General features: G+C 49.6%; 3 protein-coding genes, 1 non-coding gene and 1 pseudogene across 13 annotated transcripts; 3 read left to right on the forward strand and 2 right to left on the reverse strand.

Moving 5' to 3' along the window:
- Positions 1–2,166: 2,166 nt before the first annotated feature.
- CARS1 (cysteinyl-tRNA synthetase 1) lies at positions 2,167–110,169 on the reverse strand. Of its 8 annotated transcripts, none has more exons than XM_064287590.1 (27): positions 109,873–110,169; positions 102,999–103,080; positions 97,415–97,543; positions 95,363–95,471; positions 94,232–94,302; positions 67,707–67,955; positions 63,295–63,386; positions 62,340–62,428; positions 60,973–61,069; positions 60,347–60,445; positions 59,131–59,280; positions 40,264–40,404; positions 39,953–40,041; positions 36,789–36,910; positions 17,568–17,680; positions 16,877–17,005; positions 16,257–16,386; positions 16,049–16,152; positions 15,561–15,658; positions 14,977–15,166; positions 14,109–14,177; positions 12,909–12,990; positions 5,774–5,854; positions 5,146–5,270; positions 3,540–3,599; positions 2,940–3,023; positions 2,167–2,455 (listed from the first exon to the last, which is right to left on the reverse strand). In XM_064287590.1, exons 1-27 carry the CDS (start codon positions 109,909–109,911, stop codon positions 2,321–2,323), a joined length of 2,958 nt encoding a protein of 985 aa, XP_064143660.1. In that variant the 5' UTR covers positions 109,912–110,169; the 3' UTR covers positions 2,167–2,320. The 8 variants fall into 8 exon arrangements, with proteins under 8 accessions (XP_064143660.1, XP_010600219.1, XP_064143662.1 ...); XM_010601917.3 differs by having other exon boundaries at positions 5,203–5,270; positions 109,873–110,165; XM_064287592.1 differs by lacking the exon at positions 102,999–103,080.
- LOC111748882 (U6 spliceosomal RNA) lies at positions 26,748–26,854 on the forward strand. The gene has a single exon (XR_002784361.1). It is a non-coding gene; the product is annotated as a U6 spliceosomal RNA (small nuclear RNA).
- Positions 110,170–111,285: 1,116 nt separating the features above from the next.
- Positions 111,286–161,338, forward strand: LOC100671619 (phosphatidylinositol 4,5-bisphosphate 3-kinase catalytic subunit beta isoform-like; annotated as a pseudogene).
- Positions 161,310–193,948, forward strand: LOC111747580 (tumor necrosis factor receptor superfamily member 26-like). Of its 3 annotated transcripts, none has more exons than XM_064287604.1 (8): positions 161,310–161,440; positions 176,607–176,688; positions 182,186–182,314; positions 184,259–184,367; positions 185,428–185,498; positions 190,808–190,897; positions 191,369–191,406; positions 191,928–193,948. In XM_064287604.1, the coding sequence occupies exons 1-8, from the start codon at positions 161,396–161,398 to the stop codon at positions 192,072–192,074; spliced, it is 711 nt and encodes a 236-aa protein (XP_064143674.1). In that variant the 5' UTR covers positions 161,310–161,395; the 3' UTR covers positions 192,075–193,948. The 3 variants fall into 3 exon arrangements, with proteins under 3 accessions (XP_064143674.1, XP_064143675.1, XP_064143676.1); XM_064287605.1 differs by having other exon boundaries at positions 161,311–161,440; positions 191,958–193,948; XM_064287606.1 differs by having other exon boundaries at positions 161,314–161,440; positions 191,523–192,043.
- A 10,587-nt stretch (positions 193,949–204,535) lies between these two features.
- On the reverse strand, positions 204,536–250,903 carry OSBPL5 (oxysterol binding protein like 5). Its single transcript, XM_023541819.2, has 21 exons — positions 250,751–250,903; positions 248,087–248,169; positions 229,995–230,075; positions 229,688–229,789; positions 228,311–228,514; positions 227,849–227,933; positions 224,900–225,053; positions 224,305–224,512; positions 222,831–223,015; positions 222,224–222,305; positions 220,725–220,823; positions 220,016–220,112; positions 218,095–218,193; positions 210,735–210,832; positions 210,289–210,378; positions 209,728–209,864; positions 209,074–209,259; positions 208,641–208,767; positions 207,372–207,504; positions 206,702–206,804; positions 204,536–206,200 (listed from the first exon to the last, which is right to left on the reverse strand). Exons 1-21 carry the CDS (start codon positions 250,884–250,886, stop codon positions 206,062–206,064), a joined length of 2,628 nt encoding a protein of 875 aa, XP_023397587.2. The 5' UTR covers positions 250,887–250,903; the 3' UTR covers positions 204,536–206,061.
- Between the last annotated feature and the right edge of the window lie 37,455 nt (positions 250,904–288,358).

Raw genomic sequence — 288,358 nt, forward strand, 5'->3', positions numbered from 1 at the left:
AACGGTTCGGTGTTCTTAGTGTCTTCACACTGAATGGTGTGGCGTTCTTCCTTAGTGTCTTCACACTGAATGGTACGGTGTTCTTCCTTAGTGTCTTCACACCGAACGGTTCGGCATTCTGCCTTAGTGTCTTCACACTGAATGGTTCGGTGTTCTTAGTGTCTTCACACTGAATGGTACGGTGTTCTTCCTTAGTGTCTTCACACTGAATGGTGTGGCGTTCTTCCTCAGTGTCTTCACACTGAACGGTACGGCGTTCTGCCTTAGTGTCTTCACATCTAACGGTACGGTGTTCCTCCTTGATGCCTTTGGTGTTATACTTGCCCTTCTCTGATGTTAAAATCTTGATGGCTGACACCAACATACTTACTTCCTTTGTCCCACAATGTACTGTTTGAAAATAGCAATCCCAACACTAGCAACAACGAAACTGTTGAATCAAGTTTGATCCTGTGCATGCTTTTGTTGTTGGCAATGTGGATTGTGACTCAGGAGACCCGGTGTGTCGCAGACTACAGGGGTTCCACAGGCTCTTCTCGGTTGTACTCTTTACAGAAGCAGGTCACTTGGCCTGTTCTTTCTGAGGAGCTGCCGGGTGGGTTCGAGCCGCCAACCTTTTGGTTACCAGCTGAGCATGAACCGTTTACGCCACCAGGACCTCGTGTGCACATCTTTACCTTAGAATCAACAGTCACTGAAGGCAAAAGCTGTGTGCCAGTCCCTCAGGTCAGCTGTTCTTCTGTGTGGGCGGGTTACCACTTTGGCCTTGTCTCCTGGCTGAGTGTGCTTTCCCACACAGCTTCAGCTCTGTTCCCAGTCCCAACCCTATGCTGGAACCTCGCATTCCCCGACAGGTGGGGTGTGTGTTCCCTCCCCTCACACGTGGATGGGCTTCCACGAACAGCTGGGTGGAAGTCACGCTCTATGACTTATGAGGTTAGACCCCAAAGGTCACACAGCCTTCTTCCTGCTCTTTCTCCTGCGCATGCGCCATCGGAGCTCTGGGCTGCAAGGAAGCAGCGTGGCTCCCCTGATGCCACTGTGCTGGAGGTAGCGCTTGGTGAGGAAGCACTGGGCTGCCCAGGCCTTCCCAGCCCTGACCCAGGTAGGGCGTGCCCATCTTCAGGTGACTCCAATGCCAGCCTGAATGACAGCAACTGCCTGCAGGGCCCTGAGCCAGGCCTGTCAGAGTCTACAGTAACAAGACTGCCATTTTCAGCCACTTGGTTTTGGGGTGGTTTGTTTTGCAGCAACAGGCCAGCGGGACAAGGCTGTTTCACTGTTTTGGGGACATCTTCCTGACTGGCCTCATTCCTCTTTTAGCACCGCAACTGCACTGTGCTGTGTACATGGTATGGATGTCCCTGAGCCCACCTGTGCCCACCAATGGGCACTGAGGAGGTCCCCCTTTCTGGCTCCTCTAATGCAGCCTCTCTCACTTGCGTGCCTGTCAGTGTCCTGGAAGGATGGTGCCCCACAAGCGGTGTGAGCAGAGGACAGCTGTAGTCACACCAGAGATGCCAAATAGCCCCCAAGGTCATGTCGCTTCCCAATTCTGTTCTCTAAGTATGAATGCCACGGGTGCTTCCCAACCCAACTGGCCCACACCAGTGAAGTGTTCCCATGTGATCCTTGTCTTGAGGGCGTCCTGCCTGGTACCCAGCTCTCACAGCCACACCCTCCTCAGTCAAGGGTGGGGGTGGGGACTGTTAACCTGCAGGGGTAAAAGTGCATGAGCAGCGTGGTAAGGGCACACCCCAGCCCCGAGAACACGCAGACTCTCGTCTCAACCACGGGCTGTGACGCTCCTGGCCCCACCGGCACTCACGGTGGTCCTGGGCAGCTCGCCAGGGGCCGTCCTGCTGAGCCGCCCTTTGCTGCCGCCTGAATGCTGACTCGGATTTAGTCACGAGCAGCACGGAGGGAGACAAGCAGCTTTTGTTTGGGGCGCCAGTGGGTTCTGCAGTCTGAGCCGGTCTTTTTCCGACTAGAATGCCTCCTAATGTGCCCAGACACCAGGGATTAGCCGACAGCCACCAGCGTGGGAGGAGAGGCCCTGGGCCTGGGCTCCGGGCACCCGCAGTGATCTGCTGACCACACGGCGCAGCTGGCCACAGGCCCGCGAAGGGCTGAGCGAGCAGGGCAGATGGCAGAGAGGGTCGGGCCTCATGTTTAGAAGGATTTATTGCCCACGTTGCCGAGCCATGGGGACATGGGTTTGCAGGGGCAGGTCCTTCACACAGGGCTCGAAGACGAGCGTAAACGTGGTGGTACACAGGCCTGTCACCAGGAGGTGTGGTGTACGGGCCCCCACTTCTGCTCACTCCACACTTCCGTTCTGCATCGTCTGCAGGTACTCCTGGTGGAGCTTCTCCTGTGCCTCAAAGAGCTTCTTCAGCTTCTTGGCCTGGCCTTTGCTGAGCTCCCTGCCCTCGGTGTCATGTGTGGGCAGGCCCTGGGGGACAGAGGTGGAACGTGTGTCACCACAAGGCACCAGCCCCAGGAAGGCAGCATGGACAGCTATCAGCCCCAGGAGGGAGGAGGGGAGCATGGTTACCCATCAGCCCCAGGAAAGGACAGGGGAGCACGGACGCCCATCAGCCCTGGGAGGGAGGGGAGGAGCATGGATGGCTATCAGCCCTGGGAAAGGAGATGGGAGCACGGATGCCCGTCAGCCCCAGGACAGCCTGGGTACCTCAGGCAGGGGGCTACTCTGGGGTAGCCTTGGAACTTTGGGCAGGGGGCTGCTCTGGGGCAGCCCTGGCACTTCGGGCAGGCGGCTGGGTGTGCGATGAGAGCATGAAGCCTAATGTGGCTTCAGGTGAATGGCCTTCCCTGAAACTCACTCAAATGGGGCTCCACCTGCCCCAGGTTGAGGGTTCGGCCGCCCCAGCCTAACATGGCCCTACAAAGTCCTAAAGAAGAAAAGTAACTCTTACAGTGTTGTCGAACTTGGAGTATTTGTCACTCTCTGACAGGAACATCTCCCTGGGCGGGATCCTCATCCTTGCTAGCTTTGCTTCCTGGGATGCACGGAAGAAATGGTGCTCACACTTGGCAGCGCCAACATCACCCACCCACCGCCAGCGGGGTGCTGAGACGGGGAGAGGGACCACCACCATCACCCACCCACTGCCAGCCCTCACTCTCGGGGTGCTGAGACGCGGAGAGAGCACAGCAGGGGCAAGGGGAACCAGAGGAGGGTGACTGAAACTATAGCCGGCGCTCCTCCTAAGGGACAGCTGGGAGGCTGCTACGGGAATGGTCACCGCAGCACCGCGCCACACACAGACACTGTCTCCATCTTGTGCGCCATCAAAGGTCGCCCAGTGCCCCCTAGCTGGGACCCCTCCTCACCCTGGGCTCCCCACAGGGTGCCTGCAGTGTCTGCGGGTGGATCAGAAGGCAGCAGGGTTCCCCTGTGAGGACCCCACAGCCCAGAGGGTGCCCAGCAGAGCACGGGTAGGCATGAGCGTGGAGTCTGAGCCTATATTTCTGCCCAGGAGCACCCTCACCCAAAACAACCCCTTGGGCATTACCTCTTGTTCCTGCTTTTTCCTGGCAGCCTCCTCCTTCTTCTTTCTCTTCTCCTCCTCTCCCTAGGAGAGCAGCACAGGCCAGTGAGACAGGCTGCCCGGCCCCTCCACTGTGCTCCAGGCCTGGCTCGACTGCAGAGTCTAACCAGCCAACCCTGTGGACGGTGCTGAATGGCCCTGTGCTGAGGGGCTGTGGGGCCCTCAGAAGATAAGCCTGGCATTCCAGGAGGAGCTGCCAAGCAGACACAGGTGCAGGAAGCAGGGGCGGGAGGCAGAGGGGGGTGGGGCTCGGTAAACAGACAGAAGAGCAAACGTGGAGGTTAAAGAGATGCAGACCAGGGCAATGAGCTGGCCTGAGAGATGGCTACATCATGGGATGGGAACCATCTCCAAGAGGTCACGGTGACAGGGGAAGGAGCAAGGACCCGCCGAGGAGGGGCCACCAGGGTAGGGGCTGAGGTCAGCGGTGCTGGGTCACACTGGCCTCATGGGTCAGGGAGGACTGTGGGCTTGAGTTGGGGGGAAGGGACCTGTCAGATCACTCAGCGGCTGAGAAAGGGTTCCAGGAGGCTGGAGAGGAAGCAGGAGGCTGGCAGCCAGTGGGCAGCGAGGCAGGGGACGTCCCGAGGCTGCCTCGAGCTGGGACTGAGTCGCTGGGTACAGATATGGGGGGACCAGGCTGGGGACTTGAGAATCACTTCTGGCATCACAGCTTCTGGGGGCTCACTGCTAAGTGGAGCTGTCACGTAGCAGCTGCACACTGGGGTCTGGGGCACAGCAAGTTTTGGGGCCAGAGAGGGTTTGTGGGTCCCTCTGCAGAGATGGTGAAGCTGCAGGCTGGGAGCTGGGGGCTGCTCAGCTGCCTCGTCTCCGTGGGGTGCCTTGTGGGGCTGCACCCTGGTACGCTGACGCCGGTTGTGCATTGTCACCCGTTCTTCTCTCCACTGGATGCTGAGGTCCCGAGCGGGGGGACTTGCCCCTGCATCATGCCTGGGCCCTGAACCCTGGTTCCAGAACCCGCCCAGCTGACGCTGAGTTGATCCTGACTCACGAGGACCCCATGTTACATCAGAGTCGAACTGTGCTCCACAGGGTTTCAGTGGCTGATTTTCTAGAAGTAGATTGCCAGGCCTTTCCTCCAAGGTACCTTTGGGTAGACTTGAACCTCTAACCATCAGTTAGCAGCCAAGCGGTTAACTGCACCACCCAGGGACTGGTTCCTGGCACACAGAGTATTTGATAAAAGTTGAGGCTCCAACAAAAAATGGAACCAAGAAAGGGGGAAGTGAGTACTTGGGGATATGACTGAAGTAGCTGCGCAGGGCAGGGTGGAGGCTGCACTGGGAGAGGAGGCTCAGGGGAGATCACGGCCTCAGCTCAGAGGGAGGGGTGCCCAGATGTGCCTCACGGATCACTAAAGGCTGCTGATTTTCACCACAACTCAGGGGATAGTTTTTTACAAACAGATCCTTAGTTTTTTTTACCAAATCACCGAGACAGCACCTATCTAGTTAACTTCTCTGTCTTAATTTTGCTCTCGGACGTTTATAAATACTGAGATTTTAACTGGAGTATAAACACGGATTTTTAAAACACGAAGTATACAAACCCCAAATGCTTTCACGTTTTCAATAAACACCAAGGTGAAGTCACTGATATGACTCACCTTCTTCTTCTCTTCTCTCTCCTTTAACAAGGTCTCTCTGTCCACCAGCTTGACTACAGTGGGCAGTCCTGCACAACAAACAGCTGGTTGGACCATGCTGAGGCTCCCAGAAGCCCACCCCCCGCTGGGCAGGGCCTACCCACATCCTCATGTCCACGGGCTGCACCCGAAGGGGCCTAGGGCTCAGGGGACCCTCCCCCAACTGGGAGAACTGGACAGGCCCCTGAAACAAGCAGGCTGCAGTCCCTGCCTTACTGCTTGCACACAGACAAAATGAATTCCAGCAGAAGCAAACAGTTAACAGAGAGGCCAGCACAGAAGTCCAGGAAGGAGAAGGTGTTGTGACTCTGATGGGAAGGCCTTGCTAATCAGGACCTAAGACCCTGTGTCGTCTGAACATTTAAGAACACAGGCGATACCCTGCCTGGCAGGCCGGAGAGAGTGGGGCAGGGTTCTGGGCAGACAGGCCCCCACCTGGGGGCACCACGTGGGTAACGTTGATCAATACAAAGTGCACGTGCTCTTAGACTGACCCCCACACGCCCCAAGATACCCTGGATGCTCACAGCACCTTCATGGTCTTCCAGCCGGACCCCAAGCTCAGGCAGGATGTCATCCCTCAGGGCATCACAGAGCTGCAGGACCTCAGGAACTGGGGACAGAGGGAGAAGGCTGTCAGAACACAGGCCCAAGGCCACCAGCACGTGCCGCCAGGGACAGGGCTGCCGAGCTCCAAGGACACCTGAGGGAGCAGAGCAACCTCACAACTGACCAGAAGGAGGCCCCTCAGCGGCCAACGCCTGTCCCCCCACCAGACTGATGCCGCGCCGGCCAAGGCCTGAGGCCGCAGCAGATGCCTGATCGGCAGCCACACCACAGGCAGTCCCTGAGCCTCCCAGCTGGAACCCTCACTCTCCGGAGGAGGCAAACGTGCACACGCCTAGAGAACAGTCCTGGGGGTGTGAGGAGGGACAGGTGATTCAGGGCTACCCAGAGCGGGGGATGGCGAGCAGGCCGGGGCCTGGTTTGTCCTGGAATGGTGCAGTGAGTACTTGATACGGCCCTTCTAGACATCATCTTTGTGACCCCACACAATGACTGGGTGGGACGATGCAAATAAGGTGCTTGTGGCCCATCAAGGGGATTGGACAGCTTGCTGCTAATGCAAATAAGGTACACGGCACCCTTGTGGGGGCGGGACCATGCAGATAAGGCACACGGCACCCTTGTGGTGGCGGGACCATGCAAATAAGGTATATGGAACCCTAACCAGGGAATTGGTCAGTTTTGCCATCTCACTAGGCTTAAAATGAGCCATCCCAGAGGCAGAAAGTAGGGCCTCACTACTACCAAGAAGAGACGGGTGTGAGATGGTGTAGTGAGCTCTTGCCAACCCGTGGAGTAAGAGAGCTGAGTGCCCTTGGGTCAAGGCTTACTGGCAGGGCAGGTGCCTCTGGACACTTCTTGGTAGAGCTAAAGAGCTTTGTAACACTTGCCCAAGAAGGGTGGAGGCCGGGCTAAGGGGCCAAGGGCCAAAAAGAGGCCTGCTGTGCTGAGAAGAGGCTGTCCTGATAGAAGAACTGTATCCTGAATTGTAACCTGCTACTGCCCTAATAAACCCCGTAACTGTAAGCGTGGTCTGCGAGTTCTGCACGGCCATTGTAGCCATTTATTGAACCCCACAGGGAAGGAGAGAGTGCTGTGGGAGGGATAGTCGGTGACAGGATTACTAAAAAGGTTGGAGAGAGGAGTTATGTCTGACCTTCACCTCACAGAAATCAGCTTTGCGCTGATGGTGATTCTCTCTCCCCCTTGTGAAGTTAGAAGTTAAACACCCCTACTATGACATTTTTCCACCTGGAAAACTGATTTTACCACTCAGAATGAGTCTCACAAACCACCCAAGCACCCGGGTCACTCCAGAGAAGGGTCTGGGCACTGAGAGGCCACTGCTTCCACCGGCCTGGACGGCAAGTCTGAAAGACGTGGGCAGGCTGTCAGTCCAGGACCCAGCTGGGGTCTGAGACACTTTCCATCCCACTGAGCGGCCGGGTGGGACGGCTGCTGAGAGCCACATGGGGCCAGTCGCCAGTGCATGCTTGGGGCCAGGGGCTTCTCGGGTCTCAGAGCAGAGAGCCGGGACACGGTAGCTCCAAAGGCTTCGCCCCTGAGAGCCAGAACTCGAGGAGTAAAGGGTGTGGTTGTCAAGCGCAGCCCCGGGCGTTCCCCCAGCTCCCAGTGTCTCTCCCTGAGGCCTGCCCAGTCCGGTGGTGGAAATGTCAGATGTGGTGGGGCAAAGACCAGGATGGGGATGTGCACTCCAGTGACTCTGCGCCCTGGCAGTAGATTGGTGGGGGCCACGGTGCCCCAGCCGGTCCTCACCATGCAGCCCCAGAGCTGGGCTGGGCTCCGCACAAGGACTCCCATGTCCAGTCTGGCCTGTTGGCTCCACTGATGCCTCAGACAGGCAGGGAGCAAAGATGTGTGGTCTTTGGGCCTGAACAGGAAGCCCTTCAGGTCCAGCGCTGAGGAGGGGCCAACCTGGGCATGGCTCATAGGCCAGTTGTTGCCCTCAGGGGCACACACTATTTTGGAAGGAAAGCCAGCCAGCTTTTGTTATTGCCATCAGGACACTTCCTCCCTGCAGGTGGGCACCGGCCAGCCCCACCTGGGCAGACTCACAGACTGGACGGCTCCTGCCCCACTAAGCTCCCTGGGGGAGCTGCATGTCTGATCCAGCGCCCCTCTGGTCCACATGGCCCTCTGGGCCCGCTCCGCAGAGTTGAGGCACCGCCCCATCACCCCACATCAAGACTTGGTCTTGTCTGCACAGCTCAACTCTCTCTCTAGGTTTTATTTTGAAAGCTTCTGAGTACATTAGGTGGGCTTTCTTCTCCACCTACTCTCCTGCCCACCCTCTCCATCAGCCAGGTGAGGTCTTAAAAAGGTCACCAGCTATGAGTTTTGAAGAGTCCTAGGGACTCAGGAGGAAGGACACAATTTAAGGACGTAACAGTCACCCCTGGGAAATGGTGAGGGAAGTACACACCTGAGTCCCCAGAAGAGTGAAGCGCCAGGTGAGCCCAAGAGCAGCTGCCCATGGCCATCAGACAGGCCCTCAACGTTGGCCAGACGGTCTCCAGTCATGCGCGGGGGGCTTCAGAGTGGCGAGGTGTCGGTGGTCAAGAGGAAAGGCTCACCACCCATCGCTGTTGTTGTAGCTGCTATTGAGTTGACCTGGCCTCACAGTGCCCCTGTGCACACAGAAGGAAACACCGCCCAGTCCTGCGCCATCTTCACGGTCTCTCATGTGCTCGAGTCCATGCTTGTGGCTGCAGTGTATGCTGAGGGCCTTCCGGTCTGGGGGCTCATCTTCCAGCGCTGTATCGGACAATGTTCTGCTGTGATCCATAGGGTTTTCACTGGCTGGTTTTCAGAACATCGCCAGGCCTTTCTTCCTAGTCTGTAAACTCCTCTGAAACCTGCCCACCATGGGTGACCCTGCTGGTACTTCAGATACTGGCGGCATAGCTTCCAGCATCACAGCAACACACAAGCCACCACGGTAAGACAGATAGACAAGGAAAGGAGGGTGGGCCCAACCAATAGGACTGTGTCTGTTCAATCAAATCTAAGAGTCCAGCACTCACTGGCTTAAAACCCACAGCTTTGGTGAACTGTGGAGTCAAGCTCCCAACCCAGGGCGCAGAGTGGCCTCTCACCGCCAGCCCCAATGGTCTCAGCTTACACCTGCACTCCAACTTCCAACCTATGGAGCCACAGCTCACGGCTCTCACACGCTCAGGCCTCTGGCTCTGCTGCCCCCTTCCCCAGAACAGCCCAGAACCCCCTTTCCCAAGCACTCCAACTGCCTTCACTGGGCAGGGCCTACTGATTCCTCCACAAGGTGAAGTCCGGTGCCACTTTGCCCAGCGGGGCTCCCGGACCACCACCCTGGCGCCATGCCAGCTACGAGTCTCTCCTGCGCCCCCCTTCCTGCCCCCCAGGGAGGACACCATCCAGCCGGACTGGCTTCCCCTCTGACCTGCTCCCAGACTCTGGCAGCAGACTGCAGAGACTCCAGGTGTGATGTCCCACCAGCACAGAAGCCGCTGGGGAGGGGACATGTCTTAGTTACCTAGTGCTGCCATAACAGAAATACCACAAGTGGATGGCCTCAACTAAGAGGAGTCTACTCTCTCACAGTCCAGTAGGTTAGAAGTCCAAAGCCAGGGCGCCAGCTCCAGGGGAAGGTCCTTGTCCTCAATCTTCCCTTGGTCTGGGAGCATCTCAGCACAGGAACCTCAGGTCCACAAGGATGCACTTTGCTCCCGGCGCTGCTTTCTTGGTGGTATGACGTCCCCAAGTCTCTCTGCTCACTTCTGTCTTTTATATCTCTAAAGAGATTGGCTTAAGACACTACTAATCCTGCAGATCTCATCAATATAACTGCTGCTAATCCATCTTCAAGAGGACTTGAAGCACTTACTAATGAAAATCAAAGACCACTGCCTTCAGTATGGATCGTACCTCAACATAAAGAAAACAGAAATCCTCCCAACTGGACCAGTGAGCCACATCATGATAAATGGAGAAAAGACTGAAGTTGTCAAGGATGTCATTTTACTCAGATCCACAATCAAGAAATCCGCAGCAGTCAAGAAATCAAAAGTCACATTGCATTGGGTAAATCTGCTGCTGCAAAAAAGAAAAAGGACCTCTTTAAACTGTTGAAAAGCAAAGATGTCACCTTGAAGACTAAGGTGCACCTGACCCAAGCCATGGTATTTTCAATCACATCACATGCACGTGAAAGCTGGACAATGAATAAGGAAGGCCAAAGAGGATGTGATGCCTTTAAATTGTGGTGCTGGTGAAGAATATCAGACATGCCATGGACTGCCAAAAGCATGAACAAATCTGTCTTGGAAGAAGTACAACCAGAATGTTCCTTAGAAGCAAGGATGGCGAGACTGCGTCTTACAGACTTTGGACGTGTTGTCAGGAGGGATCAGCCCCTGGAGAAGGACGTCATGCGGACAGAGTCAGCAGAAAAGAGGGAAAGACCTTCACGAGATGGCCTGACACAGTGGCTGCAACAATGGGCTCAAGCATCACAACAATTGTAAGGGTGGCGCAGGGCCGGGCAGTGTCTCGTTCTATGGTATACAGGGTCACCACGAGTCGGAACCGACTTGACGGCACCTGACAACAACAACAATCGAGCTTATCACACCACAGTGACAGGGTTTCCAACGTATGGAGAAATCACGTCAGAAGCTAAAATGGCACACAATCACACACTCAAACAAGGGAACTATGAGCTAGCCAAGCTCACAGATACCTTTGGGGACACAACTCAACCCATGACTCTCCACCTTTGGCCCCCCAAATTCATGTCCTTGCTACATGTAAAACATATTCACCACATCGTATTATAGCAAAAGTCTTAAATCATCTCCTCCAAGTCCAAAATCCAAAAATTCTTCCTTACTGTGAAATCTAGACTACAAGTTATCTGCTTCCAAAGGTACGATGGCAGAACGGGCCCAAGGTAGACATCTCCATTACAAACGGGAGAAACGGGAGGGAAAGGACTAGCGGGCACCAAGCAAGGAAGAAGACATTACATTAGTCCTGCAAGCCTTGAAAATAACCCTCTGTTCTCTGAGACCATTTACACAACAGCACTGCCCTCCAGGCTCTGGGTGTTGGCCACACTCTCTGGATTCTGAGTGGAGGCCCCTCGGCCCTGGGCCTCAGTTCCGCCTTCCAGGCCCACTGGGACAGCAACTCTGCTCCCTCGGCTTTAGGCGCACCATTCTCCTAGTCCATCTGAGTGGCAACTCCACCCTTAGAAACACCAGAGGCCGCGGCTCCACCCTTGAAACCCCAGAGGTCCAGGCCGTACCTTTTGCAACTGAGGCGGCTTGGCTTCTTGTGTTCCTTGTCTCTTCAGCTTCTGCTTCTTGGTTTCTTGGCCTCTTAGCTCCTCAGGCCTCACGCCCACATCTGCCCTGCTGGGGCAAGTGTTCCAAAGCTCTGTAGCTCCCCCAGTAAGTGCCTGAAGGCCCCTGCTCCACCAGGAAGCCTCTTGCACACAGGCACTCAGCTCTCTTGCTCCGTTGGCCAGCTCCAGTGCCGCCTTGCACTGGTCTCCTGATTCTGTTGTTGCTTCTCTGCTGCCATTAGCCCTCTGCTGCTGCCGGTTCTCTGGTTACTACGGGTCCTCTGCCACTGCTGTTTATTCACAGTTTCAACACGGCTTCCACATTTTAAGTACCTGTTAGAGCAGCACCCCACTCCTGGTACCAAATTCTGTCTCAGTCATCTAGTGCTGCTATAACAGAAATACCACAAGTGGGTGGCCTCAACAAAGAGAAGTCCATTCTTTCACAGTCCAGCAGGCTAAAAGCCTGAACCCAGGGCGCCAGCTCCAGGGGAAGGCTTTCTCTCTTTGTCGGCTCTGGAGGAAGGTTCTTGTCCTCAGTCTTCCCTTGGTCTGGGAGCATCTCAGCAAGGAACCTCAGGTCCAAAGGACACGCTTTGCTTTCGGTGCTGCTTTCTTGTGGTATGAGGTCCCCAAGTTTCTGCTCGTTTCTCTCTCTTTTATATGTCAAAAGAGATTGGCTTAAGACACTACTAATCTTGTAGACCTCATCAATATAACTGCCACTAACCCATCTTATTACATCATAGTGATAGGATTTGCAGCATATAGGGAAATCACATCAGAAGAGAAAATGGTAGACAATCACACAAGGGAATCATGACCTAGCCAAGTTGACAGATATTTTTTGGGGACACAACTCAATCCATGACAGGACACATCCTAGGAGCTGCCGAGGTGGCACTTGGGGCCAGGCTGCCACTGGCTGGGCCAGCTCCCTAGTACCCCAGCTCCTTTCCTTTCATACAATCAGGAGGGCCCAACACACCCTAAGTCCTCAGTACCCATCAGTCGCAGCCGCTTCTGTTGTTGACTCATTCAGAACTGGTCAGGGAAGGCACGCGATGCCTGTCCGATACTGCACAGCTCCATGTTTAACAGGCTTAAAACTAGCCTTGAGGACAAAATTCAGAACCAGCATTTTCAGTTGTAAAACACACACGAGCATATGAACCCTGAGGAGTGAAGGACGGCTGAGTACGGAAGGTGGGGTGTTCCTGGGTGACACCCCACATTCAAGGCACCCATCCCCTGCCTCAGAAGCCCTCGGAAAAAGCAAGAGAGCCATGCTAGGAGCAGGTGACCACGGAGGCCCTGCCCGCCATACCGCGCCCCTCCACAGGGCTCTCCGATCAACACGACTGAAAAGCAGGGACAAAGCAGCTCCCACGCACCCAGCCCAGAGAGTCACCAGGGAGACACGTGCCCACTGCAAATGCACAGACGGTGTGAGACAGCAAGGCTGATGGTCCTTTGCCCCGACCTCGCAGTGTATCCTCTGCCCCTGGCCCCTAGCAGCCCTAACTGAAGGATGTCACATCAGTGGTCCTCAACTGCCCTGCAGGGACGTCGGTTGTGGCCAGGCTGCTGGGACCTATTGGGTGGAGGCCAGGGGTGCAGTTAACACCCTACAGTGCACAGGTTGGCACCCCCAAACAAGAATGTCCTGCCCCGAATATCAGGAGTGCCTGGTGGAGATCCCCCATCAAAGGAGCCTGCGGGAGGAAGGAGCCCCACTCTGAGCGATGGTCCTCACCTTTTTTCTCTCTGGCGATTCTCCTCACTCCTTCTCTGAATTCTGACAAAGCCTGTAGGTATGGCATGACCGTAGCCTCGAGCTGTGGGAAGAACAGATGGTTTTCTGAGGGAACCACCAATATTCAGCACCCACATCACGGCAGGGCCCTGGGGTGGCAGTGCTGCCAGGGACACTACTGCTGGGCACACCCGCATCTAGAAAAACAGGATGCTGGGGCGGCTTTGCCTTCTTTGAATGGTTCCTGTTGTGCATGGTGGTTACACGTATTAACAGGTGCTTTCTAACCACATGACAAAGGAGCCTCGGACAAGGGCAGGAGGAAGGGGTGTGTCGTAACAGACTCAAGTGTACCTGTCATACTAGATGGATGTCACATACCCCAGAAGCCCTGCATAAAGCACCGTTGTCTGCCCTCGAGCCAACTGAAGCAGAGGAGCCAACACGTGAGAGGGACTGAATGCGCCTGTCCCTGGTGAATGGCCTCTTGCCAGGCTCAGAGCCAGCTCCTTCCGACTGACCCCGGGCAGCGGTGCTGGAGCAGCAGGCTCTGCTCAGCAGGTGGGTGGACAGCAGACTGTGCCCGGCAGGATCTGGGCCAGCATCCCCAGGGGCAGAGGGGGACAGGGGTATCCCCTGCCAGCATGAACTCTGCTCTGTATGTCGACGTGCCTGTCAGTGAGACCGCTCACTGACCTCAGGTCAGTCTATACCGTGAGATGAGACTCCGGGACCAAGTCACAGGTGGGGATACATCTTGCCCAGGCTGGCCACGGGGGGCTCGACACACACACACAGGACAGCAGAGAAGCTGCCTGCCTGAGAGTTCATGAGGAAGGGCGTCGGCACGATGGCAGCTCAGCCCTGCCGACCCGACCAGGTAGATGCCCCCCCTCACTCATAACATGCTGGGAGCTGGAACTGAGGCCAGTCTGCAGTGTCGAGGCGGGTGGGGGGCAACACTGGTCCCCAAATATTCACAGGGTGGACACAGGAGGGGCAAGATTCTGAGAAGCTCCAGAGCATGGGTAGAAGCCCCAGGACATGGATGGGGGAGTGTGTGCAGAAGGTGGGAAGACCCTCATGGAGGCACCACTTCCCTTGGGGCAGCGACCTCAGGGTGGGGATGCTGCGGGGGCGGTCAGAGGGTGGTCTGACGACGCCAGGGGGGCCTCTTGGGGCCCCACTCATTGTACTCACGTTTAGGCTGGCCCCACGTCCTCCGACAGGGAAGCCCAGAGTGCTGTCCTCTTCGATGGCCCCAAAGATCTAGGCAGAGAAAGAACAGGACTCAGACGCAGGACCATTAAAAGCACTGAGGTGACACGCTGTGACCCAGCCCGTGAACTGTGCTGCTGCCCCGAGTGCAGGCATGGCGGCAGAGACTCCAGGAGTGACAGGTAGACATGGAGCTGAGAGGCTGGGACCCAGATGGGGGGCAGCTGCTCACCGCCCTCCTGCCCCTAAGACAAGCCCAGGTGCAGAGCTACCTGCTCGGCCCATGCAGCCCCACCTGCAGACAGGATAGTCGCCTCAAGCCCCCACTTGGCCCGTGCAGCAAACCCCTGTAGACAGGCAAATTGCCTCAAGCCCCCCCTTGGCCCTGTACAGCCCCCCTCCCCGCAGACAGGCAGGTCACCCTAAGCCCTTGCTCGGCCCTGTGCAATCCCCCACCCCTCGCAGACAGGCAGGTCGCCCCAAGCCCCTGCTAGGCCCCAGGAGTTAGCTGCACCAGGCTTCGGAGTGCCCAGCGCCAGGGGCATGAATGGGCTGTGTTTAAGGCCTCGCTCCCGTGCTGCCTTCAAATCCCAAGATGGGAGCAGAGAAAAACTGAGGTGAGGAAACGAAGTAACTCAGATGAGGGAACAGCTACGCAGGCTGTGCTTCTAAACCATAAAGTGTCAGGCAGGAAACAAGGAGTCACAGTGCCTGTCTTTCCCCAAGGCCATCTGGCGCTGGACAGCAGACTGAGCACCACCAGAGGCTCCCCTTCAGCAGTGGCCAGTTAGGTCCGCCCTGGGCCCGCCCTGACCGTGTATGTCTGGGGCCGGGGTGCCCCAGGCCTCACCTTGAGCAGGTATGTGAGGTAGAGGGCGATGTTCTCCAGCAGGACACGGTTGGGCCGCCTGCGGGCTGCCTTCCTGGCCGCCATGTAGTGGTTGCACTGGCTGACCAGGGCCCGCATCTCCTCCAGGACAGTGCGAGTATCCACGTTGTCACAGAGTGCCTCGTGCACAGCTGCCTTCCTGTTGTAGAAGCTGGCGGAAGAGGAGGGAGTGAGAGCCGTTAGACCCGACAGTCCACGGCGATGCCCAGGATGGCACGGGCTGGCAGCCAGAACGTGTGGCAGACGTGACGCACTCAGCGACAGGCTTCTTATCTTGTGGTGAGCACACACACAAGACGCCTGCCGTTTTCAGTGTCTTCTACGTGTGTGATTTAGTGACATCAAGTACGTTCATCATGCTGTGCAACCATCGCCGCTACGCGTTCCCAGATTTTTCCATCGGAGCCCACTACTCCACATACAGTTCTAAGGAGAATGTGGCCGTGCCACTGCCCCCGCCCCACCCCGAAAGGCAGAGCGCCAGGGACAGTACAGCGGCCTGGGCACAGCACACCAACAAATCCCCAGGAAAAGTCCCACCTTACTTTTTATTCAGTTCGGCTTCTTCCTCTTCCCACTTTTCAAAGTGCCCGGTCACGTCCACGGGAGCGCGGAGGAGGTCTTTCACGGTTAAGAAAAACTCCTAAAGTTAGAAAACTCTGTTAGATGGCACTTAGCCTACTTTCCCATCCAAAACTACCTGCTCGAGGGCTGCTCTGTTGGTGTGGTTTCACGGAGGTAAATGTGAAAACCCACAGCGTGTCCACATGACACAGTGCTGAGAGAGACAGGCTGAGGTTCTCCCTTGAGACAGAAAGCTGCTCCTATCTCAGCCGCAACGACACTCAAGTCAGCAGAACGCACAAGCCAGGAGGAGCGGTGTCGCACACGGACAACGATGGTGGCTCTGTGGTCCTCCCTCCCCAGTCTAGCTGCCTTCACCTGGGCCCTGTTCTCAGGGCAGTGGAAGGGGCCACGATCCCATCCCAGCTGACCCCATGGCCGCCCCCCAGCTCGGGAAGGACTCACTCACGTTCATGAACTTCTCGTACTGCAGGGCCGACTCCATGGTGTTGCTCGAGTAGTCAAGCGTGTCCTTCCAGGAGTGCATGAGGAAGGCCAGTCGCAGCTGTCGTGCTGCAGGAGACACCACAGCCATCCCTCACTGGCCCAGACAATTGCCGCGACCGCGTGCGCGGGAGGGAGGGAGGTGCACCTCATAGGCCGAAGCCGGTGCCTACCAGAGTGCTTCCTCAAGGCGTCCTGGATGGTGATGAAGTTCTTCAGGGACTTGGACATCTTGCAGCCTGCGATAGTCAAGTGGCCCGTGTGCAGGAAGTACCTGACCCAGCAGTCGTTCTCGAAGTAGGCCTGTGGCGGGGGGCGGGGGGGGTGTGTGTGCTGTGTGTGTGTTTGTGTGTGTGAAGGCCTCTGTGGGCTCTGTGGGTGGGAGGGCCTCTGTTGGGGGGGGTGAGGGTCTCTGTGGGGGATGAGGGTCAAGGGCCTCTGTGGGGGAGATGAGGGTCAAGGACCTCTGTGGGGGGCAGGGGTGACAGTCAAGAACCTCTGCAGGGGGGGTGAGGGTCAAGGGCCTCTGCGGGGGTAGGAGGGTGCTGTTAGTGCATCAGCCTCTCTCTCATTGCACCACACACGCCATATGCGGGCTCACTCCCTGGGGGGGTAGTGGGCTCCGGGGGGCCCGCAGCCAGCCTCCTGTTCCCAGAGGCCAGGCTGAGACAGTGGGAAATCCAGCTGAGGGAGAGCTTAGACTCCACGGACTCACTCGCCGGAGAAGGCAGATCGCACTTCCCCAGGCTACAGTAACCAACCCCTGGCCCGCCCACTGCCACGGGCCCCTCACCTCAGACTGTGCCAGCTCGTTGTCGTGATGTGGGAATCGGAGGTCGAAGCCGCCGCCGTGGATGTCCATCGAGGCCCCCAGCAGGGTGCCTGCCATGGCAGAGCATTCGATGTGCCAGCCCGGGCGGCCCTGGAAGCCGGACAAGCCAGTTACCAGCCAGTTGAAACCTCCTATTGACCCCAAGGCCGTGGGTCCTCGAACCTTAAGCTTTACACAACGGGGTACATGCAGCCCGTTTGTGAAACAATTAGGGAGTTTTTTTTCATTAAGAAAAGTTCAAAGCAGGAGCCACAGAGCCGAGGCTTTGCCAAATCGTGAGGTCTCTGACTGTCTTGATCTCCAGAGCCGCCCACCCTCCACAGGAAGCAGATATCAGCACCCCACCCCTTCTGGAGCTGTAATATCAACTTAGAACCAAAGTTCATCAGGACCTGGAGGCCTCAGAGGAAGCAAATCTGATGGCAACCCCACTGCAGACGGGGAACAAGGACCCAGGAAGGGAAGCACCTGAAACTCAGAGTCTCTGAGAAAAGAGTCAGAAACAGCCAGGTGTCTGGACCCAGGGGTCACTGGCCTCCACGTGCGGGGCAGCCTCCTTCCTGGGGCAAAGGCTCTGGGCTGTGCCAGCCCCTGTGGGCTGCCCTCTGGGCCATGCCAGCCCCCGTGGGCTGCCCCACCACGCCCTGCTCACCTTTCCCCAGGGGCTTGGCCAGGATGGCTCCCCGGGCTTGGAGGCCTTCCACAGGGCAAAGTCACTGGGCGATCGCTTCTCGTTCAGACGCTCGGCCGAGATGCTCAGGTCACCTGTGGACAGGGGCAGAGTGCTGTCACTCAGCCAAGTCCAGTGCCCCTCGCCCCTGTCCCATGCAGGCCTGCCCTTGCCAGGCTCACAGCACACCTTGTCCGCACACGCCTGTTCACTAAGCCGGCCCACGTGCTCTCTGGGTTTCCTGTGTCCAGGTATGGGTGTTGACCCAGCATTTAAACATACAAAACACTATTCGTACACTCAGCAGCTAAAAATTCACAAACCCAGGTCCAACAGCAAACACCTGACCTGCGCACATACCTGGATTTCCTTAAACATCGACCCTCCTGCCCCTGCCTTGCCCTGTCTGTGGTCCTCTACTCGTCCAGAACCAACCGGTGGTGCTCTGGCCCTGAGGGTAGGCCACTAGACCGTCTCGGGGGCCTGGCCTAGGCAGCGGGACCGCCATATCAATGCCACATGACTTCCAGGGAAAGGAGGTGCGGTGCTGGGAGGCACTAGGGTGGCTGAATCTGCTGTGTGCTGCTCAGTGGAGCCTGGGGGGTAGTGGCGGGGAATGGGGCACCTTGTCCACCCTGTGTTCATGTATGGTCCGCGGAGGAAGGCTCCATGGGAGCTGAGAGTGAGGATGAGCACCGCCCTTCCTGGTGTGAGGCCCAGCCCCGGCTGAGGCTCCGCAGGAAGCAGTCAGCTCTCGCTGGGCTCACAAGGGCTGGCCCGCCCCTGTCCTGCAGAGGAGACCTGAAGGAGCACTCTATGCATGGAGGTGGGGATGTATGGCTGACTGGCACACTGTGGTAAGCACGAGCTGGGAGGTCACCAGTCCCCAGGGAGGAACACACGGTCATCACAGGAGACTTCCCTGACAACACGTGGCACAGGGGCCGCCCGCGCTCCGGAGCCACGCACTCAGGCCCTAAGGCACAGGGTCCCCCCTGCGCAGCATCTACGCATGGGCTCTTCTGGGTGCTGTCGCCCCTGGTGCAGAGCACCCAGGCAGGAGGCACAGATCCCATGAAGGGTCCAGACTCCTGCGCCCTGGAAAGGGCTGCAGTGCAACCTCAACGAACCCCACTTTGCAAGGAACCCCTCACGTCCCACACTAAGCTCCCCGAGGAACAGGGCGGGGTCGGGGGGGGTGCAACGCTGAAGACACTTTACAAACACAAGCTTTATGATCGTAAACCAGGGACTGGAGAGAGAACAGCTAGACGACACAGGAGAACGCTGCCCTGTGATCTTTTAACGCAGCAATTAACTACTACGCTTCGCTGTACTGATTTGCAGGTTTAAAAAAAAATTCCAGGCAAAAGCAAAATGCAGACACACTTGGTAAACAGGAAGATCTCAATGACGGGCTCTATCTGTTTCCCACTGTTCTGTGAGCAGCTTTACCGCGTCATTAGCAGTCATGCCAAAGCCGATTCACTGGCTCCATGACGTTCTGTTCTGGCCATCCCTCGTGTAACTATTTGACCCATAACGTTCACTTTGGTTTTCAATTTTTTGCTATTACGGAAACAGTTATACACGAATATTTGTATCTGATTATTTTTTATTTATTTTGAAAAATCTAAAATAGAAACGAAGACCGTGAACACAGACACACCCACCCACCCCTGACAAACGTCATTATTTGGAAATGCCAATATTTGTGCCAGGCTTTTTTTTTTGTAAGAGAAACGAGACACAAAAACCCTTCTGTCCTCCTTCCTGGCTTTGCTTTCCTGTCTCCTCCACAGAGGCAACACAGACGCCACTCTGCAGGTGTTCAGAGAGTGGCCGTTTGACGTGGTCTTCTGCCCACTCTCCTCTCCAGCACCTTCTGGACCACCCCACATGGCCTGCCGGCATCACACATACCTTCCACTTTGTGAGGAAGCAGGCTACCCAGAGACGGCTCGATGGTCTCACTATCACCCCCTCATCTTTCTCAGGAGAACCCCGGATTTTGGCTACACTGGTGCCCATGGCAGGCTTCACTTCCCAGACTCCCGGGCAGTGGGTGGGTCCTGTGGGGCGTGAGTAGATACGTCCTCAGAGGGGACACACCCTTCCTCATCCCTCCATATCTGCTACGGATTCTACTTCTCTTTCTCCTGTAACTCACACTGACACTCAACTGTCTAGCAGAGAAAAGGTCTAAGAAAAAAGAGATACTTAAGACCGACCAAGACGGGGCCAGAGGTGCTCTTGGCCTACCAGTGAATAAGCTGTACCACTGAGCAACGGCTGGCAGAGCGCGGCCTGGGAACTTTCCTCGCCTGGGACCTTCAGAGGCTGCATCTCTCACTCTTGTCCTGTGGGCCTTGGGAATTGCTTTTCATGGTCTGCCATCTTCTCATCACATCTCAGCTTCAGAAGGATGGGCACCAGCTGTTCACGGTTCTATCTGTATAGTAGGTATCTATCCCCATATATCTGTCAGTTTGTCGTATACTGTCCGGGCTTGCATATTTTTGAGATGTTGGAAGCTATGCCATTAGGATCACCCGTGGTGGACATGCTTCAGCTGAACTTCCAGAGTAAGGAAGACCAGGAAGATGGACCTGGAAGTCTACTTCTAAAAAAAATTAGCCTGTGAAAACCTTACTAATAGCAAGGGAACACTGTCAAAACAGTGCCAAAAGATGAGGCCCTCAGGTTGGAAGGCACTCAAAAGACGACTGGGGAAGAGCTGCCTCCTTAAAGTGGAGTCAACCTTAATGACGTGGTTGGAGTCAAGACTCTGGGACCTTCATTTGCTGATGTGGCATGACTCAAAATGAGAAGAAACGGCTGCAAATATCCATTAATAAGAAGAATGTGGTATGTATGAAGTAAGAATCTAGGAAAATTAGAAGCTGTCAAAAAATGAAATGGAATGCATAAACATCGATAGGCTAGGCAACAGTGAGCTAAAATGGACTGGTATCGGCCATTTTGAATCAGACAAACATATGGGCTACTATGCCAGGAACGACAAATTGAAGAGGAACGGCACTGCATTCACTGTCAAACAGAACACATCAAGATGCATCATGAAGTACGAAGCTGTCAGTGACAGGACAACATCTATATGCCCGCAAGCAAGATGAGCTGTTGAAACGTTCTTTTTGACGATAAACGCCAACACCATTCCTCTTCAAGTTGTCATGCCCGGCATAGTAGACTATACGATTGTCTGATACAAAGTGGCCAATACCAGTCCACTTCAGCTCACTAAATGCCTGGGATATCAATGTTAACGTGTTCCATCTCATTTTTCATGATTTCCAGTTTTCCTAGATTCATACTTTGTACATTCCAGGTTCCAATTATTAATGGATATTTGCAGCTGTTCCTTCTCATTTTCAGTCGTGCCACATCAGCATACGAAGGTCCCGAAAGCTTTACTCCATCCACATCATTAAGGTCCACTCTACTTTGAGGAGGCAGCTCTTCCCCAGTCATCTTTTGAGTGCCTTCCAACCTGGGGGGCTCACCTTCCAGCACTATATCAGACAGTGTTCCGCCGCTATTCACAAGGTTTTCACTGGCTAATGCTTTTCAGAAGTAGACTGCCGGGTCCTTCTTCCTAGTCTGTCTTAGTCTGGAAGCTCAGCTGAAACCTGTCCTCCATGGGTGACCCTGCTGGTATCTGAATACCGGTGGCATAGCTTCCAGCATCACAGCAACACGCGAGCCTCCACAGCACGACAAACTGACATGTAGTCTACTATGCTGGGAATGACAACTTGAAGAGGAATGGTGTTGCATTCATCATCAAAAAGAACTTTTCAAGATCTATCCCGAAGTACAACGCTGTCAGTGGTAGGATAATATCCATACACCTACAAGGAAGACCACTTAATACAACTATTATTCAAATTTGCGCACCAACCATTAGGACCAAAGGTGAAGAAATCAAAGATTTTTATCAGCTTCTGCAGTCTGAAATCGATCTAACATGCAATAAGGATGCATTGATAATTACTGGTAACTGGAATGCAAAAGCTGGCAACAAAGAAGGATCAGTAGTTGAAAAATATGGCCTTGGTGAAAAAAACAATGCCGGAGATCAAATGATAGAATTTTGCAAGACCAACGGCTTCTTCACTGCAAATACCTTCTTTCACCAAAGTTTTTTTTTTTTTTATACCCACGGACCTCGCCAGATGGAACACACACAAATCAAATCAACTACATCTGCGGAAAGAGACGATGGAAAAGCTCAATATCATCAGTCAGAGCAAGGCCGGGGGCCAACTATGGAACAGACCATCAATTGCTCATATGCAAGTTCACGCTGAAACCGAAGAAAATCAGAGCAAGTCCACGAGAGCCAAAATATGACCTTGAGTATATCCCACCTGGATTTAGAGACCATCTCAAGAATAGATTTGACACGTTGAACACTAGTGACCAAAGACCAGACAAGTTGTGGAACGACATCAAGCACATCATACATGAAGAAAGCAAGAGGTCACTGAAAAGACAGGAAAGAAAAGAAACACCAAGATGGATGTCAGAGGAGACTCTGAAACTTGTTCTCGAACATCAAGCAGCTAAAGCAAAAGGAAGAAATGATGAAGTAAAAAACTGAACAGAAGATTTCAAAGGGTGGCTCGAGAAGACAAAGTAAAGTATTACAATGACATGTGCAAAGGGCTGGAGATAGCAAACCAAAAGGGAAGAACACTCTCGGCGTTTCTCAAGCTGAAAGAACTGAGGAAAAAATTCAAGCCTCGAGTTGCAATAGTGAAGGATTCTATGGGGAAAATATTAAACTACACAGGAAGCATCAAAAGAAGATAGAGGGAATACACAGAGTCATTATACCAAAAAGAATTAGTGGACGTTCAACCATTTCAAGAGGTGGCATATGATCAGGAACCGATGGTACTGAAGGAAGAAGTCCAAGCTGCTCTGAAGGCATTGGCGAGAAACAAGGCTCCAGGAATTGATGGAATATCAATTGAGATGTTTCCACAAACAGATGCAGCGCTGGAGGTGCTCACTCGTCTATGCCAAGAAATATGGAAGACAGCTTCCTGGCCAACTGATTGGAAGAGATCCATATTTATGTCTATTTCCAAGAAAAGTGATCCAACCGAAATGAGGAAATTATACAGCAATATCATTAATATCAAATGCAAGCAAAATTTTGCTGAAGCTCATTCAAAAACAGCTGCAGCAGTATATCGACAGGGAACTGCCAGAAATTCAGGCTGGATTCAAAAGAGGACGTGGAACCAGGGGTATCATTGCTGATGTCAGATGGATCCTGGCTGAGAGCAGAGAATACCTGAAGGATGTTTACCTGTGTTTTATTGACTATGCAAAGGCATTCGACTGTGTGGATCATAATAAATTATGGATAATATTGCGAAGAATGGGAATTCCAGAACACTCAATTGTGCTTATGAGGAACCTGTACATAGACCATGAGGCAATTGTTTGGACAGAACAAGGGGATACTGATTGGTTTTAGGTCAGGAAAGCTGTAAGTCAGGGTTGTATCCTTTCGCCATACCTTTCAATCTGTATGCTGAGCAAATAATCCAAGAAGCTGGACTATATGAAGAACAGGGCATCAGGATTGGAGGAAGACTCATTAACAATCTACATTATGCAGATGACGCAGCCTTGCTTGCTGAAAGTAAAGAGGACTTGAAGCACTTACTGATGAAGATCAAAGACCACAGCCTTCAGTATGGATTATACCTCAACATAAAGAAAACAAGAATCCTCACGACTGGACCAATAAACAATATCATGATAAAAAGAGAAAAGATGGAAGTTGTTGAGGATTTCATTTTACTTGGATCCACAATCAATAGCCAGGGAAGCAGCAGTCAAGGCATCAAAATGCATTGCATTGGGTAAATCTGCTGCAAAGGACCTCTTTAAAGTGTTGAAGAGCAAAGATGTCACCCTGAAGACTAAGGTGCGCCTGACCCAAACCATGGTATTTTCAATTGCATCATATGCATGTGAAAGCTGGATAATGAATAAGGAAGACCAAAGAAGAACTGATGCCTTGAACTGTGGTGCTGGTGAAGAATACTGAATACACCATGGACTGCCAAAAGAGCGAACAAAACCGTCTTGGAGGAAGTACAACCAGAATGCTCCTTAGAAGCAAGGATGGCGAGACTGCGTCTTATATACTTTGAACATGTTGTCAGGAGGGATCAGTCCCTGGAGAAGGACATCATGCATGGTAAAGTACAGGGTCAGTGGAAAAGAGGAAGACCTTCAATGAGATGGATTGACACAGTGGCTGCAACAATGGGGTCAAGCATAAGAACAAGTATACAGATGGTGCAGGACTGGGCACTGTTTCATCCCGTTGTGCACAGGGTCACTATGAGCTGGAATCGACTGGACGGTACCTAACAACAACGCAAGTAAGATGAGTTAATAGGACTACTATGGAAATTTACGCACCAACCACTAATGACAAAGATGAAGAAACTGAAGATTTTTACCAACTTCTGCAGTCTGAAATTGATCAAACATGCAATCAATATGCATTGATACTTACTGATGATTGGAATGAGAAAGTTCAAAAGAGTGAAGGATTGGCAGTTGGAAAATATGGCCTTGGCGGTAGAAACAATGCTGGAGATTGCATGATAGAATTTTGCAAGACCACTGATTTATTCATTGCAAATGCGCTTTTTCAAGAACATAAACAGCAAGTATACACATGGACCTCAGCAGATGGGACGCATAGGAATGAAATCAGCATCTTTGGAAAGAGATGATAAAAACTCAGTATTATCAGTCAGAACAAGGCCAGGGGCCGACTGTGGAAACAGAGCATCGATTGTTTATATGCAAGTTCAAGGCCAGGGGCCGACTGTGGAAACAGACCATCGATTGCTCATATGCAAGTTCAAGCTGAAGCTGAAGAAAATTAGAACGAGTCCATGAGAAGCAAATATCACCTTCAGTATATTCCACCTGAATTTAGAGACCAGCTAAAGAATAGATTTGAGTCATTAAACAGTAATAACTGAAAAGCAGACGAGTTGTGGAACGACATTAGGGACATCATACAGAAGAAAGCAAGGCAACGTTAAAAAAACAGGAAAGAAGCAGAAGACTAAAATGGATGTCAGAAGAGCCTCTGAAACTTGCTCTTGAACGTGGAGTAGCTAAAGCGAAAGGAAGAAATGATGAAGCCAAAGAGCTGAACGGAAGATTTCTAAGGGCGGCTCAAGAAGACAAGGCATTATAATGAAATGTCCAAAGACCTGGACTTAAAAAACCAAAAAGGAAGAACACGCTCAGCATTTCTCGCTAAAAGAATGGAAGAAAAAATCCAAGCCTCAAGTTGCAGTATTGAAGGATTCTACAGAAAAGCTGGAAGCGTCACAAGAAGGTGGAAGGAATACACAGAGTTATTGTACCAAAAACACCGGTCATCATTCAACCATTTCAGAAGGCAGCAAAAGATCAGGAACTGATGGTACTGAAGGAGAAAGTCCGAGCTGCACTGAGTGCACTGGCAAAAAATAAGGTTCCAGGAACTGAGAAAATACCAACTGAATTATTTCAACAAACAGACGCAGCTCTGGAAGTACTCACTCGTCTATGCCAAGAAATCTGGAAGACCACTATGTGGCCAATTGACTGGAAGAGATCCATATGTGTGTCCATTCCAAAGAAGGGTGACCCAACAGAATGTGGGGATTGTCGAACAATATCATTAATGTCCCACACAAGTCAAATTTGCTGAAGATTATCCTAAGTGGCTGCAGCGGAACATCGACAGGGAGCTGCCAGAAACCCGAAGCTGATGCAGAAGAGGACGTGCAACCAGGGACATCACTGCTGGAATCAGGTGTTTTACTGACTGTACAAAGGCATCTGACTGTGTGAATCATAACACAGATGGATGCACTGGGAATTATGGGAATTCCAGAACAAGGGGATGCTGCATGGTTTAAAGTCAGGAAAGGTGTGGGTCAGGGTTGTGTCTTTTCATCATACTTATTCAATCTGTATGCCAAGCAAATAATCTAAGACGCTGGACTATACGAAGAAGAATGGGGCATCAGGATTGGAGGAAGACTCATTAAGAACCCATGATATGCGGATGACACAACCTTGCTTGCTGAAAGTGAAGAGGACTTGAAGCATTTCCTGATGAAGATCAAAGACCAGAGCCTTCAGTGTGGATTACACCTCAGCAGAAAGACAACAAGACCCTCACAACGGGGCCAATGAGCAACATCATGATAAATGGGGAAAATACTGAAGTTGTCAAGGATTTCGTTTTACTTGGATCCACAAAGCCCATGGAAGCAGAAGTCAAGGAATCAAAGGACATATTGCATCCGGCAAATCTGCTACAAAAGACCTCTTTAAAGCTTTAAAAGTGAAGATGTCACCTTGAAGACTAGGGTGTGCCTGACTCAAGCCATGCTGTTTTCGATCACCTCATATACTTGCGAAAAGCTGGACAGTGAATAAGGAAGATCAAAGAAGAACTGACAGCTCTGAATTGTGGTGTTGGCGAAGAATATTGAACACACCGTGGACTGCCAAAAGAACGAACAAATCTGTATTAGAAGAAGTACAACCAGAATGCTCCTTAGAAGCAAGGATGGTGAGACTGTGTCTCACATACTTGGGACATATATCAGGAGGGATCAGTCCCTGGAGAAGGGCATCATGCTTGGTAAAGTAGAGGGTCAGTGAAAAAGAGGAAGACTATTAACGAGATGGATTGATACAGTGGCTGGAACAATGGGCTCAAGCATAACAAAGATTTTGAGGATGGAGCAGGACCAGGCAGTGTTTCGTTTTGTTGCATGCAGAATTGCTATGAGTTGGAACTCACTCGATGGCACCTAACAACAAGAACCTGTGCATGTGAAAGCTGGACAACAAATAAGGAAGACCAAAGAAGAATCGATGCCTTTGAATCACGGCGTTGGCAAAGAAGACTGAATGTACCATGGACTGCCAGAAGAACAATAAAGTCTGTCTTGGAAGAAATACAGCCAGAGTACTTCTTGGAAGCGAGGACGGTGAGGCTACGCTTGGACATGTTATCAGGAGGGACCGGTCCCTGGAGAAGGACACCATGCTTGGTAAAACAGAGGGTCAGTGAAAAAGAGGAAGACCGTGCTCGCTTCGGCAGGACATATACTAAAATTGGAACGATACAGAGAAGATTAGCATGGCCCCTGCGCAAGGATGACACGCAAATTCGTGAAGCGTTCCATATTTTTTCCTGATATCAACTCAAATAGGGAAATCACAAAAACAAACAAATTAAGAGTAATTAAAAAAAAAATACACATAACAGGGAATCATGGAAGTTAATAGGTAAAAGATCACAATAATCAAAAAGAGGGACTAAATACAGGAGGCACTGAACTGCCATATGGAGAGTGATACAAGGCGATATAGAACGATACAAGTTAGGTTTTTACTTAGAAAAATAGGGGTAAATAATAAAAAAAATATCTTTTTTTTAATAAGGTAACCACAAAAAGGTATAACAACTCCATAACTCAAGATAAAAGCCAAGAAAAAGGTAACGACTCAACTAACAAAGTCAAACACTATGAAAATGAGGATCTCACAATTTACTAAGAAAAACGTCTCAGCACAAAAAAGTATGTGGAAAAATGAAATTGCCAACAACACACATGAAAAGGCATCAAAATGACAACACTAAAAACTTATTTATCTATAATTACCCTGAATGTAAATGGACTAAATGCACCAATAAAGAGACAGAGAGTCACGGACTGGATAAAGAAACACAATCCACCTATATGCTGCCTACAAGAGACACACCTTAGACTTAGAGACACAAACAAACTAAAACTCAAAGGATGGAAAAAAATATATCAAGCAAACAATAAGCAAAAAAGAAGAGGAGTAGCAATATTAATTTCTGACAAAATAGACTTTAGACTTAAGTCCACCACAAAGGATAAAGAAGGACACTATATAATGATAAAAGGGACAATTGATCAGGAAGACATAACCATATTAAATATTTATGCACCCAATGACAGGGCTGCAAGATACATAAATCAAATTTTAACAGAACTGAAAAGTGAGATAGACACCTCCACAATTATAGTAGGAGACTTCAACACACCACTTTCGGAGAAGGACAGGACATCCAGTAAGAAGCTCAACAGAGAGACACGGAAGACCTAATTCCAACAATCAACCAACTTGACCTCATTGACTTATACAGAACTCTCCACCTAACTGCTGCAAAGTATACTTCTTTTTCTAGCGCACATGGAACATTCTCTAGAATAGACCACATATTAGGTCATAAAACAAACCTTTGCAGAGTCCAAAACATCGAAATATTACAAAGCATCTTCTCAGACCACAAGGCAATAAAACTAGAAATCAATAACAGAAAAACTAGGGAAAAGAAATCAAATACTTGGAAAATGAACAATACCCTCCTGAAAAAAGACTGGGTTATAGAAGACATCAAGGAGGGAATAAGGAAATTCTTAGAATGCAACGAGAATAAAAATACTTCCTATCAAAACCTCTGGGACACAGCAAAAGCAGTGCTCAGAGGCCAATTTATATCGATAAATGCACACATACAAAAAGAAGAAAGAGCCAAAAGCAGAGAACTGTCCCTACAACTTGAACAAATAGAAAGTGAGCAACAAAAGAATCCATCAGGCACCAGAAGAAAACAAATAATAAAAATTAGAGCTGAACTAAATGAATTAGAGAACAGAAAAACAATTGAAAGAATTAACAAAGCCAAAAGCTGGTTCTTTGAAAAAATTAACAAAATTGATAAACCATTGGCTAGACTGACTAAAGAAATACAGGAAAGGAAACAAATAACCCGAATAAGAAACGAGAAGGACCACATCACAACAGAACCAAATGAAATTAGAAGAATCATTTCAGATTACTACGAAAAATTGTACTCTAACAAATTTGAAACCTAGAAGAGATGGATGAATTCTTGGAAAAACACTACCTACCTAAACTAACACATTCAGAAGTAGAACAACTAAATAGACCCATAACAAAAAAAGAGATTGAAACGGTAATCAAAAAACTTCCAACAAAAAAAAGCCCTGGCCCGGATGGCTTCATTGCAGAGTTCTACCAACCTTTCAGAGAAGAGTTAACACCACTACTACTGAAGGTACTTCAAAGCATAGAAAATGACGGAATACTACCCAACTCATTCTATGAAGCCACCATCTCCCTGATACCAAAACCAGGTAAAGACATTACAAAAAAGAAAATTATAGACCTATACCCCTCATGAACATAGATGCAAAAATCCTCAACAAAATTCTAGCCAACAGAATCCAACAACACATCAAAAAAATAATTCACCATGATCAAATGGGATTTATACCAGGTATGCAAGGCTGGTTTAATATCAGAAAATCCATTAATGTAATCCATCACATAAATAAAACAAAAGACAAAAACCACATGATCTTATCAATTGATGCAGAAAAGGCATTTGACAAAGTTCAACACCCATTTATGATAAAAACTCTTACCAAAATAGGAATTGAAGGAAAATTCCTCAACATAATAAAGGGCATCTATGCAAAGCCAACAGCCAAAAATCACTCTAAATGGAGAGAACCTGAAAGCATTTCCCTTGAGAACGGGAACCAGACAAGGATGCCCTTTATGACTGCTCTTATTCAACATCATACTTGAAGTCTTAGCCAGGGCAATTAGGCTAGACAAAGAAATAAAGGGTATCCGGATTGGCAAGGAGGAAGTAAAGTTATCACTATTTGCAGATGACATGATCTTATACACAGAAAACCCTAAGAAATCCTCCAGAAAACTACTGAAACTAATAGAAGAGTTTGGCAGAGTCTCAGGTTATAAAATAAACATACAAAAATCACTTGGATTCCTCTACATCAACAAAAAGAACACCGAAGAGGAAATAACCAAATCAATACCATTCACAGTAGCCCCCAAGAAGATAAGATACTTAGGAATAAATCTTACCAAGGATGTAAAAGACCTATACAAAGAAAACTACAAAGCTCTACTACAAGAAATTCAAAAGGACATACTTAAGTGGAAAAACATACCTTGCTCATGGATAGCAAGACTTAACATAGTAAAAATGTCTATTCTACCAAAAGCCATCTATACATATAACGCACTTCCGATCCAAATTCCAATGTCATATTTTAAGGGGATAGAGAAACAAATCACCAATTTCATATGGAAGGGAAAGAAGCCTCGGATAAGCAAAGCATTACTGAAAAAGAAGAAGAAAGTGGGAGGCCTCACTCTACCTGATTTCAGAACCTATTATACAGCCACAGTAGTCAAAACAGCCTGGTACTGGTACAACAACAGGCACATAGACCAATGGAACAGAATTGAGAACCCAGATATAAACCCATCCACGTATGAGCAGCTGATATTTGACAAAGGCCCAGTGTCAGTTAATTGGGGAAAAGATAGTCTTTTTAACAAATGGTGCTGGCATAACTGGATATCCATTTGCAAAAAAATGAAACAGGACCCATACCTCACACCATGCACAAAAACTAACTCCAAGTGGATCAAAGACCTAAACATAAAGACTAAAACGATAAAAGATCATGGAAGAAAAAATAGGGACAACCCTAGGAGCCCTAATACAAGGCATAAACAGAATACAAAACATTACCAAAAATGATGAAGAGAAACCCGATAACTGGGAGCTCCTAAAAATCAAACACCTATGCTCATCTAAAGACTCCACCAAAAGAGAAAAAAGACCACCTACAGACTGGGAAAGAATTTTCAGCTATGACATCTCAGACCAGCGCCTGATCTCTAAAATCTACGTGATTCTGTCAAAACTCAACCACAAAAAGACAAACAACCCAATCAAGAAGTGGGCAAAGGATATGAACACACATTTCACTAAAGAAGATATTCAGGCAGCCAACAGATACATGAGAAAATGCTCTCGATCATTAGCCATTAGAGAAATGCAAATTAAAACTACGATGAGATTCCATCTCACACCAACAAGGCTGGCATTAATCCAAAAAACACAAAACAATAAATGTTGGAGAGGCTGCGGAGAGATTGGAACTCTTATACACTGCTGGTGGGAATGTAAAACGGTACAACCACTTTGGAAATCTATCTGGCAATATCTTAAACAATTAGAAATAGAACTACCATACAACCCAGAAATCCCACTCCTCGGAATATACCCTAGAGATACAAGAGCCTTCACACAAACAGATATATGCACACCCATGTTTATTGCAGCTCTGTTTACAATAGCAAAAAGTTGGAAGCAACCAAGGTGTCCATCAACGGATGAATGGGTAAATAAATTGTGGTATATTTACACAGTGGAATACTACGCATCGATAAAGAACAGTGACGAATCTGTGAAACATTTCATAACATGGAGGAACCTGGAAGGCATTATGCTGAGCGAAATTAGTCAGAGGCAAAAGGACAAATATTGTATTAAGACCACTATTATAAGATCTTGAGAAAAAGTAAAAACTGAGAAGAACACATACTTTTGTGGTTACGAAGGGGGGAGGGAGGGAGAGGGTTTTTTATTGATTAATTAGTAGATAAGAACTGCTTTAGGTGAAGGGAAGGACAACACTCAATACATGGAAGGTCAGCTCATTTGGACTGGACCAAAAGCAAAGAAGTTTCCGGGATAAAATGAATGCATCAAAGGTCAGCGGAGCAAGGGCGGGGGTCTGGGGAACATGGTTTGCCGGGACTTCTAAGTCAATTGGCAAAATAATTCTATTATGAAAACATTCTGCATCCCACTTTGAAATGTGGCGTCTGGGGTCTTAAATGCTAACAAGCGGCCATCTAAGATGCACCAATTGGTCTCAACCCACCTGGAGCAAAGGAAAATGAAGAACACCAAGGTCACACGACAACTAAGAGCCCAAGAGACAGAAAGGGCCACATGAACCAGAGACCTACATCATCCTGAGACCAGAAGAACTAGTTGGTGCCCGGCCACAATCGATGACTGCCCTGACAGGGAGCAGAGCAGAGGACCCCTGAGGGAGCAGGAGATCAGTGGGATGCAGACCCCAAATTCTCATAAAAAGACCAGACTTAATGGTCTGACTGAGACTAGAGGAATCCCGGCGGCCATGGTCCCCAGACCTTCTTTTGGCACAGGACAGGAATCATCCCCGAAGACAACTCATCAGACATGAAAGGGACTGGTCAGCGGGTGGGAGAGAGACGCTGATGAAGAGTGAGCTAATTATATCAGGTGGACACTTGAGTGTGTGTTGGCAAATCTTGTCTGGACGGGGGATGGGAGGATAGAGAGAGTTGGAAACTGGCCAAATTGTCATGAAAGGAGAGACTGAAAGGGCTGACTCAATAGGGGGAGAGCAAGTGGGAGTATGGAGTAAGATGTATGTAAACTTATATGTGACATACTGATTGGATTTATAAACGTTCACTTGAAGCTTAATAAAAGTTAAAAAAAAAAAAAAAGGAAGACCCTCAGTGGGATGGAGGGACACAGTGGCTGCAATGATGGGCTCAGTTGTCAGGGTGGTGCAGGACTGCACAGTGTTTTGTTTTGCCCTGCGTGGGGTCGCCGTGAGTCAGAATGGGCTCAACAGGACAACACCACCGCTCTCTGGATTTACTGTTGTTCCTTTGTGAGTTTTCGGCCACCCACTTAGCTCGTTTATCCCTGTCTTCATTTCTCACCTGCATTTAAACCCACACATCTCCTGTCATGGCCTGTAACTGCACTTGACAGTGCTGCTATGTGGTCCTTCTGCTGAGGCCCAGGTAACGCTCTCCGGCTCCCACTGGGACTGTCCTCTTCTGCGCCTTACTCGAGTGTGGTTTTAAATCTCCAGGTGGGTTCTTAAACCCTCAGCTGCCCTTCCAGTGCTGACAGCTAGCATCGTGCTTTGTGGTCAGAGGCTGTGCTGTGAGATTGGTGTCGGGGTTTGCGGAGCCGTCTCTGTGGTCTGGTGCGTGGTCCCATGTTTGCTTACAAGGCGTGCATATATTTCAGCTCCTGAGAGCAGGCACTGATCAATGAGACCAAGACTGTCCACTTTTATATCCTTGGTTATTTCTGGCCTGCTGACCTGTGAATTTGTGGGAGTGTATGGAAATCTCCCACTGTCCATGTGAATCTACGTCCTGGGCTTTATGGATGGGGAAATGTCCAGGCCCCCGAAGCCATGACTTTTGAGTCCTCTCAGGGGCGGGCACCTTGTCACCATGTGGTAGCTTCCTACCAATGTTCTCAAACTCACATGCCACTGGGTCTGACATCAGTCTTGCTACACCAGCTTTTACGTGGGTAGTTCTGGTTTACCCAAGGCCACTGCCATCAAGTCGATTCTGACTCCTAGCAACCCACGAGGACAGAGTAGAACTGGCCCAAAGGGCTTCCTAGGTTGTAAATCTTTACGGAAGCAGACTGCCACATCGTTCTCCTGTGAAGCAGCTGGCGGGTTCAATCGCCAGCCTTTTCGTCAGCAGCCCAGGGCTTGACCACGGTGCCATTGAGGGTGCGGCCCTGGCTTAGTGCATCGCTTGACCACGGTGCCACCGACAGTGCGGCCCTGGCTTAGTGCATCTCTTGATCACGGTCCCCCGAGGGCGCGGACCTGGCTCAGTGTATCTCTTGACCACGGTCCCCCGAGGGCGCGGCCCTGGCTCAGTGCATCTCTTGACCACGGTCCCCCGAGGGTGCGGCCCTGGCTCAGTGCATCTCTTGACCACGGTTCCCCCGAGGGTGCGGCCCTGGCTCAGTGCATCTCTTGACCACGGTTCCCCCGAGGGTGCGGCCCTGGCTCAGTGCATCTCTTGACCACGGTTCCCCGAGGGTGTGGCCCTGGCTCAGTGCATCTCTTGACCACGGTGCCCCCGAGGGTGCGGCCCTGGCTCAGTACATCTCTTGACCACGGTCCCCCCGAGGGTGCGGACCTGGCTCAGTGCACCTCGACCACGGTCCCCCGAGGGTGCGGACCTGGCTCAGTGCATCTCTTGACCACGGTGCCCCCGAGGGTGCGGACCTGGCTCAGCGCATCTCTTGACCGTGGTGCCCCCGAGGGTGCGGCCCTGGCTCAGTGCATCTCTGGACCGCGGTGCCCCCGAGGGTGTGGACCTGGCTCAGTGCATCTCTGGACTGCGGTGCCCCCGAGGGTGCTGCCCTGGTTCAGTGCATCTCTGGCCCGCGGTGCCCCCGAGGGTGCTGCCCTGGCTCAGTGCATCTCTTGACCACGGTGCCCCCGAGGGTGCGGCCCTGGCTCAGCGCATCTCTTGACCACGGTGCCCCCGAGGGTGTGGACCTGGCTCAGTGCATCTCTGGACCACGGTGCCCCCGAGGGTGCTGCCCTGGCTCAGTGCATCTCTTGACCACGGTGCCCCCGAGGGTGCGGCCCTGGCTCAGCGCATCTCTTGACCGCGGTGCCCCCGAGGGTGCGGCCCTGGCTCAGCGCATCTCTTGACCGCGGTGCCCCCGAGGGTGCGGCCCTGGCTCAGTGCATCTCTGGACCGCGGTGCCCCCGAGGGTGCCGCCCTGGCTCAGTGCATCTCTTCACCACGGTGCCACCGACAGTGCGGCCCTGGCTTAGTGCATCTCTTGACCACGGTCCCCCGAGGGCGCGGACCTGGCTCAGTGTATCTCTTGACCACGGTCCCCCGAGGGCGCGGCCCTGGCTCAGTGCATCTCTTGACCACGGTCCCCCGAGGGTGCGGCCCTGGCTCAGTGCATCTCTTGACCACGGTTCCCCCGAGGGTGCGGCCCTGGCTCAGTGCATCTCTTGACCACGGTTCCCCCGAGGGTGCGGCCCTGGCTCAGTGCATCTCTTGACCACGGTTCCCCCGAGGGTGCAGCCCTGGCTCAGTGCATCTCTTGACCACGGTGCCCCCGAGGGTGCGGCCCTGGCTCAGTACATCTCTTGACCACGGTCCCCCCGAGGGTGCGGACCTGGCTCAGTGCACCTCGACCACGGTCCCCCGAGGGTGCGGACCTGGCTCAGTGCATCTCTTGACCACGGTGCCCCCGAGGGTGCGGACCTGGCTCAGCGCATCTCTTGACCGTGGTGCCCCCGAGGGTGCGGCCCTGGCTCAGTGCATCTCTGGACCGCGGTGCCCCCGAGGGTGTGGACCTGGCTCAGTGCATCTCTGGACTGCGGTGCCCCCGAGGGTGCTGCCCTGGTTCAGTGCATCTATGGCCCGCGGTGCCCCCAAGGGTGCGGCCCTGGCTCAGTGCATCTCTGGACCACGGTGCCCCCGAGGGTGCTGCCCTGGCTCAGTGCATCTCTTGACCACGGTGCCCCCGAGGGTGCGGCCCTGGCTCAGCGCATCTCTTGACCGCGGTGCCCCCGAGGGTGCGGCCCTGGCTCAGCGCATCTCTTGACCGCGGTGCCCCCGAGGGTGCGGCCCTGGCTCAGTGCATCTCTGGACCGCGGTGCCCCCGAGGGTGCCGCCCTGGCTCAGTGCATCTCTTCACCACGGTGCCACCGACAGTGCGGCCCTGGCTTAGTGCATCTCTTGACCACGGTCCCCCGAGGGCGCGGACCTGGCTCAGTGTATCTCTTGACCACGGTCCCCCGAGGGCGCGGCCCTGGCTCAGTGCATCTCTTGACCACGGTCCCCCGAGGGTGCGGCCCTGGCTCAGTGCATCTCTTGACCACGGTTCCCCCGAGGGTGCGGCCCTGGCTCAGTGCATCTCTTGACCACGGTTCCCCCGAGGGTGCGGCCCTGGCTCAGTGCATCTCTTGACCGCGGTGCCCCCGAGGGTGCGGCCCTGGCTCAGTGCATCTCTGGACCGCGGTGCCCCCGAGGGTGCTGCCCTGGCTCAGTGCATCTCTGGACCGCGGTGCCCGCGAGGGTGCGGCCCTGGCTCAGTGCGTCTCTGGACCGCGGTGCCCCCGAGGGTGCCGCCCTGGCTCAGTGCATCTCTGGACCGCGGTGCCCCCGAGGGTGCGGCCCTGGCTCAGTGCATCTCTGGACCACGGTGCCCCCGAGGGTGCGGCCCTGGCTCAGTGCATCTCTGGACCGCGGTGCCCCCGAGGGTGTGGACCTGGCTCAGCGCATCTCTGGACTGCGGTGCCCCCGAGGGTGCTGCCCTGGTTCAGTGCATCTCTGGCCCGCGGTGCCCCCGAGGGTGCGGCCCTGGCTCAGTGCATCTCTGGACCACGGTGCCCCCGAGGGTGCTGCCCTGGCTCAGTGCATCTCTTGACCACGGTGCCCCCGAGGGTGCGGCCCTGGCTCAGCGTATCTCTTTTCAGTGTTTGCGTTGTTCTGTTTTACCAGCTACCGGTTGCTGTCAGGTTGATCCCAACTCATTGTAACCCCAAGTATGACCCTGGGTATGCCCCGGGGGGTGCACATGGTGAACATGCTTGGTTGTTAATTGAAAGGCTGGAGACTCGAGTCTACCCACAGGCACCTTGGAAGAAAGACAAAGCAATCTACTTCTGCAAAGTCAGCCGCTGAAAACCCCGCGGAGCCTGGTTCTGCTCTGACGCACATGGGGTCCTCACATTTGTTTTAGGTCCTGGTATTTAGAACAGAGCCATGAAGGTGAAATTACCTGGTCAAAAAGCATGAACGCTTCTAAGGCCTAACTGCCCTCCAGAAGCCCTGTGGGTACAACACAGCGTGTCCCCAGGTGAGGAAAGCGGTCAGTGCTCTGCAGGGACCTTGACGTCTCAAAACTGGGGTTCTGGGGTGTGTCCCCAAACTCATGCATGGAGTCAGGATGGAGAAAACATTTATGCCACGCGAGGATCTGACAAACTGGATTCTGTCTGGCCCGTAAAAAACCTGCGTCTCTGTTTAAGGTATCTGGATCGAGAAGGGCGCAGGGGCCATTGTCAAATACCACTTCACAGTTGCAGTGTCACACAGCGGAGCTAGCTCACGGTATCGTCACACACACAAACACCTGCCCTGCAGGCGAAGACCCCAGGGCTGCTACACACACCAAAATGGCCTTGCTTTGCTCACCTTTTTGTGTCTTAAAGAATGATGCATTTTGTGGTGTTAGTGTGGAAAACCATGACACTTCCTTCAGGTGATGACAACACTGCTTCTGGTGACCCTAAGCGACAGTCCCGTGCACCCCGTGGACCCCAAGGACAGGTGTGGGGGTGCACCCTGACCCCTCCATGGTCTGTTTTCCCATCTTACCTTCCCCTTCCTGGAGCGCTTTCTGGTCCCCCACGGCTTCGGGCACCAGCTTCGCATAGGAGTGTTTCTCACTCGAGGCAAAGTTCATAGTGTCAAAGTAGACAGACCCGTTGGAGGCATAGCTGGAAGACAGAGAGAAAGGGGGAAGATTCAGCAGAGCCAGAGGGCGTTGAGAAACCCCATAAGGACGACGCTGAGAACAAAGAGGGCGCCTCAGCCTCCCAGTGCTGCTGTAACAGAAACACTGCATATGTGGCTTTAACAAACAAATTTATTTTCTCACAGTTCTGGAGGCTAGAAGTCGGCTTTCAGGGCACCAGGTCTAGGGGAGGGCTCTCTCTGTCAGCTCTGGGGAAGCTCCTTGTTTCCTTCAGCTTCTATAGCCCGGCACTCCTGGCTTCCCCGGTGATCCTCACATGGTGTCTTCCCTTGTTTGTCCTTGTTTGTGTCTGTGTCTGAAGTGCTCTTTTTAAGTCAGATGTAACTGGATTTAGGGCCCACCCGGCACTGGTAGGGCCTCATTGATTTGCAACAAAGAAAACCCTGTTCCTAAACAGGGTCACATCCACAGGTACAGGGGTCAGGACTCAACAATTATTTTTAGGGACACAATTCCATCTGTAACACAGGGTCACCAAGCCCCTCTCTGCTCTAGTCTCTGCTCCTACCCTCAAGATTTGGTTCGCAGGTTGGCCCTCATGCCCTCTGATGAGCCCCTAAAAACCATGCTGGCCGTGTGGGCTGGGCAGGCACATGACAAGGACCCCAGGCCACAGAGGCAGACCCTCACTTCCTTGAGTGGCATGTCCTTCCTGCAGACCCTGCCCTGGGGGACGCGGGTATTCCACATTCTGTGACTGCACGGCCCCCGCCTGCCCCTGCCTCTGGTGACGACAAAGCCGTTCTGCGAAGCTCTTGCCTCTGCCTCCACGACGTGCTCCCAGATATTCTGGGCGGAAGGATCCATCCTCTAAGCCCGGGCCGCATGTGTCACCAGGTTTGACAAGTAGTCTCTGCTGCCCTGCAGGGATCTCGGGCGGATTACCCAGCAAGCAAGAAACGTGCAGGCAAGTTACACGCAGGCTCACGGTAAGCAAGGTATGCACGGGGTTATAGAAAGCAAGACACAAACAGTCTCACAGTAAAGCAAGATAAAAAGATACGCCCGGGCTTATACGTGTTCACCTACTGACCTGCAGTGCACGATTTCACATGGTGAAAGACAGGAGAGATCACGCGCAACAGCCTAGTGAGTGAGTACAAACAAGCCTGTGCGCACCTTCCTTGTTGGGTAATCCGTCCTTGCAGGGATCTGTGTTTCACGGGGGAGGTAGGAGGGGACGCAAACACTTCCCCAGAACCCGCTCTGCTCTCGGGGACTCTCACCCAACTTCACTTCATCCATCCATCCGTCTGTCCGTCCCTGCAGCTCCCATCCACCTGCTCCCCAAAATGTGTGTTGGAGTCCTGACCCCTATACCTGCGGATGTGATCCTGTTTGGGAACAGGGTTTTCATTGCTGTGTTACCCAGACCAGGCCCAGGCAGGGTGGGTTCTAAATCTAATCACTTCTGAGTCGTAGGAAGAGCAGATTTGACAGAGAAGCCCGTGGAGAAGACAGATGCCACGTGAGGGTCATCCACAAGCCCAGGACCCACAGACGCCCAGGGGCTGCTGACAAGGAGGACCTGACCTGGCCGAGCCCTGATTCGGACTCTGCACCTCCTGAACTGTGAGAATATAAAAGTCTGTTCCTTCAGCCACCCACTCATGGCGTGTTACAGCGGCCCCAGGTGACAGACATGCCGTGACCTGAGCCAGGACTGTGTGTGCCTGCGACCCACACTGGCCAGCAGTGCAGCTCCCAGAGCAAGGGCACAGTGAACATGCTGAGGGCTTCTGACAGATACCTGTTCATGTCCCTCTCTCGTTTGTCGGCTTCTTCACGTTAATCTCTGAGACCCTAAGGGTGCCTAGCGCAGTCAGATGATGTTGGAATGGCTCACCTAGAGCCACGGTGTCCGCCTGATGGGCAGGAACACCACTCGGTGGAATCATAACAAAGAGCCGCTAAAACTGCAGTTTAGCAACATAGTGCTGAGTGCAGCCCACGGCCTCAGGTACAGGGCGAGGGCAGTGTGCTCCAAGTCTGCCCCGTACCATAGATGACCCCAGCCACAGGTGGCTGGATGGTGCCTGGCTGTGCCTACCCCTCTGTGGCCACGATGACCTTCACTGCCGAGCTTCCTGGCAGACTGGGGGCACTCTCTCCTCCTTCCCACAGTCCCCAGCAGCTGCTGGGCCTGGTCAGAAGGCTTGTCAGCCAGATGCCTGCCGCCTTGGTGCTAGAATGGCCCTGGTTCCTGGTTTAGGCCGAGCTGTAACAGGGAGCCTGCGAGGCCTCTGGGGGCGGGTTGGGTATAGCCGGCACCCTCTACCCTCTTGCCTCGAGCAAAGTGGTAGGGTTTGTATGGTTAAACACCTGGCCTAACAGTTACTACTATATAAGCAAAGCATAGACGAGAAGGTTGCGGGGCAGGAAGCTTAAGTCAACGGGACCAAAACAACCAGATCAGAAATAACAAGGATGTTGACACAATGTGAAGAAGGTAACCAACGTCAAAGTCGGAAAAAAACCGAACTTGTTGCCGTCGAGTCGACACCAACTCCTAGCAACCCAAGAGGACAGAGTAGAACTGCCCCATAGGGTTTCCAAGGCTGTAATCTTTATGGAAGCAGGCTGCCACATCTTTCTCCCACGGAGGATTCGAACTGCTGACCTTTCAGTTAGCAGCTGAGTGCCTAACCACTGCACCACCAGGGTTCCTTTAACCAACATCACCGATTATTATGTCTAGGAACTGCAGAAATGGGTTTTGCTGTGTATATTTCCACCAAAAATAAGATAAAATATTAATAGTAAAAAAAAAAAGCGAAAAACCAAGAGGGCTCTGTTCACAGGGCAGCCCTCAGTTACGAAAGCCAGCACAACTAAGAACACAGAGGGGCAGCGAGAAGGCCACTGCGGGGGACGTGAAGGAACGTGGCTGAGCCCCCTGCTCTCCCGGAACCCTGCCCAGGACACTGCCCGGGACACAGAGTGCAGCTCTGCTCAGCAGATCCTCATGGGAGGTTACGCGGCCCTGAGGGGCCATCGCGCTTACCCGTAACCGTTGTCCACGATCCCCTGCACAAAGCTCACAATTTCGGGCACATATTCACTGACCCGCGTTAAGACATCCGGAGGGAGGACCTGTGGGTGACGAGAACGAGGAATTCCTGGATGTCTTCCCTTCTGGAAACTTCGTCTCTGACAAACACGCCCCATAGAAACGACATCTCCAGTTTGCACAGCAAGGGGCCCTGCACCCCTCGGCTCAAGTTCAAGGTCAATCTGACGTCATTTAGTTTGTGAGCTGACGGTGGCCTGGACCACACAGGGGATGCAGGGCAGGCACGGCGAGCACACACTCACGTTCAGAGCCGCCATGTCTTTGTGGAACTCTTCCTCCCAGAACTGGGGCAGTTTGGAGAAGATGGAGTTGTCTGTCACCTCGCTGCCAAACCTGGAGTCCAGCCAGTCAGAGAGCAGGTCCTTGGCTGCCTCCAGCAGCACCTGAGGAGAAGACAGGAGATACTGACACTGGCTCAGGGGTTCACACGACGGATGTGAGTGAGGGCAGAGTCGGCCCCATCAGCTCCCTGAGTTCAAGGGCACGCAGTCCCTGGCCTGAACCCTGGAGAGCTCTCATCTCACTGAGGACAATGCCCACGAGAGAGACAGACAAACATGGAGCCCACAGATGGGGGTCTGCGAGAGAGTGGAGGAAAAGCAGACTGGCGGGACCGGATGTCCAGAGGCAACCCCATGAGTGTCTGGGTAGAACTGGGCTCTATTGTGTTTTCAGTGGCTGATATTTTGGAAGAAGACTCCCAGGCCTTTCTTCCAAGGCACCTCTGGGCGGACTCCAGCCTTTCAGTTAGTAGCTGAGTGAGTGAACCAACTGCACCCCCCAGGGGTTCCAATAATAATAACAATAACAAAATAACAGCAGCCCCATCTAATTCGTAGGGTTTTAATAAATGACACATAAAATACTAGATAGAAACAGCATGGAAATCAGGAGTCCACAACTGAGTTGAATTGTTCTACAGGTCCTTGTACTGCTTGGGAAAGTGGGGGAAGGCCATTTAGCCAGGTCACTAAGCTAAGCAGAAACAGTACAATTTCCAGTGTAACCAGTAAAAGAACAGAAACTGAGATGCTCAAACTAGCGAAGGACAGGAAAGGAATTGGCCATGACCAAAGGCCAGGGAGGAGGAAAAGCAAGCACGGAGAGAAAAGCCAGAGGGGCTAAAATCCAGGAAGAGGCCAGGAACATACCTAAGAAAGACAATGGGCTTTCCTGACTAAAGGCAGGACTGGAAGGCTGGGTTTCCAATCAGTGCCCCAGCCACGCAGTGACAAGAGAGTCCCCAGGCACAAGGACACACAACAAAGAGAGAAGCCAGTTTCCTCAGGGAAGGGGTGGGCACTGGGGGCAAGGAGATGCTCGTAGGCTCTCAGGCTAATGTCATTAGTGCTCGGTGGGGATGGTGGGTTTGTGGATATTACGAGGGAAGGAACGGGCCACAAGATGCTAAAAGATTTCATTACCTAGGAAGATGTGACCACTTCAAGCTGGAATACCCTCATCCAAATAGCCATAAAATTTATACAGCAAAAAAGCGATAGGTCAGAGAGAAACGGGCACACCTACCATCCTAAGGGGCAAAAGGAGTTGGTGAAGATATAAAAACACTAACAACACGGGCAACAAGCCTGATTTACTGGGCGGTGTGGAGAGCTCTGCACCGAACACTTAGAGAACACAGAAGCTTCTCGAGCATGGAAGGGCATTTCCAACGCCAACTGCCCACGAGGCCCTCCGTCCTCAGACCCGGCGTGGCCCGACCGCTTCCACTGACCGGTGCGCAACGAAGTCACGAGTGCCCCACAGAAAGCTAATCTGAAGAACACCATACACCTGGGAATTAAAAACATACTACTGAATAAATCCCTGGAGTTAAAAGACATCAAAACGGAAATAAAAAATTCTTCGGAAGTGAATGTCGTCAAAATTTACAGAAGTGGCAAACAATGACACTTAAGAGAAAACGTGTGGCCCGAAACGCTCCAACCAGACAATGAGCTAAACTCCACTTTTCAGAAATGAGGCAAAAAGAGCAGGAGAAACAGGAAGAAAGAAGAGGGAATGAGGTCATTAAGAAAGGGCAAAAATTAATGAAACCGAAAAGGCAGAATAGGGAGGGTCAACAAAGCTGAAAGCGGGATCCCTGACAATTCTCGGATAGGATACAATTCCACTTAGAACCCCCGTATCCTGCGTGGAAGCTGACAGGCTGCAGACTGCCAGGACACACCGCGAGAGCCGCAGGCCCTGCTAGACAGCAGGGACTGAGAGCAAGAAATTCGAGTGGTGCACAGAGGGCGCCACGCGTGTCTGAGAACCTGACCCAGAGCAGGGATGGCACTGCAGACCCCTGGGGGAAGGAGGGGCTTCTGTATTTGGGGGAGGAAGTGGCTGGATGCCTACTGACACCGCTCACAGAAACTAATTCTAGAGAGACTGAAGGCTTACATGCAAACGGCCACACTCTAGTGACTTTAGGAAGAAATACAGGAGAATACCTTTTTGTCTCCCAGTGGGAAGGCTTCTTAAGACACAAAAGTCTAAACTAGAGGAAAAAAACCTGACACGTTTGATTCCAATAAAATTAGGACCCTCTGCTGATTAGGAGGCATCCCTGGTGGTACGGACGGTTTGTGCTCAATTACTCACTGAAAGGTTGGAGGTTGAATCCGCCCTGAGGTGCCTTAGAAGAAACGCCTGGTAATATATTTCTGAAAAACCAGCCATTGAAAACCCCACGGAGCACAGTTCTACTCTGACACATGGGGTCGCCATGAGTCGGACACGGAGCACAGTTCTCCTCTGACACACATGGGGTCGCCATGAGTCAGACACGGAGCACAGTTCTACTCTGACACACATGGGGTCGCCATGAGTCAGACACGGAGCACAGTTCTACTCTGACACACATGGGGTCGCCATGAGTCGGACACGGAGCACAGTTCTACTCTGATACACATGGGGTCGCCATGAGTCGGACACGGAGCACAATTCTACTCTGATACACATGAGGTCGCCATGAGTCAGACACGGAGCACAGTTCTACTCTGACACACATGGAGTCGCCGTGAGTCGGACACGGAGCACAGTTCTACTCTGATACACATGAGGTCGCCATGAGTCAGACACGGAGCACAGTTCTACTCTGACACACATGGGGTCGCCATGAGTCAGACACGGAGCACAGTTCTACTCTGACACACATGGGGTCGCCGTGAGTCGGACACGGAGCACAGTTCTACTCTGATACACATGGGGTCACCGTGAGTCGGACACGGAGCACAGTTCTACTCTGACACACATGAGGTCGCCGTGAGTCAGACACGGAGCACAGTTCTACTCTGACACACATGGGGTCGCCGTGAGTCGGACACGGAGCACAGTTCTACTCTGATACACATGGGGGTCGCCGTGAGTTGGACACGGAGCACAGTTCTACTCTGACACACATGGGGTCGCCGTGAGTCGGACACGGAGCACAGTTCTACTCTGACACACATGGGGTCGCCGTGAGTCAGACACGGAGCACAGTTCTACTCTGACACACATGGGGTCGCCGTGAGTCGGACACGGAGCACAGTTCTACTCTGATACACATGAGGTCGCCGTGAGTCGGACACGGAGCACAGTTCTACTCTGACACACATGGGGTCGCCGTGAGTCGGACACGGAGCACAGTTCTACTCTGATACACATGGGGGTCGCCGTGAGTCGGACACGGAGCACAGTTCTACTCTGACACACATGGGGTCGCCGTGAGTCGGACACGGAGCACAGTTCTACTCTGACACACATGGGGTCGCCGTGAGTCGGACACGGAGCACAGTTCTACTCTGACACACATGGGGTCGCCGTGAGTCGGACACGGAGCACAGTTCTACTCTGACACACGTGGGGTCGCCGTGAGTCGGACACGGAGCACAGTTCTACTCTGACACACGTGGGGTCGCCGTGAGTCGGACACGGAGCACAGTTCTACTCTGACACACATGGGGTCGCCGTGAGTCGGACACGGAGCACAGTTCTACTCTGACACACATGGGGTCGCCGTGAGTCGGACACGGAGCACAGTTCTACTCTGACACACATGGGGTCGCCGTGAGTCGGACACGGAGCACAGTTCTACTCTGACACACATGGGGTCGCCGTGAGTCGGACACGGAGCACAGTTCTACTCTGACACACATGGGGGTCGCCGTGAGTCGGACACGGAGCACAGTTCTACTCTGATACACATGGGGGTCGCCGTGAGTCGGACACGGAGCACAGTTCTACTCTGATACACATGGGGTCGCCATGAGTTGGAGCCAACTCCACAGCAGCTGGTTTGGTTTTGGTTCATTAGAGGAAAATCAAAACATAAGGTAAAAATCGGGAGAAGGTATTTGCAACACAGAGCCCCAGTGGCACAGTGGTTAAGAGTTCAGCTGCTAACCAAAAGGTTGGCCGCTAGCTGCTCCTCGAAAACCCTATGGGGCGGTTCGACTCTGTCCTATAGGGTTGCTCTAAGTCGGAATCGACTCAAAGGCCAAGTTTTTTTCTCTTTTTTTGGTTATTTGCAACATGTTTTATTAACAAAGGATTACCATCTGGGACACACAGGCTAATCACAGGCCAATAAAAACACAACAAATCACCCAACGAAGAAAGGGACAAAAGGCATGTGCAGAGAGGCAGCATGGGGGCAGGTGAGCCCGTAAGAACACAGCCAGCCTCACGAGCGGTCGGAGAAACGCAAACTCCAACCCCAGTGCTGCCACTCTATACCCTTCCTGGCGTGAAGGTCAGAGCCCGACAATCCTGAGCGTTGGCATCAACGCAGACGACATTCTGGACAACAACCTGGTGTCATCACCGTGCAGAAGAGTCGCCCACAGGCTGGAGGCTACCACCTTCAGGAAGGCCCTTGGTAGGCTTCTGGGAAACGAGCCGTTCCGGCAGCTGCGGAGGCTGGGATGCCGCAGCCCAAGGAGCCGCTGCCTGGACTGTCTGCACAAACACGGTGGTTTACACAGAACACTTTCCTGCTGGAGTCAGGAATTGCGGTGCTCGCCAGGCAACCAGCACCAATGAAGATCTGGGTGCAGAGTCTCTCAGGGGCTTCCCTGGGCAGATGCCGTCCACGTGTGGAGCTGTGTTTTTGCTGCAGGGGGAGAGTGGGCTGGGTGTGACCTCCGGGGCAGGAAAGCGTTGGGAGCTGTGTGCGGACCCCTCCAGACTCTACCTGGGCTCCTGCTCACAGGCCACACACAGCCTGCCCTTGGGATGAGTCTCAGCCCTGAGTGCAGTGATGTGCTGAGTCCGTGCATCCTTCTGTGACTTACGGATGTGTGGATGGCAGGGGAGGGTTGGGGATCTGACAGGCACCCAGACACAACCCCTCAGGCCCAACAGTTCCTCTCCCGGGGGCTCTGGCACCCATGCACCCAGAGACAGACACAAAACAGCCCATAGTGGCATTACTGGCCACCACAAAACCTGACTGCTGTCACAGGGCATACAGATGGGCCTGGTGTCCACAGAGCCCACAGACAGGAAGTAAGAGAGCTGTGGCTCCAACCCATGGATCCAGCTTAAAAGACACAACTTGGGGTGAAATGGCCAGTCTGCAAGGCTGTCAACACAAGGTACATTTGTAAAGTAAAATGCCAGAGAACGCAGGAATTCTGCCGACTGGCTCCTGGAGGCAGCAAGCTGGGACCCATGACACCTGAGTGCTGGCAGCGCTCTGTTCCTAAAGCCGCAGAGAGGGGGAAGAGGGGTGGGCTCTTGGTGCACATCTCCTTCTGACCCTTCAGCTCTCAGATCTACGCTACGTGGACTCTGTCAGGCTTCTTGGTGTCCTGTGAGGTTCCACAGATGACCAGCAGGGGGAGCTGGCATAAAGGAGAAGGGCCACCTGGGTGACACTCAGCGTGACCCTGAACTCAGAGTGCAGGGGGGCCAGGTTGGATGGGCTGTTAGGGGCGGCTACTCTGGCAGGGAGAGCCCAGAAGGAAGAGGATCAGGGTACCCCTTTTACCCAAGGCCCCATTTTTGTGTGAAGGAAAATCTTTGTAACAGAAGTAACAAAGCCAGCAAATGTGAGGCCCCAAGTTTGGCTGGCACCCCCTGCCCCCAGCACCAGTGTGCCCCGCTGCTCCATTCAACTTCAGTCTGCCTCCACTTCTTCCAGTGGCTGCCACTAAGAAATACCAGTGCAGCGGAGCCAACATGGCGCTACACACTGAAGCACCATGCCATCACTCCACGGCAAAGACATGAAAAACTAAGTAAAACATAGACAAACATCAACCCTGGAACCATATGCATCAAATGAAAGGATAAAGAACTCAACCAAGCACCGAATGGAGTAAGAAACTGACAGAAACCAGACAGCTAGGAGCCCTACAGACTAGAGGTCCCCTATCAGGCAAGGTGGCACAGATTCGCCATCTTGGACCCCTCAGCCACCACGTATGGTGGACAGGGAGTACAGGAAGGCAGCTTCACAGAGCTCCCTGCAGGAGACAGAGCACCCAGTAACCAGCGATACATGCTTTCCCACCCTCCTCCCTTCTTCCCTCTGCTCAGCCTCTGCCAGTTTCTGGAGGGCTGCAGTCACTTGGCTGGGAGACCCTGGCTCCTTGCCACTTGGATTTGTCCCACTTGCACTGGCTGGCTCTATCACTGCCATTTTTTTGGTGCCGTTATTGCTTTATTTTGCTTCTTTCAACTTCTCTCTCTCACCTCCTTCCTTTCCCTTCTCTTGCTCTGCATGCCATCTCTGCTCCTTCTTGACAGGCTGTGAGCACTGCTCAGATGGGAAGCCACATCCCTGGTCCGTGCCACGCCAGTGGGCTCCCTGGGGGGCCTTTTTAAAATTTTGTTTTTGTTTTTGTTTCTTGGTTTTCTTGTCTTTCTCTACCTTCCTTCTTGTCCTTTATCCTGAATGCTTGGAGCTGTGTACCATCTCTGCTTCTTCTAGACGGGCTATGCAGTGCCACTCAGCTAGGGAGCCACTTCCCTGGCCCACATCACCAAGCCAGTGGGCCCTCTTGGGACTTTTTTTTCCCCTCAGTTTCTTGTTTCTACCATCCTTCCTCTATTTATTCCTGAACACCTGGCACCATGTGCCATCTGCTCCTTCTAGATGGCCTGTGGAGCACTGCTTGGCTGGGGAGTCTCTTCCCTGGTTTGTGCCACAAAGCCAGAGGGCTCCCTCAAGCATTTTTTTCCTTTCTTTTCTCAGTTTCTTGTCTACCTCCCTTCCTTTCCTTTCTCCCAGACGCCTGGCACCGTGTATCATCTCTGCTCCTTGACAGGCTGTGCTGCACTGCTCGGCTAGGGAGCTCTGCCCCGGTCCGTGCAACCGCACCAGTAGGCTCCCTAGGGGCACTTTTTTTTCTTTTTTTTTTTCTTGGTTTCTTGTCTCTCTCTACCTTCCTTCCTAATCCTTTTCCTGAACACGTGGCACTGTGTGCCATCGCCAGTCCTTCTTGACAAGCTGTGCAGCACCACTTGGTGGGGATCCGCCTACAGTTGGCTCCCTTGGGGTAATTGTTTTCTTTTCCCTTCTGTTTCTTGTCGCTCTCTACCTTCCTTCCTTCCCAACACCTGGCATTTTTCCCCCCCTCTCAGTTTCTTGTCTCTCTCTCTCTACCTTCCTTCCTTTTCCTTCTCCCGACCACCTGGCCATGTCTGCCTTTCTCTCTCTCTCTTTTTTAAATTTAATTTCTTATCTCTCCATTTCTTCCTTTTCTTTTTCCCAGCCACCTAGCTGTATGTCCTGTACCTGTCCCTTCTTGATGGCCTGTGCCACATTGCCCAGCTAGAAAGCCACCAAGACATGGCGTCCTCTGGTCTGCACCAATCCAACAGCAGACTCTCTTAGCACTATTTTTGGGGGCTTCTGTTTCTCTCTCCTCTTTCTCTTCTTTCCTACACTCACTTAGCTCTACACTCCACATCTTCCCTTGTCCCTTCTGCCTATCTTCACCTTGTGCTGAGCATCACACCCTCGAATGGCACAGGCAGTCTGCCAGAACTGCCCTGCACTGACCCCGGCCTCACCCTGTGAGCCCCAGTACCTGCTGCAAATGACTCAGCCCAGGCCCTCCTCTTTGGTTGTACTGGCCCTGCTGTACCACAGCTGAGCAAGTGGCCCCGCTCATTGGACAAAGTGCTGAGAAGTATCCTGCCCACAGATGAGCAAACAACAAAGACAAAGACTGCCCAGCTCACCTGCTCAGACATAACCAAATAAAAAAGCAGGATGAAACAAACAAATCTGCAATCAGTAAATGATGAAAATAACTACTGACTGTCCCAAAGACAGCAGACAATATCAAAACATATAAAAAAAAAAAGGGACCGGATGATTCAAATAGGTGTCCAAAACAAAACTGAAGACAACTTTCCAGTAGAAGAAAAGGAACTGGAACTACCTGAAAGGGAATTCAAATCTCCAATACCTAGGGCTACCCAAGAGATGAAGGAAAACGTAGACAAAAATGACAGAAAAAAAGACAAAATCAAGGAAAAGACAGACAAGATCATAGAAACGACAGACAAAACAATAGGATAATTCAGGAAAATAATACAGGAACAAAATGGTAAAATAAATTCACAACTAGAACTCATACAAAAACAGCAATTAGAAATCCAACGGATAAACAACAAGATTTCAGAAATGGACGGTGTCACAGAAGCGCTGAGGAGCAGAAATGGACAGTGTCATAGGAGGGCTGAGGAGCAGAAAGGGACAGTGTCATGGAAGGGCTGAGGAGCAGAAATGGACAGTGTCATGAAGAGCTGAGGACCAAAAATGGACAGTGTCATGGAAGGGCTGAGAAGCAGCAACAGACAGTGTCAGGGAAGGGCTGAGGAGCAGAAATGGACAGTGTCACAGGAGGGCTGAGAAGCAGAAATAGACGGTGTCACAGGAGGGCTGAGGAGCAGAAATGGACAGTGTCACAGGAGGGCTGAGGAGCAGCAATGGACGGTGTCACAGGAGGGCTGAGGAGCAGCAATGGACGGTGTCACGGAAGGGCTGAGGAGCAGGTGTGAATTTCAGGAATGGACACTGTCATATGAGGAGCAGGTGTGAAACAACGGAAGAGAGGATCAGTGAAATTCACAAATCCTTGGATACCACTTTGTTTGGGGAAAAATCAGAGGAAAAAAACAAAGAAAAATGAAGAAACACTGAGAATGATATGGGATACAATCAAAAGCAAAAATCTAAGAGTGATCGGAGTCCCAGGACAGGGGGAGAAAACAGAAAACAGAGGATCATTAAATTGGTGACAGAAAATTTCCCCAATATCATGAAAGATGAAAAGCTGAACATCCAAGAAGCTCAGTGAACCCCATGTAGGACAGGCCCCAAAAGAAAATCACCAAGGCATATCATAATCACACTTGCTAAAACCAAAGACAAAGAAAGAATCCTGAGAGCAGATGGAGGAAAATGAAAAGTCATATTCAGAGGGGAAATAATAAGACAAAACTTTGATTGCTTGGCAGAAACCAGGCAGGCAAGAAGGCAATGGGATGACATATATAAAACCTTGAAAGAAAAAATTGTCAACCAAGAATAATATATCATGCAAAACTCTCACTCAAATATCATGGTGAAATCAGGGCATTTCCAGATAAACAGATATTAAGGGAATATGTAAAAACCAAACCAAATTTACAAGAATTATTAAAGGCAGTCTTTCGGTTAGAGAACAAACAACATCAAACAACTGCCTGAATCTAGGATGCAAGACCATATCAGCCAGATACCAACCTAGGTAATAAACTCCCGAGGATAAAACAAAACTAAAAGATTTACAACAGGTAACCAGCCAGGTTTATCTGCAAATGACAACAACATCAGAACAATAAAAAAGGCAATAAATACTGTAGGTATAGAACTTTCAAATGGAGAGGAAGTCAAGGTGATACCAAATAATAAGACTGGCTCAAACTTAGGAAGATAAGGGTAAATTTCAAGGTAACCACAAAGAAAGTTAACAAACCCTACGCATCAAAATAAAGAAGAGAAACATAAAGTCTCGGTAAACACAAAATCTTCAAAAATGAACGAAACAAACAAACAAAAAATTCACAAACAAAGGAATTCAGCATAGGAGAGTAAAAGGAAAAAGAAAATGTCAACACCACAAAAGAAAAAAAAAAGGCACTACAAAACGCCAGCAATAAACTCACACCTATCAATAATTACACTGAATGTAAATGGCCTAAATACACCCATAAAGAGACAAAGAGCAACAGAATGAATTAAAAAACAGGACCCATCAATATGCTGTCCACAAGAGACAATTTATTAAAATCAAAGGATGGAAAAAAATATATCATGCAAACAGCTTCCAAAAAAAAAGCTGGAGTAGCAATACCAATATCAGATTTAAAACAAAATCCACCGTAAAAGACAAATAAGAGCATTATATAATGATTAGAGGGACAATCCATCATGGAGACATAACCATAATAAATATCTACGCACCCAACGACAGGGCTCCAAAATACATAAAACAAACTCTAACAGCAATGAAAAGATAAACTGACAGTTCCACGACAAGAGTAGGAAACTTCAACACACCACTCACAGTAAAGGACAGAATATCTAGAAAGAAACTCAACAAAGATACAGAAGATCTAAAGTCCACAATCAGCCAACATGACCTCACAGGCATATACAGAACACTCCACCCAACAGCTACAAAGCACACATTCTTTTCCAACACACATGGAACGTTCTCCAGAGTACGCCACATCTTAGGCCTCAAGAACAAGGCCAGGGGCCGACTGTGGAACAGACCATCAATTGCTCAAATGCAAGTTCAAGCTGAAACTGAAGAAAATCAGAGCAAGTCCACGAGAGCCAAAATATGACCTTGAGTATATCCCACCTGAATTTAGAGACCATCTGAAGAATAGATTTGACGCACTGAACACTAGTGATTGAAGACCAGACGAGTTGTGGAATGACATCAAGAACATTATACATGAAGAAAGCAAGAGGTCACTGAAAAGACAGAAGAGAAAGAAAAGACCAAGATGGATGTCAAAGGAGGCTCTGAAACTTGCTCACGAATGTTGAGCAGCTAAAGCAAAAGGAAGAATTGATGAAGTAAAAGAACTGAACAGAAGATTTCAAAGGGCCTCTCGGGAAGACAAAGTAAGTATTATAATGACATGTGCAAAGAGCTGGAGATGGAAAACCAAAAGGAAAGAACACGCTTGGCATTTCTCAAGCTGAAAGAATGGAAGTAAAAATTCAAGCCTTGAGTTGCAATAGTGAAGGATTCTATGGGGAAAATATTAAACTATACAGGAAGCATCAAAAGAAGATGGAAGGAATACACAGAGTCATTATACCAGAAAGAATTAGTCGATATTCAACCATTTCAAGAGGTGGCATATGATCAGGAACCGATGGTACTGAAGGAAGAAGTCCAAGCTGCTCTGAAGGCACTGGCGAAAAACAAGGCTCCAATGTTTTTGGATGGAATATCAATTGAAATGTTTCAACAAACAGATGCAGCGCTGGAGGTGCTCACTTGTCTATGCCAAGAAATATGGAAGACAGCTTCCTGGCCAACTGATTGGAAGAGATCCATATTTATGTCTATTTCCAAGAAAAGTGATCCAACCGAATGTGGAAATTATACAGCAATATCATTAATATCAAATGCAAGCAAAATTTTGCTGAAGATCATTCAAAAACAGCTGCAGCAGTGTATCAACAGGGAACTGCCAGAAATTCAGGCCGGTTTCCAAAGTGGACATGGAACCAGGGATATCATTGCTGATGTCAGATGGATCCTGGCTGAAAGCAGAGAATACCAGAAGGATGTTTACCTGTGTTTTATTGACTATGCAAAGGCATTGGACTGTGTGGATCGTAACAAATTATGGATAACATTGTGAAGAATGGGAATTCCAGAACACTTAATTGTGCTCATGAGGAACCTTTATCTAGATCAAGAGGCAGTTGTTCAGAGAGAACAAGAGGATACTGATTGGCTTAAAGGCAGGAAAGTGCATCAGGGTCGTATTCTTTCACCATACCTATTCAATCTGTATGCTGAGCAAATAATCCGAGAAACTGGACTATATGAAGAACAGGGCATCAGGATTGGAGGAAGACTCATTAACAACCTGTGTTATGCAGATGACACAACCTTGCTTGCTGAAAGTAAAGAGGACTTGAAGCACTTACTAATGAAGATCAAAGACCACAGCCTTCAGTATGGATTGCACCTCAACGTAAAGAAAACAAAAATCCTCACAACTGGACCAATGAGCAACATCATGATAAACGGAGAAAACACTGAAGTTGTCAAGGATTTCATTTTACTTGAATCCACAATCAACAGCCATGGAAGCAGCAGTCAAGAAATCAAAAGACGCAATGCATTGGGTAAATCTGCTGCAAAGGACCTTTAAAGTGTTGAAGAGCAAAGATGTCACCTTGAAGGCTAAGGTCCGACCCAAGCCATGGTATTTTCAATCACATCATATGCATGTGAAAGCTAGACAATGAATAAGGACGACCGAAGAAGAGTTGACGCCTTTGAATTGTGGTGTTGGCAAAGAATAGTGAATATACCATGGACTGCCAAAAGAACGAACAAATCTGTCTTAGAAGAAGCACGGCCAGAACGCTCCTTAGAGGCAAGGATGGCAAGACTGCATCTGACATACTTTGGACATGCTGTCAGGAGGGATCAGTCCCTGGAGAAGGACGTCGTGCTTGGCAGAGTACAGGGTCAGCGGAAGAGGAAGCCCCTCAACAAGGTAGATTGACACAGTGGCTGCAACAATGAGCTCGAGCATAACAACGATTGTAAGGATGGTGCAGGACCGGGCAGTGTTTTGTTCAGTTGTCCATAGGGTTGCTATGAGTCAGAACCGACACGACGGCACCTAACAACAACAAGGCCACAAAGCAACCCTTACCAAAATACAAAACAGTGAGATAATATCAAGTATCTTCTCTGATCACAATGCCACAAAGTAGAAATTAACAACAGGAAGACCAAGGAAAAAATATAAAATACATGGGAACTGAATAATACTCTGCTTAAAAACCAGTGGGTAATACAAGAAATCAAAGATGGAATCAAAAAATCCTAGATTCAAATGAGAATGAAAACGCAGCATACCAAAACCTCTCGGACACAGCAAAGGCAGTGCTCAGAGGGCAATTTATAGCAATAGATGCACACATCAAACATGAAGAAAAGGGACAAAATCAAAACATTAGCAACACAACGTGAAGAAATAGAGAACAGCAAAAGAAGGCCACAGCCCCCAGAAGAAAGGAAATAATAAAGATCAGAGCAGAAATAAATGAAACAGAGAACAGAAAAATAGAAAGAATCAACAAAACCAAAAGCTGGTTCTTTGAAAGGATCAACAAAATCGGCAAGCCACTGGCCAAACTGACAAAAGAAAAACTGGAGAAGACACAAATAACCCAGGTATGAAATGAAATGGGGGACATTACAACAGACCCAACTGTAATAAAAAGGATCATGACAGAGTACTACGAAAAACTATATTCCAACAAATTTCTAGAAACACACTACCTCCTAAACTAACACAAACTGAAGTTGAAAATCTGATCAGACCCTTAACAAGAACAGAAATTGAAAAGGTAATAAAAAAAACTCCAAACAAAAACAGGCCCTGGGCCACATGGCTTCACTGGAGAATTCTACCAAACACTCACAGAAGAGCTCATGCCAGTGCTACTCAAACTATTTCAGAACATAGAAAAGGAAAGCATACTTCTGAATTTGTTTTCTGAAGCCAGCATAACCCTGATACCAAAACCAGACAAAGACAGCACAAAAAAAGAAAATTACAGACCAATATCACTCATGAACATAGATGCAAAAATTCTCAACAAAATTCTAGCCAATACTGATGATTATGAGGGTGGGACGGAGGGAGAGGGGTATTCACTAACCAGATAGTACACAAGAATTATCTTAGGTGATAGGGAGGCCAACACACAGTACAGGGAAAGTCAGCACAACTGAACTAAACCAAAAGCAAAGAAGTTTCCTTGAATACAACCAAACACTTCGAGGTACAGAGTAGCAGGGGCAGGGGTCTGGGGACTATGGTTTCAGGGAACATCTAGGTCAACTGGTATAATAAAGTTTATTAAGAAAATGTTCTGCATCTCACTTTGGTGAGTGGTGTCTGGGGTCTGAAAATCTAGCAAGCGGGCATCTAAGATGCATCGATTGGTCCCAACCCACCTGGAGCAAAGGAGGACGAAGATGAAGACACAAGGAAAATATGAGCCCAAGAGACAGAAAGGGCCACAAACCAGAGCCTCCATTAGCCTGAGACCAGAAGACCTAGATGGTGACCAGCTACCACTGATGACTGCCCTGACAGGGAGCACAAGAGAGAGCTCCTGATGAAATGAAAGTGGGATGCAGAATTTAAATTCTAGTAAAAAGACCAGACTTAATGGTCTGACTGAGACTGGAGGGTCCCCAGAAGACATGGCCCCCAGACTCTGGTAGCCAAAACTAAAACCATTCCTGAAGCCAACTCTTCAGACAAAGATTAGACTGGATTACAACACATAAAATGATACTTGTGAAGAGCGTGTTTCTTAGCTCCAGTAGATATGTGAGACTAAATGGGCAGCTCCTGTACAGAGGTAAGACGAGAAGGCAGAAAGGGACAGGAGCTGGTTGAATGGACACTGGAAATACAGGGTGGAAAGGAGAAGTGTGCTGTCACATTACAAGGAGAGCAACTAGGGTCACATAACAACGTGTGCATAAATTTTTGTAACAGAAACTAACTTGAATTGTAAACTTTCACTTAAAACACACACAAACAAAAAAAAAATTCTAGCTAATAGAATTCAGCATCATATCAAAAAAATAATATACCATAACCAAGTAGGATTCATACCAGGTATGCAAGGATGGTTCAAGATTAGAATACCAATCAATATGATCCGCCACATAAATAAAAGAATCACATGATCATGTCAATCGACACAGAAAAGGCATTCGACAAAGTCCAACACCCATTCCTAATTAAAAGCTGTCAATAAAATAGGTATAGAAGGGAAATTTCTCAACATATTAAAGGGCATCTATACAAAACCAACAAAACCAACAGCCAACATCATTCTTAATGGAGAGAGCCTGAAAACATTCCCCTTTAGAACGGGAACAAGACAAGCATGCCCTTTACCACCACTCCTATTTAACACTGTGCTGGACGTCCTAGCTAGAGCAATAAGACAAGAAAAAGAAATAAAGGGCATCCAAATTACTGACGAAGAAATAAAACTGTCCCTACTTTTGGATGATATAATACTATACATACCCAGTGCCATCGAGTTGATTCCGACTCACAGCGATACTATATATATGAAACCCAAAAGACTCCATGAAGAAACTACAGTGACTAATCGATTCAGCAGAGCAGCAGGATATAAGATAAACATACAAAAATCCCTGGATTCCTATACCCCAATAAAGAGAGTAATGAAAAGGAAATCAGGACAACAATTCCACTTATAACAGCCCCTAGAAAAATAAAATACTTGTGAATAAATCTAACCAGGGGCGTAAAAGACTTATACAAAGAGAACTACAAAACACTACTGCAAGAAACCAAAATAGAACAACATAAACGGAAAAACATACCATGCTCATGTATAGGCAGACTCATTGAGAAAATGTCAATTCTACCCAAAGCAATCAACAAATACAATGCAATCCCAATCCAAATACCAACAGCATTCTTTAAAGAGATGGAACAACTAATCGTTAACTTTATATGGAAAGAGAAAAGGCCCCAGATAAGGAAAGCACTATTGAAGATGAAGAATAAGGTAGGAGGACTCGCACTACCTGACCTCAGAACCTACCACATAGCTACGGTAGTCAAAACAGCCTGCTACTAGTACAATGACAGTTACATTGACCAATGGAACAGAACTGAGAACCCAGATGTAAATCTATCCACCTACGGTCACCTGATCTTCGACAAGAGCCCACAGACCATCAAATGGGGGAAAGACAGTATTTTTAACAAATGGTGCTGGCAAAACAGAACGTCCATCTACAAAAAAACGAACAGGACCCCATACCTCACACCATACACAAAAACTAATTCAAAATGGATCAAAGACCTAAATATAAAACCCAAAACTATAAAGATCAAAGAAGAAAAAAATAGCATCAATGCTAGATGTCCTAATACACAACATTAACAGGATACAAACCCTAACTAACAACACACAAGCTCCAGAAGATAAGCTAGATGACTGGGACCCTCTAAAAATTAAACACGTATACTCATCAAAAGACTTCACCAAAAAAGTAAAACGAGAACCTACAGACTGGAAAAAATTTTTGACTACGACGAATCTGAGGAAGGTCTAATCTCTAAAATCTACAGGAAAATCCAACATTCTACAACAAAAAGACAAATAATCCAATTAAAAAACTGCCAAAAGAAATAAACAGGCAGTTCATCAAAGAAGACATTCAAGCGGCTAACAGACACATGAGGAAATGTTCATCATCACTAGCCATTACGGAAACGCAAATCAACACGACAATGCGATACCATCTTACCTCTGACATTACTGGCACCAAAAAAAAAACAAAACGGAAAATGTTGGAGGGGCTATGGAGAGATTGGAACTCTTATGCACTGCTGGTGGGAATGCAAAATGATACAACAACCCTTTTGGAAGACGATATGGTGCTTACTTAAAAAGCTAGAAATAGAAATACCGTATGATCCAGCAATCCCAGTCCTAGGAACATATCCTGGGGAAATAAGAGCTGTCACACGAATAGACACATGCACATCGATGTTCACTGCAGCATTGTTTACAACAGCAAAAAGATGGCGACAACCTAGATGTCCATCAATAGATCAATGGAGAAACAAACTACGGCACACACACAGTGGAGTATTATACAACAATAAAGAACAATGATGAATCTGTGAAGCATCTCACAACATGGAAAAATCTGGAGGACATTATGCCAAGTGAAATAAGTCAATCACAAAAGGCCAAACATTGTATGAGATCACTACTATAAAAGCTCATGAAAAGATTAACGCACAAAAAGAAACAATTTTTCATGGTTACAAGGGAGGGGAGGGGTAGGGAGGGCAAACACGAAACAGACAATAGATAAGTGGTAACTTTGGTGGAGGGGAAGAGTATACAATACTGGGGAAGCCAGTACAACTTGTCCAAAGCAAGGTCATGGAAGCTCCATAGACACATCTAAACTCCCTGAGGGACTGAGGGCTGTGGAGACCATGTTCTCAGGGAACATCTAGCTCAACCGGCACCACAGAGTTTATAAAGAAAAGGTTCTACATTCTCCTTTGGTGAGTAGTGTCTGGAGTCTGAAAAGCTTGTGAGCGGCCATCTAAGATACTCCACTGGTCCCACCTCGTCTGGAGCAAGGGAGAATGAAGAAAACCAAAGACACAAGGGAAAGATTAGTCCAAAGAACTAATGGACCACAACTGCTCAGTCTACTCCACCAGACTGAGTTCAGCAAAACTAGATGGTGCCCAGCTATCACCATCGACTACTCTGACAGAAGTCACAATACAGGGTCCCGGGCAGAGCTAGAGAAAAATGTAAAACAAAATTCTAACACACACACACATGCAAAAAAAAGAGATCAGACTTACTGGTATCACAGCGACTGGAGAAATCCTGAAAGTATGGCTCTCGGGCACCCTTTTAGCTCAGTAATGAAGTCACTCCTGAGGTTCACCCTTCAGCCAAAGATTAGACAAGCCCATAAAACAAAAAAAGACTAAATGGGCGCACCAGCCCAGGGGCAAGGATGAGAAGGCAGGAGGGGACAGGAAAGGTGGTAATGGGGAACCCCAGGTCGAGAAGGGGGGGGTGTCGACACGTCATGGGGTTGGTAATCAACGTCACAGAACAATATGTGTACTAATTATTTAATGAGAAGCTGGTTTGTTCTGTAAAGCTTCCTCTAAAGTACAATAACAAAAAAAAACGAGAAATACCAGTGCATCCCAGTTCGTCGGCCTAACAATGTGTTTGGTGCTTCTATTCTACCTCCTAGTTCACTGGGTAGCATCTGGGGTCGTCAAAGATTCCAAGTGCCCACCATCCAAGGCACAACAATCGGTCTCTATTTGCCTGGAGAGTCAGGAACGGCAGGAGAAAATGGAATGTGTGGCTGATCGCCTCCATGAACAACTGCCTCCTTTGCCATGAAACCAGAAGAAATGGATGGTGGCTGGATACCACTACTGAACAGTTTGATCAAAGACACTATGGAAGACTACAGGAGAAAAATACAGAACAAAATTTCAAATTCTCTTGGACTCCAAACTTTCTGGAGCCACGAGGGCTGGATGAAGCCCTAAAATTACTGCCCTGAGATAATCTTTAAACGTTAAACCAAAACTAACCCCTGAAGTCTTCTTAAAACCAAACAGTAGTTTAGCTTAACTAGTAAAAAACATCTGCCTCGAGCATTATGCTTTTTTAAGAACTATCTATATTGGATCAAAGTGACCACAGCAATGTGAAAGATTAGACAGGAAACAAGAGGCAGTGAGTTCATGTCAATGGGGGAGGAACAACTCGGAAAAGGTGGATGAGAACGGTTGCACGGTGTGAAGAATGTAATCACCGTCCCTTAACCATATGTGCAGAAATGGCTGAATTGGTCTATGTTCTGCTGTGTATATTCCCAACGAAAAATAAATTTTAAAAAATTAAAGGAAAAAAAAGCATCAGTGGGAGCCACTGGACAATCCTGGAACACCTTTTCACACCAGTGTCCTACTCGACCAATGGGAGGCTGGGCAGGGAGCAGGGGCAGGGCAGCACATGGGCTCAGGCACAGGACTGTGTGCCTTACTCAGGTGGCCCTGACTCTGCACCCAGGGGGGTGGGCCTGGACCAGGAAATGGGACGGGGTGCAGGGTGGCGGGCACTGACCAGCCCCCAGAGAACTGGGCCACCTGTACCGCACAGCTTCCAGAGTTGTGGTCCAGGCTGTGTCAAGCTAAGACACAGAATCACACCTGTGCACACCTGCTATGTGAACGCCCAAGGGCTGGCCGGGACACACTGAAAATCCCACCTCGGCATGGCCGCTGATCTCTTCTGCAGAGAGCTCGGCCTGCACGGCCTTGTCCAGTGGCTCAGCGGCCAGCTCCACAGCGCGCTGGGTCCTTTCAAGCATCTGCCTTTTATCAGGATCTGTTGTCTCGTTCACTTTCTCTGAGAACGGCTGCAGCGAGAAGGACAGGCCAAAGGTTAGATTCTGTTCAGCAGAAACCTGTGTTAATAAAGCCAAATGAATGTAGATGAGTGTGTTCTTTCCACGGTCCCCAGACTGTAAAGACATCTGAATTCTTTTCCCCAAGCAGTGGTGGGGGAGGGCTCTGCCCAGGCACAGCCCATCTGCTGACTTTGGACAGGGTCTTCCTGCCACACCGCCATGCCTCCGTTTCTCTGATGTAAGAGCAGTACTTCTAAGCTATCCTGAGGGATTAAACAAGCTGGTTCGTCTAATGAGCCCCGAGGAGTGCCCAGCACCTGGCGAGCCCTTGGTGTCAGGCACCAGGAAGAGCTCTAGGCCCTGCGTCCTGGCCCCTGGCCACATCCACCAGGAAGAGCCCTCGGCCCTGTGTCCAGCCTTCAGGGCCTGATGGAGCGCAGCGCTCTAACTGGGCTCTGTTCTCCTAGTAGAGGTAAACTGCTGTAGCCACAGTCGAGTTTATGACAATGAAGTGCCTTATCCGGCCTGATCTTGCTATGGAATACAAAATTGAACATTCATACGACTGTTTACTCAAAATTAAAACATTAAAATTGGTGAAAACTGACTCTGGTTATTTGCTTCTGTAAAGATCGCTGCCTAGGCAAGCCTACGAGGCAGTTCTACTCTGTCACGTGGGGCTCCCACGAGTCAGAATTGACTCCACAGTGCCCAAAAACTTCAGATAACTGCAAAAATACATGACATCGCCAGACCCAAACCCTGGTGTCACTTCTGCATCTCTGACTTGGTGCCCCAGACGTCAAGGGTGAGTGGTAGGAAGCACGTTTACGTGTGAGGCAGACGAGAGTCGCTGTGCGGGATCCAGGGACCGCTCTACATTCTGCCATGTGCGTCTTTCCTGGAGGCTTCCTCACAGGCGGGGGGACCAGCGCTATCGAGACCTCGGTGACCCGTGACAGAACGGTTTTAGTGCTGTGCGCTTTGCCAACGCCTGCTGCAGACAGACTACTCTAGGGATGGGGCCCACAATCAGCCTCTGAGGCCGGCGGTCTGGGGCCCACGGAAGGACCACCTGCAGGGCAGCGTGTATGTCCTCGAGGAGCTGGGCCGCCTGGGGCTGCTTCTCCCGGTACTGCTCGAATAGGTGGTTTTGCCGTGCCCGCTTGATGATCTGAGGAAAAAAGAAAAGGTCAGCCGAGAGTAAGCACCAGGGAGCGCACTCCAGCCATGCGCAGCAGGCACACCAAACCCTGATGGGGAGGAGAGGGGAGGGCGAGTGAGGGTCTGCAGGCGCGCAGGGTGTAGCCTGAGTCTGGCCGCAGGGCACTGAACCGGCTTTAATGCACTCTTTCTGAAGCTCAAGGGCACAAGTCCACCCTGTCCCTACCCCAGGCAGGGTTACACACCCAACTCCAAGCAAAAGCAGGCTCCCTTCAGGAGGCACCGCGCGCGCTAATAGCACTTAGTCAACTCAGGCACTGGAAGTGCAGGTTTCTAACTACATCTGATCCCCTGAGTAACGAGAGTCTCCTCAGCATGAACGCTAACACCGACTCCTTGAGGGGATTTCAACAACACTGACCAGGTGCAGACCTGAGCTCGCTGAATCCCACACCATTTACTGATGTATCCAAAAGCCAAGTCTCCTTCCATCACAATCCTGCGTCTTTAGAACTTAACCTTGAAAACGCCCTTTACCTTATCGTCAATGTCCGTGATGTTCATGCAATAAAAGACGTCGTATTTAAAGTAATCCTTCAACACTCTTCTCAAGATATCAAAAGAGATATAGGACCTAAAGGAAGGAGAAGCAAGTGTTTCCAAAGCACAGACCATGTGCGTGATGAGGTCTTGAGGACTTGAGAAGGTCCGAGTAGAAGGATTCCAGGACATTCACCCAGCAGCATCTACTCTCCTCAAGCTCCCCTCTGTGGCCTAGTCACAGCCACTTTCGGCCTCAGGCCTGAGGATCATGGAAGCCCCACACCTGAGCTTGACGATGAGGGACAGACGGTGTCTGAATACGTCCCAGAATATTAACGACACGCCTATGGGGGATTGTTTTCTTTGGTTATCAACACTTTCTAATTTTCCTACAATGAACACGGATTATTTTATATAATTAAAAAACCCATTTTAAAGATAAGAGAAGTTTAGGCATACACCCAAAAGACTTTGAAAGCAGGGATTCAAACACCAGTGTTCACCAGAACGCTATTCACAAGAGCCAGAAGGTGGACACAACCTTCAGCATCCATCAACAAGTGAACGGACACAGTGTGGTCCATCTGTATAATGGAATGTTACTCAGCCACGAAGAGCAATGAGGTCCTGATACACGCTGCGACACGGATTAACCCCGAACACGTGATGCTGAGTGAAAGAAGTCAATCACGACAGTCAGAAATCACGTACTGAATGATCCCACCCAGGTGAAATACCTACAACAGGGCAGTGCATAGACACCACAGGTTATTCATGGTCACCAAGGGTATGTGGCGGGGTAACTGCTCAGGGGCAGAGTTTCTGTTTGGGGTGATGAAAACGGATAGCAGTGATGCTTACACGACACGATGAACGTAACTAACGCCACTGAACTATGTATGTAAAAATGGTTGAACTGGTAAATGTTTTATTATATGTATTTCACCACAACAAAAGTTCAGGGACAATTTTCCTCTCAAATATCAGATCATCTCTAGCCCATCAGAGATCTCTCTGAGACTCTTGTCTGGGGCCATAGCCTCCTGGCTCCACCTCCTGGCCACCCCGCCTCCAGGCTCCCAGCAGGCGCCACCTCCCAGCCACCCCACCTCCCAGCCACCCCACCTCCCAGCCACCCCACCTCCCGGATCCCAGCAGGCCTCACCTCCTGGCCCCATTTCCCAGCCGGCCCCTACCTCCTGGCCCTGCCTCCTGGATGTCCCTACCTCCTGACCCCACCTCCTGGCTGGTCCTACCTCCCAGCCCCGAGCTGACCCTGCCTCCCAGCCCCAAGCCAGCCCTGTCTCAGAGTCCTCACAGAATCTCCGCCCCAAAGCCACGGGCATCACACATGGCCCTACCTGGCATGGCCCATGTGAGAAGCATCGTACACGGTTGGCCCACAGCAGTACCACGTCACCTTTTTTCCGTTTTGAGGTATAAACACGTCCTGTGTTAGAAAGGGAGGAAATGACGAACAGAAGGAGCGCAATGAACACCGAACGGGGTCACCAAACAGCACCCGACGCCGAGCTGTAGGTCTGCACTGACCAGACAAAGTTCAACAAGGACCCCTTGTTTGTACTGGAAAAAACTCCCAGCTTCTCAGCTGGCCCCATATCAGATCTGTAGGTGGCTGTGCCCGAGCTGAGAGCACCCCAGGGCCCACGCCTCCTCCTGGCTGGGGCTCTACTCATCCACAGCCGTGGGTGGAAAGAAAGAAACTGCTCTTCTTGGCTGACAGCCTGCTTGTCTAGCAACAATGCTGTCAGGCCCTGAGCCAGTGCCCAGACTGCTATATTTACTCCCTGTACCCCGCGGGAGGCCTGGGACGGCTGTTTTCCTTTCAGAGTGAGGGTTACGGCAGTGAGCCAGGGCCCCAGAGGAGCCACCATCTGGCTGAGCTCCCAGGACAGCAGCTGCCCTGCAGCCACCCTCTCTGGAGGTACTTTCGAAAGGAGACAGTGAGCCCCCGCCCAATCACCTGGTAACTAAGTATGCTCATTGAGCAAAGATCCAATGAGCCATGGCCGGGGACGTTTTCAGGTCACTTGGCAGCCCTGAGCTGCTGGCTGTGTCCTGACAAGATGGCCCCAGGCCGCCTGGCTCTGTTGGCACCAGCCCTGCCATCTTCTCAAGCCCACGGCCGACAAACATGCCCACAGGTCTGCTGTCCGCTCATCCTGCTCGGCTTGTACCTATGACATCGTCAGGGACGACGAGGAGCCTCAGAGAGCACCTATGCTGGCAGAGCCCACATGCAGCTCCGGAAGTGAGTCACACAGGAGCGTCTAGGGTTGTTGGGTCTCGCCTTACCTTGTTCCGGGTGAGGCTGTTGTAGAGGCGTAGCTTGCACGGCTCTGTGCCTGTTGGCGGCAACCACCGGGGCTGCCCGCGCCGGCCTTTACCTGGGGGGCAGAGAGCCCAGTCAGACACCTGCACACCACCACGGACACAGGGCTCCCTACACACCAGTTTTCTGTTCTTGCAATGGAAATATAACCTCCCATGAAACATAAAACAGTGGTTTGTTGTTGTGTGCTGGCAAGTTGACTCCGACTTAGTGACCCTACAGGACAGAGCAGAGCTGCCCCATAGGGTTTCCAAGGCTGTGACCCATATGGAAGCAGATCATCAGGTCTTTCTCCCGTGGGGCCGCTGGTGGGTTTGAACCACCGACCTTTGGTTAGCAGCCAAGTGCTCAGCCCCTGCGCCACCAGGGCTCCTAGGGCAATGCTAGAGAACGGGTGAAGGACGGCAGCATCTCTGTGGAGGCTGCCTGCACCTGCTGTTCACCGTGCTGCCCTCCTGTTCTCACGCTGGGACCTCCAATGACAACTTCAGGCCCCGCCCTGACTTAGGAGGGCTGCACGATCCGGCCCCTGTGACGCCTGGTTGGCCCTCAAATATCAGCTCTCCTGTCACTGAGTGTGAACCACGCTGCACGTGGCCTGTGGTCGGGAGGCAACGGGACAGGAAGCACACGGTCTCAGTGCCACTGGCTGCACACCGCCTGCCTGCCTGCACTGTGGGGCGGCCTCGGGTCTCACACCGTCTATACCGCCACTCGGGGACCCTACCCCTCCTCCCCCACGGCCAGGCTGAGACTCGTGGCAGCTGGTGTGATCTGGCCTTCCAGGTGCAACGGCTGAGGCGCCAGCACAGAGCAGCTCCTGGCTTGAAGCCATAGAAGCTGGGGCGGGAGAAGCCCTCCAGACAGGCCTTCGAGCCCCCAGGCACACTGGGAAAGTTCCAGATCCCCCACGCCTGCAGGCTTCTAACAGGAATCTGACCCAGCTGGTCTGTGCTCTAGAACTCCAAGTCCGTTCTCGCTGCCTTTGGAATAAGCCTGTGGTGCCTCCCAGCCTCAGGCTAACCCCTCACAGCCCTCGGCCCAATCGGCCATCCATCCACTTCCTTCCAGGTAGCTCTGCCCCCCTCTCCCCTGACCCTGTTCCTGCCTTGCTTGGTGGGCGTCCTGGGCCAGCTTCCAGCTTCCCCCCCACCTGGGTCTTAGCACTGCACTCGGTGGCTCTGACCACATGGAGCACAGGCTGTGGCCCTTTCCTGTGAAGTCTGCAGGGCCTGAGACACCGCTGGACCAGGCTGCTCTTGCATGACTGACCGCCGAGGACCCAGAAAGGGTGGGACGCCACCTGTGGGCTACATGCTCTCATCTGGGCATCATCACCCTCAACCTCAGTCCAGCAAAGCCCAGCCTCGGCTCCTTGCCTGGGACAGCAGTATCATTCTCATCACTAAGACTCGGCCTGGTACCCCTCCTTTAAGAGGTCCCCATCATGCTCAGCAGAACCCACTCTTCTCATTGCTCGCCTCTGAGCACGTCCGTGTGCCGGTGGGCACCTCTGTAATTGGCTGTGGGCACAGGCTGTCACGGTCTCCGGGTCCCTTCCCCAGGTACAGGGCCCGGCACCCAGGAGGGCCTCAGGTGCCTCTGCTGAGCTGCCCAGGGGGCGATGAGGCAGAAATGCACGGTGCTCTGCCTCATCCCCAAGCCTATGCAAATCACCAGGTATTCCGGATGTGAGAGCACCCTCAAACCTCTGTGAAACATCAAGTGCTTACTGAGGTCCTGCACGGGGTCTCACAGGCACGCCTCAGCGTGTCAGGTGCCCTGGACGGAAGTCCTAGGCGGTGACCTTCCGATGCTCCATCTGCCGTTTTCTGACTCCATCCCCTTCTTCACTGAGAGCCTGTCACTCAGGGAGCCCGCACAGAAGTGCAGCCACACCCTTGCTGAGCAGGAAGCCTTCAGGGTGGAGGCTGGAGTCTCATCCGGAGGAACCGCCTCCTCTCGGCAGGGAAGATGCAAGACCCTGGGGACAGGATGCAGCCAAAGGGCCGTGGCCCTGGCCCCGAGCGCCGGGTTCAGCGACACTGTCCAGGGTCTCCTTTCAGGACGCCTGCGTCACACTGAGCTCTGCAGCTCCCCAGAGGGCTGCTGTGGCCACACAGCTGGAAAGAGGTTGTCAGAAAGGACATGGACTCGTCCAGACGCACGTCTGCGAGAGGGAAAGACTGGCGTCTTACAGAAAGGGCCTGGATTTAATAATGAAAACGATCCACTGGAGCTCCTTACAGGATTTCCTCCCTCCAGCATCACCAGCCCTGCCCTATCAGCAGGACTCTCTCACCCCGCCTGACCTCTATGACCTGGCAATTCTAATCAGCGTTCCCACGCACTTCAGGCCAACCTCCGAAAACAGCGTCCTCCCACTGCGCCACAGTTTGCTTTTGTTTCTGTCTCAAGGCCTGCCTGCGCGCTCGTCCATTCAGCAGGGTGGCACGTGAGTCCTGCTCCACGTGGGGCGCTGGAGAAATGGGCCCTGACCTGACGGAGGCTCTGTCTACACAACACCCCTGCACACTTACAGGAGACACACTGCATGATGGGGCCTAGAAAGGATGGTGTCTTAGGCTGGGTTCTCTAGACAAGCAAAACCAGTAAAGCATATAAACACATGTAGAGAGAGATTTAAATCAAGGAAGAAGCTCACGCGATTACAGAGGCTGGGACGTCCCAGATCCCTGGATCAGGATAGAAGTTTCTCTTGATTCACGTAGCCGCAGAGGCTGGCAAACCCAAGATCGGCAGGTCAGAGAGCAGGGCTCTTGCTGACTGGCTGTGAAGACAGACGAATCCCAAGATTGGCAGGCAAGACCGCAAGGCTTCTCCTGACTCACGGAGCCGCAGGGGCTCCTGGACCCAAGGCGGGCAGGTCGGAAGGCAGTGCTCCGCTCACAGGCTGTGAAGATTGCGAGTCCCAAGGCTGGTAAATAAGCTGCTAGCTCCAGTTCCAAGAGCCGGAGGTCAGATGAACAGGAGGCAGCCGCAGGATCCAGAGCGAGCAAAAAGCCGGAATGTCTGCTTATATTCGGATGCAGGCCACACCCCCAAGGAAACTTCCCTTCAACTGAGTGGCTACTCACAGCAGATCCCATCATGGGAGCGATCACATATAAACACTGAGAATCACGGCCCAGCCAGGCTGACACGCAATCTTAACCATCACAGATGGAGAGAGCTCCACTGGGGGTGCCAATGGGGGGCTGCACCCACAATAGATGCAGGGGATGTGGAAGCTGGAGCACCTTGTAACAACCAGAGGGCTGGTCTGCCCGGGACAGAGCAGCATCAGACCTGTTGCAGCCCTGGTGGGGAACGGCTGCTGAGGCCACACAGCCCGCCAGGGGAGGGGACGGTGACAGAGACGGGGTCGGCAGAGGGGACAAGGATGGTGGTTCCTGAGGACCTGACGTCAGCAGGTCTGAAGCTGACCAAATGGCCTGACACCCTGAGCCCCCAGGGCACTGCCTAAGTGAGCTGGCAAGACAGCTCTGTGGGGGCCCTAGAGCAATGGTCTTCCCCCAGGTGGGGTTGTGTGTGCTACAGAATTACCCGGAAGACTAAGCACACCCCCCACCCTAGGAGATTCCAGTACCCCCTCCCCTTCTCTGCCCTGTTAAATGAGGACCCATTCAGACCTGACCATGGGTGCTGGGTTTGTGGGACATTCCAACTCCCCACCCCCACACAGGCAGGAGTCTAAAGAAGCCCCCAGGAGGCTGCTGGCCAGCAGCAACCACCAGGAGTCTGCCCACGGGCAGCCCCACACAAAGTCCCAGGACCAGGAGCTGAGAGGAAGGGAGAGAGCTCACAAAGGTAATAAGCACTGAGGCTTTCCAGAAGAATCCCCCAATAACCAGAGGCACATCGACCTAAGAAGGCCCGCTCCAAAGGCGTGAGCCTCAGGGTGCAGCCAATCACGGTTCAGCATGGAGAAATGGCTTACTTTTTATTTTCCAAAGGCAAGCCAGTGCAGATCAGTCCAGGCCTTGAAGATTTCAATGCTGAGGACACGCACGCGGAAGTCTTAACGTAAGAAAGACAGAGAACAAAGCTAACGCAAAGCCCAGCAAGGGGCCAGCAAAGAGCTGTGAGGCCTGAGCCCTGGCCTAGTGCAGAGCCTCTCATGGACACCAGGAGGCACGTGAGTAGTGGCTGTCCTGGGCCACGCTGGGTGGTTCAACCACACCAAGGTGGACAACGAAGACACAGACCTCCTGTCTCTACAAACGACTTCACAGGGAGTAGTTTTATCAGTAACCCGGGGTAGGCTCCTTGCAGGTGGAATGTGAGCGAGCTCCTCCCAGGGACCACCAGCATGCAGGCTCTGAGTGCAGGCAACTCCGCTGTGGCTACTCACTTGCTTGGAGCTCGCAGGGCTGGCCTGGGCTGCAGGGGCTGCCGAGGACTGCCTCAATGTGCCTGAACCAGCGCACCACGTGGAAGAGCCGCAGGTCGGTGGGAGGCGCCGAGAACTGCCTGAACACGTCCACATCCGCCTGGGACAGCGCGTGCCCCTGGACGTAGCTGCGTGTGCTGAGGTGCTCGTTGAGGGCTTCCAGCCGCGCGGCCTCATCACCTATGCTCAGGGTCCACCTGTAGTCGGGAGCTGCAGAGACAGGACGGGGGCACAGGCGTCAGGCGGTCCACAGAGGACATGGGGGTGATGCTGGGAGCTGCAGAGACAGGACAGGGGCACAGGCACCAGGCGGTCCACAGAGGACGTGGGGGTGATGCTGGGAGCGGAGGCCAAGGTCAGAGGGTACAGGCATCGGGATGGCGAGTGGCCCACAGAGGCAGAGGACAATGCTGGGAGCAGAGACAAGACGGGGGCACAGGTGTCAGGCGGTCCACAGAGGATGTGGGGGTGATGCTGGGAGTGGAGACCAAGGTCAGAGGATACAGGCATCGGGATGGCGAGTGGCCCAGAGGCAGTGGACGATGCTGGGAGCAGAGACAGGATGGGGGAACAGGAGCCAGGCAGTCCACAGAGGAGGTGGGGGTGATGCTGGGAGCGGAGACCAAGGTCAGAAGATACAGGCATTGGGATGATGAGTGGCCCACAGAGGCAGTGGACTATGCTGGGAGCGGAGACAGGATGGGGGAACGGGCATCGGGCAGTCCACAGAGGAGGCGGGGGTGATGCTGGGAGTGAAGACCAAGGTCAGAGGGTACAGGCAATCGGGATGGCAAGTGGCCCAGGTGATGCGCTACATAAGAGATGGAGGGAACAGGCCTTGTGGGGTGAGCGGCCCAGTTTTCACTGGGCGTGAAAACATGCAAGGTCCTTGGGGACAGACGAAACTTGAGCAAACAGCGGCACTCCTGGGTGTTGGGAGGACTGTGCTCACTGGGTCCAGGGGGCCAGGCGCCACCCACAATGCCCCAATGAGTAGGGGACCCATGCAGCTTCAGCCCCTGCCCCAGGGAGGTAGGTGAGCCAGGCCACACCAGCCTCTGACCACAGAAGGGACCTGGCCTCCAGAGCCCAGGAGCAGGGGCCTTGGCCATGAAAGTTCTTATTTCAATTTCCTGAGGCACTGCGGAAAAAAGACCAGCACCTATTCCTTCCCATATGAACACCCTCTTGGCCCTGGGCCCTTTCTACCAGAGTCAGCTTAGCAAGGACAGCGAGGCCACCTCTCACTTAGCAACATGCAGCTGCCCTTCCTGGGGACCAGGCCATCCTTTCCTCTCCCCCTCCCTCCAGGTACCTAGGTCTCTTCTCCCCTAGCTCTGTTCACCTGCAAGGCACAGGTGCAGGAAATCCATCCCAACCAAACCCACAAAACCCCTGAAATCTAACAGGAATGACAATGCATGTGTGTGTATGTTTAACTGCACATACACACACACCTTTCCCACTCCAAAGAAAAACAGTGTGTGTGTAACTGCATATCCCCACACACCTCTCCCACTCCAAGAACAACGCATGTGTGCGTGTGTGTGTGTAACGGCATATACCCACACACCTCTCCCGCTCCAAGAAACAATGCGTGTGTGTGTGTAACTGCACATACACACACACCTCTCCCACTCCAAGGAACTGTGTGTGTGTGTGTAACTGCCATTCCCTGCCCTTGTGGGAAGCCAGCATGTTGGTATCTGTGACTTCCTGGGACACGGTGGTGCTCAGCAAAGATGTGCTGGAACAAAGAACGGAAAGGACCACAGGGCCCCTCGGGACCGCTGCCTTCTCACTGGCATCCTGGCCCGGCTGCCTCGATTCCAGGAAAGGGGTGGGCACCACACGGAAAACTCTTCCTTGACTCTGAAAATGGATACTGTGTTGAAACACAGGCTTTCCAGAATGACTCACTGTTAGATGCCAAGGACTAGCCGGTGTCCCCCTGCACCCCTGTGCTGTCCCTGCTGGACCCCGTGGTGGGGGTGGGGGTGCCCCAGCATGGAGTTCTCTCGTCTGTGCCGACAGGGTGGCCCCATCCCACACGGCCACTAGCAGCCGCAGCTCCAGCACCCTGTCCCGCTCAGTTTGACCCACAGCCACCGTCCTAAGTTACCCTTCCTAACCCCCACGCTGCCCCTGCATCCACGCCCATGAGAAAACCCTGGAGTCTCCACAGCCAGAGCCCAGCCCCTCCTCCACTCGCGCCGGGGTCCCGGCTCATCTCCCCATGCGTCCTGCCCCGGCCCCCGGTTCCTCAGACCCCCCCACTCGCCACGGCCTTTTCTCTGCACAGGCGGCTTAAGGCTGCAGCCCAGCATGCACTGGCCCATCCTCGGCCTGGCTGAGGGGGACGTTGCCCAGCCCCTCTGCCCTCATGCCCCACAATCACCACGGGGTGGCCTGAAGGAGCGAGCGGTCCTGAAGGGAGGTGGTCAAGCAGCACAGCGCTAGCACGTCCTCACCTCTAAGGAGTCCCTCCGAGACCGCAGACAGCACCAGGCTGCCTGTGCCTCTGGCCCTCGTAGGAGGCCCAGCCAGGCCCGCCTCTGAGCCCTGCTCACAGCCACCTGGAGGGACACTCTCCACCAGGACCCGCTCTGCTCCGGCTGGCAAGGAACTGCAGGAGAACAAGGCAACCCCACCACAGGCACCTGTGAGCACCAATCAGCCAGTGCCCAAAACTCCACACATGGGTCAGGCTTCCCCAGACATCTTCCACACAGCCCAGACACGGTCCTCCAACAGCCCAATGCCACAAGGGCCTGTCAGGCTACAGATGGACCAGAGGTGACCACAGCCAAAGGTGACTATAGCCCAGCCCGGAGGCGACCACGGCCCATTGCACAGGCATCCTGGGAGCTGTTCTCCCAGCTCTGACCCTCCACCGCCGTCCCCAAGCATCTTCCGTTTAACTGCTCGACCAGGGCTGGGGCCAGCGGGAGTGAGAGGAGATGGGCCACCGAGAGGAACACTGCGCAGTGTCAGGCTGGAGCAGTGAGCGTGCAGGGCCCACTTCCCAACTCAGACGTGCTCTGAAAGAGGATGGCTGCCAGGAGCCTCGCCCCCCAGTGATAGGGGCTCTGAGGCACCGGTCGGCGGCTTCATTCCCCTCCTTTTGGCCTTTTTTTACTGCTCCCATTCTCCACGGTGAACACACATTATTTTCTCCACAGTGAACACACGTTACTTTCACAGTGAGAGAAACACACAGAACGGCCTCAGCATGCCAGCGGAGCAGTCCGGGAACTCGGTGGCTTGGACTGTGCTCGGGAGGGCCCCTCACGTGGCCTCTAGCCTCAAGTGTAAACCATGCTAATCACAACATCCGCCTCTTAAAGCACCCGGAGATTAAGTGAAATTATCCTCATAACCCTTTCAACCACTGCCTGGCGCAGGGCCAGCCTCTCCATCAGGACTGCTGGTATTATCACCAAGACGGGGAGCACCATGGGGCTCTTACAGTGCGTCCGCCGGGAGCAGCCTCCACCACCAAAAGGGACAGACGGCCAAGCGGAGGAAGGGCCTGCTTGGAGGGGAAGGTTCCAGAGCTTGGGGGCACGGGTGGATGGCAGGCCTCCAGCACCCCAGGAGGCCCCAGGACTATTACGGTAATTACGATAGCTGCACCGAAGTGTGTCTGGAGGAAACAGATACAAGTAGGTCAGCTTTCAAGAGGTCATGGGTGCAACCAGGCTGTGGTCTGACCTGTCTGTGATGCAGAGATCAGCGAGAGCACATCCAGGCAGAGCGTGGCCCGGGCAGCTGGTCTGTGGGCTCTCCCTGTCGCTGAGCTGACACCCAGCTCCTGCCTCCACGTGATGGGATCAACTGCCAGTTCGATTCATAAACACATCAAAGGAAATCAGCTTCTGGCTGTGGGAATGTCCTGGACGCTGAGCTCAATTACCACACCGTAGAAAGTGGCGTACTTACGAAGCATTTAAGGAAAACACACAGATGCCAAGTGTAAAAACAGCAAGGTGGCATCACCTCTTCTAACTTTGTGAGGGGAGGAGAATCAAGAGCAACATCAGCCCAAGGCCGATTCCCATGAGGTGGGGTCAGGCATACCGTCACCCTCCAGCCTTTCTACTGATTCTGCTCCTCCCACAGCAGTCCTCTTCTCTGCTGGGTTCCATAACTCACTGCAACGGCCACACAGAACTCACAGATCATACTCGCAGTTACGGGCTTTACTAGGGAGGTAACAGGCTACCACTCAGGATCAGGATCAGGATCAGGAAGCATGTAGGCAAAGGAAGTTCCCCTTCTTCACTGCAGGACAGCTCTCTCAGCTCCTCTCAGCCGTTCAGGCCTCCTCTCGGCCCCCTCAGGGCTGGCCTCCTGTCTGGGCCCCCTGAGGGCTGGCCTCCTGTCTGGGCCCCCTGAGGGCAGGCCTCCTGTCTGGGCCCCCTGAGGGCTGGCCTCCTGTCTGGGCCCCCTGAGGGCAGGCCTCCTGTCTGGGCCCCCTGAGGGCTGGCCTCCTGTCTGGGGCCCCTGAGGGCAGGCCTCCTGTCTGGGCCCCCTGAGGGCTGGCCTCCTGTCTGGGCCCCCTCAGGGCAGGCCTCCTGTCTGGGCCCCCTGAGGGCTGGCCTCCTGTCTGGGCCCCCTCAGGGCGGTCTCCTGTCTGGGCCCCCCACCCGCTTGGCCAGGCCTCTGCCCTACTCCAGCAGGTGTCACAAAGCTCTGTAGCTCCGCCACGTGCCAAGAGGCACCCCACTCGTCCCACAAGCCTCCTGGCCAAAGGCGCTCAGCTCTCGCACTCAGCGGGTCGGCAAGCCCACTGTAGCCGCCTTGCTCCGAGGCCCACTGTGACCCATCCTGCTGGCCTGCTGGTTCTGTTGCTGCTGGATCTCTGCTGCACTTGCTGTCTCGCACTGTCTCCAGTGTTATAGCTCTGTCTCCTGGGTCTAAGAGGTTCTTGGTTCTGGGACCCCAGGTCCAGAGGACATGCTCTGCTCCTGGCTCTTCTTCTTGGTGGTAGTGAGGTCTCCTCTTCCCACCTCTGGGATGGCTCATTTTAAGCCTAGCAGGATGGCAAAACTGCCCAAGCCCTCTGTCAGCGTTCCATATACCTTATTTGCACGGTCCCAATCTCCCCGCAAGGATTCCAGGCACCTTTCTTGCATCATTAGTGGGCTGTCTAATCCCCTTGGTGGGCCACAAGCACGTTATTTGCATAGCCCCATCCAATCATTTTGTGGGAGTTACAACACCTCGCACGGCTAAAAGGACCATATTAGGTAATTCACTGCACAATACCAAGTATCAGGTATTGATTCAAACTCTACTAAAATCATCAGTACTCCTGATACATGAGATGACCAACCTCAGCAGCAGCACCACCTCTCCCTCATCAGCGTTTAAACCTCAGGGCTCCCGCCTTAGGGAACCTCCGTTTCTCCTCCCACCTTCCCTCCTCCACGTCAAGCTCACCTCCTGCAAGCGGCTCCCAGTCAGGCACCATCAGCCTCACCTGGGAGCTCATTAAACGCACATTCCCGGGCCCACCAAGCCCTACTGAGTCAGAGGAAAGTTCTGAAAATCAGCCCATGAAAACCCTATGGATCACAATGGCCCAATCCATAACCAATCGTGGGGACGGGGCAGGACCGGTCCGTGTTTTGTTCCGTTGTGCATGGGGTCGCCATGGGTCAGAGGCCAACTGGATGGCAGCTAACAACAACGACTTAACTCACTCGGGAACTGGAGCCTTTTCGTTATTCTGAATGGAATTTCATCAAAAGTAGCCAAAGACAGGGATAAGACTCCAACTGCAGTCCAACTCCCTGGGTTCAAGCCAGGTTCTGCCTCTGGCTAGCCGTGTGACCCAGGACAAACTGCTGGACTTCTCGGAACCTCAGGACTCTCCTCTGTAAACGAAGATCACGGCAATATCTACCATAATCTGAAGATCACAGAAGACAACAGATGCGTTCAGAGCAGTGGTGGGCACACTGGTGCTGCAAAAACTCACGCTGTGTTGTTACCATGAATTAAGGTGTATAAAAAGTGTGTTAAAAAGAAAACTGTACATAGGTAACGTAAAAGCAGCCACCCAAGTGGTGCCCACCTGCAGAGAAAGGCCCTGCGGGGGGTCCCATCGCCCTGGACCTCAGAAGTGAGGCTGACCACCAGAGACAGTGAGGTTCTGATGGCCCCAGGCCTCCTGCGTCTCCAAGCCCACAAACGACAGGCTGTAAACGTAGTGACCTCAAGGTGAGCAAATAAATGCCCTGAGTCAACAATGGGGAGGTGACCTGAACACAGGAAGAATTCTTAAGACAAGGGCTCCATGGGAAACCTAAGAAGACGGTCACCTTAGAGGAAATGACCTTGGGAATACAAAACACTGGGAAACCAGAAACCAAGAATCCTGTAAGAACTCCTGAAGATAGATGTAGCTTTCACAATTTCAGTTTTACTTCTTTTTCCCTAGAAGATGGTCTGGTGCCCTGGTGGCGCACTGGTTAAAAGCTCAGCTGCTAAGCAAAAGGTCGGCAGTTCGAATCCACCAGCTGCTTCTTAGAAACCTAGGGGGCAGTTCTACTCTGTCCTACAGGGTTGCTATGACTTGGAATTGACTGGGCGGCAACGGGTTTGGCTTTTGGTTCAGTTAGAGGATGGTCTCGATTCTTGTCTTTGAGGGGAAGCCCAAAGGGACAGGGTGTGGGGCCGGGGGGAGGAGAAGGGAAAGAGCAGTAGGGGGAGGACAGGTGGCTATGCCCTGGGGAAGAGGCAAGCTTCAGAAGAGGACAATCGATCAGCTGCCCAGACACCCAGGGAGTTTAACCCCAATATACACGATCTCCACAAATAGGCCAATCCTTACAAAGCCTCTGAAACCCTAAAATTCTGAAGCAGCTAAAAATATACAACTGATACCTCACTGATGTTTGCAAATAGACCAAAACTACATTTTCATTATGACCACGCACAAACAAGCACTAGCTTCCTGCACGTACACAGTGCTCACTGTGTGCCAAGCACTGTTGTATCTGCTAACCCATCTGCTGCTCAGGGTGCCCTGCCAGGTTGGAGCTACGATCCCATCTTCCTGGGAGGAAGGCACAGAGCTGACCCCAGCACTGCCTGGCTCCAGAATCTGACTGTTAACCAGGCTGCTGTTCTAAGTAAGTCTGGGTGGATTTGGGAGCCCTGGTGGCGCAGTGGTTAAGAGCTCAGCTGCTAATCAAAAGGTTGGCAGTTCGAATCCACCAGCTGCTCCATGGAAACCTCACGGGGCAGTTCTACTCTGTCTTATAGGGTTGCTATGAGTTGGAACTGACTGGATGGCAATGGGTTTGGTTTTTTTGTTTGAGTGGATTTGTGGGGCAGCTTGGTGCTAGGGAGGGTGAAAATGGCACCGGAATGCAGGCACACCTGATGGGTGGCCTGCAGTGTGCTTAGGTCTGTACATACTGGTATAGCCCTGTGTGGTGACAACAAGCCCTCTCCTCCCGGTTCCTCCCATGTTACTGGGTTACCCAAGTGGTCAAAACTACCTGCCTAAACCCCCAGCTTTCTCCCAAGTCCTCCAAGCCAGTAGTCTGTCTCCGCCCACAGGAACAAGAGGCAACCACATGATGCCAAGGAAATTCTGGTATCTCTGGTGCTGAGGGATGAGGGTGTCCCAAAGAGCCTGCACCTAATTTCTGCCAAACAAGACAACAAAAAGTACACAGAGAACTTCTCCAGGGGAAAGTCTGCTGCAGATGGTCGGAAATCCGAAGGACAGCTTCTGCTCTTTCTGGCACCTCAGACCTTGCTGGAGGGACCTTGAGAAAACCCAGCTCCTGCCCGGAGTTCTGCGCTCTGACACCTTGTCTGTCCACAGCTGGGAGGAGGCGTTTGTCACAACATGGGCAACCTGGTGGCTGAGCGGCCGCCCCCGGGCATGACCTCCGGGGATAGTAAAGTGGGGCAGTGACGCTGCGGACCCTGCGCTGCCAGCTGAGATGAAAGCCTTGGCGACATACCACAGGGCGTTTACGTGGGTGTCCGCGTCCCCCGCATCCTCTGACCATTCCCCCACCCGGGAGGTGCCTGGCCGCGGGAACCGAAACCGCCCTGGGTCGTGGCGGTCCCCGAAGTCCAGGGGGCGATTCCGGCCGGGGGAGCCCGTTTAGTTCGGGGTCACCTCCTCGGGCTGGGGGCGCGAGGGCATCTCGGTCTCAACCGACGGGGAAAACGGGGCTGGGGAAGGCGGTGCCCGGGCTGGTCTGGGTGTCCGCGGGGTCCGGCGGCGCGAGCTGCAGCCCGTGGGGGTCCCGGCCGCCCCCGGCCCGGCTCCGACCCTGGCCACTGTCCGCCCAGGGATGCGGCGCGCCGCGGGCCGGGGGTCGTGCCACTGCCGGCAGGGACCACGCGCGCCTCCTCCCCCGGGCCCCGGCCCCAGACCTGGCTCCGACTCCCGGCCCCCGGCCCCCGGCCCCCGGCCCCCGGCCTCCGACCCCCGACCAGACCCTCGCGGGCACTCACCCTGCTCCCCGGAAGAACCTGCCATCGCTTGGGATTCCGGACCCGCGACCAAAGCTAACGTCGCTTCCCTGAATCTGATGCAACCGCGGCCCCGGAAGCTCCACCCTAGCCAGACCCTACTTCCGGGATACTCCCGGTCGCTAGGCAACCGACTCGGGCTAGGGACGCCACCTCCCGGGGCATGATGGGAGTTGTAGTTTCCACTTGGGGGGCTCACTGGAGCAGCCCTGGCCTCGCCCGCTGGGCAGTTGGGGAGAGGGCAGGCGGAGCACGTGCCTGGGGCTTACGCTGACAGCTCGGTGCTGCTCTGGAGACAGGAAGTCCAGGAGGCTGGTCTCAAGCAAGCCAGATTCTGCCTCTGGCTAGCCGTGTGACCCAGGACAAACTGCTGGACTTCTCGGAACCTCAGGATTCTCCTCTGTAAACCAAGATCACGGCAATATCTACCATAATCTGAAGATCACAGAAGACAACAGACACGTTCAGAGCGGTGGTTGGCACACTGGTGCTGCAAAAACTCACGCTGTGTTGTTACCATGAATTAAGGTGTATAAAAAGTGTGTTAAAAAGAAAACAACGTAAAAGCAGCCACCCAAGTGGTGCCCACCTGCAGAGAAAGACCCTGCGGGGGGTCCCATCACCCTGGATCTCAGAAGTGAGGCTGACCACCAGAGACAGTGAGGTTCTGATGGCCCCAGGCCTCCTGCGTCTCCAAGCCCACAAACGACAGGCTGTAAACGTAGTGAGCTCAAGGTGAGCAAATAAATGCTCTGAGTCAACAATGGGGAGGTGACCTGAACACAGGAAGAATTCTTAAGACAAGGGCTCCATGGGAAACCTAAGAAGACGGTCACCTTAGAGGAAATGACCTTGGGAATACAAAACACTGGGAAACCAGAAACCAAGAATCCTGTAAGAACTCCTGAAGATAGATGTAGCTTTCACAATTTCAGTTTTACTTCTTTTTCCCTAGAAGATGGTCTGGTGCCCTGGTGGCGCACTGGTTAAAAGCTCAGCTGCTAAGCAAAAGGTCGGCAGTTCGAATCCACCAGCTGCTTCTTAGAAACCTAGGGGGCAGTTCTACTCTGTCCTACAGGGTTGCTATGACTTGGAATTGACTGGGCGGCAACGGGTTTGGCTTTTGGTTCAGTTAGAGGATGGTCTCGATTCTTGTCTTTGAGGGGAAGCCCAAAGGGACAGGGTGTGGGGCCGGGGGGAGGAGAAGGGAAAGAGCAGTAGGGGGAGGACAGGTGGCTATACCCTGGGGAAGAGGCAAGCTTCAGAAGAGGACAATCGATCAGCTGCCCAGACACCCAGGGAGTTTAACCCCAATATACACGATCTCCACAAATAGGCCAATCCTTACAAAGCCTCTGAAACCCTAAAATTCTGAAGCAGCTAAAAATATACAACTGATACCTCATTGATGTTTGCAAATAGACCAAAACTACATTTTCATTATGACCACGCACAAACAAGCACTAGCTTCCTGCACGTACACAGTGCTCACTGTGTGCCAAGCACTGTTGTATCTGCTAACCCATCTGCTGCTCAGGGTGCCCTGCCAGGTTGGAGCTACGATCCCATCTTCCTGGGAGGAAGGCACAGAGCTGACCCCAGCACTGCCTGGCTCCAGAATCTGACTGTTAACCAGGCTGCTGTTCTAAGTAAGTCTGGGTGGACTTGGGAGCCCTGGTGGCGCAGTGGTTAAGAGCTCAGCTGCTAATCAAAAGGTTGGCAGTTCGAATCCACCAGCTGCTCCATGGAAACCTCACGGGGCAGTTCTACTCTGTCTTATAGGGTCGCTATGAGTTGGAACTGACTGGATGGCAATGGGTTTGGTTTTTTTGTTTGAGTGGATTTGTGGGGCAGCTTGGTGCTAGAGTTGAAAAGTGCCATGGTTGTGCAGTAGTTAAAGGGGTCGGCTGCTAACCAGAAGGTCCGAGGTTCAAGTCCACCAGCCACTGTGGCAGAAAAAAGATGTGGTGGTCTGCTTCTGTACAGATTACAGCCTTGTTAACCCTATAGAGTCACTATGATTGGAACTTACTTGACTGCAGGGAATTCTTTTATGGGTCAAGGCAGACTGTGTGATCTTGCACTGCTGAGTGTACAAAGAAGAAACTGAAAAAAAAAATGACTGAGCACATCTTAGACCAATTTTCATCAAAAGGTGCAGTTGTAATTTTCACTTAGTTCCATACTGTGTTAAGTAAATGATTAAGGAGCTCGACTTCTGTTTTTTGGGCTGATATTATGGTAAACCAATGGGTGCCAGATGGTTGGACAGGGGTGCAATTTCAGCGCTTGCCATAGGCGCTGTTTTCCATAGACACACCTCAGGGGATGGTGGACACCTTGGAGCAGCCTGTGGCAAGATTGGCAGAGACCCATGGGAGGGTTTAGACAGGTGCGGGTGTGACTGGGATTTGTGCTTTAGATTCATCATTCTGACAACTGCTGAGTGGCAGGAGAATAGACCCAGGAAAGCAAGACTCAGTAGGAAGCTTTGTCTTTCATGCTGTTGTGTGCCTCATGTTGTTGTTAGGTGTGCTCCAGTCGGCTCCTACTCAGAGCAACCCTATGTACGACAGAAGGAAACACTGCCTGGTGCTGCGCCATCCTCACGATAATTACTGTTTGAGCCCATTGTTGCATGCACTTTGTCAATCCATCTTGTCAAGGGTCTTCTTCTTTTTCACTGACCCTTTACTTTACCAAGCATGGTGTCCTTCTCCAGGGACTGGCCCCTCCTGATAACATGTTCAAAGTACCTGAGACGAAATCTTGCCATCCTCAGATCTAAGGAATGTTCTGGCTGTACTTCTTCCAAGGCAGCATAGAACTGCCTCATAGGATTTCCTAGGCTGTAATCTGTTGAACCTCAACTAGCTAAAGCAAAAGGAAGAAACGATGAAGTAAAAGAACTGAAGATTTCAAAGGGCGGCTCAAGAAGACAAACTAATGTATTATAATGATATGCAAAGCACTGGAGATAGAAAACCAAAAGGGAAGAACACACTCAGCATTTCTCAAGCTGAAAGAACTGAAGACAAAATGCAAGCCTCAAGTTGCAATATTGAAGGATTCTATGGGGAAAATTTAAATGATGCAGGAAACATCAAAGGAAGATGGAAGAAATACACAGAATCACTATAGCAAAAAGAATTGGTCGACATTCAGCCATTTTAGGAGATAGCATATGATCAGGAACCGATGGTACTGAAGGAAGAAGTCCAAGCTGTGCTGAAGGCATTGGCGAAAAACAAGGCTCCAGGAGTTGATGAAATACCAAATGAGGTGCTTCAACCAACGGATGCAGCGCTGGAGGTGCTCACTCGTCTATGCCAAGAATTCGAAGACAGCTACCTGGGCAATCAACTGGAAGAGATCTATATTTATGCCTATTCTCAGGAAAGGTGATCCAGTCGAACCTGGAAATTATTGAACAATATCATTAATATCACACACAAGTGAAATTTTGCTGAAGATCATTCAAAAGTGGCTGCAGCAATATATCAACAAGGAACTGCCAGAAATTCAAGCCAGATTCAGAAGAGGACCTGGAACCAGGGGTATCATAGCTGATGTCAGATGGATCTTGGCTGAAAGCAGAGAATATGAGAAAGATGTTTACCTGTGTTTTATTGACTATGCAAAGGCATTTGACTGTGACTGGGTGATCACAACAAATTATAGATAACATTGCAAAGAATGGGAATTCCAGAACACTTAATTGTACTCACGAGGAACCTGTACACACATCAAGAGGCAGTCATTCGAACACAACAAGGGGATGGTGCCTGGTTTAAAGTCAGGAAAGGTGTGTGTCAGGGTTGCATTCTTTCAACGTATCTATTCCATCTGTATGCTGAACAAATAATCTGAGAAGCTGGACTATATGAAGAAGAACAGGGCAACAGGACTGGAGGAAGGCACATTAATAACCTGTGTTATGCAGATGACACAACCTTGCTTGCTGAAAGTGAAGAGGACTTGAAGCACTTACTGATGAAGATCAGAGACTACAGCCATCAGTATGAACTATAACTTCAACATAAAGAGGACAAAAATCCCCACAACTGGACCAATGAGCAACATCATGATAAACAGAGAAAAGAATGAAGTTGTCAAGGATTTCATTTTACTTGGATCCACAATCAACACCCATGGAAACAGCAGTCAAGAAATCAAAAGCCGTTATCCCGAGTGAAATTAGTCAGTTGCAAAAGGACAAATATTGTACGAGACCGCTCTTATAAGAACTCGAAAAATAGTTTAAGCAGAGAAGAAAATATTCTTTGATGGTTATGAGAGCAGGGAGGGAGGGAGGGAGAGGGGTTTTCACTAATTAGATAGTGGATGAGAACTATTTTAGGTGAAGGGAAAGACAACACACAATATAGAAGAGGTCAGCACAACCGAACTAAACCAAAAGCAAAGAAGTTTCCTGAATAAACTGAATGCTTTGAAGGCCAGCGTAGCAGGGGCAGGGGTTTGGGGACCATGGTTTCAGGGAACATCTGAGTCAACTGGCATAATAAAATCTATTAAGAACACATTCTGCATCCCACTTTGGAGAGTGGCGTCTGGGGTCTTAAACGTTAGCAAGCAGCCATCTGAGATGGATCAATTGGTCTCAACACACCTGGAGCAAAGGAGAATGAACGCCACCAAAGACACAAGGTAATTATGAGCCCAAGAGACAGAAATGGCCACGTAAAGCAGAGACTACATCAGTCTGAGACCAGAAGAACTAGATGGTGCCTGGCTACAATTAATGACTGCCCTGACAGGGAACACAACAGAGAACCCATGATGGAGCAGGCGAGCAGTGGGGTGCAGACCCCAGATTCTCATAAAAGACCAGACTTAATGGTCTGACTGAGACTAGAAGGACCCCGGTGGTCATGTTCCCCAGACCTTCTGTTAGCCCAAGTCAGGAACTATTTCCAAAGCCAACTCTTCAGACAGGGATATAGGGTCGCTATGAATCAGAATCGACTAGGCGGCACTGTGTTTGGTGTTTTTTTTTTTGGTTTTATGGGATAGAAAATGACATTGGTGAAGAGTGAGCTTCTTGGATCAAGTAGACACATGAGACTACGTGGGCAGCTCCTGTCTGGAGAGGAGATAAGAGGGCAGAGGGCGTCAGAAGCTGGCCGAATGGACAGGAAAATAGAGAATGTAGGGAAGGTGTGTGCTGTCTCATTAGGGGGAGAGCAACTAGGAGTATATAGCAAGGTATGTATAAATTCTTGTATGAAAGACTGACTTGATTTGTAAACTTTCACTTAAAGCACAATAAAAATAAAAAAAAAATCAAAAGATGCATTGCATTGGGCAAATCTGCTGCAAAAGACCTCTTTAAAGTGTTGAAAAGCAAAGATGTCACCTTGAAGACTAAGGTGCACCTGACCCAAGCCATGATGTTGTCAATTGCCTCATAAGCATGCAAAAGACTGGACAATGAATAAGGAAGACAGATGAAGAATTGATGCCTTTGAATTACGGTGTTGGTGAAAAATATTGAATATCATGGACTGCCAAAAAATCAAACAAATCTGCCTTGGAAGAAGTACTACCAGAATGCTCCTTAGAAGCAAGGATGGTGAGACTGCATCTTACATACTTTGGACATGTTATCAGGAGGAATCAGTCTCTGGAGAAGGACATCATGCTTGGTAAAGTAGAGGGTCAGCGAAAAAGAGGAAGACCCTCAATGAGATGGATTGACACAGTGACTGCAACAAGGGGCTCAAGCATAACAACGATTGTGGGGATGGTGAAAGACCAGGCAGTGTTTCATCCAGTTGTATATAGGGTTGCTGTGAGTTGGAGGGGACTCGAGGGCACCTAACAACAACAACAACTTCTTTACAGAATCAGATTGCCACGTCTTTTCTCCCTCAGAGCTGCTGGGTGGGTTCAAACCCCAGACCTTTTGGTTAGCTGAGCACTTAACCATTGTGCCACAGGAGTCCTTGTTCCTACTATTTACAGGAGAGGAAACAGGCCCGGATTCTCGGGCCAGAAGACAGATCTGAGAGATCCACAGGGCAGTCACTGAAGGATGCTGGGGGTTACTGGAGATGCTGGAGTCAAGGGTGCTTCCACAGGTCCTGGGCTGGGAGAAACTTGTTGGATGGTTGTGGGATTAGAGGTGGTCCCGCATTTATGACATATTTGAGTTACTACAAACCGCATTTACGACAGTCAGCTTCCACAAAGAGGCAAAGTCAATGCCTGGTTTCAAAGCATTTAAAGACAGAATCATGCTGCTGATTGTAGAAAATGCTGCAGGATTTAAATTAAAACCTTTTTCTTGTTAAAGGTTTTGAAAAGCCTGAGTACTCAAAAACATTGACAAAAAGAAGGTGCCAGTCGACTACAGGAGCAACTCCAAGGCCTGGATGATGACTGTGTCATGTGAGGACTGGTCTTTAAATTGTGTCATCCCAGAAGTGTGCGCCTACTGCCTTGAATAAGAGCAATCCTTTCAAGATTCCACTGTTACTTGATAATGTCCCAGGACACCCTCCTCACTTAGACAAATAAATCAAGAAGTGAGAGTGGTGTGTCTACCTTCCAACCCGACAGCTGTGATTCAGCCTATGGATCAAGGTGCACTCGCCACCTTTAAGGCGCACCACCTACAGACTATGTTTGCTCAGCAGTAGCTGCAACAGATGGAGGTATGGTAACACTACTCGGTTTCTGGAAGAATTACAACATTCTTTGGTGTATACAGAACATTGCCTCTCCCTGGGAGGAAGTTATGGGAAAATGCATGCAGGAAATATGGAAAAAAAAATGCTGACTTATGCAAATGCACTCAGAAGCATTCGATAAGGATAATACATTGGAAGAAATTGGTAGAAAAATATCCTCATGGCAAGCACGTTGAATTTAGAACTTGATATAACCAATGTGGAACAGCTCATAGATGACAAAGAAGAGGAATTGGCAGATCAGGACTTAATGGATTTTGAAGAGGAAAGAAATGCTGAAGAAGAAATAATGAAGAAGAAGGACAGGAATTGTCAAAAAAAATTTACAGTGGAAGGATTAGCTGAAGTTTTTTTCAACTAAATCAGGAGCTTCAGTTGCTTGAAAACGTGGACCCAAACGCTGATTGCTTCGCTGCAGTCAATAAGCAGGTTTGGGAAGCAGTGAGATGTTACCACTGAACGTACTAACGGAAAGAGGGAAAGACCTTACAGACAACTCTCACTAATTTTCTGATTAGAAATTCTACCCCCATTCCCAGAGATAACCCAGACAATCCAGAACCTTCCACAGTAGTTATTTCCACAACCGGCAAAACTCGGATGTCACCCAGCTCTTCTTCATCATCGATTTTTGTGACTTGTGTATTTTTTTAATGTATGTATTAAAGTATATCTGCAAGTTTATATGTAATGTTTTCAACCCCCAAAGACAAAGATTGGTTGATAAAGATACTGATAATAAAAGGCAATAATAATAAAAAAAAAAAAAGAAGTATGCAACTTAGGTCAGAACCAACATACGACAGAGTGGCTGGAACAGAGCTCCGTTCTAAGTCAGGGACAACCTGTACTTCAGTGCTGGCCCGGAGAAGCAGGTGGAGGCAAAGCTGGAGACGCTTGGCGCTGGGTGGAGACCCGTGTGCTGGTTTGAGAATATCTGCGAGGACTGGTGCTGGATCCGACGTTTGGGGTGGGTGGGAGGGAGGGCAAGCTTGGGGCTCACAGTAGGAGCTGAGCAATGTGTGGGCGGCCCTGTCACTGGAGGCAGAGACCCCTGGGGACACCACCAGCCAGGAGGAAAGGTTTCTCAAGCCTGTGGCTCCTGCTCGGAATCCGCCCTGCTGCCACACCCACCAAATCACACGAAGCTCCTTGGGGCCCCTGCCTTCCTCTGTGCATGACATTACCTCCCAAGGCACCAAGATACCCAAGGTTTGTGTGGCCAGACTTCCCCTACAGCCTCACCCGAAATGAGAGGAAACGCTACTGAAGGTACAGAAATTTATTAGGCAATTAGACATTGGCAAACAGCCCAGTCCTTGCACTAATACTTAAAAACCATGTTTCATATGAATATTTCATGAAAATAATTTAAAAATAAGTCTTTAAATACTGTCAAATTAGCATATACATATTTTTACAAACACTTAGTATTTTTTAAAACATGAATATATTAAAAAGAAACTTTTCATTGACATTTACAAAAATACTACAACCCACCTAGAATCCAGTGAACTTCTAAGGTCCTCCCAATAATGGAAACTTGAGGCACTTAGGTGGTGTCAAGCACAATGAATGTATAAAAGAGACCATGCCCGCCCCACGTAGGTTTAGAAAGGAGGGTATCTGGTCTAAGGCAACTCCTGTGCTAGGAAGACGCCCTTGAGCGCTGGTCTGATCCAGGCTTTATGTTCCCAGCCAGTTGCCTTTGTGCTTGACAGATTTGGGAGCATCCTTTTCTAGGCAGTGGGACTATCACAGTGAACACAAGAAACACAGTGGAACCAGCATTTTGGTGGAGGCAGAAAGGAAAAACCACGTGCTCCCAGCCTCGGCTCCGATCACATGAACCCACCTGGCATAGTACGCAGGTTCCTACTTAACAGCCCTCCTCTGCCAGCCAGGCACCGCGTCCCCAGGCAGCGCCCGCTTCACTTCACTCTGGCAGAGAGGCACTCAGCTGTGGGAGGAATGATCTCCCATTCAAAGCTCTGGACAGGAGCTATTTACAGAAAGGGGCACAGCCCTGTCTGGGATTCAAGAAGCTTCCAACAGGATGGGGGCTAGCGAAGAAGCCCAGGTCACACTCACTCTCAATACTGGGGAAGGCCACAATCAGTGTACTCTAATTAGGGTGTACTCTAATTACGGGTCTCTTCATGCCTGACTGGGATATCATCAGCAACCAATATGTTAATAATATTTTGCAGACAGGTTTAACTCCATTTTATGGAGGTAGAAGCTTCCCTGCCTGCCTATTTCTCTACCTGAGGGGCATCTCGTGGCCCTGCTCCGTCACATCTCCTTTACTCTCCTGTTCACACAACTTAATCTTATTTTCTTCCAGGCCAATAAACGGATTGAATTGTGCCCCACCCCCCCAAATATGTGTTTTAAATCCTGACCTCTATGACTATGGTTAGAATCCCATTTGAGAGCAGGTTGTCTTTGTTACGGTAATGAGGCAGGATTTCTGTAGGGTGTATTTTCAGTTGATCTCTTCTCAGATTAAACAAGCAAGCCAGCAAGCAAGCAGTGATGGGGGAAGAGAGCTGTCCAACCACATGAAGATGGTCCAGGAGCCGAAGCTCAGAGACAAGGACCTTCCACTAGAGCTGACAGAGAGAGAAAGCCTTTCCCTAGGGCCCATGCCCTGACTTTGGACTTGGCCTCCTAAACTGTGAGAAAATGAATTTGTTTGTTAAACCCATCTACTTGTGGTGTTTCTGTTGTTGCAACTCTAGACACCTAAGGCAGAATTTGGTACCAAAAGGTGAGGGTCCTGTTCTAACAAATACCTAAAATGTGGATGTCGTTTTGGAATTGGGCACTTGGTAGAGGCTGTAAGAGTTTTCAGGTATTGTTTAGTAAAAGCCTAGATCGCCTTGAAGAGATGGCAGTTGACCTGAGGGACCCCCATGCCTGCACTCCCACTCACCAGACATTCAGGTAGTGGGGACCCTCCTTGCCCCAAATCCTGGACTGTGCTGCAAGCCTGGTGGACACCAGGCCAGGTGGGAATCAGTACGTCAATACAGAGCCCTGCACACGGGAGCACGCAATAAGCTCAGGCTTTCGCTGTTATTAAGTCCTCCAGGGAGCCTCCGCATTCCAGATTTTATAGGGAGGCTGAAGTCTCGGTCAGGCCATAGGGCCCGCTGTTTGCAGTAGGACAAGGTTGCGGTGGTTGCCCAGGGTCCTCCGGGTCTCCCTCCGTCACCACCTCGTGAAGCACAACGTCCTCCTCCTGGTCCTCTGAGAGGCTTGGGGGTGTCCTGTTCTCGGGCGCCGATACTGAGCTCTATTCCAATAGCAACGAGGATTCCACTTCAGGGGCTAGAGTGCCCCTCTCAGTGCACAGGCTGCTGTCAGGGGTCTGAAGGACAGGGATTTGGTCTGGCAAGAGGAGCCTGTAGTACAGGCCCCCCGCCGAGACCGCTTTGGGGGACCACTGATCGGCCTGTGCAATTTCAGGTGCATGGGGTCATGGGGTCACATCCCAGCTCTGCCACCAACTCCCTGAGAGACCCAGAGGCAGATGAATTCAGCAAGCACCGTACGCACGTACCTACAGGAACAAGGTAAGCACGGGCTTAATTGTGCTTACTTACTAATCTGTGGTTTCACCACAGCTTTGGCGCCAAGACACGCATGTTGAGGGTTGAATGGTGGACCCCAAAAGATATGCTCATGTCCTAAACCCTGGTGCCTGTGAATGTGAACTTATTTGGGGAAAAGGGGTGAAGACAAAGTCATACCGGAGTAGGGCGGGCCCTAAGCAATGACTGGTGACTTTATAACACCAGGGAAATGTGGACACGGGACACATGGGGAGACGGCCGTGTGGCCACAAAGGCAGAGACTAGAGTGATGCAGCCACAAGCCAAAGAATGCCTGGGGCCACTAGGAGCCAGCAGAGACAAGGAAGGAACTGGGCTGCATAAGCGTCCGCCAAGATTGATGTCCACGTGGAATCCCAGACTGTGGCCTTATTTAGAAATAGGGTCTTTACAGAAGTAATTAGTTAAGATTAGGTCATACTGGAGTAGCCAAAAAAAAAAAAAGAAAAACCCATTGCTGTTGAGTTGATTCCCACTCACAGCAACCTTGTAGTACAGAGCAGAACTGCCCCACGGGGTTTCCTAGGCTGAATCTTTACAGAAGCAGCTGCAACATCCCTCTCCCACAGAGAGGCTGCTGGTTTTATGGCGCCGATTTTTCGGTTAGCAACAGAGTGCTTTAACCACTGTGCCACCAGTGTTCCTATACATAAACCCATTGCTGTCAAGTCAATTCTGACTCATAGCAACCCTATAGGAAGGACAGAATAGAACCGGCCCATAGAGTTTCCAAGGAGCACCTGGTGGATTTGAACTGACAGCCTTTTGGTTAGCAGCTGTAGCTCTTAACCACTACACCACCGGGGCTTCCAGTGTTCCTACGCTAGAGTAAAAAACCAAAAAAATCAAACCCGTTACCCTCAAGGCGATTCCAACTCATGGTGATCCTAAAGGACAGAGCAGAACTGCCCCATAGGGTTTCCTAGGAGTGGCAGGTGGGTGTGAACTGCTGACTTTTTGGTTAGCAGCCAGTCTCTTAACCACTGTGCCACCAGGGCTTCATAGTGGAGTAAGGTGGGCCCTATATCCAGTGAGTGGTGTCCTTATAAGAGAAGGAAGAGGGAGGTTCAGACAGACACACAGAGAGAAGAAGCCCATGTGATAACAGGCACAGAGACTGGAGCAGGGCAGCCACAAGCTAAGGAACGCCAGTGACCGCCAGAAACCACCAGAAGCTGGAAGAGGCAAGGAAGGGACTCTCCCCTACGGTCTTCAGAGGGAGCATAGCCTTCCCGCCACCTTGATTTTGGGCTTCTGGCTTGCAGAACTGTGAGTGAATAAATCTCCGTTGTTTCAAAATCCAGTGTGTGGTACTTTGTTACAGCAGCCCTTTACCACCTGTGCCTCAGTTTCCCTGCCCGTGTGGCACCCAGCTGAAGCCCTGCCCCACACAAGTGTCTGGGGCTCTAACAGGTTGAAAAGAACACGGCTGTACAAGCTAAAGCCGAGGAGCAGGTGGGAGGCTTTGGGCTACCCGCCCCCCAACCCCTCAGCAGCTGCTGGGGATCTGGTCCCCAAAGCCGGACCGCTTAGCTCTGCTGGCTGCTGCCCACCCTTAGAGTTTGCCATGCCCCTGTGTGGTACTTACAGGGCCTCCTGGCTCACTTGGCTTTTCTGAAAATAAAAGAGAAATGAGAGTGTCTAACTGATGTGAGCTGGGACGAGGGATTCTCACAGAGAAGGGACATGCCCTTACCTCCCAACAAAGATGACTCTGGAAAAAGGCTGAATTCCTGGGGAAACAGGAGGGTGGGTTTACCAGCATGCAGGGACAAGCCAGGAGTACCCCACCCCGACATCCTCAGGGCTCTGCCCCACCTCCCACCAGGACTTCTCCCCCCATCAGGGTTCCTCCCCCTACCAAGAACCACCTCCCACCAGGACCTGTCCCCCTACCAGGACACCACCTACACCAAGACCCACCTCCCACCAGGGCCCCTCCTCCAACTAGGGCCCCACCCAGGCTGAAGCAGACTCTTCCTGCCCTGTCCCTCTGCCCCAGCCTCCTCCAGTTCAGCAGACCTGAGGTTTAGTTCTTACATCTCTCAGGGAGCAAGAGCCAGGTCTGCAGTCTCAGTACCCCTTGAGTTAGGACATAGCATAGCTCTGCCTTAAATGACACCCCCCAAGGACCCCATCTTTCCATGCCCGACCTATGCCCCCAGTGAGGCTGCTGCTCTATTATTCTCCTCAGTCTGGCTGAGATTTACCTCTTCTCTTGCAGTAGTAGCAGTAAAGGCAGTAGGCGAATAAAAAGGCGAGTATAATGGCGAGTACAATGACAACACACACCACAGGTGTAATGCTCACCCACGAATCCCCGTTTGCCTTCCCTGGAAGGAGGCAAAACACAGAACAGTGTGACTGAGTTACACATGGCTTTTCTCAGCAGAGTAACATGTCAGCAAGGGAGGTTCCACTCCTGGGAGGGCAGCCATGCCACCACCTGGCCAAAGCATAGCCTCCTGGACAGCCCCTGAGGCAGAGGAAAGACCTCTTTCCTGTGTTACCAGGGGACTCTGGCTCAGTGTGGGGTCCTGCTCAGGTGCTTGGAAGGGGCAGAAGCTTAGTCCCACCCTAATGGCGGCAAGAGGCCCTAGTGTCCAGGGAGTGAGCTCAAGGCTGCAAGACAAGCTCTCGGGCCAGGGGATGCAAATCCTGGAGGGTTACCAAATTACAGGCTTTTCCTTATTCTCAGATTAGACCCTTCCTTCTTTCCCTTTTTGGTGTTAAAGCAGCCTTTACATGTGTTTGTGGGTTATTCACACAGTCACCTGGTGTGGACAGTGACAAGGTGATTTTGAAATTCGAATGGATGTGCAAAAGGTCCAAGAGCAGCCCAACCAACACTGAGGAAGAGAACAAACTTGGTATCAAGAATAAATCCAGTATCAAGGCCTGTCAGAAATACAGAACTGGACGAAGGAGAGACAGACAGAGAGACCGCCCCACCCTCACAGGGACATTGGTTTAAGAGAAAGGTGTTGCTGCGGAGCAGGGAGGAGGGAAAGGATTGACCTTTCAACAAATGGTGTGGTCACAGCTGCAGGACCTGTCTACGCACACAGGAAACACATAATGAGCCTTGACCCCTACCTCACACCGTGCACAAAAGCAATTCCACGTTCACCGTACAACTAATTGGGAAAAGTAAAAGAACACAGCTCCTAGCAGTTAATATGAGAGAATATTCACATTTAATTGTACAAGGAGTCTGAACACAGCCAGGAAAAGGGTGACAGACTAGACCATGATAAACTCGGGAACTTTTGTTCAGGAAGCATCGAGCATCAGTTAACGGTGATGAACAATTTGGCAACAGATACATGTGATGGCCGCACATCACAATGAAGGTAATGAGCGTCACTGAATTGTACGTGCACTAAATGTTGTGCCCGTATATGTTGTATTATATATACTTTTAGCAGAATTAAAAAATTCAGAACTCTGTCCAACAAAAGACTCCATAAAGTGAGTGGGGAGGCAACATGCAGAGGGAAGAGCTGTCTGGAATACAAAAGGCTTGTATCCAAAGTTAATAAATAATTACCAATGTTTATGAACAATCACCAAATTAAAAAAAAAGATACAGACAATGCAATATAAAATGGGCCAGAGTCTTGAAAGGCACATAACACAAGAGTAGACATGGCCTCACTACATTCCTGACCATGCATCCACCTCAAATCCTTAGATTATATCTGACAGTCTGTAAGGCAGGAAGCTGGCACAGCCCAAGGCATCTCCAGGAATGACTGAGTGAGTGAAAGAAGGAAAGAAGGCCAACTACGAAAGAGAAACCTTCAGGCCTAGTGGAAGCCAGCCACTCCGCTCCCCTCTGTCCAAGCTGGAACATGAGGCCAGATGACACCGGGAACTACCGTCGACCCAGGGAGGTGAGCTGAACTCACACTGCCCCAACTCAGGGAACAGGGATGGGAAAGCACAGCCAACCCGTTGTCATTGAGTAGACTCCGACCATGATGCTGTGTGTGTCAGAGTAGAGCTGTGCTCCACAGGGTTTTCAATAGCTGATTTCTTTGAAGAAGACCAACAGGCCTTCCTTCTGAGGCCTGTCTGGGTTGACTCCTATCTCTAGCCTTTCCATTAGCAACTGAAAGCTTAATCCTTTGCACCACATAAGGACTGCAAGCCCCCGTGAGTTTGTCAGTTTGTCATCCTGTGGGGGCTTGGGTGTTGCTGTGATGCTGGAAGCTGTGCCACCAGCATTCAAATAATGGCAGGGTCACCCATGGGGGAGAGGTTTCAGCTGAGCTTCCAGACTAAGACAGACTAGGAAGGAGGACCTGGCGGTCTACTTATGAAAAGAATTAGCCAGTGAAAACCTTATAAATAGCAGTGGAACATTGTCTGATATAGTGCTGGAAGATGAGCCCCTGAGATTGGAAGGCATTCAAAATACAACTGGGAAAGACCTGCCTCCTCAAAGTAGACTCCACCTTAATGATGTGGATGGAGTCAAGCTTTCGGGACCTTCATTTGTAGATGTGGCATGACTCAAAATGAGAAGAAATAGCTGCAAACATCCATTAATAATCAGAACCTAGAATGTATGAAGCATGAATCTAGGAAAATTAGAAACTGTCAAAAATGAAACGGGATGCACAAAGATCAATATCCTAGGCATTAGTGAGCTGAAATGGACGTGTTTTGGTCATTTTGAATCGGACAATCACATGGTCTACTATGTCAGGAATGACAACTTGAAGAGGAATGGCGTTGCGTTCATTGTCAAAAAGAACATTTCAAGATCTATCCTGAAGTACAATGCTGTCAGTGATAGGATAATTTCCATACACCTATAAATAAGGAAGACGAGTTAATACGACTATTACTCAAATTTACTCACCACCACTAAGGCCAAAGATGAAGAAACAAGATTTTTACCAATTTCTGCAGTCTGAAATTGATCAAACATGCAATCAGGATGCACTGATAATTACTGGTGTTTGGAATGTGGAAGTTGGAAACAAAGAAGAAGGCTTGGTGGTTGGAAAAAAATGGCCTTGGTGATAGAAAAGATGCCGGAGATGACACGATTGAATTTTACTATACCGAAGATTCCTTCATTACAAATACCTTTTCTGACCAACGTAAACCCAGACTACACACATGGACCTCGCCAGATGGAATACACAGGAATCAAATTGACTACATTTGTGGGAAGAGATGATAGAAAAGCTCAATATCATCAGTCAGAACAAGGCCAGGTTCCAACTGTGGATCAAACCATCAATTACTCATATGCAAGTTTGAGTTGAAACTGAAGAAAATTCAAGCAAGTCCATGAGAGCCTAAGTACGACCTTGAGTATATCCCACCTGGATTTAGAGACATCTCAAGGATAGATTTGATGCGTTGTACACTAATGACCAAAGACCAGATGAGTTGTGGAAAGACATCAAGGACATCATCCATGAAGAAAGCAAGAGGTTATTAACAAGACAGGAGAGAAAGAAAAGACCAAAATGAATGTCAGAAGAGACTCTGAAACTTGCTCTTGAACATCGAGTAGCTAAAGCAAAAGGAAGAAAAGATGAAGTGAAAGAGCTGAACAAAAGATTTCCAAGGGTAGCTTGAGAAGACAAAGTATTATAATGACATGTGCAAAGAGCTGGAGATAGAAAACCAAAAGGGAAGAACACGCTCAGCATTTCTCAAGCTGAAAGAACTGAAGAAAAATTTAAGCCTCGAATTGCAATACTGAAGGATACTACAGGGAAAATATTAAACGATGCAGGAAGCATCAAAAGAAGATGGAAGGGATATACAGAGTCACTATACCAAAAAGAATTTGTTGACGTTCAACCACTTCAGGAGGTACCTGAAGGAAGAAGTCCAAACTGCACTGAAGGCATTAGCAAAAAACAAGGCTCCAGCTACTGACGGAATACCAACTGAGATGTTTCGACAAATGGATGCAGTCCTGGAAGTGCTCACTTGTCTATGCCAAGAAATTTGGAAGACAGCTTCCTGGCCAACTGACTGGAAGAGATCCATATTTATACCTATTCCCAAGAAAGGTGATCCAACCTAATGTGGAAATTATGAAACAATATCATTAATATCATACGCAAGCAAAACTTTGCTGAAGATCATTCAAAAGCGACTGCAGCAGTATATCAACAGGGAACTGCTAGGAGCTCAAGCCAGATTTAGAAGAGGATGTGGAACCAGGAATATCATTGCTGATGTCAGATGGATCGTGGCTGAAAGCAGAGAATACCAGAAGGATGTTTACCTGTGTTTTATGGACAATGCAAAGGCATTCGACTGTGTGGATCATAAATTATGGCTAACATTGCGGAGAATGGGAATTCCAGAACACTTAATTGCGCTCGTGAGGAATCCGTACATGGATCAAGAGGCAGTTGTTCGAACAGAACAAAGGGACGTGGTGTGGTTTAAAGTCAGTTAGGGTGCATCAAGGTTGTATTCTTTCACCATACCTATTCAATCTGTATGCTGAGCAAATAATCTGAGAAGCTGGACTATATGAAGAAGAACAGGGCATCAGGATTGGAGGAAGACTCATTAACAAACTGTGTTATGCAGATGACACAACCTTGCTTGCTGAAAGTGAAGAGGACCTGAAACACTTACTGATGAAGATCGAAGACCACAGCTTTCGGTATGGATTATACCCCAATGTAAAGAAAGCAAAAATCCTCACAAATGGACCAATAAGCCGCATCGTGATAAACGAAGAAAAGATTGAGGTTGGCAAAGATTCCATTTTACTTGGGTCCACAATCAACACGCACGGAAGCAGCAGTCAAGAAATCAAAAGAAGTATTGCGTTGGGCAAATCGGCTGAAGAGTTTTCTTTAAAGTATTAAAAAGCAAAGCTATCACCTTGAGGACTAAGGTGTGTCAGACACAAGCTATGGTGTATTCAATCGACTCACACGCGTGGGAGAGCTGGAGAACGACTCAGGAAGACGGAAGAAGAATTGATGCCTTTCAATTACAGTGTTGATGAAGAATTCTGAACATACCATGGACTGCCAAAAGAATGAACAAATCTGCCTTGGAAGAAGTACAACAAGAATGTCCTTTAGAAGCAGGGATGGGAGACTATGTCTCACATACTTTGGACATGTTATCAGGAGGGACCAGTCCCTGGAGAAGGACATCATACTTGATAAAGTAGAGGGTCAGCAGAAAAGGGGAAGACCCTCAACAAGACGGACTGACACAGTGGCTGCAACAATGGGCTCAAGCATAGCACCAGTTCTGAGGATGGCACGGGACTGGGCAGTGTTTCCTCCTGTGTGTCCAGGGTCGCTACGGGGTGGAACCGACTCGATGGCACCTAACAACAGCAACAACAAGGGACTCCAAGCGACAGGTAATCCCCAACGATTTTACTTGTTTTTTAAGATAGAGTTCCAATAACTATGGCCCTTGGCCAAATCCAGCCCACTGCCTGTTTTTTAAATAGTTTAATTGGGACACAGCCACACCCACTGGTTTACATATTGTTTCTGACAGCTTTTGATATAATAGAGCAGAGCTTGAATTGAGTAGTTGTGGAGATGTTGTGTCCTGCAACTCCAAAAATATTTACCTTTCCATGAAAGGTTAGCTGTCCCCAATTTAAGACCCACAATCAGTATCTTACCTTTCTCTTCTTCACACACTGTGTCCGTCGTAGCGTTGCAGGGGTGACGGATGACTGTACCTTCAGGACAACTGAATGGAGAGTGAAGAAGCAGTCCTGAGCATTACTCCCTGCTGGCCTGGCCCCAAGCATCCTCATCACCACCCACAGGTCAGGACTTGGGAGGAACCTGCTCCAGCTCCCTAGATCTGTGCTCCTCAGACTATTGGTACCCGGCATTTTCTGGGCTACCTGAGCAGTGTCCCCCCAAATCATGTCCACCTAGGACTTAAGAACAAAACCACATCTGGAAGTAGGGTCTCTGCAGATGCCATTATTTAAGACAAGGTCACACAGGGTGGCACCTGATCCAATGACTGATGTCCCTGTAAGACGAGGGAAAGATGGACACACAGACACAGAGAGAAGGCTGTGTACTGATAGAGACAGAGAATGGAACCACGAGGCCACAAACCAAGGAACACCGAGGATCACCAGCAGCCATTAGGGGCCAGAAGAGGCAAGGAGGGGTCCTCCCCTAGAGCCTTCAGAGGGAATGCGGCCCTGCTGACACTGTGGTTTCAGACTCCTGGCCTCCAGAACTGAGAAGGTACACATTCCTGTCATTTCAGGCCATGTTGTTCGTGACACTTGGTCTCAGCAGGCCCACGTGCTAATACAGTGGTCCCTCTGCTCCAGTCACAGTGCACAGTAGCGGCTGTCCTCTCTGCCTACAGCTCCTCCCACAGAACTTTCTATGGCTCCCTCCTCCCCTCCTGCACCAGGCCTTCCCAGAGACTACCCCTGACCTGAGCACCCATACTACTCATTCCCTCCACCCCTCACCAACTCTCACTCCTATGCTGGATGTGTGTTGTGTTGACTGTCTTTCACCACTGTGGGCCTTGAGGCCTGCAGGCCACTGTGGGGCTCAGTGATCACTGGGTGAATGAAAGAATGAATGAATGAACACCAACCCCAGGACGAAAAATCCAGGTGTGGTGTTTCATGGGGAAACTGAGTTCGGGGCACTAAGTCACCCAAAGACAAACAAGCAGTGCATGGAAGAGTGGTGACCACAGCCCAGGCCTGTGTGCACTGATGCCTGGGCTCTGGGGCCCTCCTCCGCCCAGACCCTCCTGAGGCCAGAACCTGTGACACGGACGGCATATCTCACAGTCCTCAGATTCACAATAGAATCCCGTCTTGCACTGGCATTGCCGGTTGCTGGTCCTGGTGCAGTTGGCCACCACCTCCTGGTCTGTGTGGAGGGAAAGACGAGGGTCAGTCCCCAGGAATGGGACCCTGCCCAGGTACACACTGGGCGGCTAGCAGGCAAAGCTATGTTCACACTCTGTCACAGTGTACGACGTACCCTCAGCCCCGTCCCTCTTCAAATACAAGACCAAGAGAAGGAAACAGGTAGATGCATTCCCCACAATCTAGAGTGTTCAAAGAGAAGCTGGTGGGGACCCGTATAATCAGCGGTGTCCTCAGAGAGGCTGGCAGAGCCCCCAACAATTTGGGGAGTTAGAGAGGCTGGGGGGAGCCCATACTATGTCCACAGATAGGTCAGTGTGGAACCCCATAATCTGGTGTGTCTAGAGGTCAGATGGGGCTCCAGCAATCTGGGGTGTCTGAAGAGGCCAGTGGGAGTCCCTGCAATCTGTGGTATCCAGGGAGTGGTCAGTGGGGACCCCTACAATTTGGGGTGTCCTGGGAGAAATCCATATGGGCTCCCACAATCCAGGGTGTCCAGGGTGGCTTGTGGGTGCCCCTGCAATTTAGGCTACAGCATCAACTTCTCAGAAACATTTCCAAATCATTCCTTTCATCTTATTTTCCCAAAAAGAAAAGAACCCCAGTGACATGTGCTCTCCGTGAGTGAAACACCAGACACAGAGGGGGGCAGGAGGAAGAACCCTGCAGTCTTACCACTCCCAATACCCACGCTGACTACACGGACATCAGCCTTCCAGAAGGCCCTCCTCTAGGTGTGTCTGTTTGCACACCTGCATATACCCACAAGCAGACACAGGCAGAATCACAGCTCGGATGCATATGTATCCAAAATACTAATATTTTGGATATTCTCCTGTCATAGTAAAGAACAAGACCTGGAAGATAAGTCTTAACTTACTGTGACAGCACAAGACCTGTTCGATCAACAATTCTTAAATTTTAGGGTGCATCTCAAGGAAATTTGATTCAGAAATGAACGATGACTGGTACCATTTTTGTAGAGCTTTTTTGAATAGGTCAGGATGGGATGTGGAAACTGTTTTCTCAACAGACCTCACATCTGGTGAGAACCTGAGATGCTGGATGTTAAAACAACGCTGGCGTGAATAGATTTATACAGCCGCCCCTGCCAGTCTGCTGTGTTTTCTTTTCCAACAGATTTACAGAACTACATGTGAGCTATAAATAAAAATAAAATGGGGCACACATGCCCGCATCCCCAGGTTTGTACCAAGAACATCACCCACAGGCCCACAGCCCCCAACCTATCACAGTCCTCCCTACCTCTGATACTTTGTATGTATTCTCTCAGTACTTGGTATACATTCTCCTGTAGCCTTGCCTTATACAAGATGTGTTTCCTGTCCAGGCTTGTGAGCACAATTTAAATAGGAGCGTACTGCGTGCTATCCTTGGGCGGCTTTGCTGGCTCGACATTATCTGAGATCCACTCGTGTTTCTGCAGGGCGCGGCAATCTATTGCCACTGCTGTGTAGGATGCCATTGTGTGAATTTACACAATTGTTTAAAATTCACTTTTCTTGTCAATGAATGTTGGGGTCGTTTCTGGTGTTACATTATTACAAACTCATTCACAATGCTAATGCAAACAGCATCTTTTTAAAAAATTACATTGTAAAGAAACAATCTAGAAACTATAGAGAGTCAGATGTACTCTGTATATTCACCTCGTATATAGCAACTTTGCTAAACAGTTTTGAAAATCCTAATAATCCATAGGCTGATTTTTTAATCACGTATCATCACGATAAAAACAAAGTATATCACCATCTCTCCCTCCCCAAACTGAAACCAAACACCGTGGGATGGATACTCTTCTAGCTCAATTGCTATGTGCATCCATCTGTAATAATTTCCTTTGGAGAAAGTCCTACAGGCCTGGTCAAGGCGTGCAGGTTGAAAAGTTCAAGGAAGGGTAGCCCTGCTCAGCCACACACTTACCCTTCCGGCACTGGGTGCACGGTAGGCAGTAGGTCAAGCCACTGGAGTGGGACATGTAGGTTTCATCCTCGCACACCTCACATTCTCCAACACCATGGTTCTCGCTGCAGGGTTTCCTGACGTACTGGCCTGTGTAGGAGGGGGACATAGAGGTAAGCAGGGCCTGGGCAGCCCAGCTCTGATCAGGTAGGACCCCAAACCTGAGGTCTCTGCCTCAATGGGTCTAGAGAATGAGGGGGTCCCAAGGCACCACACCTACCCCTCAGCCGCCAACCCCCATAGAATATTCTGGCTGCAGCCCTGCCTGAGGTTGCAAAAGCCTATTTATCCATCCACCCGACCTTCACTTCCAGTCTCGTAAGTACCCTGGGGCAGACACACCAGATCTCATGTCTATTTTTCAGAGGAGTGATGGAACTCTGATAACGGAAGTGTCTGGTCCAAGGCCCCAGAGCCCTGGACTCTGAACTCAACTCTCAAGAAGTCTGCAAGAACTTGACAAAGCATCACAACAGGTACTGTGGACAGCAGTGATGGCTTGCCCTTCCTTCTGCTACCCGTTTAACTGGGTGCAGAAAGTGAACACCTCTGTGCTGCCACAGGACTGACCACTGAAGCACACCTCACTCGCCCATGTTGATAAAAGAAAACAAAACAAATCATAAATAAATAAATAAACAACACCTAAATGCTTTCGAGACAGCAGATAATACCAAATCACATAAAGAAACAGGACAAGATGGTTTAGTCAAATGACTAAAGTAAAGGGGCAGAAAATCTTCCTGAGGGAGAGATGGTAACTGAACAGCCTGATAAGAAATTTAAAAGGCTTATATAGAGAGTCTTCAAAGAAATCAAGAAAGCCCAGATAAAACCCTTGACGAATTCAGGAAAACACTACAAGAACAATGTGAAATATTAAACAGACAATTAGAAATCATTCAACAACAGCAACTAGAAATCCAGAAGATTAACAATAAAATATCATAAACAGATAACTCAATGGAAGGACAGAGAAGTAGAATTGAAACAACAGAAGAAAGAATTAATGAAATGGGGACAAATCCCTTAATATCAATTTGTTTGAGGAACAATCAGAAAAAAAGAATGGAAAAAAAAAATGAAGAAAGCCTAAGAAGTATGTGGGAACCTATGAAGAGGAATAATTTATGAGTAGTAGGAATCCCAGAACAGGAGGACACAAAAAAAGTGCAGAGAGAATTTTTGAAGAATTGCTGGTAGAAAACTTCCCTGATATCATGAAAGATGACAAGGTTTCCATTCAAGAAGCTCAACAAACCCCATATAGGACAGACCCCAAAAGAAAGTCACCAAGACATATCATAATCAATGTTTCCAAGTACAAAAATGAAGAAAGAATTCTGAGAACAGCTCGGGAAAAATGACATACCACCTATAAAGGGAATCCAATAAGACTAAGTTCTGATTTCTCTGGGAAGACCATGCAGACAAGAAGGCAATGGTATGACATACTTAAAACCCTGAATCAAAAGAAATGTTAACCAAGAATCATATACTAAGCAAAATTGTCTTTCAAATATGATGGCAAAATTGGGACATTGATAGGTAAACATAAATTCACGAAATTTGTAAAAACCAGACCATCCTTACAAGAAATATTAAAGGGAGTAAAAAAAAAAAAAATTTTTTTTTTTTCAGATAGAGAACCAACGACAGCAGGCTACAACCTGAGAGGGTAGGCCACGCGACAGCATCACCAAGATGCCAGCCCAGATAGAGAAATCTCAAAAGTAAAATAAAGCTACAGAACTGAAAAGAGGGAATCAGAGATGTCATCTGCAATCAACGACAACTTCAAAACAAAGAGGGGGAATGAATGGCATAGTGACAGCACTTCCATAAGGAGAGGAAGTCAAGGCTATATCTAAAAAATAACAGACTGCTTTAACATAGGAGGATAAAAGTAAAACTCACAGTACCACAAAGAAAATTAACAAACCTACCCACCAAAATAAGGATATCAAAAAGACTCGGTAGATACAAAATCAACAAAAACAAAGGAAATGAAAACGACAATCCATGAACAAAGAGAACTCGTCACAGGAAAGTAAGCAAAACAAAGAAATTGTCAACACCGCACACACACAAAAAGCATTAAAAAATGACAGCAGTAAGTTCATAACTATCAGTAATCACACTAATTGTAAATGGGTTAAACGTACCATCAAGAGACAGATGGTGACAGAATGGATAAAAAACGAAAAATAACCCATCAATATCCTGTCCTGTCTATAAGAGATACTCCTTAGACACAAAAATGTAAAGAAGTTAAAAATCAAAAGATAGAAAAAAAATATATATCCAGCAAGTAGTAGACAAAAAAGAGCAACAGTGCCAATATTAATCTCTGATAAAATAGACTTTAAATTAGACTCCATCATAACACAAAAGAGAGGACATTACATAATGAAGACACAGCCATAATAAATATCTACACACTCAATGACAGAGCACCAAATTACATAAAACAAACCCTAACAACAACAACAAAAAAACAAACCCTAACAGAAATGAAAAGAAAAATAGACAGCTCTACATTAAAGTGGGAGACTTCAGCACACCAGAGCCCTGGTGGCGCAGTGGTTAAGAGATTGGCTGCTAACCAAAAGGTTGCAGTTTGAATCCACCAGCTGCTTCTTGGAAGCCCTATGGGGCATTGTACTCTGTCCCGTTGGGTTGCTATGAGTCAGAACTGACTCGAAGTTAACTGGCTTGGTTTTTCTGTTTTGGTTTAACAGACCACTTTCAATGATGGAAAGAACAACTAGAAAGAAACTCAACAAAGATACAGAAGATTAAAATGACACAATCAACCAACCTGACCTCATAGACATATGCAGAGCACTCCACACAACAGCAGCGCAGTACGCACTCTTCCCCAGCGCGCAAGGATCGTTCTCTAGATTAGACAATATCCAAGGCCACGAAGCAGACCTCAATAACTTAAAAAATTTCAAAATTAATACAAAGCATCTCAGATTACAGTGCTATAAAGTTAGAAATCAAAAACAGGAAGAATAAGGACAAAAATCAAATTAAATTAAACAACGCCATGCTTATAAATCACTGCGTAATAAACCTAAGCGATGCCATTGCCGTGGAGCAGATTCTGACTTACAGAGAACTGGTAGGAGAATTTAAAAATGGAAAAAAAAAAAAAAACCTAGATTGTAACAAGAATGAAAATAAAACATACTACACCTTTGGGACACAGCAACAGCAGTGCTCGTAGACTAACTTACAGCAATAAATGCACACTTGAAAAAAAGAGCCAAAAGGAAGACCTTAACACTACAACATAAACAATTAGGAAAAGAGCAGCAAAAGAAGCCCATAGCCTCCAGGAGAAAGGAATTAATAAAGGATTAGAGGAGAAATAAATGAAACAGAAAAACAATGGAAACAGTCAACAATCTGGAAGCTGGTTCTTTGAAAGGATCAATAAAATTAACAAACCGCTGGCCAAACTGACAAAAGAAAAAAACGAAGATGCAGATAACCCAAGTAAGAAACGAGATTTGTGGCATCACGACAGAAGCAAGTGAAATAAAAAGGATCATAACAGAATGTGACAAAAACTTATTCTCCCACAAATTGAAAAACGTAGAGGAAATGGACAAATTCCTAAAAACACACAGCCCACCTAAACGAACACAAACTAAGATAGAGAATCTCAACAAAAGAAGAAATTGAAGATGTTATTAAAATATATATATATGTATATATATGACCATAAGAAGTCCTTGCCCAGATGGTTTCACTGGAGAATTCCACCAAACATTCAGAGAAGTGTTGAGGCCAGTTCTACTCAAGCTATTCCAGAACATAGAAAAGGAAGGAATACTCCCGAATTCGTTCTATGAAGCCAGCATAGCCCTGATACCAAGCCAGGCAGACACCACTAAAAAGAAAATTATAGACCAATATCCCTCATGAACACTGACACAAAAATTGTCAGCAAAATTCTAGCCAATGGACTCCAACAGCATGTCAAGAAACACAGCAAAGATGAGCTGAGCTCAATCACACCCTCCCCGTGAACAGATCCTAAAAACTCCCCTGTGCACAGATGTGGAGAGTTGAGACGACTGCGTGCCAGACTAATTATGTTCCATTCATGCATAAAATGTGGCATGTGTGTAGGTGTGTGTACGCATAGATGTGTGTGTAGGAGAGCAGGGGAGAGTGCGGGGTGGTGAGTGGTGCAGACATGGGTGCTTGTCCTCAAGCAGGAGCCCATGGAGGCACAGTTCATGCATCAAATGTGGCACGCGTGTGAGTGTGTGTGTGTGTGCACACCTGGTGAGTGGTGCAGGTGTGGGTGGTAGGCCCCTGAAACAAGAGTCCCAGGAAGGTCCAGGTTCTTGCATGAATGCATCGTGCACGCGTGTGTAGGTATGTGTGAGAGAGTGTAAGCGGGGGTGCAGATGGTGAGGGGTAGAAGTGTAGGCGTTTGGCTCCTTAAAACAGGAGTGCCATGAAGACGGTGTCATTGATGACATGATGTGTGGCTATTTATGGGTGTGTTTGTGGGTGTGCACAACTGGGTGCTAGAGGTGGTGAGTGGTGCAGAAGTGGGTGGCTGGCCCCTGAACAGGAGCCCTGAGAGGGCCCAGGTTCAGACAGACACTGGGGTGTGTGTATGTGTGTATCTGTGTGTGCACAGGTGTTTGTGTTAGGTACAAGTGGTGGGCCGTGAAGGTACAGGCTGAAATATGTTGTGTGTGTAGATGTATGTGCAAGTGTGCATGTATATATGTGCATTATAGGTGTATGTGTGTAAATGTGGGGAGGTGTGGTGGTGAACGGTATAGCTGTATGGAAGTTGGCCCCTCAAACAGGACCTCCATGAAGGCTCAGGTGCATGGACAGAATGGGGCGTGTGTGTGTGTGTGTGTGTGTGTGTGTGTGTGTGTGTGTGTGTGTGTGGTGAGCCATGCAGGTATCCTGGTTGGCCTCTGAACAGGTTCCTGATGAAGGCAGGTGCTGTTGGTGGTGATTGGTCAGTGCGCAACATAGTGAGGGCGGGTGGAATCAGCTCCCTGGGCTTCCTGGCTCCTCATCTGTTTACGGGACTTATTCTCTTTGCAGGGAATGCTTGTGAGGATGAAAGTAAGCCCCTGTGGGTTGGTTGCATGTAAGGTATCTGCAGCCACCTCCCTTTGGAGCTTCCCGTTTTCAAGGGATCCCCCGCATGACAGGGGGGTAGGAGGGAAAGTCCAGGCTAGGAGAGAGCCAAGGCACAGCCCCCCTCTTCTGTCCTCCAGCACCCTGCTGAACATGCCTTGCCCACCCCAAAACAAGAACACCACACACTCTCTGTTCACACAGGTGCATCTCCTAAAGGTGGTGTAGAGGGAGATACCTGCCCAAGGTGGGATGGTGGGTAAGCAGTAGGCAGCTGTCAAGGAGTGGTCACCCTGAGTTAGCCAGCTTCCGCCCACCCAGGACAGCTCCAGTTCTTCTCTAAGAACCTGCAGGCTCCCTTCTCCTAGGTCGGAAGTCTGCTCCAGAAGGTTCTGGAAGGCATCTGGAGACTCACCACTCGTGCAGTTTCTGCAGCAGATGTTGTCATGTTCATGCTCATCTGGGCCACACTGCATCCTACTGGCCACCGTGATCACCTTCAATTAGGCAAGGGAAATCAGCATTATCAAGAGACGCCCTGTTCCCAAGGGACCACGTTCTCTAGACACACACAGGTCTGAGCAGAGAAAGAGGTGGATGGCTACCCTCGAACAGCGAAACTGGTCCCTCTTGGGGTGGGCATCATTGAGGTAAGTGCACAACAGGAGTTTTCCTTTTCTGATTCTGATCTGTCTGGGCATTGCTTTGGGGAGCACGTTCTTTAGTTTCCAAAAGCATGAGGTTTTGTTGACTACCTTTTTTAAGCCTTTTTGTCTAATCTATTTAGTCAGAGCCGCAGCCGGTATGGTAGTGATCCTTTAGGATGGGGTGAAATTTTATTTTTGTTTCAGGACATAATTTTTTCAAGAGTCGTATATATACTTTGCAAGAAAATATATTTCCTACTGGCTGGGAGCTGGAATCTGTGAGTCAGTGCAAAAATATCTGTGTGTGTACATATATTGTGTATGTATGTGTGTGAACTCACACACAATGAACCCTGTTAATTACATGGTCTCAGTTGTCCATATTGTCACGGACATTTTTAAATTGGTCTGTTTGATCTATTAGTTTTGGGGGTATATTAAAATCTACTAAGTTTGTGGGTTTGTAGATTTCACCATGTATGTGAGTCCGTTTTTGCTTTTTGTATTTTGAGGGTAGGTATATGCAATTTTATGATTGTTTTACTAGTACCTTCTCAGTAGTTTGTTGCTTTGATCATTACATAGCACACATCGTTTCCCTGCCAATGCTATCTAACTTGAATGCTCTTTTAGCTGATAGTAACAATGTTACTCCTGTTCTCCTTAGGTAAGAATATTCCTGGAATCCATTTTTTCTACTCTTTATTTGCCAACCTTCTCTATTACATGCTTTTAGGCATAGCTCTTAAAAACAACACACACTAGATTTTTGTTTCTAATTCAAGCTGATCATCATCAAAAGAACATTTCAATATCTAACCTGAAGTACAATGCTGTCAGTGATAGGATAATATCTATATGCCTACAAGGAAGACCAGTTAATAAGACTATTATTCAAAGTTACATGCCAACCCCTAAGGCCAAAGATGAAGCTTTTACTTGCAGGACTGAAAAAGCCATAGAAATTATGAAACACTTCCTGAATGAAATCATCCCTTGATTCGGGCTTCCTGTCTCCACTGGCAGTGACAATGGGCCCCATTTTGTGGCCTTGGTGGTATAATCAGTGGCAACCACTCTAGACATTAATTAGAATTTATACAAAGCCTTTATACATCAGCCTTCAGTATGGATTACACCTCAACATAAAGAATACAAAAATTCTCACAACTGGACCAATGAACAACATCATGATAAATGGAGAAAAGATTGAAGTTGTCAAGGATTTCATTTTACTTGGATCCACAATCAACAGCCATGGAAGCAGCAGTCAAGAAATCAAAAGACACATTGCATTGGGAAAATCCGCTGCAAAGGACCTCTTCAAAGTGTTGAAGAGCAAAGATGTCACCCTGAAGACTAAGGCGCACCTGACCCAAGCCATGGTATTTTCAATCACATCATATGCATGTGAAAGCTGGACAATGAATAAGGAAGACCGAAGAAGAGTTGACACCTTTGAATTGTGGTGTTGGCGAAGAATATTGAATACACCATGGACTGCCAAAAGAACGAACAAATCTGTCTTGGAAGAAGTGCGGCCAGAATGCTCCTTAGAGGCAAGGATGGCGAGACTGTGTCTTGCATACTTTGGACATGTTGTCAGGAGGGATCAGTCCCTGGAGAAGGACATCATGCTTGGCAGAGTACAGGGTCAGCGGAAAAGAGGAAGACTCTCAACAAGGTGGATTGATATAGTGGCTGCAAAATGAGCTCAAGCATAACAACGATTGTAAGGATGGCGCAGGACCGGGCAGTGTTTCGTTCTGTTGTGCATAGGGTCGCTATGATTCGGAACCAACTCGACAGCACCTAACAACAACAACACACAGCCTGGAGAGCCCAGTCCAGCAGTAAAGTAGGACAGGCTAACTAGACTCCAGAGAGACACCTGGCAAAGCTGTGCCAAGAGACCAAGTTGGTATGGACAAAGGCACTGCCTGGGGCCCTGTTGAGAGTTTGGCCTGCATCTAGAGGCAAACTAAAACTTAGTCCATTTGAGCTATTATGGGCACCCTTTATTACAAAACCACAATATGACCAATGTTGTTGTTGTTAGGGGCCGTCGAGTTGGTTCCAACTCATAGTGACCCTGTGTACCACAGAATAGAACAATCTTTGCTATGCTTGAGCCCATTATTGCAGCCACTGTGTTAATCCATCTTGTTGAGGGTCTTCCTTTTTTCACTGACCCTCTACTTAATCAAGCATCATGTCCTTCTCCAGGGACTGATCCTTGCTGACAACATGTCCAAAGTATGTAAGACGCAGTCTCGCCATCCTTGCTCCTAAGGAGCATTCTGGTTGCACTTCTTCCAAGACAGGTTTGTTCGTCCTTTTGGCAGTCCATGGTACATAGAATATTCTTTGCCAACACCACAGTTCAAAGGTATCAATTCTTCTTCAGTCTTCCTTGTTCATTGTCCAGCTTTCACATGCATATGATGCGATTGAAAATACCGTGGCTTAGGTCAGGCGCACCTTAGTCTTCAAGGTGGCATCTTTGCTTTTCAACACTTTAAAGAGGTCCTTTGCAGCAGAGTTACCCAATGCAACCCATCTTTTGATTTCTTCCTTTTTTTTTAAATGAAGGTTTACAGAACCAACTAGCTTCTCATTAAACAGTTAGTACACATATTGTTTTAGGACATTGGTTAACAACCCTACAACACGTCAACACTCTCCTTTCTCAAACTTGGGTTCCCTAGTACCAGCTTTCCTGTTCCCTCCTGTCTTCCAGTCCTTGCCCCAGGGCTGGTGTGTCTCTTTAGTCTCATTTCCTTTTATGGGCCTGTACAATCATTGGCTGAAGGGCGAGCCTCAGGAGTGACATCATTACTGAGCTGAAAGCGTGTCCAAGGACCATACTCTCTGAATTTCTCCAGTCTATGTCAGGCCAGCAAGTCTGGTCTTTCTTTTCGAGTTAGAATTTTGTTCTACATTTTTCTCCAGCTTTGTCTGGGACTCTTCTTTTGATTTCCGGTCTGCTGCTTCCATGGGTATTGACTGTGATCCAAGTAAAATGAAATCCTTCACAACTTCAATCTTTTCTCCATTTGTCATGATATTGCTTATTGGTCCAGTTGTGAGGATTTTTGTTTTCTTTTTGTTGAGGTATAATCCTTACTGAAGGCTATGGTCTTGGATCTTCATCAGTAAGTGCTTCAAGTCCTCTTCACTTCAGGAAGCAAGGTTGTGTCATCTGCATGACACAGGTTCTTATTGAGTCTTCCTCCAATCCTGATGCCCCGTTCTTCTTCATCTATTCCAGCTTCTCGGATTATTTGCTCAGCATGCAGACTGAATAGATATGATGAAAGGATACAACCCTGATGCACACCTTTCCTGACTTTAAACCATGCAGTATCTCCCTGTTCTGTCTGAACAGCTGCCTCTTGATCTGTGTACAGGTTCCTCACGAGCACAATTAAGTGTTCTGGAATTGCCATTCTTCACAATGTTACCAATAGTTTGTTATGATTCACATAGTCAAGTGCCTTTGTACAGTCAATAAAACACAGGTAAACATCCTTCTGGTATTCTCTGCTCTCAGCCAGGATCCATCTGACATCAGCAATGATATCCCTGGTTCCATGTCCTCTTCTGAAACCAGCCTGAATTTCTGCCAGTTCCCTGTCGATATACTGCTGCAGCTGCTTTTGAACAATCTGCAGCAAAATTTTGCTTGCATGTGATATTAATGATATTGTTTGATAATTTCTGCATTTGGTTGGATCATCTTTCTTGGGAATAGGCATAAATACAGATCTCCTCCAGCTGATTGGCCAGGTAGCTATCTTCCAAATTTCTTGGCATAGACGGGTGAGCACCTCCAGCACTGCGTCTGTTTGTTGAAACATCTCAGTTGATATTCCATCAATTCCTGGAGCCTTGTTTTCGCCAATGCCTTCAGAGCAGCTTGGACTTCTTCCTTCATTGCCATCAGTTCCTGATCATACGCTACCTCTTGAAATGGTTGAACTTCGACCGGTTCTTTTTGGTGTAATGACTCTGTGTATTCCTTCTATCTTCTTTTGATGCTTCCTGTGTCGTTTAATATTTTCCCCATGGAATCCTTCACTATTGCAACTCGAGGGTTGAATTTTTTCTTCAGTTCTTTCAGCTCAAGAAACGCCGAGCATCTTCTCCCCTTTTGGTTTTCCGTCTCCAGCTCTTTGCACCTGTCATTATAATACTTTGCTTCGTCTTCTCGAGCCGCCCTTTGAAACCTTCTGTTCAGTCCTTTTGCTTCATCATTTCTCCCATTTGACCAATGGAGCTTGCTTTAATGATGACTGGGCTGCCCTCCTCCATGAGGTTGGAGACGTTCAAATTATTAAATACTTGCCGTCCCTTTGGGTGACTCTGTCTTGTCTCCACAGATACACTCACCTGAGGAGCCTGCCTGAGCCAGAGGTGCCCCTCCGTCTGTTCCAGCCTGGTGATTGGGTCCTTCTCAAGGCATGGAAAACCAACCCCCTTCGGCAGAAGTGGATTAGACCCTTTGAAGTCCTTTTAGCTACACTGTCGCCTGTCAAACTCAATGGACTCGAAGCTTGGATCCACTATGCTCGAGTAAAGAAAACTACCCTGCCAGGTGCCGAGGGACAAACTCGCCAGAACTGTGAGCACTGGACTTGTGAGCCAGGCGAGGACCTTAAGTACCTGTTTTCTCGACACCCTCCTGCATGGGTAAGATCCCCCAAAGGCTCTTAACACTGCTAATAACCTTGACGTCAGTATTCTGTTTCCTGTACCTGTATACTGTACTTGAACAGGTTAGATTGCTGTAGGCCTTTGAATGAGCAGAATCAACCATAAACAGGGTAAAGTGGTTATTCGTAGGATTTACCCTACGCGTAAATACTGAAAGGAATTTCAGTATGCTTAATAGGTTGCATGAGGCAGTTGTAAACCACATTGACGGGCTAACACTTGCTGGATTTGTTCACACTCCCCTTCATATGTAGGGCAAGGATTACCCATAATCGCTGCACCTTTCCATCCAATTTACTGGCTAAAAGAAGAGGGGGCATAATTAATAAATAAAAACAAAACCCTAGACAGAGTTCAATACATCACCGTGAGGTCCGACTATCCCGCAGCCTGTTGCATACAATGGCATCCTACCCGTAATGCCTCAACAGTGGGACAGTGGCCATAATGCAGTACTACCTGGGTGTATGCTCACCAAACATGGACTAAATTCAATACGAACATCTCTTTTAAATGGAACGGCACTAGCACAGTTATGTTAGAAAAACTAGGGTACAGTGTAACTGACCAAAGCATTGTAAAAGCAGCCTTCCAATTTCCCCCTACAGCCTGCTCATTAAGACACCAAGGGCTTTATTGCTTGTGTGGCCATTCAGCCTGTAAGGCATGACCAGCTAATCACACCGGCACATGTACGCTGGGCTGGATATGAGCAGGAGGCATACTTTTACTCCCTCTAGAAGAGGTTCTGTATTCCACCAGAAGCATCCATAGGTTTAGAAGCAAAACTGTAGGCATTACTAAGAGTGCTTCGGGAAAAGGCACAGAGGGTGCTACTCCTAAGGCTTGGGGTTGGAAAGAATTATGACGACATTCGAGTCCTGTACCAGTTCATTAAGAACGTATCTCTGTCATTTGAGACAGTAGCCAATGCCACCACAACTCGGTCCAGACTTTGTAGTCTGAAGTAAACTCCACTGAAATCATTTTGCTGTTGTTGTTAGGTGCCATCAAGTCAGTTCTGACTCATAGCGACCCTATACATTTTCTATGGGTGATTGAAATCATGGTCCTATAAAATCGGGTTGCCTTAGGTCTAACGTTAGCTTCTTAAGGACAGTTTGTACATCAATGCCAGCTGTTACTCTTTCGTCAATGCATCTAGACAGACTGAACATGACCAAGAAAAGCTGAGTTCAGTAGTCAGACAACTACAATGAGATGCGTTTGTGTCCTGATTTAGTCGGCTGACATCACGGTTACCCAACCTAGAATGGTTAAAATCATTGGTCACTTTTATAGTGTTAATAATGGTCGTAGATATATGCTCCTGCTACCATGTATGATGTATCCCTGCCTGCATGTCCTGGCTAAAAAGGCTTTCTGTTCCACCCTATGTCCAATGTTTACCCCCTCCCAGAGAACGTGGCAAACGATTCCGAGCTGAGGCTATAGTTCAGAATGGACACTGGTCCTAAATGACCAATGTCCAAAATAAGAAAGTGAGGAAATAATATAGAGGTCCCGGGGTGCAGAAAATTCCACTGCAGCTTGCTTGGCTGGTCTCGGCATTTTGCAACATGCCATGGCTTGGCCAGCCTCACCATTTTTGCTTTGAAGTTGCAATGCCTTTGCTCGGCCTGCCCTGTGGAAGTTCTGGTGCCTGCGTGGCACGATTAAGAATGTTGCTGATGCAACTTGTATGACCTCCCTATTTGTAAACCCCTCAAAAATAACTTTTTTCCCCTGAACCTCTCGAAGCAGTCTTGGTGGCAATAGCTCTGATTGCTTACCTTCCTTTGTGCAATGAAATAAAGGCACCTTTACACTCTCCCACCCCGGTCTCTCTGTTTCTCAGCCAATACAAGCCACACCCAGCAAAAATGGGGTTTCCATCCGGTAATAAGGTAACAAGGTCACACTTACCGGTGCCGTGAGCAGCAGCAGTAGCAGCAGCGTGCGCATGGCGGGGCGGCCAGGCGAATGATGGGGCAGCCAGTGGAAGGGTGGCCCAGACCGCAACGGGGGGTTGTACCACCAGGGCAGGACGTTACGCAGCTCTGCCACGCAGTGGTCACGTATCCGCCGTGCTGCCAGACCTACTCCCACTCCCGCTACCTTACTTCCAGGAAGCGAAGGCAAGGAAGCCAGTCTCTTCCTTTGAGAATATCCTGGCACTTCACAATGGCAGGACCGGAAGCACCAAACATGGGTATTTCTAAACCCTCCCTGCTCTTTGGTGGCTCCCAGCCCAGGCTTTCTTCCCTCCAAGCCCCAGTCCCCACCACACTTTCTCCTGTCTCGTCCCTTCCTGGATGAATCAGCACACCAGGGCGTTTTCTTGTTAGCCAATTATAGGCGATGATTTCTTCACTCAACACAAAACCACAACCATGAGAATATAGGCTCGGAGTTTTCCATCCTCAAACGGGGGTCCCTGCCAGACCTGGCCTGCTAGCTTCTGCTCTGGCTTCCAGCGGCAGCTCCCCAGCCCCCAGTGAACTCTGCCACTTGCTTTCCTGGCTGTAAAGGGCTTGGCAAGCTCTACGGGGGAGGGGACCCCAGGTCAGTCTCAGCTCTCAGGTGCCCAGACCAGAGATGCTCTATCTTGAGGCTCCAGGCTGCAGGGGATGTGGGGTGACCAGAAGGCAGGGGTCAGAGAGCCCATAGAGCCAGGGCTGTAGCCCCTTTATCCCTACAGATGAGTTTGTTCAATGAGAATATTGTCTTTTGAAAAGCAGGGGTTAACGTGGTCATGATGTGGTTGTCCCTCCACCTGTCTGTCACTGCATTCCACTACGGTGTTGCTGAGATGCTAGAAGCCGTGCCACCAGTATTTCAAATAGCAGCAGGGCCGTCCGTGGTGGACAGTTTTCAGTGGAGCTTCTAGACTAATATTAGGAAGGCCTGGCGATCTACTTCTGAAAATCAGCCAATGAAAACCTTGTAGATCACAACACAGCATTGCCTGACTCCCTTGCTTTGGACACATTATCAGGAGGGATCAATTCCTGGAGGAGAACATCGTCTTGGATGAAGTAGAGGGTCAGCGTGGGCACGGGAGACCCTCAATGAGATGGATTGGCACAATACCCACAATGGTGGACTCAAACATACTGGTGGTCATGAAGATGGCCCAGGACCGAGCAAGATTTTGGTCTTTTGTAGATAGGGACGACCCGAGTCAGAGCCAACTCGACAACACTTTTATCTCTATCTAATGTGGTTGTCAGATTGGCACATGAAAGCATGGCCCCATATGACATGTGTCCTGGGCTTCTCCACCATCTCACTCTGTCAGGACCAGTTTACCGATGAGGAGTGGCTCTGGGGGTTGGGATGGTCCTTGCCTACACATCAGGCATGGTGGCTGCCCACAGGTTCCTCAAGCCAGTGCACGGAGAGCCCTTCTTGAGTGCATCCACCAAGTATACCATCCGTGCCTGCCCTGGTGCTGGGTGGAAACCTCAGGTTCTGCTCGGCGAGACTTGTCTCAGCCAATGCACGAGAGACTGAGGCGGGAGAGTGGAAAGGCACCTTTACTTCATTTTGCAAAGAAAGGAAACAGTTGGGGCTGCTGCCCCCAAGAATGATCAGCAAAGGCGAGGGGAAAGTTACTTTTAAGGGGTTTACAAGTAGGAAGTTCATACAAGTTATATCAGCAACATCCTTAGTTGTACTAAATAAGGAAAAAAAAATCAAAACCACTGCCACAGAGTCGATTTTAACTCATAGCGACCCTATATGACAGAGTAGAACTGCCCCATAGAGTTTCCAAGGATTGCCTGGTGGATTTGAACTGCCGACGTTTTGGTTAGCAGCCGTAGCTCTTAACCACTGAGCCACCAGGGTTTCCTTAATCATACCATGTAGGCGCCATGGGGTTTACATATAACTTCATGCATCGTGTGTTGAGAAAATGGCAGCTAAACTCCACCAGGAGGCAAAGAAGTTACTATGTATGAGGTACTTTAATAAGCCGAAAGGTCATCCTGAATGTCAACATGGCACCTAAGCCGATTTCAGCCAGTTTCTTCCAGTTTTGGACAGTAGCCAAGGAGAGGGGAACCAGGATTTTAATATAAAGCTACAGAGTGCACCAAGCAAGCTGCTTGAGTCAGTGGAATTTTCCAAAGCCTGGGGACCTCTGCCTTAGCCCCATGGCACCGCAGAGCTCTGTTGCTCTGGGCACCTACCACCCACAGTGCCCCCAAGGGCTGGAGACAGGGGGAAGTCCTTCCTCTCACCCGCAGCCGCCTGGGTATTGTCTGTCCCTAGAAAGCTTCTGCAAGTCTCCTGGCCACAACTGCCTTCTCTCCCAGCGGTCCTGGGCCAGCAGTGCCATGCCCTGTGCAGAGGTGACATGGGTCTGGTCACAGGGTTGCTGATGAGACAGAGCAGGGGCCCCCCGAGTCCAGTGGGGGATGAGAGCATACCTCACTATCTGCTCTGACAGGGGCTTCTCAGAGCTGAGCTGTACCAGCGCTGGCATTGGCCATCACTGCTTCTCAAAGTTGATCTTTTATTTTCAAGAGCACATTTCAAATCAGAAAGAGGGAAACAATAAAAAGGTTTGTATTCAAGCACAGAAAAGTGCCTCTGAGAACCACACAGTGTCTCAAGTGGGGCTTGCAGGAAACCTCAGGGTGCTGGGAGGCAGCGGGAGTCGGCGGGTGGACTTAGCGCTTAGGGGAGGGTCTGACCTTGCTGGTGGGGAGAGCCCCTAGGGTGGGGAGGGCCAGAAACAGGGAACAAGCATATCCTCAGCTGAGTTAGAAGGGGGTCCAAAGCCTCCAGCCTGGAGTGAAGGCTTTTTGCCTTTGCTAGGCCCCAGGCCACAGAAAATGACTTGCAGAAAATCTCTCCCCAGGCAGTCAGGCCAGGGGATGGGACCCTGGCCCCCACAGCAAGCCTGGCTCTGCCTGGGCTCAGCTTCCAATAGCTGGGCTGGCACCTGTTTCCTTCTCTGTAACAGACCCCAAAGCCCCCAACCTGTCCTCCACCCCCATGTCGCCCTGGGCACCCAGGTGATGGGATGCCAAGCCCCAAAAAGGGTGATAGGATGGCAGTGGCAATATTAGCAAGAGGTTCCAATGTCCTGGGGCACTTGGGATTCCCCAGGGATTGTGCTAAGGGTGTGCTCTCCCCCATCCCCTACCCCTGTTCTGAGGCCCTCATGGAAGCAACTAGGTGATTGGGAGGGCTGGCCTCCAGGGGTGTAGACACAAAAGGGCCCCCTGGGCACCTACCTAGTTGTATTCAGCTGTGAGGACAATCACTTTTAGATAATTACACATCACTTCCAGGAATTCAAGTGTCCAGGAGTCCACACGCCTACCTGGTCCATGGCCCAGGGGCTGTCCTGGCTCGGGCCACCTGTGGCAAATCAAGTGTTCCCCACACCCCAGCAAGGATCGAGGGGAATAGGGCCCGGGCATCTGAAGACATTGGGCACTGGACTTTCCTCACCGTCCACGTACCATCGGAGCCGGAGCTGGGCCGTGGAGCAGGGAGGGCTGCCTAGGGCCCGAAGAGGGTAGTTGTCACATCCCTCCAGAAGCCACTAGGGCCAATCTCGAAGACGAGAAGGAATGAGCACTGAAGTAGACTTTCCTTCTGTAGTGGAGCACGTACTGAGTGCCCACTGCATGCCAGGGCTGCTCTCATAACTTTTCAAGAAGAGCTCATCCCTGGGGGCTCCGCGCCGCCTGGGGTCTCCATGCCAGACAAGGCAGGATCTTGGGATGGAGGCCCTGTGTCCTCTGGCCAGTGAAGAGGCTGAGCCCTGGAGCTGATACCACCCTGACTGGGAGGGGGATAGCCACGTCCTTACTGATCCCGCTTCCTTTTCATTGATAACACACAGGTGAGGAGCTTCTCACAGCGACCAGCCATCCAGTCACAGCCAGGCCATGAGAGCAGCGGCTCCACACAGAGTCCTGCCCCAAGCTTTTAGACAAGGATAACAACATTGCTCCAGGGAACTGCCAGCAGCCTCTTGCCCCTGGCAGGATGGGGAGGTCCCAGGAAGCACCTCTCAAGTGTGGGCTGGGACCACAGGCAATAAGCTCCTCCCTGCCATGCCCCCCGCCATGTCCGTATAGCACCTGAAGGTGGCCTGCCCTCCCTGAGCCTCGGGGGTTGAGGGGGAACACCCAGGCCAGGGACTCTCAACCTGTGTGGTCAGGTGAAGTCACCTTCCTTAGCTGGCAGGGGGCACAGTGGGAGAAGCAGGCTTGGCAGCATTCATCTGACTGTGACCCTCCGGCCCCTCGGGCTTCTGTCCCCAAGTGCCCTCTGCCCTCAATTGGTCGGGAGGCCCTATGCACATTCCTGGACCCCCAGGGTGTTCAGAGGCCAGCTGAGCCTGGGGTCCCTCTGGAAAATCCCCTCAGCCCTTTACCCTGTCTCCCTGTCTTTAGCTTCCTTTGTGACAGGATCTACGTAGGGGTGGGGTGGGCATGGCAGGGAGTCGGAACTGGCTGAGTGGGAGCTACTGGTTGGGGGTTGAGCAGGAAGTCTCAAGGAGACAATCCCCCATGGATATTCAAACCCTGGGCACAGGGCTGGAGCTGGGCCAGGTGCAGGGCTGACAGTGTCCCTAACAGATAGACACACCAAGGTGCAGGAGCCAGGCAAACGGCAGGGAGCCAGATAGAGACCCAGAGAGGACAGGGTGCAGACAGCAGCTCCCCTTGGTGTTGCTGCACACAGGCCAGGCTGAGAGGAGGGCCACAGCTGGTCAGGGTGGGCTTCCTGAAGGAGGAGGCTCTAGGTTTAGAGGAGTGGAAAGAGAGTGAAACCTGGGTTTGAGGGCAGAACTGAGGGTGGTGGTACTGTAGGCTAGGGCAGGGTGGTGCTGGGGTGGGGGTGCGGAGCCCAACTCAGGAGGTAGAGGAGGAGCTGGGCTCGGGGAGGAGGTGGAGGAGGAGCTGGGCCCGGGGAGGAGGTGGAGGGGGAGCTGGGCCCAGGGAGGAGGTGGTGGAGGAGCTGGGCCCGGGGAGGAGGTGGAGGGGGAGCTGGGCCCAGGGAGGAGGTGGTGGAGGAGCTCGGCCCGGGGAGGAGGTGGAGAGGGAGCTGGGCCCAGGGAGGAGGTGGTGGAGGAGCTTGGCCTGCTGAGGAGGTGGTGGAGGAGCTGGGCCTGCTGAGGAGGTGGTGGAGGAGCTGGGCCTGCTGAGGAGGTGGAGGGGGAGCTGGGCCTGGGGAGGAGGTGGTGGAGGAGCTGGGCCTGGGGAGGAGGTGGAGGAGGAGCTGGGCCTGGGGAGGAGGTGGAGGAGGAGCTGGGCCTGGGGAGGAGGTGGTGGAGGAGCTGGGCCTGCTGAGGAGGTGGAGGGGGAGGTGGGCCTGCTGAGGAGGTGGTGGAGGAGCTGGGCCTGCTGAGGAGGTGGAGGGGGAGCTGGGCCTGCTGAGGAGGTGGAGGGGGAGCTGGGCCTGCTGAGGAGGTGGAGGAGGAGCTGGGCCTGGGGAGGAGGTGGAGGGGGAGGTGGGCCTGCTGAGGAGGTGGTGGAGGAGCTGGGCCTGCTGAGGAGGTGGTGGAGGAGCTGGGCCTGCTGAGGAGGTGGAGGGGGAGCTGGGCCTGGGGAGGAGGTGGTGGAGGAGCTGGGCCTGGGGAGGAGGTGGAGGAGGAGCTGGGCCTGGGGAGGAGGTGGAGGGGGAGCTGGGCCTGGGGAGGAGGTGGTGGAGGAGCTGGGCCTGGGGAGGAGGTGGTGGAGGAGCTGGGCCTGCTGAGGAGGTGGTGGAGGAGCTGGGCCTGCTGAGGAGGTGGAGGGGGAGCTGGGCCTGCTGAGGAGGTGGAGGAGGAGCTGGGCCTGCTGAGGAGGTGGAGGAGGAGCTGGGCCTGGGGAGGAGGTGGTGGAGGAGCTGGGCCTGCTGAGGAGGTGGTGGAGGAGCTGGGCCTGGGGAGGAGGTGGTGGAGGAGCTGGGCCTGCTGAGGAGGTGGAGGAGGAGCTGGGCCTGGGGAGGAGGTGGAGGGGGAGGTGGGCCTGCTGAGGAGGTGGTGGAGGAGCTGGGCCTGGGGAGGAGGTGGAGGAGGAGCTGGGCCTGCTGAGGAGGTGGAGGGGGAGGTGGGCCTGCTGAGGAGGTGGTGGAGGAGCTGGGCCTGCTGAGGAGGTGGAGGAGGAGCTGGGCCTGGGGAGGAGGTGGAGGGGGAGGTGGGCCTGCTGAGGAGGTGGTGGAGGAGCTGGGCCTGGGGAGGCGGTGGAGGAAGAACTGGGCCTGCTGAGGAGGTGGAGGAGGAGCTGGGCCTGCTGAGGAGGTGGAGGAGGAGCTGGGCCTGGGGAGGAGGTGGTGGAGGAGCTGGGCCTGCTGAGGAGGTGGAGGAGGAGCTGGGCCTGGGGAGGAGGTGGAGGGGGAGGTGGGCCTGCTGAGGAGGTGGTGGAGGAGCTGGGCCCGCTGAGGAGGTGGAGGGGGAGGTGGGCCTGCTGAGGAGGTGGAGGGGGAGGTGGGCCTGCTGAGGAGGTGGTGGAGGAGCTGGGCCTGCTGAGGAGGTGGTGGAGGAGCTGGGCCTGCTGAGGAGGTGGAGGGGGAGCTGGGCCTGGGGAGGAGGTGGAGGAGGAGCTGGGCCTGCTGAGGAGGTGGAGGAGGAGCTGGGCCTGGGGAGGAGGTGGTGGAGGAGCTGGGCCTGCTGAGGAGGTGGTGGAGGAGCTGGGCCTGCTGAGGAGGTGGTGGAGGAGCTGGGCCTGCTGAGGAGGTGGTGGAGGAGCTGGGCCTGCTGAGGAGGTGGAGGGGGAGCTGGGCCTGGGGAGGAGGTGGTGGAGGAGCTGGGCCTGCTGAGGAGGTGGAGGGGGAGCTGGGCCTGGGGAGGAGGTGGAGGAGGAGCTGGGCCTGGGGAGGAGGTGGAGGAGGAGCTGGGCCTGCTGAGGAGGTGGAGGAGGAGCTGGGCCTGCTGAGGAGGTGGAGGGGGAGGTGGGCCTGCTGAGGAGGTGGTGGAGGAGCTGGGCCTGCTGAGGAGGTGGAGGAGGAGCTGGGCCTGGGGAGGAGGTGGTGGAGGAGCTGGGCCTGCTGAGGAGGTGGAGGAGGAGCTGGGCCTGGGGAGGAGGTGGTGGAGGAGCTGGGCCTGCTGAGGAGGTGGAGGGGGAGCTGGGCCTGGGGAGGAGGTGGTGGAGGAGCTGGGCCTGCTGAGGAGGTGGAGGGGGAGCTGGGCCTGGGGAGGAGGTGGAGGAGGAGCTGGGCCTGGGGAGGAGGTGGAGGAGGAGCTGGGCCTGCTGAGGAGGTGGAGGAGGAGCTGGGCCTGCTGAGGAGGTGGAGGAGGAGCTGGGCCTGGGGAGGAGGTGGAGGAGGAGCTGGGCCTGCTGAGGAGGTGGAGGAGGAGCTGGGCCTGGGGAGGAGGTGGTGGAGGAGCTGGGCCTGCTGAGGAGGTGGAGGAGGAGCTGGGCCTGGGGAGGAGGTGGAGGGGGAGGTGGGCCTGCTGAGGAGGTGGTGGAGCAGCTGGGCCCGCTGAGGAGGTGGAGGGGGAGGTGGGCCTGCTGAGGAGGTGGAGGGGGAGGTGGGCCTGCTGAGGAGGTGGTGGAGGAGCTGGGCCTGCTGAGGAGGTGGAGGGGGAGCTGGGCCTGGGGAGGAGGTGGAGGGGGAGCTGGGCCTGCTGAGGAGGTGGAGGGGGAGCTGGGCCTGCTGAGGAGGTGGAGGGGGAGCTGGGCCCGCTGAGGAGGTGGTGGAGGAGCTGGGCCCGCTGAGGAGGTGGAGGGGGAGGTGGGCCTGCTGAGGAGGTGGAGGGGGAGGTGGGCCTGCTGAGGAGGTGGAGGGGGAGGTGGGCCTGCTGAGGAGGTGGTGGAGGAGCTGGGCCTGGGGAGGAGGTGGAGGGGGAGCTGGGCCTGCTGAGGAGGTGGAGGAGGAGCTGGGCCTGGGGAGGAGGTGGTGGAGGAGCTGGGCCCGGGGAGGAGGTGGGGGAGGAGCTGGGCCTGGGGAGGAGGTGGTGGAGGAGCTGGGCCCGGGGAGGAGGTGGTGGAGGAGCTCGGCCTGCTGAGGAGGTGGTGGAGGGGGAGCTGGGCCTGGGGAGGAGGTGGAGGAGGAGCTGGGCCTGGGGAGGAGGTGGTGGAGGAGCTGGGCCTGGGGAGGAGGTGGAGGGGGAGCTGGGCCTGGGGAGGAGGTGGTGGAGGAGCTGGGCCTGCTGAGGAGGTGGAGGGGGAGCTGGGCCTGGGGAGGAGGTGGAGGAGGAGCTGGGCCTGGGGAGGAGGTGGTGGAGGAGCTGGGCCTGCTGAGGAGGTGGTGGAGGAGCTGGGCCTGCTGAGGAGGTGGAGGGGGAGCTGGGCCTGGGGAGGAGGTGGTGGAGGAGCTGGGCCTGCTGAGGAGGTGGTGGAGGAGCTGGGCCTGCTGAGGAGGTGGAGGGGGAGCTGGGCCTGGGGAGGAGGTGGTGGAGGAGCTGGGCCTGCTGAGGAGGTGGTGGAGGAGCTGGGCCTGCTGAGGAGGTGGAGGGGGAGCTGGGCCTGCTGAGGAGGTGGAGGAGGAGCTGGGCCTGCTGAGGAGGTGGAGGAGGAGCTGGGCCTGCTGAGGAGGTGGAGGAGGAGCTGGGCCTGGGGAGGAGGTGGAGGGGGAGGTGGGCCTGCTGAGAAGGTGGTGGAGGAGCTGGGCCTGCTGAGGAGGTGGAGGAGGAGCTGGGCCTGGGGAGGAGGTGGAGGGGGAGGTGGGCCTGCTGAGAAGGTGGTGGAGGAGCTGGGCCTGCTGAGGAGGTGGAGGGGGAGGTGGGCCTGCTGAGGAGGTAGAGGAGGAGCTGGGCCTGCTGAGGAGGTGGTGGAGGAGCTGGGCCTGCTGAGGAGGTGGCGGGGGAGCTGGGCCCGGGGAGGAGGTTGTGGAGGAGCTGGGCCTGGGGAGGAGGTGGTGGAGGAGCTGGGCCTGGGGAGGAGGTGGAGGGGGAGCTGGGCCTGGGGAGGAGGTGGTGGAGAAGCTGGGCCTGCTGAGGAGGTGGAGGGGGAGCTGGGCCTGGGGAGGAGGTGGAGGAGGAGCTGGGCCTGGGGAGGAGTTGGTGGAGGAGCTGGGCCTGCTGAGGAGGTGGAGGGGGAGCTGGGCCTGGGGAGGAGGTGGAGGAGGAGCTGGGCCTGCTGAGGAGGTGGAGGAGGAGCTGGGCCCGGGGAGGAGGTGGAGGAGGAGCTGGGCCCAGGGAGGAGGTGGAGGGGAAGCTGGGCCCGGGGAGGAGGTGGAGGGGGAGCTGGGTCTGGAGGGTGCGGAAGCCAGGGAGGTTCAGGGTAGTCACCAGCATAGGAGAGGTGCCTCCCTGCTGAGATGAATCCTGTGAGGAGACTTCCCTCCCATTCCACCGCGGACCCCCTACCTTGCAGCCCACCAAGCCAGGGCGTCTAACTGTGGTTTAGCTGGACCATGCTGTGGCCCAAACTGCAGTTTGAATGTGATGCCAGAATCCCACACATGCGCTAACCAAGATTTTGTAGCATGCGCAGGACCTGAAGAGCTGTGTCCTCAGTCTGTCCTTGGACCTGAGCATCAGGGACATGATTCAACCTCCGGACCTCTGAATGTGGACGTGGGAGGGCTAAGGGAGGAGAGTTCCAGGCACTAAACCCAACCCCCAGATGCTGCTGGAAATAAAAAGCTCCCCAACGCCCTCAGACGGTGAGCACATGACCTTCTGGTCACTAGACCCCATGTTGCTCCTTGTCTGCGCAGACAATAAATTTCCACTTTCTGTTTCCCTTGCAGCTGGTGGTGTGGTTTTCATCTTATTTTGATTGGCCAATAGGACAGGACAAGAACCTTCTTTGGGTTACAGAGAGGACACCAGAAACTTCCCTCATTGAACTTAGATGAGGTCAGATTCCAGGACTTGAGGCTGAGGTGCACACAGCATGGGGCCTTGAGCAAAGGAAAGACTGTCTGAAGGGCTGTCCCCCCCCGCCCCCACCAACCCATCCTCCTGGGAGAAGACTGGGAATGTGGCAGAGAGAGGGATAGACACTGGGTCTGCTGGTCACCTGAGCTAAAGTCCCAGCCCAAAATATCTGTGGGGATGGGGTGGGGTGAAGCAAGTAGGCTAGGAAGGAGTGGGGGCTTGGGTGGGGCACAAGGAAGCCAAAGGTATCCTTTGCCTTCTGCTCAGCTAGGTGGAGAGATGACCCTCTCTGGGAAGGATGGGAACTTGGGATGCTTGGTGTGGGGATGAAAGTCCTTGGTGCCCTTGCCTCACTGCCTAGGAAGGAACCAGGGAAGGAGTTGAGTCCGTTAGGCTGGGGGAGAAGTGAGGTGGCCATCCTGGGAGCGCTGAACCCCAAAGCTGCAGCAATGACTTGGGGGGGAAGCTAGGAAGAGACCAGCCAGAGCCACACATAGGAGCTCCAGAATACCCAGGGCCCAAAATGCTGCAGCCGGAAGGGTGGTGCCTGGGTGTCTGAGTCTAGGGTCCTGCCCCCAACTGTCCTCATGGAGGGTGGGGCTGCATTCTGGCAGGGACTGTTTCTTTAGGAATACTCCTGCTGTAAAACAATTATGCCCATGCGGAACCTGTACATAGACCAAGAGGCGGTCATTTGAAAAAGCAAGGGAATACTGCGTGGTTTAAAATCAGGCAAGGGGTGCATCAGGGTTGTATTCTTTCACCACGCCTATTCAATCTGTATGCTCAGCAAATAATCCGAGAAGCTGGACTATATGAAGAACAGGGCATCAGGATTGGAGGAAGACTCATTAGCAACCTGCATTATGCAGATGACACAACCTTGCTTGCTGAAAGTAAAGAGGACTAGAAGCACTTACTGATGAAGATCAAAGACTACAGCCTTCAGAATGGATTGTACATCAACATGAAGAAAACAAAAATCCTCACAACTGGACCGATAAGCAACATCACGATAAATGGAGGAAAGATTGAAGTTGTCAAGGATTTCACTTTACTTGGATCCACAATCAATGCCCATGGAAGCAGCAGTGAAGAAATCAAAGGGCGCATTGCATTGGGCAAATCTGCTGCAAAAGACTTCTTTAAAGTATTAAAAAGCAAAGATGTCACTTTAAGGACTGTGGTGCACCTGACCCAAGCCACAGTGTTTTCAATAACCTCATATACATGGGAAAGCTGGACAATGAATAAGGAAGACCAAAGAAGAATTGATTCCTCTGAATTACAGTGCTGGCAAAGAATATTGAATATACCATTGACCACCAAAAGAATGAGCAAATCTGTCCTGGAAGAAGTACAGCCAGAATGCTCCTTAGAGAAGCAAGGATGGTGAGACTACATCTCACATACTTTGGACAAGTTATCAGGAGGAATCAGTCCCTGGAGAAGGACATCATGCTTGGTAGAGCAGAGAGTCAGTGAAAGAGAGGAAGACCCTCAGTGAGATGGATTGATACAGTGGCTGCAACAATGGGCTTAAGCATACCAACAATTGTGAGGATGGCGCAGTACCGGGCACTGTTTTGTTCTGTTGTATGTGGGCTTATAATGAGTCGGAACTGACTCGGGGGTACCTAACAACAACATAGTGTAATTCCAAAGTTAGGATATGGACATTGGTACAATATGTGTGTAGTTCTATGTCACACACAAGTGTTGATTCCTGTAACCACACCAATGATCACATCGCCTCAAAATTGTCTCTCCTGCACCCCTTTTATAGTCATGCTCCCTCTCTCCTCCTAGCATCCCTAACCTCTGGCAACCACTATGTGTTCTTCATCTCTATAATTTTGTCATTTCAACAAATGGTGGTAAATGGAACCAGACAGTATGAGACCTCTTGAGGCTGGTTTCTTTCACTCAGCCTAATGCCCTTGAGGTCCATCCCAGTTGTTGCCTGTATCCATAGTTCGTCCTTTTTTGTTGCTGAGAGTATGCCAGGGTAGGGATACCATGGTTTGTTGAACCATTCACTTATTGAAGAACATTTTGACCATTTCCAGTTTTTTGAAAGTTCTGCGTGTTGTTTGGACATTTTTTAGAATTCATTTTAATTTATCAGTAGTGTTTGTGAGTGTACCTCTTTGTATAGGTATTATAGTATTTGCTCTAGGTATTAAACCTATTGCCGTTTAATCGATTCCGGACAGAGTACAACTGCCCCATAGGGTTTCCACACCTGTAAATGTTTACGGTAGCATATGGCCACATCTTTCTCCCAAGGAGCAGCTGGTGGGTTCAAACTGCCGACTTTCAGTTAGCATCTGAGCCCTTTACCACTGCACCACCAGGGCTCCAACGCTTCCACAGTTCATCTATATTGTAGTGCAAACACGCGCTTCATTTCTTTTTACTGCTGGAAATGTTCCAATGTATGATATACCACATTTTGTTCATCCACTCATCAGCTGAAGGACATTCGAGTTGTTTCCACGTTGGGGCTCTTAGGAACAATGCTGCTATGGGTATTTGTGCATGTGTTTTCGTGTGCACATATTTTCATTCACTTGGGTAGATACCTACGAGTGATATTACCGGTCATATGGTAGTTCTGTGTTTAATCCATTGAGGAACCACCGGACTGTTGTCCACAGCAGCTGTACCATTTTACATTCCCCCAGCAGTGTGGGGGGCTCTGATTTCCCCACAATTTCACCAACACTAGTCATTATCTGACATTTCTATTCTAGCCATCCTAGTGGGTATGAGGTGGTGTCTCACGGTGGTTTTTATTGAGCATCTTTTCATGTGGTTGTTGGCCATTTGTTCGTCTTCCATGGAGAAATGTTGATTCAGAAGCTTTACCCACTTTTAAATTGGGTTATTTGTCTTTATTATTGAGTTGTAAGAGTTCTTTAATGTATTTTAGATACATATCCCTTTTCCCACATATGATTTGCAAATGCTTTCTCTTTTCTTTGTCTTTTCACCTTCTTCTTTATTTTATAATATTTTACTGTGTTTTTGGTGAAAGTTTACACAGCAAATTAGATTCACATTTAACAATTTCTATACATATTGTTCAGTGACATTTGTTAAATTTTTCACAGGTTGTCGAGACGTTCTCTTTGTTTTCATTCTGGTGGTTTCGTTTCTATTCATCTAGCTTCCCTGCCCCCTCCCCCCTACATTCTCATCTTTGCTTTAGGGTAAGTATTGACCATTTGGTGTCATACAGATGAGTAAAAAAGCAAAAAGAGAGAACTCAGCACTCGCTAGTGATGCTGTTTATTTTATGACCCAATCTGTGGCTGAACCGTGGCTACAAGGGGTGGTTTCAGTTCCAAGTTTAAAGGGTATCCCAGGCCTATAGTCTCAGGGCTTCCTCCAGTCTCTACTGGCCTAGTAAGTCTGACCTTTAAGAATCTGAGTGTTGTTCTACAGTTTTCTGGGACCATCTATCGTGTCCTTAGTCAGAATGGTCAGTAGTGGTAGCTGGACACTATCTAGTTCCTCTGGTCTCAGGATAGATGAGGACGTAGTTTGTGTGGACTATTTTTCCTGTAGACTGGTTTCTTCTTTGAGCTTTTGGTTTCCTTCTTCCTTTTTTGCTCCAGATGAGTAGATACAACCAATAGTTGTATCTTAGATGGCTGCTCAAAAACTTTTAAGACCCTAGATACTACTCATCAAACTAGGATGTAGAACATAAAATCCACTGTAGTGCCAATTGACCAAGTTGTCCCATGAGACTACGGTCCTAACCCTTCAAACCCAGTAAACCAATCCTGTGAAGTGTTTGGTTATGTCTAGGAAGTCTCCACAACTGTGCCTCCTATGTGCTTTATTTTATGTATATAGACATATATATGATAATATATGCAGCACACACAAAGATGTATACACGCAGGCCCACAGATACGCCTATACATGCACACACATTTACTGCCTTCCTATATACTCACACCTGCGTTCGTATATACATATATACCTGCATATCTCCCTCTGGAACCACACACATATTTTGGTTGTTATTGCTCTTGTCGCAAAATTGCATATGTCACAGCATTTATTAAAAACATCTCTTATTCTTGTGTACTTCTTAGTGTCATCACTTACCTTGGTCGAGTTGTGCTGACTTCACCCACATTCCGTATTGCCTTTCCCATCACCAAAAATAACAAGTATCTACTACCTAGAAAGGGGTTTCCCCTCCTGCTCCCTCCCAACACTGGTAACCACCACTGAACATTGCTTTCTGTATGTATACCTATTCCCATCTTTTTATAAAAGTTAGGCCATACGATATTTGTCCTTGTGTGATTTGCTCATTTTGCTCAGCATGTCTTTCAGATTTAGCCATGTCATGAGATATTTCAAGAACTCATCATTATTCTTCATAGATGTGGAGTATTTTGTTATACGTATGTATAAAATTAGTTTATCCACTCATCTATTGATGGGCGCTTCAGTTGTTTCCATCTTTTTGCTATTGTGAATAATGCAGCAACGAACATAGGTGTGCAGATGTCTGTTCGTGTCATTGCTGTTAGATTTCTAGGGTATATGCCTAGGAGCGGGATGGCTGAATCATAAAGTATCTCTATCTCTAGGTTTTGAGGAAGGGTCATACCTACTGGCAGTCGATAAGGGTTCCAATCTCCCCACAACCTCACAGCGTTTGTTGTTTTCTGTTTTGCTTTTTTATGGGCGCCATTTTTGCAGGCGTGACAGCCCACTGTAGTTTTGATTTGCATCGATCATGAGCATCTTTTCATGTGTCTGTTGGCTGCTTGAACGTCCTCTTTGCTGAAGTGTCTGTTCATGACCCTTGGCCATTTTTTAATTGGATTGTTTGTCTTTTTGTTGTTGAGTTGTTGCAGTTTCCTGTATATTTTAGAGATTAGACCCCTATCAGTTATGTTGTTTCCAAAGATTTTTTTCTCAATCTGTAAAATATCTTTTTATTCTTTTGATACAGTCTTTTGATGTGCATAGGTATTTAACTTTTAGGAGGCCCCAGTTATTTAATTTCTTTTCTGTTGTTCGTGCATTTGTAGCTGTGTTTGATAATATATTTTTAAAGAAAATTAGGTCCTACAGCTTTGCCACTATGTTTTTTCCAGGAACTTTATAGTTTTATCTTTATCTTTTCACTTTCTTAACGGTGTCTTTTGACACATGTCAAGAAGAGAAATTGATAGCAGACATTTTCTTTTGATTTTGGGGTTCTCTTACCCCGGAAACCAAATATTCACTGTAAAGGAGTCCCTGACCAGGATTGATCCTGCCAGTGGCTTTTCCACCCAAAGTTGCTAGTCTTCTCCTTCCTATTCAAAGCCTGACTTATTGAATTTGAATTCCAAAATATGTGGCTGACTGGAGGGACAGAGACCATCTTGTGACCTGATAGCAGTTTGATCTCAGTAAAAGGTGGAAGGCGGGGTTCAATCGATCCTGTTGAGATTAGCCAATGGTTGATCTTCTGTTTTTCCCCCTCCTCTCCTCTTTGTAAGCATTACTGGACCTAGCTTCTTCCAGCCATCTGCTTTTTCTGGAATCAAATCAGTCACCTTACATACATATAGAATAACTGCTCAGAATAAACCTTACACTCAAACTTCATTGAGTAGAGATTATTTTTAACACAGACAAACGTTCTTAATTTTAACGATGTCTAATTTTTCTTCTTTTATTGCTCTTACTTTTGTGGTTGTACCTAAGGCTCCCCGTCAAATCCAGTGTCATATAAATTTACTTCTAAAAGTTTGAAAGTTTTTGCTTTTGCATTTAGGTCTTTGATCCAATTAAAAAAAAATTAATCGTTTTTATTAGGTGACATCAAGTTGGTTCTGACTCAAAGCAACCCTAGGTACAACAGAATGAAACACTGCCCAATTCTGAATCGCTCTCACGATCTTGTTATGTTTGAGCCCATTGTTGCAGCCTCTGTGTCAATCCATCTCACTGAGGGTCTTCCTCTTTTTCACTGACCTTCTACTTTACTAAGCATTTGTCCTTTTCCAGGGATCGATCCCTCCCTGACAAGATGTCCATGGAAAACCGTTGGGCAGTTCCTCAATCAATCAAACATAGAGTTACCATAGGAACCAATAAATTTAGTCCTGGGTACATATCCAAGAGAATGAAAACGTATGTCCACACAAAAACTTGTCCATGAATATTCACAGCAACATCGTTCGTGCTGTTGTTGTTACTGTCTTCAAGTAGGTGACACTACATAAGATGAAGCCTTGCCATCCTAACCTGATTTGTACAGTCCACGTTCTGGAAACAACGGACGTTTGCAGGTGTTTGTTCTCATTTTGAGTCCTGACACATCAGCAAATGAAGCTCCCAAAAACTTGACTCTATCCGTGTCATTAAGGTCGACTCTACTTTGTGGAGGCAGCGCTTCACCAGTCGTCTTTTGAGTGCCTTCCAACCTGAGGGGGTCATCGTCTGGCACTATATCAGACAATCTTCTGCTGCTATCTATAAGGTTTTCATTGGCCAATTGTTTTCAAAGTAGATTGCCAGGTCCTTCTTCCTACTCTTGGTCTAGAAGCTCTGCTGAAACCCGTCCACCACGGGTGACACTGCTGATATTTGTAATACCAGTGGCACAGCTTCCAGCATCGCAGCAACATGCAGGCCCCCACAGCAGCACAAACTGACAGACGAGGGGTGGTTTTTAATTGAGGTGGACCATTTTAAATTGCAGACTTCAATGGCATTTAATGCATTCAAAACATTGTGAGCCACCACATTCATCTAGCTCCAAAACATTTCCATGACTCCAAATAAAGCCCTGCGCCCACGGAGCAATGACTTCCCATTCCTCTCCACCCCCAGGCCCGGGGAACCACCAATCTGCTTTCCCTTTCTATGGATGCAGCTATTTTGAACATTTTGTAGCAATGGAATCATACAATATTTGTCCTTTTGTGTCTGGCTTCTTTCACTCAGCATATTTTCAAGGTTCGTCCATGTTGTAGTGTGTATCAGGACTTCACCCCTTTTCGTGGCTGAATAACACTCCATTGTATGGATGGACCACATTTTGCTTATCCACCATCTACTGATGGACATTTGGGTTGCTTCTACTTTTTGGCTTTTATGCTCAGAGGGTCGCCATGAGTCGGAACTGACTTGACGACACCTAACAACGATAACAACATGAACAATGCTGCTATGAGTATTCATGTGAAGTTTTTGTGTGGACACATGTTTTCATTCTCTCAGGTAAATACCCAGTAGTGGAATTGCTGGTTCGTACCGTGACTCTATGTTTGATCCTTTGAGGAATCATCCAACAGTTTTCCAGAGCAGGTTGGAGGATGCCTTGGCCTGTAGGGGTGGGCCAGGGCTATAAAGCCTGTGGTGTATCTGGCTGTGGCCTTTTCAAGGACAGGGGGCAAGGGAATCGGGGGAATCTCAACAGGAGAGGCCTAACCCTGGTGGCCCCTCAGACTGAGCCTCAACCAGTCACAGAGGGGACCCCACCAACTTCATGGCAGGTTAGGCCACAGGTCTGAGGATGACACTCAGGGATGTCTCCCTGGGCACTTAGCTGACTAGAGTTTTGTCATGTAAAGATTACAGTTCACAAAGAGCATCTGTCACAATCTTCTGAAGAGAAATAGGCAGTACTTATCATAAGTATCCCCCATGTGTCTGTCAGTTTGTTGTACTGTGGGAGCTTGTGTGTTGCTGTGATGCTGGAAGCTATGCGACCGGTATTCAGATACCAGCAGGGTCACCCAAGGAGGACAGGTTTCAGCTGAGCTTCCAGACTAAAACAGGCTAGGAAGAAGGACCTAGCGGTCTAATTCTGAAAAGCATTAGCCAGTGAAAACCTTATGAATAGCAGTGGAACATTGTCTGATATAGTGCTGGAAGATGAGCCCCCCAGGTTGGAAGGCACTCAGAAGATGACTGGGGAAGAGCTGCCTCCTCAAAGTAGAGTTGACCTTACTGACGTGGATGGAGTAAAGTTTTTGGGACCTTCATTTGCTGACGCGGCATAACTCAAAATGAGAAGAAACGGCTGCAAACATCCATTAATAATCGGAACTTGGAATGTACGAAGTATGAAACCAGGAAAATGGAAATCATCAAAAATGAAATGGAACTCATAAACATCAATATCGTAGGCATTTGTGAGCTGAAATGGACTGGTACTGGCCATTTTGAATTGGACAATCATATAGTCTACTACGCTGGGAATGGCAACTTGAAGAGGAATGGTGCTGCATTCATCGTCAAAAAGAACGTTTCAAGATCTACCCTGAAGTACAATGCTGTCAGCGATAGGATAACATCCATACGCCTACAAGGAAGACCAGTTAATACAACTATTATTCAAATTTACACACCAACCACTGGGACCAAAGATGAAGAAATAGAAGATTTTTATCAGCTGCTGCAGTCTGAAATTGATCGAATAGGCAATCAGGATGCATTGATAATTACTGGTGATTGGAATGCGGAAGTTGGAAACAAAGAGGAAGGATCAATAGTTGGAAAATATGGCCTTGGTGATAAAAACAATGCTGGAGATCGAATGATAGAATTTTGCGATGCCAACGGCTTCTTCATTGCAAATACCTTCTCTCACCAACATAAATAGTGACTATACACATGGACCTTGCCAGATGGAACACAGGAATCAAATTGACTACATCTGTGGAAAGAGACAATGGAAAAGCTCAATGTCATCAGTCAGAGCAAGATCAGGAGAGACTGTGGAACAGACAGACCATCAACTGCTCATATGCAAGTTCACGCTGGAACTGAAGAAAATCAGAGGAAGTCCACAAGAGCCAAAATATGACCTTGATTATATCCCACCTGAATTTAGAGACCATCTCAAGAGTAGATTTGACACACTGAACACTAGTGAGTGAAGACCAGATGAATTGTGGAATGACATCAAGACATCATACATGAAGAAAGCAAGAGGTCATTGAAAAGACAGGAAAGAAAGATAAGACCAAGATGGATGTCAGAGGAGACTCTGAAGCTTGCTCCTGAGCATCGAGCAGCTAAAGCAAAAGGAAGAATTGATGAAGTAAAAGAGCTGAACAGAAGATTTCAAAGGGCGGCTCGAGAAGACAAAGTAAATTATTATAATGACATGCACAAAGAGCTGGAGATAGAAAACCAAAAGGGAAGAACACGATCGGCATTTCTCAAGCTGAAAGAACTGAGGAAAAAATTTGAGCCTCGAGTTGCAATAGTGAAGGATTCTATGGGGAAAATATTAAATGACACAGGAAGCATCAAAAGAAGATGGAAGGAATACACAGAGTCATTATACCAAAAGGAATTAGTCGATGTTCAACCATTTCAAGTGGTAGCATATGATCAGGAACCAATGGTACTAAATGAAGAAGTCCAAGCTGCCCTGAAGGCATTGGTGAAAAGCAAAGCTCCAGGAATTGATGGAACATCAATGGAGATGTTTCAACAAAAAAATTCAGCGCTGGAGGTGCTCACTCAGCTATGCTAAGAAATATGGAAGACAGCTTCCTCGCCAACTGACTAGAAGAGATCCATATTTATGCCTATTCCCAAGAAAGGTGATCCAACGAAATGCAGAAATTATAGAACAACATCATTAATATAACATACAAGGAAAATTTTGCTGAAGATCATTCAAAAATGGCTGCAGAAGTATAGTGAACTGCCAGAAATTCAGGCTGGCTTCAGAAGAGGACGTGAAACCAGGGATATCATTGCTGATGTCAGATGGATCCTGGCTGAAAGTAGAGAATACCAGAAGGATGTTTACCTGTGTTTTGTTGAGTATGCAAAGGCATTCAAGTGTGTGGATAGTAACAAATTATGAATATCATTGAGAAGAATGGGAATTCCAGAACACTTAATTGTGCTCATGAGGAAACTTTACATAGATCAAGAGGCAGTTGTTCAGACAGAACAATGGGATACTTAGTGGTTTAAAGTCAGGAAAGGTGTGCATCAGGGTTGTATTCTTTCACCATACCTATTCAGTCTGTATACTGAGCAAATAATCCGAGAAGCTGGACTATATGAAGAAGAACGGGGCATCAGGATTGGAGAAAGACTCATTAACAACCTGCGTTATGCAGATGACACAACCTTGCTTGCTGAAAGTGAAGAGGACTTGAAGCGCTTACTAATGAAGATCAAAGACCACAGCCTTCAGTATGGATTGTATCTCAACATAAAGAAAACAAAAATCTTCACAACTGGACCAATAAGCAACATCTTGATAAACGGAGAAAAGATTGAAGTTGTCAAGGATTTCATTTTACTTGGATATACAATCAACAGCCACGGAAGCAGCTGTTAAGAAATCAAACGATGCATTGCATTGGGTAAGTGTCCTGCAAAGGACCTCTTTAAAGTGTTGAAGAGCAAAGATGTCACCCTGAAGACTAAGGTGCGCCTCACCCAAGCCATGGTGTTTTCAGTCGCATCGTATGCATTTGAAAGCTGGACAATGAATAAGGAAGACAGAAGAAGAATTGACGCCTTTGAATTGTGGTGTTGGAGAAGAATATTGACTGCACCATGAACGAAAAATCTGTCTTGGAAGAAGTGCAACCAGAATGCTCCTTAGAAGCAAGGATGGCGAGACTGCATCTTACATACTTTGGACATGTTGTCAGGAGGGATCAGTCCCTGGAGAAGGACATCATGCTTGGCAGAGTACAGGGTCAGTGGAAAAGAGGAAGACCCTCAACGAGGTGGATTGACACAGTGGCTGCAACAATGAGCTCAAGCATAACAACGATTGTAAGGATGGCGCAGGACCGGGCAGTGTTTCATTCTGTTGTGCACAGGGTCGCTATGAGTCAGAATGGACTCGACGGCACCTAACAACAACAACAGCATCATAAGTACGGAGCCCTGGTGGTGGAGTGGTTAAGAGCTGCGGCTGCTAACCAAAACGATGGTAGTTTCCATCCACCAGCTGCTCTTTGGAAAGCCTATGGGGCAGTTCTACTCTGTCCTATAGGGTGGCTATGAGTTGCAATCGAGTTGATGGCTATGGGATTTGAGTTTTTTTACCATAAATATCCAAACTCATGCCATCAACATGATTCTGACTCATGGTGATCCCATGTGTTAAAGAGTAGAACTGCTCCATAACATTTTCTTGCCTGTGGTCTTTGAAGAAGCAGATAGCCAGGCCTTTCTTCCGTGGTGCTGCTGGGTGGGTTCCAACGGCCAACCTTGATGTTATCAGTCGAGTGCAAACTATTTGCGCTACCTAGGAACCTCTCCCTTTCACCGATTATAAATTATTAACTCATAGGTTCCTAGGTGGCAAAAATGGTTTGCAATCGGCTGGTAACATAAAGGCTGTAGCCAAGAAAACGCAATGGAGCAGCTGTACTCTATAACACATGGAGTCGCCATGAGTTAGGACTGGTTCAACAGCAACTAACTACAACAATAATATATATTATATAACATTGCATCTTCTTCTATGTGTTGTATTTTTAATATAACTCCATGGGGCAGTTCTACTCTGTCCTACAGGGTCGCTATGAGTCAGAATCAACTTGAAGGCAAAGGGTCTGGTTTATCTTATTTTTTATTTTTAATATACTTTACTTTTGTTGTTATTTTTAGGTGCCATCAAGTTGGTTCCGACTCATAGCGACCCTATGTACAACAGGTTGAAACACTGCCCGGTCCTGCGCCATCCTCAGAATCGTTGTTATGCTTGAGCCCATTGTTGCAGCCACTGTCAATCCACCTCGTTGAGGGTCTCTCTCTTTTTCACTGACCCTCCACTTTACGAAGCATGATGTCTTTCTCCAAGGACTGATCCTTCCAGAATAACATGTCCAAGATATTTGAGACGAAGTCTTGTCATCCTTGCCTCTAAGGAACATTCTCGCTGTACGTCTTCCAAGGCAGACTTGTTCATTCTTCTGGCAGTCCATATTCTTTGCCAACACCATAATTCAAAGGCATCGATTCTTCCTCATCTTCCTTATTGGTTGTCCAGCTTTCACTGCATATGAGGTGATTGAAAACACCATGGCTTGAATCAGGGGCACCTTAGTTCTCAAAATGACATCTTTGCTTTTTGACACTTTAAAGAGGTCTTTTGCAGCAGATTTGCGTAATGCAAAGTGTCATTTGATTTCTTGACTGCTGCTTCCATGGGCATTGATTGTGGATCCAAGTAAAATGAAATCCTTGACAACTTCAGTCTTTTCTCCATTTATCATGATGTTGCTTATTGGTCTGGTTGTGCGGATTTTTGTTGCCTTTGTATGGAGGTGTAATCCATACTGAAGGCTGGACTTTGATCTTCATTAGTAAGTGCTTCAAATTCTCTTCATTTTCAGCCAGCGGTTTTGTGACATCTGCAAAATGCAGGTTGTTAACAAGTCTTCCTCCAGTCCCGTTGCCCCATTCTTCTCCGTATGATCCAGCTTCGCGGATTATTTGCTCAGCTTACAGATTGAATAGGTGTGGTGAAAGGATACCTTCTCACTAGCCTGTCTTAGTCTGGAAGCTCAGCTGGGCCTGTCTGCTGCAGTTGACCCTGCTGGTATTTGAAAACCGGCGAAGTACCTTGCACCATCACAGCAACACAAGCCCTGACGGTAGGACAAACTGACAGACGTGTGGGGATACTCTTCTCTAGAGTTTGCAAACTCCTTTTTTGTGTGCAATCTAAAGAACTTGTAGAGATTTCACCAGTATTACGTGCACTCTTGTGTGTAAGTGTGGTTCTGCACACTTTTGTCACATGTGTAGATTTCTGTGACCACTACCACAACCAAGATAAGGACTATTCCACCACCACAAAGCTCTCCCTCTGAACTCTTGTAGTCACACCCACCCCCACCCCCGTCCTTGTCCCTTGGAGACCACTAATCTGTTCTCCATCCTATAATTTTGTCATTTCCAGGACGTTATATACGTATAGCAGTCAAAGATGAAATATAAAGTAAAAATATTTTAAGAACATAGTTACACTCAAAATCAAGATAACTACCTCAGTGGATAAGAAACGGGAGGGAAATTGAGCGGAACATTTCCCCATGTGGAGGGGACCAGAGTGTGGATGGGGCTTTCCATCCCGGGAAGGTGGACTGAGGTGCCGGGACCGGGACAAGCTCTCGAAGGTGCTTCTAGAAGATCTGGTTCTGAGCTGGAGTCTCCAGGAGGCAGCTACAAAATCACGAAACAGGAAAGGATGTGCTCAGCGACAGAAATCAGAATCAACAACATCCACTTAGAATGAGTCAGCCAATCGAAATTGTAAAGCACACGAGGAAAATTCACCCCATGAAAGGCAGTCAGCTAACTCAAGGCGTAGAAACGGAAACAACAGAGTTCCTAAACAAATTTATATAAGATTTTAAAAAGACAAAAGGCTATAAAATAAAGACAGGCCGCTATGGTCCGTGACTCCAGACAGCGGGGGAGGTGAGAGGTGACCAAGAGAGCTGGGGATGGGGGCTCCAGGGTGGGGTGGTTGCAGTTGCCGGGAGCCGGGAGACAGCGGAGCAGAGCACCAGGGAGTGTATCTTCTAATCTGAAAAAGTCTTCCATGAAAACTTCACTTTTTAAAAATAAGTACACCTACTCCTTGCTTATCGACTATTTCATTGTCCGAAATTTTGCCTTTACAACAGTAGTAACAAATCTACTGTCAGACTACTTGTCGCATTAACAATGTAAGTTTGGCAGTGACGGATGCTGAGGTGTGAGGTGAAAGTGACCGGGGCCCTGATGGTTAGTTAAGGTTGTGTGTCAACTTGCCTGGGCCATGATTCTCAATGGTTTGGCAGTTATGAAATGATGTAGTCATCCTCCATTTTGTGATCTGACGTGGTCATCCTCCATTTCTGCATAACACTGATTTTCCCGTAACAACTTGGTCTTTGGAACCTGATCATGCTGTGTAATGCCGTCTGCTCTCCTGAAAGACTGAAATGGGGGCTATCGTTTTGATGGCTCCATGATTGTGAATGTGCTTCAATCACATGATGCCTCCTGCTATTATTCTTGACATCTGGGCAGTGGATTCACAAATAGCATGATGCCACCGTAACTCTGGATTTTCCTTATGCCCACTGGAGTCTTAATGCACTTGGGCAGCTGCCATCGAGAAGCTGCCATTTCTTGTATTAAGCAGATGTTATGGAAGCAAGTCCACAATTTGTTCTTGTTAGCTGCCACTGAGTAGGCACCGACTCATGGCAACCCGAGGCACAATGGGATTGGACCATGGTGGTCCACAGGGTTTTCACTGGCTGATTTTGAGAAGTAGAATTCCAGGCCTTTCTTCCTAGTCTGTGTTAATACGGAAGCTCTGCTGAAACCCGTTCAGCATCATAGCAACACTCAAGCCTCCACTACCAGAAGGGTGGTGGCCGTGTGTGAGGTGCATTGACTGGCAACCGAACCTGAGCCGCCCGCAAGGGAGGCGAGAACTCTACTGCTCAACCCCCACTGCCCTCGAGTTCCCAATTACCCAGCGTCTAACCTCGTTATGGAAATGACTTTTGTACGTCTGCATGAGATCTGACAGCTATGTACGAGGAGCTTGAAAATGCAACAAGGAGACTATAGGAGGTCAGACCTTTTCTTCCACTTCTCAAATGAGTGACAAGAAGGCATGACCCAGGGGAGATATTAGACTCAAAAATTGGAGTCCTTTTTTTTTTTTTTTCTATAGGAAAAGGCCTGCATTTGATGCCTTGAAGAACCTTGAAGTAGATGAACTCAGAAGAAAAATGCACAAACTCTGTGAGGAAATATCCAGTCTGGTGTGCGAGTGTCTTGGACAGACTGGCTAAAGCAAACATATTCACCGGAGCAATAAACCATACACCCTTGAAAACTCAGAAGATAAACATGGTGGAGGAGAGCTCACTGGGGCTGCTGGTTTTGAAAGTTGTCAGAATATGTTGAACTTTCAGTTATCTCCTAATATAACCAAAACTAAAACAGTTCCTGTCACGTGAACATCAACTCATGGCCACCTCATGTGTGTCAGAGTAGAACTACGCACTAGGGGTTTTCGATGGCTGATTTTTTGAACATAGATTGCCAGGGTTTTCTTCCAAGGTGCTCTGGGTGGACTCAGGCTGCCAACTTTCCTGTTAGGAGCTCAGTGTGCTAACTGTTCATACCACCCAGGGGAGTCCAACTCTTAAATATGAATCCTATTGAAATAAAGGAATTGGCAATCCAAAAACTGACTGGGCAGCAACTAATAACAACAACAACATTCACAGAGAAGAAGAGGCAGCTAGCCACTAGGACTGTGTGTTGCAAGTCAGTGGGAGAGCAGAACATGTGTTTGGCAACCGCGGTTCTGTTCCAGGCCACCTGGAACTGTGCAATGAACAGGATCCTGCCCCATTTTACACCTGCAGAATGCTGCAAGATTAAGAAGGTGTATGAAGGCAAAATGGTGCCCATAGAGCCTGCCATAAATGGAAATTCATCTAATCTTCCACTTCGTTTACACCAAAGAAAATATGAATTATTTCTCACGTTTGGGGAAGTAGCCGCCCTTTCCAAAATGTCTTGGTGAAACTGAGCACAGAAGCAACTGTCAAAGTTCAACTCAGGGTCGATCTCGTTCAAGGCTCCGAGCGCCTGTGTAAACTCTTCATAGCCAGAAACAAAAACCCAAACCCATTGCCATCAAGTCAATTGCAACTCACAACAACCCTAGAGCACTGAGCAGAGCTGCCTCATAGGGTTTCCAAGGAGCAGCTGGTGGATTCGAATTGCTGACCTCTTGTTAGCAGCCGAGCTCTTAACCACTGCACCACCAGGGCTCCAAAATCCTCATAAGCTCACAGATGTCAGGGGAAAAGTGTTACATTTGGAATGAACGACTGGAATTTTCTATGAATACTTGTGGCCTGGTCACAATGGCTGGATTATGTTTTGCTGTGGAATCTGGAAAAAAGTGAAAACAAAGGAATCAAGTAAAACGAGTCGTCCCAGTAAATGTCAGACCACCAGGAAAGACGGAAGAGTGCATCATCCTGAAGTGTGGGAAATACCGTGGTCTTTTAACTTAAAAAGCAGGTGAGATCTGGAGACATAAACTTGCATAGCTGGTCTTTATTTACGGATGAACTTGAAGAAACGCTGTATCCAGTGAGATCTGTTCAAACAAACACAGGTACTGAAAATGCAACAGCTTTGCGTGTTCAATTCCCGGAGAATAAAACACAACCTTACCATTACCCTCCCTTGGGTAAGATTATTGAAACAGTGGCTGAGTTTGCAAGCAGTGGTAGAAAAACTGTTTCCTGACACAAACCCAAAACCAAACCGGTTGTGTCCAGTAGATTCTGACTCATAGCAACCCTACAGGACAGAGTAGAACTGCCCCATAGAGTTTCCAAGGAACGGCTGGTGGATTCGAACTGCCAAACGTTAGGTTAGCAGCTGAACGCTTAATCACTGCACCACCAATCTCAACTACCTAAGAATGAAATGGACCTTATTTGGACTTTGCGACAAGACTGCAGAGAGAATTCCCCACAGTCACTGCCAAGCTGCTGATGTCTATCAAGTGGGATGAACCTCAGCAGGTTGGTCCACTTTAAGAGCATCTTCAGATTTGTCCTAGATTGCGGTGGCTCAGTGGTAGAATTCTCGCCTTCCATGTGGAAAACCCGGGTTCCATTCCCGGTAAGTCTCCTCACACACAGCCACCACCTGTCCGTCAGTGGAGGCTTGCTCCTTGCTGTGATGTTGAACAGGTTCCTGCTGGAGCTTCCGGACTAAGGCAGGCCTGGTGTTCTACTTCCAAAAATCACCAGTGAAAAGCATGTGGATCACAACCAAACACGTGGGTGGTGCAGGATTGGGCACTGTTTCGTTCCATTGTGCAGGGGGGCACCGTTACTGGGGCGGGGTAGGGGGGGCTGACTTGACAGCAGCTAACAATAACAACAGCCCATGGGAGGTATAGGGTAGAGAGGAGGAAGGTGGGTCTCATTAGGAGGAGAGCAGATAGGAGTATACAGGAAGGTGGGTACAACTTTTTGTATGAGAGACTGACTTGATTTGTAAATTTCACTTAAAGCACAATAAATAAATTAATTAATTAAAAAAAAAAGAGCGCCCAGGGTATGAACTCCTGCACTGTTCCTCAGACCCCAAGGAACCTAGCAGCTCTGCCTTCTTCTCTCCCCATCTCAGACTCTCACTATGTTTGCTTTGTGGGTCATGTCCATGGTTTCCAGCTCTGCTTCTCCGGAGGAATCAGAAGGGCGTCAATGCCTTTTTCTCTGCAACTGAAGTCCTGTTGTTAGGTGTTGAGATTTCTTTATAGAGTCTAGATACAAGTCCATTGTCTGACATGTGATTTACAAAGACTTTCTCCCCATATCAAAATTCTTTTTCTTTGTCTATGAGTTGAGATTCACATCACATAAAATTAACCATTTTAAAGTGAACAATTCAGGGGCACTTAGTACACCCACCAGTTGTGCAGCCCTCACCTCTCTCTCCTTCCCAGAAATGTTCATCACCCTAAAAGGAAACCTGTACCCATTTAGCAGTTGCTCCCACCCACCTGTCTCCATCCCGAGTCATCCACAACAGAAAGGTGGTCTCTATGGATTCGCCTAATCTGGACATTTCACATACATAGAACAATTCAATATAGGGTCTTCTGTGTCCGACTTCTTTTCCTTATTGTAATGCTTTAAAGGTCCATCCACATTGCTGTATGTGTCAGGACGTCACCCCTTTTTATGGCTGAATAAGATTTCATTGTGTGAGTATACCACAATTTCTTTATCCATTCATTCATTGAAGGATATTTTGGCTCTTCCAGTTTTGCTTATTGGGAAAGAATCTCTATAATTGTGCACGTTCATATACATTGCGTACCTGACTTCAGTTCTATAGGATACACACCCAAGAGTGGAATTGCTAGGTCGTATGTCACAAACTCTTTTCCAACCACTAAAATATTGGGCCTTTAACCAAACATTTCCACTCATTTCTGCTGAAGGATGTTGGTGCTTTCAGGAGACAAATTTTCAGAGAAAGGCAGGGATCAGATCTAGGACATAGCCAGGCTGCAGGGGCAGGGACTGTGGTGCCTCTCCAACTGACCTTGAGAGCTCAGGGTGGAAGCTGCCTCCTCCCTCTTCTTAGAAGAAGGCAGTGAGACCAGCCCAATGTTCTGGTTCCATAGCCAACCGACTCACCATGAACTCTGAGCTCAGTTTCTCACCTGCAAAATGGGCAGCGAAATCCTGGGATACCTGTTTATATCTCTGGTGCTGGCAAAACTGGATATCCATCTGCAAAAAAAATGAACCAAGACCCATACCTCACACCATGCACAAAAACGAGCTCAAAATGCATCAAAGACCTAAATATAAAATCTAAAATGATGAAGATCATGGAAGAAAAAATAGGGACAATGTTAGGAGCCCTAATACATGGCATAAATAGTGTACAAAACATTATTAAGAATGCAGAAGAAAAACCAGATAACTAAAAAAAAAAAAAAAAAACTGGGAGCTCCTAAAAATCAAACAGCTATGCTCATCCAAAGACTTCACCAAAAGAGTAAAAAGACTAACTACACAGACTGGGAAAAAGTTTTTAGCTATGACATTTCCGATCAGCACCTGATCTCTAAAATCTACATGATACTGCAAAAACAACTACAAAAAGACAAATAACCCAATTAAAAAATGGGCAAAAGATATGAACAGACACTTAACTAAAGAAGACGTTCAGGTAGCTAACAGATACATGAGGAAATGCTCATGGTCATTAGCCATTAGAGAAATGCAAATCGAAACTACAATGAGATTCCATCTCACTCCAACAAGGCTGGCATTAATCCAAAAAACACAAAATAATAAATGTTGGAGAGCTTGTGGAGAGATTGGAACACTTACACACTGCTGGTGGGAATGTAAAATGGTACAACCACTTTGGAAATCGATTTGGTGCTTCCTTAAAAAGCTAGAAATAGAACTACGATATGACCGAGCAACCCACTCCTCAGAATATATCCTAGAGAAATAAGAGCCTTTACACCAACAGATATATGCACACTCATGTTTATTGCAGCACTGTTTACAATAGCAAAAACATGGAAGCCACCAAGGTGCCCATCGATGGATGAATGGATAAATAAATTATGGTATATTCGCACAATGGAATACTATGCATCAATAAAGAACAGTGAGGAATCTATGAAACATTTCATAACATGGAGGAACCTGGAAGGCATTATGCTGAGTGAAATTAGTCAGTTGCAAAAGGACAAATATTGTATAAGACCACTATTATAAGAACTCAAGAAATAGTTTAAACTGAGAAGAAAACATTCTTTTGTGGTTACGAGAGTGGGGAGGGAGGGAGGGTGGGAGAGGCGTATTCACTAATTAAATAGTAGATAAGAACTACTTTAGGTGAAGGGAAAGACAGCACACAATACAGGGGAGGTCAGCACAACTGGACTAAACAAAAAGCAAAGAAGTTTCCTGAATAAACTGAATGCTTCAAAGTCCAGCGTAGCAGGGGCAGGGATTTGGGGACCATGATTTCAGGCGATATTTAAGTCAACTGGTATAATAAAATCTAGTAAGAAAACATTCTGCATCCCACTTTGGAGAGTGGCTTCTGGGGTCTTAAACGCTAGCAAGCAGCCATCTAAGATGCATCAGTGAGTCTCAACCCACCTGGATCAAAGGAGAATGAAGAACACCAAGGACACAGGGTAATTACGAGCCCAAGAGACAGAAAGGGCCACATGAACCAGAGGCTACATCATCCTGAGACCCGAAGAACTAGATGGTGCCCGGCTACAACCGATGACTGCCCAGACAGGGAACACAACAGAGAACCCCTGAGGGAGCAGGACAGCAGTGGGATGCAGACCTCAAATTTTCATAAAAAGACCAGACTTAATGGTCTGATTGAGACTAGAAGGACCCCAGAGGTCATGGTCCCCAGACCTTCTGTTGTCCCAAGACAGGACCATGCTCAGAGCCAACTCTGCAGACAGGGATTGGACTGAACTGTAGGATAGAAAATGATACTCGTGAGGAACGAGCTTCTTGGATCAAGTAGACACATGAGACTATGTGGGCAGTTCCTGTCTGGAGGGGAGATGAGAGGGCAGAGGGGGTCAGGAGCTGGCCGAATGGACACAGGAACAGAAGGTTGGGAGAAGCAGGATGCTGTCTCATTAGGGGAGAGCAGTTAGGAGTATATAAAAACCCTTTGCCATCGAGTCGATTCCGACTCATAGCGACCCTGTAGGACAGAGTAGAACTGCCCCATAGAGCTTCCAAGGAGCAGCTGGTGGATTTGAACTGCTGACCTTTTGGTTAGCAGCTGTAACACTTAACCACGTTGCCACCAGGGTATATATATAAAAAAAAAAAAGGTGTATATACATTTTTTTATGAGAGACTGACTTGATTTGTAAACTTTCACGTAAAGCACCCACACACACAAAAGACCAGACTTACTGGTCTGACGAGACTAGCGGAACCCCCAGGACTCTGGCCCTTAGGCACCCTGCTAACTCAGAACTGAAGCCACACCTGGAATTCACCTTTCAGCCAAAGATTAGACAGGCCTATAAAACAAACAACAACTCACGTGAACAAAGTGCTTCTTAGGTTGATCAAGTATATAAGACTAAACACGCAACACTTAGCCAAAAGCAGACAGGAATGCAGGGAGGGACAGGAAAACTGGATGAATGGGGATGCGGAACCCGGAACAGAAAGAGGGAGAGTGCTGACACATTGTCAGAATTGTAACCAGTGTCTCGAAACAGTTTGTGCATAAGTTTTTGAATGAGAAACTAATTTGCTCTGTAAACTTTCACTAAACTCATTGCCTTCCAGTAGATTCCGACATATAGCGACCCTATAGGATGGACTAGAGCTACCCCATAGGGTTCCCAAGGAGCACCTGGTAGAATCAAACTGTCAACCTTTTGGTTAGCAGCTGTAGCTTTTAACCACTGTGCCACCAGCGTTTCCAAAGTTTCATGTAAAGCACAATTAAAAAAAAGAAAAAGGTGCTGGGAAGAGGGTTGAGCTATTTTTAGATAAATGGAAAGGGAACCCAGAATGTTGACACTTGGATTATACATGTGAACATTACCCACTCTTCATACTGCTGTATACAATGGGGAGCTGCTGGGGGTTTTAAAACAAGGGAAGGGAGATCACCTGGAGTGTGGAGAATGTAGAAGTGGGGAGAACGAGTAGGAAGCTCGTAGTAATAATTCAGGTAGATAATGATAAAGGCCCTACCAAGGCAATGACAGTAGAATTATTGAGGAAGGGGAGAATTCCAAACATTTCAGGTGTAGAACTAATAGGATTTGGAGACCAACTGGTAGAGAGGCATGGTTGAGATATCTCCAATGATTCTACCTTGAGTAACTGGGTGAATAATGATGCAGTTAAATTACCAGTGTTCAGAAATACAAGAAAAAGGGTGGATTTTATAAGAGAAAATGGTGATTTGTAGTTGGACATTCAGTGGAGATAGACAAAAGACAGCTGGAGATCAAAATTTCTGTAGTACTTTGGAATCAAGCTGCAAGCATGACAGTTGTAGACAGAAGAGAAGAAACTGAGTATGGAAGCATGGTGGCCAGGAGCACTTAAGAACTGGATAAAGGGGTGAGGGTCTGAAAAGAAATCCAAAGGAAGAACCCGATGTCATAAGTGCTGAAAAAGGAAAGTCAGGAAGTGAATGATCAATACTGTGAAATGCTGCTGAAAGGTCCAGTAAGATGCTTGCCGAAAAGAAGCTACTGGGTTTGAGAAGAATTATCAGTGGACAGTAGAGGTAGAAACCAAATCGTTGTTGGTAAAGGAGTGAATAAGGAGCCTCGCTGGCACATTAGTTAAGTGCTTGGCTGCTAACTTAAAGGTCAGTGGTTTGAACTCACCAGCCACTCCGGAGGAGAAAGACGTGGCAATCTGCTTACATAAAGATTACAGCCTTAGAATTCCTATGGGACGGTTCTACTCTGTCTTACAGGGTCAACATGAGTCAAAATCGATTCGAAGGCAACAGGTTTGATAAGGCATGAATGGCAGTGAGAACATGGGGTCAGCAAATCAAAGCTCTTCTCAAGAAGTTTGGAGGTAAGAAGAAGATGTAGCGCAATAGCTTGAAAAGGAGGCACCGTCCATAAAGGATTTTCATTACCACTATAGTCTTAGCCTAACGTTTTGTATCTAGCCCTGAGGGTACAATGGTTAAGCGCTTGGCTCGGCTCCTAACTGAAAGATTGCTGGTTCATGCCAACCCAGCAGCTCTGTGGGAGAAACACCTGGTAATCTGCTTCCGTAAAGTTTACAGACTAGAAAACCCTATGGACATCTAAAGCAAAGATGAAAGGGTAAGTGGACACGGAAACCAGATTACTGAAAGTGAAACCTCCAAAAGGGAATTAATGAGAATGTTAAAACACTTGGAAAAATGTAACTAATGTCTATGAACAATTTGTGTAGTAATTATTAAATGGGAACCTAATTTGCTGTGTAAACTTTTACCAAAAACAAAATAAGATATTATTAAACACACACACACACACACATCCTTGGCAGTTCTGGAGGCCAGAAAGTCCAAAATCTCTTAAGAGGGAGGCAGGAGGGTCAGAGGCAGAGAGCGAGATTGGAGGAAGGGGCCACGAGCCAAGGACCTCACACTACACGCTGGAAAAGGCAAGGAAGCAGGATAGTGTCCGGCTACCATTACTGAGCGTTTTGATGAAGGACCCAACAGGTGGATTCTGATCAAAAAGAGGAAAAGTGTAGAACAGAACTTCTAACTCATACAGAAACCAGACTTACTGGATCCACTGTGACTGGGAGAACCCTTGATCTACCCGTTGCTGTCGAGTTGATTTGATTCCTACTCACAGCGACCCTATAGGACAGAGCCTCCATAGGGCTTCTAAGGCACATACCAACAACAGACACTATGTATTAAATGCAATAATATACAGGTAGTCCCCGGGTTATGAAGGTCTGACTTATGTACAACTCATAGCTACGAACCAACTCCTGTAAAGCCTATTACATTAAAAATTTGAGGTAATAATAGATGCTACTTTTGATGCACATCAAAACATCATTATTATTATTAATGAATTATTATGTTTTAGTGTATCTGGAAGTATTTCTTTAATTTTTTTTTAGGCATAGAAAGTTATGCTATATACTAAGACAAGCATTTAACTAATTGCCATTAGATACAAACCATACCTAACTGTTTGGACTTAGGTACGAATTCGACTTAAAGACAGATTCAGGAACGGAACTCGTTCGTAATCCAGAGATGCCTGTATCTAAAAGTTAAAATACCCAGTCCATAAGGCTTATCTATTGTTCTTTTCATCTCAATGACATCTGCATTACTGAATGGTACTTGAGCACAAGAGCTGTCAGAAAATCAGCTGAGGCCAATGTAAGAAGGAAAGAATGCTAGGATGGATTTTTCTCCCAACCACATGTGAGATCCAGGTCTAGAAGCCCTGGTTTCCTTGGCCCTTCTGGCTTCAGCTTTGTGAATTCTGTACCAGCTGATCCTTCACTCTTTATTCCTGCCACCACTCTTCCCTCTTTCCATCTTACTTGTTGCTGGGCTTACACAGAAAGCAAGTTCTAGGTATACTAATTACCTACAGGGTTTGGAAGCCCTGGTGGTGTAGTGGTTAAGAGCTCTGGCTGCTAACCAAAAAGTTGGCAGTTCAAATCCACCAGGTAGGTGCTCCTTGGAAACTCTATAGGGCAGTTCTACGCTGTCTGGTTTTTTTTTTTTTTTTTTTTTTTAATGAGGTTTAGTTGACTTTTCATGTTAAAAAAAAAAAAAAAAAGCTCAAACCCACTACCATCAACTCAATTCTGACTCATAGTGACCCTATAGGACAGAGTAGAACTTGCACATAGGGTTCCTAAGAAGCTGCTGGTAGATTCAAATTGCTGGCCTTTTGTCTAGCAGCCAAGTTCTTAACCACTGTGCTACCAGGGCTCCATGACTAAGAGGTTTTAATTTGGGGGATTTAGCTTTGCCAAGCCATGCATTTTCTCTCAAATTGCTGGGTTAGAGGCTGGTCTTTGTTCTCAAGTTAAGACTAAGCTTACAGGAAGCCAAGTAAAATGACTCATTCTGGAATCACTCTTACTGCATAGGGAAATGCTTCCTCAACGAAATCTAGGGGAGTCTATTGTTAAGTTGGTTTCCTCTAAATTCCATAGAGGACAATATATCGTATTTTTTGCAAACAACTTACACATGAAAATAACGTGTGGGAATGATGAAATAAAGTAGAACTGTTCTGGCCTAGTAGGCCCATGTATATACCTCATTTACCCATCCCCCCATAAACACAATCCATGACTTCTGAAGGAAGAATTCCCAGAAGGTTTTACTGTTGAGGTGACATGTTACCTGAATGTGAGGGAAGGAGCTGAGTCAAGGATTCCCCAGACTCTCTTGCAGCTAGAGTTGTGAATCTAACTGACTGCAATAGGATATCAGGAGAACAAAAGTGATGAGGCCATCTTCTTGCTGCTGCTGGATTTTACTCAGCTGCAAAGTCAGAAACATGGGGTCTTTACACAATAGGGATCCAGAGTCCAGTCTTCATCTTTATGGTTGTTCAGAGATAGTTTCAACAGTGCTGGCTTCCTGATCACTGAATCATAGCTACTCTGGTAATTTCTTGAACTCAGCTATGTCCTGAGTAGGCAGAGTAAGGTAGACGTTCCTTTGGCTGGTCAGTTTTGCAGGGCTCTGGCAGTCATTCAAGCAGGACTTGAAGATCATCTACATGCTAAGACTCTTGGTTTTGTATCTGCAGACTGGACCCCTCTCCTGAACTCTAATTCTCATACACACATCTGTGCATTCTGCATGTCACTTGGATGTCCGCTGTTGTTGGGTGTCATCAAGTCGATTCTGACTATAGCAAACCTATGTAACAGAAGAGAATAACCCCGTAGGGTTTTCTTGACTATAATCTTTGTGAAGGAGATCTCCAGGTCTTTCTCCCACAGAGCTGTTGGGTGGGTTCAGACAGCCAAGCTTTCCATTGGCAGTCATTCGTTTAATGGCTCCTGGGATGTCCATTGTTGTTAGGTGCCATAGAGTCAGTTTCTACTCATATCGACCCCATATACAACAGAACCGAAACACTGCCCAGTCCTGCACCATCCTCACAATGCTTGCTCTGTTTGAGCCCATTGCTGCAGCCGCTGTGTCAATCCATCTCATTGAGGGTCTTCCTCTTTTTTGCTGACCCTCTACTTTACCAAGCATGATGTCTTTCTCCAGGGACTGCTCCCTCCTGATAACATGTCCAAAGTATATGAGACTGGGTCTCGCCATCCTTGCTTCTAAGGAGCATTCTGGCTGTACTTCTTCCAAAACAGATCTGTTCGTTCTTATTCAGTATTCTTCACCAACACCATAACGGAAAGGCATCAATTCTTCTTTGTCTTCCTTATTCATTGTCCAGCTTTCACATGCACATGAGGCGATTGAAAACACCACAGTTTGGGTCAGGAACACCTGAGCCCTTAAAGTGACATCTTTGCTTTTTAACACTTTTAAGAAACATTTTGCAGCAAATTTGCCCAATGCAATGCATCCATTGATTTCTTGACTGCTACATCCATGAGTGTTGATTGTGGATCTAAGTAAAACGAAATCCTTGACGACTTCAATCTTTTCTCCATTTATCATGATATTGCTCATTGATTCAGTTGTGGGGATTTTTGTTTTCTTTGTGTTGAGGTGTAATCCATACTGAAGGCTGGAGTCTTTGATTTTTATCAATAAGTGCTTGAAGTCCTCTTCACTTTCAGCAAGGAAGGTTGTGTCATCTGCATAGCACAGACTGTTAATGAGTCTTTCTCCAATCCTGATGCTAATGCCCCTTTCTTCTTCATATAGTCCAGCTTCTCAGATTATTTGCTCAGCATAGATTGAATAGGTATGGTGAAAGGATACAACCCTGATGCACACCTTTCCTGACTTTAAACCACGCAGTATTTCTTTGTTTTGTTCGAAAGACTGCCTTTTGGTCTAAGTATAGGCTCCCCATGAGCACAATTAAGTGTTCTAGAATTCCCTTTCTTCGCAATGTTATCCATAATTTGCTATGATCCACACAGCCGAACGTCTTTGCATGGTCAATAAAACATAGGTAAACATCTTTCTGGTATTCTCTGCTTTCGGCCACGATCCATCTGACATCGCCGGTGATAGCCCTTATTCCACGTCCTCTTCTGAAATCAGCTTGAATTTCTGGCCGTTCCCTGTGGCTGCACTACCGTAACTGCTTTTGAATGACCTTCAGCAAAATTTTACTTGTGTGTGATATTAAAGATATTGTTCGATAATTTCTGCATTCTGTTGGATCTCCTTTCTTTGGAATGGGTACAAGTATAAATCTCTTCCAGTCGGTTGGCCAGATAGCTGTCTTCCAAGTTTCTTGGCATAGATGAATGAGCACCTCCAGGGCTGCATTCATTGTTGAAACATCTCAATGGGTATTCCATCAATTCCTGGAGCCTTGTTTTTCACCAATGTCTTCAGTGCAGCTTGGACCTCTTCCTTCAGTACCATCGGTGCTTGATCATATGCTACCTCCTAAAATGGTGAATGTCGACCAATTCTTTTTGGTATAGTGACTCTGTATATTCCTTCCATCTTATTTTGATGCTTCCTGCATCAGTTAATATTTTCCCTGTAGAATCCTTTGGTATTGCAACTCCAGACTTGAATTTTTTCTTCAGTTCTTTCAGCTTGAGAAATGTCAAGTGTGTTCTTCCCTTTTTGTTTTCTATCCCCAGATCTTTGCGTATGTCATTCTAATACTTTACTTTGTCTTTTCGAGCTGCCCTTTAATATCATCTGTCCAGCTCTTTTACCTCATCGTTTCTTCCTTTCACTTTAGCTATTCTGCTTTCAAGAGTAACTTTCGGGGTTTCTTCAAACATCCATTTTGGTTTTCTCTTTTTTTCCTGTCTTTTTAATGACCTCTTGCTTTCTTCATGTATGATGTCTTTGATGTCATTCCACAACTCATCTGTTCTTCGGTCATTAGTGTTCAATGCATCAAATCTATTCTTGAGATGGTCACTAAATACAGGTGGGATATACTCAAGATGGCACTTTGGCTCTTGTGGACCTGTTCTAATTTTCTTCAACTTCAACTTGCATATGAGCAATTGATGGTCTGTTCCACGTTTGGGCCCTGGCCTTGTTCTGACTGATGATATTGAGCTTTTCCATTGTTTCTTCCCACAGGTGCAGTCAATTTGATTCCTGCGTATTTCGTCTGGCGATGTCCACATGCATAGTTGTTGTTTATGTTAGTGAAAAAGGTATTTGCAGTGAAGATGTCATTGGTCTTGCAAAATTCTATCATGCTATTTCCATTGTCGTTTCTATCACCAAGGCCATATTTTTCAAAATGTCCATTTGTCCGTATGTCTATTAAGCATGTCAGATTTAGCATTCCAAAAACTGAGTTCCTAATCTTCCCACACAAAACCTGTTTTTCTTTTATCTTCCTTATTTTAATAAATGGCAACTTCATTCTTCCAACTGGTCAAGCCAAAAATCTTGGGGTCGTCCTTGACTCATCACTTTCCCTCACATTTAGAATCCCACTGACTGGTTCTTCAAATTGTATTCAGTATTCATCTACCTCCCACCACCTCCATAGCCACCACCCAAGTCCAAACCACCATCATCTCTCACCTGGTTGCTGCTACAACCTAATAACAAAACCCCAAACCCACTTCTATCCCTGCACCCTCCTCTCACAGTTATTCCCAGCACAGCAACCAGAATGATCCTTTTAAAGCAGAAGCCATACCATGTCACTCCTCTCCCCCTAATTCCCTGACACATTCTCCAGTATTCCCCTTTACTCAGAGTGGAAGTTGAGGTCATTACAAAGGCTTACAAAGCCCTATACAGGCAGACCCTGGACTGTGAAGGAGTTCCGTTCCTAAGTTTGTCTTTAAGTCGAATTTGTAGGTACGTCAGAAGAGTCAGGTACTGTTCATATCTAACGTCAGTTAGTTAAACGTTTGTCTTAGTATATAATATACCTTTATTTGCATTAAAAATTTTAAGAAACAATTCCAGATACACTAAAACATCTTTAACATAATAATACAGTAGTGATAATAATACTGTTTGGGTGTATGCTGCAAAGTAACTTCCGTTTGTTATTAGGAACCATTCTCCGTACCTCAAATTTTTAATATAATAGGCTTTCCAGGGTTTGGTTCATAACTACAAGTTGGATGTAAATCAAACGTTCGTAACTTGGGGACTGCCTGTAGTTGAATTTATCTACATTTTCTTTTAAAGTAAGTGCCTTTTGTGTCTCATTGAAGAAATTCTTCCTTACCCAGTTTTATAGAGGTATTTTCCAATATATTCTTCTTCAAGTTAGGTTTTTGATTTGCATGTGTAGGTCTTTAATCTAGAGGAATTTGTTTTTGTGTATGGCATGAAGTAGGGAACTAATTTTATATTTTATTTCTACAAGAATATCAAATTGGCCTATCATCATTTATTGAATAAGCCATCCTTTCACCACTCATGGAAAACCCTGGTGGCGTAGTGGTTAAGTGCTATGGCTGCTAACCAAAAGGTCGACAGTTCGAATCCACCAGGCTCTCTTTGGTAACTCCATGGGGCAGTTTTACTCTCTCCGATAGGGTCACTATAAGTCGGAATCAACTCGATGGCAGTGGGTTTTGGTTTTGGTCCCCTCTCATGTTTCCTCTAAACACACATGAGTCTGTTCCTGGGCTCTAGGTAAGCTGAGGGCACATTTGCCTATTGTCGGGTCAAGGCCACTGTCACCATACATGGGCTTCATGAGAAATCCTGACACGGTAGGGCCAGTCCCCATTCCTTGCTCTTTTTTGTTCTTGGTCCTTTATCATTCCATGTATATTTCAAGATGTTTTCAAGTTACACACACAAAGGGAACTGTTTGATTTTTAGATTAACTATAGGGACGACTGACATCTTTACAATGATGGAGCTTCCCACCCACCAACATTCCACATTTCTCCATATTTTTGTGTCCTTTATGCTTTTTTGTAATACTCCCGTGAAGGTTTCTTGTTTATTTCTATAGATGATGCATTCTTAAGTATCCATTTTTTTGGTATTGTGAATTGTATCTTTTCCTTTACTACATTATTAAATAGCCCCTGCTGCTCTGTAGGAAGTTACAATGGGTCTGTCTTATACCAGGAATATTTCTGAATACCCTAAGCAGGCCTAATACTCCCCGTGCACATTCCCCTAGGTAGACAGTGATCTGGCTACTAATAATGAGCTCGGTTTCTTTCTTTGTAAACTCTGTACACTTAACATCCTCTTCTGGCTTTGCTGATGCACCACGAGCACCCAGCCAGCTTGTTCTCCCACGGCGCCAGCGCTGGGGAGCACTCACAAACCCCCGCTCCAGCAAGGATCACATCAGGGAAGCCTGCAAGGAAGCTGCTAGAGTAAGCTTCGCCAGTTTCATTTCTTACTTACGAGCTCCACTTTGTAGATTCTTCCACAGGCCTGAGGTCATTAGCACCAGGAGCATCCAGCCATGGTTTAGAGCCTGAAGCCAGCTTACTCTTCCATTGAGACTGCACCAGACACACCCTGTCTCACGCCTAGTTTCGCCTTGAAGATGGGTCTGAGACTCCACATGGAAGGAGATTTAGGGACCCCACCTTGAGTCTGGTTGTGCCTGCTCCCCTGCTTCAGATGTGGTGGGGAGGGGCTAAGTTGCAGATGGCATGAGGTAAGGTGGCATATGCTCCCTATTCCAGATGTTCCCAAGTGATAGGGGGAGCCTCATGTCCTCAGAGCCAGATACCAAAGGGGAACCTTCTGGGCCAGACTGAAAACCAGGCTCCCCGATCCCTGCTCCCGCCCAGTTACTTCCCATACCATCCACGGCTCCAACATCGGTGCTCCATACTGTCTGAGGAATGATGACTCATAGCACAGAATATTTCACCTCGTCTACTCTGGTAGCACAGTTAAGCACTTGGCTGCTAACTAAAAGGTTGGTGGTTCGAACCCACCAGCCACTCCATGGGAGAAAGATGTGGCAGTCTGTTTCCATAAAAATTACAGCCTTGGAAACCCTATGGAGCAGCTCTATTCTGTCCTATAGTGTTGACTATGAGTTGGAATTGACTCAAAAGCAACTAGTAACAGGTACCTTTATAATACAGGAAAGGATGATAACAAATGCCAGGAAAATTAGATTGTCTCTGATTAGATGTGGCCTAGGCATTAGTGAGGGAACACTGGTGGTATAGTGGTTAAGATCTATGGCTGCTAACCAAAAGGTCAGCAGTTCAAATTCACCAGGTGTTCTTTGGAAACCCTATGGGTAGTTCTACTCTGTTCTACAGGGTCGCTATGAGTTGGAATTGACTCAACAGGAACAGGTTTGGTTTTTGGTTCAGGCATTACAGAGCTGAAATGGGTTGGTACTGGCCATTTTGAATCAGACAGTCACACGGTCTACTATGCTGGGAATGACACCTGGAAGAAGAATAGCATCACGTCCATCACCAAAAAGAACGTTTCAAGATCTGTCCCAAGGTACAACCCTGTCAGTGATAGGATAATATCCATATGCCTATTAGGAAGACCAGTTAATATGACTTTTATTCAAATTTACACACCAACTGCTAAGGCCAAAGATGAAGAAACTGAAGATTTGTACCAATTTCTGCAGTCTGAAATGGATCAAACATGCGATCCATATACGTTGGTAATTACTGGTGATTGGAATGTTAAAGTTGGAAACAAAGAAGAAGGATCGGTAGTTGGAAGATACGGTCTTGGTAACAGAAATGATGCTGGAGAACACATGATAGACTTTTGCAAGACCAACAACTTATTCATGGTAAAAAACCTTTTTTCACCAACATAAATGGTGACTATACATGTGGACCTCACCAGATGGAATACACAGGAATCAAATCGAGTATATCTGTGGAAAGAGACAATGGAAAAACTCAATATCATCAGTCAGAACAAGGCCAGGGGCCAAATGAAGAACAGACCATCAGTTGTTCATATGTAAGTTCAAGTAGAAACTGAAGAAAACTGGAACGAACCCATAAAAGCCAAAGTACGACCTTGAGTATATCCCACCTGAATTTAGAGACCATCTCAAGAACGGATTTGACGCATTAAACACTAACGACTGAAGACCAGATGAGTTGTGCAAGGACATCATACATAAAGAAAGCAAGAGGTCATTTAAAAGAAAGAAAAGACCAAAATGGATGTCAGAAGAGACTCTAAAACTTGTTCTTGAATGTAGAGTACTAAAGTGGAAGGAAGAAAAAATGACGTAAAAGATCTGAACAGATGATTTCGAAAGGTGGCTCGAGAAGACAAAGTATTATAATGAAATGTGCAAAGACCTGAAGTTAGAAAACCAAAAGGGAAGAACATGCTCAGCATTTCTCAAGTTGAAAGAAATGAAGAAAAAATCCATGCCTTGAGTTGAAATAGTGAAGGATTCTACAGGGAAAATATTAACTGATGCAGGAAGCATCAAAAGAAGAGGGAAGGAATATACAGACGGAGTCACTATACCAAAAAGAATTGGTCAACGTTCAACCATTTCAGAGAGGTAGTATATGATCAAGAACTGATGATACTGAAGGAAAAGGTCCAAGTTACACTGAAGGGAAAAACACTAAATAGACAATAACCGTAACTGTTGCCAGCGGGTCGATTCCCCCTCATAGCGACCTTACAGGACAGAGTAGAACTGCCCCACACGGTTTCCAAGGAGTGCATGGTGGATTCAAACTGCCAACCTTTTGGTTAGCAGCCGTAGCTCTTAACCACTATCCTACCAGGGTTTCCAAGTAGACAATAGACAACAGATAAGCGGTAACTTTGGTGAAGGATGAGGCAGTACACAACCCTGGGGAAGCCAGCACAACTTGTCCAAGTTAAGGTCATGAGAATACCATACCATAGACACATCCAAACTCCCTGAAGGACCAAATTACTGGGCTGAGGGCTGTGGGGACCATGGTCTTTGGGAACATCTAGCTTAACTGGCATAACATAATGTATAAAAAAAATGTTCGACATTGTACTTTGGTGAGCAGCGTCTGGGGTCTTAAAAGCTTGTGAGTGGCCCTCTAAGATACTCCACTGGTCTCACCCTGTCTGGAGCAAGGGAGAATGAAGAAAACCAAAGACACAAGGGAAAGATTAGTCCAAAGGACTAATGGACCACAACTACCACAGCCTCCATCAGACTGATTCCTGCACAACTAGATGGTGCCTGCTGGCTACCACAACCGACTGCTCTGACAGGGATCACAATAGAGGGCCCGGACAGAGCTGGAGAAAAATGTAGAACAAAATTCTAACTCACATACACAAAAAAAGACCAGACTTACTACTGTGACAGAGACTGGAGAAGCCCCAAGAGTATGGCCCCCAGCACCCTTATAGCTCAATAATGAAGTCTCTCCTGAGGTTCACCCTTCAGCCAAAGATTAGATAGGCCCATAAAACAAGACTAAATGGGCACAGCAGCCCAGGGGCAAGGACAAGAAGGTGGGAGGGGACTGGAAAGCTGGTAATAGGGAACCCAAGGTCGAGGAGGGGAGAGTGTTGACATGGTGTGGGGGTGTAACCAATGTCACAAAACAAATATGTGTATTAATTTTTAATAAGAAACTAGTTTACTCTGTAAACCTTCATCTATAAAGTACAATTTAAGAAAAAAGAAAAAGTCAGAAAAGGTGTGTGTCCAGGTTGTATCCTTTCACCACACTTATTCAATCTGTATGTTGAACAAATAATCCGAGAAGCTGGACTATATGAAGAAGAACTGGGCATCAGGACTGGAGGAAGACTCATTAACAACCTGCGTTATGCAGACGACACAACCTTGCTTGCTGAAAGTGAAGTCAACTTGAAGCACTTACTGATGAAGATCAAAGACCACAGCCTTCAATATGGATTACACCTCAACATAAAGAAAACAAAAATCCTCACAACTGGACCAATAAGCAACACCATGATAAACGGAGAAAAGACTGAGGTTGTCAAGGATTTCATTTTCCTTGGATCCACACCCATGCAAGCAGCAGTCAAGAAATCAAACTACACATTGCATTGGACAAATCTGCTGCAAAAGACCTCTTAAAGTGTTAAAAAGCAAAGATGTCACTTTAAGGACTAAAGTGCTCCTGACCCAAGCCATGGTGTTTTCAATCGCCTCATATGCATATGAAAGCTGGGCAATGAATAAGGAAGTCCCAAGAAGAATTGACACCTTTGTGTTGGTGAAGAATAGTGAATATACCATGGACTGCCAGGTCTGTCTTGGAAGAAGTATAGCCACAATGCTCATTAAAAGCAAGGATTCTGCGAATTTGTCTCACATACTTTGGACATGTCATCAGGAGGAATCAGTCCCTGGAGAAGGACATTGTGCACAGGGTTAACGAAAAAGAAGAAGACCCTTAATGAGATGGATTGATAGAGTGGCTGCAACAATGGGCTCAAGCATAACAACGATTGTGAGGATTTCACAGGGCTGGGCAGTGTTTCGTTTTGTTGCATAGGGTAGCTATGTGTTGGAACCAACTCAGCAGCACCTAACAAGATATGACCATGCTCCAGTCTCTGAAATAGAGAAACAAGAAATGTCTTATAAGGCTAAGAACCAACTTTCTTCCAGCAATCATGTGATGACGCACACACACACACTCACACACACACACACACACAAACATCCTGCTCACTGGGCCAGCAGGAGGTCCCTTTCCTGGGACCAAGCACATGGTAGCGTGGGAAGGAGAGGCTGCCCCAGGTGGGCATACCTGAGGGCAGGCAGAACCACCTTCCAGGGTAGCGTGCTGATGGCAGGCCTCAGATTGAGCCTAAAGGACTCACCCTGCCACGTGGGTGAGGATGGTACCTTGGCCCCACCCTGAAGACATGTCCCGTGCGACGCCTGTGACCTCAGGTGCCAAGCAAGTGGACACACTTGATCAGTCCCAGGCCAGCTGAGTCCCAGGCCATATCTTACCCTCCCCAGGACACTGATCCAAGTCCATGGGGCCAAGGGGCCACATGACGTTCTTAAAGAAACAGACCAATAAACCGAACTAACTTAAAAACAACAACAAAGTTCAGATCGTCATCATGTAGGCAAATTTGTCTGTGTTCCCATCCACAGCTGCCTTGGTCTGTGTTGCCTGGATGGGACCGTGGGGATGACAGTATCCCTGTTAGCTCTTAGTCTCCTCCCCTCCTGGGATTCTAAGTGGGCAGTGGCCCAAGTCCAGTCCATCAGCAACTTAATTTCACTTGCACTTCTAAGCTGTCTGGTTTTAGACTTAGACCCCTCCTGGGTGCAGCTGAGCAAGGGCTGTGGGGTTTTCAGAGTCAAGGTATTTGGGGCTGTAGGAAGTCTGAATCTAAAATGGCCTCTCACTGTCCAGAAATCAACCCACACACATATGACAACTGAATTTTGACTCAGTTGTAGGGGAATCCTTATGTCCTGAGGCTCAAAGGCAGCGCAAAGGGCAGCACGGTAGAGGAAGGACGGCCTTTTCAACAAATGGCACTGGGACAAGTGGCTATGCACAAGCCAAAACTGGACATTGTACCATATATAAAAATTAATTCAAAAATTGATCATAGGCCCAGATGTCAAGCCTAAAAATATAAAAACTTCTAGATGAAAACATAGGAGAAAATCCTTCTGCCCTTGGATGCAACCCCATTCTTGGATACAGTACCAAAAGCATAATCCATAAATGAACGCATTGATAAATTGGACTCCATCAAAATTGAAAGGTTCTGCTCTTCAAAAGACACTGTTAAGAGAATAAAAAGACAAGCCATAGAATGAGACAGTCTCAGCAAAACATATGTTTGATAAAGGATTTGTATCCAGAATACCTAAAGAACTCTCAAAACTCAACTATAAGAAACCAAACACAATTTAAAAATGGGCAAAAGAGTTGAACAGACACTTCACTGAGGAAGGTATACGGATGACAAATAAGCCTGCGAAAGGATGGTCAACGTCACCAGTCATGGGGAAACAGAAGATAAAGCAACAATGAGACACCTCGACGTACCTATTAAAACCAAACCCGCTGCCTCCGAGTTGCTTCCGACTGCCAGCAACCTGTTAGGCTGGCTAAAATTGGTTGCCGAGGATGTGGAGAAACGAACGCTCATACACCTCTTGGTGGGGAAGCAAAATGGCACGATCACTTTGGAAAAGAGTGTGGCTATCACTTAAGTGAAACCTACACCTAGGTGACCCAGCCTTTCCAATCCTGGGTATTTACCCAAGAGAAATGGGAGCACAAGTCCACACAAAGGCCAGCACGAGAATGTTCCCAGCGGCTTAATCTGTAGTGGCTCCCAACTCGACACAACCCAAATGTCCATCAACAGGCAAACGGACGAACACACTGTGGCCCATCCGTGCAGTGAAGACCACTCAGCAATAGAAGGAGTAAACCATCGATACACGCTACAACCTGGATGAATCTCAAAATCACTATGTTGAGTGATGGAAGCGCAGAGAAAAAAGAGGACTGCATGGCTCCATTTATAGAAAACGTAAATGAATCTACAGGAAGCAGAGCAGGGCAGCAGTCACTTGGCGATGAGGTAGGGACCAGGCAGGGCAGAGGTGATGGTGCCTTCACCATCCTGACCGTGGCGATGGTCTCCTGTGTCTACAGACGTCAAAACATATCAAATAGTACACTCTAACCTGTGCAGTGTGTTGTAGGTCAGTTCTGCTTCAACAGAGCTGTCAAAAAATTCATCAAAAAGTTTTTTAAAAAGACCTCTCACTAAATTGATATTTTTAAAGGAAGAATGAAAGCAATGATCCCTGAGGCTATAGCCCTGAGATACTCTTCAACCTTGAACCGAAACTATCCCCAAAGTCACCCTTTAACTAAATACCAGGTTAGTTCACTCAAAGAGTAAAGAATGTCACCCTTGAGTACTGCACTCTTTAAAAAAAAAATCTAGATGAGACCAAATGGACAATTGGTTGCCATTAAGTCGATTCTGACTCACAGCGGTCCCATAGGGCAGAGCAGACGGCCCTACAGGGTTTCCAATACTGTCATTTTTAGTGAAGTAGACTGCTACATCTTTCTCCCGTGGAGCTGCTGGGTGGCAGAGCTGGGTGGTTTCAAACTACTGACCTTTAATCACGGAGCCACCAGGGCTCCTTTAAATGGACAACCGAAAAAAAAAAAAAAAAACCACTGCCGTTGAGTTGATTCCGACTCCTAGCGACCCTATAGGGCAGACTAGAACTGCCCCACAGAGTTTCCAAGGAGCACCTGGCGGATTTGAACTGCCGATCTCTTGGTTAGCAGCTGTAGCCCTTAACCACTACGCCAGTTACTCTAAAACATGGTTGAGAAGGTTGAGTGGCAGTGAGAGGAAGTCAATGGGGAGGAACAACCACAGCAGAAATAATGAGACTGCCGACACAGTGTGAAGAATGTGACCAGTCACTGAACAATAGGCATAGAAACTCTTGACTAGGAACCTGTTTACTGTGTAGACTTTCACCAAAAATACAGTATAATATTTTTTTAAAAAAGAATGGAGATAATGAAGAAAAATAAAACAAGGAAGAAGCAACAGGACTGAATAAAGAGAAAAGCCCGACTGTGGCAGCACAGTCTGGCTGAGCAGCCCCTGCCCGGGCTTGTCCCCTCCTGGTTCTCAGGTCCCCCCCCCCACCGCCCCCTGCCCGGAGGACCCCGCCCCGCCGCCGTCCGCCTGCCCACACCAGGAGTGGCCGCAGCGCGAGACCATGGTACTGAGGCCTCTGGAGCCTGTGTCTGTGGCATCCCCATGAACTCGGCTTTTCAATAACCTGTCCCTGTTCCTTTGAATGACTTGTTCCCGCTCCTCACCCAGCCTCCGGATCTCCTCAAGACGGGGCTGCAGCTGTGTGCTGAGAGAGGCGTCTACAAAGCCAAACCCAAAACGTTTGCGTCCTGTCCATCCAGACTCATGGAGACCCCATGCATTACAGAGTAGAACTGCTCCATAGGGTTTTCTTGGCTGTGATCTTTATGGAAGCAGATCGCCTGGTCTTTCTTCCGTGGCACTGCTGGGTGGATTCGAACCCTCAAGCTTTAGGTTAGCAATCCAAGGCAAACCATTTGCTCACCCACGGACTTACCCGAAGTGCTACTGCCGCTTGCCAGGCATCTCTTGGTGGCTGGGAGACCTACCGGCAAGAGTATAGGTGCTTATCACAGAAGCTGCTGGCCAGGCCTGGCCGCCCTCTGCCATGACCTCACAGTCCCGCCCTCCTTAGGGACAGTTGGGGTTAGGACCCCAGACTCAGATGCAAGGGCACAGTCCTTCCTGCCACAGCGCCATGGTCCCTGGAGAAGCCGGAAATCCCCTTGCGTGGCGCTGGCTGGATGGTTCCTGGCTTCCCTCAGGTTGTCACTGGTGCTTTGGGGTTCGGCACCCCAGGATGGCCACCTCGCGCCTCCTCCAGCCTAATACTCAACTTGAATGCTAAGAATGTTCCTTCCTAAGAAGTTGGGAAGAGCACCACAGACTTTCACCTCCATACTGCGTACCCCAAGTTCACGTCCTTCCTGGAGAGGGTCCTCTCTCCAATCAGCCCTGCTCAGCAGAAGGCAACGGAAAGAACCCCTTGTCCGCCACCCAACTCTGCTGTGCAGCCCCTGCCATGGCTCCCTCCACACCCCACCTCTCACCTCCTTGCCTCACCACACCCCCACCTCATAGACTTTGGACCTCCTTCAAACTCAGCTGAGAATATGCTTGTTCCCTGTTCCTGTCTCTCTCCACCAGCAAGGTCCGACCCTTTCCTAAGTTACCCCTGCCTCCCAGCACCCTGAGGTTTCCTGCAACCCACCCTGCTGTTTCCTGCAAGCCCCACTTGAGACACTGTGTGGTTCTCAGAAGCACTTTTCTGTGCTTGAATACAAACCTTTTTATTGTTTCCCTCTTTCTGATTTGAAATGTGCTCTTGAAGATAAAAGATCAACTTTGAGAAGCAGTGATGGCCAATGCCAGCGCTGGTACAGCTCAGCTCTGAGAAGCCCCTGTCAGAGCAGATAGTGAGGTATGCTCTCATCCCCCACTGGACTCGGGGGGCCCCTGCTCTGTCTCATCAGCAACCCTGTGACCAGACCCATGTCACCTCTGCACAGGGCATGGCACTGCTGGCCCAGGACCGCTGGGAGAGAAGGCAGTTGTGGCCAGGAGACTTGCAGAAGCTTTCTAGGGACAGACAATACCCAGGCGGCTGTGGGTGAGAGGAAGGACTTCCCCCTGTCTCCATCCCTTGGGGGCACTGTGGGTAGGTGCCCAGAGCAACAGAGCTCTGCGGTGCCATGGGGCTAAGGCAGAGGTCCCCAGGCTTTGGAAAGTTCCACTGACTCAAGCAGCTTGCTTGGTGCACTCTGTAGCTTTATATTAAAATCCTGGTTCCCCTCTCCTTGGCTACTGTCCAAAACTGGAAGAAACTGGCTGAAATCGGCTTAGGTGCCATGTTGACATTCAGGATGACCTTTCGGCTTATTAAAGTACCTCATACATAGTAACTTCTTTGCCTCCTGGTGGAGTTTAGCTGCCATTTTCTCAACACACGATGCATGAAGTTATATGTAAACCCCATGGTGCCTACATGGTATGATTAAAGAAACCCTGGTGGCTCAGAGGTTAAGAGCTACGGCTGCTAACCAAAACGTCGGCAGTTCAAATCCACCAGGCAATCCTTGGAAACTCTATGGGGCAGTTCTACTCTGTCATATAGGGTCGCTATGAGTTAAAATCAACTCTCACCACCACCACTGTGGCAGTGGTTTTGATTTTTTTTTCTTTATTTAGTAAGACTAAGGATGTAACTTGTATGAACTTCCTACTTGTAAGCCCCTTAAAAGTAACTTTCCCCTCGCCTTTGCTGATCATTCTTGGGGGCAGCAGCCCCAACTGTTTCCTTTCTTTGCAAAATGAAATAAAGGTGCCTTTCCACTCTCCCGCCTCGGTCTCTCGTGCATTGGCTGAGACAAGTCTCGCCGAGCAGAACCTGAGGTTTCCACCCAGCACCAGGGCAGGCACGGATGGTATACTTGGTGGATGCACTCAAGAAGGGCTCTCCGTGCACTGGCTTGAGGAACCTGTGGGCAGCCACCATGCCTGATGTGTAGGCAAGGACCATCCCAACCCCCAGAGCCACTCCTCATCGGTAAACTGGTCCTGACAGAGTGAGATGGTGGAGAAGCCCAGGACACATGTCATATGGGGCCATGCTTTCATGTGCCAATCTGACAACCACATTAGATAGAGATAAAAGTGTTGTCCAGTTGGCTCTGACTCGGGTCGTCCTTATCTACAAAAGACCAAAATCTTGCTCGGTCCTGGGCCATCTTCATGACCACCAGCATGTTTGAGTCCACCATTGTGGGTATTGTGCCAATCCATCTCATTGAGGGTCTCCCATGCCCACGCTGACCCTCTACTTCATCCAAGACGATGTTCTCCTCCAGGAATTGATCCCTCCTGATAATATGTCCAAAGCAAGGGAGTCAGGCAATGCTGTGTTGTGATCTACAAGGTTTTCATTGGCTGATTTTCAGAAGTAGATCGCCAGGCCTTCCTAACCTGTCTTTGTCTAGAAGCTCCTTTAAAACCTGCCTACCATAGGTGACCCTGCTGGTATTTGAAATACCAGTGGCACGGCTTCTAGCATCTCAGGAACACACCGGCCACCACAGTAGGATGCACCGACAGACAGGTGGTGGGACAACCACATTAAGGGCCACAAATTCATCTCCAGGGATAAAGGGGCTACAGCCCTGGGTCTGTGGGCTCTCTGAGCACTGCCCTCTGGTCACCCTGCAGCCAGGAGCCCCAAGATGGGCCATCTCTGGTCTGGGCACCTGAGAGCTGAGACTGGTGTGGGGTCCCCTCACCCCCAGAGCTGGCCAAGTGCTTTACAGCCAGGAATGCAAGTCCAGTAGAATTCACTGGGGTGGGGGGAGGGGAGAGGGGAGGTAACACCCCTGCAAGCAAGAGCGGAAGCTGGCAGACCAGGTCCAGAAGGGACCCACATTTGCGGATGGAAAACTCTGATTTTGTATTCTCATAGTTCGGATTTCCTGTTCGGTGAAGAAACCAGTGTCTGCAGCCAGCAGACAAGAAAACGCTCGGGTGTGCTGAGTGAAGGGAGCCCTGGTAGCACAGTGGTTAAAGCGCTCAGCTGCTAACCCAAAGGTCAGCTGGTCAGACCTACCAGCTGTGGAGAGAAGGATGTGGCAGTCTGCTTCAGTGAAGATTACAGTCTTGAAACCCTATGGGGCAGCTCCACTCTGCTCTGTAGGGTCACTGTGAGTTGCAATCACCTTGGCTGCAGGAGGTTTGGTGGTTTTGGTGCTGAGTCATCAGGGAAGGGGCCTGACAGGAGGAAGGTGAGGGTGGTGAGGACCGGGGTTCACCAGTGGCACCCAGGTTTTCGGTCGGGCTGCCTGTGGTTGGAGGTGCCGACCCGCAGCGGTGTCACTCTGGGCTGAGGCCTGGGCCACTGAGGGTGTGCCTGGGACAGAGGGCAGAGGCAGCGATGTCACTACGGTTGGTGTCACTCAGTGCTGAACTCACGGTGTCCCCCCCCCAGGCCCTCCTCCCATACCAGACCATACAGAATCCTTAGTAAATTGTTTTTGTCCTAATTTTACCCATAAATCGTAATTCCTGTATATCACTTTCTTTTCCTTTAATTACTTCTTTCTCAAAAAAGTTATTTACATAGGTTCACAAATGTTAATTACCACAATAAACCAAAACCAAACCCACTGCTCTCCGATTCGATTCGGGCTCATAGTGACCCTGTAGGACGGAGTAGAGCTCCCCCCAGAGTTCCCAAGGAGCATCTGGTGGATTCCACGTGCCGACCTTCTGGTTAGCAGCAATCGCACTGAACCACTAAGCCACCAGGGTTTCCATTACCACAATATTGTAGAGAAAACCCCAGAAAATTCAGCTGAAGCGGTAACCATAAAAACACCTGCAGCAACAAAGTCCAGAGCGCCCTTGTAGCGGATGCAGAGGAAACCGACTGATTCCAAGCACACTTATAATTGGGCGATAATGACAGCTCAGACCCCAGACCATTAGAAGGTCCAAAAAGTCAGTTAGCGCAGAGTTTTAGCCTTGTAGGTGTATTGATACATGTAAGCTGGGCTTACAAAAAATGGTTTGTTGTTATAGCTACAGGGATACTTCTACAAAAGATAATAAATTTCATTTGAAACACTGCACAAAAATTTTATAGACAATCAGTGGCACCCCCTCTGCCAGTGTAACCCGCCTGGGTCGCCCCCCCACCCCAGCCCCCTAGTGACGTGCTTACTTGATCTTAAGGACGTGGGAGGTGGGAAGAGGAACAGCGGGAGAAGGAAGTGGGTCTGGGCGGAGTCACCGCCCGATGTCCTGCCCTACTGGCACCGACCGTGACGCGGTGCAGGCTGCTCTCATTTGAGGCGCAACCCATCCTTGTTCGACCGCCTGGCCATGCTCGTGCGGGTGCTGCGGGTGCTGCTGCTGCTCGCGGCGCTGGTAAGTGCGGCCTCAGACGAGACCTGGGCTGCGGCTCCGTCCCAAGACAGGCCAGGCCGACTCAGACTCCTGTGTGGTCGCGACACCAGGAGGTCCAGGGGGCGGCCGGGGCGGGGGGGCTGAGCCAGGTTCCCCTCCAGGTGGCCCTGCAATCCTCGCACCCACACCAGCGGGGTTGGGTTGGGGCAGTGCGGGAACTGGGCGCTGCTCCTGCCCCCACGCATCCCGGGTGGCGCACGCTGAAAGCGCGGCAGGGTCCGAGGTCTCCAGGCTTCCCCCCCAACCCGCCCGCTGGGATCTCGGCGCCTGCCCGGGCAGCTCCAGGGTACACCTCCGAGTCGCGTGCTGGTGGGCCCCAGACTTTGCCAAGTTCGCCGCCGGAGGAGCTCGCGAGCTCTAGGCAAACCTTCGGCTGGCGCGCGGGTGCCGCGAGTGCGCGAGCGCGGCAGGAGGGGACGGACGTTCACGCGTCTCCCGTCTCCAGCTCTGCTACCCCGGGAAGCCGGAATCCCCGAGTGTTAGGGTGGAAACGGATGGGGAAGGGGCGGAAGGAAACGGAATAGAGCGATTACTTTTTAAAAATTAGTCCTATCAGTCATAAAAAAAAAAAAATTAGTCTTATCAGCTCATCAGAGTGTTTATACAACGCAACCCACGCGCCGCGGCAATGGTTTCTCACTTCTAGGTCTTCCGTTTCTCTACCTTCTGAATTCAGCTGGTCTTTTACTGGGTGTGGGTAACTATCCATATTGATTGCGTCAGTTTTGGGAAACAGCCTCGGAAAAATATTACTTGAAACCCTCTAGTGTTGTTCGTAGGCAAGAAACAGGCGTGTGCTGAAACCCCATCAGGTGACCCCGTCAGAGAGGGTGACAAAAAAATGACTGCCTATAAACTTCTGTGTGGTGTTTCAGCAGAAATTTATCAGGAAAGAAAGGATGGATGTCAGAAGAGACTCTTAAAACTTTGCTCGCGAATGTAGAATAGCTAAAGCAAATGAAAGAAATGATGAAGTAAAAGAACTGAAGATTTCAAAGGGCGGCTCAAGAAGACAAAGTATTACAGCACAAGCAATCCTTAGGCTGAAAGGTGATCTCCAGGAGTGAGTTCAGTTCCAGCTTTGAAGGGCATCTAAGGGCCACAGTCTCAGGGGTCCACCAGTCTCACTTTCAGACCAGTAAGTCTGGTCTTTTTTATGAATTTGAATTTTGTTATACATTTTACTCCCACTCTGTCCAGGACCTTCTATCGTGATCCTGATCAGAGTGATTGATAGTGGCAGTTGGGTACCTTCTAGTTCTTCTGGGCTCAGGCTAGTAGAGGCTGTGGTTCATATGGTCCTTTAGTCCTTTGGACTGTTTCCTTCAGTCTTTGATTTCCTTCACTCTTCTTTACCCTGGACAGGAAGAGACCATTAGTTGTATCTTAGATGGTTGCTCGCAAGCTTTTGGGACCCCAAATGTTACTCACCAAAGAAGGATGTAGGGTATTGTCTTTATGGACTACGTTATGCCAATTGACCTAGATGTCCCCTGAGACTATGGTCTTTAGCCCACAAGCCCAGTGACTCAGTCCCTCAAGGTGTTTGGTTATGCTTAAGGAGTTTTCATAACTGCCCCCATGTGCTCTACTACATACATGGACACATTGCAGCACGTACAAATACGTATATAGAAATATCCTCTGCCAGACCTGCATATGCTCGTGGGTGTACTCCCATATGCCATCCCACACCTATTTAACTTACATATCTACCTAGGTATCCACTCGTGAATACCAAAAAAACCCCATTGCAGTTGAGTCAATTCTGACTCAGAGGGACCTTATAGGACTGAGTAGAACTGCCCCATAGTGTTTGCATGGAGCAGTTGGTGCATTCAAACAGCCAGACTTTCGGTTAGCAGCCATGACTCCTAACCACTACACCACCAAGGCTACAACTCCAACTGGTGAGTGATTGTTTGTTACTGCTGTTGGAGGATGACGTACGCAACAGTGTTTACAGTTGTTGCCTCTTACTCTCGCATCCTTCTCAGTGTCTTCCTTTGCCTTGGTCATGTTGTGCTGACCTCCACCTACTTGTATATTGCCTTTCCCTTCACTCACCAATAACAGTCTTTACTGAAATGGAAAAACTAATGACCAGCTTCATATGGAAAGGAAAGAAACTGCGAATAGCCAAAGCAATATTGAAGAAAAAGAACAAAGCAGGAGACCTCACACTCCCCGTATCAAAACACACTGTGTTGTTGTTTTTGTTAGGTGCCGTTGAGTCGGTTACAACTCACATCAACCCTACATACAGTAGAACAAAACATTGCCTAATCCTGTGCCATCCTCACAACTGTTGCTGTGCTTGAGCCCATTGTTGCGGCCACTGTGTCAGTCCATCTCATTGAGAGTCTTCCTCTTTTCAATGACCCTCTACTTTACCAAGCATAATGTCCTTCTCCGTGGACTGATCCCTCCTGATAACATGTCCAAAATTAAGTGAAATGGAGTCTCACCATCCTTGCTTCCAAGGAGCATTCTGGTTGTGCTTCTTCCAAGACAGATTTATTCATTCTTCTGGCAGTCCATGGTATATTCAATACTCTTCGTCAGCCGTATAACTCAAAGGCGTCAATTCTTCGGTCTTCCTTATTCATTGTCCAGCTTTCGTATGCATGTGAGGTGCCTGAAAACACCAAAGGTTTGGGTCAGACACACCTTAGTCTTTGAGGTGACATCTTTGCTTTTCAACACTTTAAAGAGGTCTTTTGCAGCGAATTTGCCCAATGAGATGTGGCTTTTTATTTCTTGACTGCTGCTTCCATGGGTGTTGACTGTGAATCCAAGTAGAATGAAATCCTCAACTTCAATCTTTTCTCCGTTTATCATGATGTTGCTCACTGGCTCAGTTGTGAAGATTTTTGTTTTCTCTATGTTGAGATGTAATCCATACTGAAGGCTATGGTCTTTGATCTTCATCAATAAGTGCTTCAAGTCTTCTCCACTTTCAGCAGGAAAGGTTGTGTCATCTGCATAACACAGACTATTAATGAGTCTTCCTCCAATCCTGATGCCCCGTTCTTCTTCATCTAGTCCAGTTTCTCGAATTACTTGCTCAGCATACAGATTGAATACATATGATGCAAAGATACAACCCTGACGCACACCTTTCCTGACTTTAAACCATGTAGTATCCCCTTGTTCTGTTCGAAAGACTGCCTCTTGATCTATGTACGGGTTCCTCATGAGTACAATTAAGTGAGATGGCTCTTCCTCTCCCACTCAAGTTGGTGTCAGCAGAGGCCAAATGGGGACCCTGAACTCCTACTCCCATACCACCCAGCAGTATTGATGAGCCCCTCTCCCCATGGACTTCAGTGGAGGATGAGTGGAGACCTCGAACACCCACCCCCACCTGGCACTGAGAAGGCAATGCTCCCCTGACTCCCTGAAGCAGTGCCAGAGGGGGGGCTGCTAAAACATGGGATGTAAATAAGACCCAGAGTCTCATATCATTATACCCAAAATGTCCAATATACAATAAAAAATCATTCTTCATACCAAAAACTGGGAGAATCTCAACTTGAATGAGAAAAGACAATAGGTAGATAACACTGAGATGACGCAGATGTTGGAATTAACTGACACAAATTTTAAAGAAGCCATTTGAAAAATATTTGAAAAATGCTTCTGAGCATGCTGGAAACAAATGAAAATAGAGAGTCTCAGGAAAGAAATAGACCAAAGGGGAACCACGTGGAAATTTTAGAATGGAAAAAGATAGTACCTAAAACAAAGAATGGAATTAAGAGAATAATGAGGACAGGAAAAGACTCAGTGAACTTGAATATGGTATAACAGAAATTGCCTGTCATTAGATCCCAGAGGTGAGGAGGAAAGGTGTGGAGCTGAAAAAGCATTAAAAAAAAAAAAAAAAAAAAAAAAGCTGGGAATTACCCACATTTGGCAAAAGGTATAAACCTGCAGATACAAAAATATAACTGAACCCTAAAAGGATAAACCCAAAGAAATCTACACTAATATGCATCAAAGACCACAACCTTCAGTATGGATTGCACCTCAACATAAAGAAAACAGAAATGCTCACAACCGGATCAATAAGCAATATCATGATAAACAGAGAGAAGACTGACGTTGTCAAGGATTTCATTTTACTTGGATACACAATCAACATCCATGGAAGCAGCAGTCGAGAAATCAAAAGATGCATTGCACTGGGCACATCTCCTGCAAAAGACCTCTTTAAAGCAAAGATGTCACTTTAAGAACTAAGGTGTGCCTGACCCAAGCCATGGTGCTTTCAGTCGCCTCAAATGCATGTAAAAGCTGAACAATGAATAAGGAAGACTGAAGAAGAATTGATGCCTTTGAATTATAGTGTTGACAAAGAATATTGAATATACCATGGACTGCCAGAAGAATGAACAAATCTGTCTTGGAAGAAGTACAGCTAGAATATTCCTTAGAAGCAAGGATGGTGAGATTTCGTCTCATGTACTTTGGACGTGTTATTAGGAGGGACAAGTCCATGGAGAAGAACATCATGCTTGCTAAAGCAGAGGGTCAGTGAAAGAGGAAGACCCTCAGTGAGATGGATTGACACAGTGGCTACAATAATGGGCTCAAACATAACGACTATTGTGAGGAAGGCACAGGACCAGGCAGCGTTTCATTCTATTGTGCATAGGGTCTCTGAGAGTCAGAAACGACTTGACGGCACCTAACAACAACGTGTTATGTGAATTTCACAGAGTACCCAGGTAATGCAAATGGTCAGCACACTCAGCTGCTTGCTGAAAGTTTGGAGGTGCGAGTCCACCCAGCAGCGCTTCAAATGAAAAGCCTGACAATCTACTTCTGAAAACAACATTATGTTCTATGAATATCAACATTGTGAAAAACAACATGGTGTCTAACCACGACAAAACACATCATGATCGAACGCATGAAAACTAAAGACAATCTAAAAATCGTTTAAGCAGTGAGTTAGAAACAACACCTTACTTTAGGGGGAGCAGTCTCAATGACAGCAGATTTCTCACTGGAAATCATGGAAGCCAGTAGAAAGTGGCACAACATTTTTCAAGTGTTTCAAGTGTTGACAGAGAAAGGCTGTGGGTCCAGAATTTTTCTCCAGTGAGGATATCCTTCAGAAATGTAGGGAAAATCAAGACATTCTCAGATCAAGAAAAAAATAAAAGCATTTGTTGCCAGCAGACCTACCCTAAAAAATGGCTAGAGGGGGAGTGCTTGAAACAGAGAGGAAATGTTGAAAGAGGAAATCTTAGAACAAAAGACTAAATATAAGGGTAAATATAATCTATGCTCTTCTCTCGAGTTTTCTTAAGTATTTTTGATGGTTGAAGCAAAACCTCTGACACTGAGAGGATTATCAATATATGTTGTTGTTGTTAGGTGCCATCAAGGCGATTCTGACTCATAGTGACCCCACGCACAACAGAACCAAACACTGCCCTGTCCTGAGCCATTTGTACAATTCTCGCTGTGCTTGAGCCCATTGTTGCAGCTACTGTGTTAATCCATCTTGTTGAATGTCTTCCTCTTTTCTGCTGACCCTGTACTTTACCGAGCATGATGTCCTTCTCAGGGACTGATCCCTCCTGACAACATGTCCAAAGCATGTCAGACACAGTCTCCCATGCTTGCTTCTAAGGAGCATTCTGGTTGTACTTTTCCCAAGACAGATTTGTTCATTCTTCTGGCAGGCCATGGTATATTCAATAGTCTTTGCCAACACCATTATTCAAAAGCGTCAGTTCTTCTTTGGTCTTCCATGCTCGTTGTCCAGCTTTCACATGCATATGAGGAGATTGAAAACACCATGGCTTGGGTCAGGCGCACCTTAGTCTTCAGGGAGGTATCTTTGCTTTTCAACACTTTAAAGAGGTCCTTTACTGCAGATTTACCCAATGCGATATATCTTCTTGATTTCTTGACTACTGTTTCCATGGATGTTGATTGTGGATCTAAGTAAAATGAAATCCTTGACAACTTCAATCTTTTCTCTGTTTTATCATGATGTTGCTCATTGGTCCAGTTGTGAGGATTTTTGTTTTCTTTATGTTGAGGTGCAATCCATACTGAAGGCTGTGGTCTTTGATCTTCATTAGTAAGTGCTTCAAGTCCTCTTCACTTTCAGCAAGCAAGGTTGTGTCATCTGTATAACACAGGTTGTTATTGATTCTTCCTTCAATCCTGATGCATGTTCTTCATATGGTCCAGCATTCCAGATTATTTGCTCAGCATACAGATTGAATAAATATGGTGAAAGGATACAACCCTGACACACACCTTTTCCTGACTTTAAACCGTGCAACATCCCCTTGTTCTGTTTGAAACGACTGCCTCTTGATCCAAGTAGATTCCTCATGAGAACAATTAAGTGTTCCAAAATTCCCATTCTTCTCAGTGTTAACCATAATTTGCTATGATCCACACAGTCAAATGCCTTTGCATAGTCAATAAAACACAGGTAAACATCCTTCTGGTATTCTCTGCTTTCAGCCAGGATCCATCTGACATCGGCAATGATATCCCTGGTTCCACATCCTCTTCTAAATCCAGCTTGAATTTCTGGCAGTTCTCTGTTGATAAACTGCTGCAGCCGCTTTTGAATGACCTTCAGCAAAATTTTTGCTTGGATGTGATATTAATGATATTGTTTGATAATTTCCATATTTGGTTGGATCACCTTTCTTGGGAATAGGCATAAATATGGATCTCTTTCAGTCGGTTGTTTTCCAAATTTCTTGGCATAGATGAATGAGCACTCCCAGTGCTGCATCTGTTCGTTGAAACATCTCAGTCGCTATTCTATCAATTCCTGGAGATTTATTCTTTGCCAGTGACCTCAGCGCAGCCTAGACTTCTTCCTTCAGTATCATTGGTTCCTAATCATATGTTACCTCCTGAAATTGTTGAACATCAGTCAGGTCTTTTTGTATAGTGACTCTGTTCCTTCCATCTTCTTTTTTTTAAATTAATTTTTATTTTGCTTTAAGTGAAAGTTTACAAACCAAGTCAGTCTCTCATACAAAAACTTATACATACCTTCCTATACACTCCTAATTGCTCTTCCCCCTAATGAGACAGCACACTCCTTCCCTCTACTCTCTCTCCTTGTGTCCGTTCGGGCAGCTTCTGGCCCCCTCTGCCTTCTTATCCCCTCTCTGGACAGGAGATGCCAACATAGGGTGACTATGAGTTGGAATCATCTGGATGGCATTGGGGTTTATCTATCTATCTGTCTATCTATCTGTCTGTCTGTCCATCTGTCCGTCTGTCTGTGTACCTGTCTATCTAATCTATCACCTATCAATCATCTGTCTATAATTAAATCATTATATAGAATCATATATATATATACATATAACACCTTTGCCATTTCAACATTTTTACATGTACAATTCAGTGACATTAATTATGTTCATTACCAGTATCCATTTCCAAAATTTCTACCATCCTAAATAGAAGCTCAGTGTCCCCTAAGGAATGACTCTGTCTTTCCCCCACCCTTTCACCCTTGGTAATCACTAATAAACTTTGACCTCTATATACTTGCCTATTCCATGTATTTTAAGTAAGTGGGATCATACAATATTTGTCTTTTTGTGACTAACTTATTCATTCAGCATGTTTTCAAAGTTTATCCATGTCAGAACGTCATTTCTCTTTATGCTTAACCATATTCCATTATGTGGAGGGAGCACACTTAGTTACCACATTCATCTGTGGACGGCACTTGTGTTGTTTCCACCTTTTGGCTATCGTGAATCATGCTGTAATGAATATTGGCATACAAATCAAAAAATGAAACTAGTTGCCATTGAGTCGATTCCAATTCACAGTGACCCTACAGGACAGAGTAGAGCTTTCCCATAGGGTTTCCAAGGAGAAGCTGGTGGATTCAAACTGCCCACCTTTTATTGAGCAGCTGAGCTCACAAGTATCTGTTTTTAACTACATTTATTGAGACTTATCTCTCGTCAGGTACTTTAACCAAACACTTTATACATATTGTATTATTTAATCTTTCCAACAATTCTGTTGGCCCTATTTTACACTCAAGGAAATGAAAGCACAGAGCATACAGCCTGTAGGCGGGAGACAAGGACCCACGTCTGACTCCATCTAAAATCCCGGATCCAGAACTAACGACACCCGGCATTGCTCACATTCTGCTAGGAGATCCTGAATCGAAGCCCTCTACCTTCTCTCAAAGGTTCAAGTTCACTCAGAGGGGCCTTGGATGAAAGACCTGGCAATACACTTCTGAAAAGTTAGCCTTTGAAAACTCTGGAGCACAGTCCTGCTCTGATACCCGTGGGGTGCCAGGAGTCTGTTGATGATTCTTGCCGAAACAATGTTACTGTCAAAAAAAAAAAAAAAAAAAAAAATCTGTAGCTAGGGAATATGCTCCTGTGAACAAAGACAGGTGAGGGTATTTTGTTGATCAGAAAAAATAAGGAAAACAAAACAAAGTATTTTTTAATTTTCCTTTTTTCCTAAAGTTTGAATTTGCAACTGGCCATTAATTTTATCACACTATCGAGTCAGGTAAAAAGGCAAGGTGTATGGAGTGATTAAAACTTAAGCTTATCACAAGAAGCAGAGGGTCTGTTGAATGTCAAATTAGAATATTTAATCACGTACATAGATTAAAACTGTGCATCAGCAGAAATGTTATGTGCGTGCCAACGAGGTCAAAGGGGACAGGAGTTTTTGTGTCTGATGCTCCTGGGTGAATCTGTCCAAGCCCAAGTTTGAGCGAATCTGGAAAAAGACAAAATATTTAATATTACGGTGGTGGATTTTTTTTTCTTTAATCTATGTAAACACTTCTACCCACATGAGTCTGTCAGTTTGTCGTACTGTGGGGGCTTGTGTGTTGCTGTGATGCTGGAAGCTATTCCACCGGTGTTCAAATACCAGCAGGTCACCCATGGCGGTGACCTGCTCAGGCTTCAGCTGAGCTTCCAGACTACGACAGACTAGGAAGAAGGACCCAGCAGTCTACTTCTGAAAACAATTAGCCAGTGAAAACCTTATAAATAACAGTGGAACATTGTCTGATATAGTGCTGGAAGATGAGCCCCTCAGGTTGAAAGGCACTCAAAAGGCGACTGGGGAAGAGCTGCCTCTTCAAAGTAGAGTTGACCTTAATGATGTGGATGGAGTAAAGCTTTCGGGACCTTCATTTGCTCATGTGGCAAGACTCAAAATGAGAAGAAACAGCTGCAAACATCCATTAATAACCAGAACCTGGAATGTACAAAGTATGAATCTAGGAAAATTGGAAATCATCAAAAATGAAATGGAACACATAAACATCAATATCCTAGGCATTTGTGAGTTGAAATGGACTGGTGTTGGCCATTTTGAATCAGACAACCATATAGTCTACTGTGCTGGGAATGACAACTTGAAGAGGAATGGTGTTGCATTCATCGTTGAAAAGAACATTTCAAGATCTCTCCTGACGTGGAAAGCTATCAGTGATAGGATAATATCTATACATCTACAAGGAAGAACAGTTGATATGACTATTATTCAAATTTGCTCACCAACCACTAAGGCCGATGGTGAAGAAATCGAAGATTCTGACCAACTTCTGCAGTCTGAAATTGATCAAACATGCAATCAGGATGCACTGATAATTACTGATGATTGGAATATGAAAGATGGAAACAAAGAAGAAGGATTGGTATTTGGAAAATAAAGATAGAAATGATAGAAATGATGCCAGAGATCTCATGATTGAATTTTGCAAGACCAATGACTTCTTCATTTCAGATACGTTTTTCACCAACATAGGGACTATACACATGAGCCTCACCAGATGGCATACACAGGAATCAAATTAACTACATCAGTTGAAAGAGACGATGGAAAAGCTCAAAATCATTAGTTAGAACAAGGCCAGGGGCCAACTGCGGATCAGACCGTCAGTTACTCATGTGCAATTTCAAGTTGAAACTGAAGAAAATTAGAACAAGTCCATGAGAGTCAAAGTATGACCTTGAATATATCCCATCTTAATTGAAAGACTATCTCAAGCATAGATTTGACGTGTTGAACACTAATGACCAAAGACCAGACGAGTTGTGCAATAACATCAAGGACATCATACATGAAGAAAGCAAGAGGTCGTTAAAAAGACAGGAGAGAAAGAAAAGACCTAAATGGATGTCAGAAGAGACTCTGAAACTTGCTTTTGAACGTTGAGTAGCTAAAACAAAAGAAAAAAAAATGATGAAGTAAAAGAGCTAAACAGAATATTTCAAAGGTGGGCTCAAGAAGACAAAGTAAATTGTTATGAAGACACGTGCAAAGACCTGGAGATAGAAAACCAAAAGGAAAGAACACGCTCAGCATTTCTCAAGCTGAAAGAACCGAAGAAAAAATTCAAGCCTCAATTTGCAATACTGAAGGCTTCTATGGGGAAAATATTAAACGAAGCAGGAAGGATCAAAAGAAGATGGAAGAAACACACAGAGTCACTAGACCAAATAGAATTGGTCAACATTGAACCATTTCAGGAGGTAACATATGATCAGGAACAGATGGTACTGAAGCAAGAAGGCCAAGCTGCACTGAAGGCATTGGCGAAAAACAAGACTGCAGGAACTGATGGAATGAATATCAATTGAGATGTTTCAACAAACGAATGCAGCACTGGAAGTCCTTACATGCCTATGCCAATAAATTTGGAAGACAGCTACCTGGTCAACCAACTGGAAGAGATCCATATTTATGTCTATTCCCAAGAAAGTTGATCCAACCGAATGTGGACATTATCAAACAATATCATTAATATCACATGCAAGCAAAATTTTACTGAAGATCATTCAATAGCAGCTGCAGCAGTATATCAACAGGAAACTTCCAGAAATTCAAGCTGGATTTAGAAGAGGATGTGGAACCAGAGATATCATTGCTGATGTCAGATGGGTCCTGACTGAAAGCAGAGAATACCAGAAAGATGTTTACCTGTGTTTTATTGACGATGCTATGGCCATTTGGCTGTGTGGATCATAACAAATTATGGATAGCATTGTGGAGAATGGGAATTCTGGAGCACTTAATTGTGCTCATGAGGAACCTGTACATGGATCAAGAGGCAGTCATTCGAAAAAAACAAGGGGATAATGCATGGTTTAAATCTGGGAAAAGTGTGTGTCAGGATTGTATCTTTTCACTATACCTATTCAGTCTGTTTGCTGAGCAAATAATTTGAGAAGCTGGACTACATGAAGAAGAACGGGGCATCAGGATTGGAGGAAGACTCATTAACAACCTGCGTTATGCAGATGACACAGCCTTGCTTGCTGCAAGTGAAGAGGACTTGAAGCACTTATTAATGAAGATCAAAGACCACAGCCTTCCGTATGGATTACAACTCAACATAAAGAAAAAAAAAAACCCTCACAACCGGACCAGTAAGCAACAGCATGCTAAAGTGAGAAAAGATTGAGGTTGTTGAGGATTTCATTCTACTTGGATCCACAATCAACACTCATGGAAGCAGCAGTCAAGAAATCAAAAGACGGATAGCACTGGGTAAATCTGCTGCAAGAGATCTCTTTAAAGTGTTAAAAAGTATAGATGTTACGTTGAGGACTAAGGTGCGCCTGACTCAAGCCATGGGGTTTTCAATCACCTCATAGGCATGCGAAAGCTGGACAATGAATAAAGAAGACCAAAGAAGAACTGATGGCTTTGAACTGCAGTGTTGGGGAAGAATGTCGAATACACCATGGGCTGCCAAAAGAATGAACAAACCGGTCTTGAAAGAATTACAGCCAGAATGGTCCTTAGACGCAAGAATGGCGAAACTGCATTTCACATCCTTTGGACGTGTTGTCAGGAGGGATCAGTCCCTGGAGAAGGACATCATGCTTGGTAAAGCAGAGGGTCAGCAAAAAAGAGGAAGGCCCTCAGCAAGATGGGATGACGCAGTGGCTGCAACAGTGGGCTCAAGCATAGCAACAGGTGTGAGGACGGCGCGGGACCGGCAGTGTTCCATTCCGCTGGGCCTGCGGTCACTATGAGTCGGAAGCCACTCCACCGCACCTCGCACGAACAAACACTTCTATTTTTGTAACTTTTTTACTCGATTTTACTTAAGTTAAAATGTAATACAAATGACTAAAAACTAAAAATAAAATATACTGAGTTCTCTAGGAAATGGAAAAAGGGAGAAGAGATATTAAAAGCAGAAGGCAGAAACGAAGGGGATGGGAAGAATCGAGGAAAAAGTGTGATATCAAAAACGTAAAATAACCAGGTAAAAGCAAATCCAAATATGATAGCAATCTGCTGTGGATTGGTTTATATCCCCCCGAAATGTGTGCCAGCCTGGCTAGGCCATGATTTCCGGTATCGTGTGACTGCCGTTTTGTCACCTGATGTGATCATCCTCTGGATTGTAAATTCTAATCTGTATGATGTTAGTGAGGCAGGATTAGAGACAGTCACGTTAATGAGGCAGGACTTAATCTACAAGATTAGGTTGCATCTTGAGTCAATCTCTTTTGAGATGTAAAAGAGAGAAGAAAGCAGAGAGACAGATGGACATCATGCCACCAAGAATGAAAGATCTTCCCCCAGAGCCGACATAGAGAGAAAGCCTTCCTCTGGAGCTGGCACCCTGAGTTTGGACTTCCAGCCTCCTAGACTGTGAGAGAATAAATTACTGCGCTTTTTAAAGCCATCCACTTGTGATATTTCTGTTGTAGCGGCACTAGATAAGTAAGACAGAATTCGGTAACAGGAGAGTTCCGTGCTGTTCTGACAGATGCCTCAAATGCGGAAGCGGTTTTGAAACTGAATGGGTAGAGACTGGAGGAGTTTTTTTTTTTTTTTTAAATAACTTTTATTGTGCTTTAAGTTGAAGTTTACAAATCAAGTCAGTCTCTCACACAAAAACTTATGTACACCTTACTACACACTCCCAGTTACTCTCCCCCTAATGAGACAGCCTGCTCTCTCCCTCCACTGTCTCTCTTTTCATGTGTCCATTTCGCCAGCTTCTAACCCCCTCCACCCTCTCACCTCCCCTCCAGGCAGGAGATGTCAACATAGTCTCAAGTGTCCACCTGATCCAAGAAGCTCACTCCTCACCAGCATCCCTCTCCAACCCATTGTCCAGTCCAATCCATGTCTGAAGAGTTGGCTTCAGGAATGGTTCCTGTCCTGGGCCAACAGAAGGTCCGGGGGCCATGACCACCAGGGTCCTTCCAGTCTCAATCCGACCATTAAGTCTGGTCTTATGAGAATTTGGGGTCTGCATCCCACTGCTCTCCTGCTCCCTCAGGGGTTCTCTGTTGTGCTCCCTGTCAGGGCAGTCATCAGGTGTAGCCGGACACCATCTAGTTCTTCTGGTCTCAGGATGATGTACACTGTGGTTCATGTGGCCCTTTCTGTCTCTTGGGCTCATAATTACCTTCTGTCCTTGGTGTTCTTCATTTTCCTTTGATCCAGGTGGGTTGAGGCCAATTGATGCATTTTAGATGGCTGCTTGCTAGCGTTTAAGACTCCAGAAGCCACTCTCCAAAGTGGGATGCAGAATGTTTTCTTAATAGATTTTATTATGGCAATTGACTTAGATGTCGCCTGAAACCATGGTCTCCAAACCCCCGCCCCTGCTTCACTGACCTTTGAAGAGTTCAGTTTATTCAGGAAACTTGTTTGCTTCTGGTTTAGTCCACTTGTGCTGACCTAGAGACTGGAGGAGTTTTAATGCACAGTTGCTAAAAGCTCAGCTGCTAACTCACAGGTCAGCAGTTCAAATCCACAAGGTGCTCCTTGGAAACCCTATGGGGCAGTTCTACTCTGTCCTATAGGGTCACTGTGAGTAAAAATCAACTCAACAGCATTGGATTTGTTTTTGTTTTTTTTGGTTAATAGTAAAAATCTAGATTTCCTTGAAGAGAGTGTTGGTAGAATTATGGACATTGAAGACAATTCCTATGAGGACTCAAAAGGAAATGAGGAGTGCTACTACACTGGAGACGGCCCCGATGGTGAGAAGCAGCAGTGGAGAAACAACAGCAACAGAATCAGGAGACCACCTCAAGACAACCCTGGAGCTGACCTATGGAGAGAGAGAGATGATGACGTTTACAGGCAAAGTGGGGTGCCTCCAGGCACTTACTGGTGGAGCTAAAGAGTTTGGAACACTTGCCCCAGTGGGACAAACACAGGCCCGAGGGGCTCAGAGACCAAAGAATCAAGAAGCAGAAGCTGAAGAGACAAGGAACACAGGAAGCAGAACTACCTCAGTCTCAAAGGGTAGGGCCATGACCTCTCAAAGGGTGGAGCCACAGCCCCTGGGGCTTTAAAGTGTGGGGTCACCACCCCCTTGGTTTCAAAGAGTCAGCAACAATTCATTGAGAAGATACTGGCAAAACAATCATGAAACTGTATATACCCAATAACATACCCTCAAAAAGCAAAAAGCAGAAACAGACATAATTACATGCTGAAATCTACAAATCCACAAATTTGGTAGGAGATTTTAATATGCCCCCAAAACTAATAGATCAAGCAGACCAATTCAAAAACATCTGTAAGGATATAGACAATTGAGACCACGTAATTAACAGCCTTCATCGTGTGTGAGTTCACACATATACATACACGATATATGGACACACACAGATACACTTGCACTAACGCACAGATCCCAGTTCCCGACAAACAGATAATATACTTTCTTGGCAATGTATATACACAACTCTTGAAAAAATTATATACTAGAACAAAAATATATTTTCACCAAATCCCGAAGGATCACTGCCATACAGACTATGACTCTGACCAGATAGGTTAGACAACAAGGATTAAAAAAGATAGTCGACAAAACCACGTGCATTTGGAAACTAAAGAACGTACTCCCCAAAGTAATGCCCATGCCTTAGAACAAGGCAAACGGTACAGAAGCAGATAAGGAAAAGCCCCTACTCTGCACTCCCCTCAACGATGCCCACCTCACAAGGGACCAGTGTCCCTTCCTTGCGTGCGGCCGTCTACCTCATTCTCTGCTCAGACCTGCGTGTGTCTGTGTAGAGAACGTGGTCCCTTGGGAACAGGGCGTCTCTTGGTAATGCTGATTTCCCTTTCCTAATTGAAGGTGATCATGGTGGACAGTAAGATGCAGTGTGGCCCAGATGAGCATGAACACGGCAACATCTGCTGCAGAAACTGCATGAGTGGTGAGTCTCCAGATGCCTTCCAGAACCTTCTGGAGCAGACTTCCAACCTAGGAGAAGGGAGCCTGCAGGTTCTTAGAGAAGAACTGGAGCTGTCCTGGGTGGGGGGAAGCTGTCTAACTCAGGGTGACCACTCCTTGGCAGCCGCCTATCACCCACCACCCTACCTTGGATAGGTGTCTCCCCCTACATCCCCTTTGGGAGAAGCACCTGCGTGAACAGGGAGGGCATGGTGTTCTTGTTTTTGGGGTAGAGGAGGTGTGTTTAGCAGGGTGTTGGAGGACAGAAGGGGGGCTGCGCCCTGGCTCTCTCCTAGCCTGGAGTCTCCCTCCTACCTCCCTGTCATGAGGGGGATCCCTTGAAGACGGGAAGCTCCAAGGGGAGGTGGCTGCAGATACCTCATGTGTAACCAACCCACAGGGGCTTACTTTCATCCTCACAAGCATTCCCTGCAATAAGAATTAGTCCCGAAAAGCAGATGAGGAACCGGGGGCCCAGGGAGCTGATTCCACCCACACCCACTGCACATCACCCAATGGCCAGTCACCACCATCAGCACCTGCCTTCATCAGGAATCTGTTCACAGGCCAACCAGGATACCTGCATCACTCGCGGCCACACACATGCACATTTTATCCAAGAACCTGTGCCTTCATGGGGCTCTAATTTCAGGGACCACACCTGTAGCACTCACCGCCCCAACCCCACACACCTACACACACATACCCCATTCTGTCCATGCACCTGAGCCTTCATGGAGGTCCTGTTTGAGGGGCCAACCTCCATACAGCTATACCGTTCACCACCACACCTCCCCACATTTACACACATACACCTATAATGCACATATATACATGCACACTTGCACATACATCTACACACACAACATATTTCAGCCTGTACCTTCACGGCCCACCACTTGTACCTAACACAAACAGCTGTGCACACACAGATACACACATACACACACCCCAGTGTCTGTCTGAACCTGGGCCCTCTCAGGGCTCCTGTTTGGGGGCCAGCCACCCACTTCTGCACCACTCACCACCTCTAGCACCCAGTTGTGCACACCCACAAACACACCCATAAATAGCCACACATCATGTCATCAATGACACCGTCTTCATGGCACTCCTGTTTTAAGGAGCCAAACGCCTACACTTCTGCCCCTCACCATCTGCACCTCCGCTTACACTCTCTCACACATACCTACACACGTGTGCACGATGCATTCATGCAAGAACCTGGACCTTCCTGGGACTCCTGTTTCAGGGGCCCACCACCCACACCTGCACCACTCACCAGGTGTGCACACACACACACACTCACACGCGTGCCACATTTGATGCATGAACTGTGCCTCCATGGGCTCCTGCTTGAGGACAAGCACCCATGTCTGCACCACTCACCACCCCGCACTCTCCCCCGCTCTCCTACACACACATCTATGCGTACACACACCTACACACATGCCACATTTTATGAATGAATGCAACATAATTAGTCTGGCACGCAGTCGTCTCAACTCTCCACATTTGCGCACAGGGGAGTTTTTAGGATCTGTTCACGGGGAGGGTGTGATTGAGCTCAGCTCATCTTTGCTGTGTTTCTTGACATGCTGTTGGAGTCCATTGGCTAGAATTTTGCTGACAATTTTTGTGTCAGTGTTCATGAGGGATATGGGTCTATAATTTTCTTTTTAGTGGTGTCTGCCTGGCTTGGTATCAGGGCTATGCTGGCTTCATAGAACGAATTCGGGAGTATTCCTTCCTTTTCTATATTCTGGAATAGCTTGAGTAGAACTGGCCTCAACACTTCTCTGAATGTTTGGTGGAATTCTCCAGTGAAACCATCTGGGCAAGGACTTCTTATGGTCATATATATACATATATATATATTTTAACAACAGCTTCAATTTCCTCTTTTGTTGAGATTCTCTATCTTAGTTTGTGTTCGTTGAGGTGGGCTGTGTGTTTTTAGGAATGTGTCCATTTCCTCTACGTTTTTCAGTTTGTGGGAGAATAAGTTTTTGTCACATTCTGTTATGATCCTTTTTATTTCACTTGCTTCTGTCGTGATGCCACAAATCTCGTTTCTTACTTGGGTTATCTGCATCTTCGTTTTTTTCTTTTGTCAGTTTGGCCAGCGGTTTGTTAATTTTATTGATCCTTTCAAAGAACCAGCTTCCAGATTGTTGACTGTTTCCATTGTTTTTCTGTTTCATTTATTTCTCCTCTAATCCTTTATTAATTCCTTTCTCCTGGAGGCTATGGGCTTCTTTTGCTGCTCTTTTCCTAATTGTTTATGTTGTAGTGTTAAGGTCTTCCTTTTGGCTCTTTTTTTCAAGTGTGCATTTATTGCTGTAAGTTAGTCTACGAGCACTACTGTTGCTGTGTCCCAAAGGTGTAGTATGTTTTATTTTCATTCTTGTTACAATCTAGGTTTTTTTTTTTTTTCCATTTTTAAATTCTCCTACCAGTTCTCTGTAAGTCAGAATCTGCTCCACGGCAATGGCATCGCTTAGGTTTATTACGCAGTGATTTATAAGCATGGCGTTGTTTAATTTCCAAGTATTTGATTTTTGTCCTTATTCTTCCTGTTTTTGATTTCTAACTTTATAGCATTGTAATCTGAGATGCTTTGTATTAATTTTGAAATTTTTTAAGTTATCGAGGTCTGCTTCGTGGCCTTGGATATTGTCTAATCTAGAGAACGATCCTTGCGCGCTGGAGAAGAGTGCGTACTGCGCTGCTGTTGTGTGGAGTGCTCTGCATATGTCTATGAGGTCAGGTTGGTTGATTGTGTCATTTAAACCTTCTGTATCTTTGTTGAGTTTCTTTCTAGTTGTTCTTTCCATCATTGAAAGTGGTCTGTTAAACCAAAACAGAAAAACCAAGCCAGTTAACTTCGAGTCAGTTCTGACTCATAGCAACCCAACGGGACAGAGTACAATGCCCCATAGGGTTTCCAAGAAGCAGCTGGTGGATTCAAACTGCAACCTTTTGGTTAGCAGCCAATCTCTTAACCACTGCGCCACCAGGGCTCTGGTGTGCTGAAGTCTCCTACTTTAATGTAGAGCTGTCTACTTTTCTTTTCATTTCTGTTAGGGTTTGTTTTATGTAATTTGGTGCTCTGTCATTGAGTGTGTAGATATTTATTATGGTTGTGTCTTCATTATGTAATGTCCTCTCTTTTGTGTTATGATGGAGTTTGATTTAAAGTCTATTTTATCAGAGATTAATATTGGCACTGTTGCTCTTTTTTGTCTACTACTTGCTGGATATATATATTTTTTCTATCTTTTGATTTTTAACTTCTTTACATTTTTGTGTCTAAGGAGTATCTCTTATAGACAGGACAGGATATTGATGGGTTATTTTTCGTTTTTTATCCATTCTGTCACCATCTGTCTCTTGATGGTACGTTTAACCCATTTACAATTAGTGTGATTATTGATAGTTATGAACTTACTGCTGTCATTTTTTAATGCTTTTTGTGTGTGTGTGGTGTTGACAATTTCTTTGTTTTGCTTACTTTCCTGTGACGAGTTCTCTTTGTTCATGGATTGTCGTTTTCATTTCCTTTGTTTTTGTTGATTTTGTATCTACTGAGTCTTTTTGATATTCTTATTTTGGTGGATAGGTTTGTTAATTTTCTTTGTGGTACTGTGAGTTTTACCTTTACCATCCTATGTTAAAGCAGTCTGTTATTTTTTAGATATAGCCTTGACTTCCTCTCCTTATGGAAGTTCTGTCACTATGCCATTCATTCCCCCTCTTTGTTTTGAAGTTGTCGTTGATTGCAGATGACATCTCTGATTCCCTCTTTTCAGTTCTGTAGCTTTATTTTACTTTTGAGATTTCTCTATCTGGGCTGGCATCTTGGTGATGCTGTCGCGTGGCTTACCCTCTCAGGTTGTAGCCTGCTGTCATTGGTTCTCTATCTGAAAAAAAAAAAAAAAATTTTTTTTTTTTTTTTACTCCCTTTAATATTTCTTGTAAGGATGGTCTGGTTTTTACAAATTTCTTGAATTTATGTTTATCTAGCAATGTCCCAATTTTGCCATCATATTTGAAAGACAATTTTGCTTAGTATATGATTCTTGGTTAACATTTCTTTTGATTCAGGATTTTAAGTATGTCATACCATTGCCTTCTTGTCTGCATGGTCTTCCCTGAGAAATCAGAACTTAGTCTTATTGGATTCCCTTTGTAGGTGGTATGTCATTTTTCCCGAGCTGTTCTCAGAATTCTTTCTTCTTTTTTGTACTTGGAAAGATTGATTATGATATGTCTTGGTGACTTTCTTTTGGGGTCTGTCCTATATGGGGTTTGTTGAGCTTCTTGAATGGAAACCTTGTCATCTTTCATGATATCAGGGAAGTTTTCTACCAGCAATTCTTCAAAAATTCTCTCTGCACTTTTTTTGTGTCCTCCTGTTCTGGAATTCCTACTACTCATAAATTATTCCTCTTCATAGGTTCCCACATACTTCTTAGGCTTTCTTCATTTTTTTTTTTCCATTCTTTTTTCTGATTGTTCCTCAAACAAATTGATATTAAGGGATTTGTCCCCATTTCATTAATTCTTTCTTCTGTTGTTTCAATTCTACTTCTCTGTCCTTCCATTGAGTTATCTGTTTATGATATTTTATTGTTAATCTTCTGGATTTCTAGTTGCTGTTGTTGGATGATTTCTAATTGTCTTTTTAATATTTCACATTGTTCTTGTAGTGTTTTCCTGAATTCGTCAAGGGTTTTATCTGGGCTTTCTTGATTTCTTTGAAGACTCTATATATAAGCCTTTTAAATTTCTTATCAGGCTGTTCAGTTACCATCTCTCCCTCAGGAAGATTTTCTGCCCCTTTACTTTAGTCATTTGACTAAACCGTCTTGTCCTGTTTCTTTATGTGATTTGGTATCATCTGCTGTCTCGGAAGCATTTAGGTGTTGTTTATTCATTTATTTATGATGTGTTTTGTTTTCTTTTATCAACATGGGCGAGTGAGGTGTGCTTCAGTGGTCAGTCCCGTGGCAGCACAGAGGCGTTCACTTTCTGCACCCAGTTAGACGGGTAGCAGAAGGAAGGGCAAGCCATCACTGCTGTCCACAGTACCTGTTGTGATGCTTTGTCAAGTTCTTGCAGACTTCTTGAGAGTTGAGTTCAGAGTCCAGGGCTCTGGGGCCTTGGACCAGACAGTTCTGTTATCAGGGTTCCATCACTCCTCTGAAAAATAGACATGAGATCTGGTGTGTCTGCCCCAGGGTACTTACGAGACTGGAAGTGAAGGTCGGGTGGATGGATAAATAGGCTTTTGCAACCTCAGGCAGGGCTGCAGCCAGAATATTCTATGGGGGTTGGCGGCTGAGGGGTAGGTGTGGTGCCTTGGGACCCCCTCATTCTCTAGACCCACTGAGGCAGAGACCTCAGGTTTGGGGTCCTACCTGATCAGAGCTGGGCTGCCCAGGCCCTGCTTACCTCTATGTCCCCCTCCTACACAGGCCAGTACGTCAGGAAACCCTGCAGCGAGAACCATGGTGTTGGAGAGTGTGAGGTGTGCGGGGATGAAACCTACACGTCCCACTCCAGTGGCTTGACCTACTGCCTACCGTGCACCCAGTGCCGGAAGGGTAAGTGTGTGGCTGAGCAGGGCCACCCTTCCTTTAACTTTTCAACCTGCACGCCTTGACCAGGCCTGTAGGACTTTCTCCAGAGGAAATTATTACAGATGGATGCACATAGCAATTGAGCTAGAAGAGTATCCATCCCACGGTGTTTGGTTTCAGTTTGGGGAGGGAGAGATGGTGAGATACTTTGTTTTTATCGTGATGATACGTGATTAAAAAATCACACTATGGATTATTAGGATTTTCAAAACTGTTTAGCAAAGTTGCTATATACGAGGTGAATATACAGAGTACATCTGACTCTCTATAGTTTCTAGATTGTTTCTTTACAATGTAATTTTTTAAAAAGATGCTGTTTGCGTTAGCATTGTGAATGAGTTTGTAATAATGTAACACCAGAAACGACCCCAACATTCATTGACAAGAAAAATGAATTTTAAACAATTGTGTAAATTCACACAATGGCATCCTACAGAGCAGTGGCAATAGATTGCAGCGCCCTGCAGAAACACGAGTGGATCTCAGATAATGTCGAGCCAGCAAAGCCGCCCAAGGATAGCACGCAGTACGCTCCTATTTAAATTGTGCTCACAAGCCTGGACAGGAAACACATCTTGTATAAGGCAAGGCTACAGGAGAATGTATACCAAGTACTGAGAGAATACACACAAAGTATCAGAGGTAGGGAGGACTGTGATAGGTTGGGGGCTGTGGGCCTGTGGGTGATGTTCTTGGTACAAACCTGGGGATGCGGGCATGTATGCCCCATTTTATTTTTATTTACAGCTCACATGTAGTTCTGTAAATCTGTTGGAAAAGAAAACACAGCAGACTGGCAGGGGCGGCTGTATAAATCTATTCACGCCAGCGTTGTTTTAACATCCAGCATCTCAGGTTCTCGCCAGATGTGAGGTCTGTTGAGAAAACAGTTTCCACATCCCGTCCTGACCTATTCAAAAAAGCTCTACAAAAATGGTACCAGTCATCGTTCATTTCTGAATCAAATTTCCTTGAGATGCACCCTAAAATTTAAGAATTGTTGATCGAACAGGTCTTGTGCTGTCACAGTAAGTTAAGACTTATCTTCCAGGTCTTGTTCTTTACTATGACAGGAGAATATCCAAAATATTAGTATTTTGGATACATATGCATCCGAGCTGTGATTCTGCCTGTGTCTGCTTGTGGGTATATGCAGGTGTGCAAACAGACACACCTAGAGGAGGGCCTTCTGGAAGGCTGATGTCCGTGTAGTCAGTGTGGGTATTGGGAGTGGTAAGACTGCAGGGTTCTTCCTCCTGCCCCCCTCTGTGTCTGGTGTTTCACTCATGGAGAGCACATGTCACTGGGGTTCTTTTCTTTTTGGGAAAATAAGATGAAAGGAATGATTTGGAAATGTTTCTGAGAAGTTGATGCTGTAGCCTAAATTGCAGGGGCACCCACAAGCCACCCTGGACATCCTGGATTGTGGGAGCCCATATGGATTTCTCCCAGGACACCCCAAATTGTAGGGGTCCCCACTGACCACCCCCTGGATACCACAGATTGCAGGGACTCCCACTGGCCTCTTCAGACACCCCAGATTGCTGGAACCCCATCTGACCTCTAGACACACCAGATTATGGGGTTCCCCACTGACCTATCTGTGGACATAGTATGGGCTCCCACCAGCCTCTCTAACTCCCCAAATTGTTGGGGGCTCTGCCAGCCTCTCTGAGGACACCGCTGATTATACGGGTCCCCACCAGCTTCTCTTTGAACACTCTAGATTGTAGGGAATGCATCTACCTGTTTCCTTCTCTTGGTCTTGTATTTGAAGAGGGACAGGGGCTGAGGGTACGTCGTACACTGTGACAGAGTGTGAACATAGCTTTGCCTGCTAGCCGCCCAGTGTGTACCTGGGCAGGGTCCCATTCCTGGGGACTGACCCTCATCTTTCCCTCCACACAGACCAGGAGGTGGTGGCCAACTGCACCAGGACCAGCAACCGGCAGTGCCAGTGCAAGACGGGATTCTATTGTGAATCTGAGGACCGTGAGATATGCCGCCCGTGTCACAGGTTCTGGCCTCAGGAGGGTCTGGGCGGAGGAGGGCCCCAGAGCCCAGGCATCAGTGCACACAGGCCTGGGCTGTGGTCACCACTCTTCCATGCACTGCTTGTTTGTCTTTGGGTGACTTAGTGCCCCGAACTCAGTTTCCCCATGAAACACCACACCTGGATTTTTCGTCCTGGGGTTGGTGTTCATTCATTCATTCTTTCATTCACCCAGTGATCACTGAGCCCCACAGTGGCCTGCAGGCCTCAAGGCCCACAGTGGTGAAAGACAGTCAACACAACACACATCCAGCATAGGAGTGAGAGTTGGTGAGGGGTGGAGGGAATGAGTAGTATGGGTGCTCAGGTCAGGGGTAGTCTCTGGGAAGGCCTGGTGCAGGAGGGGAGGAGGGAGCCATAGAAAGTTCTGTGGGAGGAGCTGTAGGCAGAGAGGACAGCCGCTACTGTGCACTGTGACTGGAGCAGAGGGACCACTGTATTAGCACGTGGGCCTGCTGAGACCAAGTGTCACGAACAACATGGCCTGAAATGACAGGAATGTGTACCTTCTCAGTTCTGGAGGCCAGGAGTCTGAAACTACGGTGTCAGCAGGGCCGCATTCCCTCTGAGGGCTCTAGGGGAGGACCCTTCCTTGCCTCTTCTGGCCCCTAATGGCTGCTGGTGATCCTCGGTGTTCCTTGGTTTGTGGCCGCGTCACTCCATTCTCTGTCTCTATCAGTACGCAGCCTTCTCTCTGTGTCTGTGTGTCCATCTTTCCCTCGTCTTACAGGGACATCAGTCATTGGATCAGGTGCCACCCTGTGTGACCTTGTCTTAAATAATGGCATCTGCAGAGACCCTACTTCCAGATGTGGTTTTGTTCTTAAGTCCTAGGTGGACATGATTTGGGGGGACACTGCTCAGGTAGCCCAGAAAATGCCGGGTACCAATAGTCTGAGGAGCACAGATCTAGGGAGCTGGAGCAGGTTCCTCCCAAGTCCTGACCTGTGGGTGGTGATGAGGATGCTTGGGGCCAGGCCAGCAGGGAGTAATGCTCAGGACTGCTTCTTCACTCTCCATTCAGTTGTCCTGAAGGCACAGTCATCCGTCACCCCTGCAATGCTACGACGGACACAGTGTGTGAAGAAGAGAAAGGTAAGATACTGATTGTGGGTCTTAAATTGGGGTCAGCTAACCTTTCATGGAAAGGTAAATATTTTTGGAGTTGCAGGACACAACATCTCCACAACTACTCAATTCAAGCTCTGCTCTATTATATCAAAAGCTGTCAGAAACAATATGTAAACCAGTGGGTGTGGCTGTGTCCCAATTAAACTATTTAAAAAACAGGCAGTGGGCTGGATTTGGCCAAGGGCCATAGTTATTGGAACTCTATCTTAAAAAAACAAGTAAAATCGTTGGGGATTACCTGTCGCTTGGAGTCCCTTGTTGTTGCTGTTGTTAGGTGCCATCGAGTCGGTTCCACCCCGTAGCGACCCTGGACACACAGGAGGAAACACTGCCCAGTCCCGTGCCATCCTCAGAACTGGTGCTATGCTTGAGCCCATTGTTGCAGCCACTGTGTCAGTCCGTCTTGTTGAGGGTCTTCCCCTTTTCTGCTGACCCTCTACTTTATCAAGTATGATGTCCTTCTCCAGGGACTGGTCCCTCCTGATAACATGTCCAAAGTATGTGAGACATAGTCTCCCATCCCTGCTTCTAAAGGACATTCTTGTTGTACTTCTTCCAAGGCAGATTTGTTCATTCTTTTGGCAGTCCATGGTATGTTCAGAATTCTTCATCAACACTGTAATTGAAAGGCATCAATTCTTCTTCCGTCTTCCTGAGTCGTTCTCCAGCTCTCCCACGCACGTCAGTCGATTGAATACACCATAGCTTGTGTCTGGCACACCTTAGTCCTCAAGGTGATAGCTTTGCTTTTTAATACTTTAAAGAAAACTCTTCAGCCGATTTGCCCAACGCAATACTTCTTTTGATTTCTTGACTGCTGCTTCCGTGCGTGTTGATTGTGGACCCAAGTAAAATGGAATCTTTGCCAACCTCAATCTTTTCTTCGTTTATCACGATGCGGCTTATTGGTCCATTTGTGAGGATTTTTGCTTTCTTTACATTGGGGTATAATCCATACCGAAAGCTGTGGTCTTCGATCTTCATCAGTAAGTGTTTCAGGTCCTCTTCACTTTCAGCAAGCAAGGTTGTGTCATCTGCATAACGCAGGTTGTTCACGAGTCTTCTTCCAATCCTGATGCCCTGTTCTTCTTCATATAGTCCAGCTTCTCAGATTATTTGCTCAGCATACAGATTGAATAGGTATGGTGAAAGAATACAACCCTGATGCACCCTAACTGACTTTAAACCACACAGCGTCCCTTTGTTCTGTTTGAACAACTGCCTCTTGATCCACGTACGGATTCCTCACGAGCGCAATTAAGTGTTCTGGAATTCCCATTCTCCGCAATGTTATCCATAATTTATGATCCACACAGTTGAATGCCATTGCATTGTCAATAAAACACAGGTAAACATCCTTCTGGTATTCTCTGCTTTCAGCCAGGGTCCATCTGACATCAGCAATGATATTCCTGGTTCCACATCCTCTTCTAAATCTGGTTTGAGCTCCTAGCAGTTCCCTGTTGATATACTGCTGCAGTCGCTTTTGAATGATCTTCAGCAAAGTTTTGCTTGCATATGATATTAATGATATTGTTTCATAATTTCCACATTAGGTTGGATCACCTTTCTTGGGAATAGGTATAAATATGGATCTCTTCCAGTCAGTTGGCCAGGAAGCTGTCTTCCAAATTTCTTGGCATAGACAAGTGAGCACTTCCAGCACTGCATCCATTTGTCGAAACATCTCAGTTGGTATTCCGTCAGTAGCTGGAGCCTTGTTTTTTGCTAATGCCTTCAGTGCAGTTTGGACTTCTTCCTTCAGGTACCTCCTGAAGTGGTTGAACGTCAACAAATTCTTTTTGGTATAGTGACTCTGTGTATCCCTTCCATCTTCTTTTGATGCTTCCTGCATCATTTAATATTTTCCCTGTAGAATCCTTCAGTATTGCAATTCGAGGCTTAAATTTTTCTTCAGTTCTTTCAGCTTGAGAAACGCTAAGCGTGTTCTTCCCTTTTGGTTTTCTATCTCCAGCTCTTTGCACATGTCATTATAATACTTTGTCTTCTCAAGCTACCCTTGGAAATCTTTTGTTCAGCTCTTTCACTTCATCCTTTCTTCCTTTTGCTTTAGCTACTCGATGTTCAAGAGCAAGTTTCAGAGTCTCTTCTGACATCCATTTTGGTCTTCTCTTTCTCTCCTGTCTTGTTAATAACCTCTTGCTTTCTTCATGGATGATGTCCTTGATGTCTTTCCACAACTCATCTGGTCTTCGATCATTAGTGTACAACGCATCAAATCTATCCTTGAGATGTCTCTAAATACAGGTGGGATATACTCAAGGTCGTACTTAGGCTCTCATGGACTTGCTTGAATTTTCTTCAGTTTCAACTCAAACTTGCATATGAGTAATTGATGGTTTGATCCACAGTTGGAACCTGGCCTTGTTCTGACTGATGATATTGAGCTTTTGTATCATCTCTTCCCACAAATGTAGTCAATTTGATTCCTGTGTATTCCATCTGGCGAGGTCCATGTGTGTAGTCTCGGTTTACGTTGGTCAGAAAAGGTATTTGTAATGAAGGAGTCTTCGGTATAGTAAAATTCAATCGTGTCATCTCCGGCATCTTTTCTATCACCAAGGCCATTTTTTTCCAACCACCAAGCCTTCTTCTTTGTTTCCAACTTCCACGTTCCAAACACCAGTAATTATCAGTGCATCCTGATTGCATGTTCGATCAATTTCAGACTGCAGAAATTGGTAAAAATCTTGTTTCTTCATCTTTGGCCTTAGTGGTGGTGAGTAAATTTGAGTAATAGTCGTATTAACTGGTCTTCCTTATAGGTGTATGGAAATTATCCTATCACTGACAGCATTGTACTTCAGGATAGATCTTGAAATGTTCTTTTTGACAATGAACGCAACGCCATTCCTCTTCAAGTTGTCATTCCTGACATAGTAGACCATGTGATTGTCTGATTCAAAATGACCAAAACACGTCCATTTCAGCTCACTAATGCCTAGGATATTGATCTTTATGCATCCCGTTTCATTTTTGACAGTTTCTAATTTTCCTAGATTCATGCTTCCTACATTCCAGGTTCTGATTATTAATGGATGTTTGCAGCTATTTCTTCTCATTTTGAGTCATGCCACATCTGCAAATGAAGGTCCCGAAAGCTTGACTCCATCCACATCATTAAGGTGGAGTCTACTTTGAGGAGGCAGCTCTTTCCTAGTTGTATTTTGAATGCCTTCCAATCTCAGGGGCTCATCTTCCAGCACTATATCAGACAATGTTCCGCTGCTATTTATAAGGTGTTCACTGGCTAATTCTTTTCATAAGTAGACCGCCAGGTCCTCCTTCCTAGTCTGTCTTAGTCTGGAAGCTCAGCTGAAACCTCTCCCCCATGGGTGACCCTGCCATTATTTGAATGCTGGTGGCACAGCTTCCAGCATCACAGCAACACCCAAGCCCCCACAGGATGACAAACTGACAAACTCACGGGGGCTTGCAGTCCTTATGTGGTGCAAAGGATTAAGCTTTCAGTTGCTAATGGAAAGGCTAGAGATAGGAGTCAACCCAGACAGGCCTCAGAAGGAAGGCCTGTTGGTCTTCTTCAAAGAAATCAGCTATTGAAAACCCTGTGGAGCACAGCTCTACTCTGACACACACAGCATCATGGTCGGAGTCTACTCAATGACAACGGGTTGGCTGTGCTTTCCCATCCCTGTTCCCTGAGTTGGGGCAGTGTGAGTTCAGCTCACCTCCCTGGGTCGACGGTAGTTCCCGGTGTCATCTGGCCTCATGTTCCAGCTTGGACAGAGGGGAGCGGAGTGGCTGGCTTCCACTAGGCCTGAAGGGTTCTCTTTCGTAGTTGGCCTTCTTTCCTTCTTTCACTCACTCAGTCATTCCTGGAGATGCCTTGGGCTGTGCCAGCTTTCTGCCTTACAGACTGTCAGATATAATCTAAGGATTTGAGGTGGATGCATGGTCAGGAATGTAGTGAGGCCATGTCTACTCTTGTGTTATGTGTCTTTCAAGACTCTGGCCCATTTTATATTGCATTGTCTGTATCTTTTTTTTTAATTTGGTGATTGTTCATAAACATTGGTAATTATTTATTAACTTTGGATACAAGCCTTTTGTATTCCAGACAGCTCTTCCCTCTGCATGTTGCCTCCCCACTCACTTTATGGAGTCTTTTGTTGGACAGAGTTCTGAATTTTTTAATTCTGCTAAAAGTATATATAATACAACATATACGGGCGCAACATTTAGTGCACGTACAATTCAGTGACGCTCATTACATTCATCGTGATGTGCGGCCATCACATGTATCTGTTGCCAAATTGTTCATCACCGTTAACTGATGCTCGATGCTTCCTGAACAAAAGTTCCCGAGTTTATCGTGGTCTAGTCTGTCACCCTTTTCCTGGCTGTGTTCAGACTCCTTGTACAATTAAATGTGAATATTCTCTCATATTAACTGCTAGGAGCTGTGTTCTTTTACTTTTCCCATTTAGTTGTACGGTGAACGTGGAATTGCTTTTGTGCACGGTGTGAGGTAGGGGTCAAGGCTCATTATGTGTTTCCTGTGTGCGTAGACAGGTCCTGCAGCTGTGACCACACCATTTGTTGAAAGGTCAATCCTTTCCCTCCTCCCTCCTCTGCAGCAACACCTTTCTCTTAAACCAATGTCCCTGTGAGGGTGGGGCGGTCTCTCTGTCTGTCTCTCCTTCGTCCAGTTCTGCATTTCTGACAGGCCTTGATACTGGATTTATTCTTGATACCAAGTTTGTTCTCTTCCTCAGTGTTGGTTGGGCTGCTCTTGGACCTTTTGCACGTCCATTCACATTTCAAAATCACCTTGTCACTGTCCACACCAGGTGGCTGTGTGAATAACCCACAAACACGTGTAAAGGCTGCTTTAACACCAAAAAGGGAAAGGAAGAAGGGTCTAATCTGAGAATAAGGAAAAGCCTGTAATTTGGTAACCCTCCAGGATTTGCATCCCTTGGCCCGAGAGCTTGTCTTGCAGCCTTGAGCTCACTCCCTGGACACTAGGGCCTCTTGCCGCCATTAGGGTGGGACTAAGCTTCTGCCCCTTCCAAGCACCTGAGCAGGACCCCACACTGAGCCAGAGTCCCCTGGTAACACAGGAAAGAGGTCTTTCCTCTGCCTCAGGGGCTGTCCAGGAGGCTATGCTTTGGCCAGGTGGTGGCGTGGCTGCCCCCCCAGGAGTGGAACCTCCCTTGCTGACATGTTACTCTGCTGAGAAAAGCCATGTGTAACTCAGTCACACTGTTCTGTGTTTTGCCTCCTTCCAGGGAAGGCAAACGGGGATTCGTGGTTGAGCATTATACCTGTGGTGCTTGTTGTCATTGTACTCGCCTCCTGCCTTTACTGCAAGAGAAGAGGTAAATCTCAGCCAGACTGAGGAGAATAATAGAGCAGCAGCCTCACTGGGGGCATAGGTCGGGCATGGAAAGATGGGGTGCTTGGGGGGTATCATTTAAGGCAGAGCTTTGCTATGTCCTAACTCAAGGGGTACTGAGACTGCAGACCTGGCTCTTGCTCCCTGAGAGATGTAAGAACTGAACCTCAGGTCTGCTGAACTGGAGGAGGCTGGGGCAGAGGGACAGGGCAGGCTGCTTCAGCCTGGGTGGGGCCCTAGTGGGGGGAGGGGCCCTGGTGGGAGGTGGGTCTTGGTGTAGGTGGTGTCCTGGTAGGGGGACAGGTCCTGGTGGGAGGTGGTTCTTGGTAGAGGGAGGAACCCTGATGGGGGGAGAAGTCCTGGTGGGAGGTGGGGCAGAGCCCTGAGGATGTCGGGGTGGGGTACTCCTGGCTTATCCCTGCATGCTGGTAAACCCACCCTCCTGTTTCCCCAGGAATTCAGCCTTTTTCCAGGGTCTTCAGTTTCTTTAAGGTAGGTACACTCTCTTTGTTGAGAGTTAAGGGCACGTCCCTTTTCTCCCAGAAGCCCTTGTCCCAGTTCGCATCAGTTTGACACTCTCATTTCTCTTCTCTTTTATTTTCATAAAGGCTCTGTGAATTCCACGCGTTTTCATGAGAAACAATTCAATCTGTAACAGAAAGTCATTTGAATTCTTCATAAATAATGACTGTTCCTTGTTTGATAGGAGCCTTGAGGTCTCGTATCTGTTTCTAAGAAAAGAGACCATCTGCCCACACAAAGCCGCAGCCAGTTCCTGCGGCCTGAGAGCCCCTTTTCACATTCACTGAGGGCCGAAGGAAACGTTGAGGATTCCTTTGATTTCTAATCCCTGCATGTCTTTAAGAAAATTCCAGGAGGGGGGCACGAATGCTTGTGTAGACCTGGATCAGTGGGCTCCCAGGTGACTCTGATGCTGCTTTTGTCATGCCACAAAGTAAGGACTGACTGAGGACATGATCGTGCCAGGTGCCATTTAGATTTCCTCCTCACAGACATCCCTGCAAGATCACCCTGTTTTACAGACCTACAAAGCAGAACACCTGAGGCTCAGAGGACTACACAATGCACTCCAGGTCTCCAATCCTTTCCCTGGTCTGTCTGACCTGGATCCAGTGGCCTTCTCAGTCCAGACCTGGTGACGGCCTCTCACTCAGAAGAGATGGACAGAGGAACGGCAGGGTGGACCTCAGCAGGCTGTATCCCCTGGGGTTTTCAACTTTCCCAGGACCCTCCAGTACCTTCCCCCCAGGAAGGCTGGCAGCCTTGGGGCTTGGCTGGGCTCTGTGTGGTCCACGTGTAAGCCGGGGACCACCCCCATCCTGGGCCATGGTGTGCCTGGACCACCCTGGCCAGGCAGGGGGAGGCACCTCTGGGAATGCCCCCCATGGAGCAGAGTGATGTTGGGACCTATGCATTCTTTCCAGAAATGTAAACCACCTCTTCTGTCTTAGTTATCTGGTGCTGCTATAACAGAAATACCACGTGTGGCTGGCTTTAACAAACAGAAATCTATTTTCTCACAGTCTAGGAGGCTAGACATCTGAATTCAGGGTGCTGGTTCTAGGGAAAAGCTTTCTGTCTCTGTGGGCTCTGGAGGGTGGTCCTTGTCTTTTCTGAGCCTCTGCTCCTGGGCGATCTTAGTGTGGCTGGACAGCTCTCTTCCCCCATCTCTGTCTGCTTGCTGGCTTGCTTATTTAACCTCTTTATATCTCAAAAGACATTCACTCGAGATGCACCCTACGGTAATCCTGTCGCATTAACGTAACAAAGGCAGCCTATTTCCAAACAGGATTGTAACCACAGGCATAGAGGTTAGGGTTTACAACACGTGTTTGTGGGACACCATTCTATCCTTCTTTTTATTTTTTCAGCCACCAGTAGAATTTATTATGAATTTGGAAACAAGGTTTTAGGAAGTAACTGGAAGAAGCTGATGAGGTTTATCGGCCTGGAAGAAAATGAGATTAAGTTGTGTGAAGAGGAGAGTCCAGGAGATGTGACGGAGCAGGGCCACGAGATGCCCCTCAGGCATAGGTCAGGGAGGGAAGCTTCTACCTCCATAAAATGGAGTTAAATGTGTCTGCAAAATATTATTAATATATTGGTTGCCGATGGTATCCTAGACAGGCATGAAGAGACCAGTAATTAGAGTACACCCTAATTAGAGTACACTGATTGTGGCCTTCCCCAGTATTGAGAGTGAGTGTGACCTGGGCTTCTTCACTAGCCCCCAAAACTTTGCGAATCCCAGACAGGGCTGTGCCCCTTTCTGTAAATAGCTCCTGTCCAGAGCTTTGAATGGGGGATCGTTCCTCCCACAGTTGCGTGCCTTTCTGCCAGAGTGAAGTGAAGCGGGCGCTGCCTGGGGACGCGGTGCCTGGCTGGCAGAGGAGGGCTGTTAAGTAGGAACCTGCATACTGTGCCAGGTGGGTTCATGTGATCGGAGCTGAGGCTGGGAGCACGTGGTTTTTCCTTTCTGCCTCCACCAAAATGCTGGTTCCACTGTGTTTCTTGTGTTCACTGTGATAGTCCCACTGCCTAGAAAAGGATGCTCCCAAATCCATCAAGCACAAAGGCAACTGGCTGGGAACATAAAGCCTGGATCAGACCAGCGCTCAAGGGCGTCTTCCTAGCACAGGAGTTGCCTTAGACCAGATACCCCCCTTTCTAAACCTACATGGGGCGGGCATGGTCTCTTTAATACATTCATTGTACTTGACACCACCTAAGTGCCTCAAGTTTCCATTATTGGGAGGACCTTAGAAGTTCACTGGATTCTAGGTGGGTTGTAGTATTTTTGTAAATGTCAATGTAAAGTTTCTTTTTAATATATTGATGTTTTTAAAAATATTAAGTGTTTGTAAAAATATGTATATGCTAATTTGACAGTATTTAAAGACTTATTTTTAAATTATTTTCATGAAATATTCATATGAAACACGCTTTTTAAGTATTAGTGCAAGGACTGGGCTGTTTGCCAATGTCTAATTGCCTAATAAATTTCTGTACCTCAGTAGCGTTTCCTCTCATTTCGGGCGAGGCTGTAGGGGAAGTCTGGCCACACAAACCTTGGGTATCTTGGTGCCTTGGGAGGTGATGTCATGCACAGAGGAAGGCAGGGGCCCCAAGGAGCTTCGTGTGATTTGGTGGGTGTGGCAGCAGGGCGGGATTCCAAGCAGGAGCCACAGGCTTGAGAAACCTCTCCTCCTGGCTGGTGGTGTCCCCAGGGGTCTCTGCCTCCAGTGACAGGGCCGCCCACACATTGCTCAGCTCCTACTGTGAGCCCCAAGCTTGCCCTCCCTCCCACCCACCCCAAACGTCGGATCCAGCACCAGTCCTCGCAGGTATTCTCAAACCAGCACACTGGTCTCCACCCAGCGCCAGGGGTCTCCAGCTTTGCCTCCACCTGCTTCTCCGGGTCAGCACTGAAGTACAGGTCCTCCCTGACTTAGAACTGAGCTCTATTCCAGGAACTCCGTTGTATGTCGGCTCTGACCTAAGGTGAATTCCTCTTTTAGTTTATTTTTAATTATTACTGTCTTTTATTATCAGTATCTTTACAAATCCAACCTCTATTTGTGTTTAGGGGTTCAAAAGATTACATATAAACTCACAGATGTATTTTAATACATACATAAAAAATACACAAATTATAAAAATTTACTCTGACAATGAAGAAGAGTTGGACACCATTTGTGTTTTGTCAGCTGTGGTAATTACTGTGGAAGATTCTGGATTATCCCTGGGACTGGGCATGGTGTTTCTAGTCAGAAGATTAGTGAGAGTGGTCTCTATGGTCCTTTTCTTTTTTCTTTCATATATTTTGTGGTAACATCTCACTGCTTTCCAAATCTGTCTATGGACTTTAGCAAAGTGATCAGCATTTGGGTCCATGTTTTCAAACAACTGAAGTTCCTGATTAGTCTAGAAAAACTTCAGCTAATTCTTCCACTAAAAATTTTTGACAACTTCTCTCCATTATTTCTTTCTTCGTCAGTATTTGTTTTCTCTTCAAAATCCGTGAAGTCCCGATCAGTCAATTCCCCTATGAGCTGTTCCGCGTCAGTGATATCAAGTTCAATGTTCTTGCCATTTCACATGGACCATTTTTCCACCAATTTCTTCCATTGTATTATCTGGATCAAATGCTTGGAGCGTGTTCACATAACTCAGCAATTTTTTCCAAATCCTCTGCATGCATTTTCCCGTATTGTCCTCCCAGAAAGATGCAATGTTTCAGATACACTGAAATTCTTCCAGAAACCGAGTAGTGTTACCATACCTCCATCTGCTGCAGCTACTGCTGAGCAAACATAGTCTGTAGGTGGTGCGCCTTGAAGGTGGCGAGTGCACCTTGATCCATAGGCTGAATCATAGCTGTTGGGTTGGGAGGTAGACACACCACTCTCACTTCTTGATTTATTTGTCTAAGTGAGGAGGGTGTCCTGGGACATTATCAAGTAACAGTGGAATCTTGAAAGGATTGCTCTTATTCAAGGCAGTAGGCGCACACTTCTGGGATGACGCAATTTAAAAACCAGTCCTCACATGACACAGTCATCATCCAGGCCTTGGAGTTGCTCCTGTAGCAGGCCGGCACCTTCTTTTTGTCAATGTTTTTGAGTGCTCGGGCTTTTCAGAATGGTTAACAAGAGAAAGACTTTAACTTAAATCCAGCAGCATTTCCTCCAAGTAGTGGCGTAATTCTGTCTTTAAATGCCTTGAAACCCGGCATCGACTTTGCCTCATTTGTGGAGACAGATGGCCGTTTGTGCTGTTGGACGTAACTCGAATGCATGGTAAATTCTGGACTAGCTGTAACCCCACAACCACCCAGCCAGCCTCTCTCAGCCGAGAACCTGGGAAGGCACCCCTGACTCTGGCATCTCCAGTACACACAGCACCCTTCCGTGACTGCCCTGTGGATCTCTCCGATCTGTCTTCCGGCCCACGAATCTGGGCCCATTTTCTTTCCTATAAATGATAGGAACAAGGACCCCTGGCAGCGAAATGCTTAAGCACTCAGCTAACCACAAAGTCTGGGGTTCAAACTCACCCAGCAGCTCTGTGGGAGAAATGACCTGGCGATCTGCTCCTGTAAAGATTACAGCCTAGGACACGCTATGGTACAGTTATGCTCACAATTCAGCAACTTTATGAGTCGGAATCTACAGGACGACGGCACACAACATGAAAGAGACAGCTTCCTACTGAGCCTTGCTTTCCTGATCTACCTCCCTCCTCCCAGCAGCTGTCAGAATGTTGTTAAGCACAAATCCCGGTCATGCCCACCCTGCGGCCACACGTCTGGACCCTGGTCCAGTGGTTCTCTTAGGATGTCACCCAAGTGGGGGTCGCTGGGTCTGACTCCTGTTTACGCTGCTTCGGGGGGCGCTTTCTCTTCTTATCAATCTATAAGAGGCCCCCACCCCACCCCTCTGCAGTCCCCACCCCTCCGCCGTCCACCCGCCTGCCCCAGGAGCAGCAGCAGCACTCGCCTTTTAAATGACCTGTCTCGGCTCCTTTGAAAGACTTGTTCCCTCCCCCACCCAGCCTAACAGGCTCACCTTCTTGCCCGGTTACTTTCTAGGGGATGGGGGAAGGACAGGCTTTCACCTCCACACTGCGCACCCCAAGTTCACTTCCTTTGTAGAGAAGGTCCTCTCTCCAATCAGCCCCACTCAGCGGAAAGCAAAGGAAGGCCCCCCTTGTTCCCCTACCCCGTTTTGCTGTGCAGCCCCCATCATGGCTCCTCCACACCCCATGTCTCACCTCCTTGCCTCACCCCACCTCCTCCTTGCCTCACCTCACCCCCACATCACAGAGGTCTTAGACTGGGAGTTGAGCTCAGGTGACCAGCAGACCCAGCGTCTTTCCCTCCCTCTGCCCCATGTGTCTGTCAGTTTGTCGTACTGTGGGGGCTTGAGTATTTCTGTGAAGCTGGAAGCTGGAAGCTATGCCACCGGTATTCAGATTCCAGCAGGGTCACCCATGGTGGACAGGTTTCAGCTGAGCTTTCAAACTAAGACAGGCTAGGAAGAAGGACCTGGCAGTCTACTTCTGAAAAGCATTAGCCAGTGAAAACCTTATGAATAGTAGTGGAACATTGTCTGATATAGCTCTGGAAGATGAGCCCCCCAGGTTGGAAGGCACTCAAAAGATGACTGGGGAAGAGCTGCCTCCTCAAGGTAGAGTCGACCGTACGGACGTGGATGGAGTAAAGCTTTCGGGACCTTCATTTGCTGATGTGGCACGACTCAAAATGAGAACAGCTGCAAGCATCCATTAATAATCGGAACCTGGAATGTAGAAAGTATGAATCTAGGAAAACTGGAAATTGTCAGAAATGAAATGGAACACACAAACATTGATATCCTAGGTATCAGCAAGCTGAAATGGAATGGTTTTGGCCATTTTAAATCAGAAAATCAAATGGTCTACTATGCCAGGAATGACAACTTGAAGAGGAATGGTATTGCATTCATTGTCGAAAAGAACATATCAAGATCTCTTCTGAAGTACAACCCTGTCAGGGATAGGATACTATCCATACTCCTACAAAGAAGACCAGTTAATACGACTATCATTCAGATTTACACATCAACAACCACTAAGGCCAAAGATGAAGAAATTGAAGATTTTTATTGGTATCATGGATTGAATTGTGCCCCCCCCCCGCCCAGAAATATTTGTCAACTTGGTTAGGCCATGATTCCCAGTACTGTGTGGTTGTCCTCCATTTTATGGTTGTAATTCCATGTTGAGAGGATTAGGGTGGAATTCCAACACCACCCTTACTTACTCAGGTCGCCTCCCTGATCCAAGGTAAAGGGAGTTTCCCTGGGGCGTGGCCTACACCACGTTTTATCTCTCAAGAGATAAAGGGAAGCAAGCAGAGAGTTGGGAACCTACCATCAAGAAAGCAGCACCAGGAGCAGAGCGCGTCCTTTGGACCTGGGGGTCCCTGCGCCTGAGAAGCTCCTCAACCAGGGGAAGATAGATGACAAGGGCCTTCCTCCAGAGCCGATAGAGAGAAAGCCTTCCCCTGGAGCTGACGCCCTGAATTTGGACTTGTAGCCTACTAGACTGTGCGAGAATAAATTTGTCTTGTTAAAGCCGTCCACTGTGGTATTTCTGTTGTAGCAGCACTAGATGACTAAGACAATCAGCTTCTGTAGTTGGAAATTGATCGAACATGCAATCCGGATGCATTGGTAGTTACTGGTGATTGGGAATGTGAAAGTTGGCAACAAAGAAGGATCATAGTTGGAAAATATGGCCTTGGTCATAGAAACAATGCCGGAGAGCGAATGATAGAATTTTGCAAAACTCACAACTTCTTCATTGCAAATACCTTTTTTCACCAACATAAATGGTGACTATACACATGGACCTTGCCAGATGGAATACACAGGAATCAAATTGACTACATCTGTGGAAAGAGAGGATGGAAAAGCTCAATATCATCAGTCAGAACAAGGCCAGGGGCTGACTGTGGAACAGACCATCAAGTGCTCATATGCAAGTTCAAGCTGAAACTGAGGAAAATCAAAGCAAGTCCATGAGAGCCAAAATACAACTTTATGATATCCCACCTGAATTTAGAGACCATCTCAAGAATAGATCTGACGCATTGAACACTAGTGACTGAAGAGCAGACAAGTTATGGAATGACATCAAGAACATCATACATGAAGAATGCAAGAGGTCATTGAAAAGACAGGAAAGAAAGAAAGGATGTCAGATGAGACTCTGAAACTTGCTCTCGAATGTCAAGCAGCTAAAGCAAAAGGAAGATACGGTGAAGTAAAAGAACTGAACAGATGATTTCAAAGGGCAGCTTGAGAAGACAAAGTAAAGTATTATAATGACATGTGCAAAGAGCTGGAGATGGAAAACCAAAAGGGAAGAACACGCTCGCCGTTTCTCAAGCTGAAAGAACTGAAGAAAAATTCAAGCTTCGAGTTGCTATAACAAAGGGGTCTTAAGTGCTAGCAAGCAGCCATCTAAGATGCATCAATGGGTCTCAACCCACCTGGAACAAAGGAGAATGAAGAACCCCAAAGACATAAGGTAGTTATGAGCCCAAGAGACAGGACCACATAAACCACAGACTACATCGGTCTGAGGCCAGAAGAACTAGACGGTGCCTGCCTACAACCAGTGACGGCCCTGACAGGGAACACAACAGAGAACCCTTGAGGGAGCAGGAGAGCAGTGGGGTGCAGATCCCAAATTCTCATCAAAAGACCAGACTTAATGGTCTGACTGAGACTAGAAGGACCCCAGTGGCTGTGGTCCCTAGACCTTCTGTTAGCCCAAGACAGGAACCATTCCCAAAGCCAACTCTTCAGACAGGAATTGGACTGGACAATGGGGTAGAAAATGATACTGGTAAAGAATGAGCTTCTTGGATCAAGCAGACACGTGAGACTATGTTGGCATGTCTTGTCTGGAGGGGAGATGAGAGGGCAGAAAGGGTCAGAAGCTAGCTGATTGGACACGAAAATAGAGAGTGGACAGAAGGAGTGTGCTGTCTCATTAGGGGGAGAGCAATTAGGAGTATATAGAAAAGTGTATATAAATTTTTGTATGAGAGACTGGCTTGATTTGTAAACTTTCACTTAAAGCACAATAAAAATAAAAATAAAAAAGATGGAAGGAATACACAGAGTCATTATACCAAAAAGAATTAGATGACGTTCAACCATTTCAAGAGGTGGCATATGATCAGGAACTGATGGTACTGAAGGAAGAAGTCAACTCTGTGGATCATAACAAACTATGGATAACGCTGCAAAGAACGGGAATTCCAGAACACTTAATTGTGCTCATGAGGAACCTGTACATAGATCGAGAGGCAGTTGTTCAGACAGAACAAGGGGATACTGAGTGGTTTAAAGTCAGGAAAGGTGTGCATCAGGGTTGTAGTCTTTCACCATACCTATTCAACCTGTACGACGAGTAAATAATCCAAGAAGCTAGAGTATATGAAAAAGAACGGGGCATCAGGATTGGAGGAAGACTCATTAACAACCTGTGTTATGCAGATGACACAACCTTCCTTGCTGAAAGTGAAGAGGACTTGAAGCACTTACTGATGAAGATCAGAGACCACAGCCTTCAGTATGGATTACAGTTTAACACAAAGAAAACAAAAAATCTCACAACTGGACCAATGAGGAACATCATGATAAATGGAGAAAAGATTGAAGTTGTCAAGGATTTCATTTTACTTGGATCCACAATCAACAGCCATGGAAGCAGCAGTCAAGAAGCCAAAAGGTGCATTGCATTGGGCAAATCTGCTGCAAAGGACCTCTTTAAAGTGTGGAAGAGCAAGGATGTCACCTTGAAGACTAAGGTGCACCTGACCCAAGCCATGGTATTTTCAATCGCATCATATGCATGTGAAAGCTGGACAATGAATAAGGAAGACAAAAGAAGAATTGACGCCTTCGAATTGTGGAGTTGGAGAATATTGAATATACCATGGACTACCAAAAGAACAAACAAACTGTCTTGGAAGAAGTACAACAAGAATGCTCCTTAGAAGCAAGGATGGCGAAACTGTGTCTTAATTACTTTGGACATGTTGTCAGGAGGGATCAGTCCCTTGAGAAAGACATCATGTTTGGTAAAGTACAGGGTCAGCGGAAAAGAGGAAGACCCTCAACGAGATGGCTTGACACAGTGGCTGCAACACTGGGCTCAAACATAATGATTGTGAGGATGGTGCAGGACCGGGCAGTGTTTTGTTCCATGGTACGTGGGGTCGCTATGAGTTGGAACTGACTTGATAGCACCTAACAACAACAACAACCCCATTCCCACAGGTAGTCTCCAGTCTCCTCTCAGGAGGATGGAGGGGGGTGGGGGTGGTAGAGGGGACAGCCCTTCTTCAGATAGTCTTTGCTTAGGGTCCCATGCTATGAGGACTTCTGCCACCTCCCCTGGACTCTGACCTCACTGGAGTTCAAAGAGAGAAGTTTCCGGTGTCCTGTCCTCAGCAGGGAGGCACTTCTCCTGTGCTGGTGACTCCCCTGACCCTACCTGGCTCCCGCAGCTTCCAAGCCCAGCTCATCTTCCATCTCCTCGCCTGGACCACACCCTCTCCCAGCACTGCCCTGCTCCATCCTTCAGCACCCAGCACCTCCCTCAGTTCTACCCTCAGACCCTTCTTTTACCCTTTTCCCGCTCCTCCAGACCCTAGGGCCTCCTCCTCCAGGAAGCCCTCCCTGACCATCTGCAGTCCTCCTCTCAGGCCCATCTGTGTCCAGCAACACAACCCTCTCCTTTCTGAATCTCCACCTGGCTGCCTGTGCCCTGGGTGCGTCTGTCCCTCCGGGGCCACTGTCAGCCCCATGCCTGATCCAGCTCCATCCCAGGGTCCAGGGCTTGATTATCCACAAGGGCTGGTCTCCTTGAGACCTCCTGCTCAATGTCGAGCCAGCACCTCCTGCTCACCCTGTTCCACCTCCCTGCTACACCCAATCTGCCCCCAGTGTAGACCCTGTCACAAAGAAAGCCAAAGACAGAGGGATGGGGTGAAAGGCTGAGGGGAATTTCCAGAGGGACCCCAGGATTGGCTGGCGTCTCAACACCCAGGGGTCCAGGAAGGGACAGAGCAGACAGCTCCCTACCCCGCCAGTGATGGCAAAGGGCACTCAGGGGCAGAAGCACAGAGGGCTAGAGGGTCACAGAGGGACACTGCCAGCCCTGCCTCTCCCACCGCGCCCCTGCCAGCTCAGGATGGTGGCCTCACCTGAACGCAGGGTTTGGGGGCCCTTGGCCTGTGTGTTCCCCCTCTCCCTCCAGGGCCCTGGTCCCCTGAGGCTCTGAAAGGGCAGGCCCCTGTCAGCTTCAGCACTGGGAGGACACTGGGGCATGGTGGGGAGGATCCTCCTGCCCGTGGTCCCACCCGACACCTGGGAAGGCACTTCCTGGGAACTTCTAGTCCCACCTGGGGCTGGAGACTGAGGGCAGGTTCTCTGGAGCAAAGTCACAGTCCTCCTCTGAGAGCTCCGGGCAGGACTCAGGTGGAGCTGCCGCTCTTGCTGGCCTGGTTGTGGCTGGATGGCAGTGGCAATACCAGGGAGGTGTGGGGAGTATGGGGGGTGCAGACCGTGCCAGGTGACCCTGTCAATGAGGGTAACACCAAAATGACAATAAATTTTTTGTGCAGTGTTTCAGCAGTAATTTTATTGTTTTTCATAAAAATATCCTTGTAGTTAGTTTTAAGGAATCCTGGTGGTGCGGTCGTTAAAACACTTGGCCGCTGCTTCAAACCCACCAGCTGCTCCGTGGCAGAAAGGTGTGGCGGTCTGCTTCCATAGAGATTACAGCCTTGGAACCTCTACCGCGAAGTTCAGCTCTGTTCTACAGGGTTGTTACGAGTCAGGATTGAATCAACAGCAGTGGGTTTGGTTTTAGTTAGTTACAGCAACAAAAAACATTTTTTGTAGGCCCAGTTTACATGTATCAATATACCTACAAGGCTAAACCAACTTGAGAGCACCTAACAACAACAACACAAGGCTAAAACCGTATGCTAACTCACCATGGAGCCCTGGTGGTACAGCGGTTAAGTCTGCTAACCAAAAGGTTGGCAGTTTGAATCCACCAGCCTCTCGGTGGAAACCTTATAGGGCAGCTCTACTCTGTCCTAGAGGGTCACTGTGAGTTGGAATTGGTTCCGCAGCAACAGGCTTTTAATGTACTTTTTTTCTCTTTTGGTCAGAGCTGTCATCATTAACCAATTACAATGATGCTTCGAATCACGTGGTTTTGTCCGATGCGGTTGTTGTTATAGTCCATGATTTTGTCAAATTTTCTGGTGTTTTAGTTACAGTATTGTGGTAAGCAGTATTTGTGAACCTATATCAATAACTTTTTTGAGAATGAAGTAGTAGTTAGAGGAAAAAAAAGGCATCCACTCAGTTACTAATGTTGGAATTCAACATAGAACCATTTTACAATTTTGTTGTTAGTATTCATATATAGTCTAATATTACATTTAAGCAATTTATAACTATATCACATTCTATGATTAAAATTGGTAATATACTTACATCTATAAAAAGTATTGACTGTATAGCTCTTTGATAAGTGAAGAGAGACAAGGAAAGTTGAAAACACCAAGTGGGGGAAATGCAATGTGTCTTGATGCACGTTTAGAAATATAACTTAAATCTGAAGTTCTTTTTTTTTTTTAATTTTAATCTTTAAAAACTTTTCTTAAAAAAAATCAGTCTTGCAAGTATATATCTAATTTAAATGAAATTTTCAGGGTTTAAATTTGAATTATGGTTTAAAAGATATGGTTTAACTGAAGAGGAGTTAAAGCTTTGCATTCTAAAACGGAGCACTTTCTACGGTGCGGTATCCGAGGGTGCTTGTAATAGAGGTGCCAAGGCTGAGAGCGGCAAAGATTGATCTGCAAGAGGCCAAAGGCTGGGCTACGTTAGACGTTTTCACATTCCTAGCTAAACGCGACCCGTAGGATCTCTCCCACCCCCTTCACTAAGCCTCAAATTACTTCTCAATATCTCTGCGTCTGTGGCTTTGTGTGAGAGCAGCTTTTCCGAGCTGAAACTCATGAAGAACTGTTTGGGATCTACCATGGGACACTCAAGCTCTTGCAATCTTGTGATATTATCAGTTGAAAGTGAGCTGACAAAAGGCACGTATTTCCATGAAGTGATTCACAAGGCGCAGCTTTGAAGGCCAGGAAAGGAAAGTTCTGATTTAGTGTGGATTTTCCCTTCCTGCGGAAATGCGTGTTGTTCCTGTTTTTTTTTTTTTTTAAATTTTATGCTATTATTTCATTTATATTTCCATATACATCAGTCTACAACTTCTACATTATCTGGGCCATTATTGATTACAAACCTCAGCCATGAATGTATCTCATGCAACAGTAAATTTTAACATTAAAATGAACATAATTTTCATGTAGTTCGTAAACATTTTTACTTCATATTCTATCGTTTTCTTAGCACATTTTCACTTTAACCACATGAAAGTATACAAATGTGAGTACACTGAGGCTGTGTGTATGATACTGTAATTCAAAGGCGTAATCTTAATTTTGCTACTATGTTACCACATTCAGTAACATACAGGAATTACGCATTACAATGAGTACCAAACACTTTACTGAAGATTCTGTGTGGTCTGCTAACAGCATGAGTTAGTTGCCACACGGGGTGACACCAACGCTAGTGTCGCCATTGCCTGGGGGCACTGTCCTGGGGCGGTAAGGTTGGGGGTGCAGTGGGCTGTAAGGCGCCCTGCTCTGGCCCTTCCCCTCCTCTCAGGGGGCCTTGGGGGTTGGAGGTGGGCTTGGAGGGGTGGTGCCGGAGGCCCCGGGACCTGCCTTGTGAGCACTGCGTGGTCACCTTCCTCTCAACGCCCTCATCCGCAGCGATTGTGGGGGGGCCGCGCTCTCCCTCTACGGGGCGTGGGCTCTGCAGCAGGTACCCTGCCTCCTGGGCTGTCTCAGCAAAGGCAGGCCCCCTCACACTGGCCCCGCTGGCTGTGAGTATCGGGGCAGGAGAAAGGGGAGCTGGGGCAGTGGCTCGGCCAGCGGGGACTTCCCCTTTCCTGGACAGGGACCAGCGAAGTGGGCCTGGAGTGTGCCAGTCCCCTGCCCCACAGCCGTCTTGGGGATCCCCGGGGTGTCCTGGTGCCGGTCCTATCCGGTGTCCTCAGCTGGTTCAAGTGCTGGTACGGGACCCCAGCCTCTGGCACGTGATTCAAAAGGTGGGCCTGGTGCCCACGCCCCTCCTTCGCAGCTCTGCGAGAAACTCAGCACCTCCCCTTCTCCTCCTCACAGCCCCCACCCTTGGCTCCTCCCCTCCCCTTCTCACAGGCCCCATCCTCAGTTCCTCCCACCCCTTCTCCACACAGGCCTGCCCTTGGCTCCTCCCCTCCCCTTCTCGAGGCCCCGCCCCGGCTCCTCCCCTCTCCCCACAGGCCCCGCCCTTGGCTCCTCCCCTCTCCATCTTTCCCTCTATGTTCCGCCCTTGGCTCCTCCCCAGACCCTTCTCCATCCTCACAGCCCTGGGACCTGAAACCCCAAAGACCCCTTAGCGGTTTTCAGTCTCTCCCGGAAGACCCCACCTTTTCCAGAAGCCCCCCAGAAGAAAACACACAACTTGTGTGTCCGTTTATTTCAACGTATGGAGCAGAAACACGTTCCCGCATGGGTGGAAGACAAGAACACGGGCGGAACGTTGGGAAGTGACTGTCAGGTCGCTCCGAGGGCATCGCCACCACGCAGATTGACGCTCCACCTGTGTATATACGTGTCGACGCTCACACACGTGCACGCACACACACACCCACGCACACGCAGGGACGAGGCCAGGCGCGAGGCCCACAACGCTACGATGACGTTTATTACAAAAGTGTGAAACAGGAAGACTGTACCCCGCCTGAGCCGAGCTGCAAGGTGAGCACCGTGACTCCCGGGTGGCGCCCCCCTCACCTTGGCACACGCCCACTCACACCAGGGGAGTGGTCTCAGGCTGGGGGCGTGGGGAGGGCTCCGCTGGTGCACGCTGGGCCCACCCCGACTCACGGGGCAGAATCAAGTCAACAAGGCCTCCCAGCAGGTCCAGCTGGGACCGCGAGCCGCTGGAGGCCTCCAGGTCAGCCCCTCCTCCATGGGCCACCTTTCACGAGGGAGGGGTGTGGGTGCCCCTGTGAACACTGGGGACTCCAGGCTCAGTTCGGGCTTGCTCTGGGCTGCTCCTCCAAGCACTCACCACAGCGGGGGATGACCATCCACCCTGACTAGGCTCCCCTTCCAGGCGTCCATCATCCTGCTTGGTGAGGGGGGCTGGACCGAAAACGGCAGGCAGACCCAGGGTGTGAGTGGGACAATCAGACCTGATCTGGCTTGAGTATTAAGGCTGGGTGGCGGAGGCTTCTGGAGAGGCGGCCCTCCCCAGGGGGAGCCCAGCACCCGGGCCCCAGTGTTCGTGGGGACTCCATCCCTCTGGCTGTCCTGCCCATAGGCTTGCGCTCAGGGCCTTGGCTTCCACAGGGCTGGCTAAAGTGCTGGTGCCTGGGAGAGGGCTGGGGTGCCGGGTCTGCAGGTGTTGCTGCCCCTGGGGGCTCTTATTTGAGGGCGGAGTTGATGAGCAGCTGACAGGCCAGGAACACACAGAGCAGCACCCAGGAGCGGGGGTTCTGCAGGAGGCCAGGGGGTGGCAGGGGTGCGGCCCGTACAGTGTAGCTCAACATGGCTGAGAGGTGCCTGCAACACAGGCCAGAGGTATGCCAGGGCCCCACCCTTTTCTCCTGCTCCCACAGGCAGCAAGGGGCCTCTGGGTGCCTGACCACATGCTGGGCAGGGAGGAGAGGTGTACAGGCAGGGAGACGTGCCCTCTGGGCACCTGCAAGGGGAAGTGGGGACTGCAGGGGGGTGTGCTGGGCCTCCCAGGCACACGTTCCAGGCACACGTTTGGGGAGAGGGAGGCTCAGGGGCCAAGAGTGGGGCCTCTGCTCCTCTGTGCCCCCTGCTGTGGAATCTGACCTCATTTGAGTCCATATGGGATGTTTCTGGTGCCCTCTCCTCAGCAGGGAAGCACCTCTCCTGTGCTGGTGACCCCTGTAGGCCTCCTGCTGGGGTCTCCTGGCCTCTCTACCCCAAACCCTGCCTGGGGTCGGGGGAGGGTCCTGGCACGCCGTGCCTCCTGCCTGGCCCACCACCACTTCTCTGGGTGACTCTGACCCCGAGCCCTGGCAGCCTGCTCACCTGCGCAGTTCCTGCTGGGCCTCGTGGACCGACAGCACTGCCTCGTGCAGCGTCTGTAGCCGCCGTGCCTCCTTCCTGCACCGTGGGCACGGGCTCCCGCAGCCTGAGCCGGATTGGGGGGGGGTGGAATAGGGTGGGTGAGCTGACGTCCAGGGTCCCACCTGGCCTAGCCCTGCCTCTTTCATGGGAATCCTCCAAGACAAGGAGACTGGGGAGGAAGGGGTGTTTTGAGAGAGACTCCAGGCTCTGCTGACCTCTAAACAGCTGGGAGCCCGGGAATGGGCAGGGTGTTTGGCGCCCCCACCCAAGTGAGGGCAGAGGGCACTCAGGGTCAGAAGCATACAGGGCCAGAGGGTCACAGACAGATGGACACTGCCAGCCCTGCCTCTCCCTCTGAGTGAAGGGTTTGGGAGCCCCTGGCCTAGGTGTTCCCCTTCCCTCCAGACTGGTTGCCTGAAGCTTGGAGAGGGCAGCCCCTGTCAGCCCTGGGAGGCCATCAGGGCATGGGGGGGGAGGGGCTTCCTGCCTGTGGTTCTGTCCCACACCTGGGAAGGTGCTTCCTGGGGCCTTCCCTTCTTCCCAGGGGCTGGAGGTTGTCTGCAGGGGGCTGTCCTCCCCTTTCTACCTCTCCTCCTGGCTAGGTCAGCCCCGCAGTCCCAGACAGGCTCACCTGGAGTGAAGTCCCTGTCCTCGTCTGAGAGCTCAGGGCAGGACTCAGGCGTGGAGCCACTGCTCTCGGTGGTCTGGCTGTGGCCGGATGGCTGGTCGCTGGCCTTGCGGAGCCTACGGTCAGGGCCAGGGCCCTGGAGAGAGGGAAGCCTTGGCAACTAGAAGCCCACCTGCATGGCCCCAAGGCCCACATGTCCCTCCCACCGTGGAAGGTCATGCTGAGAGGCCCGAGAGCACCTAGGGGGCACACAGCAGCCACCTCGGGGGGCCTGGCAGCTGGCATGCTAATTCAGAACAGTTCTAGATGGGTCAACATGCAGAGAAGGGCACAGTCGGGTTTTGGACTTGGACTGACTCAGTGTGAGTCCCAGCCCTGGGGGACTGGGAGGTCATTGCCCCACTGGGCCTCAGTTTCCCCACTGGTGACCTCCAGGGGGTGGGTGAGGGCTAGCACATGGAGACTGATGCCCTCAACTATGCCCTGGGTCATGGCGTCCCATAAATGCAGAGCGGCTGGTGGGGACCCGGCTCTACAGGGCCTGAGGGCTGATCAGGGTCTCTTGGTACCCTGTGAGCTAAAGGATTCCATAGAATCTTCCAGAAGGCTAGAGCCCCCCAACACTGATAAGGGGACCCAAGGCCCAGCCAGCCTCTAAAAGCCCTGGGTAGAGAAATGACCAGGGTGTGGCTGTGCCCTGGGCAGGACTCAGAGCAGTAACTACAGTTAATTATGGTTTTCCCCACACACCTTCTCTGCCCACCCACCATCGCACCTGCCCCTGGGTGAGGCTGGTCCAGGAGGTACAGCTCAGCGGCAGGCTGATGCGCCTGGTGGTGGCTACTGCTGGCACGGCAGTGGCTTCCAGCCCCACCAATAGGGGACTAGCCTGGCTTCTCTCAAAAGTCACATCTTGGGGTTTGTCCAAGTTGCTGCCCTTCTTATACCCCCCCGCCCCCCGCCGAGCCTCCCTGCCTCTCCTCCCACCCTTTCCAGGCCCAGAGGGCTGTGCACATCCTGGCTCCTGCTCCTCCTGGGCAGGCCTCAGTTTCCTCATCTGCAGGATGCGAAAGTGTGCTACTAATGCTGCAGAGAGCACTTTGGGGAGCAACAGCGCAGGGAGGGGAGGTGGGTGATAGCCTCCAGGCCTGATCAGGGGTCCTGCGCTGGGAGAGGAAGGGCGGGGTGATGAGGACCTGCTGGGAGGGGGGGTGAGCATGTGCAGAGGGGACTGAGGGCTGAGGGCCAGGCGGTGCTCAGTCCAGGGCCAACCTTGTGCCTGGGGCCTGCGCTGCACAGGAAGGGGGTCTGGCGGGCCACAGTTGCCCTCTGCAGGGTATGTAGGATCCCGTCTTGCTCGAACTGTACGATGTCCTTCACAGGGTCCCAGGGGCTGAGGCTGCAAGGCCAGAGGGTGGTGGTGAGCAGAGGTGGAAGCCCTCAGGGCGAGGGGCTCCTGTCCCAGCCCTCAGCCTCCCAGCAGTGGTCAGAGACCCTGGGTGGGGCTGGGCACCCCCTGGAAAGGCGTTATGGCCACACCCCGTGTGCTGGGCTGAGGAAGGAACCCCAAGGGAGCCCCTGCCACTCTCTCTCCCCATTCCTCGCCCTTCAGGGCCAGGGGCTGAAGTGGTGAGGTTGGGGTGAGGTAGGGGTCCGCTAGGTGCAGCCACATGGCAGGGGCCCCCAGGTCCCCCCCTGCACTCACTCCTCATGTTGGTAGTGCCACTCCTGGGTGGCGGGGTCCAGGCGGAACAGCCGCGGCGTCCAGGGCGTGAGGGTCTGCTGGCGCTCAAGGGCCCTCCGCCGCTGCGCCTCCTCCAGGGTGAACTTCTCCTGTGTGGCCCTGTGCTGGTCACCTTCGCAGATGGCCCTGGTGACATGCTGCCAGAGCCTATAGGGAGGCACTGGCTGAGTGGGGTGGCACCTTCTGGAGGCTTTGAATCAGCAAGGGAAGGGTCCGAAGGATGGCTCAAAGAACCTCTGCTTGGTTGCCTCTCGTGGCAGGGAGCTCACTACCTCATGGGGCTGTTTGTTCACCACAAGATGGCTCTTTCCTATGCTGAGCCCTCGTCTCCTGCCCACAGCATCCGCCCCATGGAGCAATGGTCACCTGTCCCTGACAAGCCTGCAGAGCCTGTGGCTCGGACGGCCCTCATGCCTGCTCTTCCCCAGCACCTTGCCACTCACTCTCTCTAGTTGCCCTCTACCCCCAAGGGATACATCACTCTACACAAGGGTCAGGCTGCAGTCACCCTCCCTGTTAGGGGTGTCCCAGGCAGACACTCCCAGGGTCTGTGAGAACCTGGATAGCAGCGCCCCCCGTCCCCGTCCCCGTCCCCACCCCCGCCCGCGGCCTCACCGCTCAGACTCCAGCTCCCTCTGCTCCTCCACCAGCACCGTGTGCCGCTTTAGCCTCTGCGCGCGCACCTCCGCAGACGGGTTCCAGAAGAGCTCGGCACCCCCGCTCCCCTCCTCCTTGATGAAGACTTCTCGGTCCTGCCCGGAGACCCGGCAGGTCAGGGGTGCCGGGCCGGTCAGGGATGCCCCTCCTCCAGCGCGCGCACCAGGCCTTACCCAGTGCCCATTCCCCTCCAACCCCTTCCCCCGCTGGTCCGAGGCCCCTACCCAGTGCCCCGAGAGCCCCGCCAGGCCCCGCTCCTCCCCCGCCCGAACCCTCCGTGACCCCCCATCCCCCTTCTGGGTTCCTTACCCAGAGCCCTGGGAGCCCCGCCCATCCCCCATCCCCCCCTTCCTCCCGGCCCCCCAACCCCCCGCAGTCTGGGAGCCTTACCCAGTGCCCAGAGAGCCCCACCTGCTGTGGGGGGAACCTACCTGGTGCCCAGAGAGCCCCGCCCCACCTACCTCCCTGGTGGTCTTATCCAGTGCCCAGAGAGCCCCACCTGCTGTGGGGGGAACTTACCCAGTGCCCCGAGAGCCTGGCCAGCACCTCCTCTCCTGCTGTGATCCTCCCCGAGATTTGGTTGATGCTTGTGCTGCCCCCGAAGAAAGGCTGAAGGGACACCAGGCGCCTGGTTAGGGGCTGCGGTCATTCCTGGGGGCCCCTGTGCCCTCTCCAGAGCTGGGGAGGAGGGGAGGCCCCACCCTGGATGCACCCTTGAGGTCACAGAAGACAGGCCAGCTCACAGGAGCCCAGCTGGGAAGGGATGGAAAGCTGGACGTGGTCATGGTCACCCGAAGCCACCTGCCCTGGCAGCTCCCTCCCCTCCCTCGGCCCTGTCTGTCCTACCTGGAGGCCAGGGGATGCACCCCTTGTGTGCACATGCTGGGGGCCACCCTGGGGTGCAGGGTGTGTCCAAGGCCTCCTCCTCCCCCTCCCAGGCCCTCTGGTGGCCGCAGCCAGCCTGCCTTGAGCTTGAACTCCAGCTCGGCCTGGAGGTTGTTCTTCTCACACTTCATGGTCACTTTGCCACCCAGTTCCATGGTCATGGTGCCATAGAAGATTCCTGAAACACAGGCGGGTCAGGAGTCAGGGGTCACCCTCATCCAGCAGCGATGACTGTGTGAGATCCCAGTTGGGTGGGGTGGGGTGGGGAGGGACCAGCACCTCCGTCCTCCCAGGGCCTTTGCTCAGGCTGCTCTGCCAGGAAACGACCCATCTCTGGGACAGGATCACCTCCACCAGGACTCGCCTGCCCCTGTGAGGCACCCATCACGTCTGTCACTCTGTGTGACTCTGAGGCTCTGGTGTCAATGCAGCTCTGAAGGGCGGTGTCCACCCTGCTCCCTACTGTGCTCCCAGGGCAGTGCCCAGCACCCAGTGTCCAGAACAGTGTCCCATGCCTGGCATCTAGTATGCACCTTCATGCCCAGAATAGCACCTGGCATCCAGTAGACTCCTGCATCCTTAGGATAGTGCCCAGTGCTTGGCATCTAGCAGGCACCCACGTGCCCAGGACAGCACCCGAAGTCCAGGAAACATCCACGTCTCCAGGATGGTGCCCAGCTCCCAGGGCCCAGTAGACACTCACAGGCCAAGGATGGTGCCCGGCATATTTTTTGAATTGTTGTTGTTAGGTGCTGTCGAGTCTATTCTGACTCATAGCGACCCTACAGAACAGAGGAGAACTGCCCCATAGGGTTTCCAAGGAGCGGCTGGTGGATTTGAACTGCCAACCTTTTGGTTAACAGCTGAGCTCTTAAGCACTGCACCACCAGGGCTCCATTTTTTGAATTAGAACATGCTTTTTGAATTAATGAAGGGAAAAATAAATGCTCCTTTCTGGTCACATGGAGGACTTCATCTAATTCAAGAAACAAAACCCATTCCCGCTCTAAATCACCTAGAAGAGTGGGATAAAACAGGTCCCATTCAAAAATGAAAAAAAAAAAAGACAAGGCTCTTTGTAACAGCAAAAGACTAGCAGCCCCCGCCTCACTCCCCAGGGGACTGGCCAGCTGTGTTTGGTTTAGGCCCCAGCACAGGCTGGAAAACTAGCTAGGAGGGACCGAGAAGGGTCTCCTGTGCTGCCCGTGGGGGGCAGGGTGTCCTACAAACTGAGAGAAGCACCTGTACAGCGGGGAGTACCTGGGCCACCATCAGATGCCCGTATCCAGGAGGGTGGGGCCGGGCCTCGAGGCTGCCCGGACCATCCCTTTGTCTGTGGTTTTGACTCTGAAGCCAGGTAAATGTCTTACATAATTATCAAACAGAACTAAATTTTTAAAAAGCAATCCCCAACTCAACAATAACAAAAAAAAACCCAATTTAAAAATTGGCAAAGGTGGTTACCACTACTGACAGTTCTGATCAAGGCCATGATAGAAGGATCCTGACAGAATGGGAGAAAAATGTGGAGCAGAACCTCAAATTCTTAAAAAATCCAGACTTACTGGACCGGTAGAGACTGGAGGACTCCCGGAGACTATTGCCCTGAGATACTCTTTAAACCTTGAACCGGAACTAGCTTCTGAGGTCATCTTTTAGCTAAATAACAAATTGGCTCATAAAATAAATACCACCCGTGAGTAATGAACTCCAAATGGTCAACAATTACTCTAAAGCAAAGACAAGAATGTAAGGGGGGCAGGGAAACTAGATTCATGGAAACAGAACAACCGGAACAGAAATAATGAGAATGTTCTGGCGTTGTGAAGAACGCAACCAACCTCACCGAACAGGCTGTGTAGAAATTGCTGAGTGGGAACCTAAACCGCTGGGTAAACCTTCACTGAAAACACAATAAAGTATTATTAAAAAAAGAAAACACAAGAACAAAAACCCAGCGGAGCACAGTTCTACTCTTCGGCATATACGGTCAACAGGAGTCAGAATCAACTTGATGGCAACTGATTTTTATATAAATGGAATCACAGAGTGGAAAAAAAAAAAGGGCAAAGGACATCATCAGTAAGTGTTGCTGCTGTTAGCTGCGGTCAAGTTGGTCCCCGACTCGGGGCAACTCCACGCACGACGGAACGAAATGCTGCCTGGTCCTGCGCCAGCCCCGTGATCAGCTTCAGATCTGACTGTTGTGACCCAGAGGGTTTTCATGGACTGATTTTCAGAAGTAGATTGCCAGGCCTTTCTTCCTAGTCTGTCTTAGTCTGGAAGCCCCACTGAAATCAGGTCAGCATCATAGCAGCCCACGAGCCGCCACTGACAGACGGGTGGTGGCTGCTTTGGGCGGGAACTGAACCCTGGTCTCCCACGTGAAAGGCAAGAATTCTACCGCTGAACCACCACTGTCCTCTCATCAGCCATGAGAAAAATGTAAATCGAAACTACAGTGAGATACCACTCCACCCCACTAGGAAGGCTATTATCAAAAAACCAGAAAACAAAACGTGTGAGGATGTGAGGAAACTGGATCCCTTGCCCATTTCTGGTGGGAATGTAAATGGTGAAGCCACTGTGAAAACAGTTTGGTGGTTCCTCAAAAAAGCTGAACACAGAACTACTAAGCCCTGTTGCTGTCGAGTGGATCCACCGGATAGCGACCCTGTAGGACAGAGAGGAACTGCCTCCTAGGGTTCCCAAGGCTGTAATCTTTACTGAAGCAGACTGCCGCATCTTTCTCCCACGGAGCGGCTGGTGGCTTGGAACCGTTGACCTTTCAGTTAGCAGTTGAGTGCTTAGCCATTGTGCTACCATACTATATGACCCCCCAAATTCCACAGCTAGGTATATACCCAGAAGAATCAAAAGCAGGAACACAAACACATACGTGTACGTGAATGTTCACTGCAGCATTATTGCCGATAGCCAGGAGCTGGAAAGAACCCAAGTGTCCATCAACATGTGGATAACCACACCGTGGCTTATATGTACAACAGAACATAACTGGGTCATAAAGAGAGATGAAGTTCTGATACGTGTGAGCCAGTGGGTGGCGTAACTTTGGAGAGGAGTTATTCTGGATGAAAATTAGGATAAAAACAATGCCAACACCAAACCACCCACTGTTTTCAGCCATCATGGCGTTGGTGACAAGGCTGGTATGTTGTTCCGAGACCAAGAGTGCCGTGTGGGAGAAGACAAATAATCGCGGAGTGACACTGAAAACTGGGCTGACTGTTGTGGGGGAAGGAAGACTCAGAGGTAAGACCAAAAAAATTAAACAAAAATCCTGCCATCTTGAATCTGGACCAGAAGTGTCAGTGTGGACACATGATCTGTCTTAAAACAAGAAAGATTTCCATGCTCGCTGCACTGGAAAGCCCAGGAAACAATGACCACACTGCTCGGAAGGAGCACATCTGGCCGCCATACTGTGGTCTCCAGATCCCACCTCCAACTAGAAAGAGCCTGAGGCTTCCTGGAGGAAGGGCCGACTCCAGGTCTGGAGCAGGGACTGTCCGGGGGCTCCTCTGGTCACACCAGGAGCAAGAAGGTGAGCAGAGTTACTAAAATCTAGCCACCATCAAGTCAACTCCAACTCATGGTGTCCCCATGTTGTCAGAGTACAACTGTGCTCCATCGCATTTCCAATGGCTGATTTTTCAGAAATAGATCACCAGGCCTTTCTTATGAGCGCCTCTAGGTGGACCTGAACCTCCAGTCTTTCAGTTAGCAGCTGAGTGTGTTCACTGTTTGCATCACCCAGGAACTCCAGCAAAGCTACTAGGGCTGTGTCAAAATGACTCAGGGGCCGACTTGAGAGATCTCCCACTGGTCAAAGATGGGCCCATTCGAGCACCCATGAAGAAAACTGGAATGTCCTGAAGCCATCAGACATGTTCAAACCAAATAATGCTCAAGAAACAACAGCCTCAGCAGCTCCCACCTTTGGAAGACACAGGGAAAGAGTCTGAAAAGACAAAAAAATCAGGCATTTATCCTCAGTGCACTGATCCTCCTGCGTAACCACACAGTAGATGAGGCATTCCTGCTGACTGAATGAAGAAAGGATGACAGAGCGTCATCATCCAGGCATGGAGAATCAACGTCCACTCACACCACAAAGACAGAGACAATGGACATGATGGATCCCGTGATGGAAAGACATGAAACGATGAGTAATCTTGTCGAAAAAGCTCTGCCTAGTAGGATCAAGCCTCTAGCATAGCAGGTCAATGTCCAGATTACAGGGAATACAAGAACAGACGAATACACTCAATTACACCACGGGAAAGCAGCCAGTAAAATCTAGACTGCGGGAAACTCAAGGAAATATCCTCATTTCCTCAAGAAATACGTTGCAAATAAAAACAAAAAAAAGAAAAGAAAGAGATGGGAGGAAGGCAAGGCAGTCTTAAGAGACGGAGTACCCAATCACGAAGTATGGACCTTACTTGGAGTCCTAATCAAACAAAGGAATTGTACCATATCTGTGTGTGTATAAATATAAGTATATGTAACAGTTGGGGAACTTTGAACACTGATTCTATATCTGATGATATTAAGATCTCATTGAGGTATGACGACAATCTTGTGGTTATGTTTATGAAGGGAATCCTTATCTTCGAGTGATACACAATGAAATATACAGATGACATGGTATGACGTCTAGACAGTATGACGTCTAGACGGTATGGTGTCTAGACGGTGATGGCGTCTAGACGGTATGATGTCTAGGATTAACTTCCATATCATTAGGGTGGGGAATGTGTAGGGCACGGAAGAAATAAAATTGGCAGCTTGCTGTCTTTTGGGTAGATGGGAGTTCCCTGTACGATTCTGTATCTTTGCCTTTTGAAGTTTTCCATAATAAAAAGTTTGTAAAAAGTCCAGACTTGATGGTCTGAATGAGACTGGAGGGACCTGAGAAGACATGGCCCCCGGACTCTCTGTCAGCCCAGAACTAAAACCGTCCCTGAAGCTAACATTTCAGACAAAGATTAGACTGGATGATAAGACACAAAATGATACTGGTAAAGAATGAGCTTCTTCGCTGAAGTAGATACATGAGACTAAATGGGCAGCTCCTACCCGGACGTGAGAGAAGAAGGCAGAGGGGGACAGGGGCTGGTTGAATGGACACAGGGAATACGGGTTAGAGAGGAGGAGCGTGCTGTCACATTGTAGGGACAGCAACTAGGGTCACATAACAATGTGTGTGTAAGTTTTTGTATGAGAAACCAACTTGAATTGTAAACTTCCACTTAAAGCACACACACACACACACAAATATATATATATACACACACACAGCGGTCTTTCAAGTGCATAGATGAACACACAAAAAAATAACGGATATCCCCGGGAAGAAAAAGCAAGAGAAGGAAAAAGAAGAGGAAGAGTGGGAAGAAGAAGAGGAAGAAGGAGAGAAGAAAGAGGAGGGGAAGGAAGGGAGAGCTGCAGATCAGAAAGGGTGTCAGCTGATCTGAGACCTCCATCTCCGAGGTTCCCGTCGTAAGAGAAGACAAAGCCTTGGGCCAGGGTCACACAGAGAGTTAGTTCTGAGATGTTTCCATGAAGCCGGCACTGTCATGTGGCCATACCCTTGGCAAAAGGGAGAGCTGCAGAAAGCCCTTCTGTCCTAAGGAAAAGTCAAGGGAACATGTGTATTGGGTTGGGATTAAAAATAACAACACAACTCTGAGAATTTGCAAGCATAGGCTCCCTGTCAGGTGAGTTTGGGATTCAAATGGACACTTCCTGTGTGGTCCAGAAGCAACCTGCTACATGTTAGAGCCAGGAAAACCCCCAACAAACTCAGAATCCCAAGGTCTTAGCAGAGACATTCATTCGTCTACTGAACAAATGTTTACAGAGCATCTACCAAGGCACTGCTGTGTGCAGTGGGATGTAGCAGCAAACGAATTAGAATGTTAAAATTACTGGATAGAGAATATGAAGCCATTACGTCGATAACATGTAAAGCCACACAAGAGGGAGTTGTAAACATGATCAAGGAACAAGGTGCATGTATGAAAGGATAGGCAGATTTGAAATAGAATCAAGTAGAACTTCTAGGGAACAAACAAACAAATATAAAAAAAAACCAAACAAACAAAAAACACCAAATTGAAATCTCAGTTAAACACTGGGTAAGTCAGAGTTTAAGACAGATCTAAACAATTGCCTAGAACGCACAGAGATAAATGAGTGAGATGGTTTAATTTATGTCTAATTGGAGTTTTAGAAGAAAGACGTGGAGAAATCAGGGGTGCGGCAATAATAAGAAAATCATTGCTAAAACATTTCCAGGACAGTGGGAATATAAAATGGTACAGCTGCTACGGAAACAGTTTGGCAGTTATTCAAAACAACCCAGCGTTACCAAGTGACCCAGGAATTAATTCCACCTTTTAGGTATATACCCAAAAGACTTGAAAGCAGGGACACAAACCAATACTTGTACACCAGTGTCCATAGCAGCATTTTATTCACAATAGCCAAAAGGTGGAAACAACTCGTGTCCATCAACAGACGAATGGATAAACACAACATGGTCCATGCAGGCAATGCAGTATTATTCAGCCATGAAAAGGAATGAAGTCCTGATTCACGCTACATCATGGGTGAACCTTGAAAATACTATGCTAAGTGAAGTAAGTCTGACACAAAAATACAAATATTGTATGATCCCACTTAAGTGAAATATCTAGAATAGGCAAATAAATACACACAGACAGAAAGTAGATGAGTGGTTACCAAGGGCTGGGGGACAGTGGAGTGGAAGTCATTGCTTAATGAGTACAGAGGTGCTGTTTGTGGTAATGAAGTTTTAGAGATAGTGGTGATGGTTGTACACTGTGACTATAATTAATGCCACTGAATTGTACCCTTAAGAATGGTTAAAATGGCAAAGTTTATGTTATGATTTTACTACAATAAGAATAGAAAAAAAAGTATTTGACCCATAGAGAATGATCCCACCATCCCCACCACCCCTAATTTTTCTTTTTCAGGCTTGACCAAACCATGAAACTCCACGTTCAAAAAGTTAAAAAAAAAAAAAATCCAAACCATGACACACTATGGTGATGTTGTAGAACACCAAAGACAAAGAGAAGATGGTACAAATAGCTACAGAGAAAAACAGATTACATGACAGGGAGACAGCTGATTTATCACCAGTCATTATCGTCAGTCACATCGGAAGCCAGGAGGCAGTAATAAAAATATCTTCATAGAGGTGAGAAAACAACAACGTACCTGGAATTATATACCCAGCTAAAATATCATTAGAGAGTGAGTGAGTGAAATAAATCTCTTCAAACAAATCCAAACCAGAAGAGTTCACCCCCATGGTGCTCTCACTGATGGAATGGGCTTGGGCTCTGCCCTCCAGGGTGGGGGCAGCCCAGCGCCACCTCTCACCTTTGCAGTGGGCATAGGGCATGGTGATGGTGTAATCTTCAGCTCGGTTCAGGAAGGTGAGCGTGGCTTTGCCGTCCAGCAGAGCCGACAGTGAGTTCCCTGCAGAGGAAAGGGGCAGTGGGGCCTGTGAGTGGAGACAGACTCTTGGAACCCAGGGGCCACACCTCAAAGTCACAGGCTCTGAGCAATCTTCCAGAAAGTCCAAAGAGTTCCCAGCACCCCCAGCTGTGTCTGTGGGTGAGTGTCTTAAGCAATCTGAGCTTCTGGGTCTGTAAAACCCCTGTCCAGTTCTGACGGGCCATTTGTCCTGATGAGTTATTTAACTTACCACATGTTAACGTTTTATTTCAGCGACTAAACCAGGAATTCTGAGTGGACGTTGGTGCCCTTAGGGGGCCTTTCAAACTAACCTGGTCCCCTGCTCTAATTTTTAAACATCCCTGTAAAAGCTCAGCTGCTAACTGAAAGGTCAGTGGTTCAAACCCACCAGTGGCTCCACAGGAGTGGCAGTCTGCTTTAGTGAAGATTACAGCCTTGGAAATCCTATGGGGCCGTTCTACTCTGTCCTATAGTGTCGCTATGAGTCGGAATCAATGCGATGGCAATTACGGGTAGAGGGTAACAGCCACCGCAATGGATTCCAGCACACCAACAATTAGGAAGATGGTGCAGGACCAGGCAATGTTTTATTCTGTTGTACATAAGGTTGCCATGAGTCAGTGCCAACTCGACGGCAGCTAACAGCAACAACAAAGTAGAGGGTGTGGACCCCCGCTCTGGGCTGAGAATCGCAGCCTTTATCAGTGATGGTGGAAAGGGTATGCTGACCCAAGTGTTGGCTCCAGAGAGCAGACTCCACAATGTCCCCTCCTCTGCAGACTCCCTCACATCCTGAAGATGGCTGGGAACGCAGAGGTAGGTACTCAGCACACACCTGCCCACAAATGAATAAGCATGGAAGCAAACGCTTTCTGAGCACCCCTGCTAGATCTAGAGCAGGCCGTCCGACGGAACCTTCTGTGATGACAGAAATGTTCTATGCTCTGCTGTCCCATACGGAGGTGTTACGGATTGAATTGTGTCCCCCAAGATCTATGTTGGAATCCTAACACCTATACCTGTGGATGTGATCCCATTTAGGGAAAGATTTTTTTTGTTATGTTAAGGGACCACAGCGGTACAGGGCAAGCCCTAAACCCGATCACCTCTGAGTGCTATAAGGAGCAGAACAGACACAGCGACAGGCACATAGCAGGGAAGACAGACGCCACGTGAGGATGGTCTACAAAGACCCAGGGAACACCTGGGACACCATAAAGACAGGAATTGACTCACAGTGACAGGCACATAGTGGGGAAGAGGGACACCGCATGAGAATGGTCTATAACGATCCAGGGAACACCTGGGGAACCATAAAGACAGGAATCGACTCGGCCGGGACCCTGATTTGGACTTGTAGTCTCCAGGACTATGAGAAAACACATTTCTGTTCTGTAAAGTCCCCCACTTGCGGTGCTTCTGTTACAGCAGTGCTGGGAGACAGGTGGTCACTGGTCACGTGTGGCTATTAAGCACTTGCGATGTGGCCAGTGTGAATGAAGAACACGATTTAAAATTTTATCGGCTTTTAATTAATTTAAATAGTCCCATGTGCTGGTGGCTGCCATATCAGACAGTGTGGCCCTAGCTTGTACCTCTTCATGCAGGTTCTCTCTTTCAGCCCTCAGGTATCCGTGCAAACGGTGCCCACTTTACAGCTGAGTTATGTGAGGCTGGGGAGGAGCCAGGCTTGGACTGCTTGGCCTGACTCCAGGCTCTGGGAACTTCCACCACCTGCGTGGTCCCTGACTATGAGGGCCATGCAGATGGCCACCATCTGAGATGGCCCTTTCCCCTCTGTGCCCCCCCCCAGCCCCCTCACCGTAGAACTTGGACTTGGCGGTGATGCTGCCACTGATGCAGAAGCCGTCCTTCCGGTTGCTGACGTGGAAGGCGGACACGGGCGGGTGGTGGGAAACCTGGGTGGACAGTGGGGTGACCCGTCGAGGCGAAGACTCGGCTTCCCAGGGAGAAGACCACCCTGCCCATGCATCCTGCCCAGGCCCAGAGCTTGCTCACTGTGGCCAGGTCTGAGTCTGGGGCCTGGAGCAGACTGGAATTCCTGCTCCAGAGTCCCCTCGGAAATCAAGATAAACTGCCGCGGTCCCTATGGAGGAGCCCCTGCGTGGTGCCAATGGTGCACGCCCTCGGCTGCTAACCAAAAGGCTGGTGGTTCGAGTCTACCCAGAGATGCCTCAGAAGAAAGCCTGGTGATCTATTTCCAAAAGACCAGCCACTGAAAGCCCTGTGGAGCGCAGTTCTACTCTGACACACATGGGGTCGCTAGGAGTCGGAGTCGACTCAACAGCCACTCGTTCCGTCCCGTTCTCCTTACGGAAAACCCTTCTGCTGTCACAGCCATGGTGGTGTGTCTGCAGCCGACTCAGTCAGTCAGCACCTTCTGGGAAAGCCCCATGGGCAGAGGCCAGGGATAGGGCCATGAGAAAGGTGCATCGGGGCGAGACCTCCCCGCCCTCTGAGGCCCCGCGCCCGCCAAGGTGGTGGTGGTGGTGGGGTGGGGGGGCTCTTGCCTGCTCTGCGATGTAGAAGGTGTGGCTGTCCGTCTGTGGGTGGAACCAGCGGCAGCGGAAGACTTCCCCGAGGATGGGGTTGTAGGGCTTCTTGATCCCCTGCAGACGATGGACAAAGAGCCTTATGGGGGAAACCTGGCGGGCACGGGCCCTCTGAGGCAGACCATGTGGGCAGGGTGGGGCACCTGGGAACAGCACTGCCTTTTGCTTTGGGGAGACTATGGTTCTATTCTGGTCCTGCCTGTTGCTCTGCTCAGAGTGGGCAGGGACACTGACCACCCCTCCGTTTCCCGGACTTTGGGTGGAGCCCGCACAACCCACTCAAAGCCCAGAGGCTTCTGATGACTCTTGAAATAAAATCCCAGATTGTCTGGCCTGGCTGCCTCTCTGACGGCCCCTTCCCCTCTCCCTCAGCTTCAGACGTGCCCCCAGCTCTCTGCTCTCCAAATGACCCAATTTGTTCTCCCGGACTCTGCTCTCCGTGCCCCCATCCCAGTGTGGCTGCTGCTTCCGGTCGTTCAGCTGGGACCCCTGAATCTGGGTCTAAAGAGGCCTGGTCACCCCTTGCGTCACCCCTGGGACCCCATTTCTCACTGTGTGTGTGCACTGTCTGCCTTGTACCACAGGCCGTGGATTCTGGGAATGCAGGGGGCAGGTCTGCGTGTCCCCAGCGCTGACCTGAGAGGCCATGCCTGTAGCCCCGTGTTCTCCATTCAGTTCCTCTGCTGCCCCCCAAGCCCCCTCTGAGGCTGAGCCTACAGCCCGCACTTCGTCCTGCCCACAGATGCCTCCTGGAGCCTCCTTCCATGAGAAGTCCCTGGGAGCTCCCTCTGCCCTGTCTACACTACCTATATGGCTGAGCACCCGGGCCCACCTGACTGCCCTAGGCTAGGGTCTCCACCTCCGCGCCATAAGTCTGCCCAGCTACAGGCGGCGTGGCCCAACACTGAAGGCACCAGGCAGTCAGGAGACCTGGTCTACCCCAAACTGCCGCCTGACTTTGAGGCGTCCCTTCCCTTCCCTGAGCCTCAGTTTCCCCACCTGCACAATGAAGAGGTGGAGCCAGAATCACGGTTTCCCAACTAGTGTCCCACGGAACCCCAGGGCTCTGTGGGGGTTGGCGGCGGGGAGGGCAGAGCTGCGGTTTCACTACACCCGGAGCAGCTCTGGCCTCACAGATTCCAGGGCAGGGGTCCTAAGAAGGGGTTCCTTCACCAAACAAAAAGCCATGCCAGTGCGAATCCTACAGCTGCCTCCAACCTCAGTGCCTTGGCCTTGCCCGTTGAAGCCGCTTCCCTGGTACCTCTGTGAGGCTCTTTGTGGGGAGAGTCGAGGCCGCCCTTGTAGCCTGGCCTGAGCCTGCTCTGTGGGAAGTCAGGGCCTGCCCCCATCTCTGAGAACCTGGCCACCAGCGGATGGCCTTGGAGGCCGCAGGGGTGGCCCAGTGGCAGGCAGTGGGTGCCAGGGAAGGCGCCGAGTGGCAGCCCGTGGTTCCTTACCTTGGGCTTCTTGTAAAAGCCCGACAGGTACCAGCGCAGCACGTGTTTCATGCGGCTGTAGGCATCCTCCTCCAGCGTGGCCCTGTGGCGGCAGGGAGCCCCTGAGTCAGACCGGGTCCCCGAGTGGCCCACCCACCCTGCCCTCCGCCCACAATGCTGCACGCTGGCCTCCTGGCCATGACACTAGGGCCGATCCTTCCTGCCCTGGCAGCCCTGAAGCAGGGACCTCCCTGACCACAACACGGGGGCCCACACCATCCTGCCCCTCCACTGCCCCTGCCTCCACGAAGCCCCGGAGCTCCCGCCCTCCTCATCCCTGTGCTGGCTCCTGGGTGTGCTGTGCAGGGCAGCCTCGTCTGAGCAGGTGACGAGGACACAGCCCCACCCTCCCCTCCACCAGCTCCTCCGGGGCTGGTCTAGGGGACAGGACATCTCCCAGGGCCAAAGCCTGTGGGGACAATGGCCAAGCTCGGCCCAGGCCCTGGGGGTGGGTAGGGGGTCCTGGGAAAACTCAGTGGGGCAGGCAGGTGCTGGGCTCTGGGCTTCCTACTTGGGAGGCACGTTGGCAGGGCTGGGCTCCCGTGGGCACACCTGGCCGCCGGCTTACCTGGAGAGCAGGTCGGCGTGGTAGTAGTAGTCGGACAGCTTGTTGAGGAAGGAGCGGGGCTCCAGCACAAAGGTGGGCAGCACCACACGGGACAGGTCCATGCCCGGCCGCAGCTGCCGCAGCAGTACCCATATCAGGCTCTTGTTCTCCTCCGACACCGTCTCCACCTGAGCCGACTCGCCCAGCTGCAGCAGAGGCCCCGTCAGGCCAGCAAGATGGGCGAGGGAGGAGGGGCGGCCGCATCCCGCTGCCCCATCGGGTTCCCCCTTGGGCCGTGTGACCCCTCCCCTGGAGGTACGGCCCACTCCGGCCAGGAGGGCGCCCACGCCCTGGCCTAGGCCTCGATCATAGACTCCTGCCCTCTCACCCAGCAGACCTGGTGCCCTCCTCGGTCTGGGAAGACCCCTCCCCTCTCTGCGTCCCAGGAGCCACCCCTGCCCTGGCTATTGAACCCTTTTTTGGGATGTTGAGTGACTTTGTCACTATTGCGGGAAGGGCCCTGCCCAGGGAGAGCTTGAACAATGATTCCTCAGGACACCGGCATCAGATAAGACCATCCTGTGGCCGTCCCAGGGCCAAACAAAAACAATAGCCTCCACGATCACACCCGGGCACCGGCAGGAACAAGGACACGGCCTCTGACCACAAGCATGACCCGACATCCGTCTCCCAGACACATCAGTGCTTGTTGCTCCTGGTCAGCTGTGGGCTAGCCTGTCTGTCTTCTTGCCTCTGAATGGTGTGATGACTGATGACGGTCCCTAATCCTGGAACCACCATGCTTCCTGACACCCTCCCCAAGGTCTGTAGGTCCTTCCTAACACCTCTCACTGTGACCCCCGCGTGCGCTCTCCCTGGATGCCACAGTGAGCTTGCCAGACCGTTCCCAGAGGCACCAATGTCTGCTTCCTGCCCTGGGGTTTCTGCACCAATTGCTTCCTCCCTGGGTCACCTGTCCCTTCTCTGCTGTTCAGGTCTTGCAGCCCCTTTACAGGCGTCTCCCTGATCTCATCAAGCAGTCCCTCCACATCCCTGTGACCTTGTCCAGTGGGTCTCCCCTACTCTCCCAGTCCTCCTGGGTGTTTGTGCATCTGTGGCCTGTTTCCTGCAGGGGCACGGACCAGGTCGGCCTACCTGGGCCCAGGCAGTGCAGGTATGTGCAGGTGCTCAGCAGGTAAGCCGGCTCCCGGGAGCCGCCCTCCCGGTACTGGGCCAAGGGTCCCTCCCAAGCCCCATCCTCTCCCATCACAGTGGGTTCCAGTCTGTTTGCAGGGAAGCCGCACCCTGTCTGCTACCCCTGCGTCCACCTACTGGGCCAGGCAGGGTGAGGTGAGAGGGCCTGTTCATACATGGAGACCCAGCTCTGGCACCCAGCGCAACGTGGGCGACCAGGCTCCTGATCCCAGGATGCTGCAGACCCCACTGTCACCCTGGCCCATCCTCCCAACTCTAATGGGGTGCTCCCAGCTCTCACCTCCCCCAGCTCCTCAAGGGCCTGCTCCACGTACGTGGTCCCCCTCCGCACTGGGCTGCCCCGGGGCTCCGACTGGTCACTGCCGCTCTCAGTGGTCTTCCGGCTGTGGTCCTGGGTCTCGTTGTCTGATTCCTCGGCGTTCTCCTTCTCTGACTTGTCAGAAAAAGCGTCGTTCTCCAGATGGTTCACCAGCGATGACCCATTCAGTCTGGAGGATGGACGGAAGACCAATGGAGGGGTCCATCCCTGGCTCCAGGCCAGGATGGGCACACCCACCCCATGCACACCTACCCGGGCCCGGGCCCCCCTCACTGCTAGGCACTTCACACCCGCTCCTGCATTGCTAGCCCATTTTATAGGTGGAGGAATGAGGCAGACAGCAGTCAGGGCCTGCCCTGGACCCACAGGAGGTGGATGGAGCCAGTGCCCTGACTCCTGGTGGGAGGTTTGGGAGACAACCCCCGAGCCTCCATGCGTTAGCTACCCCTCCCCACATAAAAGGGGACTCCTGTGTGTGTGTGTGTGTGTGTGTGTGTGTGTGTGTGTGTCTGTGGGGTTAGTGTCAGCCAGGGCCCCGCCCTGCCCGCCTGCTCACGGGAACAGGTCCTGGTCGCTGTGGACGTAGAGTGAGGAGGGTGACATGTCTGGCGAGGACTCGGGCTCCCCACTGCGGCCCTGCTTGCAGGTGCTGAGTCGCAGCAGGCTGGAGCAGCACACGGCCAGCTCCAGGGCATCCAGCCAGCAGCGGCCTGGGGGGCAGAGCTGGGGTAAGCCCCGCTGGTGACCCCAGCCCACTAGGGGAGCAACCATAGCAGGGAGTCTGCCCCCTTTCCGCTGTTTCTACCGCTCCCCACCAGGGAGCCCTCCTGCCCCCTCACCCCTCCCCCACCCCACCTAAAAGCCTAACCCCACCCAACCCCACCAAGGAGCCCACTGAACTCAGACACTGGGGAGCCCTTACTAAGGCCATGAACCTCGGTGTGTTTAGGGTGGTGGGGGAAGCAGTCCATTGGAGGGGCCTCAAAGGATGCTCAGAACTTACAAAGGACCAGAAAGGTCAGGGATCTAACAAAACAGAGCCAGCAGTCCAACCCAGGCAGTGCCTCCTCCTGGGAGCCTACATATGGAGTGGGGAGGGAGCAGGGCTCGCCATCTTGGGAGCTGCCTGCTGCAGGTGCACCAGGGACTGTCAGGGGTCCTGGAGGCCTGCTGGCCTGGAGCACAGGCTGGGGAGGGGCTGGGTACATCAAAGGCAACCTTGCACACTTAGGAAGAGCTTCTGGCTGCAGGCCCTAGCAGCAGCTCAGGTCCCAGCAGGGTGGCAGAGGCTCTGCCCTTGGCTTCTCTACCTGCTGCCTCCCTGGCAGAGGTGGCCAGGGTCAGACCAGCTGGCCTGCGTGTCCCCAGGGTGTTAATCGCTGTGTGAACGTGTCCCACCAGCTTCCACCAGGCGTCCTGGTGTGATTATAAACAGTGTCCCACCCCCCACAAACACGTCTCAGTCTTGACTATAAACAATGCCACAGTACTGTTAGGCGTCATTCAAAGAAGGGTTTCCGGGGTTCCCTCTGTGGGGTGCACAGCCAGAGAACGCTGAAGAAGGCGCTTTACTCCCTGGGCTTTGGAACTTCGAAGCTCTTAGAGGGAGTGTTCTCTCCTTAACTTTTAAATCCACACAGCCCTGCTCCTCAGGGAGGGTCCAGGCCCAGCGTTCAGAAGAGCAGACTGGGGAACTTGGGGTGAGGGGCCCCGGGCAGCCGGCCCCAGGTGGCTCCTGTTCTCTCTGGGGGCATTTGGATCCACCCTGGGTATTGCTGCAAGCTCGGCTTGGAGCCAAAGCAGCCCATCCCCCTGGGGGCAAGGTGGGAAGGCTGCTGGGCTGGGTGGGCCTGGGGCGCTGACACCGTTTTGTGGTTTCTGCAAGGAGGACTAGCCATCCTGAATGCTACACATCCTGTGAAGCCCATCCCAAGGCCCCTGTCTCCTCCTCCAGGAAGCCCACTCTGATACACATGGGGAGTGTGGATGCCTTCCTCCATGGCCACTGTCCCCGCCCACCCACCCAAGTTAGGGATTCAGCTCACTCTTCAGCCCCATCTGCCTTGTTGGATGGCTCCCTCTCGCTCCACTCCCAGACTGTGGGCTCCGTGAGGGCATGGGCTGCCCTGTCCACCCCAGGCCCATGGGGGGCCTGGCACAGAGTAGGGGGCTGGGGAAATGACCTTGGAATGGAAGCGACTCCTGGCAGTCACTGAAGGGAGTGTGATGTGGTGTTTGACCACCAGGAGGCGATGTGCACCAGCAGGAGAGGACGCCAGCACAAGGCTCCAAGCCGGAGGCCAGAGCCCCAGTGGTCAAAGTCAAGTGTCTCTGGTAGAATTGCAGCCCCGCACCATCCGGGGCCCTGCCTGTCTGGAGAACTGGCAGGTGGGAGCCCTTCACCTGCTCCTCTGGGAGGTGCTCACCAGGGCTCCTAGAGAGGGTGGGCAGCTGCAATTACTCAGGGTAGCCACTGGAGGGCACTGTGGGACAGGGTAAGGTGGTAACATAAGGTTAAAAAAAATTTTTTTTTTTTTGAATACTAATTACAGTAACTTTGTAATCACAGCTGCAAGCCTGCTCCTTAGTGCACGCCAACTCTGCGTAAATCGGATGTACGCCCAGGCTCCAGCACTTCCTTGCTGGCAGTGTGCCCAGGCCTCAGTTTCCTCATCTGTCAAATGTGGGTAACAGTAGGAGCTATTGATTCAGTGGCACCTGGCAGGAGGCTGGGTGGCTGGCGGCGCTCAGTAGCTGTTAGCGGGTTTGCTTTATATACAAAACAAAAAATAAAACTCCGCTGGCGTGGGGTCGAAGCCAACTCATGGCGACCCCACGTGTTACAGAGCAAAACTTCTTCATAGGGTTTTCTTGGCGTAATTTTTTAGGACACGGGTCACCAGGCCTTTCTTCTGCAGTGCTGCTGGGTGAGCTCAAACCACCAACCTTCAGGGTAGCAGCCAACTGCAACCACTTGTGCCACCCAGGGACCTGGCTGCTTTATATGAGGTCACTGAGATCTAACAATTGGGGGAGAAAATCCAAAAACCAAACCTGATTCAGGCTCACGGTGATCCTATAGGACAGAACAGAAGTGCCCCATAGGGTTTCCTAGGCTGTAATCTTTATAGAAGCAAACTGCCACATCTTTCTCCCGTGGAGTGGGTGGTAGGTTCGAATCACCAACCTTGTGCTTAGCAGCCAAGCGGTTAACTACCGCACCACCAGGGGTCCTTTATTCTTGGGGAGACAGGTACCTCCCATTATTCACATTTTACTCATGGAGAAACTGAGGCTTGGGGAGGGGTACTAGACAGTAGCAGGCCTGCCTGGCCCAAGCTCGTCCCATCACTGCTTGTCCCATGACTTTGGTCTGTCTCCTTCATGGGTGGTGGTGGAAGAGCCTGCGTCCACAGCTCGCCCTGCATCTTGGATCTGGAGCCCCATACACCCAGGTCTATGACCCCACAGGAGGGCCCACTCCAGGGGTTCAGGTGGGACTCACCGTCTGACTCGGAGGCAGCCCTGAAGATCAGGTAGCTGCTGGGGAGGGGCTGCGTGATGGAGCCCACGCTCTCACCTTTGGGGCCCTGCAGAGGCAGATGGGTGTCACGTGTGGGGACCCCCAGGGGCAGGTGGGCACACAGACACTGCCATGCAGACCCACGCACAGACACACATGGACACCCCCAGGACTGGGGAGGGAGAGACCCTGAACAGAGGAGCAGAGCACTTGACAAGGAGGCAGGAAGCTCCCCATGGGCATCTGAAGAGGGCTGTCAGTCATGACAGCCATGTCCCAGCCCCTGCCCACAGGTGCATGTTCACGGCCCACATGGATGGGTCCAGCAGCCCAGAATCCCCCTGCCCCTGCATCCTGCCCCCCACCCCCCCGTCCCCAGCCACCTTCATGGCCCACACAGACTGATCCAGCAGCCCCAAATCCCCCTGCCCCATTCCCAGCCACCTTCACGGCCCACAGGGACTGGTCCAGCGGGTGGAAGAGCTTGAAGCAGAAGCCGTCCTTCTTGGAGGGGCGCTCGAGTAGCTGGCAGCAGTGCAGCAGCACGGTGCCCACCCACTGGCCCACTGACGGCGTCTTGTAGATGAGCAGCACCCCGGGCTTCAGTACACACCACAGCTTCGTCCAGCTCTTCAGGGTCCCGCGGATCTGCGGGCGGGGCGGCGTCAGTGCTCACAGGCAGCTGTGTCCAGGGCAGGGGTGGTGCCTGGGGGCTGAGGGCTGCTATGGGTGGAGTTGTGACCCCCAAAATGTGTGTTGAGGCCCTAAGCCCTGTAGCTGTGGATGGGCTCCTGATTGGAAGTGGGGTTTTCTCTGTTATGTTAATGAGGCCGTCCCAGGGCAGGTGGGTCCTAGCCCGAACCATTTCTGAGCCATCATGGCAGCAGATCAGACACACATGGGGGAAGGGAACAAAGACAACAAGACAGGCCATCTACAAGCCCAGGAATGCCAAGGGTTGCTGGAAGGTACTAGAAACTGAAACAGACCAGGAAGGACTGGGGGTGTTTCTGTTAGGGCAGCTGGGGAACCAGGACAGAGGCAGACCAGGAGAGGGCGTGAGTGTGCCCTTCCCCTCTGCACCCCGTCTCTGGGTGGTGTCTTGAGCCCACTGTGCCAAGGCGTGGGCTGAGTGGGGTCAGGTGCCCTCCAGGAGCACAGGGCAGAGCTAAGGGCTTGCTTGGGGCCGAGCTGACAGAGGCTGTTAGTTTTCAAGGTATGAACAGGCCTCCTGACCCCAACCCTGGTCCTTGCCCTGAGGCTGGACCCTCACCACCCCTCCTCTGTGCTCCACATGGGGCTCCACGGGCACTTGGAGGGGCTCCATGGGCACTTGGGGGCCCCATGAGCACTGGGGGGCTCTATGGGTACTCAGGGAATCCACAGGTACTCGGGGGACCCCACGGGCAATGGGTGAGGCTCCATAGGCACTCAGAGGGGGCCACGGGCACTCAGGGGTTCCATGGGCACTGGAGGAGGCCCACAGGGGCTGTGGGCTCCACGGGCACTCAGGGACCCCATGGGTACTGGGGGCTCCAAGGGCATGCAGGGGTCCCATGGGCACTCGGGGGGGCTCCATGGACACTTAGGGGCCCAGTGGGCACTGGGGGGACCCCACAGGGGCTGGGGGGCTTCACAAGCAATCAGAGGCTCCATGGGCACTGGGGGGCTCCACTGGACTGGGGTGCAGCAGGAAAAGTGGAATGCAGTGATAGACACACTGGCCATCCCCAGAGTGGTGGGGTACATGGTGGGGGAGTCCTCCTGGGAGAGCTGTGGGCCCCCTACCACCCTCCACTCCCCCATCCCTTCCCTGCTCACCTTCAGGCTGTCGGCCATGATGACCACGCTGGGGTCAGTCAGCGCGCTGAACAGCTGCTTGGTGGCACGCTTCTTCTCCTGCCGGTAGTTCTCCTTCTGTGCCTGCCCGGGTACCAGGCAGTCAGGGAGGGGCCTCTGGGTGGCCACTAGCTCCTACCACCTCACCGCCTTCCAGAAGAGAAGCCTCCGCCAACCCAGGGATGGGAACGGGCAGAGAGAGGAGGGTGTGGGGGCATGGAGGTGGCTGGTGCCCCTCCTCATGGCAGGGGGCTCACTGGCTCAGGTGCCCCTCCCTGGGCATCCTCACCTTGAGAGTCTCCTTCTTGGTGACCTTGGCTGTTGGGGACACACACTCCTTGTCAGACCCGTTGCATAGCCTGTACTCTGCCTGCAAGAGTGGTAGTAGGGGCCATTGGTGTAGGCTCAGTGGGGGGGCGGGGGGCACAGAGCAGTCAGAGACTGCACCCCTCTTCTCCCTGCCTGGCACCCCCCTCTAGGCCCACCATCACTTCCCAGGGTAGGGGCAGAGATGGAGGAGGGGTGAGCGAGAGCTTGGGAGTGTTCCCCCAGGCCCGGTGACTCCCGGCACCTGCACTGTGCTCCCTGCTGGGAATGTGGGATGGGGACGCTCCCTCCCCCAGGGCTGGGGGGCTGCAGACACACGGAGAGGGGGCAGGGGGCTCAGGCGCAGGGAGAAAACACAGGGACCATCAGGGACAGGGCTGATCTGAGAGGCTGGGGGGAGGGGTGCCCCAGACGGGGAGGGTCACCAGGAGAGGGACACCCAGGGAGGGAACACCAGGAGGCCCCAGAGCAGAGGCAGGTGGGACAGGTGCAGTTTGCAGAGGTAGAGCTCTGACACGTTGTTGTTAGGTGCCGTGGAGTCCCCAAAAGAGCAGCATCCCCCTTCCCTGCCTTGCTTCCCCCCATAGTGCCTGGGGGCGGTGGATCTGTGCCTCAGCCACAGCCAGGAGCCTAGCCCTGAGCAGAGAGGGGTCAGCAGGTACGGGCGGGGATTGTGTGGCTGGAGACCGGTACCCCCTCTAACCTCCCCGCCCTGTCCCCTTAGATCCGCCCTCTCTCAGGCCTGCCCGTGTGGTCTGGAAGAGGCCTGAGCCCTGGCTCACAAGCCGACTGTGGCTGAGAGCAGCAATCTGGGGATCATGGCCCTGGAAGGGAACGTGGTCCTTTTACAGATGGGGAAACTGAGGCCCCAGGTGGGGGTCTGGGGATAGTGGGGACACAGGCCAGGATACATGCTCTAGACCGGGGCACGGCAAACCACGACATCCCAGGGCCAAATCCCGCCTGGTGCCAGCTTCTGGTTGGCCCTGAGCTACGAATGGCTTTTACGTTTTTAAACGGTTGAAAACAGAATGAAAAGAATACCTGGTGACATGTGAACATGACATGAAACTCAAATGCCAGTGCCATAAATGAGGTATTACTGGACCACAGCCATGCCCACTCATTTGCGTATTGTCTGTGGCTGGTTTCATGCTACAAAACCAAAAAACCAGGACTCGTGGTGACTCTGTGTGTGTCACAGTAGAACTGTGCTCCACAGAGCTTTCAGTGGCCGATTTTTTGGAAGCAGATGGACAGATCTGTCTTCCAAGGCACCTCTGGTTTGACTCAAACTGCCAACCTCTTGGCTGTGCCACCCAGGGACTCCTTCGCCTACCAGGGCAGAGCTGATTGCGACAGAGACCACTGGACGCAGCCTAAACTAGCTGCTCACTGGTCTTGACAGAGTTAGCTGGCTGAGGACCTCCAGGTGGGGAAGTCATGGAGCTGGGGCAGGAATGATGAGAAGACAGCACCTGGGTGATGAGTGTCTGCTGGACCATGGCCTGGTGATGGGGCTCGTGGGCACGGGCTGATGGACAAGACACCCCAGGTTCCCTTCCTGGGCTCCCCCGAGCACGGCCCCTCCCTGGGCCCTGAGTACTTGCTCAGGAGACATGCCCGTAGCCCTGCTGTTTGCACATGCTCTTCCCTACGGCCTGGCAGCCCTGCTACTTCCTCAGGCCCTGCTGAGCTGTTTTCTAGGAAGAAGGCCCCCTCTGACCACCCCGCTGGCATTGGACCCTGGTGAATGCACCTGCCCTAGGCCCGCCCAGGCTTTTTGCAATGACAACCACAGACCCGTTTCTGTGGTCACCTGCTTCCTGGCTCAAGCTCCTGCCCCTGGGGCCAGCTATCTCCCCAAAGTCTGCCTGGCACTGTCAGGCAGGGGCTTGGAAAACATTTTGAATGAGAAGTGAATGGATGAATAAGCCCGCTGCCAATACCTCACTGCCCAGGTGTTCACCAGATGTGACTGACCGAAGCTGGGCTTGTTTCAGGCAACGGGATGAGGGCAGGAGAAACTGGGGTGGCGGGGACCTAGGTGGACGGAGGCCTGGCACCCCTCTGCACCTCAGCCTGGCCAAGGCTGGGCGGGGTCCAGTCACTGAAGTCCCTGCCCAGCACAGCAAGGAGGGCCACTGACTCCTTCTTTTGAAAGGAGAAAATAGCCCAGGGTCCCCATGGCCCCTGTCCACCGCTACGCCCTGTTGTCCACCATTGCATGGGGAAGTGATAAGCACCCAGAAAATCAGAATTGATGTTCAGAACAACAAGCTTCAGTCTTGTCAGACCAAAGAGTTGCAGCCTATGGGAGTTACTTTAAAATACAATTTACCAACAGAATGGGAAAAATATTTGCAAATCATATATCTGATATGGGTCTAAAAAAAACAAACCTTTTGCCTGTTGAGTTGATTCTGACTCATATTGACCCTCCCTGTAGGACAGAGTAGAATTGCTCCATAGGGTTTCCAAGGAGTGGCTGGTGGATTGCAGCTACTGACCTTTCTTTCTTTTAGCAGCTGAGCTCTTAACCACTGCACCACCAGAGCTCCCATTAGTCATTAGGGAAATGCAAATCAAATCTCAATGAGATATCACCTCACACCCAATAAGGATGGCTATTACCAGAAAAGCAGAAAATAACTTGTGTTAACAAGGACGTGGAGAAACTGGAGCCCTCGTCCATCACTGGTGGGAACGTAATTGGTGCAACTGCTGTGGAAAGGAGTTTGGTGGTTCCTCAAAAAGGTAAAATTAGAATTGCTACGTGACCCAGCAACTCCACTCCTAGGTATATACCCAAAAGACTTGAAAACAGAGACACAAAGAGATACTGGTACGCCAGTGTCCACTGTAGCACTATTCACAGTAACCAAAAGGTGGAAACAACTCAAGTGCCCATCAGCAGATGAAGGGATAAACACAATGTGGTCCATCCATACAATGGAATATTACTCAGCCATAAAGAGAGATAAGTGCTCATACATGCTACAACAGGGATGAACTTTGAAAATGTTACACTGAGTGAAAGGATACTGTGATGGTTAAGACTGTGTGTCAGCTTGGCTGGGCCACAATTCTCAGTGTTCATATGTGATCACTCCCATGATGGGATCTGCTGTGAGTAGCCAATCAGTTGAAAGGAAGTTTCCTTGGGGGTGTGGCCTGTATCCGAATATAAGCAGACGTTCTGGCTTTTTGCTTGCTCTGGGTCCTGTGGCTGCCTCCTGCCCATCTGGGCTCCGGCTCTTGGGACTTGAGCTAGCAGCTTATCTGCTGATCTTGGTATTCGCTGATCTTCACAACCTGTGAGCGGAGCCCTGCTCTCTGACCTGTCAGTCTTGGGTTTGCCAACCCCTGCAGCTACATGAATCAGGAGAAGCCCCTATCCTAATCCACAGACTTGGAACGTTTCAGCCTCTATAGTTGCATGAGCTGTTTCTTTGATATAAATCTCTCTCTATATATTTATATGCTTTACTAGTTTTGCTTCTCTAGAGAACCCAGCCTAAGACAAATACAGACACAAAAGCACATATACTGTATAATCCCACTGAAATATCCAGAATAGGGAAATACATAGAGATAGTTGCCAGGGGCTGTGGGGGGTGGGGATGGGGAGTAATTGCTTAATGGGTATGGGGTTTCCTTTTGGAGGTGACGAAGATATTTTGGAACTAGGTAGAGGTGATGGTTGCATAATGTTGCGAATGTACTAAATGCCACTCAATTCTTCGCTATAAAATGGTTAATTTCATGTTATATGAATTTCATCTATCTGTACGACTCCACCATACGTCTGTCAGTTTCTCATACTGTGGTGGCTTAAGTGTTACTGTGATGCTGGAAGCTATGCCACTGGTATTTCAAATACCATAAGGGTCACCCGTGGTGGACAGGATTCAGCAGAGCTTCTAGACTAAGACAGACTAGGAATAAGGACCTGGTGGTCTACTTCTGAAAAAACTGGCCAGTGAAAACCTGAATAGCAGAGGAACATTGTCCGAACAGTGTCGGAAGTTGAGCCCCTCAGGTTGGACGACACTCAAAAGATGACTGGGAAAGAGCCGCCTCCTCAAAGTAGAGTCAACCATAATGATGTGGATGGAGTAAAGCTTTCGGGACCTTCATTTGTTGATGTGGCAAGGCTCAAAATGAGAAGAAACAGCTGCAAATATCCGTTAATAACTGGAAGGAAGAATGTACAAAATATGAATCAAGAAAAATTGGAAGTTGTCAAAAATGAAATGGAATGCATAAACATCGATACCCTAGGCATTAGTGAGCTGAAATGGGCTGGTGTTGGCTATTTTGAATCAGACAACCATATAATCTACTATGCTGGGAATGACAACTTGAAGAGGAATGGTGTTGCATTCGTCAAAAAGAACATTTCAAGATCTCTCCTGAAGTACAACGCTGTCAGTGATAGGATAATGTCCATACGCCTACAAGGAAGACCAGTTAATACGACTATTATTCAAATTTATGTACCAACCACTAAGGCCAAATACGAAGAAATTGAAGATTTTCCTCAACTTCTGCAGTCTGAAATTGATCAAACATACAATCAAGATGCATTGATAATTATTATTATTATTATTAGTGATTAGAATGTGAAAGTTGGAAACAAGAAGAAGGATTGGTAGTTGGAAAATTTGGCCTAGATAATAGAAAGGACACCGGAGACCTCATGATAGAATTTTGCAAGACCAAAGACCTCTTCACTGCAAATACCATTTTTTCACCGACATAAACGGTGACTATACACATGGACCTCGCTCAGATCGACTACGTCTGTAGTAAGGGACGATGGAAAAGCACAATATCATCAATCAGAACAAGGCCAGGGGCCAACTGCGGATCAGACCATCAATTGCTCATATGCAAGTTTAAGCTGAAGCTAAAGAAATTTAAAACAAGCCCACAAGAGCCAACATACGACCTTGAGTATATCCCACCTGAATTTAGAGACCATCTCAAGAATAGGTTTGACACATTGAACAGTAATGACCGAAGAGCAGAAGAACTGTGGAATAATATCAAGGACATCGTATATGAAGAAAGCAAGAGGTCATTAAAAACACAGGAAAGAAAGAAAAGGCCAAAATGGATGTCAGGAGAGACTCTGAAACTTGGTTTTGAATGTCGAGCAGCTGAAGTGAAAGGATGAAGTAAAAGAACTGAACAGAAGATTTCAAAGGGCAGCTCAAGAAGACAAAGTATTAGAGCGACACATGCAAAAAGCTGGAGATGGAAAACCAAAAGGGAAGAACACGCTCAGCATTTCTCAAGCTGAAATAACTGAAGAAAAAGATTCAAGCCTCCAAATGCAACAGTGAAGGATTCTATGGACAACATATCGAACAACGAAGGAAGCATCAAAAGAAGATGGAAGGAATACACACAGTCCCTGTACCAAAAAGAATTGCTTGACGTTCAGTCATTTCGGAAGATAGTGTATGATCAAGAACCTAGTACTGAAGTACTGAAGGAAGTAGTCCAAGGAAGTACTGGAGGAAGAAGTCCAAGATGCACTGAAGGCACTGTCAAAAAACAAGGCTCCAGGATGTAATGGAATACCAACTGAGATGTTTCAACAAACAGATGCAGTGCTGGAGGTGCTCACTCGTCTATGCCAGTAATTTGGAAGATAGTGTCATGCGTTGAACTGTGCCCCCTCAAAGTATGTGTCAACTTGGTTAGGCCATGATTCCCAGTATTGTATGGTTGTCCTCCATTTTGTGATTGTAATTTTATGTTAAAGAGGATTAGGGTGGGATGTAACACTCTTGCTCAGGTCATATCCCCGATCCAATGTAAAGGAAGTTTCCCTGAGGTGTGGCCTGCACCACTTTTTATCTTACAAGAGATAAAAGGAAAGGGAATGGAAGAGAGAGACACGGGAACCTCATACCACCAAGAAAGCAGTGCCGGGAGCAGAGCATGTCCTTTGGACCTGAGGTTCCTGCACAGAAAAACTCCTAGACCAAGGGAAGATTGATGACACAGACCTTCCTCCAGAGCAAGCAGAGAAAGCCTTCCCCTGGAGCTGATGCCCTGAATTTGGACTTCTAGCCTACCGGACTGTGAGAGAATAAACAACTCTTTGTTAAAGCCACCACTCGTGGTATTTCTGTTACCACAGCACTAGGTAACTAAAACAGACAGTTACCTGGCCAATTGACTGGAGGAGATCCATATTTGTGCCCATTCCAAAGAAAGGTGATCCAACAGAATGCAGAAATTATTGAACAATATCATTAATATCATGCATGCAAAATTTTGCAGATGATAATTCAAAAATGGTTGCAGCAATATACTGACAGGGAACTGCAGGAAATTCCAGGTGGATTCAGAAGAGGACGTGGAAACAGGGATATTATTGTTGATGTCAGATGGCTCTCGGCTGAAAGCAGAGAACACCAGAAAGATGTTTACCTGTTTTATTGACTATGCAAAGGCATTCGACTGTGAGGATCATAACAAGTTAAGGATAACATTGCAAAGAACGGAACTCAGAACACCTAATTGTTCTCATACAGAACCTGTACATAGAACAAGAGGCAGTCCTTCGAACAGAACAAGGGGATACTGCATGGTTTAAAGTCAGGAAAGGTGTGCGTCAGGGTTGTATTCTTTCACCATGCCTATTCAATCTGTATGCTGAGCAAATAATCCGAGAAGCTGGAGTATATGAAGAAGAACAGGGCATCAGGATTGGAGGAAGACTCATTAATAACCCGCATTATGCAGATGACACAACCTTGCTTGCTGAAAGTGAAGAGGACTTGAAGCACTTACTGATGAAGATCAAAGACCACAGGCTTCAGTATGGATTACACCTCAACATAAAGAAAACAAACATCCTCACAAGTGTACCAATAAGCAACATCATGATAAATGGAGAAATGATCGAAGTTGTCAAGAATTTCATTTTATTTGGATCTCCAATCAACACCCATGGAAGCAGCAGTCGAAAAATAAAACAACGTATTGCATTCGGCAAATCTGCTGCAAAAGACCTCTTTAAAGTATTAAAAAGTAAAGATGTCACTTTGAGGAGTAAGGTGTGCCTGACCCAAGCTATGGTATTTTCAATCAACTCAAATGCATATGAAAGCTGGACAACAAATAAAGAAGACCGAAGAAGAACTGATGCCTTTGAAGTATGGTGTTCGTGAAGATTACTGAATATACTATGGACTGCAAGAAGAACGAACAAGTCTGTCTTGGAAGAAGTACAGCCAGAATGCTCCTCAGAAGCAAGGATGGTCAAACTTCATTTTGTGTACTTTGGACGTGTTATCAGGAGGTACCAGTCCCCGGAGAAGTATATCGTGCCTGATAAGGCAGAAGGTCAGCGAAAAGGATGAAGGCCCTCGTGAGATGGACTGACACAGTGGCTGCAACAATGGGCTGAGGCCTAACAGCAATTGTGAGGACGGTGCAGGACCCGGTAGTGTTTCATTCTGTTGTACACAGGGTTGCTATCAGTCTGAACCAACTTGACGGCAACTAACAATTCTGATTGATAGCAACCCATGTGACAGAGTAGAACTTCCTCATACAGTTTCCTAGGCTGTAATTTTTACAGCAGCATATTTTGAGGTCTTTCCTTCCATGGAGCCGCTAGGCTTTTTTGAACTGCCCACCCTTCAGTTAGTAGATGAGCACTGAACTACTAAGCCATACTGATGGATGGATTGGATGGATGGGTGGATGGGTGGATGGGTGGATGGGTGGATGGATGGGTGGATGGGTGGATGGGTGGATGGGTGGATGGATGGGTGGATGGGTGGATGGATGGATGGATGGGTGGATGGGTGGGTGGATGGGTGGATGGGTGGATGGATGGGTGGATGGGTGGATGGGTGGGTGGATGGGTGGGTGGGTGGGTGGATGGGTGGGTGGGTGGGTGGATGGGTGGATGGGTGGATGGGTGGATGGATGGGTGGATGGGTGGGTGGGTGGGTGGGTGGGTGGGTGGATGGGTGGATGGATGGATGGGTGGATGGATGGGTGCATGGATGGGCAAGTGGGCTGGTGGGCAGGTGGGCACATAGGTAGGTAGGCAGATAGACAGTTAATGAATTAGTTGTTAGGTTTTCCATCCAGTGAAAGTTTCCAACTTCTCGCATTCCAATCAACAGTAATTATCAATGCATCCTGACTGAACGTTCCATCAATTTTGGACTGCAGAAGTTAGTAAAAATCTTCAATTTCTGGTCTCAACCTACTTGGAGCAAAGGAGAATGAAGAACACCAAAGACACAGGTTTTATGAACCCAAGAGACAGAAAGGGCCACATAAGTCAGAGACTACATTAGTCTGAGACCAGAAGAACTAGATGGTGCCTGGCTACAACTGATGACTGCCCTGACAGGGAACACAACAGAGAACCCCTGAGCGAGCAGGAGAGCAGTGGGATGCAGACCCCAAACTCTCATAAAGAGACCAGACTTAATGGTCTGACTGAGATAAGAAGGGCCCCGGAGGTCACGGTCCCCAGACCTTTTGTTAGCCCAAGACTGGAATCATTCCCAAAGCCAACTCTTCAGACAGGGATTAGACTGGACTGTAACATAGAAAATGATACTGGTGAGGAGTCAGCTTCTTGGCTCAAGTAGACACATAAGACTATGTGGGAAGCTCTTGTCTGGAGGGGAGATGAGAAGGCAGAGGGAGACAGAAGCTGGCTGAATGGACATGGAGAATACAAGTGGAGAGAAGGAGTGTGCTGTCTCATTGGGGGAGAGCAACTAGGAGTACAGAGCAAAGTGTATATAAATTTTTGTATGAGAGACTCACTTGATGTGTAAAATTTCACTTACAGCACAATAAAAAAAATCTTCAATTTCTTAGTGGTTGTTTTGTCTGTCAGTCTGTCGTACTGTGGGGGCTTGTGTATTGCTGTGATTCTGGAAGCTATGCCACCAGTATTCAAATACCAGCAGTGTCATCCTTGGCGGACAGGTTTCAGCTGAGCTTCCAGACTAAGACAGACTAAGAAGGAGGTCCTGGCAGTCTACTTCTGAAAAAAATTAGCCAGTGAAAACCTTCTGAATAGCGGTGGAACACTGTCTGATACAGTGCTGGAAGGTGAGCACCTCAAGTTGGAAGGCACTCAAAAGATGACTGGGGAAGAGCTGCCTCCTTAAAGTAGAGTCAACCTTAATGATGTGAATGGAGTCAAGCTTTCGGGACCGTCATTTGCTGATGTGGCAGGAGTCAAAATGAAAAGAAACAGCTGCTAAAATCCATTAATAATCAGAATGTGGAGTGTATGAAGTATGAATCTAGGAAAACTGGAAATCGTCAAAAATGAAACGGAACACAAAAAGATCGATACCCTAACATTAGTGAGCTGAAATGGACTGGTATTGGCCGTTTTGAATTAGAAAATCATATGGTGTACTATACCAGGGATGACAAATTGAAGAGTAATGGCATTGCTTTCATAGTGAAAAAGAACATTTCAAGATGTATCCTGAAATGCAAAGCTGTGTGTGATAGGATAATATCCATATGCCTAGAAGGAAGACCAGTGAATACGATTATTCAAATTTATGATGCACCAACCACTAAGGCTAAAGATGAAGAAACTGAAGATTTTTACTAACTTCTGCAGTCTGAAATTGATGGAACATGAAATCAGGATGCATTGATATTACTGGTGATTAAAAAGGAACGTGAAAATTTTGCCCATGGAATCCTTCAAAATTGCAACTTGAAGTGTGATTTTTTTCTTCAGCCGAGCACATTCTTCCCTTTTAGTTTTCTAACTCCAGATCTTTGCATATTTCATTATAATACTTTCTTTGTCTTCTCGAGTCACCATTTGAAATCTTTTGTTCAACTCTTTTACTTCAACATTTCTTCCATTCGCTTCAGCTAGTCTACCTTCAGAGTCTCTTCTGACATTTATTTTGGTCTCTTCTATCTTTTTAATGACCTTTTGCTTTCTTCATGTATGATGTCCTTGATGTCATCCCACAACTGGTGTAGCCTTCGGTCAGTAATGTCGGTGATTGTTAAGGTTGTGTGTCAGCTTGGCTGGGCCATGATTCTCACTGGTTTGGCAGTTATGATGTAGTTGGCAGTTATACGATGATGTGATCCCTTCTATGATGAGATCTGATCTAATGTGATCACCTCCACGATGGGATCTGCTGTGAGCAGCCAATTAGTTGGAAGGGAGTTTCCTTGGGGGTATGGCCTACATCAAATATAAGCAGACTCTCTGGCAACGCTCTTGGGCTTTTCCTCACTCCGGATCCTCCAGCTGGCTCCTGTACGTCTGACCTGCATTTTTTGGGACTAGAGCTAGCGGTTTACCTTACCTGAGGTCTTGGGTTCACCAGGTCGTCTGACTATGTGAATCAAGAGAAGCCTGACCTACAACCACATGAGCCATTTCCTTGCTATAAATCTCTTTATACAGATATTTATAGGCTTTACTGGTTTTCTTTCTCTAGAGAACCTAGCCTAAAACATTTGGTATGCAAAGACATTCTAGAGAAGCAAAATTGTAAGAATCAGTTTTCTTAATTGGTTCTCAAGTCTGGTTAGTCTTAAAGATGTTGACAATTCTGCTCACAGTAGTAAAGCAGGCACTGCTAATCTGTGGTGTGAGGTGGCAATAGAAAGATGCAAAATATCACTACCGATAGACTAGGTATTGGTGAAAGGCGAGGCTCTGGGTGACTGCATATATGATACCTTTCTAAAATTTTGTCATAATGAGAAGTATAAGGAAGCTGGTTAGTTGGTTCTACTTTCGCTAGAGAAACTGGTGAAAGAAAGAGAGATGAGCTCAGGGCTTCAGAGTCAAAGCTCAAATGCTGCATAAATGACCTCAAAGTTCCCACTTGTGCCTTGAAAGAAAGCCTTATTTCTTGTAGTAACAGAGCTGATATTGCTGAAAACCAAACCCAGAGTCTTATGGTAAGAGCAGCTGAATTACAATGCCAACTCAACTGCCAATCTCAAGAGGTGTCTGAAGTTAAAGTGTGGGCGTTGACTGGGAAGAAATGGGATCCTGAAACTTGGAATGGGGACATATGGGCAGATAATCAGAAAGCTGGAGACACTGAGCCCCTGAATTCCGTTGAATCACTCCTGCCAGCAGAACCAGCCCTCTCACTCCCATCTGGAGAGATTACATCACGTTTGTCTGTGGTTACCATAATGGACAGCAGAGTCAAAGTAATCAGAATAGTATGACTTGTATGGACTTATGGTGTTGGCTACTTAGTCATGGTGTCCCTAGGAGTGACACAGATAGGAAATCTAATAAATATTTACTTGATCTGTACCAGCGCATGAATTCCAGGTCAAGTGAAAGGCAGTCCAGCTCAAATCACCAGAGCAGAGAGTCACGGCCCCTCAGTCAATTCCCAGACTTGAGCAGTTTACAGACCCAGAACCCCTTGACTGAAGGGGAGGCCGGGTCCCCTCGAGGATGGACTCCAATCCACTGCCGAACACTGGTGCTGTGCATTTGTCTCCTAGCCTTCCCCACAGGGGTCTACAGCTCTCTTAGTCACCTAAACAAACAAAAAAACCCAAACCCAGCGCTGTTGAGTCGATTCTGACTCATAGCTACCCTATACGACAGAGTAGAACTGCCCCACAGAGCTTCCAAGGAGTGTCTGGTGGATTTGAACCGTCGACCCTTTGGTTAGCAGCCGTAGCACTTAACTGCTACACCACCAGGGTTTCCCTTAGTGCTGCCAAAACAGAAATACCACGAGTGGATGGCTTTAACGAAGAAATTTATTTTCTCGCAATCTAGGAGGCTAGAAGTCTGAATTTAGAGTGCCAGCTCTAGCGGAAAGCTTTCTTTCTCTGTCGGCTGTGAGGGAAGGCCCCTGTCATCAATCCTCCCTAGTCTAGGAGCTTCCCAGTGCAGGGACCCCAGGTCCAAAGGACGTGCTATTCTCTTGGTGGTATGAGGGCCCCATGTCTCTCTGGTCGATTCCCTTTTTTAAATCACAAAAGAGATTGACTTGAGAGACAACCTAGTCTTATAGATTGAGTCCTGCCTCATTAACATAACTGCAGATAATCCCACCTCATTAACATCATAGAGGTAGAATTTACAACACATAGGAAAATCACATGAAATGACAAAATGGTGGACAATCACACAATACTGGGAATCATGACCCAGCCACGTTGACACATATTTTTCGAGGACACAGTTCAATCCATGACAATGGCCTTTTACCAGAGTGACCGTTCATTGGGGAAAAGGTAATAATCAGACTCTTTGGGGATCACTGGATACTGGCTCTGAACTGACACTAATTCCAGGAGACTCAAAATGTCGCTGTGGCCCACCAGACAGAGTGGGGCATGTAGCAGTCATGTATTAACGGAGTCTTAGCTACTGTCTGTCTCACAGTATGTCCAGTGAATCCTCAGGCCCATCCTGTAGTGATTTCCCCAGTTCTGGAATGCATAATTGGAATATATACACTCAGTAAGCGGTAGAACCCACACACAGGATCCCAGAGAAGTAGAGTAAGGGCTTTTATGGTACGAAGAGCCAAGTGGACGTCACTAGAACTGCCCCTGCCTACCGAGGAAAATAGTAAACCAAACGCAATACCACATTCCTGCAGGGGCTGCAGGGATTACGCCCACCATCAAGGACCTGAAGGATGCAGAAGTGGTGGTTCCCACCACAGCCCCATTCAACTCGCCTATTTGGCCTGTGCAAGAAATAGATGGATCCCAGAGAACAACAGTGGATTATCGGAAACTTAACCAGGCGGTGACTCCAATTACAGCTGTTGTTTCAGGTGTGCTTTCTAATGATTGAGAAAATGGATACGTCTCATACCTGGTACGCAGCTCTCGATCTGGCTGACGCTTTCTTCTCCAGACCTATTTCGAAGGACCATCAGAAGCAGTTTGCCTTCAGCTGGCAAGGCCGGCAATACACTTCACTCGCCTGCCTCAGAACTACATCAACTCTCCAGCCTTATGTCTTAATTTAGTCTGCAGAGACCTTGATCACCTTTCCTTTCCACAAGACATCACGCTGGTCCATTACATGGATGACAGTATGCTGATTGGACCTTGTAAGGAAGAAGTGTCAATGACTCTGAACTTACTGGTACAACATTTGCATGCTAGAGCGTGGGAAATTAATCCCACAAAAATTCAGGCACCTTCCACCTCAGTGAAATTTCTAGGGGTCCAGCAGTGGTGGCCATGTCAAGACATTCCTTCTAAAGTGAAGGGTAAGTTATTGCCTCTGGCTCCTCCCACAACTAAAAAGGAGGCACAATGCCTAGTGGGCCTCTTTGGATTTTGGAGGCAACATATTTCTCATTTGGGTGTGCTACTCCGGCCTAATATCAAGTGACTCGAAAAGCTGCTAGTTTTGAGTGGGGCCCAGAACAAGAGTAGGTTCTGCAACAGGTTCAGGGTGCCATGCAAGCTACTCTGCTACTTGGGCCATATGATCCAGCCAATCCAATGGAGCTTGAAGTATCAGTGGCCAATAGGATGCTGTTTGGGGTCTATAGCAGGCCCCTGTTGGTGAATCACAGTGCAGATCCATAGGATTTTGGAGCAGAGCCCTGCCATCCTCTGCAGGTAACTACTCTCCTTTTGAGGAACAGCTTTTGGGTTGTTACTGGGCCTCAGTAGAGACTGAATGCTTACCCATGGGCCACCAAGTCACCATGCGACCTGGACTGCCCATCATGAACTGGGTGCTGTCTGACCCACAGAGTCATAATGTTGGATGTGCACAGCAGCACTCCACCATTAAATGGAAGTGGTATAGACAAGGCTGGGCCTGAGCAGGACCTGAAGGCACAAGTAAGTTGCATGAGGAAGTGGCCCACATGCCCATGGTCTCCACTCCTGTCACATTACCTTCCATCTTCCAGTTTGCACCTGTGGCCTCATGGGGAGTTCCTTATGATCAGTTGACTGAGGAAGAAAAAACTCGTGTCTGGTTTACAGATGGTTCTGTGTGACAGTCGGCACCACTCGGAAGTAGACAGTGGCCACACTGCAGCCCCTTTCTGGGAACTCCCTGAAGAACAGTGGCCAAGGGGAATCCTCCCAAAGGGCAGAACTTTGAGCAGTGTACTTGGTTGTTCACTTTGCTTGGAAGGAGAAATGGCCAGATGTGCGACTGTATACTGATTCACGGGCTGTGGCCAATGGTTTGGCTGGATGGTCAAGGACTTGGAAAGAACACGATTAGAAAATTGGAGACAAGGGGGTATGGGGAAGAGGTGTGTGGATAGACTTCTCTGAATGGGCCAAAGAAGTGAAGATATTTATGTCTCATGTGAATGCTCACCAAAAGGTGACCTCACTAGACGAAGATTTTAACAATCAAGTAGACAGGATGACGTGTTCTGTGGAAACCAGTCATCCTCTTTCCCCAGCCACTCCTGTCATGGCTTAATGGGCTCATGATCAAAGTGGCCATGGTGGCAGGGATGGAGTTATGCATGGGCTCAGCAACAAGGACTTCCACTCAACAAGGCCGACTTGGCTACAGCCACCACTGAGTGCCCAGTCTGCCAGGAGCAGGGACCAACACTGAGTCCCCAATACGGCACCATCCCTCAAGGTGATCAGCCAGCAACCTGCTGGCAAGTTGATTACATTGGACCACTTGCATCATGGAAAGGGCAGCAGTTTGTTCTTACTGGAATAGAAACTTACTCTGAATATGGATTTGCCTTCCCTGCAGGCAATGCTTCTGCCAAAACTATCATCTGTGGACTTACAGAATGCCTTATCCACCGTCATGGTATCCCACACAAAACTGCCTTGGATCAAGGGACTCACTTCACAGCAAATGAAGTGCGGCAATGGGCCCATGCTCATGGAACCCACTGGTCTTACCGTGTTCCCCATTATCCTAAAGTAGCTGACTTGACAGAATGGTGGAATGGCCTCCAAAAGACATAATTACAGCACCAACTAGATAGCAATACCTTGCAGTTAGGGCTGTGTTCTCCAGAACACTGTATATGCTCTAAACCAGTGTCCAATATATGGTGCTGGTTCTCCCATGGCCAGGATTCACGGGTCCAGGAATCAAGGGGTGGAAATGGGAGTGGTACCACTCACTATTACCCCTAGTGACCTACTCAAAAGATTTTTGCTTCCTGTCTCCTGACCCTATGTTCTGCTGGTCTAGAAGTCTTAGTTCCAAAGGGAGAGATGCTCCTGTTTGGAGACACATCCATGATTCCACTGAACTGGAAGTTCAGAATGCCACCTGGCCACTCTGGACTCCTTATGCCTCTGAATCAACAGGCAAAGAAGGTAGTTACCCTACTGGCTGGTGTGATTGATCCTGATTACTAAGAGGAAATCAGAATGATATTATACAATGAAGGGAAAGAAGAGTATGTCTGGTATACAGGAGATCCCTTAGGGTGTCTCTTAGTCCTACCATGTCCTGTGATTAAAGTCAGTGGAAAACCACAGCAACCCAGTTCCGACATGACTACTAACAGCCCAGACCCTTCAGGAATGAAGGTTTAGGTCGCCCCACCAGGCAAAGAACCATGACCAGCTGAAGTGCTTGCTGAGGGCAAAGGGAACACAGAATGGGTGGTGGAAGAAGGTAGTTCTAAATACCAGTTACGGTCATGTGACCAATTGCAGAAACTAAGACTGTAATTGTTATGAGTATTTTTGTTTTATATGTGTGCGTCAAATATTTTGTTTTCTTCATTCATAGAATGTAAGATGTAAACAGGGCTAGCGTGTTTTCCGTTGTGTGTTAGTTGTATCATAGTAGGTGCAAGTAGGGCTTTGTAATTGTCTTCATTCAGCGATTATGTACGGTTTAAGGAGATGTGTACAGGTGCCAAATCGACACGGGTGGGCTGTGGCTGTTAACATTACGTGTCACCTTGGCTGGGCCACGATTCTCAGTGGCTTGGCAGTTACGATGCAGTTTGACAGTTGTCTGATGTGATCACTTCCATGATAACGTTTGATATAATGTGATCACCTCCATGATGGGATCTGCTGTGAGCAGCCAATCAGTTGGAAGGGAGTTTCCCTGCGGGTGTGGCCTGCATCGAATTTAAGTAGACTCTCTGGCAAGGCTCACGGCTTTTGCTTGCTCTTGATTCTGCAGCTGGCTCCTGTCTGTCTGGCCTCCGGTTCTTGGGACTAGAGCTAGCAGCTTACCTGTGGTCTTGCCTGCTGATTTTGGGTCTGCCAGCCCCTGTTGGCTATGTGACTCAGGAGAAGCCTCCAGCCTGACCTACGGATCTGAGACATTCCAGCCTCTACAACTGTGTGAGCCATTTCCTTGATACAAATCTTTTAATATATTTATACGCTTCACTGATTTTGCTGCTCTGGAGAACCCAGCCTAAGACAGTGTTCAACGTGTCAAATGCAGATGGTCTCTAAATTCACCTAGGACATACTCAAGGTCATACTTTGGATCTCCTAGAATTGTTTTAATTTTCTTCAGCTTCAACTTGAACTTGCATATGAGCAATTGATGGCCTGGTCTGCAATTGGCCCCTGGCCTCATTCTGACCACTGATACTGGGCTTTTTCCTTGTGTCTTTCCACAGGTGTAGTCCCTTCGATTCCTGTGTTTTCCACGCGGCGAGGTCCACGTGATTCCTGTGTTTTCCACGCGGCGAGGTCCACGTGATTCCTGTGTTTTCCACGCGGCGAGGTCCACGTGATTCCTGTGTTTTCCACGCGGCGAGGTCCACGTGATTCCTGTGTTTTCCACGCGGCGAGGTCCACGTGATTCCTGTGTTTTCCACGCGGCGAGGTCCACGTGATTCCTGTGTTTTCCACGCGGCGAGGTCCACGTGATTCCTGTGTTTTCCACGCGGTGAGGTCCATGTGATTCCTGTGTTTTCCACGCGGTGAGGTCCACGTGATTCCTGTGTTTTCCATGCGGTGAGGTCCACGTGGTCCACGTGTGCAGTTGCTGTTTATGTTGTTGAAGGAAGGTACTTGCAGTGAAGCCATTGGCCTTGAAAGACTCAACTCTGCCTTGAGGAAGGAGCTCTTGCCCAGTCGTATTTTGAGTGCCTTCCAACCTGGAGGGCTCGTCTTCCGGCACTACACCAGGCACTACACCAGGCACTACACCAGGCACTGTTCTGCTGCTCTTCGTAAGGTTTCACTGGCCAATTTTTTCAGAAGTAGCCCACCAGCAGAACCTGGGGCCAGAGTGGGCACGAACTCCACACATGGTGCCCTGGTCTCAGGGTCCTGCCAGCAGGGTCCCAGCTGGTCAGAAGGGCCCATCTGGGGAGTTGGGTGTGTATGTGCACGTGTCTGCGTGTGTGCAGTCCGTGTGTATGTGTATGTATGTGTGTGTGCATGTGTGTACGCATGCATGTGGTGCGTACACGGGCGATGTGTACGTGTACACACATGCATGCTTGTGCCCGAGTGTGTGCATGTTTGTGTATGTGTTTGCACACAGCTGTGCACATGTGTGGAAACCCTGGTGGCGTAGTGGTTAAGAGGTATGGCTGCTAACCAAAAGGTCGACAGTTCAAATCTACCAGGCGCTCCTTGGAAACCCTATGGGCCAGTTCTACTCTGTCCTACAGGGCTGCTGTCAGAATCGACTCGATGGTGACGCGTTTGGTTTTGGTGCGTGTGTGTGTGTGTGTGAGTGTGTGCACCTGTGTGTACTTCTGTAGAACTCAGCGTCACCCTGGAGAGGGTGTTCCAGGTGGAGGGAACAGCGCAGGGAAGGAACTGTGCCCCCTGGGGTGGCGTCCCCAGAACAGAAAGCTCCTTGTCTACCCCCAACACCGCTGACCGCCCGCCCACCTCCTCCCCCATTCCTGTTTCCCTACCTCTCCGCCACACCTCATGCCTAGAAGGTGGCTTTGAGAACAAAGCTCTGTTGATCACCCTTGCCCCCTTGCCGTATCCTCCTTGGTGGGACAGCTTGGGACCTGGAAGTGCTCTCCCTGAAATAGGCTTCCTCCAACCGTTTCCTGCTGTCCCCGGGGCCAGGCTCCTGGCTCCCTGTCCTCCCCCGTAGGCTCTTACCGGAGGCACCTTCGTGGCGGAGCCTGGAGTCGTAGGCCCTTCATCTCTTGGCACCACTGTACCATTGGGCTCCATGTCCTTCCCTGCAACAGAGTGGCAGCGGTGAGGCATGGGACAGGGCGGGTGGATGCAGGGTGGCCTGGGAGGGGCAGGACACCAGCCCGAGGTGGCATCAGGCCCAGGACCCTATCCCAGGGAAATGTAATCAATGCCGGGGAGCATCATTGCCAGGAGGTACCCAGAAGCTCTGCCCCGGCCCCCAATCCACAGGGAACCCTGGTTTGCTGACCCGAGACTAGGGCTCGTGTGCCACTGCGGCTTGTCCTTTGCAGTTACTAAACCCCAGTCCCTGCAGTTTTCAGATGAAGACCGTGGCCCCGGACTCGAACGGCTCACAGCAGGCTCAGGGTGCCTGGGCCACAGCTGCCTCCCACCCCTGCCCCCACACTCTGGCGGGGATAACACTGCCCTGAGTGATCAGACCCTGTCCCCACAACCCACCTGTGAGGCCCCCATCTTTTTTTCCAGCACAGTGCAGGGAAGGAGGGAGCACGAGGGGTCTGGGTTCTCTCCTGGGGAAATCACCCCTCATTGGCTTTGTCTGGAAGCTGGTTTCTAAAGCCATGCGTGATGGGCTCCCCAAAGCCAGCGGGGGTAGGCAGCAGGAAGGAGGGGACAGGCACAGGGAAGCCCGAAGCCAAGGGGCACTTCCGCTGCTTCCTGTGGCTCGATGGGCTTGCTGCCTGGGTCCCTGGTGCTGAGAAGCAGGGTGGTTACACCCGGGGGTGACATTTACCCTTCCGAAGCCACAGGCCACCGCCACCCTCCCTGACTGACTGGCCAGGCAGTGAGAGGTGGGGCAGTGGGCAGAGGCACTCACAGAAGCAGCCGGAAGGCTGGGGGTTCTGGTGACCTACTTCCTGGGAGCCCTGGGAAGGGGATGGGGAGAGAGAGAGTGGCTCTCTGGAAACGACAGCTCAGTGGAGCAAGAAGGGACTCTGCCCTCGGGGCCTAGGAAAGACCCTGGAACAGCGGCTGTTCAGGGTCACTGGATATCCCTGCCAGCCTCCTTGCTGTGACTGACCCCCTGGACCTCTGCGTCCCATCTGAAAAGCCCCAGCTGGGAGGAAGCAGGGCTTCTGTCCATTTTTAATGAAACCAGTGGCTGCTGAGTCGATTCTGACTCATGGTGACCCCATGTATGTCAGAGGAAAACTGAGCTCCATAGGGTTGTCAAAGCTGATTTTTCAGAAGTAGATTGCCAGGCCTTTCTTCGTAGGTACCTCTGCATGGACTCAAATCTCTGACCTTTTGGTTAACAGCTGACATGCTCACTGTTTGCACCACCCAGGAGCTCCCTCCATTTTCAAGGGCCCTCTAATTCCAAGGGTTTTGGAACGCTGTCTGGGGGCTCAGCTTCTGGCAGGCAGCCCCCTCACCCAATCCCAAAGCAGGTGCTACCTCCTGGGCCAGGAGCGCTGGAGGAGGCCCCGTGGACGGAGGGAGCAGGACTGCAGCTCCTGGGAAGGCCACGGCCTGGATGTTCTCGAAACCTGCCCACCTCCTCAAGGCGGGACCCAGCCCCCTCCTGGGCTGCCTAGGTCAGCACTCTGGGGACTCCCTTGGACAGACCACAGCCTATGAACCAGCTGCCCCCTAGCCCCTGCCCTCACTCCTGCCCCGGCCTGTGGGTGCAGCACACGCGGCAAAGGGTAAATGTTTAGGATTTCCTCCTTAGGTGTCCCTCTTTCCTGAGCCCCTGGCCAGCTGTGGGGCTTTAGACAAGACCCTCCTGCTAGGGCCTCAGCTTCCCCAGCTGTTTGTGTCCAGGACTGGGCGTGGCCCTGGCCAGATCAGAGATCCTGGGGTCTGGTCCCTGCTTGCCCCAGCTCCTCGGCAGCAGGGATGGATAACATGGCCAGTGGGTGGTGGGAGAAGGGACCACAGGCCAAGACAAGGCCAGGCTGGGCACTGTCAGGCTCACGGTGGAGAGAGGCCTGTAGACCAGGTGCCAGCCCTGCCCCACCACCCACCCCGTGCTCTGGGGGCAGACTCAGCCCCGACTTGGCTGGGGCCTGAGACAATGACAGCATCCACAGGTGGAGGTGACACCGTGCCTCATACGCTGAATCTACAAGCAGCATGACAGTGGCCCTCGACTGCACTGCTCCCGCCCAGAGCGTGGGCCCCTTCCTAGCGGGAGTAGGTACTGATGTCACGCCCATTTTACAGATGAGGAAACTGGGGCCCACGGAGGTGCAGCAGCTGCCCAGGGTCACCTGGCCAGGAAGCAGCAGAGCTGGGTTGGGGCTCAGGCTGGCCTACCCCCGGAGCCTGTGTCCCGAGGATGACAAGGTGACTTCCGGGGTCCCCTCCTCGGCCTTGGCAGCCAGTAGGGCTTCCTGTGGATCCGAGAGTTTTGCCAAGAAGGCCACCTTTCCTGGTGCCCCACTGCTTTGCAAACCCCTTTGTTCATTAAATCTACCTGGCACCAGGTCAGGGGAGAGTGGGGCAAGGCTCTAGGCCAACCTCCCTGGTTGGGAGCAGCACAGAGAGGACGAGGGGGCTGCCCATGGTCATACAGCACAGCAGGCGGGAGTCCTGGCCCCACAGCTGCCCCAGTGTCCTGCCTGCCCTTCCCCTCCTTGACTTGTGGGCACTGACCTGGGCCGAGCGGGCAGAGCTCACTCTCTCCACTGAAGAGCAGGTTGCGGGTGAGCTTGCGGGGGTCGACTTTCTGAGGGGTAGAACACGGGGGGCAGATTGAGAAGCGGCGCCGGAGAAAGGCCTCCTCTTTCATGGCGTGGGCAGCTGGGGGTTTCTGGAGGAAGTGGAAACACACAGGTCACACCTCCCTGGAGACTGGGCTCCATAGCCCTGCCCATAGGATTCCCAGGGACTCCCCCTTTCCTCAGTCCTGGATGGCCTCCCACCTGCCCAGAAAGGGGACCCAGATAAGGCAGAAATGACAGGTTGTCTTCAGTGCAAGCCTCTCTCATACTTGGGCCATCTGAGAAGTGGGACCAGGAGGAGCCGGGGGGTTGGCAGGGGTGGCTGCCCAGAAAGGCTTTGCTGAATGCCCAGCTTCCCTGAGGCCCCCCAGGGAGGAATGTGACGGAGCCCCGTGGCAGGAGGCAGCACCCCCCGCCCCCAGGCATTGGGCCCATCACAGTATGCAGGCATCTTTTGGGCTGCCTTTTGCTGAAAACCCCTACGCCCAGGCCCAGCGAGGAACCGGGTCTATGGGATCATGGCCACCACTGAGTGGGCCAAGGTGGCCAATGACTCCACTGGGTGGCCAGATTTCCCCTCCCAGTGACTGGATGGCAACTGGTTTGTTTGGTTTTTTTTTAATAGTGAAAGAGTAAGACTGCCCTGATACAGGCAGGGGGAGGTGCTCAGACAGGGGGTGCAGGGAGGAGACGCCAGGTGGTCCCCAGCACTGGGTCCTGCCCATCCTGCCTAAGGATCTCTGAGATTCACTGAATTTCTCAGGAAAATCCTTGTTTCGCTTAAGCACCTCTGCTGGTTTCTGTTGCTTGCTGCCAAAAGCACCTTGTTGTTAGCTGTTGTTGACTTGTCCCGACTCATGGTGACCCCATGCAAAACAGAACAAAATGCCGCCGGGTCCTGCGCCATCCCTGTGACAGACTGCGGATCACACCGCTGTGATACATAGGGTTTTCACTGGCTAATTTTCAGAGGCAGATTGCCAGGCCTTTCTTCCTAGTCTATCTTAGCCTGGAAGCTCTGCTGAGACCTGTCCAGTATCCTAGCAACAAACACGCAAACTCCACTGTGAGATGGGTGGTGGCCGCACATGAGGCGCCTTGGCCGGGATAATCACCGAGTCTCCCGCACGGAAGGTGAGCGTTCCACCACTGGGCCACACCTTAACCAGGAAGGGAGCTGCAGGTGTGCTTAAAGCCAGTTCACACTCACCCAAATCGCCACACCCCTGATGTAAGCACTGACCTAGGCTCCTGTGCCCAGGCCTCCTGCCCACCTGCTCCCTACCTGTCCCCGTCCCTCCACCCCCACCCCCAGCAGCCCAGCTCACCAACCAGCAGGGCTGTGCCTCCTCCAGTTGGTTTAGGAGCTGGTGTCTTCCCTCCTCCCCCAGGCCAGGGCGGCTGTGGGCAAGTGGCATCTTCCTCTCTCTAGCCTCTCCCAGCCCAACCAGAGCAGGGCAGGCAGTGAGTGACTGGGACCACGTCACACCTGCCCACATTTGACAGTTCACAGCCCTGTCCCGCCCACACCTCCTCCCATTTCATACATCACAGCTCTGAGAGCAGGTGGCTGTGCCCTGTGGTCCTGGCCTTGTAGGCTGTCAGCAGGGCGGGAACCCCGAGTTCTGTTCACTCCCTTGAAGGTAGGCCAACTGACCAAATTCTCCAGGCCTGGCTGCCACCTGCCACCTCTAGGGCGGGCCTGTGGCTCCCTGCCACGCCTGGGACAAAGGCTCACTTTCTCTGGTGGCGCTGGGCCTTCCTGGGCAGGGGCCTCTGTCCCACAGAGCACAGAGCTTTCCTGCTACGATTCAGGCTGGGTGGGTGGGGTGGGTGGAGCTTCAGGAGTAGGCAGGGTGGACCAGAGGATCCGTGCCCCTGGGGGCTTCTGTCAGCAGCCCGACAAACTCCTCTGAATCCCTGTGGTAGGGGGCAGTCAGAGTGAGGGCCCCAAGGGCCTGGGCTGCCACCCCCAGCCCCCTTCCTAATCATGATCACGTCACCGGGCAGTGGCAGGCACCAGACTAAGTGAGTCCCCGTGGCCACTTCATAGATGGCAAACTGGGCTCGGGAAGGCTGCAGTTCCTGCCCGGGCCACAGCTAACGGTGGGCAGTCTCCAAAACCTGCTTCCTGAGCTTCTGCCCAGCCAGCATCTGGGCTTAGCTTCCTGCACACCTCTCCTGAGAGGGAGAGGGGTGCTGGGCACCCCACCCTGCTTATCAAAGTCACAGTGACACACCCTACCTGCCCAGGTGTGCCCAAGACTGGCTTCCTCCTTCATCTGACCACAGGGCTGCGCTGGGCCCTCAGGGACCACAGGGAGGACAGGCTGCCACACACAGAGTGATGATGAGAGAGGTGACAGGTATGTGGGGACAAAGGTGGGCTGGTCCCTGCCCATCCTGATCACTCAGCTGGACCCTTGTTTCTTTAGGGGTTGAGTCTTGCAGACTTGGGGCGGGAGGGGGGCGGCTTTTGTCCGTGACCTGGAGACTGGCTTACAGAGCAGCATCAGCTTTCCCATCTGGCTTCTGCCCTGGCTCCCCCAGGGTAGGTGGGGAGGGTGAGGATGTCACTGGCTGCCTTTCTTTTCCGACCCCATTTTGTGCCTTCTCCCAGCACTGCAATGACCTGTGGGACTTGTCAGTCTGTGAGCACCACTACCCACTCATCTACCCACCATCCTTCCACCCGGCCACCCTCCTCTCACCCATCCATTCTTCCTCCCTCCTGCCCACCCATCCATCTACCCAACCTCCCACTCAACTTCCCATCCATCCATTCACCCATTCATCTATCCATCCATTCGCCCACCCACATCCATCCATTCATCCATCCATCCATCCATCCATCCATCCTCCCACCTGCCCATCCATCTAGCTACCCAACCTCCCACTCAACTTTCTATCTATTCATCCACCCACTCATCTATCCACGGACTGCCAAAAGAACGAACAAATCTGTCTTAGAAGAAGTACAACCAGAGTGCTCCTTAGAAGCAAGGATGGCGAGATTGCATCCTACATACTTTGGACATGTTGTCAGGAGGGATCAGTTCCTGGAGAAGGACATCATGTTTGGCAAAGTGAAGCGTAAGGGAAAAAGAGGAAGACCCTCAACAAGATGGATTGACACAGTGGCTGCAACAATGGGCTCAAGCATAACAATGATTGTGAGGATGGCGCAGGACCGGGCAGTGTTTTGTTCTGTGGTACACAGGGTCGCTATGAGTTGGAACCGACTCAATGGCACTTACCAAGTCATCATTCAACCTTCCCTCTGCCCATCCATCCATCCATCTATCCATCCTCCAAGAATCTTAGTAGCCAGTCAGCTGACCAGCTTGATTCCCCCCTTTCCTTCCTCCTTCCTTTCCATTCATCCAAAAGTTAGACACATCGCAAGTGATATTCAAATAATCTAACTATTGGTTTGGACATACATCTACCCATCAGAATAGGCACCGATGAGCAATACAGGCGTGCACCAGTCAGTACCTGCTCTGTGTGCTGACACCCGGGCCAGTGCAGGGGCCTGCAAACTGCCTCTAACCAGCCCAGACAGGGAGGCCAGCAGCTCTTCTTCCCATTGGCCACAACCTCCTTAAAGACACCCCTCCCTTGGTCTTCAAGATGACCCCTCCCTTGGCTCCTGGTCCCTGGGGCAGAACTTGTGCTGGGCACTCTCACATGTGGTCTCAGCCGGTGGTCATGGTGAAGAAACGCCGTTTCGCTCAGTTCAGAGGTAAACCCAGATTGCATCCCCCAGTGGCTTCTCGCTCCAGACTCGATCTTAGACTGTTTCCAAGGCATGACCCTGCCTGCTGCTCTGGCCTTGTTCTGTCCCTACCCTCTCGCCCACTCTGTTCCAGCCACACTGGCTGTCTTTATGTCCCTTGGACATACTAGGCTTATTCCCGCCCTGGGCCCTTGGCCCTCGCTGCTGGGAATGCTGCTCACCCACAGAAGGCTGGTCCTTCTCACATTCCACACAAGCTTCAATGTCACTTCCTGGAGGGGCCAGCCCTCCTCATCGCACACAGCCCAGACTCTTCAAACAACACACGGACTCTCGGAGTTTTCTGTTTCTTTACTTCTTTGCCTACTCTCTTCTCCCTACTCAGATGTCGGTTCTCGTGGGTAGGGTGTGTCCAGTGTGGTCACTGCTGTCCCCACACGCAGCTCCAGGCTGTGTGTGAGCCCAGGCATGTGGCCAAGTGTGTGCTGCTGGCCGGCCCTTCCCCTTCCTGGGCTGCAGCTTCCCGCCCAGACAAGGGCCCCTCCATCTCTGACCTCCTGGGTTCAGCCCTGGTTTCTGGCCTTCTCCAAGGTCTCTGTCCCCCGCCACCCACCCCAGCCTTGCCTTCCTGGAGTGCACAGCCCTGCTGGGGGGAGCCTGAGCCACGTGGTGGTGGGTCCCACTGCGCCCAAGGTGTATCTAAGGCATGGCAGATGTGGCCAGTGCCCTGCGTGTCACTTGGAGGAGAGGGGTCACCGCCGCTGTCATGGATTGAATTGTGTCCCCCAAAAATATGTGTTGACTTGGTTAGGCCATGATTCCCAGTATTGTGTGGATGTCCTCCATTTTGTGATGTTAAGAGAATTAGGGTGGGATTATAGCACCACCCTTACTCAGGTCACCTCTCTGATCCAGTGTAAAGGGAGCTTCCCCGGGGTGTGGCCTGTACCACATTTTATCTCTCAAGAGATAAAAAGGAAAGAGAAGCAAGCAGAGAGTTGGGGACCTCAGATCACAAAGAAAGCAGCACCAGCAGCAGAGCGCGTTCTTTGGACACGGGGTCCCTGGACCTGAGAAGCTCCTCGGCCAGGGGAAGATTCAGGACAAGGACCTTCCTCCAAAGCTGACATAGAAAGAAAGACTTTTCCTGGAGCTGACACCCTGCATTTGGACTTGTAACCCACTAGATTGCGAGAGAATAAATTTCTCTTTGTTAAAGCCATCCACTTGTGGTATTCCTGTTACATCAGCAGTTGGTGACTAAGACACCATTCACTTGTGGTATTTCTGTTACAGCAGCACTAGGTGACTGAGACACCATCCACTGTGGTATTTCTGTTATAGCAGCACTAGGTGACTAAGACACCACCCACTGTGGTACTTCTGTTAGAGCAGCACTAGGTGACTGAGACACCATCCACTGTGGTGTTTCTGTTATAGCTGCACTAGGTGACTGAGACACCATCCACTGTGGTATTTCTGTTATAGCAGCACTAGGTGACTGAGACACCATCCACTGTGGTATTTCTGTTACAGCAGCACTAGGTGACTGAGACACCATCCACTCGTGCTACTTCTGTTACAGCAGCACTAGGTGACTGAGACACCGTCCACTGTGGTGTTTCTGTTACAGCAGCACTAGGTGACTGAGACACCATCCACTGTGGTATTTCTGTTACAGCAGCACTAGGTGACTGAGACACCATCCACTGTGGTGTTTCTGTTACAGCAGCACTAGGTGACTGAGACACCATCCACTGTGGTACTTCTCTTATAGCAGCACTAGGTGACTAAGACACCATCCACTGTGGTATTTCTGTTACAGCAGCACTAGGTGACTGAGACACCATCCACTGTGGTATTTCTGTTACAGCAGCACTAGGTGACTGAGACACCATCCACTCGTGCTACTTCTGTTACAGCAGCACTAGGTGACTGAGACACCGTCCACTGTGGTGTTTCTGTTACAGCAGCACTAGGTGACTGAGACACCATCCACTGTGGTATTTCTGTTACAGCAGCACTAGGTGACTGAGACACCATCCACTGTGGTACTTCTCTTATAGCAGCACTAGGTGACTAAGACACCATCCACTGTGGTATTTCTGTTACAGCAGCACTAGGTGACTGAGACACCATCCACTGTGGTATTTCTGTTACAGCAGCACTAGGTGACTGAGACACCATCCACTGTGGTACTTCTCTTATAGCAGCACTAGGTGACTGAGACACCGTCCACTGTGGTATTTCTGTTACAGCAGCACTAGGTGACTGAGACACCATCCACTCGTGCTACTTCTGTTACAGCAGCACTAGGTGACTGAGACACCGTCCACTGTGGTGTTTCTGTTACAGCAGCACTAGGTGACTGAGACACCATCCACTGTGGTATTTCTGTTACAGCAGCACTAGGTGACTGAGACACCATCCACTCGTGCTACTTCTGTTACAGCAGCACTAGGTGACTGAGACACCGTCCACTGTGGTGTTTCTGTTACAGCAGCACTAGGTGACTGAGACACCATCCACTGTGGTATTTCTGTTACAGCAGCACTAGGTGACTGAGACACCATCCACTGTGGTACTTCTCTTATAGCAGCACTAGGTGACTAAGACACCATCCACTGTGGTATTTCTGTTACAGCAGCACTAGGTGACTGAGACACCATCCACTGTGGTATTTCTGTTACAGCAGCACTAGGTGACTGAGACACCATCCACTCGTGCTACTTCTGTTACAGCAGCACTAGGTGACTGAGACACCGTCCACTGTGGTGTTTCTGTTACAGCAGCACTAGGTGACTGAGACACCATCCACTGTGGTATTTCTGTTACAGCAGCACTAGGTGACTGAGACACCATCCACTGTGGTACTTCTCTTATAGCAGCACTAGGTGACTGAGACACCGTCCACTGTGGTATTTCTGTTACAGCAGCACTAGGTGACTGAGACACCATCCACTCGTGCTACTTCTGTTACAGCAGCACTAGGTGACTGAGACACCGTCCACTGTGGTGTTTCTGTTACAGCAGCACTAGGTGACTGAGACACCATCCACTGTGGTATTTCTGTTACAGCAGCACTAGGTGACTGAGACACCATCCACTCGTGCTACTTCTGTTACAGCAGCACTAGGTGACTGAGACACCGTCCACTGTGGTGTTTCTGTTACAGCAGCACTAGGTGACTGAGACACCATCCACTGTGGTATTTCTGTTACAGCAGCACTAGGTGACTGAGACACCATCCACTGTGGTACTTCTCTTATAGCAGCACTAGGTGACTAAGACACCATCCACTGTGGTATTTCTGTTACAGCAGCACTAGGTGACTGAGACACCATCCACTGTGGTATTTCTGTTACAGCAGCACTAGGTGACTGAGACACCATCCACTCGTGCTACTTCTGTTACAGCAGCACTAGGTGACTGAGACACCGTCCACTGTGGTGTTTCTGTTACAGCAGCACTAGGTGACTGAGACACCATCCACTGTGGTATTTCTGTTACAGCAGCACTAGGTGACAGAGACACCATCCACTGTGGTACTTCTCTTATAGCAGCACTAGGTGACTAAGACACCATCCACTGTGGTATTTCTGTTACAGCAGCACTAGGTGACTGAGACACCATCCACTGTGGTATTTCTGTTACAGCAGCACTAGGTGACTGAGACACCATCCACTGTGGTACTTCTCTTATAGCAGCACTAGGTGACTGAGACACCGTCCACTGTGGTATTTCTGTTACAGCAGCACTAGGTGACTGAGACACCATCCACTGTGGTATTTCTGTTACAGCAGCACTAGGTGACTGAGACACCATCCACTGTGGTACTTCTGTTACAGCAGCACTAGGTGACTAAGACACCATCCACTTGTGGCATTTCTGTTACAGCAGCACTAGGTGACTAAGACACCATCCACATGTGGTATTTCTGTTAGAGCAGCACGAGGTGACTAAGACAGCCATCAATGAGCAGTTTCTATTGGCCATGGCAATTTCCATTGCTAGCAAGGAGAGATCATTCAGCAATTTAAAACTAACTGCCATCGGTGCAGTTTTCTGTAGACACACCGCTGCGCTGAGATACCTCCTGGACCACGCTCGGGGCCACGCTCCTCTCTCCCACCTCCTGCTGTGTGGGTGGTGGTCCTAGGCCAGGCAGAAAGGGGGGCTTCCCTGTGTCTACCACTTGTTGGCACCTGGACATTATCCTGCTGCCCTGTTACAGGTTAAACTGTGTCCCCAAAAGAGATGCTGAAGTGTTAAGCCCTGCACCTGTGAATGTGATCTTGCTTGAGGAAACAGGGTCTTTGAAAATGTTACCAGCTAATGAGGTCACACCAGGGGAGGGTGGGTCCTGAGCCTAATCCTATATGAGTGGTGTCTTTAGGAAAGAGAACAAACATGGAGAGAGGGTCACCATGGGGGAAGACAGGCACCACATGATGCCAGAGACAGCTGCGTCTACAAGCAAGCCAAGGACCGCCAGTCACCACCAGAAGCTGGGAGAGAGGCGTGGGGCAGTTCCTCTCTCAAAGGCCCTGGGAGTGGTCGGTACAGCCGAGGCCCTGACTTGGACTTCCAGCCTCCCTTGCTGTGAGACAATAAATTTCTGTTTTTAAAGCCACTCACCTTGTGGTATATTATTACGGCGGCCACAGGAAATTAAGACACACCCCTAATATTCTGGGCAGGGGAGGAGCGTGCAGAGGAAATGGCAAGTGTTTTGCTACATATATTTCACTACACGAAAAAGTCACAAAAAGCAAGATGCATCACCGGGTGGGGCCTGGGGGCAGCCCTCCCAGCTGGCCAGCAGCAGGGGCTGGGCCAGCTGACTGGCGGCTTCCACCTATGCCCAGGGCTATCGCTGTCCACTCTCCCCAGTAACCACAGACACCCCTGGTCCCTTCTGCTCCATGGCGCCCTGTCCCGCCAAGGCTCACAGGCCACCTGAGCGTTGGGGATGGGGACAATATGGGGAGTGTGGGAGATGGCTTGGCTGCCCCACCCTGCATGGCCTGGCACGCTCATCAGCTTCTGTTTCCCACCTGTCCCCCGACATGGGTGGGCCACAGGTCCCAGGTGGGGCCCCCACAAAATAGGTGGGCGACAGGTCCCAAGTGGGACCCCCCCACAAAATGGGAGGCTCACGGGTCCCAGATGGGGCCCCCATGACATGGGTGGGTGATGGGTCCTACAGAGGTGGGGCCCCCACAAAATGGGTGGGTGACGGGTCCCAGGTGTGGACCCCATGACATGGGTGGGTAATAGGTCTCAGGTGGGACCCCCACAAAATGGGAGGGCCATGGGTCCCAGGTGGCGCAGCCCAGAGCAGGTGGGAGAGCAGGTGAGGCTCTGCCCTGCCCCACCAGCCCTGTGTCTCCCAGGACGCCCACCTGTTCAGGCACCTGGGGAGATGCCAGGCTCTCTGATCCCAGGCCAACGCCACTGGTGCAAGCAAGGTCTGGTGAGCAGGCGTGGAGCTCACACCAGCCTCAGGCCACCCCACCCCAAGACTGGCACGGAGCCCTCCAGAAACTGCCTTCGGGGCAGTTCTCCCAACGCCTCCCCTCTATCACCCAGATGCCCGCCCTCGGGCAGGAACAATGGGTCCCCGTGAAGGAAGGTCACTGGCACGGTGTCAGGCGGCCCAGGCAGGAGCCGAGCCAAGACCTGGCCAGCCTGGGCTGAGGCTCCAGGAGGGGCAGGTGCAGAGTGGTCAGCAAGACCGAAGCTCCAAAAAGGCATCTGGCAGGTCCTGAATGCACTTCCCGTCCCTCCTGCAGATGTGGGAGTAAAGGGACGATTCTGGAAAATTCCTCCTGTCACCCCATGGAGGCCCAAGAACCACCCAGAACCAGGGGTGAGGGTCTAGCCTGCCCCCGACGGCTGTGTGGCCTCAGTGAGTCATGGCCCTTACTGACCCTCCATTTGCAAAAAGGCGACAGAAGCCCCTGCTTGATGAGGGCAGCCAAGTCCCAGGCCCGGCTGGGGAAGGGGCCTGCAGAGGCAGGGTGGGGACCATGGTTCAAGCCCACCCCCAGCACTGCGCCCAGGGCTCCTGCGCCCAGTCCCTGGCCTTCTCCCCAGCAGTCAGTGTGAGGGGCTCGGGGAGGGGCATGGGTTCTGGGGAGGGGCCAGGTGGCTCTGACACCAGGGGCTGTCTGTCAGGGGAGGAGGAAAGGGGTGTCTGCCTTCCAGCTCCCCTGTCCACAAGGAGGGTGTGGCAGACTGCCTTCCTCAGACTTCCGCCTGACCACATGGATTCTTATCCTTGGCTCTAGAAGGTCTCGAGGAAATGCCCGAACACACAGATAAGCTCAGGTCTAAGCAGCCCACCACTTGGCTCTCTTCACGCCTGGTGGAGAGGCCGGCAGGTCCCAGGGGAGGGCAGCAGCCATTGGTTAAAGGACAGTAGCCACCATGTCAATATCCAGGCACACAGTTCTGGAAACTTGCTAGGGTCACCAGGCAAGTCACCATGGGGTCCCTATTGGGAGGAACCCAACCCAGGACTCCTGAACCATCATGCCAGGACACTGTATGTTCTGGCCCAACAGCTGCCCTCCCTGAGGGCAGACATTATTACAAGGGCCCAGAAATGTGTCGGGCACTGGTCTGGCTGGGCTGACCACCTGGAGCTCAGACCAGGCTGCACGAGCAGTCCCTATGGGAGCAGGGCCCTTGGGGTCTCCTGATATCCATTCCTGACAGGTCCAGATTGGCGCTTGGGCCCTAAGATGCTTCTAGAATGTTCCGGAACTAAACTACCCTAAACCTGCTCTATCCCAGCTGCTGTGATTCTGTAATGCCCATGAGGAAGGGAGGACAGAGATCATCACCCATTTTAAAGATACAGAAACTGAGGCCCCACATGGAGAAATGATTGGCCCAACCCCCGTGGCTCCAGCCACGCCCAGGGCCCTCTCAGGCTGCACAGCTTCAAGCCCTAAGCCCCCTTTGCACTTGGAGACCGCTAAGGGCTGGACTGGACATGGAGCACAAGAGGGCCAGGCTTCTGCTGCAGAGACAAGGCCCTGGGGCAGCCAAGCCCTCAGATGGGGCAGCAGCTGCCCTACTCTGGATATTGGGCTGTGCCTGGGCTCTCTCCAGCTGACTCAGCTGGGTCATGTGCTCATGGGGTCTGGCCAGGCCCAACTGGCCCCTGGTCCTGCCCACTGGCCTCCAGCTCCCTCCAGGCAGCTCCTTGACCCGCCCCTATAGCCAGGAGTCAGCGGCCTGGACTCCTCCCTCCCCACTTCCTCTGGGCCAGACCACGCCCTTCCCCTCATCCAGTTCTAGGAAGCCCAGCCTCAGCAGCTGGGGGATACGGGCACATCCGTGCTCCTTGCTGCAGGCCTGACCCCAACGTGTCCCACCAAGGCTGCCAACCCATCCTGGCGGGGACCAGAGGATGGGGATAGGGTCAGTCTACAGGGGATGGAGCTCAGAGGCACTGCACCCAGGCGGTGGGGGATCCTGGGCCCTGCCTCCTCTCAGATCTGTCTGCCTGGCAGACCCCAGCCAGCACCAGCTTGGACCTTGCTAACCGGCCTGCTTTCACCTGCCCCGGTCCCGCCCCTAGCACACTCCCCCTAGCTCTCTGAGATGTTCCCACCACGCTCCCATTGACCCAGGTTCTGGCAGAACCCCCAGGTCCAGCCCTTTCCCCGGGGGCTTTGGAGGGTCGCCTGTGTGACGATGGCCCTGTGACCTCGAGCCTCCCCACCTGCAGCCCGGGGGTCCTCCTCGTCTCCACCCTTAGGTCAGACAGCAGCGAGACCACCCACAGCAGATGCTCCTAGAATGGCAGTGGGGTGACTGTCCCACCGTCATCAGTCAGGTCTGGACAGCAGGGCCAAGGGACTACTTAAGTCTTGTGCCCACTGACCCCTCCAGCACCTGGCACCCCAACCCCGCCCAGACACCAAGCACAGAGTCACTGAGGTGTGGTTCCAGCTGGCTGACCCTGGAGGGACACAAAACCTGACTGGGGCGAAGGTGCCAGACAGTGGGAACAGAAGGCCACCTCATCTGTGGGTCACCCCTTTGGTGGAACATAATGAAGCCAGCAAAACTAAGAGCCTGCGAGGGCTTTAGGGGCCTGGCTGTGCCCTTGTGATGCGGAGCCCAGCGGAGGGAGCGGAGGCAGAGTGGATCGGGGTTTGGCCACAACACAGTAGAGAACTTCTCCGTTAATGGAAATCACCTGTTGTTAGCTGCTGTCCAGTTGGCTCCCGGCTATTGGTGGTCGCATGTGTTACAGGGCAGAAGTGCTCCATAGGGTTTTCTAGGTTGTAAGAGCCCTGGTGGCACAATGGCTGAGCAGTTGGCTGCTAAGCAAAAGGTCAGAACCCAGTTAGCAGCTCAGCAGGAGAAAAGACCTGGCAACCTGCTCCTGTGTTGTGGACTGAACTGTGTCCCCCAAAAATGTGTTTCAACTTGGCTAGGCCATGATCCCCAGTGTTGTGTGACTGCCCACCATTTTGTCATCTGATGTGATTTTCCTATGTGCTCTAAAAGCTTTTTTTTTTTCTAAAAGCTACCTCTATGTTAATGAGGCAGGGTTACAGGCAGTTATGTTAATGAGGCAGGTCTCAATCTACAAGATTAGGCTGTATCTTGAGTCAATCTGTCTTGAGATATTAAAGACAGAAGTGAGCAGAAAGACAGGGAAACTTCATGCCACCAAAAATGAAGAATGAAGAAGTACGTCCTTTGGACCCAGGGTCCCTGCACTGAGAAGCTCCTAGACCAGGGGAAGACTGATGACAAGAACCTTCTTCCAGAGCCAACAGAGACAAAGCCTTCCCCTGGAGGTGGCACCCTGAATTCGGACTTCTAGCCTCCTAGACCGAGAGAGAATAAATTTCTTTCTTAAAGCCACTCACTTGTGGTATTTCTGTTATAGCAGCAGCACTAGGTGACTAAGACATCCTGTAAAGACTACAGCCTAGAAAACCTCCTGGGGCAGCTCTACAGGAGGTCACTATGAGTCAGAATCGACTTGATGATACCCAACAACAATGATCTTTATGGAAGCAGTTTGTCAGGCCTTTATTCCGCAGTGCTGCCAGGTGGGTTTAAACCACCAACCTCTCAGTTAGCAACCAAGAGCAAATCGCTTGGGCCACCCAGGTTGCTGGAAGCCATCTAGAAGGTGCCAAAACACTAGCAGTGGCAAACCTCAGGTGACGGACTCTCTTTCTTCAACAAAGAAAGACTTGACTTAACAACTTTGCAAATTTCCATCAATGCGCTGATCGTGATCACAGCCTCTGTGGCCCACCGGGTGCCAGGCTAATAATGGGCTTGGTCTCCATGGGCCCACTAACCCCTCATGAGCACGAGGGCTGGGTGCCGACCTGACCCCAACATAGAGATCAAGGCAGGGGCTACCAGGGACCTTCATGGTTCAAAGTCCCATAAGCAGCCGGGCATAGCCACAGAGGTAGATGGTCCAACGTCAGGGACACGCCTCCACATTATACTACCTCTTGTTGTTGTTTTTAGGTGCCGTCGAGTTGGTTCTGACTCATAGCGACCCCATTCACAACAGAACGAAACACTGGCCGGTCCTGCGCCATCCTTACAATTGTTGTTATGCTTGAGCTCGTTGTTGCAGCCACTGTATCAATCCACCTTGTTGAGGGTCTTCCTCTTTTCCACCGACCTGTGGCATAGTGGTTAAGTGCTACGGCTGCTAACCAAAGGATCAGCAGTTCGAATCCACCAGGTGCTCCTTGAAACTCTGTGGAGCAGTTCTACTCTGTCCTATAGGGTTGCTATGAGTTGGAATCGACTCGACAGCACTGGGTTTGGTTTTGGTTTTTGGTGCTTTGCCAAGCATGATGTCCTTCTCCAAGGACTGATCCCTCCTGACAACATGTCCAAAGTAATTAAGACGCAGTCTCGCCATCCTTGTTTCTAAGGAACGTTCTGGTTGTACTTCTTCCAAGACAGATATTTCCGTTCTTCTCACAGCCCACAGTATATTCAATATTCTTCGCCAACACCACAATTCAACGGCATCAACTTTTCTTCGGTCTTCCTTATTCATTGTCCGGCTTTCACATGCATGTGATGCGACTAAAAACACCATGGCTTGGGTCAGGCGCACCTTAGACTTCAAGGTGACATCTTTGCTCTTCAACTTTAAAGAGGTCCTTTGCAGCAGATTTACCCAGTGCAATGTGTCTTTTGATTTCTTGACTGCTGCTTCCATGGCTGTTGATTGCGGATCCAAGTAAAATGAAATCCTTGTCAACCTCAATCTTTTCTCCATTTATCACGATGTTGCTCATTGGTCCAGTTGTGAGGATTTTTGTTTTCTTTATGTTGAGGTGCAATCCATACTGAAGGCTGTGGTCTTTGATCTTCGTTAGTAAGTGCTTCAAGTCCTCTTCACTTTCAGCAAGCAAGGTTGTGTCATCTGCATAATGCAGGTTGTTAACGAGTCTTCCTCCAATCCTGATGCCCCGTTCTTCTTCATACAGTCCAGCTTCTCGGATTATTTGCTCAACGTACAAATTGAATAGGTGTGGTGAAAGGGGGATGATTTTTATAACAGAAAACATAAGCACCCTTTAAAACCCTACATATTTGCACCTCAACGTTCACAGCAGCACTGCTCACAAGAGCCAAAAGGTGGAAACCAGCCAAGTGTCCATCGACCGATGAATGGGTCAATGTAACGTGGCCCATCCATTCCACAGAATATTACTGAGCCATAGAGAGAAATGAAGCCCTGATCCACACTATGGCATGGATAAACCTTGAACACATGGTGCTGGGTGAAAGAAGCCAGACGTGAAAGGACAGATATTGTACCATTCCACTTCTCTGAGACGTCTAAAAGGGGCAAGTCACAGAGACAGAAGTTCATTACTGGTTACCAGGGGCAAGGGGAAGGGACACATGGGAGGTACTGATGAAGAAGCACTGAGTTTTGTCAAGGGTGATGAAAATATCTGGACACATACAGATCGCGGTGATGGCTGCCCAATAAGCCGAATGTAACTGTCACGGATTGAATTGTGTTCCCAAAAATATGTGACAACTTGGTTGGGCCATGATTCCCAGTATCGTGTGGTTGTCCTTCATTTTGTGATTGTAATTTTATGTTAAAGAGGATTAGGGTGGGATGTAACACCTTTACTAAGGTCACATCCCTGATCCAGTGTAAAGGGAGTTTCCCTGGAGTGTGGCCTGCACCACCTATTATCTTACAAGAGATAAAAGGAAATGGAATGGAGCTGAGAGACATGGGAACCTCATACCACCAAGAAAGTAGTGCTGGGAGCCAAGTGCATCCTCTGGACCCGAGGTTCCTGCGGTGAGATGGTCCCAGACCAAGGGAAGGCTGATGACAAGGACCTTCCTCCAGAGCTGACAGAGAGAGAAAGCCTTTCCCTGGAGCTGACGCCCTGAGTTTGGACTCCTAGCCTACCGGACTGTGAGAGAATAAATTTCTCTTTGTTAAAGCCATCCACTTTCGGTATCTCTGTTATAGCAGCACTAGATGACTGACAGAGTAACTAATATCACTGAACTGTACACATAAAAAACGGTAAAACAGCGAATTTTGTTATATGTATTTTACCACAATAAAAAAAAATCCTAACGAGTCATTAAAAAAAAATCCCACAGACCCTCCTAAGTGGTGGGTATGGTGATACCATGACCAGGCCAGTGCATCCACCTGCAGGAACAGAGGTCACCCCCAGGCCACGGCCTTGGGGTTCGTGTGGCCATAGTCCCTGAGGCATAGCCGAGTTGCCCCTCAGCCCTTTGAGGCCACTCCTGTGCCCCATCCCCAGCTGCCCTCGCTCATCAGAGCCAGCAGGAGCCGCTAAGGGTCTCTTCCGGGAGAAGCACATAGACACTCCCACCTCTGAGCCCCCCAGGCTCCAAAGCCCCCATGGCTGCCCTGGGTGGGCCATGTCCCCAGCTCCAGCCAGCCTGTGCTCCTGAGCGTACCCAGGAGACAGAGGACAGGGGGACGTCAAACTTCATTCCCCTGCCCCAGGGGACACTGAGGGGCCTGGCTCAGGCCTCAACAGCTTGTCTGAGGGGCATGGACCCAGGACAGCGCCTCTGCCTTGAGCCACAAGTCCTGCAACCCCTGGCAACCCCATTCCCGGAGGCCACACCCTCCAGAGCCACCAAGGCTGAGAAGTCTTTGCGGGGGACAGGTGAGAAAGCATGGTTTGTTCTCGAGTCATAGACCTAAATCTGGGTCTGTTCCCTGACACCGGATCACGTTATGTGGTGACAAACCTGAGACAGACGCAGCCCTGGGCTCCTGTGAGCAGAGGTGGTGGCTGGAAATGAGTCCGACGTGGCAGGGCAACAAGGCTGTCCTCGGGCAACATCGTGACCCCTGGCTGTGGGCTGTGTTGTGGGGTGAGGATCAGAGGGCCCCCAGCGGGGCTGGGTCCTGATGGCCAGCCACCCCCTGGTCTGCCCAGCCTTCAGGGAATCGGGTCTGCAAGTGTGCTCCCCATAGCCACCCTGAGAGAACACCCTGTCTCCCAAGATATCTGTAGCCCCACCTGACCCCTGTATAGATGGCCAGTCGGGCCTGGAAGCTTCTCCAGGCCCATTCGGTCCTAATGCTCCTTCCCTTGGTTTCCAGGAAGGCCAGTCCCACTTAGTAGGCGGCCCTTGATGGGCAGTCCCCAGGAACGCTCAAACTTATGCTCAGGTGCTGGTTAATCTGGTGGGTGGGGAGAGGACCCCCATGTCCTGAGACCCCTGGCTGCCTGCGCCGAGACACTGAGGGTGAGCCCAGGGTTCACCCAGAGGTGAGAGGAGAGCAGCAAGCTGACCCCAGTGGCTGCTGACCTTAGCAGGCGGCTGGGTAGGTGGGGGCTTCACAGGTTCCGAGTGCTTTCTGAAGAGAACTAACTAGTCTTCCCAAAGAGGGAGTGCACTGGGTTCTCGGGGCAGCCGTAACAAATGCCACAGGGAGGGTGGCCTAAACCAACAGAGATGTGTTCTCTGTCAGTCCTGGAGGCTGAAAAGTCAGGGTGCCAGCAGGGCTGGCTCCTTCTGACGGGTCGAGGGAAGGATCCTTCCTGGCCTCTCCCAGCTTCTGATGTTTCTGGTGATCCTTGGTTCCCTGGCTTATAGCAGCACCATTCCAACCTCTGCCTCCTTTGTCACACGGCCGTCTTCATGGTTGAATCTCCCTCTCCTTTCTCTTATAAGGGCGCCAGTCACTGGATTTAGGGTCCACCCTACCTGGTGGCACAGTGGTTAAGAGCTAGGCTGCTAACCAAAATATCGGCAGTTCAAACCCACCAGCTACTCCTTGGAAACCCTATGGGGCAGTTCTACTCTGTCCTATAGAGTCGCTATGACTCGGAATCAACTTGACCGCAACATGTTCGGGTTTTTTTTTTTTTCCAACCTAGGGGGCTCACCTTCCAGCACCACATTGGACGGTGCTCTGTTGTGATCCACAGGGGTTTCAGTGGCTGGTTTTCAGGGGTAGATCACCAGGTCCTTCTTCCTAGTCTGTCTCAGCCTGGAAGCTCTGCTGAAACCTGTCCACCGTGGGTGACCCCGCTGGTATTTGAAATACTGGTGGCAGAGCTTCCAGCATCACGGCAACACGCAAGCCACCGCAGTAGGACACACTGACAGACAAATGATAGAATACTGGATTTACATCCCCCAAACAAGATGAAGAGTTTTTAAAAAGGGAAACGAGCGAGTGAGAAGGTGACAGCCAGCTAGAAAAGAGACTTCAGGCAGGTGAGGACCAGACGGTAAGGCCCATGATAAAAAGGTTACCTAAAAATAATAAAGTGATTAAGACTCTGCTGTGACCGCAATGATCCTTAGGAACAAGGATGGCGAGACTTAGACCCCTTACTTTGGACACACTGTCAGGGAAGACCAATCGCTAGAAAAGGACGTCATGTTTGGTGAAGTAGGAACAAGGAAACCCCTCCATGAGATGGACTGGCACGACGGCCGCCAACAACGGACTGAAACACACCAACAATCATGAGGACGGCGCAGGACGAGGCCAGCGTTTTGCTCTGTTGTACGTGGGCTGGCCGTGAGTCAGAGCCAACTCAGCGCCACCTGACTACAATTAAGATTCAGATTTAGCTGGTAAAAAATAAGTGGGCAGAGAAGCCACTGGCCATTGGTGAGGGTCCCCAAGGTCCAAGCAGCTTGGGAAGCCAGCCCCGGCCCAGCCTCCCCACCTGGGAACCACCTAGCCTGCCCTCCCTACCTGGGCCGCAGCAGCACCATCCTGTCCCACGGCAGAGCCATCAGGTGTCAAAGTCACCTGCCCTCCAGCCTTGCATCTTTGCAATGGTCCCTGTAGGTGCTCCACTGTGCAACCCATGTGCCCCACCATCCCAGGTGCTTCCCAGGTATCTCCGTTTGGCCACAGCTCCCATGCAGGTCAACATCAAGAAGAGAGCCCTTAGTGGGAGGGAGTGGGAGTGGGAGGAGCCGGAAGAAAAGGTGAGCGGCCCCTCCTTCCTCCGCCCTCCAGGGCAGGCTGAGGGTCACACTGCCACCAGCCACTTGATGTGACCTGTGGAAAGCAGGCACCCATCCAGGGTGCGAGGACTGGGCAGGCTGAAAAACGCTGACTTGCCTGCTGCTTAGATACCACTAAGGCCAGGAACACGGGAGAGGCTCAGGAGCCAGGAGGATCACCCTCTCTGTGGCCACCTCCTCCAAGCGCCTGACCTGTTGGGTCCCAGTGGGAGGATGCAATCATGGCAGCCTGGGGCAGGTGAGCACTCCAGGAGCACAGGTAGCAGCGACTGCCTCTCTTGTCAATGCCACCTCCCCACGCCCTCACCTCTAACAGGACCAGGCTCCTCAGGCCCCCACCCCTGAAAAGCAGCGAGGAGCCACAGCAAACCAACCTGCTCCAGAGCCTGGAGGAGGAGCTGGCAGCATGACCTGCCTCTTAGTGTTTTAAGGGCTCTTTCTAAAGAGTGTTTCTGGTTCCCAGGTAAACACTCCTGATGCAATTGCAGCCATTCTCTGCCCAGGTTCTCTTCCCGGGAGCCTGGGATCGGGCTGACAGCCTCGTGGCCCCGGGGCAGGGTCCCAGGAGCCCCTCAAGGAGGAGGAGATAGCAAAGCCGGACAGGCGGGCATGTCCAACGTGCCCAGGCTGGGCCTGCCACTTTCGCAGGATGTAGGGAGCCTCAGGAAACAGATGCACTGCTAACCCTGTTCATGTTTCAGGGCAATCTAGAGCCAGGGGGCCACGAACCCAGTCCAGGGCCCAGAAGGTGTGGGGGCCACTAGAGCACATTGGACAAATGCTTGACCCGGGGGGCATGACACACTCTTCCTATGTTCCCTCGACCAACTGGCTGGGGCCCAGCAGGCTCCTGGGTCTCTGGAGGCCTCAACGTTCTCATCTGTAAAACGGGGCAGCATCCCACGCCCAGGGTTGCTGGGAGGCTGAATGTGACCATGTGCACTCAGGTTCCAGCACCTGTGACCTCCTCTAAGCACCCCTACCTTTTCGGGGCCGTGCGTCTGGTCCAGGCCTTCCCTTCTCCTCCCACCAGTGCTGTCGTTGGGCAGACAAAGCCCACCGTAACCTGCCTCTCCGGAGTCCCAGCAAGCACTCAGCCACTGCTGCCCTTTCCTGGGCCAGAGCTGGGAGTGGGAGGAGCCGGAACAAAAGGTGAGAGGCCCCTCCTTCCTCTGTCCTCCGGAGCAGACTGAGGGTCACGCTGCCACCAGCCACCAGATGTGACCTGTGGAAAGCGGGCACCCATCTAGTGGGTGCAAGGGCTGGGCAGACTACAACACCAACCTGCCTGCTGCTGGAATATCACTCCATCCCCTTACCTGTCAGGCACGCCCAGACCGACCCAACCCTGTTCCCCACAACACGCAGGGGCTGGCGGCTCACCTTCTGCCCCACTTCCCGGACGCCAGAAAGAGCTGGCTCTCATGCCTCCCTCTCCCCACACCCCACTGAATACCTCCTAAGTCCCAAAGAGAAAGCAGTGACTCCACAGAGAAGGGCCAGGGCTTCGAACCGGTTTGTTCTGGTCTGGATTCCTGCCGAGAATTTGTGTTTCCACCCCAGATATACAGAATCAGAATCTACATTTTAACAAGATCTCCAGGTGATTTTTACGTATAATAAATTTTGAGAACCACTCCTCTGATTGGTCCCTAAAGAGCAGCATTAGTGTTAAGAATTGAAATTGGGTCCCGCCAAAATGTGCATCAACTTGGCTGGGCCACGATTCCCAGTATTGTGTGGTTGTCCACCATTTTCCGATCTGATGTGATTTTCCTATGTGCTGTAAATCCTACCTTTATGACGTTAATGAAGCAGGATTAGAGGCAGTTATGTTAATGAGGCAAGACACAGTCTATAGGACTGGAGTGTATCTTGAGTCAATCTCTTTTGAGATATAAAAGGGAGAAGCGAGCAGAGAAACAGATGGACCAAGAATACCACCAAGAATGAAGAACCAGGAGGGAAGCGCGTCCTTTGGACCCAGGGTTCCTGTGCTGAGAAGCTCCTAGCCCAGAGGAAGATTGATGACAAGGACCAGTTCTAAGCCCTGTAGGACCCATGATAGGCAGAAGCCAGCTTGTCCTGAGAAGGGGTCTCAGTTGACATGGTAACACTAAGGTGGCCTCACAGCACCATCCTTGGGTCTTTGTGTCCCAGCCTCGGTGCTCAGGCTCTCAGCCTCCCGTCCACTCCTTCCGCTCCTGGACAGGGATGACGGCTGCAGCTCCTTCTCTGCCAACGGAGCCAAACGTGGAATATGCCCATCCCCCATGTTTCCCAAAATGTGGGCAGACACCCAGGTGATGCCAGGTGGCACTGGTGCACCAAACATCACCTGGATACAGTGAGAAAGTCACTTTCTCTTCAGTTCTCTCTGAAGCCTCCAGGTCATACCAAGGGATTCGAGGCTGGGTCTTCATCAGGGCTCTGTGCTCGCTAACCTCTGTTTACCAGAAATCAGGGGGCGGTGGAGGAAAGCCTGCGGCCGACACAGTGAGCTCAGGAACGTGGGCACTGCGCCGCGTTCGCCATGTGCGATTTTACACATGCCTCCCCGTGGTGCAGTGAATTGGTTTTTTCTTTTTTTTTTGAATTGTGCTTTAGGTGAAAGTTTATAGCTCAAGTTAATCTCTCACATAAAAATTTATACACATGTTGTTATGTGACCTTAGTTGCAATCCCTAAAATGTTACAGCACACTGCCCCTTACCACCCCAGGTTTCCTGTGTCCATCCAACCAGCTCCTGTCCCTTCCTGCCTTCTCATCTCACCTCTAGACAGGAGCTGCCCATTTAGTCTCGTGTATCTACTTGAACCAAGAAGCACACTCTTCACCACTATTATTTTATGTCTTATGTTGTTGTTATTGTTGTTAGGTGCCGTCGAGTAGGTTCCGACTCATAGCAACCCTGTGCTCAACCGAACGAAACACTGCCCGGTCCTGCGCCATCCTTACAATCGTTGTTATGCTTGAGCTCATTGTTGCAGCCGCTGTGTCACTCCACCTCGTTGAGGGTCTTCCTCTTTTCTGCTGACCCTGTACTCTGCCAAGCATGATGTCCTTCTCCAGGGACTGATCCCTCCTGACAACATGTCCAAAGTATGTACGATGCAGTCTTGCCATCCTTGCCTCTAAGGAGCATTCTGGCCGCACTTCTTCTAAGACAGATTTGTTCGTTCTTTTGGCAGTCCATGGTATATTCAATATTCTTCGCCAACACCACAATTCAAAGGCGTCAACTCTTCTTCGGTCTTCCTTATTCATTGTCCAGCTTTCACATGCATATGATGCGATTGAAAATACCATGGCTTGGGTCAGGCACACCTTAGTCTTCAAGGTGGTATCTTTGCTCTCCAACATTTTGAAGAGGTCCTTGGCAGCAGATTTGCCCAGTGCAATGCGTCTTTTGATTTCTTGACTGCTGCTTCCATGGCTGTTGATTGTGGATCCAAGTAAAATGAAATCCTTGACAACTGCTTATAGTCCAGTGCAATCTTTGTCCGAAGAGTTGGCTTTGGGAATGGTTTTAGTTCTGGGTTAACAGAGAGTCTGGGGGCTGTGTTTTCTCTGCTTCCTCTAGCCTCAGTCAGACTGTGAGCTGCTTTGATATGGCCCTTCTAGTCATGGTCTTATAACTCCCATGAAATGAGTGGGTGGGACTATGTAAATAACGTGCCTGTGCCTCAAGGAGATTCATCAGTTTTTCCATGCCGCTAGGCTTAAAAATAGCCAATCCTAGAGGTTGAGCGGGGATCTCACTACCATCAAGAAGAGCCAAAAGCAGAGCTTGTCCTTTGGACCCAGGTTCCTGTGCTGAGAACCTCCTAGGCCCAGGAGAGAGTTATAACCCTGGAGGTGGTAGTGGTGTGAGACAGCAGCCGCAGGGGACCTGCAGGCTAGGGTTGCCACCCATGGAGCAAGACAGCTGAGCACCTTCAGGCAGGAGGCTTCCTGGCAGAGTGGGTGCCTCCCGGTACTAATCTGAGGAGCTAAAGAAAGACCTACAACATTTGCCTGAGGAGGGCAGAGGTCAGGCCCTGAGCTGGGCCCAGTGGCAGCAGCAAACAGGCTGTCCTTATTGAAGAACTATATCTTCAGTTGTTTCTGATCCTGAATTGTAACCTGTTACCTCCCTAACGAACCCCAAAACTGTGAGTAAGGTCTGTGAGTTCTGTGAGGCCACTGCAAGGAATTACTGAACCCAGCGGAGAAGGAGAGAGGCCTATGGCAGGGACGGCTAGTATCGGAATTGGTAAAAAGGTTGGAGAGAAGAGATACGTCTGTCCTCCACCTTATGGGGAGGGATCAGCCTTGGGCTGACACTGACTCTGCTCCCCGTTGTGAAGTTAGACAAGGAGGCCTGACATCACCATTTTTATACTCCTGTTTATTACAGGCAAGTTCCATTTCCTCATTGCAGCAGTATTTAACTTTTCTTGTACAAATAAATGTAGGTAAAAATAAGTGAGTTGATTTAAAGGACCACCCTTTAAAATAACAGGCCAGGTGGTATGTGGCTACATCAAAACAAACAAAGGTGGTCTGAAAATGCTGGAAGCTGCTCAGAACACAGGTGCCTTCCTTGCCGGGAGGCCCCTGAGCTTCTTTTAGCTGATGGGGGGACCAGGCCTCTTAGTTTTCATGGGTTCCCCTTCCTACGGTCTCACCCATAGCTGCAATGTGGGCCTGTGAGCTTTCTTTAAGAAACCCTTTTATTATAAAATACCATCCCCATCTGTCAGTTTGTCACACTGTGGTGACTGGTGTGTGGTTGTGATGCTGGAAGCTATGCCACTGGTACGTCAAATACCAGCAGGGTCACACATGGTGGACGGGTTTCAGCAGAGCTTCCAGACTGAGAGAGACTAGGAAGAAAGGCCTGGTGACCGACTTCTGAAAATCAGCCAGTGAGAACCTTATGGATGACAACAGAACACGGTCGAATACAGTGCTGGAAGATGAGCCCCCCAGGTTGGAAGGCACTCAGAATATACACTGACCACAACAGTGGACTCAAGCACACCAACGATTGTGAAGAAGGCACAGGACCGGGCAGCATTTCCTTCTGTTGGGCGTGGGGTCGCCATGAGCAGGAGCTGACTTGATGGCAACTAACTACAAAAATAACATTATAAACTTCACACACAGAAAACCACACAAATGTCTGGCTTAATCAACTATTATACACAAACGCTCTGTATCCACCACTTGGGTCAAAAAACAAGCTGTCCAGCCCCTCGAAGCCCCTCTGTGCGCCCTGTGCTGTCCCCCGAGACTAAGCCCCTCCTGGTTTCCCGGGAGCCTCACTTCTTTGTGTGTCTTCATGGTTTCATCACCCTCGGCGCATCCCTGGGGTCCACTGCTGAAAACTTCTGTCTTTTGCGTCTCTTTAAAGTTATAGCTCCCTCAGTTTGTTTCCTTTCCTGACAACGTACCTGTGGAAAACACCGGGCATCTGCCCCACGGGGCCTGTGTGGGCGGCTGTCTCAGGGCCACGGGAGCGCGTCAAAGCCTTGGTCCACGCCTGAAAACGTCACTGAGCTCAAACGGAGAGGATGCCTGCGTCAGCCAGGGCGGTCTCGGGCTCAAGTGGGCACCCACAGAAGTCGGCCGTTGTCAATGAGCCCAGGGACTTAAACACACACACGTCAGCGGGCCTTACATGAGTGAGACAGACTGACTGTTTACACTGGGAATTAATAGACAATGAATTCTAGGACGGTTTTGACTTGACAGAATCATTTACTGAAGACTTCATTAAATTTTAAAAATAAACCCAATTCAGCTACAAATTCTATTTATTTAAAAATTACAATTCTTGATTTGTTAAAAAAGAAAGAAAGAAAGAAGCACACCAGTCCCTAGTGGATTCTGAATGGGCCTGGTTCTTTCTTTACAAATCAAGAATTTTAATTCTTTTAAATAAAAAGTATTTATAGCTGAATTGGGTTTATTAGTTTTAATCCAGTCTTCAGTAAATAACAAAATTATTTTTTAAAATAGAAAGTATTTATAGCTGAATTGGTTATTTTTTTAATTTAATAAGGTTTTTGGAAACAGTTTTGTTATTTACTAAAGACTTTATTAAATTAAAAAATAAACAAACCCAATTCAGCCATAAATACTTTTTATTTAAAAATGAAAATCCTCCATATGTAAAAAAAGGAAAGCGAGCAGCACACCGATCCCTAGGGACTTTGAAGGCGCCTGCAGAGAGCCACTGGGACCATGCCCCTCAGTCGCCAAATGAAAGGCCACGAAATACCTGCTCTGCAGCCCGGCTCACTGCTGGGCTCACTGCTCGGACAAGTCTCAGGGCCTCCTTTACATTCTCGTCTCTCTAGGTTTGCACACATTCCTAAATTCTTATTCATCTGGTTTCCTAGGCAACAGAGGACTAGAAAGGGAAACAAGTTTTGGGTTGTGTTTTTTAAAATTTTATTGTGGTGAAATACATCTAACAAAACATTTTAACCATTTCCACATGTACAATTCATTGACACTGTGTCCACTGTGTGTACAGCCATTACCACTGTTCATTTCCAGATTTTTCCATCACCCTACAGAAATACTTCAACAGTCACTCCCCCTCTGCTCCCCCCAGCCCCAGGTACCCCTAATACGTATCCGTGCATCCTAGATACTTCACCCCAGTGGGATCACACGGTGTCTGTCCTTTTGTGACTGACCTATTTCACTCAGCATTATGTGTTCGAGGCTCACGCACGTGGTGGGGTGCACCAGGACTTCATTTCCCTTTATGGCTGAGTTAACGCTCCATTGCTTGGATGGACCCCGATGTGTTTACCCATTCACCTGTTCATGGACACGGGCGTTGTTTTCACCTTTTGGCTACTGTGAATAGTGCCCCAGTGAACAGTGGTGTACAAGTACAAAACCAACAACAACAACGACAAAACCACCCCATCAAGTCTCATGGCGATCCCACGTATTACAGAGCAGAACTGCTCCACGGGGTTTTCTTGGCTGTAATCTTTACGGAAGTGGACTGCCAGGCCTTTCTTCTGTGGTGCCACTGGCGGGGTATGAACCGCCAACCTTTTGGTTAGTAGCCAAGTGCAAACCTTTGCGCCACCCAGGGACTTCAAGTAAGAAACAAGTTTTTTTTTAAAAGGAAATGATAACTGACAACCCCTCCAACAAGATGTTTTTAGAAAAGGAGCTTGGGGCCATAGAGTACAGAGACCAACAGTCCTGCAGAACGCAGCATCCCTCCAGGACATCAGGGTGTTCTGGCATAGCGCCATTGGGTGGGAAACCACATGGTGTGTCACATACTGGTGTGGGAGCTTTGGGCAGGTTTCTTAACCTCTCCAAGCCTCAGTGTCTCCATCTGTAAAATGGGAATAATAGCATTTACCATATTGGTTTGTTGTAGGAATTAAAGGAGAGAGAAGCCATTAAAATATCTCCAGTAAAATGTTAACTGTTATTGAAATGAATCATTGTAATGCTCCAAGTCAGGAGGAAAAGGGTTAACTTATTTCTAATGTGGAAGGAGGGGGCAAGGAGCTGGGTAACGCATTTTGGAAAGATTTCCACTGAACTTGGCAAATGCTTGGAAGGTCCTGATGCTTGGCTGGGTGAGCTGCCCCCGTGTGACAAAGCAGAACTGCCCCATAGGGTTTCCTAGGTTGTTATCCTTATGAAAGCAGATTGCCAGGTCTTTCTCCCACAGAGCTGCTGGGTGGGTTTGAACCGCTGACCCTTCAGTTAGCAGACAAGCACCTAACAGCTGTGCCACCAGGGCTCCTGCCCGTGTCTGGGGAAGTCCACTACGGCGTGAAAAAGTGGGTCTCCAGAGCCCTGCATTCCCATGGGGTCGTCCTGCTCAGGCTGGACCCGGGTAGCACCGATGACGCCAGCACCCTGGCTGTGGCCAGGCCAGAGGTGTGCGGCTCCGGGCTCAGGGCGTGGAGGTGATGAACAGCCACTGAGGACAGAACAGGGCGCACATCAGAGATAAACAGCATGTTCCCTGTGTGTTCGAGATTAAAAATAAACTGAAGAGCAGACGGTTTAGAAATAATGAACTCAGCAGGAGCACAGTCACTCGCCTGTACAGAGGCGTTCGTTAAACCAGTGTTTAAGAGCTGACCGCAAGCAGATGGGTGGGGAGCAAGCTGGCCAGGCTTGGAGTCCCAAGGGGCCAGCTCGGCCGCACCCAGGACTGTATGTACACTCAGCTGCTTGGAAGTCTTTTTCTGTTTGCTTGGTTTGGAGTCCTCGGCAGTGTTCTGGAGGGTGGAGGTTCCATCCAGTGAAGCCCGTATGAATTGAACTGGCCCTACTGAGGTTCACCCGGGGTCTCTCTCCTCTCCCTGAACTGCATAAGCACCATCTACAGTGTCAGCTGAGACCCGCCCCCTCCCCACGGGCGGTGGTCTCTATGGGCCCCCAGTGCCCAGCCCAAGGCTGGTACATGGTGGGCACAGAGCAGGGTCTTTGGATGGCGCCTGGCCCCAAAGAAGCCAGGGACTCTGAGAAGCTCCACAGTCCAGGGCAGAAGGGCAGACTTTGAGGGGGGATGGGGAGGTCTGTCCTGGTGACGCAGTGGTTAAACGCTCGGCTGCTAACCAAACGGTTGGCAGTTTGAATCCACCAGCTGCTCCTTGGAAACCCTATGGGGCAGTTCTACTCTGTCCTATAGAGTCACTATGAGTCGGAATCATCTTGATGGCAACAGGTTTTTTTGGTTTTCAGAACCCACCCACCTGGTGTCCCGGGCCTGCTGTGACAAACACCACATGTGGGCGGCTTGGAAGGACTGAAGTTTTTATTCTCACGGTTCTGGAGGCTGGGAGCCCGAGATGAGGGTGTCGGCAGGGCCGTGCTCTCTCTGGACACTCAGAGAAGATCTTTCTGCTCTTGGCTGGGCAATGCTTCTTCATGTGGCCGATGACCGTCTTCCTCCGTGCGTCTGTGTGTCTTCGCCTTTTACAAGGACACCACTCAGAGGTGATGAGGACCCACTCGCTCCAGTACGACCTCACGTTAACCTAATTGATAACGTCTGCAAAGGCTCTATTTCCAGACGAGGTTCCGGTCACACGTATGGGGGGTTAGGACTTCAGTGTATTTTTGGAGGGACACCAGGCAACCCGTAACACCACTGCACACAGTTGCCTGTGCACAGACAGATGAGGTGTGTTAACACAAACCACCAACTCGTGCCAGGGTCCCCTTTCTCCAGCCACCTGGAGGGGCCACCTCAACCAGAGGGGAGCCTCATGATGGGGAAGCCAGAATGCTATCCAACCCCTAGATGGGATGTAGGATGCAGGACCGAGAGGAGGGTGGTTTGGCGGCAGGAATGACCGGTGGCCAGAGTATGAGGACTGGGCACTCACTGGCCCTACACACGCCCGGACGACTTGAGTAACAGACTTCCCAGCAGCTCTGCAGCTGGAGCTCAGAGCAACCAAGTCCAAGCCCCAGAAGGATGGCTGCGGTTCTGCTTCTGCGTTTGTTTGCTCGCCGAGTCAACCTCACAGGGAGCGAGCCTCTGCAGTTCCACCCGTAGCCCTGGCATCTGAAAGGTTCCCGAGTGGACAAAAAGGAGTCAAGATTCAAGCGAGTGGAATCTGAAAACATTTTCACGCGTTCCTGGTTCCAAAACGCTCTAATCAAATCAAAATCTTACTCTACGTCAACACCTGGTCCTTGTTGCTGTTAGGTGCCCCCGAGGCAGCTCTGAGTCATGGCAACGCCACGTAAAACAACGAAGCGTTGCCTGGTCCTGCGCCACGCTCACCCACATCCACAGTCTTTGCTAAGTTTGAGCCCATTGTTGCAGTTTGGTCCCTACAGGGAGGGAAAAGAGAATCCCGGTGTGGGAACTGGGAAGTGGTGGGTAGTCCGCCACTCGACGTCCCACACAACAAAGCTCTCCAGACGGGCGTGTCAGCACCAAGCAACCACTTGGGAGGAGGTGACATCTTCCTGGCTACACCCAGTGTTATGGATTGAACTGTGTCCCCCCAAAACATGTGTTGGCATCCTAGGCCCTATGCCTGTGGATGTGATCCCCTTTGGGAACGGACTTTCTTTGTCATGTTAATGAGGCCATAATCAGCACAGAGCAAACCCTAAACCTCCTCACTGCTGAGTTACAAAAAGAGCAGATGTGAACTGTGGGAAGTGCTGGTAGTCCCCAACTTGCAACGTATTCGAGTTACGACAAATGGCTCCTCACATCATTAGTGATACGTATTACATACAACGTTACAGCGTGTGATTTGCGATGTTATCATTCGCAGACGCTCACTCGCCGCCGATATTCAGAGATCCGGTTTACAAAGGTATTGATAACAAAAGGTAGTGACGATGAGAACTTTCTAATTCAAAAAGAAAGACCAGGCTTGCTGGTCTGACAGAGACTGGAGAAACCCTGAGAGTATGGTCCCCAGACACCCTTTCAGCTCAGTAATGAAGTCACTCCTGGGGTTCACCTTCAGCCAGAGATTGAACAGGCCCATAAAACTAAACGAGACTAAAGGGGCGCACCAGCCCTGGGGCACGGACAAGAAGGCAGGAGGGGACAGGAATGCTGGTAAAAGGGAACCTAAGTTTGAGAAGGCAGAGTATTGACATGTCGTGGAGTTGTTAACCAATGTCACAAAACAATATGTGTACTGTTTATTGAGAAACTAGTTTGTTCTGTAAACCTTCATCTAAAGTACAATTAAATAAAAACATTAAAATGCTCCTGACCAAGCAGTAAAAATTAATAACAATGAAAACTAAAAAAAAAGGAAAAGAGGTATCGACTTGGGTCAGGACTGACTTCCGACAAAGTCGTCGGAATGGAACCCTGTTTTAAACTGGGGACAACCTGTTCAGCAAAGCCTGTGAGAGCCAAAACCTGATGAAACAGCCTTGTTTCTCCAGGTCTTGCAAGTATTCTGCCTTTGACAGGGTGCAGTCTTACCACTTTTCTACTGCTCGTTTCAGTGGAAAATATTTGACTTTTCCTTTCTGACAGGTCTCTACCTTACACAGGTACTGGCTTTTGCAGGTTTTACTGTACTAGGTCCCTGGGTGGCATAAACTGTCTGCCACAGACTACTAACATACAGATTAGTGCCTGGAACCCACCCAGGGACGCTGCAGAAGACAGGCCTGGTGAACCGCTTCCGTAAAGATTACAGCGAATAAAACCCTACGCAGCAGTTCTACTCTGTAACACATGGGGTCGCCATGAGTCAGAATCGAGCCAATGGCAACAGGTTTTTTTTTTTTTTTTTTGACACAGAAGTGTGTGCACAGATCAGGGAAGACAGATGCCATGTGACGACTGTCTATAAGCCAAGGAGCCAAGGAGCCAGGGCTACCAACAAGGGGGCAGTGAGCATGGCTGACACACCGATGTGGACTCTGAGCCTCCAGAACCGTGGGAAGATAATGTTTGTTCTTTAAAGCCACCCACTTGTGGGGTCTGTAGTACGGCAGCGCTAGGATACTGACCCCCAGAAACCTTCAGCTACAGGGCTTCTCCCCTCGCCAGGCTGATGGGTCACCTCCTGGCTGGGTGAGGGTAGATGCGCCCAGTGGGCCCCGAGCCCCCAGGTAGCTGGTGCACCAGCCAGCTCATCAACAGTGCTTTGGGCCCACACCCCAGGAGCCTAGACGGCCAGACACACAGCCCCTCAGGCAGCAAGTGTCACACCACGAGTTTTGCTTCTACCTGACCCACGTGCCTGGATGTGTGGGACAGCCTGGGCCAGGCCCCACAAGCCACTGTGGGCACCCCATCTCTGCCAGGGCATCCGCACCCACCATTCCTAGCTCTGTGCAGAGCCTGCAGTGCTGCCGGCCAGTCCTCACCCTTCCTGGACTCTGCTGGTCTCAGGTCCAAGCCTATTCTTTCTATTCTTTGCTCTTAAGGAACAAAACCTGAGGGTCAATGAGAGACCCCCGGGGCCCTGGCAAACATCTTTGTATTGTGTGCCCCTTGGAAGCCCCTGTTCTACCGATGGCCTCTGCTGAAGGCACGGAGGGCAGACAGAGGGAGAATTCTCCTTTGAATGCCAAGGGATCTTCCTGGACAAGACACGGTGGTGAGGCCCCCGAGACCAAGAGTTAGTGGGCTTAGTAAGAAAGTTCACCCTGACCCCAGACAGCACTGTGGCTCCTGTCCACCCTTGCTGAGGCTGGCTGTGGTTCCCAGGAAGCTTGTGGTCCTGGGGGGGCCTGGGGCCAGGGAAGACCCTACTCCCGTTCATGGAAGCTGTGTTACTTCCAGTGACTGGGCTCTGTCCCCTGTCGTTCAAGGGGAAAGGACGAGGCCTCTCCCATGAGAACCTGCTTCCGCTCTGCAGAGGGTTGGCCACACCCAGTGGGGCTGCTGCTGGGCCCACCCTGTCATCCTGGAACCCCACTCCCCGGCAAATTCCCCAGAGAGGCTCCACGAATGTGCCCATGGAGACAGGAACACAAAACACGATCCAGGGAGGCGGAAACAACTGGAATGTCCACCAGCAGAAGAATGGAAACAAACTCTGATTTATTTATACAAAGCAGGGAAATGAATGAGGACCAGTGAAACAACACGCATGAAAAGAAGTCACAAAAGGCTGCGAGCAACTGTTTTTGTGATCTTTCTGTAACTGCTGCTGTCAGCTGCTGTTACGTTGGCCCCTGACTCACGGCGACCCCATGAACAAAAACACAAAATGCTGCCCAGTCCTGCCTCATTCCCACAACTGGTTGCAGGTCAGGTTGTTGTGATCCATGGGACTTTTATTAGCTGATTTGCAGATGTAGGTCGCCAGGCCTTTCTTCCTAGTCTTAATCTGGAAGCTCTACTGGAACCTGCTCAGCATCATAGCAGCCCACAAGCCTCCACGGATAGACGGGTGGTGGCTGCACATGAAGTGAGTACGCTGGCCGGGAATCGAACCCGGGTCTCCTGCATAGCTACTCTACCTTCAAGAATAAGTTGCACAATCTCTTCCAACATCCCTTTTGGCCTTTTCTTTCTTTCCTATCTTTTTAATGACCTTCTCCTTTCTTTATGTATGATGTCCTTGATGTCATCCCACAACTCGTCTGGTCTTCGGTTATGAAGTGTTCAACGCATCAAATCTATTTTTGAGATGGTCTCTAAATTCAGGCAAGATATACTCAAGGTCATACTTTGGCTCTCGTGGACTTGTTTTAATTTTCTTCAACTTCAACCTGAACTTGCATATGAGCAACTGATGGTGTGTTCTGCAGTTAGCCCCCGGCCTTGTCCTGACTGATGATATTGACCTTCTCCATCGTCTCCTTCCACAGATGTAGTCGACTTGATTTCTGTGTGTTCCACCCAGCAAGGTCCACATGTATAGTCACCATTTACGTTGTTGAAAAAAGGTATTTGCAATGAATAAATCATTGGTCTGGCAAAATTCTATCGTGCTATTTCCAGCGTCATTTCTATCACTAAGGCCGTTATTTCCCAACTACCGATCCTTGTTTCCAACTTCCGCATTCCAATCACCAGTAATTATCAATGCACCTTGACTGCATGCTTGATCAATTTCAGACTGCGGAAATTGGTAAAAATCTTCTATTTCTTCATCTTTGGCCTCAGTGGTTGGTGCATAAATTAGAATAGTAGTCATATTAACTGGTCTTCCTTGTAGGCATAAGGATATTATCCTATCACTGACAGCATTGTATTTCAGGGTAGCTCTTGAAATGTTCTTTCTGACGATGAATGCAACACCGTTCCTCTTCGAGTTGTCATTCCCGGCATAGTAGACCATATGATTGTCCAATTCAAAATGGCCAATAACAAGGATGCCCTTTATCACCACTCTTACTCAACATCGTGCGGGAGGTCCTAGCCAGAGCAATTAGGCTAGATAAAGAAATAAAGGGCGTCCAAATTGGCGAAGAAGTAAAAGTATCTCTATTTGCAGATGACATGATCTTATATACAGAAAATCCTAAAGAATCCTCAAGAAAACTACCAGAACTAATAGAAGAGTTCAACAGAGTATAAGGATGCAAGATAAACATACAAGTCAGTTGGATTCCTCTACGCCAACAAAAAGAACATCGAAGAGGAAATCACCAAATCAATACCATTTACAATAGCCCCTAAGAAGATAAAATACTTAGTAATAAATCTTACCAGAGATGTAAAAGACCTATACAAAGAAAACTACAAGATACTACTGCAAGAAACCGAGAGAGGCCTACATAAGGGGGAAAACACACCACGCTCATAGGTAGGAAGACTCAACACTGTAAAAATTTCTATTCTATCCAAAGCAATCTACACCCCGATCCAAATACCAGTGACATTTTTTAATGAGATGGAGAAACAAATCACCAACTTCATTTGTGGAAGGGAAAGAGGCCGCAGATAAGTAAAGCATTACTGAAAAAGAAGAAAAAAGTGGGAGGCCTCACTCTACCTGATTTCAGAACCTATTATACCACCACAGTAGTCAAAACATTCTGGTACTAGTACAACAACAAATACATAGACAAATGGGACAGGATTGAGAATCCAGACATAAATCCATCCACATATGAGCAGCTGATATTTGACAAAGGCCTAAAGTTTGTTAAATGCGGAAAAGACAGTCTCTTTAACAAATGGTGCTGGCATAATTGGATATCCATCTGCAAAAAAATGAAACAAGATCCATACCTCACTCCATTCACAAAAACGAGCTCAAAATGGATCAAAGACCTAAATATAAAATCTAAAACGATAAAGATCATGGAAGAAAAAATAAGGACAGTGCTAGGAGCCCTAATACGTGGCATAAACAGTATACAAAACATTACTAACAATGCACAAACACCAGAAAAGAAACTAGATAACTGGGAGCTCCCAAAAATCAAACACTACGCTCATCCAAAAACTTCACCAGAAGAGTAAAAGGATTGCCTACAGATTGGAAAAAAAGTTTTTAGCTATGATATTTCTGATCAGCATCTGATCTCTAAAATCTACATGACACTGTAAAAAATCAACTACAAAAAGACAACCCAATTAAAAAAGGGGCAAAGAATATGAACAGACACTTCACTGAAGAAGACATTCAGGCGGCTGGCTAACAGATACCTGAGGAAATGCTCACGATCATTAGCCTTTAGAGAAATGCAAAACAAAACTACAATGAGAGTCCATCTCACTCCAACAAGGCTGCCATTGATCCAAAAAACACAAAATAATAAAAGTTGGAGAGGTTGTAGAGGGACTGGAACACTTACACACTGCTGGTGGGAATGTAAAATGGTACAACCACTTTGGAAATCGATTTGGCACTTTCTTAAAAAGCTAGAAATGGAACTACCATATGATCCAGCAACCCCACTCCTTGGAATATATCCTAGAGAAATAAGAGCCTTCACACGAACAGATATATGCACACCCATGTTCACTGAGGCACTGTTTACATTACCAAAAAGATGGAAGCAACCAAGGAGCCCGTCAGTGGATGAATGGATAAACAAATTATGGTATAGTCACACAATGGAATACTACACATCGATAAAGAACAACGATGGATCCCTGAAACACCTCATAACATGGAGGAATCTGGAAGTCATTACACTGAGTGAAATTAGTCAGTTGCAAAAGGACAAATATTGTGCAAGACCACTACTATAAGGACTCTAGAAAAAGTTTAAACACAGAAGAAAACATTCTCTGATGGTTAGGAGGGTGAGGAGGGAGAGAGAGGGGTATTCACTAACTAGATGGTAGACAAGAATTATTTTAGGTGAAGGGAAGGACGACACACAATACAGAGAAAGTCAGCACAGCTGGACTAAACCAAAAGCAAAGAAGTTTTCTGAATACAACCAAACACTTCGAAGGCCAGAGTAGCAGGGACAGGGGTCTGGGGACCAAGGTTTCTAGGGATACGTAGATCAACTGGCATAACAAAATGTATTAAGAAAACGTTCTGCATTCCACCCTGGTGAGAGGTGTCTGGGGTCTTAAACGCTAGCAAGTGGCCATCTAAGATGCTTCAATTGGTCTCAACCTACCTGGCGCAAAGGAGAATGAAGAACGCCAAAGACATACGGTAAAGATGAGGCCAAGAGACAGAAAGGGCCACATAAACCAGAGACTCCATCAGCCTGAGACCGGAAGAACTAGATGGTGCCTGGCTACCACCGATAACTGCTCTGACAGGGAGCACAACAGAGAATCCCTGATGGAGCAGGAGAACAGTGGGATACAGATATCGAATTCTCGTAAAAAGACCAGCTTAATGGTCTGACTGAGACTAGAAGGACCCTGGAGATCATGGTCCCCAGACCCTTTGTTAGCCCAAGATTGGAACTATTGCTGAAGCCAACTCTCCAGACGGGGATTGGACTGGACTATAAGATAGATAATGATACTGATGATGAGTGAGCTTCTTGGCTCAAGTATACACATGAGGCTATGTGGGCAGCTTCTGTCTGGAGGGGAGATGAGAAGGCAGAGGGGGACAGAAGCTGGCCGAATGGACACAGGGAATACAGGGTAGAGAGAAGGAGTGTGCTGTCTCATTGGGGAGGAGCAGCTAGGAGTACACAGCAAGGTGTATATAACTTTGTATGAGAGACTGATTTAATTTGTAAACTTTCACTTAAAGCACAATAAATAAATAAATTTTAAAAAATCCATAAAAATGTAGAGCAAAACTCAAATTCATAAAAAAGACCAGATTTTCTGGACTGATAGAGGCTGCGGGAACCCCGAGACTACAGCCCCAAGGCAGCCTTTTAACCTGGAACTGAAGCCACTCTCGAAGGTCATCTTTCCACCAAATAAGTGTTTGGCCGATAACATAAGCAATAACACCTTTGAGAAATGTGCTCCTGGGAACAATCAACTATGCAAGACCAAATCTGCAACATTTGCCCACACGCAAAGATAGGAAGGCAAGGAGGGGCAGGGAAACTGTAGGATGGAAGTGGGGAGAGCGCTGACACAGTCGGGGGTGAGCAACCGACATCACAGAACAATTTATGCAAGAATTGTTGAATGGGAAACTCATTTGCTGTGTAAACTTTTACCTAAAATACAATAAAATGTTTAAACAAACAACCCCCCAAATGGCCAATAACCAGTCCATTTCAGCTCACTAATGCCTAGGATATCAATTTTCATGCGTTCCATTTCATTTTGGGAGACTTCTAATTTTCCTAGATTCATACTTCATACATTCCGGTTATTAACGGATGTTTGCAGTTGTCTCTTCTCATTTTGAGTTGTGCCACATCAGCAAACGAAGGTCCCCAAAGCTTGACTCCATCCATGTCATTGAGGTCAACTCTACTTTGAGGCAGCAGCTCTTTCCCAGTTGTCTTTTGAGTGCCTTCCAACCTGGGGGGCTCATCTTCCGGCACTATGTAGACAATGTTCCGCTGCTATTCACAAGGTTTTCACTGGCCAAAAGTTTTCAGAAGTACATTGCCCGGTCCTTCTTCCTAGTCTGCCTTAGTCTGGAAGCTCTGCTGAAACCTGCCCAGCATGGGTGACCCTTATGGTATTTGAAATCCTGATGGCATAGCTTCCAGCATTGCGGCAACCACAAGCCACCGCAGTAGGACAAAGTGACAGACGCGTGGTAGTCTAAGGTGGGCCTGACCCAAGCCATGGTATTTTTGATCACTTCATATGTACACGAAAGAGGGACAGTGAACAAGCGAGACCAAAGAAGAACTGACGCCTCTGAATTGTGGCGTTGACAAAGAATACTGAATACTCCATGGGCTGCCAGAAGGACGAACAAATCTGTCTTGGAAGAAGTACCGCCAGGAAGCTCCTTAGAAGCGAGAATGGCAAGACTACATCTCACATACTTTGGACATGTTATCAGGAGGGACTAGTCCCTGGAGAAGGACATCATGCCTGATAAAGTGGAGAGTCACAGAAAAAGAGGAAGACCCTCAACAAGATGGATTGACACAGTGGCTGCAACAATGGGCTTAAGCATAACAGTGTCTGTGAGGATGGTGTAGGACCGGGCAGTGTTTCATTCTGTTGTGTATAGGGTTGTCACTGGGTCACCTAACAATTGCATAAAAGGCAAGAACTCTACCAGTGATCCAGCACTACCCTCTCTGTTAATCTAAAATCATGACAAATGAGGAAGGACATGAACAGGACTTTGGCAGTCATGTAATGTCATGAAACCAGCCTGTGTTTGTTTATGAATTCACCCAGTCATGTAATGCCATGAAACTAGCCTGTTTGTTTATGAATTCACCCATATATAGTAAAAGCATCAGAAGTTAGGCTGGCGTGGAAATCTGGGAGGGGCTCCCTGTGGGAAGGATCGAGATGCACTGCGCGGGGTGCGTTCCGGGAAGCCTCCGCTGTCAGTAACGTTTGGCTCTTAAAATAAACCTAAAGCCAGTACAGGACAGCCAAACGTGAAGACCTTGATCAAGCAGGCTGGTTACGACTTGATGAAGCTGGTTTCCGTTCCGTTATTTTGTGTCGTTCCTGTTTAAATCTTTCATACTATATTTTAATTGATCATCAGGAGACGGTCCACCCCTGCCCTAAGAGTCTGATGGCTGGGCGCCTTCCCAGGAGGCAGAGACGAAACTACTTCCCCCCAGGGCCACTGTGCCCAGCACTGCTCTGAGCAGGCTCTGTGCTTCAAACATACCCTCCCACCACATCCTCGAAGTACCTCTTTTACAGATAAGGAACACTGAGGCCCGGAGCTTAAGGGACTCACCACGGCCCCACAGGCAGTGACATGTCAAAGCAGGGATTCCCACCAGGTGTGCTGACTGCTGAGCCCCCGTCCTGACCACCATGCCACCTGGCATCTAGTGGTCACACTTGGCGTCCATTGGTTAGACGGTCACCGCACAGAGGCCCTCAGGCCAGAAGGAGCGCCTGTGACAGAATCTGTGTCAGTGTTCACAGACTGGAGCATCTGGCTTAATGAGCTGGCTATCTAGTGATTCCTGGCCTGGCGGGGGTGGGGGGCGGTGGGAACAAAAGGTAGAGTCAAACAAACAGGAGGGCAGCTCACTGACCCACAAGCAAACACAGAGGGACTTGCCGCCCCAGTGCTTACCGAGGCCCAGATCCCAAGAAGTGGTGGCCAGCAGCGGGGCAACACTGAGTGATAAAAGAAAAGGGGCTGATAAGGGGTAAGGTGAGACAGTGCAGGGGACCAGGGCTCCCAGAGAAGGCAGTGGGGCCCAGTGCCAGGCACCTAAGTGGACGGCACACCTCTGGGTGCTGCCTTGCTCAAGTGGAGCCCAGGTAG

This window comes from Loxodonta africana, chromosome 7, assembly GCF_030014295.1.
Source record: "Loxodonta africana isolate mLoxAfr1 chromosome 7, mLoxAfr1.hap2, whole genome shotgun sequence".
In the NCBI taxonomy this organism is placed as follows: Eukaryota; Metazoa; Chordata; class Mammalia; order Proboscidea; family Elephantidae; genus Loxodonta; species Loxodonta africana.

What these genes read in the sequence shown, in the direction of transcription:
- OSBPL5 (XM_023541819.2), bottom strand. Translation starts at nt 250,886, where the DNA reads ATGAAAGAGGAGGCCTTTCTCCGGCGCCGCTTCTCAATCTGCCCCCCG. An exon ending in AGGGAGCTGGAGTCTGAGCG is followed by an intron (nt 209,260 to 209,727) that starts GTGAGGCCGCGG and finishes GCCTCCCTATAG; the next exon opens with GCTCTGGCAGCATGTCACCA. An exon ending in GCCCAGCAGGAACTGCGCAG is followed by an intron (nt 206,201 to 206,701) that starts GTGAGCAGGCTG and finishes CCTGTGTTGCAG; the next exon opens with GCACCTCTCAGCCATGTTGA.
- CARS1 (XM_064287590.1), bottom strand. Translation starts at nt 109,911, where the DNA reads ATGCGCACGCTGCTGCTACTGCTGCTGCTCACGGCACCG. An exon ending in GCCCTGCGAGCTCCAAGCAA is followed by an intron (nt 63,387 to 67,706) that starts GTGAGTAGCCAC and finishes TCTGCCCCCCAG; the next exon opens with GTAAAGGCCGGCGCGGGCAG. An exon ending in CCGGCTGGAAGACCATGAAG is followed by an intron (nt 5,271 to 5,773) that starts GTGCTGTGAGCA and finishes TTTGTTGTGCAG; the next exon opens with GACTGCCCACTGTAGTCAAG.
- LOC111747580 (XM_064287604.1), top strand. Translation starts at nt 161,396, where the DNA reads ATGCTCGTGCGGGTGCTGCGGGTGCTGCTGCTGCTCGCGGCGCTG. An exon ending in TGCTGCTGCTCGCGGCGCTG is followed by an intron (nt 161,441 to 176,606) that starts GTAAGTGCGGCC and finishes TCCTAATTGAAG; the next exon opens with GTGATCATGGTGGACAGTAA. An exon ending in CCTTTACTGCAAGAGAAGAG is followed by an intron (nt 190,898 to 191,368) that starts GTAAATCTCAGC and finishes CTGTTTCCCCAG; the next exon opens with GAATTCAGCCTTTTTCCAGG.